Raw genomic sequence first — 288,358 nt, 5'->3', positions numbered from 1 at the left:
CCGGAAACGTTAAGAGTTTCAATGTACTTAAGTAGAGCTTTGATGAGTTAAAAGCGAGTTTCCTTTTCATTCAATTGAGACCTGCTCAACCTTGTTTCTGGACCATATTCATCACCACAGATCAAGTTGCAATTTTCCTGTAAAAAACAGGGAGACATATTTTGGACTGACTGTTACTACAGCTCATGACAGTTACTACAGTTCATGAGGTAAGTCTTCTAGATTTCTTCTAGTGACTCTAATGACTTATAATGTCATTATTTATTCTAGTTGACTGGTCATACACTACAGAATACAGAGAAATTTAATTTCCAAAAATGTAGAGCTTACATTAATATACTGAACTTTTCTACTAACTAGTATTTCTCACAGGATAGGACTAAAACTCAAGCACAAATTTTAAATTTGACTCAAACCTCTCATGGAGCCTTCTAAGGAGTATACTTCTTTCTTAATATTAGTGAAATAATGTGGCATTTTTCCAAAAAGTTTACATTAGAATCAATGATAAAACAAGTTGAGAAACAGTTGTTACAAATGGTCTTTTTCCTGCTAAATTTTCTAATCTGCTCTTCACTTACATCTTCAGATCTTTTGATTAAAAAGATATAATCTTAAGTTTTCAAGCAAATTCTGCATTGCTGGCTGTCTCTGTTTCCAGATAAACAATCCATTTTTAAACTACCGTTTGTCCAACTCTCAAGCACTACAATATAGGTCTTTTCTTTCCTGTTTCTCCTAGGAAATCCCTCTTTGCTCCCTGATTTAATACTCCGTCCACCTGATAATGTCATCTCCAGTCTCCTGTAGCTAAAGCTATAGCTGCTGTTTATAAACTTTATTGTACATACAGATCACCTGGGTATCTTGTTAAAACATAAATTCTGATTCAGTAGATCTAGGGTGGGGCACAGGATTCTGCCTTTCTACCAGTTTGCCGGGTTCTGCAGCCTACTGAAAATACTGAGTAGCAAAACTTTATGCAATGGTGTTGTCCATAACCATGCCTGGCCTTTAAACATTGTATTCTTTCTTTTTTTTTTTGACTTTTATGCCAGAAATAATTTAACTCGTGATAGAAAACAGCTTGTCACTGAACCTGTAATTTTTTGCAGTAAAATACATCGATTAATCCAAAGGCAGACATTATAGTCAGTTTTTTAAAATTTTTCTGTAATGCTAATAAGTTGCATGTTATATTAACTCATTTTTTCTCTGCATTGACAATTTGCCCACAATGGAAATTCTTCATGAAATTCACTTACATAATCATCCTCACCACCATCATCATCCGTATCCTTCTTCTTCTTGTCTTTTGGTGGAGGAACAAAGTGGGTCATCTGAATGCAGTCTTCCAGAAAATATTCTGCCAGGGACGATCCAGTCAGGTAAGTACTATCAACTTTCACAATGGAGCAGACTCAAATTCATTTGCTAATTCATAGTTCAAAACTACTTTAATACCCCTCTAGTCTGATTCCTCACAAATGCCAAAAAATTCCAGTAGCAATAACCTTATTTTCCTAATCAAACTCAGTGTTTCCCTCTCTTAGACCTTGAAGGAAGGTGAAGTATCTTTTACACATGTTCCCACAGAGCCAGTTGGGGTATCCTCTGTGTATAACATTCAACCAAACACTTATCTGTACACTTCCATTGTGTCAGAGTTGCACATGGAAAGTAGTAACTTAAATAAAACAATATACCGCAGTCTATCCTTCCTCTATCAGTATGCACACATAAAATGGCTTCTAGTTAATCTGAAGAAGGATCTCAATGCAAGGACTGGAAGATCCGTTGATCAATTATGCCCAAGATTCTCAGATGGCCCCAGAATGTCTTTATAATTGAAACACCCTCTATATCCAAAGACTCCAAATGTGCCATTCTCATCGCATCATATTAAGGGCACATCTTATCAATATGACCTACTCCTCATGATGTTAAAACTTGATCACCTGTGGTAGTGTCTGCCAAGTTTCTCCACTGTAAAGTTACTCATTTTCCCTTCTTCCCACACTGTACTCTTTAGGAGTTATTAAACACAGCTCACTCAGGGGTTAGGTAGTTCAGACCCACTTGTTTGAAAAATGGGGAGACCATTTACATAAATTATTTGAAATTATTTTGTAAGAGAGACTTGTCACTATTATTTTTATTAAACCACTTATTTACGTATCAGTATAGACACATAAATATTTTACATTTTGGTAATCTAATACCACGTTTTTATTTCATCAAACTGTTCCAGCCTTGGCCATTGGGAACTCTTTCAGATTGGCTCCTGTATCCATTTATCCCCATTGCTATGGGCTTCTTTTAGGCACTACCTTACTTTAAGACACAAGATGTTCCAGACTCTTTTTTGTATATTCTGTTTCATCCTAGAAGCAGCCATTTCTCCAGAAATATCTGGTTCCTTTAATTGGAGAATGGCATTAAAAACAAAATCTGGATATGGGGCATATCCCTATCTATTGGGTGTCACTGCTTCTACTCCCACTCAGCACACAGAGCTAGAAAAAAATGTGTATGTATACTAACACATGTATCCACATGTATCTATATTTCTATACCTACCCATTTGTATCTCCATTTAGCTGAACACAAGTTCATGCTGATCCCTTTGAGTATAATCCGGTACCCTATGCTTTGTTCTGGCAATCCCACTTAGGTTTAACTTCTCTTTCTAGTAGTAAGAAACTGAGCTCCCAAGGCCAGGCACTGTGGTAAACGCCTGTAATTCCAGCACTTTGGGAGGCTGATGTGGGCAGATCACAAGGTCAGGAGCTCGAGACCACCGTGACCAACATGGTGAAAGCCCATCTCTACTAAAAATACAAAAACTAGCTGGGTGTGGTGGTGTGTGTCTGTAATCCTAGCTGCTCAGGAGGCTGAGGCAGGAAAATCACATGAACCTGGGAGGACGAGATTGCAGTGAGCTGAGAATGCACCACTGCACTCCAGCCTGGGCAACAGAGCTAGACTTCATCTAAAAAAAAAGAAAGAAACTGAGCTCCCACCACTTGCCATCCATTTACTTGTATGTCAATTCCAGTACACATGTACAGCAGTTTTAGAATTAACCTGTACCCCTGTGAATTACACTGGCTTAGCATGCTGGCACAGCCATAACGTCATATCTATCTACACTGTTTCTCTCTTATTTTCATGCCCTCAATTGAATGTGCCATAATTCATTTTTTTCCCCAAAGCTACCAGATGACTATCCTAGGAAACTCTGATAACAACTCCTAAAGACAGTAAAGAAGGCTTGCCACAGTGGCTCTAGACTGTTATCCAGCACTTTGGGAGGCTGAGGCAAGCTGACTGTTTGAGTCCATGAGTTTGAGACTAGCTTGGGCAACATGGTGAGACCTTGTCTCTACAAAGTACAAAAATTAGCCAGGCACGGTGGTGTGCATCTGTAGTCCCAGGTACTGAGGAAGCTGAGATGGGAGGACTGATTGGGCCTGGGAGCCAGAGGTTGCAGTGAGCCAAGATTGCACCACTACACTCCAGTCTGGGCAACAGAGTGAGACCCTGTCTCAGAAAAAAAAAAAGATACTAAAGAACACTCACTTATCAGAAATATATAACCTTGACATACTTCCCTTAATCTTAATTCAAAATCTAGTTGCTCAGGCTCTAAAAAGTGTTCTTAATTTGATCCTGGCTGCTTAAACTCTTAAGAGTAATTCCCATAATTACATATATACCACAGTGATTTCCCTTTGACTATTCATTATAATTTTTAAAAGTTTGGCTTTATAAGTAAACGCCTGGAAACTTACTGGATATGCAAACTACTCAAGTAGTAAATGAAACCTGGTCTCACTTCTCAGACTGTACTCACTACTGTATAAAATCACAGACAAGAAACTCCTCAAAAATGCTATGATACATCTGATACTGTAATTTTTCCTGTATTTTAAGTATTCTTTAAATTATAACTCCAATTTCCAGGATTAAGAAAATCCAAACCCTACTGCACAGAAGATGTTCCTATCCCACCCCCGCAATATTACCTTCAATTGGTTAAGTCCTCCCATAAACTTCAATGATGGGGCAATTGAAGAAATATTCACAGAACATGTTGGTATCAATAGTAGCAGACATAAGAACAATGTGAACTTCAGGATAAGCCTGAAACACATCATGCAGTACTATCAAAAGGAAGTCAGTCTATTAAAACACAAACACAAAATTTTTGAAATTACATTAACTTTATACAACAAACTATGCCTAAAGGAGTTATACAGCCACAAGATATCATTTAAATTCACTTTCTTAGATGGCTCATAGAAGTGCAAGATAAAGGACCACAGTGGGTCCTTTATCAATTTTTAAGATAACAATAACAATTTTTAAGAACAGTTATAGCCTAATAATTGTTGGAGATTAGGAATGAGTGCTAATGGCCGGGCTCAGTGGCTCATGCCTGTAATCTCAGCATTTTGGGAGGTCAAGGTGGGTGGATCATCTGAGGTTGGGAGTTCGAGACCAACCTGAGCAACAATGGAGAAACCCTGTCTCTACTAAAAATACAATATTAGCCCAGTGTGGTGGCACATGCCTATAATCCCAAGTACTCAGGAGGCTGAGGCAGGACAATCACTGGAACCAGGAGGGAGAGGTTGTGGTAAGCCGAGCCATGTTGCTCAGGCTGGTCTCAAATTCCTGGCCTCAAATGATCCACCTGCCTTGGCTATATTTTTAAATTTTATTTACTTTGTGGAAATGCATATTTTATGTTGTCTTGGGATTTCCTTTTTTACATACCACAACATTGCTAAGATTCATCCACTCATTACTATACTCATCCTTTCTGATGACAGTTTATTGTTGCTGTGTATGTATTTATCAGTTAATTCACTTACTCTTACATATATCTGGCTTGTTTTCGAGATTTACTAATGTGAACATTTACTACTATGAGCAACCTTGTTCAAGTCTAAACAGCAGTGCTAAACATATCCAAGTTTCTGGAGGTTAAGTGTGGGTATAGAATTGCCAAGCTATAGGGTATGTAACTGCTGAACTTCAGAAGATAACACTTAACTATTTTCCTAAGTGGTTCCATTATTTATATATCCCCATGAGCAGTGAATAAGCGATCCTGCTGATCCACATACTCTCCACATTTTTACAATGTCGCTTTTTATTAAATAAATGGATATAATGCAGTGTCTTCTTGTGGTCTAGACCTATACTTTCCCATTAGTCCCAGTGAGATTGAATATCTCCATGTTTATTAACCAAATGTTTCCTCTTCTATAAAATGCCTGTATTTTTGCTCATTTTTCTACTATGTTTTTTAAACTTTTCTTACTGATTTGTGGACGTTGCTTATATATTCCTGTACTAACATGTTGGAAACTTCTAGCTTGAGGTTTTCCTTAAAGTTCCTTTTGACTAAACAAATGACCTTAATTTTAATATGGAAGAGTACAGTGATCTTTTATTTCAAATTTAGTGCATTTCATGTTTTCAGCAGTCCTTTCAGAAGGTCTAAAACTATGCTGCCCAATACAGTAGCATTAATCTGAATTGAGATGTACTTTAAATGTAAAACACATTTGTTCAAACCAAATGTTGAAGACATCGTATGAGAAAAAACAATGAAAAATATCTCAAACATAACTTTTAAAATTAACTGTGTGTTGTAAATACTTTAGATATTCTAGGTTAAATGTGTTTAATTTCACCTTTTCACCTTTTCAAATGCATTATTAGAAAAATTTAAATTATGTGGCTTACGTATTTCTTTTGGACAGCACTGTCTAGAAGATGCTTATTTATATTTTTATATTTTCTACTTCAGTGTTTGAAAAACTCTTTCATGTGTCAACACATTTAAAGTTCTCAATGTATATGGAGATGATGTTTGTACTTAGTTATGAGGTAGGAACTTATTTCAAATACATTGAAATAACAATTAGTTTCCAGTTCCATTTACTTAAATGCTCACTCCCTAGCTCGCTGATATGGCATGCCACCATTATCTCATAACAACGTTGCATGTAACATACAACATACAATGTGTTTTTGTGCCCTGTCTTATCCCATCTATCAACCCATGTACCTCACTGTCTCGATTATTTTAGCTTCAAAACAGGTCTTGTTATCTGTAAGGCAAGATTCTCCATTCTGTTCTTCTTTAGAAATACTGGCTACTTGGGGCCATAAATCTATCTTATTAAGTATTTACAATCACCTCATCAAGTTGTATGGAAAACCTTGCTGGTATTTTAATTAGAATTGCATTCAAAATGTGGATCAACTTGAAAATAATTGATGTTATTAAATCCTACTATATATAAACTGCTCTTTTTCAGTGTTTTGTAATAAAATTTATTTATCTTGTAAAGATCTTGCCTGTTTTTGTTGTTTATTTTTAGGTACTGAATACTTTGACTGCTGCAGTGTATTTTCTTTTTATTTTTTTCTAGCTATTCTTATAAGTATAAAAAAATGTGACTGCCTTTTTTATATTAACCTTTTATCCAGCCATACTGTTAAGTTCTATTATTTGTAGTATTGGTCTATAAGTACACTTGGGTTTTCTATGTAAGGTGACAGAACAAGGTAAGGTTTATCTTGAAAGAGAACATGAAAAGTTTCTGCAGGCTGGGCAAGGTGGCTCACACCTGTAAATCCCAGCACATTGGGAGGCCAAGGCAGGCAGATAACCTGAGGTCAGGAGTTCGAGTCCAGCCTGGACAACATGGCAAAATAGTGTCTCTACAAAAAATACAAAAATTAGCTAGGTGTGGTGGCGGGCACCTACAATCCCAGCTACTCATAGGCTGAGGCAGGAGAATCCCTTGAATTCTGCAGCAGAGGGTGCAGTGAGCTGAGATGCAGCAACTTCACTCTAGCCTGGGCTGAAGAGTGAAACTCCAATAAAAAAGAAGACAAAACTGGGCTGAAGTGGACAAGACAGGACCAGGCCTGAAAAGCCCAGACAGGACCATACCAAACCAGACCAGACCCGACAAAACTGGACTACACTGAAATGCACTGGACCAGACTGGACCAAAGCGGGCAAGACCGGGCCAGACTGCATAAGACTGGTCAGGACTGGACTAGGCCAAACCAGACAAGATCAGTCAGGACTGGACTGAACCAGACTGGACCAGAACAAACCAGACAAGACTGCGCCAAACTGGACAAGACTGGTAAGGACCAGGCTGAACCGGCCAAGACCAGACCAAACTGGACAAGACCAGTCAGGACCGGTCAGGGCCAAATGGATAAGACTGGTCAGGACCAGATGAAAATGGACAAGACTGGACCAGACCTGGCTGAAACATGTAAAACTGGTCAGGCCTGGAGTGAACCAGACCAGACTGGACTGAAATGGACCAAACCGCATAAGACTGGACAGGACTGGACAAGACCAGGTCAAACCAGACAAGACTGGGCTGAACTGGATAAGACTGGTCAGGACTGGACCAAAACAGACATACTGGACCAGACTGGATTGTACTGGATAAGACTGGTCAGGACTGGACAGAACCAGACCAGAGCAGACCAAACCAGTTAAGACCAGAAGGACTGGACAAGACTGGACCAAGCCGGACAAGACTGTGCTGAACTGGATAAGACTGGTCAGGACCGGATGAAACTGGACAAGCCTGGACCAGACCAGTCAGGACTGGACTGAACCAGACCATTCCAGACCGAACCAGATAGGACAAGACTGGGCCAGACTGGATAAGACTGGACAGGACTCAACAAGACTGGACCAAACTGGACAAGACCAGGCCAAACTGGATAAGACTGGTCAGGACTGGACCAGAGCAAACTGGACAAGACCACACCAGACCAGGCCAAACCAGATAAGACTGGTCAGGACTGGACTGAATCAGACCAGAATGGACCAAACCAGGTAAGACTGGAGAGGACTGGACAGGACCATACCAAACTGGACAAGACCATGCAGATCTGGATAAGACTGGTCAGGACTGGACCAAACCAGAGAAGACTGGACCAGACCTGTGAGGACTGGACAGAACCAGACCAGACCAGATCAAATCCAATAGGACAAGACTGGGTCAGACCAGATAAGACCAGACAGGACTGGACAAGCCTGGACCAAACCGGACAAGAGTGGGCCAATCTGGATAAGACTGGTCAGGATCAGACCAGACCAAACTGGACAAGACTGGGCCGAACTGGATAAGACTGGTCAGGAATGGACCAAACTGGACAAGACCAGCCTGGGCCAGACAAGACTGGACCAAAATGGACAAGACCAGATAAGACTGGTCAAGACCAGACAGAACTGGACAGAAGAAGACCAGACCAAACTGGACAAGACCAGGCCAAATATGATAAGACTGGTCAGGACTGGACCCTACCAAACTGGCAGGACAGGAGCAGACCAGACCATACTGGACAAGTTTTCACAGACCCTTCCACGTTGGCTTCCCAAAGTGCTAGGATTACAGGCGTGAGCCACTGCACCTGGCCCAGACTTACATCCTAAGTTTCTTAAGCTGACCAAAACCACTTACTGTTTTAGAAAAATACCAAGGATAATCCATGACATTATTCCAGTGTTTGGAATAATTTAAACCCTAAGAACATTGCTAGATAAACAAACAATTAAAGATAATATAGAAACATTTGTCAATTAAGTTAATTAGGAAAAACCTATAAAGTTTCCAAGAGAATATAAAGGACAAAAGAGCAAAAATTTTGTCCTACTGAAAACTTACATAATTTACAGTCATGATAAACCATCCAAACCAGTCTTATCTGCTTCAGCTTAGCTTTGCCAAAACTCAAGATGTTTAACAAAAACTGATATAAAAGTAAGAGGAGAAAGTTTTAAGAAATGCTTTGAGGACAGGTGGATGGATCACCTGAGGTTAGGAGTTTGAGATCAGCCAGGCCAACATGGTGAGACCCTATCTCTACTAAAAATACAAAAAGTTAGCCAGGCCTGGTGGCAGGCACCTGTAATCCCACCTACTTGGGAGACTGAGGCAAGGAGAATCACTTAAATCTAGGAGGCAGAGGTTGCAGTAAGCTGAGATTGCACCATTGCACTCTAGTCTGGGTAACAAGGGTCAAAATAAAAAAAAAAGAAAGAGAAAGAAAAAAACAAGAATTAAAAGAAGTGTTAGAGATTATCATGAGATCTAAAACCCAAATTCTTTTATTAACCTTATTTTTAGATTAATTTTATTATATAGAAAGTGCATTAAATAATGTCACATTTCAAGCATAACAGTTAATTTTTTTGACTGCTATGCTTGAAATTTGGAAATTCCCAATCCCTGGAAACTACTGATCTGACTTTTGTCATCACATATCAGATTTGCTTTTTTCTAAAATTTCATATGCATAAAATTATATGGCAGGTATTATTGTCTCCAGTTTATTTCTTTTAGAATAATGTTTTAAAATTTATCCATACTGATGGATGAATCAGTACTTAATTTCTTTTTGTTGCTGAGTATTATTCAATTTTATGACTTGTGATATTATGAAATATATATTTGGTCTTCGACCCCCTTTCCTGGCATACAACTCTTAAAACACTTAGAAACTCGGAAGTGATGTCTTGTGTTTGCTAATTATTGACTGAACTTATGGCTAGTGGCCTGTGGGTAACTTCAGAATGGGGGTTGGGAGAAGAAAAAAAAAAAGAAAAAAAAATCTTTGAGTCACTGGCGGCAGTTTAAAAATCATGCTGCCCATGCACTGAAACCTTTGTAAGACACTATAATACTTGGCTTGGATATAATTTCATATCATTTAATCGCATAGCAATTAATTTTACACCAGTTTTGCCAAGGGCTAAAAGAGGGATTGGTTGGAAATAAATTATAGTTTCTTCCCAATTTTGGCATGATTCTCATTAACATCTGAAAAGATCAGAGCTGAAAACATCTGAAAAAACTCTGTTAATTATTTTAAAATAAACACTATAGGCTGGACACAATGGCACATGCCTGTAATCTCAGCATTTTGGGAGACTAAGACAGGTGGATCACCTGAGGTCAGGAGTTCCATACCAGCCTGACCATCGTGTTGAAACCCTGTCTCTACTGAAAATACAAAAATCAGTCAGGCATGGTGACGGGCGCCTGTAGATCCAGCTACTCAGGAGGCTGAGGCAGAAGAATTGTTTGAATGTGGGAGGAGGAGGTTGCTGTGAGTTGAGATTGCACCATTGTACACCAGCTTGGGTGACAGAGCAAGACTCTGTCTCAAAACAACAACAAAAAAAGCCATTATAAAATCTATCATAAACTTCCAATCCAAAGAAAAACGAATCATAAAAATTCCATCAGCTATTTAGTCATAAATCATTAGTTCAATTTGCTGAAATATGCCAGCTACTACTGATCACTGCAGTTACACTTTACGACATAGGTCTTCACTTCCAGAATGCTTTCTGTAAAGTTTAACAATAAAGAAAAAAAATGTAACAATCTTGCTAAAAAAAGATTTTCATCATCTGAGTGATTGAAGTTCATGGTTTTGATAATGATAAAAACAGGGGAAAGGGAAAACAAATCAAAGACATTCTAATGATTTCTCTTAGAAATAGTAGAATTAGTACCTTACTGTACCTCTCAAGTTACTTACATTAATGTCTCTTTCATGTATTTCACCTACAGTTACATGACTGATTCCTCAAATGCCTGATTCTAATTTTCTTAGGAGAAGACCTTCAAAAGAAAAACAATCAACCAACTGTAGAAAAGTTCAAAGAAGCAAATGTCTGGACAGTTATCTATATTTCAACTAAGATACCCCAGCATCAATTTAAAAAATAATCACGTGTACATTTAAACTATTAAAAAGGTGATAGTACACTATGAAATATAGTTTTTTCACCAATTTTATGATTTCATTTTCTCTAAGCTACAAGACCTAATGGGTATATCATACTTACCATGAAGGAAAAAACTGCCAAAAGTTTTATTTAAACAAGAAATCTGAGACTGACTCATTATTTCTTTCCAGTCATTCTGTTCTGCTATCAAGTTTTTTCACAAACACCACAATATAAACCCCAAATGAAATTTGAAAATATATTACTGACCTACAGTACAAAACGTTATACTGGCATGAAAATGAGGGAGTATAGACTCAATTCGAACAGTGTATCCACAGCTTTTTCCAGTCTCTTCTCCTCTTTCAAATGCAACTCGCTCTGCCACAGAAACTGCACTGATTCTTCTGGGCTGAGACAGTAAAAAAGAAAAGTGACTTAACAACTACAAAGTTAGATACACTTGTTTATTAGCATTTTTGGATTATTGTAGTAAATCTGTCCTACTGCCAGCTGAATAATTAACAGAAACAATAAATGTACAAAAAATACTATTGGTTTCTATGGCAGACACTTTACAAATGTTGGTTTTAATTTTCTACATAAAATGATTCTATAATTTGTCATTGCCTCCAACTCTTAAATAGTGTTCACAGTGATTTTCCAGTAGGGAACAGGGCATAGCATACATAGGGAGGTTTGTCTTCATAACTGATCACCACACTAAAAACATAGTTTCAGAAAATTATTTAACTGAGACCTATGGTAATCAGAAAGATAAACAATTGCCTTTTTGCCATCTGTACTGTGACCACCTTCTGCTCACTTATTAACTCAGTAATCAAACATTCAATGCACTTTTGCATCAGATGCTAGAGATAGAAAACTGAAATCACTGTTTTTGATAAGCTCACACAGCAGGAAAAACTGTGTGTATTGCTATTTCCAACAATCAGTCTGCAAAACTCTAAGGAGAATGCTATAATATTTAAGTGAAGGACGTTTTTATGAAATCTCTTCTGAGGTGTTCCATGTCTTTTAAGTACAAAAGCAATCTATGCTTGGTGGATACTATGAGGACATGCCTAATGTACAGCTAAAAGAGATACATGAAGATTTATATACTGTATGCTTCTAAGTTGACTTGGATTTGATTTTGTCTAAAAGTTCCTGATGACAGAGTAGATTTCAGTTCCTTGCTTGAGCAAACTTTTTCTGAGTTTCATATTTACTTAAGTACCTATTTGATATCTCAGGTTAGGACATGACTAGGAAACTAGAGGCTGATAGAATATTTAACATAAAACATGACTTTAATTTCTATTCTCCTAATACAAGAGTTAATTAGGGTATGAGGCTAGTAACATGTACAAGTCCACTATAACCTGGCTAATATTTATCTTGCATGCAAAGATAAAAGAGATTGAAAGCTACTTTGTTGAACACACTGTGTAGAATTTTGGTAGCTTTTACTGATCACTATCTTCTTTGTACTAAACAATTCTTTCAATAATCTTATTTAGCAATGGATAAGGAATTTTCCAGCTTGTCACCATTTTTTGAAAGAAGCTCCCAAATATCCATACAAAGAATGTACAAAAAGAGTGTTTCCAAACTGTTGAATCAAAAGAAAAGTTTAACACTGTGAGGTGAATGAACACATGGCAAAGCGATTTCTCTGATAGCTTCTTTCTAGTTTTTGTCTTACGTATTCCCTTCTTCATCATTGGCCTCAATGAGGTCAAAATGTCCATTCGCAGAATGTACAAAAACAGTTTCCAAACAGCTGAATCAAAGGAAACATTTAACTCTGTGAGCTGAATGCACAAATCACAAAGCAGTTTGGCGGAAAGCTTTTTTCTAGTTTTTATCTGAAGATATTTCCTTTTTCACCATAGGCCTCAATGTGCTCCCAAATGTCCTTTTGCAGATTCTATTAAAACAGTGTTTCCAAACTGCTGAATCAAAAGAAAGGTTTAACTCTGTGAGATGAATGCACATATCACACGGTAGTTTCACAGAAATCTTCTTTCTAATTTCTATCTGAAGATATTTTCTTTTTGACCATAGGCCTCCATGTGTTCCCTAATGTCCTTACGCAGATTCTACAAAAAAAAAAAAAAAAATGTTTCCAAACTGCTAAATCAAAAGAAAGGTTTAACTCTGTGAGAAGAATGCCCACATCACAAAGTGGTTTCTCAGATAGCTTCCTTCTAGTTTTTATCTTGGGTATTTCCTTTTTCACCATTGGCCTCAATGAGTCCCCAAATGAACATTCAGAGATTCTACAAAAACAGTGTTTCCAAACTGCTGAATCAAAAGAAAGGTTTAACTCTGTGAAATGAATGCACACATCAAAAAGTGGTTTCTCAGATAGCTACTTCTAGTTTTTATCTTGGGATATCCACTTTTTCACAATTGGCCTCAATGAGATCCCAAATGTCCATTTGCAGAATGTACAAAAACAGTGTTTACAAACTGCTGAATCAAAAGAAAGGTTTAACTCTGTGAGATGAATGCACACATCATAAAGGGGTTTTACAGAAAGCTTCATTCTAATTTTTATATGAAGATATTTTCCTTTTGATTGTAGCCCTCAATGTGCTCCCAAGTGTCCATTTGCAGAATCTACAAAAACAGTATTTCCAAATTACTGAATCAAAAAAAAAGGTTTAACTGAGTGAGATGAATGCATACATCTAAAGCAGTTTCTCAGTTAGCTTCCTTCTAGTTTTTATCTTGAGATATACAATTGTTCACCATTGGCCTCAATGAGCTCCCAAATGTCCATTTGCAGAATGTACAAAAAGAGTGTTTCCAAACTGCTGAAACAAAAGAAAGATTTAATTTCTGTGAGATGAATGCACACACCACAAAGCAGTTTCACAGATAGCTTCTTTCTAATTTTTATCAGAAGGTATTTTCTTTTTGAACAGATGCCTCAATACACTCCCAAGTGTAAATTCACAGATTCTACAAAAACAATGTTTACAAACTGTTAAATCAAAAGAAAGGTTTAACTCTGTGAGATGAATGCACACATCACAAAGAAGTTTCACAGAAAGCTTTTTTCTAGTTTTTATCTGAAGATATTTTATTTTTGACCATGGGCCGCAATGCACTCCCAAATGTCCTTATGCAGATTCCACAAAAACAGTGTTTCCAAACTGCTGAATCAAAAGCAAGCTTTAACACTGTAAGATGAATACACACATTACAGAGCGGTTTATCAGATAGCTTCCTTCTAGTTTTTATATTGGGATATTCATGTTTTCACCATTGGCCTCAATGAGCTCCCAAATGTCCTTTTGCAGAATGTACAAAAAGAGTATTTCCAAACTGTCAATCAAAAGAAAGGTTTAACTCTGTGAGATGACTGCACACATCAGAAAGGAGTTTCACAGAAGGATTCTTTCTAGTTTTTATATGAAAATATTTTCTTTTTGACCACAGGCCACAATGTGCTCCCAAAAGTCCTTTTGCACAATGTACAAAAACAGTGTTTCCAAACTGCTGAAACAAAACATAGGTTTAACTGTGTGAGCTTAATTCACACATACCAAAGCTGTTTCTCACATAGGTTCTTTCTTGTTTTTATTTGGGAATGTTTGCTTTTTCATCATTGGCCTCAATGAGCTCCCAAATGTCCTTCCAGAGATTCTACAAAAACAATGTTTCCACACTGCTGAATCGAAAGAAAGGTTTAACTCTGTAAAATGAATGTACACATCACAAATCAGTTTCTCAGATGGCTTCTTTCAAGTTTTTATCTGAAGATAATTGCTTTATCACCATAAGCCTCAAAGCCCTCCCAAATGTCCTTTCGCATATTCTACAAAAATAGTGCTTACAAACTGCAGATTTAAAAGAATGGTGTAACTCTGTGAGATGAATGCACACATGACAAAGCAGTTTCTCAGATAGATTCTTTCTTGTTTTTGTCTGGAGATAGTTGCTTTGTCACCATAGGCCTGAATGAGCTCCCAACTGTCCTTTCTCAGATTCTACACAAACAATGTTTCCAAACCACTGAATCAAAACCTAGGTTTCACTGTGTGAGCTGAATGCACACATAACAAAATTGTTGTTCAGATAGCTTCTTTCAAGTTTTTACCTGAAGATATGTGCTTTTTCAAGATATGCCCCAAAGCGCTCCCAAATGTCCTTTCGCAGATTCTTCAAAAACAGTGTTTCCAAACTGCTGAATCAAAACATAAGTTTAACTGTGTGAGCTGAATGCACAAACAACAAATCTGTTTCTCAAATAAGCTTCTTTCTAGTTTTTGTCTGGGGATATTTTCTTTTTCACTATTGGTTTCAATGAGCTCCCAAATGTTCTTTTGCAGATCCTAAAAAAATAATGTTTCCAAACTGATTAATCAAATGAAGAGTTTAACTGTGTGCAATGAATGCACACGTCACAATGCAGTTTCTCAGATAGCTTCTTTCAACTTTTTATCTGAAGACATTTGCTTTTTCTCTGTAAGCCTCAAAGTGCTCCCAAATGTTCTTTCACAGATTCTAAGAATACAGTGTTTCCAAAGTGCTGAATCAAAAGAATGGTGTAACTCTGTGAGATGAATGCACACATCACAAAGCTCTTTCTCAGATAGTTTCTTTCTTGTTTTTGTCTACAGATATTCGTTTTGTCACCATAGACCTGAATGAGCTCCCAAATGTCCTTTCTCAGATCCCACAAAAACAGTGTTTCCTAATTGCTGAATAAAAACGTAGGTTTAACTGTGTGAGCTGAATGCAAACATAACAAAGTTGTTTCTCAGATAGCTTCTTTCAAGTTTTTATCTAAAGATATTTGCTTTTTCATCATAAGCCTCAAAGCGCTCCTACATGTCCTTTTGCAGATTCCTCAAAAACAGTGTTTCCAAACTGCTGAATCAAAATATAGGTTTATCTGTGTGAGATGAATGCACACATAAAAAGATCTGTTTCTCAAATGGCTTCTTTCTAGTTTTTATCTGGGGATATTTGCTTTTTTACCATTGGCCTCAATGAACTCCCACATGTTCTCTTGCAGATTCTACAAAAACAGTGATTCCAAACTGCTGAATGAAAAGAAAATTTTAACTCTGTGAGATGAATTCACACGTCACAATGCAGTTGCTCAGATAGCTTCTTTCATGTTTTTATGTGAAGACATTTGCTTTTTCAACATAAGCCTTGAAGCGCTCCCAAATGTCCTTTCGCAGATTCTATGAAAACAGTTTTTCCAAACTGCTGTATCCAAAGAAGGGTTTAAACCAATGAGATGAATACACACATCCCAAAGCAGTTCCTTAGATAACATCTTTCTGGTTTTTAACAGGAGATATTTGCTTTCTCACCATTGGCCTGAAGGAGCTCTCAAATGTTCTTTCTCAGATTCTACAAAAACAGTGTTTCCAAACAGCTGAATCAAAACATAGGTTTAATTGTGTGAGCTGAACGCAAACATAACAATGCTGTTTCTCACATACCTTCTTTCTAGTTTTTAATCAGGGGATATTTCCTTTTTCACCATTGGCCTCAATGAGCTCCCAAATGATCTTTCACAGATTCTACACAAATGGTGTTTCCAAACTGCTGAATCAAAGAAAGGTTTAACTCTGTGAGATGAATGTACACACCACAATGCAGTTTCTCACATAGCTTCTGTCAAGTTTTTACCTGAAGTTAATTGCTTTTTCACCATAAGCCTCAAAGTACTCCCAAATGTTCTTTCGCAGACTCTGCAAGAACAGTGTTTCCAAACTGATGAATCAAAAGAATGGTGTCACTCTGTGAGATGAATGCACACATCACAAAGCAATTTCTCATATAGATTCTTTCTTGTTTTTGTCTGGAGATATTCGTTTTCACCATAGACATCAAAGCCCTCCCAAATATCCCTTCACAGGTTCTACTAAAACAGTGATTCCTAACTGCTGAATCCAAAGAAAGGTTTAACTCTATGAGACGAATACACACATCACAAAACAGTTTCTCAGATAGCTTCTTTCTGGTTCTTAACAGGAGATGTTCACTTTTTCACCAATGGCCTGAATGAGCTTCAAAATGTCCCTTCTCAGATTCTACAATAACAGTGTTTCCAAACTGCAGAATGAAAACGTAGGTTTAACTGCGTGAGCTGAATGCAAACATAAGCAAGCTGCTTCTCAAAAGGCTTCTTTCTAGTTTTTATCTGGGTTATTTGCTTTTTCACCATTGGCCTGAGAGATCCCAAATCTTCATTTGTAGATTCTACAACAACATGTTTCCTAACTGCTGAATCATAAGAAAGGTTTAACTCTGTGGGATGAAAGCACCCCTCTAAAAAGCAGTTTCTCAGATAGCATCTTTCAAGTTTTTATCTGAAGATATCAGGTTTTTCATTATAAGCCTCAAAGCACTCCCAAATGTACTTTCGCAGATTCTATGAAAACAGTGTTTCCAAACTGCTGAATCCAAAGAAAGGTATAAGTTTATGAGATGAATATCACAAAGCAGTTGCTGAGATAACTTCTTTCTGGTTTTGAACTGGAGATATTTGTTTTTCTCCGTAAGCCTGAATGAGGTTCCAAATGTCCTTTCTCATATTCTACAGAAACAGTGTTTCCAAACTGCTGAATCCAAACATAGGTTTAACTGTGTAAACTGAATGAACAGATAACAAAGCTGTTTCTCACATAACTTCTTTCTACTTTTTGTCTGGTGACATTTGCTATTTCACCATTGAACTCCATTAGCTCTCAAATGTCCTTTCGCAGATTCTACAAAAATAGTGTTTCCAAACTGCTGAATCAAAAGAATGGTGTAACTCTTTGAGATGAATGCACACACAACAAAGCAGTTTCTCAGATAGCTTATTTCTTGTTTTTGTCCGGAGATTCTCACTTTTTCACCATACACCTGAATGAGCTCCCAAATGTCCTTTTGCAGATTCTAAGAAAACAGTGTTTCCAAACTGCTGAATCAAAACATAGATTTAACCATGTGAGCTGAATGCACACATAAAAAAGCTGTTTCTCAAATATCTTCTTTCTAGTTTTTATATGGGGATATTTGCTTTTTCACCATTGGCCTCAATGAGCTCCCAGATGTTCTTTCACAGATTCTACAAAAACAGTGTTTGTTTACACACTATTGAATCAAAAGAAAGCTTTAAATCTGTGAGAAGAATACACAAATCACAATGCAGTTTCTCAGATAGCTTCTTTTGAGTTTTTTTGTGAAGACATTTTCTTTTTCACTGTAAGCCTCAAAGTGCAAAAAAATGTCCTTTTGTAGATTCTATAAGAACAGTGTTTCCAAATTACTGAATCAAGAAAATAGTGCAACCCTGTGAGGTGAATGCATACATCAAAAAGCAGTTTCTCACATAGCTTCTTTCTTGTTTTTGCCTGATGATATTTGCTTGTTCACCGTAGGCCTCAATGCACTCCCAAATGTCCCTTTAGGGAATCTACAAAAACAGTGTTTCCACACTGCTGAATCCACAGAAATGTTTAACTCTATGAGATGAATGCACACAAAACAAAGCCATTTTTCAGGTAACTTCTTCTGGTGTTTAACTGGAGATATTCACTTTTTCACAATAGGCCTGAATGAGCTTCCAAATATCCTTTCTCAGATTCTACAAGAACAGTGTTTCCAAACTACTGAATTAAAACATAGCTTTTACTGTGTGAGCTGAATGCACACATAACAAAGTTGTTGCTCAGACAGCTTCTTTCAAGTTTTAATCTGAAGATATTTGCTTTTTCTCTATAAGCCTCAAAGAACTTCCAAATGTCCTCTCGCAGATTCTATGAAAACAGTGTTTCCAAACTGCTGAATCAAAACAATGGTGTAACTCTGTGAGATAAATGCACACATCACAAATCAGTTTCTCAGATGGCTTCTTTTTTTTTGTCGAGATATTTGCTTGTTCAACATACGCCCCAATACACTCCCTAATGTCTCTTCATGGATTCTACAAAAACAGTGTTTCCAAACTGCTGAATACAAAGAAAAGTTTAACTCTATGAGAAGAATATTACACTGCAGTTTTTCAGGTAACTTCTTTCCGGTTTTTAACTGGAGATATTCACTTTTTCACCATTGGTCTGAATGAGTTTCCAAATGTCATTTCTCAGATTCTACAAAAACAGTGTTTCCAAACTGCTGTATGAAAACATAGGATTAAGTGTGCAAGCCGAATGCATGCACACATAACAAAGCTGTTTCTCACATAGCTTCTTTCTAGTTTATGTCTCTGGATATTTGCTTTTTCACCATTGGCCTCAATGAGCTCCCAAATGTTCTTTCACAGATTCTACAAAAACAGTGTTTCCAAACTGATGAATCAAAGGAGTGGTGTAACTCTGTGAGATGATATCATAGGAACCCACCCCCACTATTTCAACATAGGTTCTTTCTATTTTCCATAAGTGTCAGTCAGTCTGAGATATAAAGAAAAAGAGTACAAAGAGAGGAATTTTATAACTGGGCCAACAGGGGTGATGTCACATATTGGTAGGACCTTGATGCCCACCTGAGCCACAAATCTGGCAGGTTTTATTAAGGATTTCAAAAGGGAAGGGGGTGTAAGAACAGGGAGTAGGTCACAAAGATCACATGTTTCACAGGGCAAAAAGGAGAACAAAGATGACATGCTTCAGAGGAAACACAGCAAGGGCAAAATCAGAAACTCCTGATAAGGGTCTATGTTCAGCAGTGCACGTATTGTCTTGATAAACATCTTAACAAAAGAAAACAGGGTTTGAGAGCAGAGAACCAGTTTGACCTCAAATTTACCAGGGTGAGGTTTTTCCCCACCCTACTAAGCCTGAGGGTACTGCAGGAGACCAGGGCATATCTAGTCCTTATCTCAACCACATAGAAGAGACATTCCCAGAGTGGCCATTTACAGACCTCCCCCACAAATGGAATTCTTTTCCCAGAGCATTAATATCAATATTCCTTGCTAGGAAAAGAATTTGTCATTATCTTCCCTACTTGCACATCCTTTTATAGGCTCTCTGCAAGAAGAAAAATATGGCTCTTTTTGCCTGACCATGCAGGCAGTCAAACCTTATGGTTTTCTTTCCTTGTTCCCTAAAATTCGCTGTTATTCTGTTCTTTTTCAAGGTGCACTGATTGCATATTTTTCCAACACACATATTTTACAGTCAATTTGTACAGATTACACAATTATCATAGTGATCCTGAGGTGATGTACATCCTCAGCTTATGAAGATAACAGGTTTAAGAGATTAAAGTAAGACAAGAAAAAGAAATTATGAAAGTTTTATTTGGGAACTGATAAATGTCCATGAAATCTTCACAATTTACTTTCTTCTGCATGGCTCCAGCTGGTCCCTCCATTCAGGGTTCCTGACTTCCCACAACAAGATAAATGCACACATCACAAAGCAGTTTTTCAGAGACCATCTCTCTTGTATTTGTCTGGAGATACTTGCTTTTTCACCCTAGGCCTCAGGCCTCAGTGTGCTACCAAATGGCCCTTCACGGTTTCTACAAAAACAGCGTTTCCAAACTGCTGAATCCAAAGATAAGGTTAACTCTCTGACATCAATACACACATCACAAAGCAGTTTCTCAGATAACTTCTTCCTGGTATTTAACTGGAGATATTTGCTTTTTCACCAAAGACCTGAATGAGCTCCCAAATGCCCTTTATCAGATCCTACAAAAACAGTGTTTCCAAACTGCTGAATCAAAACATAGGTTTAACTGTGTGAGCTGAATGCAGACATAACAAAGTTGTTTCTCTCAGCTTGTTTCTAGTTTCTAACTGGGGATATTTGCTTTTTCACCATTGGCCTCAATGAGTTCCCAAATGTTCTTTCACAGATTCTATGAAACCAGTGTTTCCAAGCTTCTGAGTCAAAAGAAAGGTTTAACTCTGTGAGTTGAATGCACACATCACAATGCAGTTTCTCAGATAGCTTCTCTCAAGTTTTTATCTGAAGACATTTGCTTTTTCACCATTAGCCTCAAAGCGATCTCAAATGTCCTTTTGCAGATTCAACAAAAACAGTTTTTCCAACCTGCTGAAATAAAATAATGGTGTAACTCTGTGAGAAGAATGCACACATCACAAAGCAGTTTCTCAGATAGCTTCTTTGCTATTTTTGTGTGGAGATATTTGCTTGTTCACCTCAGGCCTCAAAGCACTCCCAAATGTCCCTTCAGGGATTCTACAAAAACAGTGTTTACACACTGCTGAACCCAAACAAAGGTTTAACACTATGAGATGAATACACATTTTGCACAGCAATTTTAGATAACTTCTCTCTGGTTTTTAACTGCAGATATTTGCTTTTTCACCATAGGCCTGAAGTAGCTCCCAAATGTCCTTTCTCAGATTCTACAAAAACAGGGTTTCCAAACTGCTGAATCAAAACATAGGTTTAACTGTGTGAGCTGAATGCACACAAAACAAAGCTGTTTCTCACATAGTTTTTTCTACCTTTTATCTGGTGATATTTTGCTTTTTCACCATTGAACTCTATTAGCTCCCTAATGTCCTTTTGCTGATTCTATGAAAACAGTGTTTCCAAACTGCTTAATCAAATCAAAAGAATGGTATAATTCTGTGAGATGAATGCAAACATCACAAAGCAGTTTCTCAGATATCTTCTTTCTTGTTTTTGTTTGGATATATTCACTTTTTCACCATTGCCCTGAAAGCACTCCCAAATGTCCTTCATGGATCCTACAAAAACAGTGTTTCCAAAATGGTGAATCAAAACATAGGTTTCACTGTGTGAGATGAATGCACACGTAACAAAGATGTTTTTCTCACAGCTTCCTTCTACTTTTTATCTGGTGATATTTGCATTTTCACCATTGAACTCTATTAGCTCCCAAATGTCCTTTCACAGATTCTATGAAAACACTTTCAAAATGCTGGATCAAAAGAAAGCTTTAACTCTGTGAGATGAAAGCACACATCACAGAGCAGTTTCTCATAGCTTATTTCTTGTTTTTGTCTGGAGATATTAACTTTTTCACCATAGGCATCAATGCCCTCCAAAATATCCCTTCACATATTCTACAAAAATTGTGTTTCCAAACTGCTGAATCCAAAGAAAGTTTTAACAATATGAGGTGAATACACATGTCACAAAGCAGTTTATCAGGTAAAATCTTTGTGGTTTTTAAGAACAGATATTTTCTTTTTCACCATAGGCCTGAATGACCTCCCAAATGTCCTTTCTCAGATTCTACAAAAACAGTGTCTCCAAACTGCTGAATCAAAAGAATGGTGTAACTATGTACGATGTATGCACACATCACAAAGCAGTTTCTCAAAGAGCTTCTTTTTAGTTTTTATCTGGGGATATTTGTTTTTTCACCATTGGCCTCAATGAGCTCTGAAATGTTCATTCACAGAATGGACAAAAACAGTGTTTCCAAACTGCTGAATGGAAACACAGGTTTAAATGTGTGAGATGAATGCACATGTCACAATGCTGTTTCTCAGATAGCTTCTTTCAAGATTTTATCTGAAGACATATGCTTTTTCACCATAAGCCGCGAAGTGCTCCCAAATGTCCTTTTGCAGATTCAATGAAAACAGTGTTTGCAAGCTGCTGAATTAAAAGAATGGTGTAACTCTGTGAGATGAACGCACACATCACAAAACAGTTTCTCAGATTACTTCTTTCTTATTTTTTTCTGGAGGTATTCCCTTGTTCACCATAGGCCTCACTGCACTACAAAATGCCCTTATAGGGATTCTATAAAAACAGTGATTCCAAACTGCAGAATCTAAAGAAAGGTTTAACTCTATGAGATGAATACACACATCACAAAGCAATTTCTCAGATAACTTCTTTCTAGTTTTCAACCGGAAATTTTTTATTCTGGTTTTGAACTTGAGATATTTGCTTTTTCGCCATTGGCCTGAAGGAGCTCTCAAATGTCCTTTCTCAGATTCTACAAAAACAGTGTTTCCAAACTGCTGAATCAAAACATAGTTTAATTGTGTGAGCTGGATGCACACATAACAAAGCTGTTTCTCAGATAGGTTCTTTCAACTGCTTATCTGAAGACTTTTGCTTTTTCACCATAATCCTCAAAGTGCTCCCAAATGTCCTTTCACAGATTCTACGAAAACAGTGTTTCCAAACTGCTGAATCAAAAACATAGTTTAATTGTGTGAGCTGAATGCACACATAATAAAGCTGCTCCTCAAATAAGCTTCTCTCTAGTTTTTATCTGGGGATAACTGCTTTTGCAACATTGTCCTCAATGAGCTCCCATATGTTCTTTGGCAGACACTACAAAACAGTGTTTCCAAATGGTGTTACCAAACTGCTGAATTAAACATAGTTTTAATTGTATGAGCTGAATGCACACATAACAAAACTGCTTTTCAAATAATTTCTTTCTAGTTTTTATCTGGGGATAACTGCTTTTTCACCATTGTCCTCAAAGCGCTCCCAAATGTGCTTTCGCAGATTCTATGAAAAGAGTGTTTCCAAACTGCTGATTCAAAAGAATGGTGAAACTCTGTGAGATGAATGCACACATCACTAAGCAGTTTCTCAGATAGCTTCTTTCTTGTTTTTGTCTGGAGATATTTGCTTTTTCACCATAGGCCTCAAAGCACTACAAAATGTCCCTTCACATATTCCACAAAAACAGTGTTTCTAAACTGATGAATCCAAAGAAATGTTTAGCTCTATGAGATGAATACACACATCACAAGACAGTTTCTCAGATAACTTCTTTCTGTTTTTTAACTAGAGATATTTGCTTTTTCACCATTGGCCTGAATGAGCTCCCAAATGTACTTTCTCACGTTCCACAAAAACAGTGTTACCAAACTGCTTCGTCAAAACATAGGTTTAACTATGAGAACTGAATGCACACATAACAAAGCTGTTTCTCACATAGGTTCTTTCTAGTTTTTTTTTCTGGGGAAATTTCCTTTTTCACTGTTGGTCTCAATGAGCTCCCAAATGTTCTTTTGCAGACTCTAGAAAACAGTGTTTCCAAACTGCTGAATCAAAACAGAGGTTTAACTCTGTGAGATGAATGCACAAGTCACAAAGCAGATTCTCAGATAGCTTCTTTCAAGTTTTTATCTGAAGATGTTTGCTTTTTCACCATAAGCCTCAAAGCGCTCCCAAATGTCCCTTCACAGATTCCATGAAAACAGTGTTTCCAAACTGGTGAATCAAAAGAATGGTGTAACACTGTGAGATAAATACACATGTCACAAAGCAGATTCTCAGATAGCTTCTTTCAAGTTTTTATCTGAAGATATTTGCTTTTTCACCATAAGCCTCAAAGCGCTCCCAAATGTCCTTTCACAGATTCTACAAAAAAAAATGTTTCCAAACTGTTGAATCAAAAGAATGATGTAACTGTGTGAGATGAATATACACATCACAAAGCACTTTGTCAGATAGCTTCTTTCAAATTTTTATCTGAAGATATTTGCTTTTTCACCATAGGCCTCAACGCACTCCCGAATGTCTTTTCACAGATTCTTCAAAAGCAGTGTTTCCAAATTGCTGAATGAAAAAAAACTTTTAACTCATTGAGATGAATGCACACCTCGAAAGCAGTTTCTCAGATAGCTTCTTTCAAGCTTTTACCTGAAGATACCAGCTTTTACACCATAGGTCTCAATGGGCTCCCTAATACCCTTATGCAGATTCTATGAAAACAGACTTTCCAAAGTGCTGAATCAAAACAAAGGTTTAACTCCATGAGATGAGTGCACACATCACAAAGTAGTTTCTCAGATGGCTTCTTTTAAGTTTTTATCTGGAAATATTTGTTTTTTCACCATTGGCCTCAATGAGCTTCCAAATGTCCCTTTCCAGATACCAAAAACAGTGTTTTCAAACTGCTGATTCAAAAGAACGGTTTAACTCTGTGAGATGAGTGAACACACCACAAAGGAGTTTCTCAGATAGCTTCTTTCAGGTTTTTATCTGAAGATATTGGCTTTTTCACAATAGGCATCAATGCGCTCCCAAATGTCTTTTGCAGATTATAAAAAAGTGTGTTTCCAAACTGCTGAATCAAAAGAAAGGTTTAACTCTATGAGACAAATACCTGCATCACAAACCAGTTTCTCAGATAGCTTCTTGCTAGTTTTCATCTGGGGATATTTGCTTTTTCACCATAGGCCTCAATGCTATCCTAAATGTCCTTTCTAGGATTTTACATGAAGAGTGTTTCCAAACTGTTGAATCAAAAGAAAGGTTTAACTCTGTGACATAAATCCCTGAATCACAAGCAGTTTCTTAGATAGCTTCTTTCTAGTTTTTACTTGGAAATATTCACTTTTTCACCACTGGACTCACTGCACTCCCAAATGTCCTCTCTCAGATTCTACAAAAGAAGTGTTAACAAACTGCTGAATCAAAAGAAAGGTTTAGCTATGTGAGATGAATATATACATCATAAAGCAGTTTCTCAGATAGCGTCTTCCTAGTTTTCATCTGTGGATATTCGCCTTTTCACCATAGGCCTCAATGTGCTCACAAATGTCCTTCATCAGAGTCTATGAAAACAATATTTCCAAACTGCTGAATCAAAAGAAAGATTTAGCTCTGTGAAATGAATGCACACATCAAAAAGCAGTTTCTCAGATAGCTTATTTCAAAGTGTTATCTGAAAATATTTGCTTTTTCACCATAGGCCTCAAAGTGCTTTCAAATGTCCTTTGGCAGATAATATAAAAAACTGTCTTTCCAAGCTACTGAATGAAAAGTAAGATTTAAGTCTGTGAGTTGAATGAACGAATCACACAGTAGTTTCTCAGATCGCTTCTTTCTAGTTTTTATATGGAAATATTCACTTTTTCACCACAGGCCTCAAATCGCTCCCCAACGTCCCTTTGCAGATTCTGCAGAAACAGTGTTTCCAAAGTGCTGAATGAAAACAAAGATTTAACTCTGTCAAATGAATGCACATATCACAAAGCACTTTTTCATATAGCTTCTTTCTAGGTTTTATCTGAAAATATTTGCTTTATCACCATAGTCCTCAATGCATTCCCAAAAGTCTTTTCCTAGATTCTACAAAAACAGTGTTTCCATCCTGCTGAATCAAAAGATAGGTTTAACTCTGTAAGATGAATGCAGACACCACAAAGCAGTTTCTCAGATACATTGTTTCAACCTTTTATGTGAAGATAATTGCTTTTTCACCATAGGACCCAATGTGCTCCCTAATGTTCTTACACAGATTCTACAAAAACAGTCTTTCCAAACTGCTGAATCAAAAGAAAGGTTTAACTCTGAGAGATGAATGAATACATCACAAAGCAGTTTCTCAGAGAGCTTCTTTCAAGATTTTATCTGAAGATATTAGCTTTTTCACTAAAGGTGTCACTGTGCTCGCAGTGTCCTTTGCAGATTATACAAAAATTGTGTTTCCAAACTAGTGAATAAAGAGAAAGGTTTAAGTCTCTGAGATAAATGCACACATCACAAAGCAGTGTCTGAGATAGCTTCTTGCTAATTTTCATCTGGAGATATTCACTTTTTCAACTTAGGCTTCAATGCTGTCCCAAATGTCCTTTCTAGGATTCTGCATAAAGAGTGTTTCCAAAGTGCTGAATCACAAGAAAGGTTTAACTCTGTGAGATGAATGTACACATCACAAAGCAGTTTCTCAGACATCTTCTTTCTGCTTTTCATATGGAAATATGTGCCTTTTCACCATAGGCTTCAATGCATTCCCAAATGTCCTATCTCACATTCTACAAAAAAAGTTTCCAAAGTGGTGAATCAAAAGAAACGTTTAACTCTGTGAGATGAATGCAAACTTCATTAAGAAGTTTCTCAGGTAGCTTCTTTCAAGTTTTTCTCTGAGGATATTTGCTTTTTCACCATAGACCTCAATGCGCTCCCTAATGTCCTTACACAGATCCCACAAAAGCAATGTTTCCAAAGTGCTGAATCAAAACAAATGTTACCTCCATGAGATGAATGCAAACATCACAAATAAGTTTCTCAGACTGGTTCTTCCAGTTTTTCTCTGGAAATATTCACTTTTTTGCCATAGGCCACAATGCGCTCCCAAATATCCTTTAGCAGATTCAAAAAAAAAAAAAGTTTCCAAATCCTGAATGAAAAGAAAGGTTTAACACTGTGAGACGAATGCACACATCAAAAAGCAGTTTCTCTGATAGTTTCTTTCTAGTTTTTATCTCAAAATATTTGCTTTTTCACTACTGGCCTCAATGAACTCCCGCATGTCCTTTTGCAGATTCTGCAAGAACAGTGTTTCCAAACTGCTGAATCAAAAGAAAGGATAACTCTGTGAGATGAATGCACACAGCATGAAGCAGTTTCTCAGAAAACTTCTTTCAAATTTTTATCTGAAGATATTTGCTTTTTCACCATAGGCCTTAAGGCACTCCCAAAAGTCTTTTTGCAGATCCTTCAAAAGCAGTGTTTCCAAACTGCTTAATCAAAACATAGGTTTAATTCTGTGAGATGAATGCAAACAACACAAAGCAGTTTCTCAGATAGCTTCTTTCCAGTTTTTTTCGGGAAATATTCATTTTTTAACATTGGCCTCAATGCGTTCCCTAATATCCCTTCGCAGATACAGCAAAAACAGTGTTTCCAAACTGCTGAATGAAAACAAAGGTTCAACTCTATGAGATGAATGAACACATCACACAACAGTTTCTCAGATAGCTTATTTCTACTCTTCATCTGGGGGTATTTGCTTTTTCACCATGGGCCTTGATGCTGTCCCAAATGTCCTTTCTAGGATTTTACATAAACAGTGTTTCCAAACTGCTGAATAAAACGATAGGTTTAACTCTGTGAGATGAATGCAAACATCACAAAGCAGTTTCTCAGATAGCTTCTTTCTAGTTTTTATATGGAAATATACACTTTTTCACCATAGGTCGCAATGCTCTCCCAAATGTCCTTTCACAGATTTTACAAAAAAAGTGTATCCAAATTGCTGAATCAAAAGAAAGGTTTATCTCTGTGAGATGAATGCAAGCAACCCAAAGCAGTTTCTCAGATAATTTCTTTGAAGTGTTTATCTGAAGATATTTTCTTTTTCACCACAGGACTCAAACAGCTCCTTAATGTCCTTATGCAGATTCTACAAAAACAGTGTTTCCAAAGTACTGAATCAAAACAAAGGTTTAACTCTGTGAGATGAATGCACACATTACAAAGCAGTTTCTCTGATAGTTTCTTCATACTCTTTATCTGTAAATTATCCCTTTTCACCATTGACCTCAATGAGCTCCCAAGTGTCCCATTGCAGATTCTGCAAAAACAGTGTTTCCAAACTATTGAATCAAAAGATAGGTTTAACTCCGTGAGATAAATGCACACATTACAAAGCAGTTTCTCAGATAGCTTCTTTCTAGTTTTAATCTGGGGATATTCAGTTTTACACTTTAGGCCTCAATGTGCTCCCAAATGTCCTTTGGCTGATTCTAAAAAACAGTGTTTCCAACCTGCCGAATCAAAAGAAAGATTTACCTCTGTTAGATGAATGCACACATCACAAAGCAGTTTCTCATATAGCTTCTTTCTAGTTTTTATCTGGAAATATTCACTTTTTTGCCATTGGCCTCAATGAGCTCCCAAATGTCCCTTTGCAGATACAGCAAAAACAGTGTTTGCAAACTGCTGAATCAAAAGAAAGGTTTAACTCTGTGAGATGAATGAACACATCACAAAGCAGTTTCTCAGATAGCTTCTTTTAAGTTTTTATCTGAAGATTTTTCCTTTTTCTCCATAGGCCTCAATGTGCTCCCAAATGTCTTTTTGCAGATTTTGCAAAAATGGTGTTTTCAAACTGCTGAATCAAAAGAAAGGTTTAACTTTGAGACTAATCCACAGAGCACAAAGCAGTTTCTCAGATAGCCTCTTTCAAATTTTTACCTGAATATATTTGCTTCTTCACCATGGGGCTCAAAACACTGCAAAATATTTTTTGCAGGTTCTACAAAAACAGTTTGTTTCCAAACTACTGAATCAAAAGAAAAGTTTAACTCTGTGAGATGAATGCACACTTCACAAAGCAGTTTCTCAGATAGCTAGTTTCAGGCTTTTATCTTAAGATATTTTCTTTTTCACCATAGGTCTCAAGGCGCTAACTAATGTCCTTACACAGATCCTACAAAACCGTGTTTCCAAAATGCTTAGCCAAAACAAATGTTTAACTCCATGAGATGAATGCATACATCACATATCAGTTTCTCAGACAGCTTCTTTCTAGTTTTTATCTGGAAATATTCACTTTTTCACCATTGGTCTCAATGACCTCCCAAATGTCACATCACAGATTCTGCAAAAACAGTGTTTCAAAACTGCTGAATTAAAAGACAGTTTTAACTCTGTCAATTGAGTGAACACATCACTCAGTTCCTCAGATAGATTCTTTCAAATTTTTATCAGAAAACTTATGCTTTTTGCCAAAGGCCTCAGTGTACTCTCAAATGTTCTTTCGCAGATTATACAAAAACTGTGTTTCTAAACTGCTGGATCAAAACATAGATTTAACTCTGTGAGCTGAATGCACACATAACAAAGCTGTTTCTCACATAGATTCTTTCTAGTTTTTAATCTGGGAATACTCACTTTTTCAACATTTGCCTAAATTAGCTCCCAAATGTCCTTTTGCATTTTCATCAAAAACAGTGTTTTCAAACTGCTGAATCAAAAGAAAGTTTTAACACTGGGAGATGAAAGCACACATCACAAAGCTGTTTCTCAGGTAGCCTCTTTCAAGTTTTTGTCTGAAGATATTTTCTGTTTCACCATAAGCCTCAATGCACTCCCTAATGTCCTTACGCAGATTCTACAAAAACGGTGTTTCCAAACTGCTGAATCAAAATAAATGTCCTAATCTATTAGGTGAATGCACACATCACAAAGCAGTTTCTCTTATAGTTTCTTCCTAGTTTGCATCTGGAGATATTTGATTTTTCACCATAGGTCTCAATGCACTCCCAAATGTCCTTTCTAGGATTGTACAAAAACAGTGTTTCCAAAGTGCTGAATCAAAACAAAGATTTTACTCTGTAAGATGAACACACACTTCACAAAGCAGTTTCACAGATAGCTTTCTTTTAGTTTTTTTTTATATGGAAATATTTGTTTTTTCACCATAGACTTTCATGTGCCACCAAATGAAAGCACACATCACAAAGCAGTTTCTCAGATAGCTTCTTTCTAGTTTTCAACTGGAGATATTCACTTTTTTACCACAGCCTTCAATGAACTCCCAACTGCCCCTTAGCAGATTCTACAAAAACAAAGTTTCCAAACTGCTGCATCAAAACATGGATTTTTTTAGTATTATACTTTAAGTTCTAGGGTACATGTGCACAACATGCAGGTTTGTTACATATGTATACATGTGCCATGTTGATGCACTGCACCCATTAACTCATCATTTACATTAGGTGTATCTCCTAATGCTAGACCCTCCCCCTTCCCGCACCCCACAACAGGTCCTGGTGTGTGATTTTCCTCTTCCTCTATAGAAGCGTTCTTATGGTTCAATTCCCACCTATGAGTGAGAACATGCGGTGTTTGGTTTTTTTGTCCTTGGGAGAATTTGCTGAGAATGATAGTTTCCAGCTTCATCCATGTCCCTACAAAGGACATGAACTCATCCTTTTTTATGGCTGCATAGTATTCCATGGTGTATATGTGCCATATTTTCTTAATCCAGTCTACCATTGTGGACATTTGGGTTGGTTCCAAATCTTTGCTATGGTGAATAGTGCCACAATAAACATACATGGGCTTGTGTGTTTATAGCAGGATGGTTTATAATCCTTTGGGTATATATCCAGTAATGGGATGGCTGTGTCAAATGGTATTTCTGGTCCTAGATCTTAAGGAATCACCACACTGTCTTCCAAAATGGTTGAACTTTGTTTACAGTCCCATCAACAGTGTAAAAGTGTTCCTATTTCTCCACATCCTCTCCAGCATCTGTTGTTTCCTGACTTGTTAATGATCTCCATTCTAACTGGTGTGAGATGGTATCTCATTGTGGTTTTGATTTGCATTTCTCTGATGGCCAGTGATGATGAGCATTTTTTCATGTGTCTCTTGTCTGCATAAGTGTCTTCTTTTGAGAAGTGTCTTTTCCTATTGTTCACCCACTTTTTGATGGGGTTGTCTGTTTTTTTTTTCTTGTAAATTTGTTTGAGTTCTTTGTAGATTCTGGATATTAGCCCTTTGTCAGAGGAGTAGATTGCAAAATTTTTTTCCCTTTCTGTAGGTTGCCTGTTCACTCTGATGCTAGTTTATTTTGCTGTGCAGAAGCTATTCAGTTTAATTAGATCCCAATTTTGGCTTTTGTTGTCAATTTTGGCTTTTCTTGCCATTGGTTTTGGTGTTTTAGATATGAAGTCTTTGCCCATGCCTATGTCCTGAATGGTGTTGCCTAGGTTTTCTTCTAGGGTTTTTATGGTTTTAGGTCTAAAATGTAAGTCTTTAATTCATCTTGAATTAATTTTTGCATAAGGTGTAAGGAAGGGATCCAGTTTCAGCTTTCTATATATCGCTAGCCAGTTTTCCCAGCACCATTTATTAAATAGGGAATCCTTTCCCCATTTCTTGTTTTTTGTCAGGTTTGTCAAAGATCAGATGGTTGTAGATGTGTGACATTATTTCTGAGGGCTCTCTTCTGTTGCATTGGTCTATATCTCTGTTTTGGTACCACTACCATGCTGTTTTAGTTACTGTAGACTTGTAGTATAGTTTGAAGTCAGGTAGCGTGCTGCCTCCAGCTTTGTTCTTTTGGCTAGGACTGACTTGGCAATGCAGCCTCTTTTTTGGTGCCATATGAACTTTAAAGTAGTTTTTTCCAATTCTGTGAAGAAAGTCACTGGTAGCTTGATGGGGATGGTATTGAATCTATAAACTACCTTAGGCAGTATGGCCATTTTCCCAATATTGATTCTTCCTGCCCATGAGCATGGAATGTGCTTCCACTTATTTGTGTCCTCTTCTATTTCATTGAGAAGTGGTTTGCATTTCTCATTGAAGAACTCCTTCACATCCCTTGTAAATTGGATTCCTAGGTATTTTATTCTCTTTGAAGCAATTGTGAATAGGAGTCTACTCATGATTTAGCTATCTGTTTGTCTATTATTGGTGTATAATAATGCTTGTGATTTTTGCACATTGATTTTGCATCCTGAGACTTTGCTGAAGTTGCTTATCAGCTTAAGGAGATTTTGGTCTGAGATGATGGGGTTTTCTAGATATACAATCATGTCATCTGCAAACAGGGACAATTTGGCTTCCTCTTTTTCTTATTGAATACCCTTTATTTCCTTCGCCTGCCTGATTGCCCTGGCCAGAACTTCCAACACTATGTTGAATAGGAGTGGTGAGAGAAGGCATCCTTGTCTTGTGACAGTTTTCAAAAGGAATAGTTCCAGTTTTTTCCCATTCAGTATGATATTGGCTGTGGGTTTGTCATGAGTAGCTCTTATTATTTTGAGATATGTCCCATCAATTCCTAATTTATAGAGAGTTTTTAGCATGAAGTGTTGTTGAATTTTTTCAAAGGTCTTTTCTGCATCTATTGAGATAATCATGTGGTTTTTGTCTTTGGTTCAGTTTATATGATGGATTACGTTTATTGATTTGCATATGTTGAAACAGCCTCACATCCCAGGGATGAAGCCCACTTGATCATGGTGGATAAGCTTTTTGATACACTGCTGAATTTGGTTTTCCAGTATTTTACGGAGGACTTTTGCATCGATGTTCACCAGGGATATTGGTCTAAAATTCTCTTTTATTGTTGTGTCTCTGCCAGGCTTTGGTATCAGGATGATGCTGGCCTCATAAAATGAGTTAGGGAGGGTTCCCTCTTTTAATATTGATTGGAATATTTTCAGAAGGAATGGTACCAGCTCCTCCTTGTACCTCTGGTAGAATTCGGCTGTGAATCCGTCTGGTCCTGGCCTTTTTTTAGTTGGCAGGCTCTTAATTACTGCCTCAATTTCAAAGCCTCTTATTGGTCTATTCAGGGATTCAACTTCTTCCTGGTTTAGTCTTGGGAGAGTGTATGTGTCGAGGAATTTGTCAATTTCTTCTAGATTTTCTAGTTTATTTGCATTGAAGTGTTTATAGTATTCTCTGATGATAGTTTGTATTTCTGTGAGGTCAGCGGTGATATCCCCTTTATCATTTTTTATTACATCTATTTTATTCTTCTCTCTTTTCTTCTTTATTACTCTTTCTAGTGGTCTGTAAGTTTTGTTGATCTTTTCAAAAAACAAGCTCCTGGATTCATTGATTTTTGAAGGTTTTTTTGTGTCTCTATCTCCTTCAGTTCTGCTCTGATCTTAGTTATTTCTTGCTTTCTGCTAGCTTTTGAATGTGTTTGCTCTTGCTTCTCTAGTTCTTTTAATTGTGATGTTAGGGTGTCCATTTATTATCTTTCCTGCTTTCTCTTGTGGGCATTTAGTGCTATACATTTCCCTCCACACACTGCTTTAAATGTGTTCCTGATATTCTGGTATATTGTGTCTTTGTTCTCATTGGTTTCAAAGAAGATCTTTATTTTTGCCTTCATTTTGTTATGTGCCTAGTAGTCATTCAGGAGCAGGTGGTTCAGTTTCCATGTAGTTGAGCAGTTTTGGGTGAGTTTCTTGACCCTGAGTTCTAGTTTGATTGCACTGTGGTCTGAGAGACAGTTTGTTATAATTTCTGTTGTTTTACATTTGCTGAGGAGTGCTTTAGTTCCCACTATGTGGTCAATGACCTCCCAAATGTCCTTTTGTAGATACTTTAAAAGCAGTGTTTCCAAACTGCCAAACCAAAAGAAAGGTTTAACACTGTGAGATGAATGCACATGTAACAAAGCAGTTTCTCAAATAGCTTCTGTCAAGTTTTTATCTGAAGATATTTGCTTTTCCACCATAAGCCTCAAAGCGTTCCCCAATGTCCTTTCGCATATTCTACGAAGACAGTGTTTCCAATCTGCTGAATCAAAAGAAGGATTTACCTCTGTGAGATGAATGCACACATCACAAAGCAGTTTCTCAGACAGCTTCCTTCTTGTTTTTCTCTGGAGATAGTCGCTTTTTCATCATTGGCCTCAACGTGTTACCAAATGTCATTTTGCACATTCTGTAAAAATGGCATTTCCAAGCTTTCTAATCCAAAGAAAGGTTTATCTCTAAGAGATGACTCTGTACATCATAAAGCAGTTTCTCAGATTGCATCTTTCTAGTTTCTAACTAGAGATATTTGCTCTTTCACCATAAACCTCAATGTGCTTCAAATGTCTTTTAGCAGATTCTACAAAAACAGATTTTCCAATGTGCTGAATAAAAACACAGATTTATCTGTGATAGCTCAATGCAAACATAACAAATCAGATCTCACATCACTTCTTTCTAGTTTATATCTGGGGATATTGTTTTTTTCACCATTGGCCTCAATGAGCTCCCAAATATCCTTTTGTAGTTTCTACAAATACAGAGTTTCCAAAATGCTGAATCAAACATAGGTGGAACTCTGTTAAATGAATGCACTCATAACAAAGCAGTTTCTTACATAGCATCTCTAGTTTTTATCTGGGGATATTGGCTTTTTCACCTTTGGCCTCAATGAGTTCCCAAATGTCCTTTCACCTATTGCACAAAAACAGTGTTTCCAAACTGCTGAATCAAAAGACAGGCTTAGCTCTGTGAGACGACTGAACACATCACAAAGGAGTTTTTCACTGAGCTTCTCTTTAGTTTCTTTCTAGAGATATTCTCTTTTTCACCATAGGCCTCAATGAGCTCCCAAATGTCTGTTACCAGATTCTACAAAAACGGTTTCCAAACCACTGAACCAAAAGACATGTTTAAATCTGTGAGATGAATGAAAACATCACAAAGCAGTTTCTCAGATAGCTTCTTTCTAGCTTTTAAGTTGAGATATTAACATTTTCACCATAGGCCTGAATGAGCTCCCAAATATCCTTTCTCAGATTCTACAAGAACAGTGTTTTCAACTGCTGTGTCAAAACATAGATTTAAAGGTGTGAGCCAAATGCATAAATAACAAAGCTGTTTCTCACACAGCTTCTTTCTAGTTTTTATCTGGGCATATTTACTTTTTCAACAATGGCCTCAATTAGCTCCCAAGTGTTCTTTTGCAGATTCTACAAAAACAGTGTTTCCAAACTGCTGAATCAAAACATAGGTTTAACTCTGTGAGATGAATTCACACATCACAAAGCAGTTTTACAGACAGTTTCTTTCTTCTTTTTATCTGGAGATATTCCCTTCATCACCTTTGGCCTCAATGAGCTCCCAAATGTCCTTTTGCAGATTCTTCAAAAACAGTGTTTCCAGAAAGCTGAATGAAAACATATTTTTAACACTGTGAGTAGAATACACACATAATGAAGCAGTTTATCAGATAGCTTCCTCCCAGTTTTTATCTGGGGATATTCACTTTTTCACCATTGACCTGAATGACCTAGGAAATATCTCTTAGTGGATTCTACAAAAACAATGTTTCCAAACGGCTAAATCAAAAGATAGGTATTGGGGAACCCACCCACAATATTTCAATGTAGGTTCTTCCTATTTGCCATAAGTGTTGGCCAGCTGAGAAATAAAGAGAAAGGATACAATGAGAGGAATTTTACAGCTGGGTTGCCGAGGGTGACAGCACATAACGGAAGGACCGTGATGCCCACCTGAACCTCAAACCAGCAAGTTTTTTTATTAAGGGTTTCAAAAGGGGAGGGGGTGTAAGAACAGGGAGTAGGTCCCATGCTTCAAAGGGCAAAAAGTAGAACAAAGTTCACATGCTTCTGAATAAACAGGACAAAGGGCAAAAGTAGAACTCCTGATAATGGTCTATGTTCAGCAGTGTATGTATAGTCTTCATAAACATCTTAAACAACAGAAAACAGGGTTTGAGAGCAGAGAACCAGTCTGACCACAAATTTACCAGGGCAGAGTTTTTCCCCACCCTAATAAGCCTGAGGGTACTACAGGATATCAGGGCATATCTCAGTCCTTATCTCAAGCCCATAGGAGAGACATTCCCAGAGCAGCCGTTTATAGACCACCCCCCAGGAATGCACTCCTTTCTGAGTATGAATATTAATATTCTTTGCTAGGAAAAGAATTTAGCAATATCTTCCCTACTTGGATGTCCAATTATAGGCTCTCTGCAATAAGAAAAATATGGCCCTTTTGCCCAACCACGCAGGCAGTCAGAGCTTATGGTTGTCTTCCCTTGTTTCCTAAAATTAGCTGTTATTTTGTTCTTTTACAAGGTGCACTGATTTCATATTGTTTAATCACACGTTTTACAATCAATTTGTACAGTTAACACAATTATCACAGTGGTCCTGATGTGGCATACATACTCAGCTAATGAACATAACAGGATTAAGACATTAGAGTAAAGACAGGCAAAAGAAAGTATAAAAGTATTATTTGGGAACTGATAAATGTCCATATTAAAAATGAGATCTTCAAAATTTATATCCCACAGCAACAGCTTCAGCTAGTCTCTCCTTTCTGGGTCCCTGAATTCCTGCAACAGATAGGATTAACTGTGTCAGATGAATCTGCACATCACAAAACACAGTTTCACAGAGAGCTTCCCTCTAATATTTATCTGGAGAAATTAGCTTCTTTATCATAGGCCTCAATGAGCTCCAAAACGTCCTTTCACAGATACTTCAGAAACAGTGTTTCCAAACTGCTGAGTCAAAAGAAAGATGTAAGTCGGTGAGATGAATGCACACATCACAAAGCAGTTCCTCAGATAGCTTCCTTCTAGTTTTGCTCTGGGGATATTCGCTTTTTCACCATTGACTTCAATGAGCTCCCAATTGTCCTTTTGCAAATTTAACAGAAACAGTGTTTCCAAACTGCCGAATGAAAAGATATTTTTAACCCTGTGAGATGAATCCACACATCACAAATTAGTTTCACAGACAGCTTCTTTCTTGTTTTTTTCTGGGGATATTTCCTTTTTCACCATTGGCCTCAATTAGCTCCCAAATGTTCTTTTGCAGATTCTTCAAAAACAGTGTTTCCAAACTGCTGAATCAAAAGAAAGGTTTAACTCTGTTAGGTGAGTGAACACATCAAAAGGCAGTTTCTCAGATAGTGTCTTTGAAGTTTTTATCTGAAGATATTAGCTTTTTCACCATAGGCCTCAATGCACTCCTTAATGTCATTACACAGATTCTACAAAAATAGTGTTTCCAAACTGCTGAATCAAAAGAAGTTTTAACTCTGTGAGATGAATGAATACATCACAAAGTAGTTTCTCAGATAGCTTATTTCAAGGTTTTATCTGAAGATATTAGCTTTTTCACCAAAAGAGTCAATGTGCTCCCAAATGTCCTTTACATATTATACAAAAACTGTGTTTCCAAACTGCTGAATTAAAAGAAAGATTTAACTCTGTGAGATAAATCCACACATCACAAAACAGTTTCTCAGATAGCTTCTTGCTAGTTTTCATCTGGGGATATTCACTTTTTCACCATAGGCCTCAGTGCTTTCTCAAATGTCCTTTCTAGGATTCCACTTAAACAGTGTTTCCAAACTACTGAATCAAAAGAAAGGTTTAACTCTGTGAGATGAATGCACACATCATGAAGCAGTTTTTCAGGTAGCTTCTTTATGGTTTTCATGTGGAAATATTCACTTTTTCACCTTAGGCCTCAATGCACTCCCAATTATTCTCTTGCAGATTCTACAAAAAAAAAAAAAAAGTGTTTTCAAACTGCTGAATCAAAAGAAACGTTTAACTCTGTGAGATGAATGCAAACTTCACAAAGAAGTTTCTCAGATAGCTTCTTTCAAGTTTCTCTCTGAAGATATTAGCTTTTTTACCACAGGACTAAATGTGTTCCCTAATGTCCTCATGCAGATTCTACAAAAACAGTGTTTCCAAAGTGCTGAATCAAAACAAAAGTTACCTCCATGAGATGAATGAAAACATCACAAAGCCATTTCTCAGATTGCTTCTTTCTAGTTTTTATCTGGAAGTATTTGCTTTTTCACCGAAGGCCTCAATGAGCTCCCAAATGTCCCTTCACAGATTCTGCAAAAACATTGTTTCCAAACTGCTAAAACAAAAGGAAAGTTTAACTCTGTGAGATGAATGAGCACATCACAAAGCAGCTTCTCAGATAGGCTCTTTCAAAGTTTTATCTGAAAATATTGGCTTTTTCACGAAAGGCCTCAATGGGCTTTCAAACGTCCTTTCATAGATTATACAAAAACTTTCTCTCCAAACTGCTGAATGAAAGGTAAGGTTTAACTCTGTGAGTTGAATGAACACATCACAGAGTAGTTTCTCGCATAGCTTCTTTCTAGTTTTTATATGGAAATGTTTGCTTTTTCACCATAGGCCTCAATGTTCTCCCAAATGTCCTTTCTGAAACAATGTTTCCAAACAGCTGAATCAAAAGAAGTGTTTATGAGATGAATGCACACATCACAAAGCATTTTATCTGATAGCTTCTTTCTAGTTTTTATCTAGAAATATTCACTTTTTCACCATTGACCTCAATGGGTTCCCAAATCGCCCTTCACAGAATCTGCAAAAACAGTGTTTCCAAACTGCTGAATCAAAAGAAAGGATAACACTGTGAGATGAATGCACACAGCACAAAGCAGCTTCTCAGAAGTTTCTTTCAAATTTTTATCTGAATACATTTGCTTTTACACCATAGGCCTAAATACACTCCCAAAAGGCTTTTCGCAGATACTTCAAAAGCAGTTTTTCCAAACTTCTGAATCAAAAAATATTTTTAACTCTGTGAGATGAATGCTCACATCACAAAGTAGTTTCTCAGATAGCTTCTTTCAAGCTTTTATCTGAAGATATTTTTTTCACAATAGGACTAAATGTGGTCCCTAATGTCCTTAAGCAAATTCTACAAAATCTGTGTTTCCATGGTGCTGAATCAAAACAAAAGTTTAATTCCATGAGATGAATGTCCACATGACAAAGCAGTTTCTCATATAGCATCTTTCTAGTTTTTATCTGGAAATATTCACTTTTTCACCATTGCCATCAATGAGATCCAAAATATCCCTTTGCAGATTCTGCAGAAACAGTGTTTCCAAACTGCTGAATCAAAAGAATGGTTGAACTCTGTGATATGAATGCACACATCACAAAGTAGTTTCTCAGATACCTTCTTTCTAATTTTTAATCTGAATATATTTGCTTTTTCACCATAGGCCTCAAGCCACTTTCAAATGTCCATTCACAGATTATACAATAACTGTGTTTCCAAATGGCTGAATTAAAAGAAAGATATAACTCTGTGAGATGAATGCACACATCACGAAGCAATTTCTTAAGTAGCTTTTTCTAGTTTTCATCTACAAACATTTCATTTTTCACCATAGGCCTCAATGTGTTCCGAAATGTCTTTTCTAGAATTGTACAAAAACAGTATTTCCAAACTACTGTATCAAAAGAGAGGTTTAACGCTGTGAGATGAATGCACACATCACAAAGCAGTTTTACGGATAGCTTTTTTCTAGTTTTTATATGGAAATATTCACTTTTTCACCATAGGCCTCAATGTGCTCCCAAATGTCCTTTTGCAGATTATGCCAAAACATGGTTTCCAAACTGCTGAATCAAAAGAAAATTTCAACTCTGTGACATGAATGCACACATCACAAAGCAGTTTTTCTGATGGTTTCTTTCAAGTTTTTATCTGAATTTATTTTCTTTTTCACCATAGGCCTCAATGTGCTCCAAAATATCCTTTCACAGGTTCTACAAAAATGGTGTTTGCAAACTGCTGAATCTAAGCAAAGATTTAATTCTGTGAGATGAAACCACACAACACAAAGCAGTTTCTCAGATAGCTCCTTTCAAGTTTTTATCTGAAGACATTTGCTATTTCACCATAGGAATCAATATGCACCAAAATGGCCTTTTGATGATTGTACAAAAACTGTGTTTCCAGTCTGCTGAATCAACATAAAGCTTTAACTCTGTGAGATGAATCCACACATCACAAAGCACTTTATCAGAAAGCTTCCTTCTAGTTTTTATCTGAAGATATTTTCTTTTTCACCATAGGCCTCAATGTACTCCCAAATGTCAATTCACAGATTTTACAAAAACAATTGTTCCAAACTTCTGACTCAAAAGTAAGGTTAAACTCTGTGAGATGAACACACACATCACATAGCAGCTTCTCAGATAGCTTCTTTCAAGCTTTTATCTGTAGATATATGCTTTTTCACCATAGGCCTCCATAAGCTATCTTATGTCCTTATGCAGATTCTACAAAACAGTGCTTCCAAAATGTTGAATGAAAACAAATGTTTAACTCCGTGGGAGAAAGCACACATCAGAAAGCATTTTCTCAGATACCTTCTTTCTACTTTTTATCTGGAAATATTCACTTTTTCACTGTTAGCCTCAATGTGCTTCGTAATGTCCTTTCACAGATCTTGCAAAAACAGTGTTTCAAAACTGCCGTATCAAAAGAAAGGTTTACCTCTGTGAGACAAATGCACACATCACAAAGCAGTTTCTCAGATAGCTTCTTTCAAGTTTTTATCTAAAGATATTTGGTTTTTCACCATAGTCTCAAATCACTCCTAAATGTCCTTTCACAGATTCTCCAAAAACAGTGTTTCCAAATTGCTGAATCAACAGAAAGGTTTAACTCTGTGACATGAATGCACACATCACATGGCAGTTCTCAGATAGCTTCTTACCAGCTATTATCTCAAGATATTTGCTTTTTCACCATAGGCCTCAATGCACTCCCCAATATCATTATGCAGATACTACAAAAGCAGTGTTTCCAAAGTGCTGAATCAAAGCAAACATGTAACTCTGTGAGATGAATGCACACATGACAGGGAATTTTCTCAGATAGCTTCTTTCTAGATTTTATCATGAAAAATTTGCTTTTTTCACCATTGGCCGCATTGAGTTCCCAAATGTCTCTTTGCAGATTCTGCAAAATTAGTGTTTCCAAACTGTTGAATCAAAAGAAGGGTTTAACTCTGTGAGATGAATGCACACATCCCAAAGCAGTTTCTCAGATAGCTTCTTTCTAGTTTTCATCTGGGGTTGTTCCATTTTTCACCATAGGCCTCAATGTGCTCCGTAATGTTCTTTCTTAGATTGTACAAAAACAGGGTTTCCAATCTGCTGAATCAAAAGAAAGGTTTAACTCTGTAAGATGAATGCACACATCTCAAAGCAGTTTCTCAGATAGCTTCTTTCCAGCTTTTATCTGAAGATATTGGCTTTGTATCTGAAGAAACTGTAGAATCAAAAGAAAGTTTTAACTCTGTGAGATGAATGTACCCATCACAAAACAGTTTCTGAGATAGCTTCTTTTAAGGTTTTATCTGAAGATATTTGCTTTTAGAGCATAGGCTTCAATGCACTCCCAAATGTCCTTTCACAAATTATACAAATACTGTATTTCCAAACTGACGAGTGAAAGGTAAGGTTTCACTCTATGAGGTAAATCTACAGGTCACAAAGCAGTTTCTCAGATAGCTTCTTCCTAATATCCTTGTGGGGATATTAATTTTTTCACCATAGGCCTCAATGCAATCCCAAATGTCCTGTCTAGGATTGTACAAAAATAGTGTTTTTTTGTACACACATTAGGAAGCAGTTTCTCACATAGCTTCTTTCTGGTTTTCATCTGGGGATATTCACTTTTTCACCATAGGCCTCAAAGCACTCCCAAATGTACCTTCACAGATTCTACAAAAACAGTAGCTCCAAACTGTTGAATCAAAACAAAGGTTTAACTTTATAAGACAAATGCACACATCACACAATAGTTTCTGAGATAACTTCTCTCAGGCTTTTATCTGAAGATATTTGCTCTTTCACCTTAGGCCTCAATGCACTCCCTAGTGTCCTTATGCAGATTCTACAAAAACAGTATTTCCAAAGTGCTGAATTAAAATAAAAGTTTAACTCCATGGGGTGAATGCACACATCACAAAGCAGTATCTCAGATAGCTTCTTTATAATTTTTATCTGGAAATATTTGCTTTTAAACTATTGGCCTCGGTGAGCTCCAAATTGTCCCTTCGCATATTATGCAAAAACGATATTTCAAAACTGCTGAATCAGAAAAAGTTTTAACACTCTGAGATGAATGAACACATCACAAAGCAGTTTCTCAGATACCTTCATTCAAGTTTTTATTTGAGGATATTTGCTTTTTCACCATACGCCTCAATGCACTCCCAAATGTCTTTTCACATATTATATACAAATGTGTTTCCAAACTGCTGAATCAAAAGAAATGTTTAACTGTGTGAGGAGAATCCACATATCGCAAAGCTGTTTCTCAGATAGGTTCTTTCTAATTTTCATCTTGGAATAATTGCTTTTTCATTATAGGCCTCAATGTGCTCCCAAATGTCCTTTCTAGCATTCTACAAAAACTGTATTTCCAAACTTCTGAGTCAAAGGAAATGTTTACCTCTGCGAGATAAATGCACACTACACAAAGCAGTTTCACAGATAGCTTCTTTCAAGCTTTTTTCTGGAAATATTTACTTTTCCACCCTAGGCCTCAATGCAGTCCAAAATATCCTTTCACAGATTCTACCAAAGCAGTGTTTCCAAACTGTTGAATCAAAAGAAAGGTTTAACTCTGTGAGATGAATGCATACATCACAGAGCCGCCTCTCAGATACCATTTTTCAAGCTTTTATCTGAAGATATTTGCTTTTTCATCAAGGCCTCAATGGGCTCCATAATGTACTTTCACAGATTCTACAAAAGCAGTGTTTCCAAAGTGCTGAATCAAAACAAAATTTTACTTCCATGAGATGAATGCACACATCACAAAGCCGTTTCTAAGATAGCTTCTTTCTAGATTCGTCTGGAAATATTTGCTTTTACATCATTGGTCACAATGAGCTCCCAAATGTCAATTCACAGATTCTACAAAAACACTGTTTCCAAACTGCTGAATCAAAAGAAAGGTTTAAATCTGTGAGATTAATGCACGCATCACACAAAATTTTCTCCAATAGCTTCTTTCTGGTTTTCATCTGTGGATATTTGCTTTTTCACCATAGTCCTCAATGTGCTCCCAAATGTCCTTTCTAGGATTGTACAAAAACTGTGGTTCCACTGCTGAATCAAAAGTAAAGTTTAACTCTGTGAGATTAATCCACACATCTCAAGGCAGTTTCTCAGATATCTTATTTCTTGTTTCCATCTAGGGATATTCTCTTTTTCACCATAGGCCTCAATATGTTCCCAAATGTCCTTTCTAGGATCGTACAAAAACAGTGTTTCCAAACTGCTGAGTCAAAAGAAAGGTTTACCTCTGTGATATGAATGCACACATCACAAAGCAGTTTCACAAATAACCTCTTTCTCATTTTTATATGGAAATATTCACTTTTTCACCATAGGCCTTAAGGCGCTCCTAAACGTCCTTTTGCAGATTCCACAAAATCAGTGTTTCCAAACTGCTGAATATAAAGAGGGTTAACTCTGTGACATGAATCCACACATCACAAAGCAGTTTCTCAGCTTCTTTATAGTTTTTATCTGGAAATTTTTGCTTTTTCACCCAAGGCCTCAAAGCACTCCCAAATGTTCTTTCATAGATTTTACAAAAACAGGGTTTCCAAACTGATGAATCAAAAGACAGGTTTAACTCTTTGAGATGAATGCACACTTCACAAAGCAGTTTCTCAGATAGCTTCTTTTAAGTTTTTATCTGAAGATATTTGCTTTTTCACCATAGGCCTCAGTGCACTCCTAAACGTCCTTTCACAGATTCTACAAAAAGAGTGTTTCCAAACTGCTGAAACAAAAGAAAGGTTTAACTCTGTGAGATGAATCCACACATCACAAAGCAGTTTCTCAGATATCTTCTTTCTAGTATTTATCTGAAGATATTTGGTTTTTCACCATAGGCCTCAGTGCACCCCCAAATGTAATTTGCAGATTTTACAAAAACAGAGTTGCCTAAACTGATGAATGAAAAGAAAGGTTTAACTTGGTGAGATGAATGTAGACATCACAAAGCACTTTTTCATATAGCTTCTTTCAAGTTTTTTCCTGAAGATATTCAGTTTTCTATGTTAGGCCTTAATGTGCTCCCTAATGTCCTTAACGCAGATTCTACAAAAGTAGCATTCCCAGACTGCTGAATCAAAAGAAAGGTTTAATGCTGTGAGATGAAAGCTCACATCACAAACGGCTTTCACAGACAGCTTCTTTCTAATTTTGATCTGGAAATATTCCCTTTTTCACCATTGGCCTCAATGAGTTCGCAAATGTCAATTCACACATTCTACAAAAACAGTGTTTCTAAACTGCCAAATCAAAAGAAAAGTGTACCTCTGTAAGATGAATACACACATCACAAAGCAGTTTCACATATAGCTTCTTTCTAGTTTTTATATGGAAATATTTGCTTTTTAACCATAGGCCTTAATGCACTCCCAAATATCCTTTCACAGATTCTACAAAAAGAGTGTTTTCAAACTGCTGTATCAAAAGAAAGGTTTAACTCTGTAAGATTAATCAACCCATAACAAAGCAGTCTCTCAGGTAGGTTCTTTCAAGTTATTATTAAAGATTTCCTTTTTCACATGAGGACTCAACCCTTAAAAATGTCCTTATGCAGATTTTACAAAAATGGTGCTGTCAAAGTGATGAATCAAAACAAAAATTTAATTTTATGAGATGAATGTGCACATCACAATGCAGTTTCTCAAAGAGGTTCTTTCTAGTTTACATATGGAAATATTCACTTTTTCAGTATATGCCTCAATGTGCTCCTAAATGTCCTTTCTATGATTGTACAAAAAGTTTTTCCAAACTGCTGAATAAAAGGAAAGTTTTAATTCTGTTTGATCAATGCACAAATCAGAGAGCAGTTCCACAGATAGCTTCTTTCTAGTTTTTATCTGGGGATATTCACTTTTTCACCATAGGCCTCAATGCGCTCCCAAACATCCTTTTACGAACTGATTTGATTTTGATTCCAAACTGCTGAATCAAAGGAAAGATTTAACTCTTTGAGATGAGTGCATGTATCACCAAGCAGTTTCTCAGATATCTTCGTTCAACTCTTTATCAGAAGATATTTGCTTTTTCAACGTAGACCTCAATGAGCTACAAAATTTTTCTTTTGCAGATTCTACAAAAACAGTGTTTCCAAACTGCTGAATCAAAAGAAAAGTTTAACTCTGTGAGATGCATGCGCATATCATGAAGAAGTTTCTCAGATAGGTTCTTCCTAGTTTTTTTCTGAAGATATTTGGTTTTTCACCATAGGCCTCAATGTACTCCCTAATGTCCTTACACAGATTCTACAAAAACAGTGTTCCCAAACTGCTGAATCAAAAGAAAAGCTTATTTCTGTGAGATGAATGCATGCATCACAAAGCAGTTTCTCAGATAGCTTCTTTAAAGTTTTATCTGAAGATATTTTCTTTTTTACCATAGGCCTCAGTGTGCTCCCTAATGTCCTTAAGTTGATCCCACAAAAACCATGTTTCCAAAGCCCTGAATGCAAACCAAGGTTTAACTCTGCGAGATGAATGCTCATATAACAAAGCAGTTTCTCAGATATCTTCTTTCTTGTTTTTATAAGGAAATATTCACTTTTCACCACTGGCCTCAATGAGCTCCCAAATATCCCTTCACAGATTCTGCAAAAACAATGTCTCCAAACTGCTGAACTAAAAGAAAATTTTATCTCTATGAGATGAATACACGCATCACAGAGTAGTTTCACAAATAGCTTCTTTCTAGTTTTTATATGGAAAAATCCCTTTTTCACCATAGTCCTCAATGTGCTCCCAAATTTCCTTTTTAGGATTGTACAAAAACAGCTTTTCCAAATTGCTGAATCAAAAGAATGGTTTAACTCTGTGAGATGAATGTGCACATAACAAAGCACTTCCAAGGATAGCTTGTTTCTCTTTTTTGTCTGGGGATATTTTCTTTTTCACCATAGTCCTCAATTGACTCCCAAATGTTCATTCGCAGATTCTACAAAAACAGTGTTTCCAAACTGCTGAATCAAAAGAAAGGTTTAACTCTTTGAGATGAATCCACACATCACAAAGCAGTTTCTCAGATAGCTTCTTCCTAGGTTTTATCTGGAAATATTCACTTCATCACAATTGTCCTCAATGATCTCCCAAATATCCCTTCACAGATTCTGCAAAAATGGTTTACAAACTACTGAATCAAAAGAAAGGTTTAACTCTGTGAGTTGAATGATCACATCACAAAGCAGTTTCTCAGATGGCTTCTTTCTAGTTTTCATCTGGGAATATTTGGTTTTTCACAATAGGCCTCAATGTGCTCCCAAATGTGCTTCTGCAGATACTACAAAAACAGTGTTTCCAAACTGCTGAATGAAAAAGAAAGGTTTGACTTTATAAGATGAATGCACACATCAGAAAGGAGCTTCTCAGATGGATTGTTTCAAGTTTTTATCTTAAGATGTTTGCTTTTTCATGATAGGTCTCAACGCACTCCCAGATGTCTTTTTGAAGATTCTATAAATACAGTGTTTCCAAACTCCTGAATCAAAAGATAGGTTTAACTCTGTGACATGAATCCGAACATTATAAAGTAGTTTCACAGAGAGGTTCTTTGTAGTTTTTGTCCAAGTATATTCACTTCTTTACCATGGGCTTCACTGAGCTCCCAATGTCCCTTTGCAGATTGTATAAAAACGGTGTTTCCAAACTGCTGAATCAAAAGAAAGGTTGAAGTCTGTGAGATGAATGCATACATCACAAAGCAGTTTCTCAGATAGCTTATTTCAAGTTTTTATCTCAAGATATTTGCCTTTTCACCATAGGCCTCGATGTGCTCCGTAATGTCCTTTAGCAGATTTTACAAAAACAGGGTTTCCAAACTGCCTAATCAAAAGAAAGTTTTAACTCTTTGAGATGAATGTACACATCACAAAGCAGCTTCTCAGATAACTTCTTTCAAGTTTTTATCTGAACATATTTGCTTTTTCACCATAGGGCTCAATGCGTTCCATAATGTCCTTACACAGATTCCACAAAAACTGGTTTTTTTCTTTTTGTTTTTTTTGAGATGCTGTCTCACTCTGTCACCCAGGATGGAGGGCAATGGAACAATCTCAGCTCACTGCAAAGTGTTTTCAAAGTGCTGAATCAAAATAAAGTTTTAACTCCCTGAGGTCAATGCACACATCACAAAGCAGTTTCTCAGATAGCTTCCTTTGAGTTGTTGTCTGGAAGTACACACGTTTTCACCTTTGGCCTCAATGAACTCCCAAATGTGTCTTTGCAGATTCTGTAAAAACAGTGTTTCCAAACTGCTGAATCAAAAAATAGGCTTATCTCTGTGAGATGAATCCAAACATCACAATGCAGTTTTACATAGAGCTTGTTTCTAGTTTTTATCTGGGGATATTCACTTATTTAACATAGGCCACAGTGAGACTCCCAAATGTCCTGTCGCAGATGCTATAAAAACAGTGTTTCCAAAGAGCTGAATAAAATGAAATGTTAAAGAGTGTGAGATGAATCCACACATCACAAAGCAGTTTAACAGATAGTTTCTTTCTAATTTTTACCTGGGGGGATATTTGTTTTTTCACCATAGGCCTCAATGCACTCCCAAATGTTCTTTCACAGATTTTACAAAAACAGTGTTTCCAAACTGCTGAATCAAAACAAGGGCTTAACTCTGAGGGGTGAGTCCACACCACACAAAACCATTTCTCAGATAGTTCTTTCAAGTTTTTTTCTTAAGATATTTGCCTTTTAACCATAGGCATCAATGCACTCCCAAATGTCTTTTAGCAGATTCTACAATAACAGTTTTCCCAAACTTCTGAACCAAAATATAGGTTTAACTCTGTGAAATGCATCCAAAAATAACAAAGCAGTTTCACAAAGAACTTCTTTCTGCTTTTTATCTGGAGATATTCACTTCTTTACCATAGGCTTCAATGAGTTCCCAAATGTCCCTTCACATATTCCCATAAAAATGGTGTTTCCAAAATACTGAATAAAAGGAAAGGTTTAACTCTGTGAGAAGAATCCACACATCACAAAGCAGCTTCTCAGATAGCTTCTTTCTAGTGTTTTTCTCTGGATATTCACTTTTTCATTACAGGCCTCAATGAGCTCTCCAATGTCCTTTTGCATATTCTACAAAAACAGAGTTTCCAAACTGCTGAATTGAAAGAAAGTTTAAACTCGGTGAGATAAATCCAAACATCACAAAGCAGTTTCTCATATAGGTTATTTACAGTTTTTATCTGAAGATATTTGCATCTTCACCATAGTCCTCAATGAGTTCTCTAATGTCCTTATGCCGATTCTACAAAAACAGTGTTTCCAAAGTGCTGAATCAAAACAGAATTTTATCTCCGTGAGATGAATGCACACATCACAAAGTAGTTTCTGAGACAGTTTCTTTCTAATTTTTTTCTGGAAATATTCACTTTCATCACTGGCCAAAATGAGATCCCTAATGTCCCTTCACAGATTCTGCAAAACATTGTTTCCAAACTGCTGAATCAAAAGAAAGGTTTAACTCTGTGAGATGAATGCACACATCACAAAGCAGCTTTTTCAGATATCTTCTTTCAAGTTTGTATTTGAAGATATTTGCTTTTTCACCATATTCCTCATAGAGCTCTTAAATGTCCTTTTGCAGATTATATGAAAACTGTTTTTTGAAACTGCTGAATCAAAAGAAAGTCTGAACTCTGTAAGATGAATCCACAGATCACAAAGCTGTTTCTCATATTGCTTTCTTCTAGTTTTCATCTTGGGATATTTGCTTTTTCACCATAGGCCTCAATTCACTCCCAAATCCCCTATCTAAGATTGTGCAAATCCAGTGTTTCCAAAATGCTGAATAAAAGAAAGGTTTAACACTGTGAAGTGAATACACACATCACAAAGCAGTTTCTCAGATAGCTTCTTTCAAGTTTTTTTCTGAAGATATTTGCTTTTTCACCTTGGCCCTCAATGTGCTAATGTCCTTATGCAAATTTTACAAAAAAGTGTTTCCATAGTACTGAATCAAAAGAAATGTTTACATCGGTGAGATGAATGCACCCATCACAAAGCCTTTCATCAGATAGCTTCTTTCTAGTTTTTATCTAAAAATATTTGATTTTTCACCTTTGGCCTCAATGAGCTCCCAAATGTCCCTTCACAGAATCTGAAAGACAGAATGAAAGATAAGTTTTACTCTGTGAGATGAATCCAAACATCACAAAGCAGTTTCACAGAGAGCTTCTTTCTAGTTTTTATCTGGGGATATTCACTTCTTTACCATAGGTCTCAATGAGCTCTCAAATGTCCCTCCACAGATCCTATAAAATCTGTGTTTTCAAACTGCTGAATCAAAAGAATGGTTTAACTCTTTGAAATGAATCCACACATCACAAAGCCATTTAACAGATAGCTTCTTTCTAATTTTTAACTGGGGATATTCCTTTATTTGCTGCAGGCCTCAATTTGCTACCAAATGTTCTTTCACAGATTTTACCAAAACAGTTTTTCTAAACTGCTGAATCAAAAGAAAGGCTTAACTCTGAGGGGTGAATCCACATATCACAAAGCAGTTTCTCAGTTAGCTTCTTTCAAGTTTTTATCTGAAGATATTTGCTTTTTCACCATAGGCCTCAATGCACTCCCAAATGTCCTTTTACAGATTATACAAAAAACTGCATTTCCAAACTACAAAATCAAAAGAAAGGTTTAACTCTGTAGGATAAATGCACATATCACAAAGCCATCTCTCAGATAGCTTCTTTCTAGTTTTCACCTGGAAATATTCACTTTTCCACCAAGGGCCTCAATCCACTTCAACATGTCTTTTGCAGATTCTATGAAGACAGTTTTTCCAACCTGCTGAATCAAAAGAAATGTTTAACTCTGTGAGATGAATCCACAAATCACAAACAGTTTCAGAAAGAGGTACTTTCTAGTTTTTTATCTGGGAATATTCACTTCTTTACAATAGGCCTCTATGAGCTCCCAAATATCACCTTGCAGATTCTACAAAAAAAAAGTGTTTCTGATCTGCTAGGTCAAAAAAAAAAAGGTTTAATTCTGTGAGATGAATGTGCACATCGTGAAGCAGTTTTTCAGATAGCTTCTATCATGCTTAATCTGAAGATATTTGCTTTGTCCTTTTGAAGATTCTACAAAAACTCTGCTTCGAAACAACTGAATCAAAAGATATGTTCAAACCTGTGAGATGAATTCACATATCACAAAGCAGTTTCTCAGATAGCTTCTTTCTAGTTTTCATCTAGAAATATTCACTTTTTCACCATGGGCCTCAATCCACTTCAACATGTCTTTTGCAGATTCTACAAAAACAGTTTTTCCAACCTGCTGAAACAAAAGAAATGTTTAACTCTGTGAGATGAATCCACAAATCACAAAGCAGTTTCAGAGAGAGGTACTTTCTAGTTTTTTATCTGGGAATATTCACTTTTTTACAATAGACCTCTATAAGCTCCCAAATATCACCTCACAGATTCTATAAAAAAAGTGTTTCTGATCTGCAAGGTCAAAAAAAATGTTTAATTTTGTAAGGTGAATGCACACATCACAAAGCAGTTTTTCAGATAGCTTCTTTCATGTTTTATCTGAAGATATTTGCTTCATCTTTTTGAAGCTTCTACAGAAACTCTGCTTCCAAACTACTGAATCAAAAGAAATGTTCAACTCTGTGAGATGAATCCACACATCACAAAGCAGTTTCACAAATAGCTTCTTTCTACTTTTCATCTGGGGATATTCGGTTTTTCACCATAGGACTCGATGCCCTCCTAAATGTTCTTTCTAGGGTTGTACAAAAACAGTGTTTACAAACTGCTGAATCAAAAGAAAGGTTTAACTCTGTGAGATGAATGCACACATCACAAAGCATTTTCTCAGATGGCTTCTTTCTAGTTTATATCTGGAGATATTCACTTTTCACCATAGACCTCAGTGTGCTCCCAAATGTCCCTACAAATATTCTAGAAAAACAGTGTTTCCAAACTGCTGAATCAAAAGAAAGGTTTAAATCTGTGAGATGAATCTATGCATCACAATGCAGTTTCTCAGAGAGCTTCCTCCAGTTTTTAACAGAAGATATTTACTTTTTCACCATAGGCCTCCATGCGCTCCCAAATATCCTTTCTAGGATTGTAGAAAAATAATGTTTCCAAATTGCTGAATCAAAAGAAAGGTTTAACTCTGTGAGATGAAGGCACACATCACAAAGCAGTTTCAAAGATAACTTCTTTCGAGTTTTTATATAAAAATATTTGCTTTTTCACTGTAGGCCTCAATGGGCTCCCATATGTCATTTCACAGATTCTACAAAAACAGTGTTTCCAAATTGCTGAGTCAAAAGAAGTGTTTAACTCTGTGAGATGAATACACACATCACAAAGCAGTTTCAGAGAGAGATTTTTTCTAGTTTTTATCTGGGAATATTCAGTTTTTTACAGACGGCCTCTGAGAGCTCCCAAATATCCGTTCATAGATTCTACAAAAAGATTTTCCAGTCTGCTGAGTCAAAAGGAAGGTTTAACTCTGTGAGATAAATGCACACACACACATCACAAAGGAGTTTCACAGTTAGCATTCTTTCCAGTTTTTAAATGGAATTATATGCTTTTTCACCATAGGTCTCAATGCGCTTCCAAATGTCATTTCACAGATTCTAAAAAAACAGTGTTTCCAAAGTGCTGAATGAAAAGAAAGGTTTAATTCTGTGACATGAATCCACACTTCACAAAACAGATACTCATATAGTTTCTTTAGGTTTCCATTTGAAGGTATTTTCTTTTTCACCATAGGCCTCAATGAGCTCCCAAATGTACTTTTGCAGATTTAACAAAAACAGTGTTTCCAAACTGCTGAATCAAAAGAAAGGTTTAAATCTGTGAGATGAATGCACACATCACAAAACAGTTTCTCAGATAGCTTCTTTCTAGTTTTTGTCTGGGGATATTCACTTTTTCACTATGGGCCTCAATGAGCTCTGAAATGTCCTTTCCCAGATTCTACAAAAACAGTGTTTCAAGACTGCTGAATCAAACATAGGTTTAACTCTGTGAGATGAATCCACCCATTGCAAAGCAGTTTCACAGACAGCTTCTTTCTACTTTTGATCTGGAGATTTTGGCTTTTGTAAAGAAGCAAAAGGCCTCAATGAGCTCCCAAATGTCCTTTCGCAGAGGCTACAAAAACAGTGTTTCCAAACTGCTGAATCAAAAGAAAGTTTTAAGTCTGTGAGATGAATCCACATATAACAAATAAGTTTATCAGAAAGCTTCTTTCTGGTTGTTATTTTGGGATATTCACTTTTTCACCATTGGCCTCAAAGAGCTCCAAAATATCCCTTGGCAGATGCTACAAAAACAGCATATCCAAACTGCTGAATCAAAAGATACATTTAATTCTGTGAGATGATTCCACACATCACAAAGAATTTTCAAAAAGAGCTATTTTCTAGTTTTTATCCGGGGATATTCACTTCTTTACTATAGGCCAAAATGAGCTTCCAAATGTCCCTTTGCAGGTTCTACAAAAACAGTTTTTCCAACCTGCTGAATCAAAAGGAAACTTTAACTCTGTGAGATGAATCCACCCATCACAGAGTAGTTTCACAGAGAGCTTCTTTCTGTTTTTTTTCTGGTGATATTCACTCTTTCACCATAGGACTCAATGTGCTCCCAAATGTCCTTCATAGATTTTACAAAAACAGTGTTTCAAAACTGCTGAATCAAAAGAAAAATTTAACTCTGTGAGATGAATGCACACATCTCAAAGTAGTTTCTCAGAGAGTTTCTTTCAAGTTTTTATCTGAACATATTTGCTTTTTCACCATAGGCTTCAATGTGCTCCCTAATGTCCTTACGCAGATTATACAAAAACAGTGTTTCCAACCTGCTTAATCAAAAGAAATTTAAACTCCATGAGATGAATGCACCCATTGCAAAGCAGTTTCTCAGATAGCTTCTTTCTAGTTTTTATGTGGAAATATTCGCTTTTTCACCTTTGACATCAATGACCTCAAAAAGGACCCTTGGTAGATTCTGCAAAAACAATGTTTCCAAATGGCTGAATCAAAAGAAAGGTTTAACTCTGTGAGATGAATCCACATATCACAAAGTAGTTTCTCAGATGGTTGTTTTCAAGTTTTTATCTGAAAATATTTGCTTTTTCACCATAGTCCCCAATGTGCTCCCCAATGTTCTTTTGCAGATTGTACAAAAACAGTGTATTTAAACTGCCTTATGAAAAGAAAGCTTTAAGTCTGTGAGATGAATCCACACATCACAAAGCAGTTTCTCACATAGCTTCTTTCTAATTTTCATCTGGGGATATTCACTTTTTAACTACAGGCCTCAATGTGCTATGAAATGTCCTTTCTAGGATTATACAAAAACAGTGTTTCCAAACTGCTGAATTACAAGAAAGGTTTAACTCTGTAAGATGAATGCACACATCACAAAACAGTTTCACAGATATCTTCTTTCTAGTTTTTATATGAAAATATTTGTTTTTTCATCACAGGCCTCAATGCATGCACAAATGTCCATTGACAGATTCTACAAAATCAGTGTTTCCAAACTGCTGAATCAATAGGAAATATTAAAACTGTGAGATGATTGCACACATAACACAGCAGTTTTCAGATAGCTTCTTTCAAGTTTTATCTGAACATATTTCCTTTTTCCATGGCACTCAATGAGCTTCCTAATGAAATTACACAGATTCTACAAAAACAGTGTTTCCAAAGAGCTGAATCAAAAGAAATTTGAACTCCATGAGATGAATCACCCATTACAAAGCAGTTTCTCAGATAGATTCTTTCGAATTTCTATTTGGAATTATTTGCTTTTACACCATTGGCCTCAATGATCTCCCAAATGACCCTTTGCAGATTCTTCAAAAACAGCATTTGCAAACTGCTGAGAGAAAAAAAAAAAGGCTTACCTCTGTGAGATGAATGCCCACATCACAAAGCAGTTTCTCAGATAGCTTGTTTCAAGTTTTTATCTGAAGATATTTGCTTTTTCACCATAGGCCTCAATGCACTCCCTAATGTCTTTTCGCAGACTGTTTTCAAACTGCTGAATTAAAAGAAAGGTTTAACTCTTTTTGATGAAGCCACACTTCACAATGGAGTTTAACACATAGACTCTACTTTTTATCTTCACATATACTTTTTTTACCATAAGCCTCATTGTGCTCCCAAATATCTTTTTACAGATTCTACAAAAACAGCGTTTCCAAACTGCTGAATCAAAAGAAAGGTTTACCTCTGTGAGACAAATGCTCACATCACAGAGCAGTTTCTAAGATAGTTTCATTCCAGTTTTTATGTGAAGGTATTTGCTTTTTCAACATAGGCATCGATAGGCTCCTTAATGTCCCTTCACAACTTCTACAAAAACAGTGTTTCCAAACTGTTGAATCAAAAGAAAAGTTTAACCCTGTGAGATGAATCCACACATCAGAAAGCAGCTGCTCAGATAGCTTCTTTCTAGTTTTTATCTGGAGATATTCCACCTTTTCAACGTATGTCTCAATGAGATCCCAAATGCCCCTTCGCAGATTCTAACAATACAGTGTCTCCTAACTTCTGAATCAAAAGAATTATTTAACTCTGTGAGATGAATCCACGCATCACAAAGCAGTTTAACAGATATTTTCATTTTGGTATTTATCTCGGGATATTCACTTTTTTGTTATAGGCCTCAAAGGGCTCCCAAGTGTTTCTTTGCAGATTGTACCAAAACAGTGTTTCCAAAATGCTGAATCAATAGAAAGGTTTAACGCTGTGAGATGAATCCACACATCATAAAGCAGTTTAACAGAATGCTTCTTTCTAATTTTTTTCCTGGAGATATTTGCTTTTTCACTATAGGCCTCAATGAGCTCTCAAATGTCCCTTTGCTGATTCTACAAAAACAGTGTTTCCAAACTGCTGAGTCAAAAGAAAGTTTTAACTCTGTGCAATAAATTCAAACTCCTCAAAGCAGTTTAACAGATAGCTTTTTTTTAGTTTTTCTCTCAGGAGATTTGGTTTTTCATTATAGACCTCAATGCACTTTCAAATGTCCCTTTGCAGATTCTACCAAAACAGTGTTTCCAAAATGACGACTCAAAACAAATGTTTAACCCTGAGAGATGAATCTACACATCACAAGGCAGTTTCACATATTGCTTCTTTTTAGTTTTTACCTGAGGATATTGGCTTTTTCACCATAGGCCTCAATGAGTTCCCAAAAGTCTCTTCGCAGATTCTAAAAAAACAGTGTTTCTAAACTGCTGAATCAAAAGGAAGGTTGAACTCTGTGAGATAAATTCACACATCAAAAATCATTTTCACAGATATCTTCTTTATAGTTTTTACCTGAGGATATTCATTTTTTCACCAGAGGCCTCAATTCACTCTGAAATGTCCTTTCACACATTTTACCAAAACAATGTTTCTAAACTGCTGAATCATAAGAAAGGTTTAACTCTGTGGGATGAATCCACACATCACAAAGCGCTCTCACAGATAGCTTCTTTCTAGTTTTTATCTGTGGACATTTGCTTTTTCACCATAGGCCTCAATGAGCTCCCAAATATCCCTTTGCTCATTCTACTGATACCCTACCTTGTTCTAACCTGAGTGACTCTCTCCTAGCAGAGAGAGAGCTGGACAGACTCCATTTTAGTTTCTTCATTTGCAACCCCCTTTACCTCCCTCCGTTAAGGCATAACTAGTGTAAACTGATTCAAAGCACGTCCAGGAATGCACCTACTATTAAGATATTGAGGCAAGCTGCACCAGCAGCTCCTGGGGATGCACACAGTGGATGGCACTCCAAATCCCTGCATTTATCTCTTTGTGATAGTTTAAGCCCCTGAACCTGGAGCTGTTTATTTTTTGTAACTGCATTTGTAACCAATAATTTTTTTTAACTTTTTGCCAGTTCTGCTTCTGTAAAAATTGCTGCAGCTAAACTCCCCCCTCCCCTATTTAGACCATGGTATAAAAACAAAACTAGCCCCTTCCTCAGGGCTGAGAGAATTTTGAGCAATAGATGCTTCTTTTTCACCTGTTAATAAAGAACTCTTTAATTTGTCTCAAAGTTTATCATTTCTCTGTAACTTGCTTGGTACCAACATTTGGAGGCCACAGCAAGATATTTCACCACCGGGCAAGATCTGGACTCATTCCAGGCTCCCCTGGACAGATGGTGGACTTATAGGGGAGGTGCCACCTGAAGATGTTCCAGGACCCTATAAGACCCCATCTTCCAGAGGGGAATATTCAACCACTGGTGTGTGCCCATAAAAAAATTCAACTCCTGGGTCCTCAGTTTCTGGTCCCGGGAAAGTAAGTCAGATCTGACTCTGTTTCACTTGGATGGAAGTGGCTCTGAATGGGGGTCCTCCCTCTTTGACTCTGCCTGCATTCCAGGACACTGGAGGACAGAGTCCTGGTTTTCTGTTAGGTGACTCTGTGTCTCTCTGAGGGGGAGCGACCCTGACAGGGGCCCTCCCTTGACTCTGTCCATATGCCAGGATGCTGGAGGACTAAGTCTTGGTTTCTGGCAGGCTGGCCTCTCCATTAAGGGGTAGTTTCTCTCTCTCACTCTCTCTCTCTCTCTCTCTCTTCTCCTCTACTTCTCTCATTCATGTTTCCTGGAGACCTCTGTTTTAGAACAAGAATAAAAAAGCTGTTATACACTCTGTGAATGGGTATGTGAATGGGGAGTTCAAGGGCTTGCACTTGAATTTCCAGTTTGTAGCTCCACAATGAAAGCTATGGAGTTCGAGTGGGCCCTCACCTGTGTTTCCATGGTGACCTCATAAGTCTTAAGGCAGCATTGGGCATAGCTCGATCTGAGCTGGGGGTTTATAGCAGCCTGCCAATGCTAAGAGAAGCCAAAGTCCCCTCACAGGGAGCGACCAGGTGGGCATCTGACTGATCCCACCACACAACCTCCACCCCTTGTGTGTCTATTAAAAAAGTGTCAAACTTTTTATATGTGCTAGTGTCTATTGTCTTGTTTAGTGTCTGTCTAAGTTTCATATGTCAGGTCGCCAATACTGCCCAAGGTGACTGGGAAAGAACTTCTTCAAGGTCCTCAGTACTGATTTTCTACCACAGGAGGTCAAATTTCTCATCAGTCATTTGAGCCGGCTGTCCCAGTCCTGCCTTTTCTGTCAGAAACAAATCAAGTGTTATTATGGGAAGGTGTGTGGGAAACCACTCACCCGTTTGGAATTTCTGGCACCATAGAGGTTGCTGGAGTTTAGACTGCCACATCCCATGCCCTAGTGATTGCACCATCTCTACATTAGATCAGTGGTGGATTCAAAATAGCCACCTTGCAGACCTCCTTGCCCACCTTTTCTGTCATCCTGTAACTTTTCCCATGCCTTTGAATAGAAGACTGTGCAGAGAAGCCTATGCTCATACTGCTTTACTCCATCTGGACTCTTATTCAGTTCCCCCATGACTACTCTTCTACCTTAGGAAAGATCTGAGTGGCCCCTTTCCTCCTCATCCTTATCCCTTACCCTGCACAGCTCGTTTTCCTGTATCACAGCAAGTCCACCACCTCCAAGATTTGGTCCTGCTCTCCCTTCTAATACCCCTGAAAGAAAGGGCTGAGTTTGAACTTTTTGTCTTTGAATCATAGAGGCACCAAAAATATTTAGGCTATAGGTCAAGGGGAGGAGGCAGGTGATCTAGGTCTGGCTGGCCAAGGAGGCCTCTGGTTGGCCGCTAGTCCTCCTCCCAATATCTTAAAGCTTAAGAACACCAAATTCATGTGGCAGGAAGTGTTGGCTATAGTTGTTTTCCTGTTGTTTCTGGTTGTGTTATTTCTGTACTTCTGATATGCCAGCCCCCCAGGTTGTGAATTTCTCTGTCCATGCTAGGTTTAATATCTCTTATCAACCTTGTTACACTGCCTCCAAAATGGGAAACTCCTCTTCCCGGCCCTGTAAAGAGTGGAGTCCTCTCCAATGTATGTTGCAGAATTTCTCTCTAGGCTTCTCAGAGGATTACAGAGCCTGCCTGAAGAAAGGCAAACTCTGGATGCTCTGTGAAGTAGAATCGCCACAGTTTGGAACTGGGTGGCCCCCAGAAGGGTCATTTAACCCCATAGCTATTCAGGCTGTGTGGTGGGTCATTACTGGAAGGCCCGGTCACCCTGATCATTTTCCCTACATTGATCAATGGCTGGATTAGGTCCGGAGCCCTCCTCCTTGGCTCTGCTCATGTGCCATTCATGATCCTACTTCCAAGGTCCTTTTGAGCCAGTCTGCATTTTTGTCCCAAACCTCAGCCCTCTCGGCTCCTCCTGTACTGCCTCCTTCTGAAGAAGAGGAAAGTTTCCCTCACCCCATTCCCCTGCCCTATAACCCTTCTGCTCCGCCGGGTTCCTCTGTTGTTTCCCCGACTACATCTCCTGTGGGCTCTCCACCAATAGTCTCCCAATTGCGGCCAAGGCAGGAGGAGGTAGCCCCCCTCCTCCCACTGAGAGAGGCCCAAATCCCTCTGGGTGATGAGCGCTCAGCTCCCTTCTTAGTTTATGTCCCTTTCTCTACCTCTGACCTGTACAACTGGAAGGCTTATAATTCCCCCTTTTCCGAAAAGCCCCAGGTTTAGACCTCACTCATGGAGTCAGTGCTCCAGACTCACCCACCCACCTAGGATGACTGTTAGCAACTCCTTTTAACCCTTTTCACCTCTGAAGAGAGGGAACATATCCAAAAGGAGGCCAGAAAATATTACCTTACGTCAGCTGGTGGGCCAGAAGAGGAAGCCCAAGACCAAATTGAAGAGGTTTTTCCCTCTACCCGGCCTAATTAGGACCAAAACTCCTTGGCTAGAAGGAGAGCTTTAGATGATTTTCACTGGTATCTCCTTGCGAGTATCAAAGGAGCCACTTGAAAGCTCATAAATTTGTCTAAGACAACAGAAGTTGTCCAAGGGCCTGATGAGTCATGAGGAGCATTTTTGGAGTGCCTCCAGGAGGCCCATCAGTCCTACACTACTTTTGACCCAATGGCTCCCAAAAATAGCTGAGCTCTTAATTTGGCATTTCTGGCTCAGGCAGCCCCTGATATTAAAAGAAAATTACAAAAGCCAGAAGGATTTGCTGGAATGAACATTAGTCAGCTTTTAGAGATAGCCCAAAAGGTTTCTGAAAACCGAGAGTTTGAAAAGCAGAAATAGGCAGCTCAGGCAGCTGAAAAGGCCGCTGATGAAACATCAAAAAGACAGGCAAAAATCATAGTAGCTGCCATTCAGGAAGTCAAGAAGGAAAGGACCCCATCAGAGAAAAATGGTCAGGGAACCCTGGTTCCCAGCCAAAAGGGCCAGAAAACAGAGCAGGCTCCCCTGGAGAAAAACCAATGTGCTTGCTACAAGCAGATGGGACATTGGAAAAAGGAATGCCCATTAAGACCAGAGGAAAAACCAGAAGAGAAAAAAGTCATCACCTGCCCCACTGCAGAAGAATCTGATTATTGATGGGGCCAGGGCACTTTTACACTTGGCCCCTGGGAGCCCTTGAGGACCACCACAGTGGGGGGCCAGCCCATATGTTTCCTAATTGACACTGGGGTGGAGCACTCGGTACTGCAGATGCCCCTAGGCAGTGTCAGTAATAAGAAAGTGGCTGTACAGGGGGCTACTGGAGTTATTCAAGAATATCCTCTCTCTCACTAAGGAGAGGTGAGTTTAAGAGAGAAAAGACTAACCCACTCATTCTTTGTGGCCCTAGAGTGTCCTTTTCCTCTCCTAGGACGAGACCTGCTCCACAAGCTGCAGGCATCTATTTCCTTCTTGGCCCAACAAGCTCACCTCATGCTAGGGGGCACAATGCCTCCCACTGCTCAGCTCCTGCTAACCACCCTACTGTCAGAAAAATATCTCTTAATTACACCTTCACAACTGCCAGAAAATAAAACCAATCCTCTCCTACTGGACTTACAGACTCTCTTTCCTAGAGTCTGGACCGAGTCAAACCCCCCAGGACTGGTTAAGCACCACCCACCAGTGGCAGCAGAACTCCTAGCTACTGCCTTGCCAGTCCAGGTAAAGCAATATCCTGTGAGTCAGCTCGCTAGGGAAGGAATCAACCCCCATATTCAGTGACTGTTACAGGCTGGCATACTTATACCATGTCAATTTGCCTGGAATACTCCATTTTTGCCTGTCCAATACCCGGAACAAGTGACTACTTGCCTGTACAGGACTTAAAGGAAGTTAACAGAGAGAAAGTCACTGTCCATCCAACAGTCTCCAAACCTTACACTTTACTCAGCCTGCTCCCTCCAGAACACACAGTGTACACTGTCCTTGACTTGAAAGATTATTTCCTTCCTATTCTTCTGGCCCCCAAAAGCCAACCTATCTTTGCTTTTGAATGGACAGATCCTGGCTCAGGAGACACCACCCAATTGACCTGGACTAGGTGACCTCAAGGTTTTAAAAATTTCCCCACCCTTTTTGGGGAAGCCCTCCAACAGGATCTTATACCATCTCAAGCCAGACACCCTAACTGTACCCTTCGTCAGCACATAGATTACATTTTATTAGCTGCTGAAACTACTGACAGCTGCCTGCAACATACTAGAGACTTATTTTACCTTCTTCAGGAACTCAGGTATCAAGTCTTGGCCAGAAAGGCCCAGAGTTGTCCTCCCAGAGTCTCCTACCTAGGGTATGAGATAAACAGAGGAAAAAGGGCACTCGCCACTGCTGGTAAGGAAGCCATCCTGCGATTCCCCACTCCCACCACCAAAAGACCCATACGTGAATTCCTAGGGGCTGTAGGATACTGTCGCCTGTGGATATTAGGGTTCACAGAGATTGCCAAGCCCCTGTTCACCGCTACAGGAAAGAATGGCCCAATAATTTTGACTGGCACCAAAGAACAGTCTTTCAAAAACCTGAAAAAGGAATTAGCTGAGTCCCTCGCTCTAGCCCTCCCTAATATCTCAAAACCATTTCACCTTTTTATTCATGAAAGCCAGGGAGTTGCTTTGGTACCAGTACCATGGTGTTTTGGTTACTGTAGCCTTGTAGTATAGTTTGAAGTCAGGTAGTGTGATGCCTCCAGCTTTGTTCTTTTGGCTTAGGATTGATGTGGCGATGCGGGCTCTCTTTTGGTTCCATATGAAATTTAAAGTAGTTTTTTCCAATTCTGTGAACAAAGTCATTGGTAGCTTGATGGGGATGGCATTGAATCTATAAATTACTTTGGGCAGTATGGCCATTTTCACGATATAGATTCTTCCTACCCATGAGCACGGAATGTTCTTCCATTTGTTTGTATCCTCTTTTATTTCCTTGAGCAGTGGTTTGTAGTTCTCCTTGAAGAGGTCCTTCACATCCCTTGTAAGTTGGATTCCTAACTATTTTATTCCCTTTGAAGCAATTGTGAATGTGAGTTCACTCATGATTTGGCTCTCTGTTGGTCTGTTATTGGTGTATAAGAATGTTTGTGATTTTTGTACATTGATTTTGTATCCTGAGACTTTGCTGAAGTTGCTTATCAGCTTAATGAGATTTTGGGCTGAGACGATGGGGTTTTCTAGATATACAATCATGTCATCTGCAAACAGGGAAAATCTGACTTCCTCTTTTCTGAATTGAATACTCTTTATTTCCTTCTCCTGCCTAATTGCCCTGGCCAGAACTTCCAACAGTATTTTGAATAGGAGTGGTGAGAGAGGGCATCCCTGTCTTGTGACCATTTTCAAAGGGACTGCTTCCAGTTTTTGCCCATTCAGTATGATATTGGCTGTGGGTTTGTCATAGATAGCTGTTATTATTTTGAGATATGTCCCATCAATACTTAATTTATTGAGAGTTTTTAGCATGAAGTGTTGTTGAATTGTGTCAAAGGCTTTTTCTGCATCTATTGAGATAATCATGTGGTTTTTGTCTTTGGTTCTGTTTGTGATGGATTACTTTTATTGATTTGCGTATATTGAACCAGCCTTGCATCCCAGGAATGAAACTCACTTAATCATGATGCATAAGCTTTTTGATGTGCTGCTGGATTTGGTTTGCCAGTATTTTATTGAGGATTTCTGCATCAATGTTCATCAAGGATATTGGTCTAAAATTCTCTATTTTGGTTGTGTCTCTGCCTGGCTTTGGTATCAGGTTGATGGTGGCCTCATAAAATGAGTTAGGGAGGATTCCCTCTTTTTCTATTGATTGTAATAGTTTCAGAAGGAATGGTACCAGTTCCTCCTTGTACCTCTGGTAGAATTCGGCTGTGAATCCATCTGGTCCTGGACTCTTTTTGGTTGGTAAGCTATTGATTATTGCCTCAATTTCAGCTCCTGTTATTGGTCTATTCAGAGATTCAACTTCTTCCTGGTTTAGTCTTGGAAGAGGGTATGCGTCGAGGAATTTATCCATTTCTTCTAGATTTTCTAGTGTATTTGCATAGAGGTGTTTGTAGTATTCTCTGATGGTAGTTTGTATTTCTGTGGGATCGGTGGTGACATCCCCTTTATCATTTTTTATTGCATCTATTTGATTCTTCTCTCTTTTTTTCCTTATTAGTCTTGCTAGCAGTCTATCAATTTTGTTGATGTTTTCAAAAAACCAGCTCCTGGGTTCATTAATTTTTTGAAGGATTTTTTGTGTCTCTATTTCCTTCAGTTCTGCTCTGAGTTTAGTTATTTCTTGCCTTCTGCTAGCTTTTGAATGTGTTTGCTCATGCTTTTCTGGTTCTTTTAATTGTGATGTTAGGGTGTCAATTTTGGATCTTTCCTGCTTTCTCTTGTGGGCATTTAGTGCTATAAATTTCCCTCTACACACTGCTTTGACTGTGTCCCAGAGATTCTGGTATGTTGTGTTTTTGTTCTCTTTGGTTTCAAAGAACATCTTTATTTCTGCCTTCATTTCGTCATGTACCCCGTAGTCATTCAGGAGCAGGTTGTTGTGTTTCCATGTAGTTGAGTGGTTTCGTGTGAGATTCTTAATCCTGAGTTCTAGTTTAATTGCACTGTGGTCTGAGAGATAGTTTGTTATAATTTCTGTTATTTTACATTTGCTGAGGAGAGCTTTAATTCCAAGTATGTGGTCAATTTTGGAATAGGTGTGGTGTGGTGCTGAAAAAAACATATATTCTGTTGATTTGGGGTGGAGAGTTCTGTAGATGTCTATTAGGTCCACTTGGTGCAGAGCTGAGTTCAATTCCTGGGTATCCTTGTTGACTTTCTGTGTCATTGATCTGTCTAATGTTGACAGTAGGATGTTAAAGTCTCCCGTTATTAATGTGTGGGAATCTAAGTCTCTTTGTAGGTCACTCAGGACTTGCTTTATGAATCTGGGTGCTCCTCTATTGGGTGCATATAGATTTAGGATAGTTAGCTCTTCTTGTTGAATTGATCCCTTTACCATTATGTAATGGCCTTCTTTGACTCTTTTGATTTTTTTGGTTTAATGTCTGTTTTATGAGAGACTAGTATTGCAACCCCTGCCTTTTTTTGTTTGCCATTTGCTTGGTAGATCTTCCTCCATCCTTTTATTTTGAGCCTATGAGTGTCTTCATGTGAGATGGGTTTCCTGAATACAGCAGACTGATGGGTCTTGAGTCTTCATCGAATTTGCCAGTCTGTGTCTTTTAATTGAAGCATTTAGTCCATTTACATTCAATGGAACAGAACAGAGCCCTCAGAAATAAGGCTGCATATCTACAACTATCTGATCTTTGATAAACCTGATAAAAACAAGCAATGGGGAAAGGATTCCCTATTTAATAAGTGGTGCCGGGAAAACTGACTAGCCATATGTAGAAAGCTGAAAATGGGTCCCTTCCTTATACCTTATAAAAAAATCAATTCAAGATGGATTAAATACTTAAACATTAGATCTAAAACCATTAAAACCCTAGAAGAAAACCTAGACATTAGCATTCAAGACATAGGCATGGGCAAGGACTTCATGTTTAAAACACCAAAAGCAATGGCAACAAAAGTCATAATTGACAAATGGGATCCAATTAAACTCAAGAGCTTCTGCACAGCAAAAGAAACTACCACCAGAGTGAACAGGCAACCTACGAAATGGGAGAAAATTTTCGCAACCTACTCGTCTGACAAAGGGCTAATATCCAGAATCTACAATGAACTCAAACAAATTTACAAGAATAAAACAAACAACCCCATCAAAAAGTGGGCGAAGGACATGAACAGACACTTCTCAAAAGAAGACATTTATGCAGCCAAAAAACACATGAAAAAATGCTCACCATCACTGGCCATCAGAGAAATGCAAATCAAAACCACAATGAGATACCATCTCACACCAGTTAGAATGGCAATCATTAAAAAGTCAGGAAACAACAGGTGCTGGAGAGGATGTGGAGAAATGGGAACACTTTTACACTGTTGGTGGGACTGTAAACTAGTTCAGCCATTGTGGAAGACAGTTTGGTGATTCCTCCAGGATCTAGGACTAGAAATACCGTTTGACCCAGCCATCCCATTACTGGGTATATACCGAAAGGACTATAAATCATGCTGCTATAAAGACACATGCACACGTATGTTTATTGTGGCATTATTCACAATAGCAAAGACTTGGAACCAACCCAAATGTCCAACAATGATAGACTGGATTAAGAAAATGTGGCACATATACACCATGGAATACTATGCAGCCATAAAAATGATGACTTCATGTCCTTTGTAGGGACATGGGTGAAATTGGAAATTATCATTCTCAGTAAACTATCACAAGAACAAAAAACCAAACACCGCATATTCTCACTCATAGGTTGGAATTGAAGAATGAGAACACATGGACACAGGAAGGGGAACATCACACTCTGGGGACAGTTGTGGGGTGGGGGAGGGGGGATAGCATTGGGAGATATACCTAATGCTAGATGACGAGTTAGTGGTTGCAGTGCAACAGCATGTCACATGTATACATATGTAACTAACCTGCACATTGTGCACATGTACCCTAAAACTTAAAGTATAATAATAATAAATAAATAAATAAAAGAAAGTAAGGGAGTTGCTAAGAGTGTGCTTACTCAGACTTTAGGACCCCAGAGATGCCCAGTAGCCTATTTGTCTAAGAGACTGGACCCTGTGGCCTCTGGATGGCCAAGCTCTCTGCAAGCCATAGAGGCAACAGCAAGCCTAATCCAGGAGGCTGATAAATTGACTCTAGGCCATAATTTAACCCTTATGGCTCTTCATGCCATGGAAACTGCTACGAAGTTCTTCTGGCAAATGGATGTCAAATGCTCACATCCTGCAGTATCAGAGTTTACTGTTAGATCAGCCTCATTTGACTTTCTCTCCCACAAAGTGTTTAAATCCAGCTATTTCACTCCCTGATCCAGACTTCACTAAGTCTCTCCGTGACTTCCAGGAACTGTTAGAAACTGTGGAAACTGGCCAACCTGATCTCCAAGATGTGCCCCTAAAGAAGGTGAACACCACCGTGTTTACAGACAGTAGCAGCTTCCTCAAACAGGGAGTACAAAAGGCTGGTGCAGCTGTTGCTATGGAGACAGATGTGCTATGGGCCCAGGCATTGCCAGCAAGTACCTTGGCCCAGATGGCTGAATTGATCACCCTCATTCAGGCTTTCCGATGGGGTAAGGACAAATGTATTAACTTTTACACTGACAGCAGTTATGCTTTTGCTACTGTACATGTACATGGAGCCGTCTATCAAGAGCATTAGCTACTCACCTCAGCAGGAAAGACTATTAAAAACAGAGAAGAAATTTTAGCCCTGGTTGAAGCTGTTTGGCTTCCTCAGCAGGTGGCTCTAATTCACTGCAAAAGACATCAAAGAGGAAACACAGATGTTGCTCATGGTGACCAAAAAGCAGACGCTGTGGCCCGGAGAAATCACTCGGCTCCCAGTCGTGCCCTTTGTCCTACTGCCTGCTGTGTCTTTTCCACAGCATGACTTGCCAAATCACCCAAAATACTCCACAGAGGAAGACAAACAGACTTCAGATCTTCAAGCTAATAAAAATCAGGAAGGTGGTGGATTCTTCCTGATTTCAGAATCTTCATACCCCAAGCCTCGGGAAAACTCTAATCAGTCATTGGCATTCTACCACCCATTTAGGAGGAGTAAAATTGGCCTAGCTTCTAAGGAGCAGTTTTAAGATCCCCCACCTTCAGGACTTACCTAACTAAGTAGCTCTCTGGCATACGGCTTGTGCTCAGGCAAACGCCAAGCAAGGTCCCAAACCCATCCCAGGCCACTGTCTCCGCAGAGACTTACCAGGAGAAATGTGGGAAATTGACTTTACAGAGATAAAACTGCACCTGGCAGGGTATAAATACCTCCTGGTGCTAGTAGACACCTTTTCCAGGTGGACTGAGGCATTTGCCACTGGAAACGAAACTGCCACTACAGTAGTTAAGTTTTTACTAAATGAAGTCATCCCAAGACATAGGCTGCCTGTTGCCATAAGGTCTGATAATAGGCCAGCGTTCACCTCGTCCATAGCTCAGTCAGTCAACAAGGCACTAAACATCAAATGGAAACTCCATTGTGACTATCAACCCCAGAGCTCTGGACAGGTAGAACGCATGAACTGCACCCTAAAAAATACTCTTACAAAATTAATTCTAGAAACTGGTGAGAATTAGGTGAGACTCCTTCCTTTAGCCCTTCTTAGCGTAAGATGCATCCCTTACCGAGCTGGGTTTACACCTTTTGAAATTATGTATGGAACAGATCTCCTTATCTTGGCTAGGTTGAGAGACACCCATTTACCAGAAATCTCTCAAGCTAATTTATTACAGTATTGCAGTCTCTCCAACAGGTATGAGACATCATCCAGCTTCTTGTCCAGGGAGCACACCCTAATTCAGTTCCTTACCAGACAGAATCCTGCCACTCCTTCCAGCTGCATGACCTGGTGTATGTTAAAAAGTTCCAGAAAGAAGGACTCATTCTTGCCTGGAAAGGACCTCATACTGTCATCCTCACCAAGCTGACAGCTCTAAAGGTGGACAGCTTTTCTGCTTGGATTCATCACTCTCACATCAAAAAGGGCACCAAGGTCCAGCAAGAAACATGGATCCCCAAGCCTAGGCCAGGCCCTTTAAAACTGCTTCTAAGTCACGTGAAGCCACCAAATTACTTCCTTTTATTTACCTATTTTGTTTGTTTCCACCTATCATGCCCTCTGCTCCATCCTACTCTTTTCTCCTTACTTCTTTCACGACTGGACGTATATTTGCAAACACTGCTTGGAAGGCAGGAACCTCCAAAGAAGTCTCTTTTGCAGTTGATTTATGTACTTTATTCCCAGAGCTTGCCCATACCCATGAAGAGCAACACAATCTGCCGGTCACAGAAGCAGGAAACTTTGACCTAGTTGCAGGATTCAGACACACAGGAAGCCGGACTGGATACGGGAGCTCTAAAGGTGCAGAAAAAGGACTTCAGAGCGTTGATTTTCACCTCTGTTCTGGAAATCACCCTGACTCTAGTTTTCGAGATTCCTTTCAGTTTTTCTGCCCTCACTGGTCGTGTGTAACCCTGGCCACTTACTCTAGATGATCAACCTGGTCCTCAGCCCTCTCCACAACTCACACTTCCCATCCTAGACTGTGTACTATAAGAAATTGCAAACCTCTTACTATAACTGTCCATAACACTAATTCAGCTCAATGGTATTATGGCACGTCATAGGGATTAAGACTTTACTTCTCAGGATTTGATGTTGGAACTATGTTCACCATTCAGAAAAAGGTCCTGGTCCCATGGAGCCCTCCTAAGCCAATTGGACCTCTAACTGATTTAGGCGACCCTATGTTCCAAAAACACCCAGGCAGGGTCGATTTAACTATCCCACCACTCCTGGTTCCTAAATCCCAACTAAAACGACATCTCCAACCCAGCCTGATGTCAATTCTTGATGGGGTGCATCACCTCCTTAATCTCACCCAGCCTAAACTAGCCTGAGAATGTTGGTTGTGCCTGAAAGCAAAACCCCCATATTATGTTGGTTCAGGAGTAGGGGCCATGTTCAAGGTTAACTCTGCTGTTACACTAGGAGACGTGTTGGGGAACACCTCCTGTCTAATTAGCAATTGGTATAACTTATCTGCTTCTCCCTTTCAGGCCACCTGTAGTCAATCTCTACTTACTTCCTTAAATGCCTCAGTTTCCTACCAGGCACCCAACAATACCTGGTTGGCTTGTACTTCAGGCCTCACTCGCTGCATCAATGGGACTAAACCCAGACCTCTCCTGTGTGTGTTAGTTCATGTACCTCCCCAAGTCTATGTTTACAGCAGGCCAGAAGGGCAACTTCTTATTGCTCCCCCTGAATTCCATTCCAGGTTTCACCGCACTGCCCCACTCCTAGTAACCCTCTTGGCTGGCCTTAGCATACCTGGTTCAGCAGTCAATGGCACGGCTGCCCTAGTTCAAGGAGAAACTGGATTAATGTCCCCGTCTCAGCAAGTAGATGCTGATTTAAGCAATCTCCAGTCAGCCATAAATATGTTACATACCCAGGTAGAGTCTCTAGCTGAAGTAGTTCTTCAAAACTGCTGAAGCTTAGATCTACTATTTCTCTCCCAAGGAAGATTATGTGCAGCCCTAGGAGATAGTTGCTGTTTCTATCCCAGTCAGTCTGGAGTCATAAAAGATACCCTCCAAAGTGTTCAAGAAAATCTACATAGATGCCAACAAGAACAAGAAAATAACACCCCCTGGTATGAAAGCATGTTCAACTGGAATCCATGGCTAACTACTATAATTACTGGATTGGCAGGACCCTTTCTCCTCCTCTTGTTAAGTTTAATCTTTGGAACTTGTATATTAAATTGGTTCCTTAACTTTGTGAAACAGTGCATAGCTTCTGTCAAACTTATATATCTCAGAACCCAGTATAACCCCCTTGCTATAACTGAAGAATCAATGATTAGATTCCACAAAACATGAGTGGGGAATGTGATACCCTACCTTGTTTTAACCTGAGTGACTTCTAGCAGAGAGAGAGCTTGACAGACTCCATTTCAGTTTCTTCACTTGCAGTCCCCTTTACCTCTCTCCCTTAAGGCATAACTAGTGTAAACTGACTCAAATCACGTCCAGGAATGCACCTACAGATATTGAGGCAAGCTGCACCAGCAGCTCCTGGGGATGCACGTGGTGGATGGCACCCAAAACCCCAGCATTTATCTCATTGTGGTAGTTTAAGCCCCTGCAACTGGAACTGTTTATTTTTTGTAGCTTCATTTGTAACCAACTAATTTTTTAAATTTTTGCCAGTTCTACTTCTATAAAAATTGCTTCAGCTAAACTCCCCCCTCCTCTATTTATACCATGGTATAAAAACAAAACTAAGGGCCAAGAGAATTTTGAGCATTAGCTGCCTCTCGGTTGCCAGCTAATAAAGGACTCTTTAATTTGTCTCAAAGTGTGGCATTTCTCTATAACTCGCTTGGTCACAACACTACAAAAACAAAGTTTCCAAACTGCTGAATCAAAAGAAAAATTTAATGCAGTGAGAGGAACGCACACATCACAAAGCAGTTTCACAGAAAGCTTCTTTCTAGATTTTATCTGGAGATATTTGCTTTTTCATTATGGGCCTCAATGAGCTAAGAAATGTCCCTTTGTAATTTCCACTCAAACAGTGTTTCTAAACTGCTGAATCAAAAGAATGGTTTACCTCTGAGAGATGAATCTGCACATCATTAATCAGTGTACAGATAGCTTCTTTCTCATCTTTATCTGAGGATATTCGCTTTTTCACCATAGGTCTCAATTCACTCCCAAATGTCCCTTCACAGATTTTACCAAAACAGTGTTTCTAAACTGCTAAATCAAAAAAAGGGATTAACTGTGTGAGACAAATCCACACATCACATAGCAGTTTCACACATAGCTTCTTTCTAGTTTTTAATCTGAGGATATTCTGTTTTTCACCACAGGCTTCAATTAGCTCCCAAGTGTCCCTTTGCAGATTCTACAAAAACCATGTTTCCAAACTGCAGAATCAAAAGAACAGTTTAACTTTTTGAGATGAATTCATACATCAAAAAGCAATTTCACAGACAGCTTCTTTCTAGTTTTTATCTGGAGATATTTGGTTTTTCACCATAGGCCTCAATTCATTCCAAAATATCCCTTCACAGGTTTTACCAAAACAGTGTTTCTAAACTGCTAAATCAAAAAAAGGGTTTAAGTGTGTGAGATGAATCCACGCATCACAAAGCAGTTTCACATAGAGCTTCTTTCTAATTTTTATATGGAGATATTCACTTTTTCAACAGAGGCCTCAATAAGCTCCCAAATGTCCCTTCCTGATTCCACAAACACAGTGTTCCAAACTGCTGAATCAAAAGAAAGGTTTAACTCTGTGAGATAAATCCACAAACCACAAGGCACTTTCACAGAAAGCTTCTTTCTTGTTTTTATCTGGGGATGTTCCCTTTTTCACCACAGGCCACAGTGAGCTCCCAAATGTCATTTTGCAGACACTACAATAACAGGTTTTCCAAACTGCTGAATCAAAAGGAAGTTTTAACTTTGTGAGATGAATCCACACATCAGAAAGTACTTTGACAGATAGCTTCTTTCTAGCTTTTATCTGGTGATATTTGCTTTTTTACCATAGGCCTCAATTCATTCCCAAATGTCTTCTCACAGATTTTACCAAAAAAGTATTTGTAAACTGCTGAATTGAAAGAAGGGTTTTACCGTGTGAGATGAATCCAGACATCACAAAGCACTTTCACAGATAGCTTCTTTCTAGTTTTTATCTGGAGATATTCGTTTTTTCACCATAGGCCTCAATGAGCTCCCACCATAGGTCCCAATGAGCAGGACCTCCCCCTCAGCAGAGCATGCACAAAACATCCATGTTATTAATGCTTCAAGGATGGGGGAAGGCAAGGCCTCCATTTGAGGAGGTCCCTTTGCAGGTTCTAACAAAACAGTGTTTCCAATTTGCTGAAGCAAAAGAAAGGAGATGAATCCACAGATCACAAATCAGTTTCACAGATTGCTTCTTTTTAGTTTTAATATCAGGATATTTGCTTTTTCACCTTAGGCTTCAATTAGCTCCCAAATATCCCTTCACAGATTCTAACAAAACGTGTTTCCAATCTGCAGAATCATAAGAAAGGTTTATCTCTGAGAGACAAACCTACACATCACAAATCAGTTTCACAGAAAGCATCTTTCTAGTTTTTATCAGAGGATATTCATTTCTTCACAATAGGCCTCAATGAGCTCCCAAATGCCCCTTCACAGATTCTACAAAAACAGTGTTTCCAAACTTCTCAAAAAAAGAAATATTTAACTATGTGAGATGAATCCACATATCACAAAACAGTTTAACAGACACTTTCTTTCTAGTTTTTATCTGGGAATATTGTCTTTTTTACTATACTTCTCATCGAGCCCCAAAATATCCCCTCTCAGATTTTACAAAAACAGTGTTTCCAAACTGCTGAATCAAAAGAAAGTTTTAATTCTGTGAGACAAGCCTACACATAACAAAGCCGTTTCACATACAGCATCTTTCCATTTTTTATCTGGGGATGTTTGCTTTTTCACCATAGGCCTCAATGAGGTTTCAAATGTCCCTTTCCAGATTCTACAAAAAAAGTGTTTCCAAACTGCTGAATCAAAAGAAAAATTTAACCCTGAGAGATGAATCCACACATCAAAAATCAGTATCTCAGATAACTTCTTTCTAGTTTTTATCTCGGGATATTTGCTTTTTAACCATAGGCCTAAATTCACTCCAAATGTCCCTTCACAGATTTTACTTAAACAGTATTTCTAAACTGCTGAATCAAAAGAAGGGTTTAACTTTGTGAGATGAATCCACACATCACCAGCAAGCAGTTTAACAGATAGTTTCTTTCTAGTTTGTATCTGGAAATATTCCCTTTTTCATTACAGGCCCCAATGTGCCCCCAAATGTCCCTTCCTAGATTCTACAAAAACAGTGCTTCCAAATTGCTGAATCAAAAGAAAGATTTAATTCTATGAGATGAAACCAGACATCACAAAACAGTTTAACAGGTTGCATCTTTCTAGGTTTTATATGGAGATATTCACTTTTTCAACATAGGACTCAATGAGCTCCCAAATGTCCCTTCACAAATTCTACCAAAACAGTTTCCAAACTGCTGAATAGAAAAAAGGTTTAACTGTGTAAGATGAATTGACACATAACAAAGCACTTTAACAGATCCCTTCCTTTTAGTATTTATCTCAGGATATTTGCTTTTTCTTTGTAGGTCTCAATGTGCTCCCAAATATCCCTTCGCATATTATACCAAAACAGTGCTTCCAAAATGCTGAATCAAAAGAAAGATTTAACTCCATGAGATGAATCCAAACATCACAATGCAGTTTAACAGGTAGCTTCTTTCTAGTTTTTATCTGGAGATATTCACTTTTTCAACATAGGCCTCAACGAGCTCCAAAATTGTCCCTTGGAAGATTCTACCAAAACAGTGTTTCCAAACTGCTGAATGAAAAGAAAGGTTTAACTCTGTGAGATGAATCCACACGTCACAAAGCAGTTTCACAGAAAGCTTCTTTCTGCTTTTTATCTGGGGTTATTCCCTTTTACACCATATGCTTCAATGAGCTCCCAAGTGTCCCTTCACAGATTCTACCAAAACAGTGTTTCCAAACTGCTGAGTAAAAAGAAAGTTTTAACTCTGAAAGTTGAATACATACATCACAAATATGTTTCACAGGTAGCTTCTTTCTAGTTTTTATCTGGAGATATTCACTTTTTCACCTTAGGACTCAATGAGCTCCCAAATGTCTTTTTGCTGATTCTAGAAAAACAGTGTCTCCAAACTGCTGAATCAGAAGAAATGTTTAACTTTGTGAGATGAATCCACACATCACAAAACATTTTCACAGATAACTTCTTAATAGTTTTATCTGGGGATATTCACTTTTTCACCATAGGCCTCAATGAGCTCCCATATATCCCTTCACGGATTCTACCGAAACAGTGTTTCCTAACTTCTGAATCAAAAGAAAGGTTTAACTCTGTGAGAAGTATCCACACATCACAAAGCTGTTAAACACAGCTTCTTTCTACATTTTATCTGGAGATATTAGTTTTTTCAACATAGGCTTCAAAGCGCTCCCAAAAGCCCCCTAGCAGTTTCCACAAAAACAGTGTTTCCAAACTGCTGAATCAAAAGAAAAGTTTAACTCTTCAGTTGAATCCACACATTACCAGGCAGTTTCACAGATAGTTTCTTTCTAGTTTTTATCTTTGGATATTTGTTTTTTTTTTCCCATAGTCCTCACTGGGCTTCCAACTATCCCTTCATAGATTCTACAAAAAATAAAAACAAAAATAAAAATAAAAATAAAAATAAAAATAAAACTGTGTTTCCAGCCTGTTGAATCAAAATAAAGGTTTAACTCTGTGAAATGAATCCACACATCACCAAGCAGTTTCACTGATAGCTTCTTTCTAGTTTTTCTCTGGGGATATTTGGTTTTTCTGCATAGGCCCCAATGGGATCCCAAATATCCTTTGGCAGATTCCCCAAAAAGAGTGTATTCAACTTTCTGGATCATAAGGAAGGTTTAACTCTGTTAGAGGAATCCATACATCATCAAGGAGATTCACAGATAGCTTCTTGTATTTATCTGAGGATATTTTCTTTTTCCCCTTAGGTTACAATAGGCTCCCACATGTCTTATTGCAGATTCTACAAAAAGAGTGTCTCCAAAAAGATGAATCCAAACAAAGGTTAGCTCTGTGAGATGAATCCACACATCACAAAGCAGTTTCACAGATTTTTTATCTGTAGATATTCAGTTTTTCCCCATATACATCAATGGGCTTCCAAATTACCCACTGCAGAATCTAAAAAAAGAGTGTTTCCAACCTTGTGAATGAAAAGAACGGTTTAACTCTGTGAGATTAACCCACACATCACAAAGTAGTTTCACAGATAGCTTCTTTCTAGTTTTTATCTGGGGATATTTGATTTTTTTCCAAAGGCCATTATGGGTTCCCAATTGTCCCTTCACAGATTCTACAGAAAGAGTGTTTCCAATCAGCTGAATGAAAAGAAATATATAATTCTGTGAGATGAATACACGCATCACCAAGCAGTTTCACAGATAGCATATTTCTAGATTGTATATAGGGATATCTAAAAAAAAAAGAGTTTTTCAGAGTCTAAAAAAAGAGTGTTTCAAACCTGGTGAATCAAAAAAAAGGTTTATCTCTCTGAGATGAATCCTCATGTCACAAATCAGTTTAACAGATAGCTTCTTTCAAGTTTTTCTCTGGGGATATTCAGTTTTACCCTGTAGGCCTCAAAGGGCTTCCAAATGTCCCTTTGCAGATTCTACAAAAAGGTGTTTCAAACCTGCTGAGTCAAAACAACAGCTTAAGTCTGTGAGATGAATCCACGCATCATAAAGCAGATTCACAGATAGATAGCTTCTTTTAAGTTTTTATGTGGGGATATTCAGTTTTTCCCCATATGCCTTAATGGGCCCCCAACTGTCCCTTTGCAGATTCTACAAAAAGAGGATTTCCAACCTGTTGAACCAAAAGGAAGATTTAACTCTGTGGGATGAATCTACACATCATGAAGCAGTTTCACAGATAGATTCCTTCCAGTTTTTTCAGGGATTTTTTTTCCCCTATAGGCCTGAATGGGCTACCAAATGTCCCTTTGCAGTTTCTACAAAAAGAGTGTGTTTCCAACCTTCTGAATCAAAAGAAACTTTTTGCTCTGTCCAATGAATCCACACATCACCAAGCAGTTTCACAGATAGCTTCTACTTTGTATCCGGAGATTTTCATTTTTTAACCAATCCTGAATGAACTCCAAAATGTCCCTTCATAGATTTTTCAAAAATAGTTTTTTCAACCTGCTGAATCAAAAGAAAGGTTTAACTCTGTAAGATGAATCCATACATCACCAAACAGTTTCACAGATAACTTCTTTCTGGGGATATTGGGTTTTTCCCAGTGGACGTCAATGGGCTCCAAAATGTCTTTTTCCAGTTTCTACAAAAAGACTATTTCCAAACTGCTGAAAGAAAAGAAAGGTTTAAGTCTGTGAGATGCATTCACACATCACAAATCAGTTTCACAAATAGCTACTTTGTAGTTCTTATGTAGGGATATTCAGTTTTTCCCCTTAGGCCTCAACGGGCTCCAAAGTGTCTCCTCACAGATTCTACAAAATGAGTGTTTCCAACATGCTGAATCAAAAGAAAGCTTTAACCCTGTGAGAGGAACCCACATATCACCATGCAGTTTCACAGATAGCTTCTTCCTAGTTTTATCTGGGGATATTTTGTTTTATCCCATAGGTCTCAATGGGCTCCAAAACGTCGCTTTCTAGATTCTATGAAAAGAGTGTTTCAAACGTGCCTAATGAAAGAAAACTTTAATTCTGTGAGATATATCCACACATCACCAAGCAGTTTCACAGATAGCTTCTTTCTAGTTTTTATATGGGGATATTAGCTTTTTCCCCATAGTCCTTAATGGGCTCCCACATGTCTGTTAGCAGATTTATTGAAAAGAGTGTTTTCAACCTGCTGAATCAAAGGTATTTTTATCTCTGTGAGAAGAATCCACACATCACCAAGCAGTTTCACAGATAGCTTCTTTCTAGTTTTTATCTGGGGCTATTCAGTTTTTCCCAATTTGCCTCAAGGGTCTTGCAAATGTTCATTCCCAGTTTGTACAAAAAGAGTGTTTATTGCGGCATTATTCACAATAGCAAAGACTTGGAACCAACCCAAATGTCCAACAATGATAGACTGGATTAAGAAAATGTGGCACATATACACCATGGAATACTATGCAGCCATAAAAATTGATGAATTCATGTCCTTTGTAGGGACATGGATGAAATTGGAAATCATCATTCTCAGTAAACTATCACAAGAACAAAAAACCAAACACCGCATATTCTCACTCATAGGTGGGAATTGAACAATGAGAACACATGGACACAGGAAGGGGAACATCACACTCTGGGGACTCTTGTAGGGTGGGGGGAGTGGGGAGGGATAGCATTGGGAGATATACTTAATGCTAGATGACGAGTTAGTGGGTGCTGCACACCAGCATGGCACATGTATACTTATGTAACTAATCTGCACATTGTGCACATGTACCATAAAACTTAAGTATAATAATAATGATAATTTTAAAAAAGAGTGTTTCCAACCTGCTGAATCCAAAGAAAAATTTAACTTTGAAATTAATCCAAACATCACCAAGCAGTTTCACAGATTGCCTCCTTCCAGTTTTTATCTGTGGATATTCATTCTTTCCCCATAGGTGGTGATAGGCTCCCAAATGAGCCTTGGCTGATTCTACAAAAATAATGTTTCCAACCTACTGTATCAAAAAAAAAAAAGGTTTAATTCAGTGAGATGAATCCCATATCACCAGGCAACTTCACAGATAGCTTCTTTTTATTTTTTATCTGGAGATATTTTGTATTTCCCAATATGCCTCAAAAAGCTCCCAAATGTCCATTTGCAGATTCTACAAAAAGACTGTTTCCAACCTGCTGAATCAAAAGAAAGGTTTTACCCTGTGAGATGAATCCACACATCACAAGCAGTTTCACAGATAGCTTCTTTCTAGTTTTTATGTGGGGATATGAGTTGTTCCTCACAGTCCTCAATGCATTCCCAAATATCACTTCACAGATTCTACAAAAGGAGTGTTTTAACTTACTGACTCAAAAGAAAGATTTAACCCAAATGTCCAAAAATGATAGACTGGATTAAGAAAATGTGGCACATATACACCATGAAATACTATGCAGCCATAAAAAATGATGAGTTCATGTCCTTTGTAGGGACATGGATGAAATTGGAAATCATCATTCTCGGTAAACTATCACAATGACAAAAAATCAAACACTGCATGTTCTCACTCACAGGTGGGAATTAAGCAATGAGAACACATGGACACAGGAAGGGGAACATCACACTCTGGGAACTGTTGTGGTGTGGCTGGAGGGGGGAGAGATAGCATTAGGAGATATATCTAATGCTAAATGATGAGTTAATGGGTGCAGCACACCAGCATGGCACATGTATACATATATAACTAACCTGCACATTGTGCACATGTGCCTTAAAACTTAAAGTATAATAATAATAAAAAAAAGAATGTGGTCATTTTTTAACTGCTTAATGTTAATTAAACCTCAAAATAAACTAAAATTATCTGTAACAAAAATGTTGCTCATTGAAAAAATAATTAAAAATGAAAATAAAATGATGGAGATTGACACCTATTCACATTGGATATTTCCATGGCAGAAGGCTCCAGGGATGGATTTGTAGAAGGCAAAATACATGAAACTTGACAGCTAATGGCTAGTCTGAACAGTCTTGCCTAGATGATATGCTGTATTTCAGGTATTTCTGGGCCTTTCATTATTGGGAGATTCAGATCTCCAGTAGGCTTTGAGGGATGAAAAGGAGATAGTTTCCAGCTAAGAATACAGTAGACATTGAGTATAATTAAGGTGAAACAGAGATGAATGGTACTATAAATATGGTAAAATCATCTCAGAATGAAATATGCAGAAGCAGAAAAATAGCAGAAATGGACAAATTATTCAGTAACACAGTCAATAAGGACTTGGCCAACAGGCATCAAAATATTAGAGGATCAAAAAATAACCTTAAGGAATTAGAATATGTGTTTTGGTAATATCTATTCCATATATTTTAGGGATAGATACATGGGTGTGTATGTATTCCATTAAGTATATGGGAAGTTATGACTGACAACACAACTGCAGGAGTTTTCATGTAAAGATAGATTAGATTTGATAGCTTCAAATTCATTTTTAATAATTGTTTTATTCATTAGTAAATAGAAGGACCCAATTTAGACTCCTTATTTGTAGTATTACAAGGAAAAAAGTAGCCCTCTCTAATATGGTAACAAGGGTTTAAAGATCATGTATAGTAGGGTCAGTTGTAGGGAAAGGAATTATAAGTAATTGAAAATATTGTGCTAGAAAGGGCCTTTGATATTACAATGATGTAAAGGCTTAAGAGTTAAACTGGAATGTAGCAGTCACACAGTCATGTTTGGATGGGTAGTTTGGATAGTGTAGTTGTCATTGAATCCAATCTAATAGTCATCAAATGAAGTCCAATTCAGATTGATGAATACACGTATGATGCTCACTGTGTACCATGTGCTGTGTTAGTTGTGGTGAAGTCAAAAATGAATGTTAGAGCACCTGTTTCTAAGAAACTTATAGTCCACTGAAGGCACAGGGTAGACGTGGAAGATATTATAAGTAGTAAACTGTGGAAAGTGACAGGGTAGAATGTATGTAAGGAGACATATGCATTTGTAGAACATGTATGAGGTACAGAAATAACATCATAAGAGAACAGTAACACTGTCTTGTGAGTATGACTTTTCTTAGGTTGAGGGGTTAGGGAAAATGGGAAATTTTAGGAAAGAATTTCCACCTGAGCTTTTTAAAGATGAAAAGGAGCAAGTCGGAGACATTCTAGCATGGTGATATGGTTTGGCTGTGTCCCCACCCAAATCTCATCTTGAATTGTAGCTCCCATAATTCCCACATGTCATGGGAGGGACCCAGTGGCAGGTAATTGAATAATGGGGGCGGGTCTTTCCTGTGTTGTTCTTATGATTGTGAATAAGTCTCATGAGATCTGATGGTTTTATAAAGAGGAGATCCCCTGCACAAGCTCTCTTGCTTGCTGCCATGTAAGATGTGCCTATGCTCCTCCTTTGCCTTCTACCATGATTGTGAGTCCTCTCCAGCCATGTGGAACTGTAAGTCCATTAAATCCCTTTCCTTTATAAATTACCCAGTCTCAGGTATGTCTTTATTAGCAGTGTATAGACTAATACAGAAGGACAGCAGGAAAATAACTGGAGAATATTGATTTAAACATTTGCTTTCTTCAAGGAATGAAAATAGAGCCAGATCATCCATTCATCTCTCTTTCAGATCCAGTATTAAGAATCTAGAATTTCATGGGTCTGGTGACAATTTTGGTTTTGGATATTCATTTTGTTCATTTTCACCATTTTTGATAGAATTGAACTGAAAAATGCATCTGATGCTAAAAGTTTGAAAGAACTTTTGAGATCATCTTTGACTACTTTATATCATTTATTCATTTATTTTGAAAAACATTATTGAGAATCTACTCTGTGCCATGCTGTTGGGCACTATTTTAAACACTTAGAATACATCGAGAAAGAGAAAGATGTCTTTGCTCTCATGAAGCTCATGCTCTAAGAGGGAGTGACAGACAATAACTAAAACACATTAGAAATATGTGAATATTACAGTTTGTCAAAAGGCAATAAATGCCAAGGGAGAAAAATCAGAGCATGTTATATTTAGATGGATATATGTCCCAGTTTGACCAAGACAGCCTTAGTTTATTCCTGTTGTGCCAGCATAACAATTAGCACCATCCCCTTTAACTCTAAAACTTATGCTGGTTTACTTTAGATAATATATAAATTCATAACTGTAGTTAGTGGGAATCAGGTGTGTACATGTGCACATTCTGGGCCACAGAACAATTGAACTTGCTGATCCAGCTAGGTCTCATTGAGTAGGGTCTTGAGCAAAGACCTGAAGAAAGTGAGAGATTGTGCCACACATGTATCTCAGTGAAGATTGCTCCAGGCAGAGAAACAGAAAATCAATTAGGGCAAGGTTCTAAAGTTTTAAGGAATGCAGGGCTGGGAGTGTGTGGTGGGGGGTTCATGAATTAACAAGGGGCAAGCTGTAGGAGATGAGGCCAGAGAAGGTAGGGGTAGGGAGCAGAGAGTGTAGAACACTAGGTCATCAGAGGGGAGTTGAGTTTTTCTCTGAGTGATGGGAAGGCATTGGGGGTTTCTATATGGGAAGTGTATAATCTGACTTTATTTTAAAAGTATCACTTTGTGGAGTCTGTTCTTTGTGAAATATACACTTTAATGTGTAAAAGTTAAGGCAAATTGTATAAGTAGGAGGCCCCACAGTACACCAAGGAAGAGATTCTCGTGGCTTGGAACAGGGTTGTGGCACTGGAAGAGGTGAGAAGCAGTCAGATTCTGGAGATGTTATCAGCCAATAGAATTTCCTACTGGTCAGGATATGAGGTGATGAGCTCCTCATATCTTGCAGCAGTAACAAAAGATTGCTTCCAGGACTAGTTCAACAAATAATTTGGTGTTTTGTTTTAACTGAGCACTTTAAAAAGAAGCACTTCTCCCACCTTGTTTCAAAGCCATGCCTCCTGTATTAGTCCATTTTCATGCCGCTGATAAAGACATACCCAAGTCTGGGCAATTTACAAAAGAAATAAGTTTATTGGATTTACAGTTCCACGTGGCTGGGGAGGCCTCACAATCCTGACAAAGGTGAAAGGCACGTCTCGCGTGGTGGCAGGCAAGAGAAGAGACCTTGTGCAAGGAAACTCCCGTTTTTAAAACCATAAGATCTTGTGAGACTCATTCACTATCATGACATCAGCACAGGAAAGACCTGCCCCCATAATTTAACTACTTCCCACCAGGTTCCTCCCATGACGCATGGGAATTCAAGATGAGATTTGAGTGGGGACACAGCCAAACCATATCACCTCACCTTTCAAAGCATCTGCAAAATGATGAACCCCATTAAAATTTAGTTGCACACATAGCTGCTTCTGTCTGGTAAACAGTGAAAATATTTCCAATGTGGATAGTTTTGGTGAATTGCAATGTGCTGTATGTAAGAAAGAGAGCATTTTGCTAAACAAAGGACTTTCCAAACAGTAGCAAATACGTAACGAATGTGTTTAATGATATGTTTACATTTTGAAATGTTGGAAAGTGTTGATGGTGGGACATCCACACAGTAAGTAGAGGCCAGAGTCTGCAGCTCTGCCTTTGTGGCTAACTGTGCAACTGTCATCACATTCTTTGACCCTCTGAGATGAATACCTTTCATTGTAAATGGGGCATTTTATTGCGATTACAGTTCTATGTTTTTGTGTTTACTGTGCTTTCAGCTCTGACATTCTGTGACTCTGAACAGCTTAGGGGCTGTTAAGAGATACAGATAGACATTTAGTATCCTGAGCTCTCATAGCACTTTGTGAGATTGTTATGGTTATCTCAGTCCTCTTATTTGAATATTTTTGCAAATTGCAGTCTAGGACTGATATCTTTTCTAACAATGCATTATTCCCATGGGCCATAATTTAGAGGGGCCCTTATCATGCTGATTAAGAAGACAGGCATGTTTTTAAATTGGATAAAATAGTGCCTACATCCCAAGAATGTTGTGTCATTGTATAAAAAATAAGAGTGATAATTAGTAACAATTATTATAAGCAATGTTTGAATATTTACTATGAGGTGTCTTACGTGGAATCTTTTATTTAATTCTAAGCACAAAACAAACAAGACTCTATGGGTAGGTACTCTTCATGTTCATTTTAGAGAGGAGAAAGCAGAGCTAGAGAACTGAATAACTTGCCCAAAGTAAGAAAATTTGCAAGTGGCAGTATCAGGATTAGAACCCAGGCAGCTGGCCTCCAGACCATGCACCATCCCAACCACCATACTTTACCCCTCTCAGTGCACAGATAGGGTTAGCCCATCATCTGACAATAGTGAGAACTCAATAAATGGAAACTATTGTGATGCCATATATTATTGCAGTGGGAATTCAATACCTGCTGGGTAATCAATGAATCTGTGAGTCATCGACAGTGAGGCATTGAGTTGATAATTTGAAATCAGGAAGAAATGAGCTCATGCAGGGGAGAGGGCAGAGAAGGGTTGAGGACTGAAATTTGGAGGATGAATAACCATGTGCCCTAATGCACACTTGGATGGTGTTCAACCTTGAAGTGACTATTCTTAAAACCTGCAGCAGAAACAAATGTTTCCTTCCAGGTCTGCTTGAGTGACTCTTGGATTTTGGTTCCAGCTCTTTAAAACTGTTTCTCCCACTCTGCTTCAAAGTCATGTCTTCCCTTTCAAAACATTTGCAAAACAATAAATCCTACGTCCAAAAAGTCTATTGAAGTTTAGTTGCAAACATAGCCACTTCTGTCTGGTGAAGATTAACAACGTTTCTGATATGGATAGTCCTGATTAATTGCTGTTGAAACTCCTGAGCTGAGCGTCAAAGCTGGAAAATGAACTCTTAAATGCACTCAAAAGACAAGAGCCCCCTGTATCCTTGAACAAAATCCAATTAAAGAGATTGCAAAGGAAAACACAAGAGACAGTATTAAATTCATGGTGATATGAAAGTTTCTTCTTCCGTTTTTGAAAAACCACCAGGTCGTTGTTCACAAACAGACCTCTTTGATATTGACCTGCCTGATAAGTAAAAAAAAACATCTTTCTAAAACATTACTCTTGACTTCTCTCGTTAAACATACATTAGTCCTACAAAATTCTGGTTTGCAAATCCTGATGCTCAAAGTCATCCTAAAAGAACTAAGGGGAAAGGAAAACTCAGTCAAGAAAATAGAAGTGCTTAATTGTTTGTAATGTAGATTTTTAGATAAGGGGAGTATTAGTTGGTAATGTCCGTTGGTGAACTGGCATCCTACTGTGTCCGGAATTGGTGGGTTATTGGTCTCACTGACTTCAAGAATGAAGCCGCGGACGCTTGCGATGAGTGTTACAGTTCTTAAAGTCAGCTTGTCTGGAGTTTGTTCCTTCTGAAGATCGGATGTGTTCGGAGTTTCTTCCTTCTGGTGGGTTCGTGGTCTCGCTGGCTCAGGAGTGAAGCTGCAGACCTTTGCGGTGAGTGTTACAGCCTTAAGGTGGTACGTATGGAGTTGTTCATTCCTCCCGGTGGGTTCATGGTCTCACTGGCTTCAGGAGTCAAGCTGCAGACCTTCGTGGTGTTACAGCTCATAAAAGCAGTGTGGACCCAAAGAGTGAGCAGCAGCAAGATTTATTGCAAAGAGCGAAAGAACAAAGCTTCCACAGCGTGGAAGGGGACCCGAGCAGGTTGCCACTGCTGGCTGGGGCAGCCTGCTTTTATTCACTTATCTAGCCCCACCCACATCCTGCTGATTGGTCCATTTTACAGAAAGCTGATTGGTCCGTTTTGACAGGGTGTTGTTTGGTGCCTTTACAATCCCTGAGCTAGACACAAAAGTTCTCCACGTCCCCACTAGATTAGCTAGATGCAGAGTGTTGACACAAAGGTTCTCCAAGTTCCCACCAGAGTAGCTATATACAGAGTGTCCATTGGTGCATTCACAAACCCTGAGCTAGACACAGGGTGCTGATTGGTGTGTTTACAAACCTTGAGCTAGATACAGAGTGCCGATTGGTGTATTTACAATACCTTAGCTAGACATAAATGTTCTCCAAGTCTCCACTAGAGTAGCTAGATACAGAGTGTCGATCGGTGCATTTGCAAACACTGAGCTAGACACAGGGTGCTGATTGGTGTGTCCACAAACCTTGAGCTGGATACAGAATGCCAATTGGTGTATTTACAATCCCTGAGCTAGACATAAACGTTCTCCACATCCTCACCAGACTCAGGAGCCCAGCTGGCTTCACCCAGTGGATCCCGTACTGGGGCTGCAGGTGGAGCTGCCTGCCAGTCCCACAGTGTGCACCCACAATACTCAGCTCTTGGGTGGTCGATGGGAGGGGGCACCATGGAGCAGGGGGCGGCACTCATCGGGGAGACTCAGGCCGTGCAGGAGTCCACGGTGGGGGGAGGCTCAGGCATGGCAGGCTGTAGGTCCCAAGCCCTGCCACACCGGGAGGCAGCTAAGGCCCTGCGAGAAGTTGAGCACAGCAGCTGCTGGACCAGGTGCTAAGCCACTCACTGCCCGGGGCTTGCAGGCTGGGCCGGCAGCTCCGAGAGAAGGGCCTGCTGAGGCCACACCCACCCAGAACTCGCGCTGGCCTGCAAGCACCGAATGCAGCCCTGGTTCCTGCTCACACCTCTCCCTCCACACCTCCCTGCAAGCTGAGGGAGCTGGTTCCAGCCTTAGTCAGCCCAGAAAGGGGCTCCCACAGTGCAGCGGTGGGCTGGAGGGCTCCTCAAGTGTGGCCAGAGTGGGTGCCATGGCCAAGGAGGCACCAAGAGCAAGCGAGGGCTGCATGGGCTGCCAGCACACTGTCACCTCTCACTACCAAGGCCTGGTGTTTGATCTTTTCAGAGCTGTCTCCAAGGAATGACAGGGCACAGGGCATTTCTGCCATATGAGTTTTATTGGATGGTAATATTATATCTAAAAAGCTGGATGACCTTGGACAAGTCACTTAATATTTCCATTTTGTTTCATTCTTGAATAACATGAGGATAACACCACCAGTCTTGCTCACAACGAAGTTGTGTTCAAGATGAAATGAGGTAGACATGTAACTGCTTTGTGAACTACAGAGCATGGCGTATGTGTAAGATGCCATTATTATTGTTTTTATACAGCTTCTCCATTCTTCCTCATCTGGTTTGGCTAGCTCCTGATGCCATGGGTAGCAATTTTATGGGAAACTTGGGGCACAGAATTACAGAGGTGTTTGATGTCTTCACTCTGGAAGTCTGTTTTAAGCTCATGATTGTTGATTAGTAAAAGGGATGCATCTGTGTTCAACACTTTCAATAAATGTCAGCTATAAATTTTTTCTTTATGATACAGTCCATGTTTTGTGTCTACTCTATTCATCAACTATGTGGAAAATAAGTTATATGATTCCAGGTGAGAACACCTCTGCTCTCACACAGTCATGATAAATAACAGTCATGATAAATAGCTCTTGTGAAAATGAGAAAAAATGTCTGCTTCATGTTTACTTGAGTAGAACTGATACATAAAATGGATATTTTATTTAAGTTATTATTTTTTTTACAGATGAGGTTCCACTACGTTGCCCAGACTGGTCTCAAACTACTGAGCTCAAGTTGTCCTCCCACCTCTGCCTCTCAAAGTCTTGGGTTTACAGGTGTAAGCCACCATGCCTGGCCTAAAATTGATACTTTAAAATAATATTGATTGATAAACACATTTAGTTCAAATATATCCCTTAGGAAAAAATATATACATGAAAAACTATATATATATATACACACACACACACACACACTCATATATGTATACATACATACATGTTATATACAAACATCAAGTTTAGAAAAGAACAGAAGAATCTATAAGGAAAAAAGGCAATGGGAAACAATGTCATGTTAGCCTCAGCCTTAGAGAAGAAGCATTTTAATCAGACAATCTCATATGAACTGAAATAATTTCTAAATAATAGTTGAATGATGACATAACAAAAATATAATTGTTAGGAGATACTGCATATGCGTTAGATCATAGCATTTATTCAAAATAGTCACTGATCCTCTCTTTCAGACCCATTCCTCTCAGGCCACCAACAATGGTACCAAGAGAAGTGGGGCACTTCTATAAGACACCTGAACATGTGAATGTAAGTTTGGATGACAGGAAGAGGTTAGAATGCTTTGGAGGGCTCAGAAGAAGAAAGGAGGATGTGGGAAAGTTTGGAACTTCTTAGAGACCTGTTGAATGGTTTTGACCAAAATCCTGATAGAGATATGGACAATGAAATCCAGGTGAAGGTGGTCTCAGATGGAAATGAGGAACTTACTTGGAACTGGAGTAAAGGTCACTCTTGCTATGCTTTAGCAAAGAGACTGGTGGCATTTTGCTTCTTCCCCACAGATCCCTAGAGATCTGTGGAACTTTGAACTTGAGATAGATGATTTAGGGTATCTGGTGGAAGAAATTTCTAAGCAGCAAAGCCTTTGAGATGTGACCTGTCAGTTTCCAAAAGCATATATTCATATGTGTTCACAAAGAGATGGTCTGAAATTGGAACTTCTGTTTAAAAGGGAAACAGAACATAAAAGCCTGGAAAATTTGTAGCCTGACTATGTGGTAGAAAAGAAAAACCCATTTCTCCCATTTTCTGAGGAGAAATTCAAGCCAGCTGCAGAAATTTGCATAAGTAAAGAGAAGACAAATGTTAATGGCCAAGACAATAGGGAAAATGTCTCCAGGACATGTCAGAGATTTTCAAGGCAGCTCTCCCTGTCACAGGCTTGGAAGTCTAGGAGGGAAAAGGGTTTTGTGGGTCCTGCTGCTCTGTGCAACCTCAAGACATGGCACCCTGTGTCCCAGCTGCTCCAGTTCCAGCCATGGCTAAAAGGGGCCAAGGTACAGGTTGAGCCATTGCTTCAGAGGGTGTAAGCCCCAAGCCTTCAAGGCTTTCACGTGGTGTTGGGCATGTGGGTGTGCAGAAGGCAAGGGTTGAGCTTTGGGAGCCTCCGCCTAGATTTCAGAGAATGTATGGAAATTTAGAAGTCTGCTACAGGGGCAGAGCCCTCATGGAGAACCTCTAGCAGGGCAATGCAGAGGGGAAGTTTGGGATTGGAGACCCCACACAGAATCCCCACTGGGGCACTGCCTAGTGGAGCTATGAGAAGTGGGCCACCATCCTCCAGACCCCAGAATGGTAGATTCACTGGCAGCTTGTGTCGTGTGCTTGGAAAAACCACAGGCAATCAATGCCAACCCATGAAATCAGCCATGGGGAATGTACCCTGCACAGCCACAGGGGCAGATCTGCCCCAGGCCTTAGGAGCCCACCTCTTGCATCAGCATGACCTGGATGTGAGACATGGTGTCAAATGAGATCATTTTGAACCTTTAAGATTTAATGACTGCCCTGCTGGGTTTTGGACTTGAATGGGGCCTGTAGCCCCTTTATTTTAGTCAATCTCTCCCATTTGTAATGGGAGCATTTACCCAATGCCTGTACCCCCATTGTATCTTGGAAGTAACTAACTTGTTCTTTATTTTCCAGGATCATAGGCAGAAGGGACTTGCCTTGTCCAATGTAGATTCATTCAACGTAAGCTTACCCAATATCAACTATTTAATCTAGGAGGGTGCTTGTGATGGTGCACATGCTGGCTCTTCTGCCTCTGCTCATCTGGCTGTATTAGGTAACCCTAATATGCTGATCCTCACAAGATGTGGTGCCCTTCATTGGATGCAGTCAGCTCACACAGGTTGGTACTAATAAGATACTGTGGCTAGAACTGGGCCATGGACTCAAAACTTACACACACACACACACACACACGCACACCCCATATGTGGACTTAGGGTATTTTATTTCTTCCAGCAAAAAAAAAATGCATTTAAATAATATATTCCTTATGGTAGAATTTCAGGCAAAGTAGTAGAGCTATTTTATAGCAGGTGGCCATTCTTAATCTTCCTCAAGTGTACCTAACCCAAGGGTCTATTATCTTCTCTGTACATAAGACTTGGTGATAAGATTGTCATCTTTCTAAATAAGATCAAGTTTAAGAGATTTCATACACGTTTGCTACAAAGTCAAGTTTAAGATATTTCATATATGTTTGCCACATCTGAGATTTTAAAAAATACTTCTAGTTTAACATAATTTTATGTACATTCTTCCAAATACTTTTTGCTTTTCCCTTCACTATGTTGAGGTAAACCTGAGCCACATTTTTACCTTTCATTCCTAAGAAACACTTCAAAATATTAGACCCATCAAACATTTATTGAAGTGTCAGACGATATTTTCAATAAAAAGGGGGTTTCAAGGGCTAAAATTCAGGAAGTTAATGTGCCAGACTTAAACTTAATATGATCTCAAAAAGTTTAGGTTTGCTTCAGAATGTAAAATTAATCAATACAAGATGGGTCTACAATTTAGAAAAACATATCCCTCTTTCCTTTAATTCTTTTTCTGTCACTACTATTTGTGAGAAAACAACAGAAATGTTACAGAGTGAAATGGACCTGTTTGCTTTTAAAGTTTTGTTTGTTTGTTTGTTTGTTTAGTTTGTAATTTAGAACAGTTTGAAACAACGTTTCTCAGAGTGTGCTCTGTGGAACATAAGGCCCTCAAAAAGTACCTCAACAGAAAAAGCTCTCTTGTCAACTAAATGGGGAGAGTACTCCATCGCGTTTCCTCTCTGGGAGGCTCATAATGTGTGTTACCATCTGGAGGCTCTGCAAGAATGGAGAGTAGTAAAAGAAGATTTTTCACTTTAACCCAGCGTTGTTTGCTTGGCGAGTATATCTGTTAATATCCATGGATTACATTTGGGGAGATACCAAGTTTTTCATAGTTACTTAACCCTTGAATATTTATCCTCTTCAGAGCATGGAAGCAGTGGAATGCACCCGTTAGATATATGGACTTCATTTTTAAAAATTTTATTTATTTATTTTTTTGAGATGGAGTCTCGCTCTGTCCTCCAGGCTGGAGTGCAGTGGCCCGATCTCTCCCCCCTGCAACCTCTGCCTCCCAGGTTCAAGAGATTCTCCTGCGTCAGCCTCCTGAGTAGCTGGGACTACAGATGTGCACCACCACACCTGGCTAATTTTTTTTCATATTTTTGTATTTTGTATTTTTAGTTTCACCACGTTAGCCAGACTGGTCTCAAACTCCTGACCTCAGGTGATCCACCTGCCTCAGCCTCCCAAAGTGTTGAGATCACAGGCATGAGCCACCACACCTGGCCAGATATATGGCCTTTAGACTCAGACAACCTGAGTTCAAACCCCAATTCTGCTATTTGCCAGGTGTGTGACCTTGAGCAATAACTTAACATCTCTAAATGTCAGTCCATAGCTAAGCTGCCAGTAAATATGAAGTTCATTGCAAGTTTTCTTTCTGACCTTGTCATTCAGAAACAAAATGATAGATTTGCATGGATGATGGATTTCCCAACAGGTCAATTTTCGCACCTGGAATCGACTTTAAACATGCTCTACCACATTAAAGTCTAAGGACGTCAGTCTCACTTGGAGGCACACTGCAGACACAAGCAGGGCTTCTTCCTAGTCCCTTTGTCCTTTCAGACTTCTCCCCCTCTTGCTCCCTCTCTCTTCTTCTTAAGCTTTCCAGCTCCACTACTGCTTTGGCTAACTTCTTTGGGTTCCCCCTCTCTCATTCATCTAGCACTAGCTGAACTGATTTAGGGTTACCTGGCTATGTTTTCCTAATCTAATTCGACAAATATTTACTGAGTACCAAGGTGGTCCTTCAATCACCCTGAGCACCCAATTCCAGGTTATGACTTCTCTAAAGGACAGAATTTGAACGTTTACATAATAGGAGGGGGAAAAAAGAAAACGTTTAGCTTCTTTGGCAAGCTATCGATAAAATAGCTGAAATTCAAGAAGCCTTTTAGTTAGGAGGGAGAGATTGTGAACACAACAGGAAGAAGCCCCAGGCTGAGTGGCAAAGGTTGAGATTTTCTATCGTAAGCCTCACCCAAACCCTTCCTCCCTAAAAGCTGCTGACAGAGCTTTGGCATGGGCTCATCCTCCCGTTGGCTGATAAGCGAAGCCCTGTTTCATATTTAACTCGCTGCAGTGCAGGCGGGGTAGGGGTGGAGATGCGTCATTTATAAGGGGAGCTGTGACAATCTTCTCGCCAGCCCTCTTCCTGCCACTTGGCTCCTCTTACGTAGTCCTCAAGCCACCCCCCTTGTTTCTGCATTCATCCTGTGTGGCTGGTGGCAAAGTGAAAAAGGACAGGAAAAGGCACGAGAAGCCAGAGACGGGTGTGGGAAAAGCGAAAACAGGCTGCCAAATCAGGGGATTCCTTCCAATTTAAAAAAGAAGTCTGCTGGCATTAGTCAAATTTAACATCTTTTTATGTGTAACACTTGACTTGGGAAGCAAAAATGAACTTTGCGGAGAGAGGGCTCTAAGAGATACTACATTCAAACGAAACATGGCTATTCTCTGTGCGATGGTGGTAGGTGTAGTATTAATAGCCGGACTCGCTGTGGGCTTGACCAGATCGTGTGACTCCAGTGGGGACGGCGGGCTGGGCACTGTGCCAGCTCCTTCCCACCTGTCTTCTTCCACGGCCAGCCCCTCGGGTCCTCCTGCCCAGGACCAGGACATCTGCCCGTCCAGTGAGGATGAGAGCGGACAGTGGAAAAACTTTTGACTGCTGAACTTTGTCATCCCGGTCCACTACGACCTGCACGTGAAGCCCCTGTTGGAGGACACCTACGCAGGCACCGTGAGCATCTCCATCAACCTGAGTATGCCCACCCGGCACCTGTGGTTGCACCTCGGGGAGAGCAGGATCACCTGGCTCCCTGACACCCGGCACCTGCGACTGCACCTCCAGGAGACCAGGATCACCCGGCTCCCCGAGATGAAGAGGCCCTCGGGGGACCAGGTGCAAATCCGGAGGTGTTTCGAGTACAAAAAGCAGGAGTACGTGGTGGTCGAGGCGGAGGAAGAGCAGTGGAGATGGCCTCTATCTCCTGACCATGGAGTTCGCCGGCTGGCTGAACGGCTCCCTCCTGGGGTTCACCTACACAGAGAACGGACAAGTCAAGTAAATATTAATTTTTGCTTTACCTCCCTTAAGCTCACATATCTGCTTTCTGTTTCTTTTCCTTTCCTTTTCACTCTCCACTTTTAATTATTTTGTTGGTCTGATCTTGATTGGCTCTTGGTTTCAACTCTGGCTGTCCATCTGGGAAGCCAAAATTGTTGCCCTGTTGTATTTCCAAACCCTGTCATAAAATTTGAAAGTAGTGAACGAGCTTCGTGGAGTCAAAAGTCAGTGTAAGACTTTTATTCCACAAGGAGAAATCATAATATACTGCACCGTATCTTGAAGATTTCCATAAATATCTCAGTTTTTAAAACTGCCTTTGGTAAATTTCACTGGTGATATTCCCAGGCTATATAGCAATATATATGAGCTTTTAAAGTGGTATTACACTAAATTTACATGAAACATCAGTAAATGTCAGTTATTATTTTGTCCATTTTTTTGTCCAATATCTCTTTTTTTGGAGAAGAGAGACATTGAAAAATCACATGTGATCCACAGAATTGTCTTTGTGTCTTCATCTGGAAAGGAAGACAGGACTGTGTCTTTTTTGTCTCCTATAGCCAGAACCGTGCTTTACACATAGGCTTTCAGGAAATACTCATTGAGTCCACACATCAGTGGCAGAGATAAATTTTGGGGCTTTTTGCTCATCATGCAATATGCAAACATAATACTAAGACTTTTACAACATAAAAGATATATTAAGTAGTTAAATACATACAAATATTTGTTCCCCCTCAGCCCTCCAAGCAGAGATGTTTACATGTTACCTATATCTATATCTATCTATCTAGATAGATAGATATTTATTCTACTTACCCACATATTTATCTAGCCTTTGTATCGATCAGTGGCTACTACCAGAGCTATATTAAAGGCATAAACTCTCTCACTGAACTCCAAAAACCTTCCTTCACACTGTGGATGTAGCCCTTGCATCAGGGAGGAAGGCTACACTACACCTTGTGTTGTCTCTGGACTGCTTTGACCTTTGCTGACTTAGATTCCGAAGAGGTAAATGATTAATAAAGCTTCATGTCACAGTTTAGAGATGTGAGTCTTGGGCCAGTCCAGCCACAAATATCCCTTTTTTCTGTGGTTTTAAGCATCTTACAGAGCAAGTAAATTTTTTGGTCAAAATTCTTTCTATTGTTTATCAGACAGACCCATGGACTAAAACAAAACATTTAAATCTTCCTATATTCCTGTGTGGTAAACTGATGAATTGAGTAGAAGTGATTGGTTTGAAGAAAATATCTGGAGGAGTCGTGCTTATATAGATCCTATATCTTAATATTGCTAGCAATAAAACATTCTTACCATTTACATATTTTTTTCTGTTCATAAAAATTACATCATTGAAAGCATAAAAATTATTTTAAAAAGATAATCAACATAATCTGTAAGTAATTTCACTGCCCAGTGGAAATCCTTGCTAGCATATTAATGTATACTCTAATGTTTTTCCAGGCAATCAAACCTTTAATTGAATTATATCTGTCTATATGCCTTTTTTACTTAATGTCTTGAGAAGTTCCCCTTATTCTTACATGTTTTCAAGAATCTGTTTTTTGTTTTTTTATTGAGACAGGGTATTGCTGTGTTGCCCAGGCTGGTCTTGAACTCCTGGGCTCAAGCAATACTCCTGCCTCCACTTCCCAAAGTGCTTGGATTATAGGCATGAGCCACTGCACACAGCCAAGAATTTGATTTTAAAGATGTGAAATACTGGCCGGGCACAGTGGCTAACGCCTGTAATCCCAGCACTTTGGGAGGCTGAGGCGGGCAGATCATGAGGTCGGGAGATCGAGACCATCCTGGCTAACAGGGTGAAACCCTGTCTCTACTAAAAAATACAAAAATTTAACCAGGCGTGGTGGCGGGTGCCTGTAGTCCCAGCTACTCAGGAGGCTGAGGCAGGAGAATGGCTTGAACCCAGGAGGCGGAGCTTGCAGTGAGCCAAGATCATGCCACTGCACTCCAGCCTGGGCAAAAGAGCAAGACTCCATCTCAAAAAAGAAAAAAAGGATGTGAAATATTTCATTGTTTGAATACATTGTAATTTTTTAAAACAAATTCTATTGTTCTATTGTTGAGCATTTGAGTTGTTTCTAATATTTTATTATTATAAACAAATCACCAAAGAGCATAGTTCTAAATATCTCTTTGTGTGTACATCTTTTTATTTCCTTAGGTTAGGATATAGTCCTAAAAATGGAATTGCTGGGTCAAAGTGTACAAATATACCAAGATATTGTAATAGTTATTTTGTTTATTGATAACATAAATAATATACATTTATTGAAGAAAACTCAGAAAACAGAAAATTATAAGAAAAAAATAAACTCATCCATAAATTCTTCACCCAAGTATAGCCATTGTTAACATTTAGGCAGAAACTGTTTTAGTACTTTTCTGGACATAGATAGCTACGGCATAATTATATTATACATACTATTGTGTAACATGCTTTTTCAATATAGCATCAATGCTTTAATATGCCATTTGGTGTTCTTCCACAAATGATTTGATGGATACATGGTAGGCCATTGCATGACTACAACGTAGTTGATTCACTTTTCCATTAAACGTGGGTATTTAAGTTGCTCCTATTTTTTCATCTCTAAGGATCTCGAAGAAGGCACATGCTTATATTGACTGTCCTTGTAAATAACAATTTATGAACATTTTCTAATATTTCTTTAAGAAAGTTCCTAGAAGATGGGCCAAAACTACCTGTGTATAAATGCATGTATGTCTGTGTATATATATGTACATGCATATACATATATAACATATATATACATGAACATGTGTATGCATGTGTGTGTGTCTCCAAACTGACTTTCAAAAAATAGTCCCAAACTCTGTTTCCACCCACAATGTATGAAAGCATCTATGTCTCTGAGCCTAACAATACAATAATTTTTAAAAGTATTTGCCAATGGTTGAGGGGAGGGCAATATTCTGAAGAATATCCACCTTAAAGAGATTCTAAAAATTCATTAAAGTGAAAGTGAGTCAAGATTTTTAAAACATTATCGCTAAAACTTTAAAACTGCTTCTTAGGTCATAAATACAAGAGACATTTTATGTGAGTAAAATCATCAAAATATTTATAAAATAAATGAAATAAAATTTTACACATATTAGGAAGGCCAAAAATTGGAACTATGTAGTTTCCATTAATAAGTTTTTATTATGTACTTCGTAAGTCTAACAAAGCATTATGTACACAAATACTCTCACTCTTTGAGTCATTTTACTGTACCAGTTAATTTTGCCATAAAATATATACCAGAGAGCTGCCCTTCTGAAGCTCAGTTGATTTAATTTTCATTGGAGAATATGAAATGACGGCAAAATCAGTGATGAAGGCTGATGCTCAGTTCAGTTCTCACTGAGAATTGCTGTTCCCAAGTTTGTATGTTTCACTGGGAGCAGTTTAAGCTCTCACATTACACAAGATGCTACCAGTTCTGTACTGCACACATGTAGTTTTGGAACAGATCTGGCATCATCTCAATAACCTCATTTAGGCTAAATGGAATACTTTTTGTTCTCCTTGTCTGAAATATTTCAAGCATTATGGGAAAAGTGCATCATGCTTTTTTTTCAAGCCTGTGAGTAATATTTTGGCAATGCAGCCTGTAGAAGTTATGATCCACAGGCTTTATGTAAGAGCCACCAGAGGGAGTTCACTGGGGCAGAGCCATTCTTTCATACTACAGAGTGAGCTTCATCATATATGATGTTTGTATCATTTAAGATGTCATCGTAGTAGTACAGAGTCAAAATTATATTTTTGACCTTAACGTAAAATGTAACTCCGGATTGAGTATTACCATTTAGGGATATTAATGTGACAACCACAATGCAAACTAAACAGGATTGCACTCAGTAGTAACCAAAATTACTTAATTTCTGCAAATACAATCAGGACTTTGAGCTTCACAAACTTCACAGCTACCAAAGATGCTTTCTCTCAAGATTGAGATATGGGGAAGAAAGGGGACCCAATTTAGAATTCCACATTTTCTAGGGACAGATTTGTAGTGGGGTATGGGAGGAGAAAGTTTGAGAAACATCCAGTCACTTTTCCTTTATTGATCTACCTCTTCCTACTCTAGTCTATTCTTTAGGGTCTGAGGAAAATCAGTTGGAAGGATTGGAGCCTTTGGAATGTTTCTCTGACCACACCCTCCTCCTTCCCATTTTCTCACTGTATTATGCAGGATTTCCAGCTGTTCCCTTCCCTAAAAGAATTTCCCTCTACTCAAACTCCAAAGTATCTGTTTTCTTCTCTCCAAGATTTGGCTTTTCCTTGTCAGCATTTGAATTATGCTTACTTAGCATTTCCCAAAGTATGTACTGCAGAATTCTAGTTGCATGGGGATCTCAGTAGACATTACCAGAAAAATGGCAGGGGAGAGATTCTGTGGCTAAATCACTTTGTGCAATAATACCAAATACAAAATGATCTGTTTTGGATTCTGTTTTTTAATTATGGAAGTTTTTAGAGACTTTTTTTTAAAGAGACAAAGTCCAGGCTGGGATAGAACTCCTGGCTCAAACTCATGAGTTCATGAGTTCAAGTAATCCTCCCACCTCAGCTTTCTGAGTTGCTGGGATTACAGGGTTTACAGAGGCTTTCATATGATAATGTCCACTATGTAGTTTCCCAAATATCTGTGACTATGGATTCTTCTGTGGGGTTCCTAAGAGTAGGGATATATGTCTCTCATTTACTGTTTGGCACACAGTGAGCACTGAAATATTGTTAAATTGAATATATTGAAATATTTTCATATAAGCTCTCACGTGATTAGTATCCTCTGGCAAATGCTGGGACACATTGCATTACCATAGCTCCTTTCCCATAAACGAGGCTAACTTCCACCAATAACATCTCTACATTCCCACTTAGGGTGAATGTTTCCTTTTCTCCCTACCCTGTGGAAGGGAAGAGTTTATATGTGTATGTGTGTGTGTATGTGTATATATATAAAATATATGTTATATATATTATATCTAGTATATTTTTATATTTAATATATATTTATTATGTATTGTATATAATATATATTGTATATAATAGTTTATCTATTACATATATTATATATAATAAGTATATATTATATTTATTATATAATATATATAATATATAATGTATATAATATATAATATATAATAAATATATTATATATAATTATATATAGTATTAATATATAATAGATAGTAAAAATATATAATAGATAGTATTAATATATAATAGATAGTGTTAATATATAATATATTCTTGATATATAATAGATAGTATTAATATATAAGATATAGTATTAATATATAATATATACTACTAATATATAATATATAGTACTAATATATAATATATATTATTAATATAAAATATATATTATTAATATATAATATATAGTATTAATATATAATTCATAGTATTGATAGATAATATATTAATAATATATATTATACATTAATACTATATAATACATCAATACTATATATTATAAGCTGAATACTATATATATAATAAGCTGAATTTGATTTATTATTAATATATTTTATATAATATATATTATATAATACATATTGTATATAACATATATATTACATATAATATATTAATATAATATATTATATATTACATGTAATATATATTATCTATAATATATATTATATGTTGAATTAATATATTATATATAATATATAATATGTAATATATAATATATATCATATTAATATACTATATATAATATATATGTAATAGATAATACATAATATAATATATATTATATAAAATATATTACTAATAAATCAAAATTCAGCTTAATAATAATATATGATATATTATATATTATACATAATATAATATATATTATATGATATATAATATATAATATATATTATATGATATATATATCATATAATATATATTATATGATATATATATCATATAATATATAATATTATATATTATATGTTATATATATCATATAATGTATATTATATATTATATGATATATAATATTACATCTATTATATATTATATGATATATAATATTATATCTATTATATATTATATGATATATAATATTATATCTATTATATATTATATGATATATATAATATTATATATAATATATTACATTATACATAACATATAATATGTTACATTATATATAATATATAATATGTTACATTATATATAATATATAATATATTACATTATATATAAAAGATATTACATTATACATAATATATATTACATTATATATAATATATAATATGTTACATTATATATTATATATAATATGTTACATTATATATAATATATAATATGTTACATTATATATAATATATAATATGTTACATTATATATAATATATAATATGTTACATTATATATAATATATAATATGTTACATTATATATAATATATAATATGTTACATTATATATAATATATAATATGTTACATTATATATAATATATAATATGTTACATTATATATAATATATAATATGTTACATTATATATAATATATAATATGTTACATTATATATAATATATAATATATGACATTATATATAATATATAATATATGACATTATATATAACATATAATATATGACATTATATATAATATATAATATATAATATAATATATAATATATTATATATAACGTATAATATATAATACATATTATATATAATGTATAAGATATAATATATATTATATGTTATATATAACATAGAATTTATATTAAATATATAGTATATAATATATAATTTATAATATATAATATATGAATAATATATATAATATATAATATATGATATATAATATATATTATATAGTATATAATATAAAATATATATCATATATTTTATATATAATATAAAATATATATCATATATTTTATATATAATATATATTATACATATTGTATATAATATTATATAAAATATATTATATATAATATTATATATAATATATAAAATATATTATATATAATATTATATATAATATATAAAATATATTATATATAATATTATATATAATATATAAAATATATTATATATAATATTATATATAATATATAAAAAATATATTAATAATATATGTAATTATATATAATATATTTATTATATATTATATATAAAAATACATATATAAATATATATATATTTGTACTTAGGAATGCAATCTCCATAGTTTAAAGGCAAAGAAACAGTGGAATTGACAGGAAGTACAACCGGAATTTTAAAGAGATCATCTCTAGTTTGGGCTTCCAAGGTGTTCTTTGTAGCACTAGTAGATTTTAAGCTGAATTTTGATGTTATGGTGGGAGTTTAGCAGCAGAGACAAATGGGGAAGTAAAAGCAGGCAAAAAGGAAAGGCACCAAGTTAGAAAAGCATAGTGGGGACAAGAAAATTAGTTTGTAGGGGAAGTTTATATGAAAAGGCTAGCTAGGTATCACTGAGGAAAACCCATATGGAGGAAAAGGAAAAATAGCCATGATAGGCATTATGAAGGAGAAATTACCTGGTGACTTTTTGGATACGGATGGTGAAAGAAAGAGTTAACTATACACTTGGGTATATGAAAGCTATTGCAACAATCCAGGAAAGAGAAGATAAAGATCAGATAGGAAAAGTGATTTCAGGATAGAGAAGAGATGGCACAATGGAGAAAATAGTTTGGAGGTAAAGTAAAGATTTGCCGACTGATTGACTATGAGGAAGAGTGAGTTAAAGTTATGCGTCTAGGATACACCAGCTAGCCTTCACTTCAGTTGATATTGGAAATAGGAGGGAAGTGGCCAGGTTAGAAGGGAGGGTCATAAGTTCAGTGTCAGATGTGTTGATGGCTTGTCAGACATCTAGGAAGAGATGACTAGTAGGCACTTGCATAAGTAAGTCTGAAGCACAGGTTAGAGCTTGCAATAAAGATTTAGGAGTTGAGTGGAGACATCAGTGAGACAATCATTAAGTGTGTGTGTGTGTTTGTGTGTGTGTGTGTGTGTGTAATGTATTTTTACGTGCATGGATGTGTATGTATACTCAAGTAAATGTAGTTTTGATCTTGAAATTTTTGTTGTATGTCAGTTTATTCATTATATTCTTAGATTGGTATGCTGAGCTATTATCCCATTGTCAATAAAAATGTCAATAAAGAATAGATTTTTGGTTGGGCAAGGTGGCTTATGCCTGTAATCCCAGCACTTTGGGAGGCCAAGGCAGGCGGATCACCTGAGGTCAGGAGTTTGAGACCAGCCTGGCCAACATGGTGAAACCCCATCTCTACTAAAAATACAAAAATTAGCTGGGGGTAGTGGCACATGCCTGTAATCCCAGCTACTCTGGAGGCGGAGGTGGGAGAATCACTTGAACCCAGGAGGTGGACGTTGCAGTGAGGCAAGATTGTTCCACTGCACTCTAGCCTGGGTGACAGAGTGAGACTCCATTTCAAAAAAAAAGAAAAGACTTTAATCCATCTTGAATTGATTTTTGTATAAGGTGTAAGGAAGGGATCCAGTTTCAGCTTTCTACATATGGCTAACCAGTTTTCCCAGCACCATTTATTAAATAGGGAATCCTTTCCCCATTGCTTGTTTTTCTCAGGTTTGTCAAACGTTAGACCTAAAACCTTAAAAATCCTAGAAGAAAACCTAGGCATTACCATTCAGGACATAGGCATGGGCAAGGACTTCATGTCTAAAACACCAAAAGCAATGGCAACAAAAGACAAAATTGACAAATGGGATCTAATTAAACTAAAGAGCTTCTGCACAGCAAAAGAAACTACCATCAGAGTGAATAAGCAACCTACGAAATGGGAGAAAATTTTCGCAACCTACTCATCTGACAAAGGGCTAATATCCAGAATCTACAATGAACTCAAACAAATTTACAAGAAAAAATCAAACAACCCCATCAAAAAGTGGGCAAAGGACATGAACAGACACTTCTCAAAAGAAGACATTTATGCAGCTAAAAAACTCATGAAAAAATGCTCATCATCACTGGCCATCAGAGAAATGCAGATCAAAACCCTAATGAGATACCATCTCATACCAGTTAGAATGGCAATCATTAAAAAGTCAGGAAACAACAGGTGCTGGAGAGGATGTGGAGAAATAGGAACACTTTTACACTGTTGGTGGGACTGTAAACTACTTCAACCATTGTGGAAGTCAGCGTGGCGATTCCTCAGGGATCTAGAACTAGAAATACCATTTGACCCAGCCATCCCATTACTGGGTATATACCCAAAGGACTATAAATCATGCTGCTATAAAGACACATGCACACGTATGTTTATTGCAGCATTATTCACAATAGCAAAGACTTGGAACCAACCCAAATGTCCAACAATGATAGACTGGATTAAGAAAATGTGGCACATATACACCATGGAATACTATGCCGCCATAAAAATGATGAGTTCATGTCCTTTTTAGGGACATGGATGAAATTGGAAATCATCATTCTCAGTAAACTATCGCAAGAACAAAAAACCAAACACTGCATGTTCTCACTCATAGGTGGGAATTGAACAATGAGATCACATGGACACAGGAAGGGGAATATCACACTCTGGGGACTGTTGTTGGGTGGGGGGAGGGGGGAGGGATAGCATTGGGAGATATACCTAATGCTAGATGACGAGATAGTGGGTGCAGCACACCAGCATGGCACATGTATACATATGTAACTAACCTGCACAATGTGCACATGTACCCTAAAACTTAAAGTATAATAATAATAAATAAATAAATAAATAAATAAAATAAAATAAAGAATACATTTTCTTTTTGGTCTTGTTTACTTGATGCAGGAGGCTAAGTAAATTTCTTTTATTTTGGAAGCAAGGAAACAAAAAGAAATTTTACCTGACCTTGAATATATTCTACAAAGAAAAACCGCAATTGGTAAATAAAGTTAAATAACTAACTGATTCATTCAAACCACCATAAAAATACATAGAGGTCTTAACAATCTAGAGGGGTTGTTTTTTACCAATCTCCCCTATGTAATTCTGGAACACTTCATTTATTCTATATAGACCCCTAGCAATTGTGACTACCTGTCCTGAATCAGAAGCTCTATATTTAAGGATTTCATCCAAAACTTGTTGTTTATTTTGCTGGTTCAACTTATTTGCTCAACACAGTCAGAGTCTTCACTGGAAACAGCATACCAAAAGATTTATGAGATAATTAGGTACCTTTTTTTTTTTTTTTTTTTGAGTCGATTCAGAGTGATCCAAACCATAACTTGTGCCATCGCCCCTTCTCCTTCAGTTTTCTCTAAAGTCACCTTGATCTGATCCACTCAGGTGCCAGAGAAATGCTCTTCCCATTTGGAAATGACTAAATTGCATAGACTATCATTTTATTGTGCTAAGTCTAGTAAGTGACCTATTAATGTGGCATAGGGAGGCCCTTGTGGGAAAGTGGTTTACTCCAACACATTTGCCTGGTGTGATAATTATTCAGGACATACCCACGAGTCACTCCTGAACATGTGGTACAATTAGTCAGCCTTTTTCTCTTAATTTGCAATGCAAGTCATCTGATTTTAATCACTGAATAAAACCTTCCCAAAGAAGTTGTGATCTAGAATTGTTTTGTATTGTTATCTCTTACTCCTTATTTTCAACTTTGCGTACACTTAGAAAGTTTAGGGCCGACTGATGGAATTCAGGATGTATAAAAGCAGCTTTTGAGTTATTCTGAAGTTCATGAGAAAAAGAACAGGCTACCATTTTAAAAATGCTTATATTGCCCATAGTGTATATACACCAAGTAATTTTGTTCCAGTATATGTTGCAGTCAAATGAAAGAATTTGAAATATTTCACATTGTGAAAGTGCTATGCCAGAAAGCACAGTTAGCATTCTAGATTTATAAGATGTAGAATGATGTATATCCTAACTGGATTATGTAAATTTTAAGGAGGTTTCAAATGTATTACTACATGTAATCTACCCCTGCTCACTTCCCCATAATGCTGTGAAGAAGCCATGCATGCTCTCGTGACCAGGTTTTACAGATGAGGACACTAAAAGTCTTAGATTTTGTGACTTGGTCAAGATCACACTTAAGCGGCTGAAGTAGGATTAGGATGTAAGAATTTTTGCTCTTAGGAAAGGGTTTTCCCCATAAAATCATATTGGTCCTGAACTTTAAAAAAAGAAAAAGAAAATAAACATTATATAGCTCTTCTGATTGATGAATATCACTGTATCTATATCTGGGTCACTGTGATTGAGTTAGACTTGCTGTGATTGACATTTGCTGAAAGGACCACAGAGCTGGACCAAACACACTCCATGGAGAAATCTCCCACACTGTTCTGTTCCATGTCCATTGGCAAGCTCAGGAATACACTAATTTAGGAAGGTAGTTTTTGCCTACAATCAAGCAGAATGTCTTTTAAAGAGAGAAGGTGAGAAAAGGATTGAAAAATCTTTTCTTTCCTGGGTTCTTAGGATTTTATACATATATGTATTTTCTAGCATCCAGCCAAGAGTAAAATAGAGTATTTGAAAACATTCTCATGGCTATAGCTTAGGAAAGTGTGATTCCACTCCCTCCTTCCTCACACCTCCCACACATGAAGATGTGTGTGGTGCGCATGCATGTGCACTCATCTTCTCAAATTAGTAAGCTGGCCTATTTCTGAGTTGTGACTCAGCTGAGACCTTCTTCTGGTGAGTGACTTTTCCTTTTCCTCTGCCTCTGGAAAACATCAGAAGCCAGAAGAATTCAGAAGAAAAAGGCAGCTGACTAAACATGGGGTTGGAGCTTGATGGAACTTATTATAAAACTTTCATACTCTGGGAAAGTGTAGACTTTTTTAGAGTCCGATATATTTACCATTAACTACAATCTGCAAGATGTTTAGAAGCTTCAATTGACTAAACTGTTAATGTCACAAAACTAATCAGTGAATGTTCTAGTGCAGAATGAATTCTTAACTGAGGCTTTTCTTGGGTAACTTTATTGTGACATAATTTCAAACTCATAGGAGAGTTATAAGAATGGTACTAGTGAGAGGTGACAGCGTGCTGGCAGTCCTCACAGCCCTTGCTGGCTCTCTGGGCCTCCTCTGCCTGTGCTCCCACTTTGGCGGCACATGAGGAGCCCTTCAGCCCACCGCTGTACTGTGGGAGCCCCTTTCTGGGCTGGCCAAGGCCGGAGCTGGCTCCCTCAGCTTGCAGGGAGGTGTGTAGGGAGAGGAGCAAGCGGGAACCAGGGCTGCGCGCCACGCTTGTGGGCCAGCTGGAGTTCTGGGTGGGCGTGGGCTTGGCGGGCCCCACACTCGGAGCAGCTAGCCGGCCCTGCCAGCCCTGGGCAATGAGGGGCTTAGCACCCAGGCCAGCAGCTGCAGAGGGTGTACAGGGTCCCCCAGCAGTGCCGGCCCACTGGCACTGCACTTGATTTCTCGCTGGGCCTTAGCTGCCTTCCCGCGGGGCAGGGCTCCGGACCTGCAGCCCACCATGCCTAAGCCTCCCCACCCACTCCGTGGGCTCCTGTGAGGCCCGAGCCTCCCCAATGAGCGCTGCACCGTGCTCCATGGCACCCAGTCCCATTGACCACCCAAGGGCTGAGGAGTGCGGGCACACTGCGCTGGACTGGCAGGCAGCTCCACCTGCAGCCCCAGGGCGGGATCCACTGGGTGAAGCCAGCTGGGCTCCTGAGTCTGGTGAGGATGTGGAGAACCTTTATGTCTAGCTCAGGGATTGTAAATACACCAATCGGCATTCTGCATCTAGCTCAAGGTTTGTAAACACACCAATCAGCACCCTGTGTCTAGCTCAGGGTTTGTGAATGCACCAATGGACACTCTGTATCTAGCTACTCTGGTGGGGCCTTGGAGAACCTTTATGTCTAGCTCAGGGATTGTAAATACACCAATTGGCACTCTGTATCTAGCTCAAGGTTTGTAAACACACCAATCAGCACCCTGTGTGTAGCTCAGGGTTTGTGAATGCACCAATCGACACTGTATCTGGCTACTCTGTGGGGACTTGGAGAACCTTTGTGTCAACACTCTGTATCTAGCTAATCTAGTGGGGACTTGGAGAACCTTTGTGTCTAGCTCAGGGATTGTAAACGCACCAGTCAGCACCCTGTCAAAACAGACCACTGGGCTCTACCAATCAGCAGGATGTGGGTGGGGCCAGATAAGAGAATAAAAGAAGACTGCCCCAGCCAGCAGTGCCAACCCACTGGCGTCCCCTTCCACACTGTGGAAGCTTTGTTCTTTTTTGCTCTTTGCAATAAATCTTGCTGCTGCTCACTCTTTGGGTCCACACTGCTTTTATGAGCTGTAACACTTACCACGAAGGTTTGCAGCTTCACTCCTGAAGCCAGCGAGACCAGGAGCCCACTGGGAGGAATGAACAACTCCAGACGCGCCTCCTTAAGAGCTGTAACACTCACTGTGAAGGTCTGCAGCTTCACTCCTGAGCCAGGGAGACCACGAACCCACCGGAAGGAAGAAACTCCGAACACATCCGAACATCAGAAGGAACAAACTCCAGAGGCGCCAACTTAAGAGCTGTAACACTCACCACAAGTGTCACCGGCTTCATTCTTGAAGTCAGTGAGACCAAGAACCCACCAATTCCAGACACACTAGGAATTCCTAGAAATACTTAAACTAGATAAACCAATTGTTTACATTTTAGCCTGTAGCCCTTCCCCTTCCTTTCCAGAGCACATGGAAACATCCTCTCCCTTTACCCGTTAACATAAGAGCATATTTCTTAAGTATGGGGTCATTCTCTAAAATAACCATAGTATGGTCATCAAAATCATGAAATTTAACATTAATACAATTATCCAATTCACAGTCTGTAACAGAATTTTATCAACTAACCTAATGATGTCTTTTTGAATGATTTTTTTTTCCCAGTCCAGTACCCAGTCTGGAATTTAGCGTCATGCACTTTTAGACTCTTTTAGACTGAAACCAGTCCTTTAGTCCTTCTTCGTCTTTCTAAAGTTAATATTTTTTGAAGAATACAGGCAAGCTATTTTGAGAATGTCCCTCAGTTTTAGTTTGTCTGATTTTCCTCATGATTTAAAAATGCAAGTTAAGCTTTTTGTTGTTGTTGTTGTTGTTGTTGTCAGGACTATCACAGAAGTGATGTGTCTCTCTCAGGAAATCACATTAGAGACACACTGTGCTGATTTGAACTATTGTTAGTGATGCTTGCTTTGATAGCTTGCTTAAGGTAGTGTCCAACAAGTGTCTCCATTGTAAAGTTACGATGTTTCTCTTTAGGTAACTTTCAGGGAGTTGTTTTTGAAACCTTGCAAATATCCCTTCCTTACCAAAGTTTCATCCCCTTGTTTTGGCATCCACTGATGATTTTTTAAATATCAATTTTTTCTTCAAATATTATTAGTAGACAATCTACTGGAAGGAAGAACTTTCCCTTCTCACCCATTTATTTCTTCATTTAAAAAAATCAGAGTAAGGACTCAAAGATTATTAATTTATTCAATGAGTTGTAATCCCATTGTTTATTTTGATGTTCCAATACTCCCATATTTGGCCAAAGGCAGTCAAATCTTTGACTGTAATAAATCCTTGAACCAAAATAAAATGCATGCTCTTCTCATGATTGCTGATATTTTCCTGATCTGGCCTCTGCTGACCTCATGTCAAACTCATCTCTGGCTCCAGTCCCTCTGGTTCAGTGTTCTTTAGCCACACTGGACACCTTTCAATTCTTCAACCACATCAGGTTCTTTTTCATCTTAGGGACTTTGCACTTATGGTTCCTTCTGCTTGAACATATTTTCCTGAATCTCCACTTGCCTGGCTTTTTCTCATTATTCAGATCTCGGCAAACCAAGAGATTGTGACTACTCTACTTAATGTTGCTTACCACTTTTCCTAGTCATTCTCTATCTCTTCCAATGTTTTATTTTTTATATAGCTATCATCACTGTCCTAAATTATTTATTTGTGTGTCTCTTGTCTAACACCCTGTAAGCAGTACGGAATCTTATCTATACATGTAACTGCCCAATGGGTTCACCTTGCCCACTGCCTAGACAGAGCCGATTTATCAAGATGGGGGGAATTGAAATGGAGAAGGAGTAATTCACACAGAGCCAGCTGTGCAGGAGACCGGAATTTTATTATTACTCAACTTTGTCTCCCCGAGTATTTGGGGATCAGAGTTTTTAAGATAATTTGGCAGGTAGGGGCTTGGGAAGTGGGGACTGCTGACTGGTCAAGTTGGAGATGGAGTCATAGAGGGTCAAAGTGAGTTTTTCTTGCTGTTTTCTCTTCCTGGGTGGCATGGCAGAACTGGTTGAGCCAGATTACTGGTCTGGGTGGTGTTAGCTGATCCATCAAGTACGGAGTCTGCAAAATATCTCAAGGGCTAATCTTAGGTTTTACAGTAGTAATGTTATCCCCATGAGGAATTTGAGGTTGAGACTCTTGCAGCCAGAGGCTGCATGACCCCTAAACTGTAATTTCTAATCTTGTACCTAATTTGTTAGTTCTGCAAAGGCAGACTGGTCCCTAGGGAAGAAGGAGGTCTTTTCAGGAAGGGGTATTATCAATTTAGTTTCCGAGTCAAACCATGAACCAAATTCCTTCCCAAAATTAGTTCGGCCTGTGCTCAGGACTGAACAAGTACAGCTTGAAGGTTAAAAGCAAGATGGAGTCGGTTAGGCCTGACTTTTTTCACTCCCATAATTTCCTCTGTTATAATTTTGCAAAGGCAGTTTCATACAGCAGCTAGACAAATGTCTGCACATGTGTGCATGCATGCATAGGTGCTTGTGTGTGCATGTGCGTGTGTGGAAGGGGATCAATTAATATTTCTTGGATGAATGGATGATGTAATAACTTAGCCTGATATTGTTTATGATATGTCTTCCTTAGTTTCAAGAATCCTGAAAGACAAAATTTTTCCTTACACAAATTATTAATGAATAGAAATTACCATTTCTTTATTTTTATACTTTTTACTTTGCTTCATTTTCTAATAAGCAAATATATAATATTCTCTTACTGTAATACATTTACATGTAAAAAGTGTATGCTTATTGATTTTTTGAGCAATTACTCAGAAAATAATATTTTCACCTTGAAATTATGAAAATACTAAACATTAACATTTTAGTTTACACAAGTATAAGCCTAGTTAGAGCCATAAAAATAAAATGCTGTTTTCTCTTTTTAAGAGTGAGCTTTAAACTAAGACAAAGGTTACTTCATCTAAGAGATTACTCAGCACTGCCTTTACATGGAAATGAAACTGGGGTTTTGTCCCTGGTGTAACATAAATAACAAAGAATGTGTCATTAGGGACAGGGACTGGGGACTCTGGAATAAACATCACTCTGTGACAGAAGACAGCTGTTCACTTCCCATAAGGGCAGTTAGACACAAGCTTTTGAGTTTGGCTTTGTGTTTATCTACTTGTTGCTCAATGGGTTTGGGGTGGAGAGAGTACTAGCTCATAATTGGATTTATTTTTGCTTCTCCACAGATTTTTAGTTGTGGCACCAAAATAGCTGTTAGGTTGGTGCAAAAGTAACTGCAGTTTTTGACAAATAAATATGTGAATGAAATATCTGAAGCAATCTGTCTCAGGATTTTTAAAAAATTTGTTAACCTAAAAATTCCAGGAAAACCTTTGACAAATGTTTGATCATTTTCTAGATGGTACCTCATTTTTAGAAACGTAATAGTTATAATTGCATAGCTGATTTATTTTTCCCTAGGAATAGAGACATAGGGGTTGTCAGAAGAGGCAGCATGCATTTTGTTTGTGTGTTTGTTTCTAAGGAGCATAGCGGCCACTGATCATGAACCAACAGATGCCAGGAAATTCTTTCCTTGTTTTGATAAGCCCAACAAAAAGGCAACTTATACAATATCTGTCACCCATCCCAAAGAATATGAAGCACTTTCACATATGCCAGTGGCAGTAAGTATTTTTTAAATGTTTTGTTTATGCAGAGAGTCTGTTGACAACATTAGGTCAATTACCTGATTTTCGGTGAAAGAAAACCCATTGAATTCTAAAACTAAATGTGCACTAATAGTTTATTTAGCCGAGTGAAATACATTTTGGCAATCTTTTTCTTTGAGTCCTGGAAGTTTTTAAGATATCACAGTCCAGTAAGAAAGCCACATTGGTGTTTCTACACGAGAGACAATGCCATAGACACATACATCAGCTTGAGCTCTGCTTAGCTGCCAGAATCCCTGAGTGAGTCATGATAAATTACAGTAATGGCAAACTAATGGAATTACAGACTTGAAAATATTTGAGGGCTACTCAGTATTTAGTTTTCAGGTGAATATAAACCCAGTTTTTTTCTGTTTAAAGATAAAGCTACAATAAAAAAATCACTTAAATACTGGGTTGTGGAAGCAAACTCCAGGAAATACTTTGCCCACAGACTCCTTTGGTGATAGGAAGTGCTTATTAAATGTCTGGAGAAAAAAATAACAGGCTGTAAAAAAGGATGAGTTCATGTCCTTTGCAAGGACATGAATGAAGCTGGAAACCATCATTCTCAGCAAACTAACACAGGAATAGAAAACCAAACACTGCATGTTCTCACTCATAAGTGGGAGTTGAACAATAAGAACACATAGACACAGTGAGGGGAACATCACACACCAAGTCCTATCAAGGGCTGGGGGGCTAGAGGAGGGGTAGCATTAGGAGAAATACCTAATATGGATGACGGGTTGATGGGTGCAGCAAACCTCCATGTCATGTGTATACCTATGCAACAAACATGCACGTTCTGCACCTGTATCCCAGTATAATAAACAAATAAATTAATTTAATTAAATTTTAAAAAGAGAAAAAATAACAGGCTGATAATTTCTGCCTGTATTAATTATTCATTAACATAAAACACTTTTTTCTGTTATTGCCTCTTATCTCCATAATGGATAATGTTTTTACCTAGGGTACCTCAAAGTTGAGGTTTACATACTTCATACATTTGACATGTAAAAGGGTCAGGCTCATCTTTAGGTATAATAATGAGAAGGACACCAGCCCCAAATTATGTCTCCCATCTTTCTGATCCACTATTTGAAATATTATCATTAAAATTTGTCTTTTTAAATGATAAAGTATTCCTTGAAAAAGCAACATCAACATAAAGCAAATAAAAGCTTCAGAGGATTAAAATGTACTCTTAGCAGCCATCCCTGCCTCAATGAGAATTAATTATCAACGTGTTTTCTTCTAAGGTTTGATTGGAGAAGAAAGAGGAAAGGTTAAACTTAAAGTATGACACACCAATCTAGATGAAGGTGGGGGGAAAAATGGCAAATTCACCCACTTCTGTTTAAGATCTTCCCTTATGGCCGTTTCACTGTGCAGAGTTACACTTCACCTTCTACTAGATCCAGATAGTAGTCCTGGAAGAAGGGGAATATTCTGGGTTCTTAGGAGATCAAAACTAACACTACTAGGTTTTTATGGTAGAGTAATGTAGCCTGGAGCCCCACCACAATTATACACGGGCACGCACACACATGCTTGAAGCATCAGCAGCACCCATTCTAGTCCAGCCTCCCTCACTTAATCTCTTTTGAAGCCATCTCAAATAGAGTGACTGCAGGAGATGTGGCAATGATTAAGTAATGGAAGCAGGAATTGGGCAAGTATTCATGGTAGAAGTCTTAGGATAGGTGATCGACAGTGAGGACAGCAGAGCGGACATGGACAAAACAAGCCAGATAGGTCAGTAGTTGTGTCAAGCAATAGAATCCATCTCTCTGTCCATGGAGACCGAGGCACGGACTTTGGTGGCCATATCTTTAGTCTTTGATGTAGACAACGAAAGATGGAAAAGAGAAGCCAATGTTCCACGACACCGGGTACAGCAATTGCCCTCTGCACAGTCGAATCAGAAAATACTTGAGCACGAGCCTGTTTTTCATTAGGAGATCACAGTATTCTCAAATATTATAGTCAGCATGATGTGTTTAGTGTAGACAGATAAACTCCTATTCAACTGATAGTCCAGTCAAAATTTTATTTCTCCCTGAAAAACCTAATACAGTGTGTAATTCAGTCAGTTTTTCACAGTTCTAAAAACAAAGTAAATTTTCCTATAGTCTTTTCAACATCACCACAAACAATGTGACCTCTAAGCTTTGACAAAGGACTTCTGACTAGAAAGCAAGGTTTGGGGCAATCGTTTATTTGTTTGTCTTGCATGTATATGATTGATCTTTTGACAGATAAAAGTTGATCTTTTCAATAGAAAGAAGAGTCAGTGGATGATAAATGGAATCAAACAACTTTCAAGAAGTCTGTCCCCATGAGCATGTACCTGGTGTGCTTTGCTGTACATCAATTTCATACTGTAAAGACAATATCAGATATTGGAAAACCTGTGAGTCTCATTATATTTTAAAAATTTACCACCAATGCATTTGTAATTAATTTTCTACTTTTTTTTTTTGAGACAGAGTCTTGCTCTGTCACCCAGGCTGGAGTGCAGTGGCACAATCTCGGCTCACTGCAAGCTCCGCCTACCAGATTCAGGCCATTCTCCTGCCTCAGCCTCCAGAGTAACTGGGACTACAGGCGCCCACCACTGCGCCTGGCTAATTTTTTGTGTTTTTAGTAGAGACAGGGTTTCACTGTGTTAGCCAGGATGGTCTCAATCTCTTGTCCTCGTGATCCACACTCCTCGACCTCCCAAAGTGCTGGGATTACAGGCATGAGCCACTGCACCTGGCCAATATTCTACTTTTTTTGAGTCGTGTTTTTGTTGTTGTTGTTTTTTTTTCCAAACAACATGCCAGAAAAGCCCAAAAGTCCTCAGGGTCTGTGAACTTGATAATACATAGAACAATATAGAAAAATGGCTGAAAGGACACAGATAAAAAATAAACCAACACAACAGACATAGATACTTATGGCCTTAAATTATTTCAAGGGAAAAATTTGCTATAAGTCAAAAGCTAGCTCTTAAGTATATCAGCACAAATATATTAAAATGTTTGGGTATGCTCAATGTAATAAAATGGTTGAGTATATGTGTACCTCTCCCAGATATAGACTAGAGAGAGAAGAGGAAACCTGAGGTAAAAGAATATCCTTCAAATGATGAGGCAGTGAGAAGTTTATGGCTCCATTCCTATATGTAATCAAAATAGGATAGCAACAAAGTATCCAAAAGCATTTTTTAAAAGCATGATAAAATATAAATAAGCATTTTTTAAAATATTAAGATGACTAGTTCAATAGTTTTCTTTGTTTTTTGTTGTTGTTGTTGTTGTTTGTTTGTTTGTCTGTTTGTTTTTTCAGACAGTCTCGCTCTGTCACCCAGGCTGGAGTGCAGTGGTGCGATCTCAGCTCACTGCAACCTCTGCCTCATAGGTTCAAGTGATTCTCTTGCCTCAGCCTCCTGAGTAGCTGGGATTAAAGGCACCTGCCACTGAGCCTGGCTAATTTTTATATTTTTAGTAGAGACGGAGTTTCTCCATGTTGACTAGGCTGGTCTTGAACTCCTGACCTCAGGTGATCCACCTACCTTGGCCTCCCAAAGTGCTAGGATTACAGGCATCAGCCACCGTGCCCAGCCTCATTAGGGGCTTCTTCTTAAAGTTGTCTTCTGTGCTTTTTTTTCCCCTGTGGCAATGGGAAAATTTTTTTTTTGTATTTTGGGTAGAGAGAGGGTTTCACCATGTTGTCCAGCCTGGTCTCAAACTCCTGACCTCAAGTGATCCACGCACCTCAGCTTCCCAAAGTGCTCAGATCACAGGAGTAAACCACTGTGCCCGGCCTTAATCAGCAATTTTTATTTTATTTATTTTACTTTTTTTTTTTAAGAGGCAGAGTCTCATTTTGTTGCCCAGGCTTGAGTGCAGTGGCACAATCTTAGCTCATGCAGCCTCTAATTCCCGGGCTCAAGTAATGCTCCCACCTTAGCCTCTGGAGTAGCTGGGACTACAGATGCATGCCACCATTCTTGACTAATTTTTTAAAGTTTTCATACAGACAGGGTCTCCCTATGTTTCCCAGGCTGGTCTTGAATTCCTGGCTTCAAGTGATCCTCTTGCATCAGCCTCCCAAAGTGCTGGCATTACAGGCACTGCGCCTAGCCTTTTGTACTCTGTTGAGGTGCTCTCTCATTCTACATTTTCTTGAACATTGCCTTACTTTCTGCCATCATAAAATGTTCTGGGCTCATATTATTACTTTTCTTGCCCCAGTCCTGGAATCAACCATTTTCCCAAGAAGTACTGGGTTTGTTTTGTTTTGTTTTTGTTTTTGTTACAATGGCACATAGAAAACAAGATCTGAATGCTAGGTATATAAAAAGCATTTTGTAACACATTGTGGAAAATAGAGAAAAAAATCAGATGAGGGCAGTGTGTCCTGTAAGTTGAGCACAGTGTACTCACTAGACACCCAGTAAGTGTTTGATGTTAGTGTGGCTACACTTGTAACCAGATATAGTCAATGACAAAAATGCTTCGTCTAGACAGTATGGGTAAGGTGACCCACTAGCTCTGCTTACCAGGTATTGAGGAGTTTCTTGGGACACTGGACTTTCAGTATGAAAACCAGGAAAGTCCCAGGCAACCTGGGATGAGCTGGTCACCCTAATATGGAATAGGGTCGGCAAGGAAGGGAAGAAATCAATGTTGGCTGCAATCAGCAGAGGAGCCTTCTGGAGGGCGGGAAGCATAGCTTGTGTGGCTCTCTGAGACATCAGGAGTTGCTAAGAATCCCTTTCTCTGCCCCTTAGGCATCGCAGACGCTGTCATCCTCCATGAGTAGCATTTGCAGCATGGATCTCATCCATAGCTTCTGATTCTCTGCCCTATCCTCACTGAGCTGTAAATAATAACTTTGGACCTTTCAACACTGCTCAGATAAGCTGTGATGGGAAACATGGTCTGTGTCAATGGAGCACGTGGTTCTGCCAGTGACTGCCTGTTGGAGCAGGCTGTGGGAAGTCCAGATGTACAATTACTACTGGGCTTCCAACAGCATCCCATCCGGGGTTTACAGAAATGCAACTAAATCAACAAAGGTTTTGTTTCAAGCATTGCTGTCCACAGCTGCTGTGGCATCTCAGTTTTTTCTATCAAATATTTTCCACAAGGGCTGAGTGGGAGGCTGAAGGATCAGAGGAAGAAAGGTTTAGAGATGAATGCACCTTAGGCTTGAGCAGAAAGTCAGTCAAACACCTTGTTAAATCCCCTGCCTTTATGCACAATTATATTATGGCCCCATTCTGAAGATTCAGAAACTGAGGCTTCAGAACCATTCATGGTTATGCCCAAGCTGCAGCATGATACGTGCTAGGGAAGAGAGGGGAGAACTATTTCCTCTAAGACTAGCGCTCATTTTCCCACACTAACGCTTCCTCAATTATGTTCCTAAAACTCACATAATGTGCATAATGAGAAAGTACTCATTAAAAAAAAAGTTTACTGAATCTATATTTCCCCATCTTATTTGCACATGAAGCTATTTCTTCACCAGATTCCTATTATGAGACCACAGAGAGCTGAGTCTAAGAAAGTCATCACGGGTGGGGAACTTGAGGTTTTTTTTTAAAAAAAGAAGTGAAAAATCATGGACGTTGTAGAAGTACTATAATACTATAACTGCTAATGAGGGGATTGTTTGGGTTGATAACTCTACTGGACTGATACAACGTAAGGGCATTTTGGTTTTTTTTTTTCTTTTTTTATTATACTTTAAGTTTTAGGGTACTTGTTCACAACGTGTAGGTTAGTTACATATGTATACATGTGCCATGTTGGTGTGCTGCACAAAGTAACTCCTCATTTAACATTAGGTATATCTCCTAATGCTATCCCTCCCCCCACCCCCAACCCCACAACAGACCCGAGTGTGATGTTCCCCTTCCTGTGTCCATGTGGTCTCATTTTTCAATTCCCACCTATGAGTGAGAACATGCGTTGTTTGGTTTTTTGTCCTTGGATAGTTTGCTGAGAATGATGGTTTCCAGCTTCATCCATGTCCCTACAAACGACATGAACTCATCATTTTTTATGGCTGCCTAGTATTCCATGGTGTATATGTGCCACATTTTCTTAATCCAGTCTATCGTGGTTGGACATTTGGGTTGGTTCCAAGCCTTTGCTATTGTGAATAGTGCCGCAATAAACATATGTGTGCATGTGTCTTTATAGCAGCATGATTTATAATCCTTTGGGTATATACCCAGTAATGAGATTGCTGGATCAAATGATATTTCTAGTTCTAGATCCCTGAGGAGTCACCACACTGACTTCCACAATGGTTGAACTAGTTTATAGTCCCACCAACAGTGTAAAAGTGTTCCCATTTCTCCACATCCTCTCCAGCACCTGTTGTTTCCTGACTTTCTAATGATTGCCACTCTAACTGGTGTGAGAAGGTATTTCATTGTGGTTTTGTATTGCATTTCTCTGATGGCCAGTGATGGTGAGCATTTTTTCATGTGTCTTTTGGCTGCATAAATGTCTTCTTTTGAGGAGTGTCTGTTCCTATCCTTCACCCACTTTTTGATGGGGTTGTTTTTTTCTTGTAAATTTGTTTGAGTTCATTGTAGATTCTGGATATTAGTCCTTTGTCAGATGGGTAGATTTCAAAAATTTTCTCCCATTCTGCAGGTTGCCTATTCACTCTGATGGTAGTTTCTTTTGCTGTGCAGAAGCTCTTTAGTTTAATTAGATCCCATTTGTCAATTTTGGCTTTGGTTGCTATTGCTTTTGGTGATTTAGACATGAAGTCCTTGCCTATGCCTATGTCCTGAATGGTATTGCCTAGGTTTTCTTCTAGGGTTTTTATGGTTTTAGGTCTAACATGTAAGTCTTTAATCCATCTTAATTTTTGTATAAGGTGTAAGGAAGGGATCCAGTTTCAGCTTTCTACATATGGCTAGCCAGTTTTCCCAGCACCATTTATTAAATAGGGAATCCTTTCCCCATTTCTTGTTTTTGTCAGGTTTGTCAAAGTTCAGATGGTTGTAGATATGCAGCATTATTTCTGCGGTCTCTATTCTGTTCCATTGGTCTATATCTCTGTTTTGGTACCAGTACCATGCTGTTTTGGTTACTGTAGCCTTGTAGTATAGTTTGAAGTCAGGTAGCGTGATGTCTCCAGCTTTGTTCTTTTGGCTTAGGATTGACTTGGCAATGTGGGCTCTTTTTTGGTTCCATATGAACTTTAAAGTAGTTTTTCTCCAATTCTGTGAAGAAAGTCATTGGTAGCTTGATGGGGATGGCATTGAACCTATAAATTACCTTAGGCAGTATGGCCATTTTCATGATATTGATTCTTCCTACCCATGAGCATGGAATGATCTTCCATTTGTTTCTATCCTCTTTTATTTCATTGAGCAGTGATTTGTGGTTCTCCTTGAAGAGGTCCTTCCTGTCCCTTGTAAGTTGGATTCCTAGGTATTTTATTCTCTTTGAAGCAATTGTGAATGGGAGTTCACTCATGATTTGGCTCTCTGTTTGTCTGTTGTTGGTGTATAGGAATGCTTGTGATTTTTGTACATTGATTTTGTATCCTGAGACTTTGCTGAAGTTGCTTATCAGCTTAAGGAGATTTTGGGCTGAGACAATGGGGTTTTCTAGATAAACAATCATGTCGTCTGCAAACAGGGACAATTTGACTTCCTCTTTTCCTAATTGAATACCCTTTATTTCCTTCTCCTGCCTGATTGCCCTGGCCAGAACTTCCAACACTATGTTGAATAGGAGCGGTGAGAGAGGGCATCCCTGTCTTGTGCCAGTTTTCAAAGGGAATGCTTCCAGTTTTTGCCCATTCAGTATGATATTGGCTGTGGGTTTGTCATAGATAGCTCTTATTATTTTGAAATACGTCCCATCAATACCTAATTTATTGAGAGTTTTTAGCATGAAGGGTTGTTGAATTTTGTCAAAGGCCTTTTCTGCATCTATTGAGATAATCATGTGGTTTTTGTCTTTGGCTCTGTTTATATGCTGGATTACATTTATTGATTTGCGTATATTGAACCAGCCTTGCATCCCAGGGATGAAGCCCACTTGATCATGGTGGATAAGCTTTTTGATGTGCTGCTGGATTCGGTTTGCCAGTATTTTATTGAGGATTTTTGCATCGATCTTCATCAGGGATATTGGTCTAAAATTCTCTTTTTTTGTTGTGTCTCTGCTAGGCTTTGGTATCAGGATGATGCTGGCCTCATAAAATGAGTTAGGGAGGATTCCCTCTTTTTCTATTGATTGGAATCATTTCAGAAGGAATGATACCAGCTCCTCCTTGTACTTCTGGTAGAATTTGGCTGTGAATCCAACTGGTTCTGGATGTTTTTTGGTTGGTAAGCTATTAATTGTTGCCTCAATTTCAGAGCCTGTTATTGGTCTATTCAGAGATTCAACTTCTTCCTGGTTTAGTCTTGGGAGGGTGTATGTGTCGAGGAATTTATCCATTTCTTCTAGATTTTCTAGTTTATTTGCATAGAGGTGTTTATAGTATTCTCTGACGGTAGTTTGTATTTCTGTGGGATTGGTGGTGATATCCCTTTTATCATTTTTTATTGCATCTATTTGATTCTTCTCTCTCTTCTTCTTTATTAGTCATGCTAGTGGTCTGTCAATTTTGTTGATCATTTCAAAAACCCAGCTCCTGGAATCATTGATTTTTTGAAGGGTTTTTTGTGTTGCTATTTCCTTCAGTTCTGCTCTGATCTTACTTATTTCTTGCCTTCTGCTAGCTTTTGAATGTGTTTGCTCTTGCTCCTCTAGTTCTTTTAATTGTGATGTTAGGGTGTCAATTTTTTATCTTTCCTGCTTTCTCTTGTGGGCATTTAGTGCTATAAATTTTCCTCTACACACTGCTTTAAATGTGTCCCCCACATTTAAATATGTCCCAGAGATTCTGGTATGTTGTGTCTTTGTTCTCATTGGTGTCAAAGAACATCTTTATTTCTGCCTTCATTTCATTATGTATCCAGTAGTCATTCAGGGGCAGGTTGTTCAGTTTCCATGTACTTGAGTGGTTTTGAGGGAGTTTCTTAATCCTGAGTTCTAGTTTGATTCCACTATGGTCTGACAGACAGTTTGTTATAATTTCTATTCTTTTACATTTGCTGAGGACTGCTTTACTTCCAACCATGTGGTCAATTTTGGAATAAGTGCGATGTGGTGCTGAGAAGAATGTCTATACTGTTGATTTGCGGTGAAGAGTTCTGTAGATGTCTATTAGGTCCACTTGGTGCGGAGCTGAGTTCCATTCCTGGATTTCCTTGTTAACTTTCTGTTTCGTGGATCTGTCTAATGTTGACAGTGGGGTGTTATAGTCTCCCATTAATATTGTGTGAGAGTCTAAGTCTCTTTCTAGGTCTCTAAGGACTTGCTTTATGAATCTGGGTGCTCCTGTATTGGGTGCATATATATTTAGATAGTTACCTCTTCTTGTTGAACTGATTCCTTTGCCATTATGTAATGGCCTTCTTTGTCTCTTTTGATCTTTGTTGGTTTAAAGTCTGTTTTATCAGAGACTAGGATTGCAACACCTGCCTTTTTTAGTTTTCCATTTGCTTGGTAGATCTTCCTCCATCCCTTTATTTTGAGCCTATGTGTGTCTCTGCACGTGCGATGGGTTTCCTGAATACAGCAGACTGATGGATCTTGACTCTTTATCCAATTTGCCAGTCTGTGTCTTTTAATAGGAGCATCTAGCCCAATTACATTTAAGGTTAATATTGTTATGTGTGAATTTCATCCTGTCATTCTGATGTTAGCTGGTTATTTTGCTCATTAGTTCGTGCAGTTTCTTCCTAGCCTTGATGGTCTTTACAATTTGGCATGTTCTTGCAGTGGCTGGTACTGGTTGTTCCTTTCCATGTTTAGTACTTCCTTTAGGAGCTCTTTTAGGGCGGGCCTGGTAGTGACAAAATCTCTCAGCATTTGCTTGTCTGTAAAGGATTTTATTTCTCCTTCACTTATGAAGCTTAGTTTGGCTGGATATGAAATTCTGGGTTGAAAATTCTTTTCTTTAAGAATGTTGAATATTGGTCCCCACTCTCTTCTGGCTTGTAGGGTTTCTGCCAAGAGATCAGCTCTTAGTCTGATGGGCTTCCCTTTGTGGGTAACCCGACCTTTCTCTCTGGCTGCCCTTAACATTTTTTCCTCCATTTCAACTTTGGTGAATCTGACAATTACATGTCTTGGAGTTGCTCTTCTCGAGGAATATCTCTGTGGTGTTCTCTGTATTTCCTGCACTTGAATGTTGGCCTGCCTTGCTAGATTGGGGAAGTTCTCCTGGATAATATCCTGCAGAGTGTTTTCCAACTTGGTTCCATTCTCCCTGTCACTTTCAGATACATCAATCAGACGTAGATTTGGTCTTTTTGCATAGTCCCATATTTCTTGGAGGCTTTGTTCATTTCTTTTTATTCTTTTTTCTCTAAACTTCTCTTCTCACTTCATTTCATTCATTTGATCTTCCATCATTGATACCCTTTCTTCCAGTTGATCAAATCGGCTATTGAGGCTTCTGCATTCATCACGTAGTTCTTTTGCCTTGGTTTTCAGCTCCACCACGTCCTTTAAGGACTTCTCTGCGTTGGTTATTCTAGTTAGCCATTAGTCTAATTTTTTTTCAAGGTTTTTTACTTCTTTGCCATTGGTTCAATCTTCCTCCTTTAGCTCGGATTAGTTTGTTCGTCTGAAGACTTCTTCTCTGAATTCGTCATAGTTGTTCTCCGTCCAGCTTTGTTCTGTTGCTGATGAGTAGCTGCATTCCTTTGGAGGAGGAGAGGTGCTCTGATTTTTAGTTTCCAGTTTTTCTGCTCTGTTTTTTCCCCATCGTTGTGGTTTTATCTACCTTTGGTCTTTGATGATGGTGACGTACAGATGGGTTTTTTATGTGGATGTCCTTTCTGTTTGTTAGTTTTCCTTCTAACAGACAGGACCCTCAGCTGCAGGTATGTTGGAGTTTGCTGGTGGTCCACTGCAGACCCTGTTTGCCTAGGTATCAGTAGCAGAGGCTGCAGAACAGCAGATACTGGTGAGTAGCAAATGTTGCTGCCTGAGCATTCCTCTGGAAGTTTTGTGTTAGAGGAGTACCTGGCCATGTGAAGTGTCCGTCTGCCCCTACTGGGGGGTGCCTCCCAGTTAGGCTACTCAGGGGTCAGGGACCCACTTGAGGAGGCATTCTGTCTGTTCTCAGATCTCCAGCTGTGTCCTGGGAAAACCACTACTCTCTTCAAAGCTGTCAAACTAGGACATTTAAGTCTTCAGAGGATTCTGCTGCCTTTTGTTTGGCTATTCTCTGCCCCCAGAGGTGGAGTCTACAGAGGCAGGCAGGCCTCCTTGAGCTGCAGTGGGCTCCACCCAGTTCGAGCTTCCCAGCTGATTTGTTTACCTACTCAAGCCTTGGAAATTGTGGGTGCCCCACCCCCAGCCTCACTGCCACCTTGCTGTTTGATCTCAGACTGCTGTGCTAGCCATGAGTGAGGCTTCACGGGCATAGGACCCTCCGAGCCATGCACGGGATATAATCTCCTGGTGTGCCGTTTGCTAAGACCATTGGAAAAGTGCAGTATTAGGGTGGGAGTGATCCGATTTTCCAGGCGCCATCTGTCAGCTCTTTCTTTGACTAGGAAAGGGAATTTGCTGACCCCTTGCACTTCCTGGGTGAGGTGATGCCTCACCCTGCTTTGACTAACACTGGGTGCACTGAACCCACTGTCCTGCACCCACTTTCTGACACTCCCCAGTGAGATGAACCCGGTACCTCATTTGGAAATGAAGAAATCACCCGTCTTCTGTGTCACTCATGCTGGGAGCTGTAGACTGGAGCTGTTACTATTTGGCCATCTTGGCTCCATACCCATAATGGCATTTTGATTGGCTGAGACATGGTTTACTTTAGACTACAAAGTACTGTCCCTTTCTTTCAATGTGGCTGTTTCAGTGGTATTTGTTTCAATCCTATTTTTCAGCCAGTGGGTGAAGGACTGCACAGAAGTCATATAAAGGCTTTCATTAAGAGATTTTGGGCTTGGTGCAGTGTAATCCCAGGACTTTGGGAGGCCTAGGTAGGTGGATTGCTTGATCTCAGACGTTTGAGACTAGACTGGGCAACATGGTGAAAACCTGTCTCTACAAAAAAAAAATGCAGAAATGAACCAGGCATGGTGGTGTGTGCCTGTATTCCCTGCTACTCAGGAGGTTAAGGTGGGAGGGTAGCTTGAGTCTGGGAGGTTGAGGCTGCAGTGAGCCATCATCATGCCACTGCACTCCAGCCTGGGCAACATAGCGAGACCCTGTCTCAAAAAAAGAGAGATTTTTAGAGACTGTGAGCACACACAGTGTTACTTTGGGGTCCAGGTGATCCCAAAGTGTGTGAAGCAGAGTCACTCAGAGAGCCAATCTCCTCGTCTTGACACAGTCTTTAGTGCAGGGCTGACACTTTGAGAACTTGTAGTTGTGAAAGCATTAGGAGATAGCACCTCTGACAAATACCTTGACGCTTCTGTACAAGGAGCTCCTGCCTATAAGTGATAAAAAGAGAGCAACCCCATTTTTTAAAAAAGAGAAGATTTGCTATGAAAAGGATATTTGTAGAATGGGAAGCCACCAAGATTTTGACCACAAAATGAGAGCCCAAGGTTCCTGGTAATTAGAAATAAGATAAATGCAAATTCAAACCACAGTGAGCTACTTCTTCACACCTACTGGACTAGGTGACAATTAGATAGCTGGTGGGGCTGTGGGAGGCCACATGCTCTGTTGGTGGGTGGGTGGACTGGTACAGCCATTGTGATGTTACTCATGCAAATTATATATATGCATATACATGCCTCAGCAATTCCTTGACTGGTATCTATCTCAGGGTCCATAATGGGACTTGTACAAGGAAGTTTTTTGCATTATGGTTTATGGTGGGGAAGTTGGAGGATTCCTGGGAATTCATTACTATAAGTGGAGAGGTCAGGATAGGCAGGGGTCATATAGTTTGGATACTTGTCCCTTCCAAATCTCCTGTTGAAATATGATCCCCAATGTTAGAGGTGGGGCCTGGTGAGAGGTGATTGGATCATGTATAAGTTCATTCTCACACTGCCATAAAGATACTAGCCGAGACTGGGTAATTTATAAATAAAAGAGGTTTAATTGGCTCACAGTTCAGCATGGCTGGGGATGCCTCAGAAAACGTACAATCATGGCAGAAGGGGAAGCATGCTTCTTCTTCACAAGGTGGCAGAAAAGAGTGTGAGCATAAGAGAAACTTGCCAAACACTTATAAAACCATCAGATCTCATGAAAACTCACTCACTATCATGAGAACAGCATGGGGAAAACCACCCCCATGATCTTATCACCTCCTACAAGGTCTCTTTCCTCAACACCTGGGGATTACAATTCAAGAGGAGATTTGGGTGGGGACACAAAGCCTAACCATATCAGATCATGAGTGTGGATCCCTCATGAATGGCTTAGCGCCATTCTTTGGTGATAAGTGAGTTCTCACTCAGTTCATGTGAGACCTGATTGTTTAACAGAGTTTGGAACCTCCCTCTTCTCCCTCACTTGCTCTCTCTCTTGCCACGTGTTATGCCAGCTCCCTCTATATCTTCTGCCATGTTTGGTATCTTCTTGATGCCTCTCCAGGAGCAGATGCTGGTGCCATGCTTCTTGTATGGTCCATAGAACCATGAGACAAATAAACCTATTTTCTTTTTAAATTATCCAGCCCCAGGTATTTCTTTAAACAACACAATAACAGACTAACACAAGGGGTAATATTCAGCTGATAGGCATGATACAGCCACATGGGTTGTTGAAATAGTGAAACAGTGTCCTCATGTCATGTGGGTTGATAACTAGCTGCTTCCCAGCCTACTAAATGCCTCTCCATCTTCCCTGCAAACCTACCCTAACCTTTCCTGCTGCAGCAATTTAAGATTAAATTTTGAATTTCAGGAGCCTCTGGGACCCAGCTCCAGCTCAGCATTGAGGCAACCTCCTCATTAGGTCATGCCTATGTTGTTCAAGGGTTAAATATTTTGTACATTAAAAGTGTGGAGGGGTCAGCCACAATAAATTTATACCATGGGCTACTAGGCAGTAGTTAGGAGCAATGGCTGTAGATACAAGCTTATATCTTAAAAAAAAGTAGTTCTTATGCAAGTGAATTGTTCTATATCAATGTCATTTACAGAAATTAAAACTGCATGCACACAAAACTAAAATGTGCATTTTGTAAGAACACATTCAAAAGGTGAGACACACAAATGATACATTAAATGATTGTTTAGGGAAGAAAAGAGAACTGAAGTGAGTTGTGGCAATTAAAGGTGCACAACAATGTAATGTGCACCTTCATAGCCCCTTTCTCTGTTTTCAAATCCAGGAACATTGCATCTCTCTCACCATTCTCCCATAATCACAGCTCCCTCTCTGACTTTTTTTTTTTCAGATGGGGTCTTGCTCTGTTGCCCAAGCTGGAGTGCAGTGATGCCCAAATCCTAATCCCCAGAACGTGTGAATATGTTATCTTACATGGACAAAATGATTTTTCAGATGTGATCAAGGTTAAAGACTTTGAGATGAGGGTATCATCTCAGATTATCCAGGTGGGATATTATCCATAGCTCACTGTAGCCTCAACTCCCTGTGCTCAAGTGATCCTCCCTTTTCAGCCTCCCAAGTAGCTAGGAACTACAGACATGCACCATGATGCCTAGTGAATTTTTAAATTTTTCTTTCGTAGAGACAGTCTTGCTATGTTGCCCAGGCTGCTTTCAATCTCTTAGGCTGAAGTGATCCTCCTGCCTCAGCTTCTCAAAGTTCTGGGATTACAAGCATGAGTCACTGTGCCCAGTCTCTCTCTCTCTGACTCTGACTTCAGCTGGAAAAGTTTCTTTTATGGACTCATGTGATTAGGTTGAGCCCACCTGGATAATCTGAGATGATACCCTCATCTCAAAGTCCTTAACCTTAATCACATCTGCAAAATCCTTTTGTCCATGTAAGATAACATATTCACATGTTCTGGGGATTAGGATTTGGGCATCTTTAGGGGACCATTATTCTGCCCACCAAAGAGATGAACAGAAATATTTTGGGGTGAAATGATGCCAAAGGAGAAACCAGGGTAGAAAATAAGGGAATTTGCCACTGATTTGGTGTCCATGTGATGTCTAGTCCAAACATTGATGAAGTCTGCCAATATTTGAGCTGCACTTAGAATAGAGTCATTTGCAGAAGATCAAAAAAGATCTTCTTAACCGGGTATGGTGGCAGATGCCTGTAATCCCAGCTAGGGAGGTTGGAGTGAGCTGAGATCACACCACTGCACTCCAGCCTGGGCAACGGAGTATGACTCTGTCTCAGACACAGACACACACACACACACACACACACACACACACAAATAACCCCTGCCACCAAAACCACTATACAAACATATATTCAGTCATGCGCCACATAATGACACTTGGATCAGTGATGAACTCTGTCTATGACAGTGCTCCCATGAAATTATAATAATGCATTTTTGCTGTTTCTTTTCTATGTTTAGATACACAAACGCCATTGTGTTACAGTTGCCTACAGAATTCAGTACAGTCATATGACAAATAGATTTGTAGCCAAGGAGCAGTGGGCTCTACCATATGGCCTAGGTGTGTGGTCGGTCCTACCATCTAGCCTTGTGTAAGCTCACTCTATGATGTTCACACAATGATGGAATTGCTGAACAAAGCATTTGTCAGAAAATATCTCTATTTTTAAGTGACGAATGACTGCAGTGTGATTAAAGCAAGACTCCAAAATAAATTCTTAGCTTTGAATATTTTGTAATAAAATAAAAAGGTGAAAATAAACAAAATGAAGCATTCTAACTAAAATTTAAAAATAAAGAAAATAATTATAGTGTCTACTTAAACAACATGAAACCATGAAACCTAGCAATAAATGTATTTTAGAAGAGATTAATAGCATAACTAAAATACTAGCTATTTAGTATAAAATATTATACTAAATATAAAATTAAATAGTATTATTAATATTAATTAGTAAATAAATAGTAATATTAAATAAAATACTAAAATACCTGGGGCTGGGGGTGGTGGCTCACACCTGTAATCTCAGCACTTCAGGAGGCAGAGGTGGGTGGATCACTTGAAGTCAAGAGTTTGAGACCAGCCTGGCCAACATGGTGAAATCTCTGCTAAAAATACAAAAGTTAGCCTAGCCTGGTGGTGCACACCTGTAATCCCAGCTACTTGGGTGGCTGAGGCAGGAGAATTGCTTGAACTCGGGAGGCAGAGGTTGCAGTAAGCAGAGATCATGCCACTGCACTCCAGCCTGGGCAACAGAGTGAGAATCCATCTAAAAAAAAAAAAAAAGAAGAAGAACTAAAACACTAGCAAGATTCAAAACATGAGAGAAAAATGGAGGTGTAACAATAGAAAATAATAATGCACTTTTAATGCATTATTATAAATGCAATTATGAGGTATACATAATTATATTATTAATGAAATATCTTAATGAGATGCATTATTTTTACATAACATAAATCGACAATGGCAAATTGATGTAAGATCAAATAAGAATTTGAAATTATACTAAGGAATGAAACAAATGAGAAATATTTAATGTGGGTGTTTTCTGCTCCCTGTCTTTACAAAAAGACAGAAAGCTATAAGATTTATCCTATAAGGTAGATGCTCCTGTTCCCAATACCCTGACCAAGATAATCAAAAGTGTTTTAGAATAATCTCACTTGTGAATACAAAACTATGTGATTAATAACAATGTCAGTAAGTAGAATTTCATGATACATTAAAATAATATAAAAGCACAAAGGGTTTGTCCCAAGTATGGAAGTGATCAATATTAAGAAAAACATTAATATATTACTATAGCTTATATTACATCTCTGAAAAATGAGCCTATAAATCAATAAATGAGTAGATATTAAAGGGTGTTTTATCAAGTCAATCCATTATTATTTTAGTCTTATAAAGACATATAAGAATTAGAGACTACTTCCTTAATATTATCAAGAGTATATTCTAAACTATTAATAATAATTGACATTATGCTCCAAGGAGAAATAAGCCCTCTAAGGATTTCTCTTCCAACAAATCACCTAACAAAATTCCCTTGTCTGCCTTTTTAGTTAATTCACTTTTGAAAGTTATGAGAACCGGTTTTGTGTATCTTAGCTATCAAGGAGGTTAGAGACTCAACTTTCATCTGAAAGAACACTAAGTATCTGATATAATTTGAAAGTTTGTCCCCTCCAAATCTCATGTCAAAATATGATCCCCAATGTTAGAGGTGTGTGGTCATGGGGTGGATCCTTCATGAACGGCTTGATGCTCGCCCCAAGGTAATCAGTGAGTTCTTGCTCTGTCACTTCACTGAAGAGCAGGTTGGTTATTTATTTATTTATTTATTTATTTATATTTATATTTATATTTATATTTATTTTGAGACAGAGTCTCACTCTGTCACCCAGGCAGGAGTGCAGTGGTGCGATCTCTGCTCCCTCCAACCTCCACTTCCTGGGTTCAAGCAATTCACCTGCCTCGACCTTATGAGTAGCTGGGGTTACAGGCACTTGCCACCATGCCTGGCTATTTTTTTATATTTTTAGTAGAGATGGGATTTCACTGTGTTAGCCAGGATGGTCTCAATCTCCTGACCTTGTGATCCATGCGCCTCAGCCCCTCAAAGTGCAGGAATTACAGGCATGAAGAGCTGGTTGTTTAAAGGAGCCTGGAACCTCCTCCTCTCTCTCTTGCTTCCTCTCTCTCCATGTGATACATCGGCTCCCCATTCACCTTCTGCCATGATTGGAAGCTTCCTGAGGTCCTCACCAGAAGCAGACACTGGCACCATTCTTCTTGTACAGCCTGCAGAACCATGAGCCAAATAAACCTCTTTTCTCTCTAAATTACCCAGTCTTGGGTATTTCTTTATAGCAATGCAAAATGGACTAACACAGTAACCTTGAGACACTAGTTCTCTTCCTGCTGCCAGGTGGGGTAGTGATTGCTTTCTCACCAGGTGCTGCTTTGGAAACACAGCACAATGAAAAGCAGAAAGCTCACTTTTACTTCTTAGGGGTTGTCTGGTCTGAACCCCACACTTTGCACATGAGAACACTGATCTTCGGAAAGGAAAAGTGAGTTATGTAAGAGCAAACACTTACTGGCAGAGCTAGGGATGAATAATCACAATTTACAGAACACCCACCACTCACCCCTTGAACAGCCTTAGGAAAACTGTTGCACTTCCTATTACATTCTTTTTGTTGTTGTTGTTTATTTTTGAGATGGAGTCTCACTCTGTCACCCCGGCTGGAGTGCAGTGGTGTGATCTCAGTTCACTGCAAACTCTGCCTACTTGTTTCAAGCAATTCTCCTGTGTCAGCCTCCCAAGTAGCTGGGATTACAGGCACCCACCACCACACCGGGCTAATTTTTATATTTTTAGTAGAGACGGGGTTTCACCATGTTGGTCAGGCTGGTCTCCATCTCCTGACCTCAAGTGATTCACCTGCCTCACTTCCCAAAGGCTGGGATTACAGGACCTATTACATTCTTGCAGATGAGAAGAGTGAGACTTGGAGGCATTAAAAAACTCTCCTAAGATCACCCAGTAAGAAGAAGCAGAGCAGAGCAGGCAGAACACCCAGGATACGTTTGTAATTTTTATTTTTTATGACATTTCATAAAATAATGTTAAAATGTTTATGTCTCTCTTTTTTTTTTCTGAGACAGAGTCTTGCTCTGTCACCCAGGCTGGAGTGCAGTGGCATGATCATACCTCACTGTAGCCTCGACCTCCCCTGCTCAAGCAATCCTCCCACCTCAGCCTTATGAGTAGGTGGGACTACAGGTGGGCACCACCACACCTGGCTAATTTTTTTTTTTATTTTGCAGAGATAGTGGTCTTGATATGTTGCTTGGCTGGTCTCAAACTGGGTTGAAGCAATCCTCCTGCCTCGGCCTCCCAAAGTGTTGGGATTACCGGTGTGAGCCACCCATACCCAGCCTTGTATCTGTTTTAAATATTTGTTCACTATTTATTCAATGAGGCCAGGATCAGCATATCACCTGCCATGTCAAGGGCAAACCACCAAAGCCGAAGTCCAGAGCAGAGACCATATTTCTGATTTAGTATGACAGGTTGACATGGCCTGGGACCCTGTCTCAATCTGGTTCAGAGACAGAGTTTTGGATTGGAACTCAAATTTGCTGTTTCCATAGCCTGTGTACTGGGCTATGGCACTCAGACCTCCCAATTCCTGGACAAATGTACTTTTCTTGCAAACCCCTTTCTGAAAATTGAAATGAAGATGGCATTGTTTTCCTCTCCCAGGTCATTCCAGGGGTATTTCTTGTCCACCTACATTGTGCAGAGTAATAAGCATGAGACCAAGCAGGCAGGGTCTAACCTCACCTAGAGGATAAGACCAGGCTGAAACATGCGACTGCATTTTCAGGCTGTGGTTTAACATTTGTCTCTAGAAATTCCAGCCAGGTGGGGCTAGTCTCGACTTCTCTGGCTTCTTTAGGAAGCTTTCTTTTCTGGTTCCTGATGTTTGGCTTTCTGCAGGGAGGTGCCTGTAAATTTTCTCACTGTGGATTTTGCTTTGGTTTCTGATCTTTGCTTTGGTTTCTTTCTTGCAGGAGAAGGCTTCCACTGCACTACTGGAAGAAACCATTGCTTTGGGAATTTTCTATCCTGCAGCCCTCAGCAACCCTCTGCTGGAATGCTGCCACTATGACTGCTAGAGACACTTCATGGAAGCCCACAGGACATGTCACCTTTTCTCATGGGCTCATTTCATGGGCCAGGAACGAGCTTCTGTTCATTCCACCTATGGGTTTGAAGGTCAACTCTGCAGCACCTGTTTAATCTCTAGAAAAGATGCTGATAAAACTTGGAAATGTTGTAGCTCAGGTATCTTCATTATAATTGAAACCACCTTTGCAAAAAGTATGACAGTGAGAGAAACGTGACATAGAAAAATTATGATAGGGAAAGAAATATCACCTAACTGATTCCATCTTGCTTCTGACCTCCAAGCTGCCTTTGTTCATTCCTGGGCATAGGCCAACCTAACCATGGAGAAATTTAATCTATAGTTTGACTTTCAATCAAGGAGGATAAGAGTCCCTTTCTAAAACTGACCTCCTCCTTGTCCCAGTACTGACACCACCTTTGTAAGACCCATGAAAGGCCACGGAGATTGGGATTATAGGAGGGGTCTGAATTCTGCTAAGATGTAGGCATAGTTAAATAATAACCCACCATTGTTCCATAGCTTGCTTGCTTATAATCCCTAATCACTCAGGATTCTTGAAGCCAGAGGTCACAAGATTTATGACTTCTCCAATTGCTCATATAGATAACATCACTATTGTAGAACCTAAGGGGGGCCTTTTGAGATGTTTTCCAGACTTTTGCATTCTTACAACTAACTCCATTTGGACCCATGACTCATGACTCAACCAGTCGTGTGGTCCCCACCTAAGGGCTGACTCAGCTCATGAGGACTGTTTTCCACACCCCTATGATTTTATCTCCAACCAATAAGCAGCACCCACTGCTTAGCCCCTCCCAGGCAAATTATCCATGAAAACCCTAGCTTCCAAGCTTTCAGGGAGACTGATCTGAGTAATAAACTCCTATCTCCTGCTTAGCTAGCTGTGTTTATTAAACTCTCTGTTACAATACTGCTATCTTGGTATATTGGCTGTATCTGTGCAGTAGGGGAGAAGAATCCATCAGGCAATTACATGATAACTCCTTAATATTTAATTAACAGCCTTACTCATGAAGCACTATTTCTAAATATTTATTCAACACAGTCCCCAGAGGCCCAGTGGCATGAACCATGACACTCAAGTTCTTCAAACTGATACCTTAAACTTTCTGGGCTTTATTCACTTCCCAGATATGATGGAAATAAGTTTCATTGCTTCCTTTTAAGAAGCTGAACTTATTTCTGATTCATGCCCTAACTACATCCAGTTTTCTCTCCCGCAGTATTTTTTGCTCAAGCCAAATGGAGCTTGTTGCATTTTATCCTCATTCACACCATGTATTTCTATACTGTCACCCCTTTGTCCAGGCCATTCCTTTTGCCTGAAATGCCCTTCTCACGGATGGATCTCTGCCTTCCCACAGTCCACTCATGCTTCAAAGTGCCTCTAAAAATAAAGATATCAAAAAGACACCTGCACTTGTATGTTTGTCATAGCATTATTCACAATAGAAAAGATGTGGAATCCACCTAAGTGCCCATCAAGGGAAGATTGGATTTTAAAAATGTGTTATATAGACATCATGAAATACTACTCAGCCATTACAAAGAATGAAATAAAATCATGTCTTTTGTAGAAACACAAATGGAACTGGAGGCCATAATCCTAGGTGAAATAACTAAGGAACAGTAAGCCAAATACCACACAGTCTCACTTGTAAGTGGAGGCTAAACAATGGGTAGACATGGACATACAGAGGGAATAATAGACATTGGAGACTATGGAAGGTGGGAGGCTGGGAGGGGGTGAGGACTGAAAAAGTACCTATTGGGTATGATGTTCACTATTTGGGTGATGGGCACAGGAAAAGCCCAGACTTCACCACTCCACAATATATTCTCTAAGAAACCTGCACTTGCACCCCCTAAATACATAGAACTACAAACAAAATTTTACCCAAAACAAACAGAAAAGTACAAAATGCTTCCAAATGCCAAATGTTTTATGCTGTGCTATGGATCTGTGTGGTGTGGGGAACACATTCAAAATTCATAGTTTTCATGTCTCCCTCAGCAGGTACTTTCTGCTGGGCTCCCTCTTGTCTCTGACAACCCAGGATGCATGGAGAGTTCACACACACACACATGTGTACAAATACATATATACATATTTATTGCTACATGTATACATATTTATAACTTCACATATACATATATATGTATTTTTCACATCTGTCTATATCTATCTGCTTATCTATCTATCCATCTCTGTATCCTTCTATTTCTATCTATTTATCTGTCTATCTCTATCCATCTATCTATCCATCTGTTTCTCTCTCCATCTATACATATTTATCTATCATCTATGTGTCCATCCATTGATCTATATCTATGTATCTATCCCTATCCATCTATCCATATATCTATCCATACATTTTTCTTTCTCTCCATTTATACTATCTATATCTATCTATCTATCTATCTATCTATCTATCTATCATCTATCTATCATCTATGTATCCATCTATTCATCAGTGTCTGTCTATTTATCTATCATCTATCTGTCTATTCCTATTCATCTGTTTCTCTCTCCATCTATACATATCTATCTATCAACCAATCTATCTATCTATCATCTGTCTATCTAATCTGGCTATCTATCTATTCCTATCCATCTGTTTCTCTCTCTCCATCTATACATACCTATCTATCTACCTATCTATCATCTATATCTATCATCTACCTATCTATTTATCTATCTATCTCATTTATTCTTCACAGCATGGCTTTGTGTCTTTTATCTTTTATTGCTTCCAACAACACTCTGGGGTATAAACTAGTATCATCCTCATTTTCAGAAGCAGAAACTGAGATGCAGAGAGATGAAGCAACTTGTCCATTTTTTTCTTTGAGTTTATCCTATTGGAACTTTGGGACAGGATCTCTTATATTCTCCAGAGCATCTAGCACCATGCTTGCTTATTAAACAAATGAACACACATGTTAAGTAAATAAGAGAATGTCTCAGGATGCTACTGTCAGATTTTCTTCCAGGCCTATTGCCTGGTTGGGCTCATGCATGTAATGTCAGGGTTGGATATCTTGGCTGCTACGACATATTCCATTTGAGGAATAATTTAGGAGGGTGGCTGAAAGATAAAAATGTCAGTCTGGCTCCTGGTTAACGCGTGTTTCTAATTAAGCCATGATATACAGTACTCACAGACAAATGCAGTGTGGCTCTAGTGATAACTCACCAAATACTGTGTTGTCTTCATTATCTCATTCCCTGACACTTCCCTGATGAGCTTATAAATCCCTGTGAAATCATGGCCTCCATCTCTTTAATGAGGCCTTTAAAAACTGGGAGAAAAGTATAGCAGCAGATAAGATTGGCTCGACTGTAGACCTACTTCATAAAGGTTTCTCCTCCCCCTAGTGAAATAAACACCATTTGATAGACCCAGGAGTTTAATTCCATGTGAATTGGCCAGGGCATATGATTGAATTAATTCTTCAAGCAGCAAAAGAATATTAAAAGTAATTTCTGTCTTCTCTGACCTAGTGGGTAACAGAAATAGAAATACTCCTTTGGTCTAGTAAAGAGAAGTGTAGAGGCCAGTGGCTCATGCCTGTAATCTCAGCACTTTGGGAGGCTGAGGAAGGTGGGTCACCTGAGGTGAGGTTCGAGACCAGCCTGGCCAACATGGTGAAACCCCATCTCTACTAAAAATACAAAAATTAGCTGGGCATGGTGGCAGGTGCCTGTAATCCCAGCTACTCAGGAGGCTTAAGCAGGAGAATCACTTGAGAGCCTTGAGACCCTTTTACCAGCCAGTTACCAATGAGCCAAGTTTCCACAGGCATCTTCCAAACAGATCCTCTTACCCTGTGCCTAACGTGTTCCTGTTCTGATGCCTCATGCTTGGCATCTTCCTCTGTTTATACTTCTCTTCATGTCCCTTAAACCTAAGTTAACCTTTAGTGTTTCATATCCCTAACTTTACTCAAATGACTCTGCAAGAAATTAGGTAAGATTCACACTAGATCTCCTCCTCTTCCTCTGTCTCCTTTTCGTCCTTGTATGCAATCAGGGGATTTTACTATAATTAATCCTCTGGGAACAAATTCCTAACTCCAATCCACTCTATATGATAAACCTACCCAAGCTCCCGTCATGGAAGTGATCAGACAGTTGAATTTTGTACTTCTGATGGTAAACAGTGCATAGTGTATTACTCTGTTTTCATGCTGCTGATAAAGACACACCCGAGACTGGGTACTTTATAAAGAAAAAGAGGTTTATTGGAGTCACAGTTCCATGTGTCTGGGGAAGCCTTACAATCATGGTGCAAGGCCAAAGGCATGTCTTACATGGTGGCATGCAAAAGAGAATGAGAGCCAAACAAAAGGGGAAACCCCTTATAAAACCATCAGATCTCATGAGACTTATTCACTACCACAAGAACAGTATGGGGGAAGCCAACCCATGATTCAATTATCTCCACCAGGCCCCTCCCACAACATGTGGAAATTATGGGAGCTACAATTCAAGATGAGATTTAGGTGGGGACACAGCAAAACTATTTCACGTGGCCAACAAATGCTTGATATTATAATTATTCTTGTTTGAGTACTGCTATGATATGAGGCTGGAAACCAGATGAAAATCAAACATTTTAGAAATTCATCCCAAAAATCATTTAGTGGAAGGGAGGGGTAGTCATGACTCCAGAGGCACAGTCAGGCAAAAAGCCACATCCCAAGTATTAAAAGCCTGCAAAAATTGCAAGGTGTTGATTAGAGGTCAAAACAAAAAATCTGCAAACATATCAAGAACAACAGAAACCATAATATAGTTGTCCAAGCAAGGGCAGGTTCTGGAAGAAATAATCCTGAATGTGAACCACAGGTCAGGAACAAAGAAACCCAGGGAAGGTGGTAGAAGCAGGAAAGAGGGAGTGACATGGAGATACCAACTAAAGACAACTGCTTTGGTCTGGACTGCTTTCAAGAAGCTCTCCATGTCAGCTCCTATTCCCTGATGTCCTAAAATAACATCTGGCATGCAACAAGTAGAAAGGATTCATTAAAAGGGTACAAGTTGGAGCAGGCTTATTGGACATTTACTCAAGACAAAAGCTCATCTTGGAGATTTCCAAGAGCCACTTTCTTTTTTCTTTTCTTTCTTTTTTTTTTTTTTGAGATGGAGTCTCACTCTATTACCCAGGCTGTAGTGCAATGGCATGATGTCAGCTTACTGCAACCTCCACCTCCCATGTTCAACCAATTCTCCTGTCTCAGCCTCCCAAGTAGCTGGGATTACAGGCACGAGCCACCACACCTGGTGAATTTTTGCATTTTTAGTAGAGTTAAAGTTTCACTATGTTGGCCAGGCTGGTCTTGAAAGCTTGGCTTCAGGTGATCCACCTGCCTAGGCCTCCCAAAGTGCTGGGATTACAGGTATGAGCCACGATGCCCAGACAAAGAGGTCAAAAGTGTCTATGAAAGTATAAACACTTTGCTTATTGATAAATGAAGTTCCTTCCACAAAATAGCCTTATCTTTTCATGTTAGAGTTCTACAGGTGTCATCACCTCACAACACATAAAATAACACCAACCATTGTCTATTGATTGTGACAATGCCTGTTCCTGTCTCCTGGGACACATATGTGAGCACTTTAAGTTGAACTTTGCAAATGGCTTTCTGAGACTGAGCTTGACCAGAGCTGACCTTAGTTGGATCAAAGCAGAAAAAAGCAATAGATCAGTTCACTGCAAGGCCAAGAGGAGAGGAGGTTTTTACTTCCCCAAGTGGAGGTGAGTCAGAGGAACAAATTCTAGTCCCAGTTCTAACACTATCTAGCCAGGTCAGCATACGCAACTCACTTCAATTCTCTGAACTTCACCCAATCTCAAAGGGATGCTGTTGTAACTCAGACAACGGTGACATCAATGATGCTTCCCCTTAAACTCTAGATTTTAACATTGTTTTGCAACCTCATTCCCCAAAGACTTGTGAAGATTATGGGCGGGCTTCCATCTCCTTGCCACCTTTGGCTTAAAGCTTTGTCATTTACTCTTGCCATGATATATTATCACTACAAAATGATGTTGCTTCCCATTATCCAGACACGGAAACCATCTCTTCCCCTTGATTTCCCTCAAACCCACTAACACAAGACCTTTGTATTTGTAGCAGACTTCTGGATATTCAAATACAGACAATTAAAAATAGGATCTTTAACTTCTTTCTTCTCAAAGTTCGTTATTGAACATCTCCTAAGACTCTTTCTCTTCTCTGTTCTCCTCTGAATTTGTATTCTTTCTGTTGTAGAATAGCTTACTCATATCTTTTTAGCACCATCTCCTTCCAACCTCAACTTGCATTCTACACTGAGTGGCTCATTGTGGGGGTTCAGTCAGGCTGGTGGGAAAAGTTTTAGTTATAATAACCACAAACCCTCTTGGAAGGCCTGAGAGTTTGCATAACTTTGGTAATAGATCTGGCTGAAGGCAGCCAGAGTCCCTTTGCAGGAGCCAGAGAGCTTAGGGTGCAAATACAAAGGAATGTAGAGTAGTTTATCTAACTAACTTGTTTACTCATGTGGTCCTAAGACTAACCTTTGATTTACTGCAGGTGCTTAATTGCTTTTTACTCTGGAAGTCCACAATGTCAATTACCCTCTAGTGGTGTTGACTCAAGCCTTTGTCAATTAAACTTCACTGAATAAATGCGAGTCTCACTGGCTGGTCAGGGCTGTGGCTACAACTAAGTGGCATGGATGCTCAGTCGAACTGGCAAAGCAGAATATCTGTGTATCAGTGTATTTTATTCATCCATTATTGGGTCAGTGTCTGCAGGACAGACCCCCACAGATCATAAATGTCATTACCTAAGCAGAGATACCCTCCTCTCTAAAAACACTTCTGGGCTGGGTGTAGTGGTGCAGTCTTGTATTCCCAGCACTTTGGGAGGCTGAGGTGGGAAGCCCACTTGAGCACAAGAGTTCAAGGCTGCAGTGAGCTATGATCTTCTGACTCTTGTCTTTAGACATTAACTGTTTATATCTTTATTTAAAGAACTTACAGTAACAGTAGACATAACTACTGGCCAAATTCTCAGGGACTTCTGAGCATTCATAATGCTCAGCACTTATAATGCACTAGGAATTGTGCTGAGAATTTTCACATCAGTCAATTCACACATTGCCTTCAAAGCTCCCAAACATGGGGTCGACATCCTAAACTGAGTTCAACCTGAGGAATCCATCAACCTGACTCATTCTAAGGTCACATCATATAGAGTGGTTTGGAGTTTGGAATTTGTTCCCACAGGATTAACTGTAGTGAAAATATCCCGATGTTATAGAAGAATGAACAAGAAGAGAAGGAGGAAGAGGAAGATGAGATCTAATGTGAATCTGACTCAATTTCTTGCAGAACTATTTGAGTAAAACTAGCAGTGGAAATGTCCACAGATAAATCAAGATGTTTCTGACATAGGAATAAGAAACTGCAGTTTTCGTTCGAGGGCAATGTGTCTATGCTGGAGAGGAAGGCTGGAGATCGAGCATAGAAAGGTCTCTGTTCCTGGGGCCCAGTGCAGTATCCATGATTCCTACTGAAGACACAAGGCAAAGGGGTTGCAGAAAAGAACTGTATAAATACCTGCTGCAGTAGCTTTAGTGGGAAGATCAGTGGGTACCACTGCAGAGGCTCCTCTGGTGGGCCGCAGTGGCAGTGCCTTTGCAAACATTGATGGAAGTGTTGCCATTTGGGAAGAACATTTCAGCAGGAAACATCGCCATAGGCAACTCTGGGAAGAAGCTTTGAGAAGAGAGGGGAAATGGGGACATTACAAGTGCCTCTTGGAAATTCCCAGAACATTTTGTGCGCTGTTTGAGGGGGCTACATTTTTGCAGATCATGTGAAAGTTGATCCAGAAGAATACTTTTTGTAAGAATATTGTCTTTAAAAAATTATTTTACAAGAGTTTTGTATTCACACAAAAAATGAGAAGGTAGTGAAAGTAACCATATAACTCACTCCCATTTTTCCTATTATTAACACTTTACATGACTGGATAATTTATTATAATTAATGAACTAACACTGATACATTATTAACTAAAGTCCATACTTGGTTTAGATTTCCATAATTTTTTTTTAGATGAAGTTTTGCTCTTATCACCCAGGCTGGAGTACAATGGTGCAATTTCAGCTCACTGCAACCTCCACCTCCCACGTTCAAGTGATTCTCCTGCCTCAGCCCCCCAGGTAGCTGGGATTACAGGCATGTGCCACCATACCCAGCTAATTTTTGTATTTTTAGTAGAGACGGGGTTTCGCCATGTTGCCCAGGCTGGTCTCGAACTCCCAACCACAGGTGATCCACCCACCTCGGCCTCCCAAAGTGCTGGGATTACAGGCATGAGCCACTGTGCCTGGCTGATTTCCATAATTTTTACCTAACGCCCAAGACGTAGTAAATTTATTGTAATTAATGAACCAATGTTGATATATTATTAACTAATGTCCATACTTTGTCTAGATTTTCTTCATCTTTACCTAATGTTCAAGATTTCATCCACGATGCCACATTTAGTTGTCAAGTCTTTTTAGACTCCTTTTGGCTGTGGTGGTTTCAGAGGCTTTCCCTGTCTTTGATGACCTTGACAGTTTGGAGTATTGGTCAAATATACAGTAGAATGCCTCTTTCTTGGAATTTGTCTGATATTCTTTTCATAATTAGACTGAGGTTATGGGTTTTTGAGAAGAAGATTACAGAGGTAAAGTGCTATTATTATCACATTATATGAAGGGTTCATACTTTCAACATGATTTATGATTGTTGATGTTGACCTTGATCGCCTGGCTGGGTAAATTTCTCAGGTTTCTCCTCGGGAAAGTTACCTTTTTACCCCCTTTACATACTGTAGTCTTTGGAAGGAAGTCACTATGTGTAGCCCGCACTTAAGAAAAGCTTTATTCTTTTATGCTTTATCTCCTTGAGGCTGGAGTAGCTACATAGAATTACTTAGAATTCTGTATCAGAGAGTTGACTATTTTCCATTTATTTATTTATAGACATGTATTTATATATTTATTAACATATATTTATTAAAATATTTATTATAAAATATTTATGATATATTTATATATAAATAAGTGTATGTGTATTTATATAAGTATATGTTTTTATATAAAAAGTGTATATATTTATATATATGTATATATATTTTATAGAAATAAGTATATATAAATCATGCTGCTATAAAGACACATGCACACATATGTTTATTGCAGCACTATTCACAATAGCAAAGACTTGGAACCAACCCAAATGTCCAACAATGATAGACTGGATTAAGAAAATGTGGCACATATACACCATGGAATACTATGCAGCCATAAAAAATGATGAGTTCATGTCTTTTGTAGGGACATGGATGAAGCTGGAAACCATTATTCTCAGCAAACTATCGCAAGGACAAAAAACCAAACACCACATGTTCTCACTCATAGGTGGGAATTGAACAATGAGAACCCTTGGACACAGGAAGGGGAACATCACACACCAGGGCCTGTTGTGGGGTGGGGGAAGGGAGAGCATTAGGAGACATACCTAATGTTAAATGACAAGTTAATGAGTGGGGTGCAATAGCATGATCTGGGCTCACCACAACCTCTGCCTCTCTGGTTCAAGTGATTCACCTGCCTCAGCCTCCCGAGTAGCTGGGATTACAGGCATGCACCACCCCGCCTGGCTAATTTTTTCTATTTTCAGTAGAGACAGGGTTTCTCCATGTTGGTCAGGCTGGTCTCAAACTCCTGACCTCAGGTGATCTGCCTGCCTCAGCCTCCCAAAGTGCTGGGATTACAGGGCATGAGCCACCGCACCCAGTCAATACTTTTATGTGTAAATAAGTATATAAAATAAGTATTATATATATAAAATACTTTCTACACATATATAAAGTATTTTATACTTTGAATTATAATTGAATATTATTATATTTTTGTTCAAATTCTTCCAGCTCCAGCCATTGGAAGCTCTTAGTGTTGGGCCCTAAGTTCTTTTTAAAAGTCCTCAACAAAAATACCCATGTTTGTACGTGTGCACCCATGTGCTGTCTTATTTTTTTCCTAGCAAGGAGCACTTCCTTACTTTCTGGCTCTCCAAGATGCTCTGGGTTCATCTTCTATATTTCGTGCTGCAGTCCTAGAATCAGCCATTTCTCCAAGGAGCTCGGTTCTTTTTATGGTAGTTTGCATGGTCTTAAAACCCAAAATGTAGATACTACATGTGTTCCTTGCTACTGGGCTAAGGTTGATTCGTGGCCCTCGTGGTTGATAGGGAAAAGAAATGTATGTGTGTATATTAACAAGTGCACATACACACATTGTTCTATTTTTCTATATTTAACCCATCTTTATCTATTAATATATTGAGGCAATAATGAGTTCTTGCTGATGTCTTCAACTCTAATTCATTATCACATCAATATTCAAGCCTCCTCACCTATAGATCTACACATTTCCACTCCAACAATGAGAAATCTGACTCTCACCATCTGCCATCCGTTTACTTCATTGTACATTTCCAGTGTAAATGTAGAGCAGTATCGGGATTTTAGCGTGTACCCCTGTGCTATAGAACTTTATCAACTAGAGTACAATGCTTATGTACCGTTCCTTTTGCCTTTAGTTTTACAGACTGCATTCATTTCCAAAGTTATTTTGGTCAGCAAATTTTTCCCCAATCCTCTTCAGCAAGGTTGTTTCATACATTTTTAATATAATGTAGATTATTTTGTCATATGCTGCATTTTATTCTGGCACCTTTTGAACTCTTAAATGATTTTTAAAAAATCTATATACATTAAGGTTTATTCTTTGTGTGTAAAGTTCTATAACTTGACAAAAGCCTAGTGTCTTATATCCACCACGGCAGTATCATACTGAATGATTTCACCACCCTAAAAGTCCCTCTGTGGGCCCGGCACAGTGGCTCATGCCTGTAATCCCACCACTTTGGGAGGCTGAGGCAGGCAGATCACTTGAGGTCAGGAATTCAAGACCAACCTGGCCAACATGGTGAAACCTCGTCTCTACTAAAAATACAAAAATTAGCTGGGTGTGGTGGCAGGCCCCTGTAATTCCAGCTATTTGGGAGGCTAAGACAGGTGAGTTGCTTGAGCACAGGAGGCAGAGGTTGCAGTGAGCCAAGATTGTGCCACTGCACTCCAGCCTGGGCAACAGAGCAAGACTTTGTCTCAAAAAAAATATCCTCTGTGCATTACTGATTCAACCCTCCTCTCTCCCCCAGAACTCCTGGCCCTAGGGACCAGGGATCTGTTTATCATCTCTATAGTTTGTCTTTTCTAGGATGTCAGGTAACTGGAATCAAGCATTACACAGCCTGAACAGGCTACATTCTTTTACTTAGCAATGTGAATTTAATATTCATGCATGTCTCCTCATGGCTTGGTAGCTCATTTTTTTAATCAATGAAAAGTATTGCATTCTATGGGTGAACTTCAGTTTGTTTATCCATTTGCTTACTGAAGGACACATCCATCTACCTTATAAATATTTTGTTGGATTTATATTTATTATGTTACATAAATATTTCACTTTTGGGGTTCAGCTGTAAATAGTATTTTTTAAATCACAAATTCCAATTGTTCATTCTGGAAAACAGAGAAGAAATTGACATTTATATATTAACTTTGGATATTGCAATCTTGCTATACTCACTTACTAGTTCCAGGAGATTTTTATGGATCCTTTTGTATTTTCTACACAAACAACTATATCATCTGTGGAGAAAGCCAGTTTTATTTCCTCCTTTCTAATCTGTTCTTGTCTGATTGCCCTAGCTAGAACTTCCACTAAATATTGGTTGATACAACTTGATATAGATATTTTAACTCATAAAATTCTGCAAGATAATGGCATTATTCCTATTTTACAGATAAAGAACCTGATGTTTAAGACATTTAATTGGTTGGGCACGGTGGCTGATGCCTGGAATTTCAGTAGTTTCAGAGGCCAAGGCGGACAGTACACTGAGGTCAGGAGTTCGAGACCAGCCTGGCAAACATGGTGAAACCCCATCTCTACTAAAAATACAAAAATTAGCTGGGCATAGTGGCAGGTGCCTGTAATCCCAGCTACTCAGGATGCTGAGGCAGGAGAATCACTTCAACCCGGGAGGTGGAGGTTGCAGTGAGCTGAGACTGTGCCACTGCACTCCAGCCTAGGTGACAGAGCAAGGCTCAATCTCAAAAAAAAAAAAGACATCTAATTAAGTCAGAAAAAGGATAAAAACCTAGGTATTCTATCTTTAACTAGGCAGCACTTAGCATGGTGTACCTGTCTTTGCCACTTGCTATCTGTGAGAGACTGAGCAAGTTGTTTAAACTGTTTTAAGTGTCAGGTTCCTCAAATGTAAAATGAGGATGCTAATAACAGGCCCATCTTGTTAAATTAAATTAAATTAAATTAAATTAAATTAAATTAAATGTGTTAAAAGTTTTAAGTACCTAGAAGAGTATGTTGCACTACTATAAAAAACAGAAACCACAAAAAGCCCGAAGCTTTTCCTATTTCAGCATCTGCCTTTGAACCTGTCTTTTTCTGAGACTGAAAGATATTAATAGAATCAATTTCCTGAGTTTATTTTTTGTGAAATATGAACTACAGAAACAAGCACCAGGTAAGTACTCAACAAATATTGTCTGTAGTTATTAAAATATTTGCTAACTTGGGTGTTCTCGCATATTTCACTCGTACGGATATTCCTAAAATGAGTATTCTTACACACATACTTTTGCATAAGAATGATTTTTATGCAGACTGAAATCCGAGAAGTGGAATTGCTGGGTCCAGGATATGGATGTTGTAAATTTCAATACGTATCATACGATTTTCCTTTAAGAATCGACTGCTTTAAATCCTTCACAGTGTTTTATTCACAACTCCACCAAGTTTTTTTTGTTGTTGTTCTTTCTGTTGTTTTAGACTAGGGTCTTATTCTGTCACCCAGGATGGAGTGCAGTGACGCAATTATAGTTCACTATAGCCTCCAGCTTCTGGGCTCAAGTGATCCTCCCACCTCAGCTTCCTGAGTAGCTGGGGATACAGGTGTGCACTACCATGCCTGACTAATTTTTTTAAAATTTTTTTTGTAAAGACAAGGGTCTCTCTATGTTGCCCAGGCTGGTCCCAAACTCCTGGCCTCAAGTTTGCTTCAGCCTCCCAAAGTACTGGGATTGCAGGCATGAGCCACCTCACCTGGTCTCAATTCAGGATATTACCAGCCATTTTCCATTTTCATCAATATAAAATCTGAAAAGTTGCATTTTATTTATTTCATTATAATTTACATTTATTTCTTAGTGAGATTAAGCATGCTTATGTGTCCATTGGCTTATTCATGTTTTTTAACCAATTTTAAAAAATTTAATTTAATATTCATTTCTTAAACTTATTTACTTATTTATTTATTTATTTTTTGAGACCAAGACTTGCTCTGTTGCCCAGGCTGGAGTGCAATGGCACAGTCTCAGCTCACTGCAACCTCTGCCTCCCGGGTTCAAGTGATTCTCCTGCTTCAGTCTCTGAGTAGCTGGGATTACAGGCATGCGCCACCACACCAGGCTAATTTTGTATTTTTAGTAGAGACAGGGTTTCACCATATTGTCCAGGCTGGTCTCGAACTCCAGATCTCAAGTGATCCACCCGCCTCGAACTTCTGGGCTCAAGCAAACCTTTCACCTCAGCCTCCCAAAGTACTGGGATTATAGGCATGAGCCACCGTGCCTGGCAAACTCAATATTTTTTAGATTTTTTTTTTTCTTTTTTGAGACGGAGTCTCGCTCTGTCGCCCAGGCTGAAGTTCAGTGGCACGATCTCGGCTCACTGCAAGCTCCGCCTCCTGGGTTCACTCTATTCTCCCACCTCAGCCTCCCGAGTACCTGGGACTACAGGCGCCTGCCTCCACGCCCAGCTAATTTTTTGTATTTTTTAGTACAGACGGGGTTTCACCGTGTTAGCCAGAATGGTCTAGAACTCCTGACCTCGTGATCCGCCCAACTCGGCCTCCCAAAGTGGTGGGATTACAGGCACGCCCAGCCCACTTAGATTTTTTTTTTTAGAGCACCTGTTATATGCCAGCATGGTTTCTGGGCACTGGGAAGATAGTAGCTAACAAAATAGACGACATTTCTGCTATGGCTGGTCTGAGCTTGGGCACTGACGTTTCTGCTTATCATTTGTAAAGGCTCACTGTCAATTTTGGAAATTCATCCTTTGTCTATGATGCTCTACAATTTGTGGAGGGGGAGGAAATGGAATTATGAAGGCAGAGACAGATAAGGTACATCTTACAGATATAGTACACACCATCTTTACAATATAAATCAGTAACTGCCATAAGTGTGATAAAATCTTAATTCTTACTAGGAGCAGAGGTGGCTTTTCCAAACTGGAAGTGTAATCATGATTGAGTGTTAATGATGTTCTTGATTTACCAGGAAGAATCAGATGCTGAGGCCCTGACAGCATGCTTGATCACAGCTGAAGCATGGTAGGAACAGCAGCATCAAGGTAATATCACAATCTGGAATGCCCTGATTTACAGCAATTCTTTCTTTTTTATTCTATACTAGTTAAATAACACTGAGTGTTACGGCCTGACAACGAAATCTCAGGCCCAAATCCAAAAGTCAAAACTGAAGCAAAGTACCCAATGTGTCCTGATGATAGAGTCCTTTTGGGTAGTAGATTGGAAATCAATAGTTTTCATCTGAGTATAGAGTGCTCTTATTCAAGGGGATAATTTGTATCTAATCCGTGCTAATGACTTAGCTTCGAACATGCAGAGTGCTGAGACCTGATGTAGATAAACAACAGCAATGTTTCATTACCATTTGTGTCAGAGGAGACTGGGGTGGGCACCAAGTCTACTGACTAGGACAGTTCCTGGCAGTTTGCCTGAAAAGGTGAAATTAGGCTGCTCTCCTGGGGACAGCTATAAACACTTCTTCTGTCTCTTCTGTCAAGTGTTTTCTTACGAGGCAACCGCATCCACCATGAGAAATCAGATCAGGATCTGAAAATCTGTGTTCCCTGAGAAAAAACAGAGCATGGTCCATACGACCTGGAGGGAAATAATATTAAGGAAAGTTCTCAAGACTCATGCCTGTAATCTCAGCACTTTGGGAGGTGGAGGCCGGAAGATCCTTAAGTCTGATAGCCCGAGACCTGCCTGGGCAACATAGAGAGACCCCATCTCTACAAAAAAATTAGCCAGGTATAGTGGTGCATGCCTCTAGTCCCAGCTACTTGGGAGGCTGGGGTGGGATGATTGCTTGAGCCCAGGAGTTCGAGGCTTCATTGAGCTATGATTGCATCACTGCACTCCAGGCTGAGCAACAGAGCAAGACACCGTCTTTAAAAAATATATAATATATAAATTAATTAAGGAAAGGGAAACTTTCCGCAACACCCACACACACACACACACACACACCCTGAATCATCTTTGAAATAGCCTTCTTTAACCTGAAAATATCCTTAGAGAAGTGATCCTTTACCTGTTTGTTTATTATAAGGTAACACCTTAAAAGGAATAATCTCCAAGCTGACTCTTGCTGCCTCAAGGGCCAAACTGTGACTTTTGCGACAAGCCCATGTGATTTGTATGTTGGACATTCGGGGATATGGAATATGATGTTGAAATGAAGTGTTTGTTTTTCTCATAGAGGTTGTAAATAAGCATTCTTAGTCCAGAATTATGTTAACGAGGCGGGTGGATCACCTGAGGCCAGGAGTTTGAGACCAGCCTGGCCAACATGGTGAAACCTCAACTCTACTAAAAATACAAAAAGTAGCCAGGCATGGTGGTGCTACTCGGGAGGCTGAGGCAGGAGAATTGCTTGAACTGAGGAGGTGGAGGTTGCAGTGAGCCCTGATCGCACCACTGTACTCCAGCCTGGGTGACAGAGTGAGACTCCATCTCAAAAAAAAAAAAAAAAAAAGTCTGTTCATTGGAAAACACTACAGAACACAAATGAGATGTTGCAACAGACTAGTGACCCCCAAATGTTCTCTCCGTGTGAGCATCTCAGGTTTATAATGAATTCTTCTGATTTTAAATTTAATAACAGATATTGTTCATTTAGCTTATGCTATGTCCATTTATAATTTATGTATTTTGCTTATACTGTGCATGTATATGTTATATATTTTGTTTATAATATGTATGTTATTTGTAGGTAAACATATAGACACTATACATGTATAATATATATGGCTTATATTATATTATTTTTATATTATATTATTTTAATTATTATATTAAATTATATATAGTAAGCCATATGTAATGCCCAATTATATATTTGAAAATTCCCAATTATATATTAAATCATATATGTATACTATGTATATTTTATATGTATGTATTGTATGTAATCCTTAATCTTCACAAGAAGCACAAAATACACATTATTATATTCATTTTATAAATAAAAAATTGAATTTCAACAAGAATTGATAGCCTGTTAAATGTCACACAGTTGATATGTACCCAAATTTGATTGAAACTCCTATCATTCTCCATCAATCTCAATGTTAATATTAATATTAATAACAATGATAATCCCACTATGTTCTAGACTCTGTTCCAAGCACTATATATATATTCATTTTAACTCCATGAGATAGGTATTATCACCTCTCCATTGTATAGGTGAGAAAACCGAGACACAGAGAGGAAATTGCTGGAAATCACATATTTAGTAAGGGTGGAAATGGTATTTAGATCTAAGAAGTTCAACTACAAAGACTGTTATATCTTTAGAATCGATGTCTTCCTTTTTTTTTTTTTTTTTTTGAGACAGAGTTTCCTCTGTTGCCCAGGCTGGAGTGCAGTGGCACGATCTCAGCACACTGCAATCTCCACTTCTCAGGTTCAAGCAATTCTCCTGCCTCAGCCTCCCGAGTAGCTGGGATTACAGGCATCTGCCACCGTGCCCAGCTAATTTTTGTGTTTTTAGTAGAGATGGGATTTCACCATCTTGGCCAGGCTAGGGATCTATTTCTTGAGGTAGAATTTAAAGGTGGAAGGAAACCACATTGAACCTTTTATGAACATTGGCAAATTGCTGTCTCAGCAGATTATTCATATTTCCTCACCCAGCAGCAATGTACATGACTGCCCACTTCAGCACACTCCTATCAAACATATATTTTCTCAAAAAAAAAAGAAAAAAAAACACCCAAGCATCTTAGCTACTTTAAAAGGTACAGCATGTTATATCGTTAATGTTTAGTGACTTTGCAAGTTTGTCACGTATTTTAGTAGATATTTATAATCCCTCCCTGGAAGATAGTTCTCCTCCCTTAGAATAATCGTCTTGAGTGATCATTTGATCGCCCTGAGGACTGGAGTCACTGAGAGCGGTGGCATTTCCCTCACCTGGTCCTGTTGACCCTGGATGCTTCCAGCTTCCTTGCTGACTCCATATGTCCCTGACAAAACACCGAGCCTCATTCTGGATCCACATTTAGTTCATGCCTTACCATTTTCCCAGGTTGATCTTGTCATAGTGAATGTATTTGATCCTGAAGGAAGAAAAGGAAAAATCTTTCTTGGGGTCACAGGAAATTCTATGATCAATCAATTCTAGCTATGATCATTATTATTATTAGATTTAGGAGATTTATATTATGGGTATATGGGAAGAAATAGTCAAGAGAAGAGAAACGTTGAGAGGAAACAGGAGAGAGAGTCATTCCTTAGAAGAAGTAATGTCCCAACTTTACAATTTTTCCAAGGAGCAAAATATACCCCCATCTCCAATTTTAGTTATTTAGGCCCTTAGCCATGTCCTCCTTCTTCTGATTATAATTTACAACAAAATGATGTGGCTTCCGTTTTTGAACAAATGATGCAATGGACAAAAACCTCAAATATACCCTTGACTAATTAGGCCACTCATCAATTGGGCTTTAGCTTATCTATTCAGTCAGAAGACACAGTCAGATGACATCAGACTTATTACCATGGGCAAAGAGATTACTAAGGGATTAGAAGATTGGAAAAGCTGAATGGTATATCCTGGTAAGATTTTTGTGAGAACTTCATTTTCTAAACCTGCCTCTCTATGTCCCAAAGATTTATACAAATGATTTAATGCTTTGATGTGAATATGCCTGTGGCTTCAGAAATGTCAAAAATATTGCGTGAAAATGAAAATTTCAGGCTGCCAACTTTATGGTCTCCATGGAGTCATAGAAACTGTTTGGTTAATTCTTGCCACTGCATTATTTCCAGAAGTTCCCTACTCCACTTCCCACATACAAACAAAATAGCTGAACCTTTCTTTACACACATCCATGTTTATTTATTTGATGACCTTCTGTATTGGCACCCTCAATCAGCTTAGTCATACAACTAACTGGTTAACACAGTGATAAAGCTTGGCTTCCTCCACCTCTACCTCTCTCATATCTGCCTTTTCTATCCCAACCTCACTGCTCTTGTAGTTTTGTGAAATCTTGTGTAGTTTTGCATGCTATTTTTCCTTATTTTTCCCCCAATTATCCTCCTGCCAAAGCTATTTTTCTAAAGTACAAATAGTCACAAAGCATTTTCCCACTTATGTCAATTCTAAGACTCCCAAACATCCATGGTAGTGCTGACAATAGACAATGATGATGGGAATGTTCTGTATCAGAGTTATTCAGTATGGTAGCCACCAGCCACATGTGGCTATTGAGGATGTCAAGACTGGTTGGCTAGAATTAGAAATTGAATGTTTAAAATTTTTAATTAATTTAAATGTAAATAAGCATATGTGGCTAAGGTGGTCCATATTGGGTGCTGCAGATCTGTGGGATAAAGTCCAAGTTAAGTAGGGTACAGGGATGCCATGCTAATGGAAAATGATGGAGTGCCTCCAAGATTTAGCTCCTGACTGCCTTTTTAGTCTCAGCTACCACTCTTCTCTGCCTTGTATTTTTGCCAGCAATACAAATACCTTGTAGCTCTTGAACATACTTTTCCAGGCAACACTACAATGTCTCTGTACAACCCATTCCTTTGGCCTTGTATATCTGCCTTTCCTGACTTTTTAAAACTGCCATACCCTGTAGGATCCTTTAAAATAGATGTGAGAAAGAAATCACTGTATCAAAAAGACCTTCACCTGTATGTTTATCATGGCACTATTCAAAATAGCAAAGATATGAATCAACCTACATATCCATCAAAGGAGGACTGAATAAAGATGTGGCATATATCTACCATGGAATACTACTGAGCCATAAAAAGGAATGAAAATTTGTCTTTTTCAGCAACATGGATGAAATCGGGGGCCAATGTCTTAAGTGAAATAAGTCAGAAATGGAAAGTCAAATGCAACATATTCTCACTTATAAATGAGAACTGAACAATGGAGGTGGGAGGCTGGGAGGAGGGTGAGTGTTGAAAAATTACCTATTGGGTATCTCCTACAATATTTAGATGACAGGCACACTAAAAGACCAGACTTCACCACTACATGATATTTGCATGGAAGAAACCTGCACTTGCACCCCCTAAATATATAAAAATTAAAAAAAGACAAATAAATTAATTAAATACACCTGAGACTTATTCCTCCAGAGATTCTTCCTTATCTAACCCAGAAAATCAATTTTTTTATTTTTACCTCTGTAGGTCATTCTATTATTGCACTGATAACATTAAATTATAATTACTTACCAAACTATCATTTTCTTAAGAATAAGTTCATGACTTCAGTTGTTTGTTTTTCTAGCATCTGCCACATTACCCAGGATAGAGTGGTCACTTAATAAATGTATGTTCAGTTAGATGTCACTGAATTATTTCATTGACCCAACACAGAAAAAAAAATATTTAACTGATTTTTTTTCTGGTTTAGTGAATATCCTTTAGACTCAGCTTTAAGTAAAGCACCAAGAAATCTCATTTCCTTAGCAATAGAAAAAGAGTTGGGGATAGAGTGAGGTTACTGAATAGAAAATTGACTGCAAATGTCAAATACCAGGTTTCATCTGTTCATTCAGCCCAGACAGTTTGAGAATCAAAAAACATTCAAAGTACAAAGGGCTTTTCAAAAACTACTTTCTGTTATTGTAAAATTGTTTCTCCTACAACCTCTTGCCAGATTTTGATTGTGTTTAAAATATACATAGTGCCAGTGTTTTCAGGAAACATATATAAATTAGATCTCTCCTTTGCATGGTTTAAAATATTATAGTTATTTCTCAAGGTAGAGGGAATCAATTTTTCTTGTAGTGAGTTCATTCCTTTCACAGATGTCCATACAATTAATAGACTCCATGTGGGTATCTATGAATCTGACCTGGAAAGGCCATGAATGGCTGTCTCATTTTTCCCCAGCTGTTCTTAAATCTAAAACATAATACTACCCAGCAGAGTTTAGATGCACATCGAGGCTTTATTTGTAGGGAAGTAAAATAATATTTGGTTCTCAAATCCAAATGATCTAGCAGACTCTGAAAGGCAGAACTGAAAAGTCATACATGAGACTGAACCCTCACATCTGTACAGCATTTCACAATTTACCAAGCATATTTAACCCTATTATCTCCTTGGATTGTTATAAGAAACTCTTGAAATAAACAGAGTAAAAGCCCATTGTCTGCATTAATGAAAGGAAGAAAGAAAGAAAGAAGAAAGAAAGAAAGAAAGAAAGAAAGAAAGAAAGAAAGAAAGAAAAAGAAAGGAAGGAAGGAAGAAAGAAATAAAGAAGAAAGAAAGAAAGAAAGAAAGAAAGAAAGAAAGAAAGAAAGAAAGAAAGAAAGAAAGAAAAAGAAAAGAAAGAAAGAAAAGAAACTGATGGCTCTGTGGCTGATCCAACATGTCCAAGTTCTGACAGCCAGCAGGGCAGGGATAGAAATCTTGGAGTCAGAGACAGAGATCTGAGACAGAGACAGAGTCTCGCTCTGTCGCCCAGGCTGGAGCGCAGTGGTGGGATCTCGGCTCACTGCAACCTCCACCTCCCGGGTTCAAACGATTCTCCTGCCTCAGTGTCCCGAGTAGAGGGAGACTGTCTCAAATAATAATAATAATAACCTTACTGAAATGTATAATCTTCTTTTACTCAACTAAGTTACTTCATGAATAGGTAAAATGTGGCCAGTTACTGAGGGTTTACAAAGTAACATTTAGCAATATCTCTAGCAGAGAGACCTCCCTTGTAAGCTACTGGTTTGTAGCATTGCCAAATGACATCATTGTAAAAAACACTGTATCTCTAATGGGTATGAACACACTTGTTCTATTTTTTCCCAAACCTGCTCTTTCTCTTACATTACATGTTTGGCTCAGTGACATAACACATGATCACCCAAAATAGAATATTCAGTATCGTCACTTCCTTCGATCATTCATCTAAATTCTCTTGTTCTACAAGATCTGAGTGCTACTATCTCTCCATTTTCTTGGCCACTGCTATAGTGAGGCCTTTATTTCTTATCAGGATAATTTCAGTGCTATCTTTATTATCAACAGGTATTTATTGCACTTCTCCTAGGCTATGCACTGCAAATATAATCATGAGCATTCTAGCCACCAGGGAAATCAGGAAGTTGAATAACAAGCTCTCCTTAGGGTAGTTCAAGTTTTCCGTCTGAAAAACATGATTCTCCTATCTAACTACATTTAGTGTTCTGCTTATGTGATATATTTCACTCAAAATAAAACAAAAGAAATAGAGCAAAACTTTCAGGGCCTTCCAATCATTAGACGAAGCCTAGATTCACTAGCATGAAATACAGGACTCTTAAGATTTTTGCAAAACTCAGTTCTTGCCTCACTCTCCAGACCCAATTCATGCCCTTCTTCCTTTCTCTCTCTCTCTCTTTTTTTTTTTTTTTTTTTTTTTTTTTGAGAGGGAGTCTTGCTCTTTCTTTCTTTCTTTTTGAGGTGGAGTTTTACTCTTGTTTCCCAGGCTGGAGTAAAACGGCACCATCTCAGCTCACTGGAACCTCTGCCTTCCTGGTTCAAGTGATCCTCCTGTTTCAGCCTCCTGAGTAGCTGGGATTACAGGCACCTGCCACCATGTCCAGCTAATTTTGTATTTTTAGTAGAGATGAGGTTTCTCCATGTTGGTCAGGCTGGTCCCGAACTCCTGACCTCAGATGATCTGCCGGTCTCGGCCTCCCAAAGTGCTGGGATTACAGGCGTGAGCCACTGCGCCCGGCCAAATCTCTCTCTTTCACCTGGCCTATTTTATTATTAAATTTTATGTTTTAGTATGAACTGATGCATTTTTATTATATTCAATGGTTTTTTTTTTCTTTTTTTTTTTTGAGGCAGAGTCTTGCTCTGTCACCCAGGCTGGAGTGAGGTGGCATGGTCATGGCTCATTGTAGCCCTGACCTCTAGGGCTCAAGTCATCTGCCCACCTCAGCCTCCCAGTAGCTGGTACAACAGGCGTGCCTGGCCAATCTAAAAATCTTTTGTAGAAGGCCGGGTGTGGTGGCTCACACCTGTAATCCCAGCACTTTGGGAGGCCGAGGTGGGCAGATCACTTGAGGTCAGGAGTTTGAGACCAGCCTGGCCAACATGGTGAAAACTGTCTCTACCAAAAATACAAAAAAAAAAAAAATTAGCTGGGTGTGGTGGTGCACACCTGTAATCCCAGCTACTCCAGAGGCTGAGGTAGGAGAAACAGTTGAACATGGGAGGTGGAGGTTATAGTGAGCTGAGATCGTGCCACTGCACTCTAGTCTGGGTGACAGAGCGAGATGCTGTTTCAAGAAAAGAAAAAAAAAAAAGTCCAGGCGTGGTGGCTCACGTCTGTAATCCCAGCACTTTGGGAAGCCAAGGTGGGCAGAAAACCTGCGGTTGGGAGTTTGAGAGCAGCCTGACCAACATGGAGAAACCCCGTCTCTACTAAAAATACAAAATTAGCCAGGCGTGGTGGTGCATGCCTGTAATCCCAGCTACTCCAGAGTCTGAGGCAGGAGAATCGTTTGAACCCAGGAGTGAGAGGTTGCAGTGAGCTGAGATCACACCATTGCACTCCGGCCTGGGCAACAAGAGTGAAATTCTGTCTCAAAAATAAAAAGAAGAAAAGAAAAATATTTTGTAGAGATGGTGTTTTGTCATGATGGCCAGGCTGGTCTCAAACTCCTGGGCTCAAGCAATTCTCCCACCTTGGCCTCCCAAAGTGCTGGGATTACAGATGTGAGCCACGACGCCTGACTTTAATTCTTTCTTGTATACATATGAAATAAATTGACATTTGTGTATGATGTGAGGTAGGAGTCAAGACTGACTTTTTTTCTTTTCTTTTTTTGAGATGGAGTCTCGCTCTGTCACCCAGACTGGAGTGCAGTGGCTTGATGTCAACTCACTGCAATCTCCACCTCCCAGGTTCAAGCTATTCTCCTGCCTTAGCCTCCCAAGTAGCTGTAATTACAGGCATGTGCCACCAAGCCCTGCTAATTTTTGTATTTTTAATAGATACGGGGTTTCACCACATTGGTCAGGCTGGTCTCGAACTCCTGACCTCATGATCCACCCACCTCAGCCTCCCAAAGTGCTGGGATGACAGGCGTAAGCCACCACACCCAGCCAAGATTGACTCTTTTTCATAGGGATTTCTAATTGACTGGCACCATTACTGAAATGATACTTTCCTCACTACTACAATGTCAACTTTGTCATTTATCAGGTGATTGGTAAGTTTTGGGTCTGTTTCTAGACTCTGTTCATTGACATTTTGTCTATCCGTGTTTATAAACTGTCTCAATTCTTGTAGTTTTATAACAAGTCTTCCTAACTGGCGGTATAAGCCCTTTAACTTTCTTCTGCAATATTGAATTCCTGTTTAGGTATTTGCATTTTTCACAAAAAAAAAATTTTAATTGGCTTGTAAATTTCCAACAAAAAATAGTGCTAGAATTTTTCTTGTGATGTGTTGAATCTACAGATTAAGTTGGCAAGACTGATTTTTTTTTTTCAATATTGATCTTCCAGTCTTTGACCATAGTATATACTTATTATGTAAGACTTCTGGAATCCCTTTCAATAATGTTCTGTAGCTTTTGGGATAGTTATCTCATTAGTTTTATTCATAGGTATTCAATAATTTTTGGTGCTATTGTCAATGGTTAAAAGCCACCTACTATGATACCTCAGAATACTGGCAAGCAAATACATTTTACCTAATTTATTTTTTTCACATCAGAATTATTTTGCCTTATTATTTATTTATTTATTTATTTATTTATTTATTTATTTATTTGAGATGGAGTCTCACTCTATCAGCCAGGCTGCAGTGCTGTGGCATGATCTTGGCTCACTGCAACCTCTGCCTTCCAGGTTAAAGCGATTCTCCTGCCTCAGCCTCCTGAGTAACTGGGATTACAGGCACCACTGGGATTACAGCTCATGCCACCACGCCTGGCTAATTTTGTATTTTTAGTAGAGACCAGGATTCATCATGTTGGCCGGGCTGGTCTCAAACTCCTGACCTCAAGTGATCTGCCTGCCTCTCAAAATGCTGAGATTACAGGCATGAGCCACTGCACCTGGTCTCTTTTGCTTGTTAGTGAGAGTTGGGATAAGAAAGATAAAATAACATTTACAGTTGTTTTGTTCATTTTGTTATGTTTTGTTTGAGACAGAATTTCACTCGTCACCTAGGCTGGAGTGTAATGGCACGATCTTGGCTCACTGTAATCTCCGCCTCCCTGGTTCAAGAGATTCTCCTGCCTCAGCCTCCCAAGTAGTTGGGATTACAGGCAGGTGCCACCACACCCAGCCCATTCACAGTTTATTTATTCATTTATTTTTTGAGATGGAGTTTCGCTCTTGTCACCCAGGCTGGAGTGCAATGGCGTGATCTCAGCTCACTGCAATCTCTGCCTCCCGGGTCCAAGCGATTCTCCTGCCTCAGCCTCCTTAGTAGCTAGAATTACAGGCACACGCCACCATGCCTGGCTAATTTTTGTATTTTTAGTAGAGACGGGGTTTCGCCATGTCAGCCAGCTGGTCTCAAACTCCTGACCTCAAATGATCCACCCACCTTGGCTTCCCAAAGTACTGGGATTACAGGCGGGAGCAACCACGCCTGGCCTGGATATTTCTAAAGAAAAAAAAATCTCACAATTCTGTTTTTAAAATTGTGTATTTGCTTCTTCACAAAATCTACCAAATTTTATTTCAAAACTGTAAATGGGGCTGGGCATCATGGCTCATGCCTGTAATCCCAGTACTTTGGGAGGCCAAGGTGGGTGGATCACTTGAAATCAGGGGTTTGAGACCAGCCTGGCTAACATGGTGAAACCCCGTCTCTACTAAAAATATAAAAAAAGGTTAGGTGACTCATGCCTGCAATCCCAGCACTTTGGGGGGCCGAGGCCAATAGATCACCTGAAGTCAAGAGGTCAAGACCAGCCTGGACAACATGGTGAAACCCTGTCTACTAAAAATTCAGAAATTGGCTGTGCGTGGTGGCATGCACCTGTAGTCTCAGCTACTCAGGAGGCTGAGACAGGAGAATTGCTTGAACCCAGGAGGCGGAGGTTGCAGTGAGCCGAGATCACGCCACTGCACTGCAGCCTGGATAATGGAGTGAGACTCAATCTCAAAAATATATATATACATCGAGCTTGGGCAATGTAATGAGACCCCATCTCTACAAAAAAAATTTTTAAAAAAATGAGCCTGGCCTGGTGGCCCACATTTGTGATCCCAACTACTCAGGAGGCAGAGGTGGAGGATTGCTTGAGCCTGGGAGGTTGAGGCTGCAGTCAGCAGTGATCATGCCACCGTACTCCAGCCTTGGTGACAGTGAGACTCTGTTTCAAAAAATTCATATAAATTTTCAGAGTCTCTCTGAATTTATTCTCTTTTGAGGGTTGCCTGTAAAAAATAAAATATGTTTAGCCCCTAAAGCCATGTACCATTTCTCAGAATGTTGACTGGTAACTCCTCGGATAACTGAAACAACTTTAGACTTTATTAAGTCCTAGATTACATTTTAGTCTCTCATTTTTTAATTGTAGGACAGTGTGTTACATAATCTTCTGAGAGGTATCTTTTGGTCAAGGGAAAAAACTTAATTTGTCATCTGTCAAGCCTAGTTCAGCTTACTCTTCTTGATATTCAGAATTACAGATAATTAAAACTGCTAGCTTTATCACTCTCAGTCATCTAGGAATTTGCTTTCAGTTAGGGTTTTCCTCCTGGATGTTTGTAATTTAGCATTTTGAGACATATGCACTACCCTATTTATTGAACAGTGAAAGATTGTTATAAGAAAGGAAGGGAGATTGTAGAGCTATTCACAGACATTAGAGAGTAGGTGCTTTGGCTAGGCTACACTTTCACAAGTAATTTTTAGTATGTGTGAAAGACAAAGAAAAGAACATTGGCCATGGGCAGTAGTGCCCGCCAGTGTAATCCCACCACTTTGGAAGGCCAAGGCAGGCAGATCGCTTAAGCCCTGGCATTGGAGACCAGCCCAGGCAACATGGTGAAACCCCATTTCTCCAAAAATATACCAAAAAAATTAGCTACACATGGTGGCATGTGCCTATAGTCCCAGCTTCTTGGGAGGTTGACGCAGGAGGATAGCTTGAGCTCAGGAGGTGGAGTCTGAAGTGAGCTAAGATCTCACTACAGCTTGGACGACAGAGTGAGACCTTGTCTCAAAAAAATAAATAAATAAAATATGAAAGCAATCTAAAGTTGTTTCTAGACTATGTCTCTGAAGATTGGGTCTTTATATATCTCTAGCCAAGTGATTTTGGTGCAGTATCATGCATTTCATTAACTTTCATTGAATGACTGGACAATTAGTTTGCAAGTTTATCTAGTCAAACTGAAATAATCTCTCATATTTACTCTGGTTAATATATTTTTTCTAAAATGTTAAAGGGCTATTATGTGCTTGGTTAGTTTAAATAGCAGCATATTAGAGGACACTATGTTTTTTTTTTTGAGACAGAGTTTCACTCTTATTGTCCAGGCTGGAATGCAATGGTATGATCTCAGTCACTGCAACCTCTGCCTCCTCGGTTCAAGCAATTCTCCTGCCTCAGTCTCCCGAGCAGCTGAGATTACAGGCATGCACCACCACACCCGGCTAATTTTGTATTTTTAGTATCAATCTCCTGATCTCATAATCTGCCCGCCTCGGCCTCCCAAAGTGCTGGGATTTCATGCATAAGCCACCGTGCCAGACCTTTGATGACACTGTTAAGTCATCTAATATGCCATGTTAATTACCACACTAGCCTCTTAACTAATGCAAATTCCACTTGAAAAAAATTGTAATACCTCCATGGGCTGTGTTTCAGAAGCTAAAAAGTTAGGTAATGTTAATATGATACAAATTGAACCACTGACTATCCACTATTTTACATGTGGGTCTTTCCATGTAAGAATAGTCTAGTTCCAGAGCTATCATTTCAGAATTGCTTGACACACGCATTTTATTTTGTCCCTTTTGGTGGTAGTCGGGGTGGGGCTAGCCTCTCTTGGCCAGTGCTTTTCTCAGTTTTCAAACAGCCATATCTCATTTTGGCATATGTTACATACCATATGCTACCAACTCTTTCAATTGAGGGCAAAGTTTTTGCTACCAACTCTTTCAATTGAGGGCAGATGTTACATGTACTTAAATATACCTTTAAGGAATCTCTTTATATCACTACTGAGACTTCAGTAGCATATGGCACCACAGAACTGGACTTGGGGGAAAAAAAGCCTTTGTCATTTATTAGATATTTGTGTATTAACTCCAAGTATGTCAATATAAAACCATGTTGACTGATTCTGACCCATGGGTGTTAATTTCTGGAATCTTGTCACAATAGTTCAAATCTTACCCTGCCATTTTGTATGTATTATCTTTTCTAGGAAGAAAAATCTGTAAAACTGGCCAACATCTTCATCTAGTGTCAGCATAATTCAAGTTACACTATAATGTAATATTGAGCACCCTATTATTGTATATGTTTATTTTGCTAAAGAGCTTAACTTCAGATCTCTTTTTGTTGGTCAACCTTTTGGTTTTTTATTCCAGAGTGGTATTTCAAGAATTGACTGTATCAAAGCTGCAAAAGTCCTTTTCTGGTAGCCAGTCATTGTGGGACTATGATGGATAATGGCACAAGTGTTACCAGGAAGGATAGGAGAAAGCATCTCATTTTTTTGCATTATTATCATACTGAAATAAGACACAACTAGCAAATGAATCAGACTAATCTAAACAATTCAGGGCATTACCTTGACAGTGAGACTCAGTGCTCAAGACGTATCCAGAAGGCATTGGCTAACTATCATCAGCTTTTCATGTCTGCTATGAGTGCAACAAAAGATAAATTTTTGCATTTTTCTGATTTAATTATGCACCATTAATACCAAGTAACTGTTTTTAAAGAAGGCCCTGATGTTCTCCTGCAACAGGAAGTGAGATACTATGGGGCCGGGCGTTGTGGCTCATGCCTGTAATCTCAGCACTTTGGGAGGCCAAGGCGGGCGGATCACGAGGTCAAAAGATCGAGACCATCCGGGCTCACATGGTGAAACACTGTCTCTACTAAAATTACAAAAATTAGCTGGGCATGGTGGCATATGCCTGTAGTCCCAGCTTGGGAGGCAGAAGCAGGAGAACCTGGGAGGAAGAGGTTGCAGTGATCCAACATTGCGCTACTGCACTCTAGCCTGTGCAACAGAGGGAGACTCCATCACAAAAAAAAAAAAAAAAAAGTGAGATGCTTGGCTGGACACAGTGGCTCATGCCTGTAATCCCAGCACTTTGGGAGGCCCAGGCAGGTGGATCACAAGATCAAGAGATCGAGACCATCCTGGCCAACATGGTGAAACCCCCGTCTCTATGAAAAATACAAAAAATTAGTTGGGCGTGGTGGTGCGTGCCTGTAGTCCCAGCTACTCAGGAGGCTGAGTCATGAGAATCATTTGAATCCGGGAGGAGGAGGTTGCAGTGAGCCAAGATCACGCCACTGCACTCCAGCCTGGGTGACAGAGTGAGACTCCATCTCAAAAAAAAAAAAAATTGTATTTTTTGTAGAGGTGGGGTTTCACCCTGTTACCTAGGATGGTCTCACACTCCTAAACTGCAGTGGTGTGATCATGGCTCACTGCAGCCTTGCCAGTAATTTTTCTCCATTTAAAAAAAAACAGTTGAGGGCTGGCACAGTAGCTAACATGTGTTAACCCAGTACTTTGGGAGGCCGAGATGGGAGAATTCCTTGAGGTCAAGAGTTCGAGACCAGCCTAGTTGACACAACAAAACCCCATCTCTGTTTAAAAAATAAAACAAAATAAAACAAAAAAGAGGCTGGATGCAGTGTCTCACGCCTATAATCCCAGCACTTTGGGAGGCCGAGGCAGGTGAATCATCTGAGGTCAGGAGTTCAAGAGCAGCCTGACCAACACGGCGAAACTCCGTCTCTACTTAAAAAAAAAAAAAAATTAGCCGGGCTTGGTGGCACATGCCTGTAGTCCCAGCTACTCAGGAGGCTGAGGCAGGAGAATCACTTGAACCTGGGAGGTGGAGGTTGCAGTGAGCCGAGATCACCCCACTGCAATCCAGCCTGGGTGACAGAGCAAGACTCCATCTCAAAAAAAAAAATTCTTTTTTTCGCTTAGTATATCATTACTATCTTCTCTTACAATTAGAAATTTATAAAGTTTTTTTTAAATGCCTACATAATATTCTTTTAGGTAAATCAACATAACTTACCAATTAATTTTTTATTACTGAATGCTTCAGTTTCTTAAAAATTTTCCATATAGTAGGCCAGGTATGGTGGCTCACGCCTGTAATCCCAGCACTTTGGGAGGCCGAGGCGGGCTGATCACGAGTTCAGGAGATCGAGACCATCCTGGCTAACACAGTGAAACCCCATCTCTACTAAAAACACACACACACAAAAATTAGCCAGGAGTGGTGGTGGGTGCCTGTAGTCCCAGCTACTTGGGAGGCTGAGGCAGGAGAATGGCATGAACTCGGGAGGTGGAGCTTGCAGTGAGCTGAGATAGCGCCACTGCACTCCAGCCTGGGCGACAGAGTGAGACTCTGTCAAAACAGCAAAAAAAAAATCCATATATAGAAGTGAAATATTTAAAAATAAAATAAATCTCTGTTCCCATTTCAGATTGTTTTCTTGCACTGGGATCAAGTTGAAAGTGTTAACAACCAAAATACTTAGTATTTTGTTGATGAGTTAATGCTTAATTATTTCTCAATCTTTACCACTTTTGGGAACCTGAAGTTTATGGTCCAGATATTTTTTGGAAAGTCAGTTCTATTTTCTTCTCCCCAAATCAGAAACTGTAGTTTATTACATTACTTTTGGTGAACACATCTTAAAACCCTCAAAGATGATGACTGAGCCAGCATTTCAGCAAATCTCCTAACTAATAACTGAATTTAACAACATCAGATTAGGTATTTGGTGTAATTTTAGCTACCATGCAACATTAGAATTATTTATTTATTTATTTATTTATTTTGAGATAGCGTTTCAGTTTGCTGCCCAGGCTGGAGTGCAGTGATTCCATCTCGGCTCACTGCAGCCTCTGCCTCCTGGGTTCAAGCGATTCTCCTGCCTCATCCTCCTGAGTAGCTGGGACTACAGGCACCTGCCACCACACCAGGCTAATTTTTTGTGTTTTTAATAGAGACGGGGTTTTACCATGTTTACCAGGCTGATCTTAAACTCCTGATGTCAGGTGCTCTGCCTGCCTCAGCTTCCCAACATGCTGGGATTACAGGTATGAGCCACTGTGCCCAGCCAAGAATTTCTAGGACTAATTTGATCCTAGTTTTAATGATCCCAACATCATTCTTTCATATGATTTAGAAATCATAAAACTGCTACTTCTACATCAGAGGTTCTTAGGGTGAATAGGCTTCTATGGTCTGTGATTTCACCCCCTCAGAATTATATGCAGCATATTGTGTTTATATGCATTTTTTTCTGGCAAGATTACCCATAGCTTTTATTAGATTTCAGAGAAAGTAAATTGTATGTCCACTCCCCGAAATAAAAACAAGTCAAAGAATAACACCATTCAAAAAATTTTTTTTTGAGATAGAGTTGGTCTGTCCCTAGGCTAGGCTGCAGTGGCATGATCATAGCTCACTGTAACCTTGAACCTCTGGGCTCAAGGATCCTTCCGCCTCAGCCTCTTAAGTTGCTAGGACTATACGTGTGTGCCACTATGCCTGGCTGATGTTTTTGTTTTTGTGTTTTGAGAAGGAGTCTTGCTCTGTCACCCAGGCTGGAGTGCAGTGGTGCAGTCTCAGCTCACTGCAAGCTGTACCTCCCAGGTTTAATCAATTTTCCTGCCTCAGCCTCCTGCGTAGCTGGGATTACAGAGGTCAGATACCACACCACTCCCAGCTAATTTTTGTATTTTTAGCAGAGACAGAGTTTCACCATGTTGGCCAGGCTGGTTTCAAACTCCTGACTTCAGGTGATCTGCTTGCCTTGGCTTCCCAAGGTGCTGGGATTACAGGCATGTGCCACTGCACCCAGCCTGGCTAATTTTTATTTTTTATTTTTTGTAGAGATGGGATCTCACTATGTTGCCCAGACTGGTCTTGAACTCCTGGCCTCAAGTGATCTTTCCTCCAGCTTTCCAAAGCGCTGGTATTACAAGCATGAGGCACTGTGCCTAGCCTCACACCAGTCTTTTAATGGATTTGAAGGAATGCAATTGAATATTTTTTCTATTGTTAAGGAAAAAACAGTTTGCTATGAATTTAGTTATTTCCTATATGGTAATCAGTGTGAGAGTGCACCTACTTGTAACATTGAGCTAGTCATACTGCAAAGCAGGGATGCCGTGAGGAGCACAGATGATGTCTATAAAGGGTCTTGCAGTGTGCCTGCTATACTATAGATGCTTAAAAGTAGTGGGTATTATATATGTTTGAAGAGATTTGTGTATTTATTTCATACTTTCACCTGTTATCCATCTTGCCATTTTATTCATGTTATGTAGAGGAAAGTAATGAAGTCTTCCCAAGTACTCCATACCTACCATTTCTCAGTATCTGCTAAAGCATTTTTTGTGCTGGAGGATTAAGATATTTTATGAATGATTTGGTTTCCCTGTTCCCATGTGATGCAGAATTATAGTTGTGGTTTCCAGCGAGATGACTATGCCACAGTTATTTTCGTGTGCTTGTATAATAAGAGTGTTTTGGTGTTTCTGCTATGTTCTAGACACTTACACTATACAGCTCATTTCCATATTGTATTTCATATGCAACACCCTATTGTGGTGAGTTTTCTGTAAAAGTAGGATCAAGGGAGGAGGAAGTGAGAGGACAAGACAGTGGAAGGCCAGAGTTGATCCAAGCCATGGAATTTTGGATGGAGTGGATATAGGTTAGATTTAGAGAAAAAAGTGGATGTCTGTTAGTTTCTTCTATCCTTGGAGGAGTGAGTACTTTGAACAGGAGTTATTACAGAATTGCAGGGAGATTCATCTACTGGGCAACACAGAAATTAAGTTGCTTTCCTTATTCACCTAACCCAATTTTCTAGAGACCTTGCTACTGCATTATGAGATGGTAAAACAAACTAATAAAACATGGAAATCAAAACAATGTTCTACTTTTTTTCTTCCTTTTTAAAGAACCAATAACCTTTATTATTAATTAGGTGCATTACTAATGAGCATTACTTCATTACTAATTAGTTACATGCAATTTTAACAAAATTTAAACTTCTTTGCATGAAACACACACAAGAAGCTGGCAAAGGAAAGGAAAGTGGAAGGAAACTAACATTTTTTGAGGCCAGACATGGTGATGAAACACTTTCCATTACTGTATTCAGTGCTAACAGTAACCCATGAGGTGTAAGTACTCGGATTCTCATTATGTAGACTGGGTAATAGAAACACATTTTATTGGTTTTATTTTGTTTTTTGAGACAGTCTCACTCTATCGTCCAGGCTGGAGTGCAGTGGTGCAATCTCAGCTTGGTGCAACCTCCGCCTCCCGGGTACAAGAGATTCTTGGGCCTCAACTTCCCGAGTGGCTGGGATTACAGGTGTGCACCATTAAGCCTGGCTAATTTTTGTATTTTTAGTAGAGATGGGGTTTCACCATGTTGGTCAGTCTGGTCTTGAACTCCTGACCTCAAGTGATCCACCTGTCTGGGCCTCCCAAAGTGCTGAGATTACAGACATCAGCCACCGTGCCCAGCTTTTCTCTATTTTTTATATGTAGAAATAGAGATGGGGTTTTATCATGTTACCCTGGATTCAAGCTATCCGCCCGCTTCAGACTCTCAAAGCAGGGATTACAGGCATGCATCACCACGCCCAGCTTTGTTCAGTATTTATTAAGTGAGCAGTATAGCATTAAGAACTCACATGCTCATTGTCCTATATACTCTTACAACAACCCTATGAAATATACATTTTACCTTAATTTATAAAGTAATACACTGAGGCTTAGAGAGGCCAAGTAACTTGCTTAAGAACATAGTTCATCTGGGATTAGGATCCCTGGACTAAATGGTCTATATCTCTGAGCTAAGGCAATGAGGAAAATGTGAAGGGCCCAGAGGATGGAGAGGAGTGAGATTCAGAGGTGGACTGGTTGAGGAATAAGTCATGCTGAAGTTATTGCTGTCATCTTTTAGACTTGTGAAATCTGGAAAGATGTTAGCATCTTCTAGGTTCATTTCACAAAAAATACAAAAATGTTAACATGATTTAAATACTTAAACTCTTTGAGTTTGTCAATTCTACTGCTGCTATATTTTAATATTAAGGTGTTCTTTTAACTGTATTTAACTCTTTTTTTTTTTTTTTTTGAGACGGAGTCTTGCTCTGTCGCCCAGGCTGGAGTGCAGTGGCGCGATCTTGGCTCAATGCAAGCTCCGCCTCTCGGGTTCACACCACTCTCCTGCCTCACCCTCCAGAGTAGCTGGGACTACAGGCATCTGCCATCACGCCCAGCTAATTTTTTTTTGTGTGTGTATTTTTAGTAGAGACAGGGTTTCACCATGTTAGCCAGGATGGTCTTGATCTCCTGACCTTGTGATCCGCCCACCTCGGCTTCCCAAAGTGCTGTGATTACAGGCGTAAGCCACTGTGCCCGGCCTGTGTTTAACTCTCTCTCCATTTTAAAATTTTTACTTAAAATATTTTTAGTGAGACCCTGTCTCAAAAAAAAAAAAAATGTTGGTCGGGTGTGGGGGCTCACACCCAATTACAGGTGTAATCCCAGCACTTTGGGAGGCTGAGACAGGAGGATCTCTTGAGCCCTGGTGTTTGAGACAAGCCTGGGTAACAAAGTGAGAGCCCCGTCTTTACAAAAAATACAAAAATTAGCTGGGTATGGTGGTGAGTGCCTGTAGTCCCAGATACTAGGGATGCTGAGGTAAGAGGATTGCTTCAGCTGGGGAGATGGAGGCTGCAGTGAGCTATGATTGCACCACTGCACACTAACCTGGGCAAAATACCCTGTCTCAGAAAAAAAGAGTTTTTAGCCTCCCTGGACCTTATTTCCCTCTGAATCCTGGTCTGGTAATTCTTCACTATCATAGTAATGGTTCACTCCCCTATTCTTTCAAGCAGATGACTTCGTATTTTGTCCGACTTTTCTAGTTATCTTCAGCAGGAGATTTCTCCCAAAGTATCAATTTCATTATCACTAGAAGAGCAAGTTTCTTATTCTCTTTAACTTAATAAGTGTAAGGCTATATTATGATGCAATTACCATGGAGCTAGCCTATCCTGACACTAGCAGCAAACTTGTTTAATACTTAGATGTATCTATCTATCTATCTATCTATCTATCTATCCATCTATCTATCTATCTCTACTTTAAAAAGAAATTTATAAAAAGAGATGGGGTTTCACCATGTTGCCCCAGGCTGGTCTTGAACTCCTGGGCTCAAGAGATCCAACTGCCTCTTCCTCCCAAAGTGCTGGGCTTACAAGAGTGACCCACCTAGCCCAGCCTTAGTACTATATTTATCTGGGAGAGGTTCCAGTGCCCCAAAATACTGTGTTCTGTTAATATCTCCAAAATTTTTTTTGGAAATAGAGTCTTACTCTGTCACCCAGGCTAGAGAACAGTATAGTGACATCTCAGCTCACTACAACCTCTGCCTCCTGGGTTCAGGCAATTCTCATGCCTCTACCTCCCAAGTAGGTGGGACTACACTCATGCACCACCATGCTAATATTTGTATTTTTAGTAGAAATGGGGATTCACTGTGTTGGCCAGGCTGGTCTCGGACTCCTGACCTCAAGCCTTCCGCCTGCCTTGGCCTTCCAAAGTGCTGAGATTACAGGTGTGAGCCACCATGCCCAGCCTTCCAGTTTTTATATTAAATGAGTTTTAACTGCTCATTACATAGTTCATGTGTACATTGCTTTCTTTAGTGACAGCCATGGTTCTCCACTGCTGCAGCTGCACAGACTGAGAGTCAAGTGCCGTAACACATGCTTTTCTTTTTTTGTGCGTGACAGGGTCCTGCTCTGTTGCCCAGTCAGGAGTGCAGTGGTGTGATCATGGCTCACTGCTATCTCAACCTCCCAGACTTAAGTGATTCTCCCACCTCAGCCTCCTGAGTAGCTGGGACCAGAGGAAGGTAAAACCATGCCCAGCTATTTTTTTTAAGAGTGATGGGTCTCACTATGTTGCCCAGGCTGGTCTCAAACTCCTGGGCTTAAGAAATTCTCTTCCCTTGGCTTCCCAAAGTATTGGGATTACAGGCATGAGTCACCATGCCCATCTACTACATGCTTTTCATATCCAATATTGCATATAACTCTAATGTCAGCATTTTCCCTCATTGAATCTACTGGAGGTTGACTTGCTCATGGTCCTGTCATTGGGATTTGGATCTCCCCAATGATATCCTCATCTTGTATAAGATAATATTTCAAGTTGGACGGCCCAGGAGGAAATAACACTTGATTTTCAAAACATATAGGCCAGGCACAGTGGTACACAGCTGTAATCCCAGCACTTTGAGAGGCCAAGGTGGGATAACTCTTGAGGCCAGGAGTTTGAGACCAGCCTGGGCAACATATCAGGATCCTGTCTCTACAAAAAAAAAAAAAAAAAACTGGAGGCTGAGGTGGAAGGATCACTTGAGCCCAGGAATTAACTGCATGTCTGCCTTGAGCCATGACCGCACTAGTGTACACCACCCTGGGTGACAGAGCAAGGCCCTGTCTCTTAATAAATATTTTTAAAAATCTAAAGCTATTTCATCACACGCATTGTAAGTGAAAGAGAATTGTCAGGTATAGTGATCCTTCATCCTCTCAAAACCCACTAACACTTCATTTGTTATGATGATTAGCAAAAGTAGCCCTGAAAATATGGATATGTTTATAAGGTTAGAAATGTAATCACAGCATTAGTGAAAGCAGTTTGACATTCTCTTTTTAGATATTTTATTTTTGCGGCTACATAATAGGTGTACATATTTATCAGGGTTATATATATTTATGTTTTTTTTTGAGATGGAATTTCACTCTTGTCACCCAGGCTGGAGTGCAATGGCACGATCTCAGCTCACTGCAACCTCTGCCTCCCAGGTTCAAGAGATTCTCCCGCCTCAGCCTCCCGAGTAGCTGGGATTACAGGTGTGTGCCACCATGCCCTGCTAATTTTTTGGTATTTTTAGTAGAGACAGGGTTTTGCCATGTTGGCCAGGCTGGTCTTGAACTCCTGACCTCAGGTGATCCATCCACCTCGGCCTCCCGAAGTATTGGGATTACAGGTGTGAGCCACCATTCCCAGCCGAAAATCCATTTTAAAAGCCTAATTTTTTACTTCTGTTTGCTTCAGTGTTTTTCATCTGTTAAATGGAGTAAATAATAATAACACCTGTTACATCTACCTCTGATGATTGTTTTTAGATATGTGATGAAGGGCTGGACGCAGTGGCTCATGCCTGTAATCCCAACAATTTGGGAGGCTGAGGTGGGAGGATCGCTTGAGCCCAGGAGTTCAAGACCATCCTGGGCAACATAGACCACATCTCTACTAAAATTTTTTTTTAAAATTACCCCTTCATGGTAGCACACGCTTGTAGTCCCAGCTAGTAGGGAGGTTGAGGCAGGAGGATCACTTGTGTGTTTGTTTTCCCAGCCAGTTGCTGTGGAAGGAGAATGCTTTCTTCATGGCCTCATCTGTGGTTTTGGGTCCCTCTGAAGAAAACTAGTTTCCACTGTGTAACAGGCAGGCATGTAACTATTTAAAGCACAGTTCAGTCCTAAAAGGGTCTAGGAGAACCTACTGATGTACTAGGGTGAAGCAGTGCATTGTGGGAATCACAAAGCAAATAGTATTCCAGAAAGACAAATATCAGAAGCTTCCCCTTCCATTTTTTTTTCTTTTTTTTTTTTCGAGACAGGGTCTTGCTCTGTTGCCCAGGCTAGAGTGCAGTGGTGATCATGGCTCACTGCAGCCTTGAGCTCCTGGGCTCAAGCAATTCTCCCACCTCAGCCTCCCAAGTAGCTCGGACTACAAGTGTGCACCACCATGCCTGGCTAATTTTTTGAATTTTTGTAGTGATGGGATCTCACTATGTTGCCCAGGCTGGTCTCAAACTCCTGGTCTCCAGTGATCCTCCCACTTCAGCCTCCCAAAGTGCTGAGATTACAGGTGTGAGCAACCTCACCTCGGCCCCCTTCTCCATATGCCTCCAGAAACATGTCCCTGGAGAGTAGCCTGCTCCCACACTGTCACTGGATGTCATCAGGTCAATAAAATCTCCTGCGATTGTGTATCTCAGACATTTCTGTGTCTTTCATCCTCACCCTGGGACCCTAAGGGAAGAGGGCCTGAGTGTCAGTAACTCTGGGCCTCCCCTAGAGAGAAATGGAGATGGTGGCTCATCTAGGAAGTGCAGGAGCAGGGGGTTCCTGGTTCTCGGGCCACATGTGATCTCTGCCCACCCAGGGCCTGTCCCAGCCTGCAGGTATTGCTGTGTGGTGGGAACACCCGCTTCGCTTGTGCACAGCCTTTGAGAGGGGATCGTGGCCTCAGCTCCAGGGGTTCCTGGCCAGGGCCAAGCGCTCCTTCTGCAGAGGCCTGCACACCTCACCCCTTTGACTTATATTTCCGTGGCTTCCCCTCCCCACCTGCCCCCCAGCCCTCCCAGACTGGCCAGCCCCTCAGTAGCCCTCCTTGGCCAGGGAGAGGAGCACGGCCTTGGGTGTGTTCTTGAAAAGGGCCGCCCAGTTCTGCTGCTGCCCCTTCTTCACCCAGTGGCCATAGATTTGGAAAGCATAGGCATCGATGAGCTGGCACGGAAGCTGGAGGGAGTAGCGGTGGGTCTCGGATGACGATCTCCCAGGTCACCGGCTTCACCTGGCGGTACTGGTAGTAGATCCGCACTGAAGCCAGCACGGTCACGGCGATCACCTGCAGGGCCAGGCAGAGTAGCTGGGCTGCAGCAACCCCTGCCAGGCCCTGCCCCTCCAGCACGGGACTCTCTGGGCTCGTTTGCCACGAAGTCTTGGGTGGCTTCTGTGGGGCCCTCCTAGTGTCCCCCAGTTCGCACTTGGCCAGCATCGGCAGGGTCGGAGTCAGTGGACTGACACCTGCCATCCCTGAAGCCATCACAGGGCGGCTGGGAGGGGAGGGGTGGGTACCCTGGAAACCCGCGGGGTGTAAGGACCCCTGGGAGAGGAGAGGGCTTAGAGGTTTGCACTTGGGGAGCTGGTGACAACTGCCACAGGGCTTGGGTCAGGACGCTTCGTACTTTGAACTTCCCGCGTGGGCTGAAGTGCCGCACTTCCTCCACCAGTACTGCTGGAAGAAGGGGTGTGCCAAGGCCTCTTCCGCTGTGCAGCAGTCTGGGGTTGCACCAACAGGAATCGGGAGACCTGGGAGGGGAGGAGAGGGGACCCGAGAACGTTAAGGCAGGTCCCCTCCAGCATGTCAGGAGAGGTGGGGCCTCCCTGGGCAAGGGAGCCTGGCATCGCGGCCCTGAGCCCAGGAGCCAGTCGGCCTCGCCTCTCACCAGGTCCTTCACGGTGTCCAAGTAATCGTCCCACTCGGGCGATCCAAACTGGTAGTTGCTGCTTATGATCATCCTTAGCACCAGCATCTGCTTCCGGTGGCAGAAAGGTGGGGAGCCAGCCAGTAGCGTGTACATGATGACGCCAGTGCTCCAACTGGACGTGAGAGGGCCCAAGGCCACTTACTCATTGCCAGGGGCACCGACCCCGCCCTGCCTGCTTCCTCCCTCACCCAGCCCAGGCAGGTGATCCTCCTCCCCCGGCGCACTCACATGTCCACTTCCTTCCCGTAGCCCGGATGGTCCTCATTCATGCAGCTCTCGATGATCTCAGGGGCCAGGTAACTGGGGGTCCCGTAGACTTCTGCAGGAACAGTCATCATCAGGACAGGTCAGCAGGGCGCTCAGAAGAGGAAGTCCAGGCCAGGCACAGTGGCTTATGTCAATAATCCCAGCACTTTGGGAGGCCGAGGCAGGCAGATCACTTGTGGCCAAGAGTTTGAGACCACTTGGCCAACATGGTGAAACCCCATATCTACTAAAAATACAAAAATTAGCTGGGTGTGGTGGCACATGCCTGTAGTCCCAGTTACTCAGGAGGCTGAGGCAGGAGAATCGCTTCAACCCGGGAGGCGGAGGTTGCAGGGAGGCGGAGGTTGCAGTGAGCCCAGATCGCCCGACGGCACTCCAGCCTTGGGCGACAGAGCAAGACTCCATCTCAAAAAAACAAAACAAAACAAAACAAAAGTGGAGAATTACTTTTCAAGTGTACATGAAATATATTTTCAAGTGTAATTTTTTGTTGTTGTTGAAAGTTGATGAGATCCTTTTTTTTAATTCTTCAATGGTAAAGCAATTGTATCCTACTTCTGCTCCATATATATATATATATATATATTCATATATTCCTCATATTAATGGTAGCTGTTTTTAATATAGTTGCCTCTGATCTCCTGAGCACACCCAGTGTCAGTGACTGCCCTGAAACAGCATATCAAATGTGTGTTCGTGTTTGCCAGCATTCTTCCAGTGAAAGGGTCCAAAGCTTTTGCTAGATTTTCAAAGAGTCTATAGTTCCTACTGTCCCCTAACACCCCAAAAATCTTTTTTAGGCTCTAGAAAAGAAATAATCTAAAAATGATTTTTAAATTGCTAACCTTAAGTAACTGAATATGTGTATTTAAGCAACTTAAGATTATTCAACAATGTAACTATGATTGTAAATACATTAAATTAGAAATCAGAGAGAATTAAATATCTATTCCTACTTATATAACACATCTATAAAACGTTTATTTTACTTTATCCTTGCGAAGGAGCAGGTAATTTTGCCACCTAAATTATTATTTAAATAACTCTAGGGGGAAAATAAGAGACTGCAGAGAAAACATGCAATGATGTTTTAAAATCTTCTTTTAGGCCAGGCATGGTAGCTCACACCTGTAACCCCAGCACTTTGGGAGGCCAAGGCAGGCAGATCACAAGGTCAGGAGTTCGAAACCAGCCTGGCCAACATGGTGAAACCCTGTATTTACTAAAAATACAAAAATTAGCTGGGTGTGGTGGCGCACCCCTGTAATCCCAGCTACTTGGTAGGCTGAGGCAGTGGAATTGCTTGAACCCAGGAGGCAGAGGTTACAGTGAGCCAAGATCGTGCCACTGCACTTCAGCCTGGGTGACAGAGCAGGACCCCATCTCAAAGAAAAAAAAGAATTTTTTAAATTCGAAATTTAAGTATTAAAATCCCTGTATAGTAAGACTGCTATGTCTTTGGAAAAACAATCCCCCGCTTTACATGCCTTCAACTGTATCATATCTAAAGGAACAGAAATTAGTGATTTAGCACATTTAAAGTAAAGCATGCTAAAATTTCAATTAAAGGCAAATGCATAGCTTTCACAATTAAATTATTAAGGTATGTGCCCTAAATAAAAAATTTAAAGTAAAATTCGCTAAAGCTAATTTATTTCCCAAATTATGTTCATAATCATTACAGTAAATCACTATAAAATATGCTGTGCAATTATCTTCTGAAAGTCTGTTCAAAGTTCTAAACCTGCCAAATGTGTGTACTTTCGCAAAGAAATTTGCAATATTTAACAGTTAAGATACTGTAAGTTTTTTAGCCTTGTAAAAATAATCTGACCAAATACACTCAAATACTGTGAAAAATGTTCATGCATATTTAAAATGAATTTTTTGAAGTCCCTCACCAGTAAAAATGATCTTTCAAATTTTTAATTTTTAAATTAACACCTCACTTCTAGTCATCTTTATTAACTTTTAGAAAATCAAAACAAGAAAGTGTGCTTACAATGTAGAAAATGTAGGGAGATCGCTTTTTGTCTTCACATTTACTGTATTTTTCTGAGTAAAACCTTTTATTAAATGGCTGGAAAAACCATTTAAGTTATACGAAGTTATATATTTAAGTTATATATTTAAGTTATGTAAAAAGCCTGCCTGCTTTTTAATAGGAAACTCTTACCCACACACATATAGTAGTAAAGTTTATAAACCTATCAGTGAAATTAAAAACCCAGACAAAGAAATGAAAAAAGCCTAGTAAAACAAGAAAAAGTAAATGGTTACAACATAACCTGAATATGAAACTAATCCCCAAAGATTTAGCTCCTTCTAGGGTTTTCTTTATAAGGTTAAAATTCCTGCAAGCCACACACCTTCATGTGACCAATAAGAGAATTAGAGCCACCACAGAAGGATGACCTAGTCAAGTTCACTTTGCTGCATTACACATGACCCACATTTGGAATATAATAAAAGACAATCATGTTTCATTTAAATTATGTTTGGTGGTCTTTCCTAAAGAACACAGTAAGCAAGTACATTTACATGCTTTTGCTCCAGTGGTTAGTAGGTGGCTATGTGCAAAATTTTCCAAAGGAATTTCACTTAAATAATTTCAAAGATCAATAAAAATTTCCAAAAATTTTTAGTTATAATGGTTGCCAACATCTTGTTTTGCCAAGTAAGAGTATTAAAACCAAAGATAAACAAAACCCCAACTACTATCATTATAATTTCATGAAAGGACACTTGAATAAATAGTAAAAGATACACCTCAATAAGTTTAATTTTTTGAAACAACTTGAAATTTTCAGAAAATTGTCTTTATTTCTATTTAGATCGATGAAAACTCTTGTCATGTATCAAGAATTCTGAGGATCTGCCTTTGAAACCTGTATTTTTAGTCATTTACTTATAAAGTTTTCCCAAGATGACTGATGGAGAAGGCTATACAGAACAGAAAAATAAGTTAACATAAGGGAAAGAGAGACTAGGGAGCAAGATATCTATTGCCACAATTGGTACCAATGATAGACATCAGTTCTGAAAAAGAGTCACCAATCAAATGTGACTTTAAGTAAAGGGTACAAGGAACATCAAGGAAAAAGGAGGCAGATAAAACTTTAAGAAGGAAGTTTAGCAAAAAAAAAAAAAAAAAAAAAAAAAGATGGCTCTCCTCTTACCGGGGATCACTTCCTTTAAGAGATCAGCAATCTGGATATGACCAACTCTTCTCCTCTTTCCTTTACAAACCCTTGCTGAATTTTCTTTGATATGAGAGGTTACTCTTTCTGTGGCTTTCAGCTACTCACTACCCTCCATACAGGGATGCAAGATACATTCTGTAAGCATATAAGAAGTATTTAGATGGCTCCATACTTTCTTTGTCAGAAACAGGTAATTACTGGATAGCTGTTAAGAACAGCATCCACTTCTCCAGATCTAACCTTGAGATAAATTATAGCTGACTGGACAAGTTCAGCTACTCTTCAGATTTAAACCACACAATCTAATTCTTGTTTTAAGTCCCTCTAAAACAGAATTGTTCTAGCACTATTGACATAACAGAAAGGCACATTTTCAGACATCTACACATATATTTTTAATCTTTATTTTTATTTCATGTTTCAATAGACTCTACAGTTTGCCCAAAGTACCTCAGAAAATTTAAATATAAGACAAATTGATCTACAGTCATACATTACTTAACAATGGGAATACATTCTGAGAAATTAATTTATCATTGCATGAACAACACAGAGTATACTTACACAACCCTAGATAGTATAACCTACTACACACTTAGGCTCTATGGTATAGACATTATAATATTACGGGAACTTGTCATATATGCAGTCAGTCATTTACTGAAACATCGTTATGTGGCACATGAACGTATTTTACTATTCAATGTCTAACATCTTTAAAAAGTTAGCTTATCTTCTAAAACCAAAGTGTGATTAGCACTTTGTGAAGCATCATATTGCCAACAATCAATTTAACTATAAATTTTCAATAGGTTCACCTTCCATTCCAAAATTCTTGCAACTTTCGACCCCTCCCCACTACCACTGTCAAAGAATACATTCCTATGGAGAGTCGCATGAGAGCAATACAAAAAGAACATTAAAAGAAGCTTAAACTCACACCTGCTTACTTCACTTATTTAAACATTAGTCTTTCTTTTCAGTTATTCATGGATATGTACTGAGCTATGAGGAAAAGCACCTTACATCAGCTAAAGCACCATAAGTTGTTAATAATTTTTAAAGAAAAATTTAATAAAATATTTTTTGAAATTGCTAACATTTTCAAGACAATGTAAGATACAATCAATAGATAAAACTTCTAAGTGATTTCTTTCAGATTCAGTTTGTGTTCTTCAATGAAGTAGTAACAATCTAATTTACCAAATCATATCAAATATCTATTCCAAGTACAGCCATTCCCCAGTTATCTTGGTCTTCTAAAATGTTTGTTTTCCTACTTATTGTTAACATAAAATAAAATATTATGTTAGCTCCTGGGGAAATTTGCTTTTTAGCAATGCAAACATTTCTTTTTTTATTTGCATAGGCAAAGTATGGTAATCATTCCTCTCTTTAAGCGACATATTTCCAGTAGAATTCTACTATTTTTGTTTCACCTGGGATATAGTATAATTCACGTATCCACACAGTAGAATTTTGTATATGCAGGAAAAAACTTAATGATATTGTAAAGTTTACTATTTTTCTCTGAATTATCTTACCTGCATCCATCAGCACTACTTTAAATAGCCTTATATTTGAGACATGGGAACAAATAAACAATTCCTTATATCTACAACATCACAACTGTTTAAAAAATATATTGAATAAGTACATATATTTAACAAAAAATATATACTGATAGTATTTTCTTTTAACATACAAGATTATCAGTAGCTTTGTGTATGTGTTTCTTTTACTGAGTTAAAAAGTTCATCGTTAATGAGTTTAAAGTGAATTAGGATATTATGAACAATATTCACTGTGACGGATCCTTACATTTTTGTGCCAAAGTTGCTCAATAAACATTTTGCTAAAAAGAGATAAAAAGCCTTCCTTTTGTTCATATATTGAGACTTACCTCAAACAGAAACTTGTATTTTAAATATTTAAGAAGGGACATTTTTCTATTCCATTATAAGGCATGTTAACCACTATGGAAAACACTATAGCTACTTTGAGAACTTGTCTTTCATATTTATATAGTTGATCCTTTAGGATTATCATCTAATGGTAGATAACACCTAGCTACATATGCACATTATTTTAAATGGTTTTGTAATACAGCTGTGCACTACATATGACATTTCAGTCAACAAGGGACTGCGCATATGATGGTGGCCCATAGGAACTGAAAAATTCCTACTGCCTAGTAGCATCTTTCTTTTGTTTTGTCTTTAAGTGATAGAATTATAGGTATTTGTTTTGTTCTGTCTACTTTCCTATAATTGCTTTTTTTATTATTTTTATACTTTAAGTTTTAGGGTACATGCGCACAACGTGCAGGTTTGTTACATATGTATACATGTGACATGTTGGTGTGCTGCACCCAGTAACTCATCATTTAGCCTTAGGTATATCTCCTAATGCTGTCCCTCCCCCCTCCCCCCACCCGACAACACACCCTGGTGTGTGATGTTCCCCTTCCTGTGTCCATGTGTTCTCAATGCTCAATTCCTCCCTATGAGTGAGAACATGCGGTGTTTGGTTTTTTGTCCTTGCAATAGTTTGCTAAGAATGATGGTTTCCAGCTTCATTCATGTCCCTACAAAAGACATGAACTCACCATTTTTCATGGCTGCATGGTATTCCATGGTGTATATGTGCCACATTTTCTTAATCCAGTCTATCGTTGTTGGACATTTGGGTTGGTTCCAAGTCTTTGCTATTGTGAGTAGTGCTGCAATAAACATACGTGTGCATGTGTCTTTATAGCAGCATGATTTATAATCCTTTGGATGTATAACCAGTAATGGGATGGCTGGGTCAAATGGTATTTCTAGTTCTAGGTCCCTGAGGAATTGCCACACTGACTTCCACAATGGTTGAACTAGTTTACTACTAGTTTCCAGTAGTAAAAGTGTTCCTATTTCTCCACACCCTCTCCAGCACCTGTTGTTTCCTGACTTTTTAATGATCACCATTCTAACTGGTGTGAGATGGTATCTCACTGTGGTTTTGAATTGCATTTCTCTGATGGACAGTGATGATGAGCATTTTTTCATGTTTTTGGGCTGCACAAAAGCCTTCTTTTAAGAACTGTCTGTTCATATCCTTCACCCACTTTTTAATGGGGTTGTGTTTTCTTGAAAATTTGTTTGAGTTCATTGTAGATTCTGGCTATTAGCCCTTTGTCAGATGAGTAGGTTGCAAAAATTTTCTCCCATTCTGTAGGTTGCCTATTCACTCTGATGGTAGTTTCTTGTGCTGTGCAGAAGCTCTTTAGTTTAGTTATATCCCATTTGTCAATTTTGGCTTTTGTTGCCATTGCTTTTGGTGTTTTAGACATGAAGTCCTTGCGCATGCCTATGTCCTGAATGGTATTTCCTAGGTTTTCTTCTAGGGTTTTTATGGTTTTAGGTCTAACATGTAAGTCTTTAATCCATCTTGAATTAATTTTTGTATAAGGTGTAAGGAAGGGATCCAGTTTCAGCTTTCTACATATGGCTAGCCAGTTTTCCCAGCACCATTTATTAAATAGGGACTCCTTTCCCCGTTTCTTGTTTTTGTCAGGTTTGTCAAAGATCAGATAGCTGTAGATATGTGGCATTATTTCTGGGGGCTCCGTTCTGTTCCATTGGTCTATATCTCTGTTTTGTTACCAGTACCATGCTGTTTTGGTTACTGTAGCCTTGTAGTATAGTTTGAAGTCAGGTAGCGTGGTGCCTCCAGCTTTGTTCTTTTGGCTTAGGATTGACTTTGCAATGTGGGTTCTTTTTTGGTTCCATATGAACTTTAAAGTAGTTTTTTCCAATTCTGTGAGGAAAGTCATTTGAAGCTCGATGGGGATGGCATTGAATCTATGAATTACCTGGGGCAGTATGGCCATTTTCATGATATTGATTCTTCCTACCCATGAGCATGGAATGTTCTTCCATTTGTTTGTATCCTCTTCTATTTCATTGAGCAGTGGCTTGTAGTTCTTCTTGAAGACGTCCTTCACATCCCTTGTAATTTGGATTCCTAGGTATTTTATTCTCTTTGAAGCAATTGTGAATGGGAGTTCACTCATGATTTGGCTCTCTGTTTGTCTATTATTGGTGTATAAGAATGCTTGTGATTTTTGCACATTGATTTTGTATCCTGAAACTTTGCTGAAGTTGCTTATCAGCTTAAGGAGATTTTGGGCTGAGATGATGGGGTTGTCTAGATATAAAATCATGTCATCTGCAAACAGGAACAATTTGACTTCCTCTTTTCCTAATCGAACACCATTTATTTCCTTCTCCTGCCTGATTGCCCTGGCCAGAATTTCCAATGCTATGTTGAATAGGAATGGTGAGAGAGGGCATCCCTATCTTGTGCCAGTTTTCAAAGGGAATGCTTCCAGTTTTTGCCCATTCAGTATGATATTGGCTGTGGGTTTGTCATAGATAGCTCTTATTATTTTGAGATACGTCCCATCAATAACTAATTTATTGAGAGTTTTTAGCATGAAGCATTGTTGAATTTTGTCAAAGGTCTTTTCTGCATCTATTGAGATGATCATGTGGTTTTTGTCTTTGGTTCCGTTTATATGCTGGATTACGTTTGTTGATTTTCATATGTTGAACCAGCCTTGCATCTCAGGGATGAAGCCTACTTGATCATGGTGGATAAGCTTTTTGATGTGCTGCTGGATTTGGTTTGCCAGTATTTTATTGAGGATTTTTGCATCAATGTTCATCAAGGATATTGGTCTAAAATTCTCTTTTTTAGTTGTGTCTCTGCCTGGCTTTGGTATCAGGATGGTGCTGGCCTCATAAAATGAGTTAGGGAGGATTCTTTCTTTTTCTATTGATTGTAATAGTTTCAGAAGGAATGGTACCAGCTCCTCCTTGTACCTCTGGTAGAATTCGGCTGTGAATCCATCTGGTCCTGGAATTGTTTTGGTTGGTAAAATATTAATTATTGCCTCAATTTCAGAGCCTATTATTGGTCTATTCAGAGATGCAACTTCTTCCTGGTTTAGTCTTGGGAGGGTGTATGTGTTGAGGAATTTATCCGTTTCTTCTAGATTTTCTAGTTTATTTGTGTAGAGGTGTTTATAGTATTCTCTGATGGTAGTTTGTATTTCTGTGGTATCAGTGGTGATATCCCATTTATCATTTTTTATTGCGTCTATTTGATTCTTCTCTCTTTTCTTCTTTATTAGTCTTGCTCGTGGTCTATCAGTTTTGTTGATCTTTTCAAAAAACCAGCTCCTGGATTCATTGATTTTTTGAAGGGTTTTTTGTGTCTCTATTTCCTGCAGTTCTGCTCTGATCTTAGTTATTTCTTGCCTTCTGCTAGTTTTTGAATGTGTTTGCTCTCGCTTCTCTAGTTCTTTTAATTGTGATGTTAGGGTGTAAATTTTAGATCTTTCCTGCTTTCTCTTGTGGGCATTTGGTGCTATAAATTTCCCTCTACACACTGCTTTGAATGTGTCCCAGAGATTCTGGTATGTTGTGCCTTTGTACTCATTGGTTTCAAAGAACATCTTTATTTCTGCCTTCATTTTGTTATGTACCCAGTAGTCATTCAGGGGCAGGTTGTTCAGTTTCCATGTAGTTGAGCAGTTTTGAGTGAGTTTCTTAATCCTGAGTTCTAGTTTGATTGCACTGTGGCCCGAGAGACAGTTTGTTATAATTTATGTCGTTTTACATTTGCTGAGGAGTGCTTTACTTCCAACTATGTGGTCAATTTTGGAATAGGTGTAGTGTGGTGCTGAAAAGAATGTATATTCTGTGGATTTGGGGTGGAGAGTTCTGTAGATGTCTATTAGGTCTGCTTGGTGCAGAGTTGAGTTCAATTCTTGGATATCCCTGTTAACTTTCTGTCTCGATCTGTCTAATATTGACAGTGGGGTGTTAAAGTCTCCCATTATTATTGTGTGGGAGTCTGAGTCTCTTTGTATGTCTCTAAGGACTTGCTTTATGAATTTGGGTGCTCCTGTATTGGGTGCATGTATATTTAGGATAGTTAGCTCTTCTTGTTGAATTGATCCCTTTACCATTATGTAATGACCTTGTCTCTTTTGATCTTTGTTGGCTTAAAGTCTGTTTTATCAGAGACTAGGATTGCAACCCCTCCCGTTTTTTGTTTTCCATTTGCTTGGTAGATCTTCCTCCATCCCTTTATTTTGAGCCTATGTGTGTCTCTGCACATGAGATCGGTTTCCTGAATACAGCACACTAATGGGTCTTGACTCTTTATCCAATTTGCCAGTCTATGTCTTTTAATTGGAGCATTTAGCCCATTTAAATTTAAGGTTAATATTGTTATGTGTTAATTTGATCCTGTTATTATGATGTTAGCTGGTTATTTTGCTCATTAGTGGCTGCAGTTTCTTCCTAGCCTTGATAGTCTTTACAATTTGGCATGTTTTTGCAGTGGCTTGTACTGGTTGTTCCTTTTCATGTTTAGTGCTTGCTTCAGGAGCTCTTTTAGGGCAGGCCTGGTGGTAGCAAGATCTCTAAGCATTTGCTTGTCTGTAAAGTATTTTATTTCTCCTTCACTTATGAAGCTTAGTTTGGCTGGATATGAAATTCTGGGTTGAAAATTCTTTTCTTCAAGAATGTTGAATATTGGCCCCCACTCTCTTCTGGCTTGTAGAGTTTCTGCTGACAGATCAGCTGTTAGTCTTATGGGCTTCCCTTTGTGGGTAACCCGACCTTTCTCTCTGGCTGCCCTTAACATTTTTTCCTTCATTTCAACTTTGGTGAATCTGACAATTATGTGTCTTGGAGTTGCTCTTCTCGAGGAGTATCTTTGTGGTGTTCTCTGTATTTCCTGAATTTGAATGTTGGCCTGCCTTGCTAGATTGGGAAAGATCTCCTGGATACTATCCTGCAGAGTGTTTTCCAACTTGGTTCCATTCTCCCAGTCACTTTCAGGTACACCAATCAGACGTAGATTTAGTCTTTTCACATAGTCCCATATTTCTTGGATGCTTTGTTCATTTCTTTTTATTCTTTTTTCTCTAAACTTCTCTTCTCACTAGGTATATCTCCTAATGCTATCCCTCCCCCCTGCCCCCACCCCACATCACACCCCACAGGTGTGGGCCTGGCTTAAAAATATTATTAACATTTTTTTTGATGTTCCCCTTCCTGTGTCCATGTGTTGTAATTTTTCTTTTCAAAAAAAAAAAAAAAAGAGTCAGTCTTGACTCCTACCTCACATCATACACAAATGTCAATTTCGTATGTATACAAGAAAGAATTAAAGTCAGGCATGGTGGCTCACATCTGTAATCCCAGCAGGTGTTGTTACATATGTATACATGTGCCATGTTGGTATGCTGCACCCATTAACCCGTCATGTAAGAAATGTAAGAGAATGACAGACCAAATCACACTGTTTCTGCTTCTAGAACATTTCATCCCATCAGTTTTATTCTGAGGTTTCCTCTCCAGCAAACTTCCTCGGGGCATTTTCTCCCACAGTCAACAGGTAAGATGTCCAGATGGAACTTTCAAACTTTCTCTGGGGTCTTCAACCTGTCTGTCTCCATTTCTTCTCTTTCATCTGCTTACAAAGTTTTTCAAGCCCCATCCTGCTTAAGAACAGATGATAAGCCACATTCTAGGAGAAGATATTTCAATTATTATATTTTACTAAGGATCTTTATCTGGAATATGTTAAAAAGACTAAAACTTCAATAAGAAAGAGCAAATTAATATGCACTTCACAAAAAATTGCTATTGAGTAATATAAAATACGCTCGACATCTTTTGCTATAAAGGAAATGCAAATTAAAAACACAACAAAGCTGGGCACGGTGGCTCACACCTATACTCCCAGCACTTTGGAAGGTCAAGTCGGGTGGATCACCTGAGGCCAGGAGTTCAAGACCAGCCTGGCCAACCTGGTCTCTACTACAACTACAAAAATTTAGACAGCCACATGCCCCTGTAGTCCCAACTACTCAGGAGGCTGAGTATCTCATGAGATTATCATGAGAATATCATATCATGAAAATCTCTTGATCCTGGGAGGCAAAGGCTACAGTGAGCCGAGATTGTGCCACTGCACTCCAGCCTGGGCAGCAGAGCAAGACACCATCAAAAAATAAACAAACAAACAAAAACAAACAAAAAAACCACACACAAAATAATACTGCTCTTCATCGGAATCATTTAACCTAAAAAGTGGATAATATCAAGTGTTGCTGAGTATGTGAAGCAAGTGGAACATGCATACATGGCTGATGAGACTGTAAACTGCTATATCTACACTGGGAAACTATCTGAAAATATCAACTAAAACTAAATATATATATATATATATATATATATATATATATATATATATATATATATACCTATGACCCCAAAACTAGACAGTTACATTTATACCCAAGAGAAGTGCATGAGCATTTCCCTTGAAGGACATGTATCGAAACACTTACAGCGGCATTAGACATTTCAACCAAAAACTAGGGGTGCTGCAAATGTACTTGGACAGTAAAACGAATTAATGAATCATGATGTACAGTATTCAGATAATGGAATACTCCAGAGCAATAGAAAATAACTACTGCTACTAGCAACAATATATAGAAAATGAATCTAATTTTTTTTTACAAAAATTGAGTGAAAGAATCCATACTCACATGAGTACAGATTTGCTATGGTTTGAAAGTGTCCCCTCCAAAGCTTGGGTGTCGCCATGTGATAATTATTGAGAGATAGAGCCTTTAAGAAGATTAAGCGATGAGGGTTCCTTCCTCATGAATAATATTAGGTACCCTTATAATAAGACTTGACAAAGAAAGTTCATCTCTCTATTGCCCTCAGTTTTCTGCCATGTGAGGACACAACAAAAAGGCCATCACCAGACACCAGAGCCAGTGCCTTGATCTTGGACTTCTCAGACTCCAGAACTGTGAGAAAATAAGTTTCTGGGCCGGGTGCCATGGCCCTCTCCTGTAAGCACAGCGTTTTGGGAGGCCACAGTGGATGTGGCCAGGATGAGGTCAGGAGTTCAAGACCAGCCTGGCAAACATGGTGAAACCCCATCTCTACCAAAAATACAGAAAAATTAGCCAGGCGTGGTGGCACTCGCTTGTAATCCCAGCTACCCAGGAAGCTGAGACAGGAGAATTGCTTGAACCCAGGAGGCAGAGGTTGCAGTGAGCCAAGATCATGCCACTGTATTCCAGCCTGGGCAACAAGAGTGAAACTCTGTCAAGAAGAAGGAAAGAAAGAAAGAAAGAAAGAAAGAAAGAAAGGAAGGAAGGAAGGAAGGAAGGAAGGAAGGAAGGAAGGAAGGAAGGGAGAGAGACAGAGAGAGAGGAAGGAAGGAAGGAAGGAAGGAAGGAAATAAGTTTTTGTTCGTTATAATTTACCAGTCTTGAGTGATTTTGTAGCAGCCCCAAATAGACTACCATCATTTCATATGATCCCATTTAAAACACAAGAAAAGTAATCTATGGAGGTGGAGGTCAGAGTTAGGATAATTGAAATGAGACAAAAGGCAGCTGTTGGTTGCTGAAAAATTCAGTATCTTGGTCTGAGTTTTGGTTATATATATAATACGCCATAAGCTGAATAGGTTTCATGCATTTTATTTTATATAAATGAAGGCTTAAATTTAAATACAAGAAAAAAAAAGAGAAGGTTCTCCTAGATACTTCCTATCCTCCAGTACATTCTCTCTTTTCCTTAGGGTTGTTTTGTTTTGTTTTTTTGAGACGGAGTCTCGCTCTGTCGCATCCTGAAGATTATTAGGACTTCGATGGACTGGATAGTAGAGTGAGTCTAAGCGCCACATTCCTCCGTTGCTTCCTCTGGATATGAGGGAAGAGAGGTACGTTTCTTGTCCCTAGGGAGGTAGGCTCGACCAGGAGGGACCTGGTTCATTTCGGCCAGGCTGTCATGGCTTCCAGAGCACCTCGCCGCTGTTTCCGTCCCTCAACAGACCGGCTGAGCTCTTTGGAGGAGTACATGATATTGGGTTTTGGTTTGCGCTTCAGGAACTGCTGATACTGTAGCTTCTGAGGGAACTGCAGGGATTTCCCGATTTCCTGCGTGCCTGTGTTAAAAGTTAGAAGCGGGATCTGCTGGCAGCTTCGAGACTGAGCATGACGGTGGAAACATCTAATTTTATTAGTTTTTGCTTGAAATGCAAAAGATGAGAAAAAAAGTTCCCGTTTGTTTGCTTCACATATTTCTCTTAGAATGAAGCCGATTGAAAGTTAACTTCACCCTGAAGAAATACCTCCTGGCGTTTGCAAAGAGCTCCCTTATGCCTCACGTCCAGCTTGGCTCAAAAGGACTCTAAAGAGCCGGAGAGCTGCTGCGGAAAGGCGGAGTCACAGTACAATCGGTGTTAACTACGTGTGCAGCCACCGTCTCCTTAGTCATATTACAGGTGCAGAAGCAGTATAGGTGAATCCCTCACAAGCCGAGTGGGTTAACCTCAGATTGACTTTAGAGATGGTTTGTGACCACCTGGTAGATGGTAGCCGTTACAGCATTTAGAAAGTGAATAAAAGAAAGGATGCATACGGAGGCCCACACGCTTGCTTGGCTTCTGCAGATGGAGAGAGAGAGGTCGCTGTTCTGCCTTCTGGGTGTTGAGTAACCTTGGCATGAAATAGAGCTGAAAATAAAAGCAGATTTTCTTTCAACAAGATAGTATTAACATGCTTGCAGAGTATTTCCCTGTGGATTTCTGCTTAGCACAGTGATACCACAAAGAGCTCTAATCTGGAGGTATGGGTTGTTCCCTAGCTTAGAAGGAGGTCAATCCTGGAGAGTAAGTACAGTGAGGTACAAAAGGATCCTTTGGGATTGGAAGAATAAGCGTTCATTACTTTTATTTATGTAAAACAACAAAATGAGCTTTCTCCTATACTGACTGACCTTGGTCCCTGGAGTTCAGAGTGTTTGCATCTCACACCAGAAGCTTCCTCAGAGGACCCAGAGAAGTACTTTTTATTTCCACCAAATTTCGGCTGAGGTGACCGCTATCTTTTCATCATTTGCTGTGTGTTTGTAGTTAAATCGTTTAAGTTTCAGAGTTTGCGGATCTCCAATGGAAAAAATGACCACCAGCACATCAAATCGTCAACCCCTGGCAGTGTAATCTTTTAGTGAAAGCTTGTAGGGCTTCTGCAACCTGGTTAGGGGGAGTTAGAAAAGGAAACAGAAAAGGACTTGAGCCTTTTAGCTTCCAATCTGAAATCAGACTTGGGCCACACAGTTCTATGGTTTCTGATGATTTCATTTACAGCTAGAAATAGGCTGGATGGCCAGAAATACTACTTGCTTCCCCCATGCGTGGTCCATGTTAGTGATTGATGGGACTGCTTAGAAAGAATAGGTGGATAATCCTAAGCAGCAAATAACCTCAAGTGAATAAACACGAGTCACCTCTGTGTATGAGAGAGAAATGCAGAGGCCAACACAATTCATCTTGACAGAAAATTCCAAAGTTGGGGAATATCATGGACCGCTTCTTACTGGTGTCCCGGGGAAGAAAACAAAACCTGGAGGTACTGGGGATTGAGCCTAGGGCCTCGTGCATGCTCTACCACTGAGCTCTACCCTCTCGGCAACCTAGATCCTTCAGAAAACCCTTTGGTGACCGCCAATATCTGAGCCTGCCCTCTGTGTCAGGATAATCACGATGTTTCCAATTCTGCTGTTAATTCCCTACACGAAGCGCTTCCTCTTTTAGGCACGGCTATACCAAAAGAAAGGTGGCTTGGCCCGGCGCAGCGGTTTATGCCTGTAATCAGAACTTTGGGAGGCTGAGGCGGGTGGATCACGAGGTCAGGAGTTCAAGACGAGCCTGGACAAGATGGTGAAACCCTGTCTCTACTGAAAATATGAAAATTAGCCAGGCATGGTGGCAGGCGCCTGTAATCCCAGCTACTTGGGAGGCTGAAGTACAGAACGGCTTAAACCCGGGAGGCAGAGGTTGCAGTGAGCCGAGATCACGCCACTGCACTCCAGCCTGGGTGACAGAGCGAGACTCCGTCTCAAAACACAACAAGAACAACAACAAAAGGTAGCTTAGTGGTAAAAATAAAGGCACTGTTCCTGATTTGTGGTCAGCCCAAGATCAACTCACCCCAAGGTGGGCTCTCCATCATGTTAGACTTCCTGGAGCATACTTCCATTTTATCATTTGAGTGTGTCCCGGTATACGACATTCTCTTGCAAATTTTCTGATCATAATTTTCTGTAATCTTTTGACTCTTGGAAGCATGTTGGTGTTTCATATAGTCAAAAAATAAACCTGACTCAAGTGTGTGTGAAAATACCCTAAAATTGAATACAAATAGAGGCAAACTAAAATTGCATTGTGAAACAATAACATAATCCAACTGAAAAGGAAAGAACTGATCTATGAAAATGGTTTATACAGTTTGTTGTTCTAATTGTAAGATTAAAAAGAATTGCAAACAAATCTTGAACTCTGTATCAGGGTTATTTTTGTAGAGCTAGGGCTGTAAGAATTCTGAGATTTTGTGTGAATTTCAGGATTGGGAAAATGAGTGTGTGTGAGCAGGTGTGTTGTTGGAACCAGACTGTCACTGTAAGAGAAAGAAGGTAAAGAATAGTCCTGTTGGTGTTGATGGGAATTGGAGGCATCAGTATGAAATTATACATATGTAATTTTATAGGCTGGGCATGGTGGCTCACGCTTGTAATCCCAACACTTTGGGAGGCTGAGACGGGAAGCTCCCTTGAGGTCAGGAGTTCGAGAACAGCCTGGCCAACATGGTGAAACCCCGTCTCTACTAAAAATACAAAAATTAGCCAGATGTGGTGGTGTGTGCCTGTAGTCCCAGCTACTTGGAAGCCTGAGGCAGGAGAATCGCTTGAACTTGGGAGGCGGATGTTGCAGTGAGCCAAGATCCCACCACCGAACTCCAGCCTGGGCGACTTAGCCTTTTCTCAAAAAACAAAAAAAAGTAAAATTTCCCTGCAGATCTGTCTGCTAACTAGGTCTAGAAGAAATACCTCAGAAACAATGAACAAAGATAATAAATTTTGATTTTCAAATACCATTCCCTACTAAAAGGCACCAGAGATACTAATAGAAAGTAGCTACTAGTGTCAACTACACTGACTCCAGGACTGGGCCAGGGAAACTACAAGGTGAACCTAAGATATCTTGCTGTGCCAGAATGTTGGGGATGATTGAAAAGAACACAGAAGTGGGCTTGAAGGGAATCTCATTGACCAAATCTGACACACTTTGAACATTAATGATGACAATAAATGATTATCAATCTTGGGAACTTAAATAAATAAATATGGAAGATGGGAAGATTTTCCTTACAGTGGTATGCCAGCTAATAAATGTGGAAGGAAGGATAAAATTTGAAAATCCCCATTAGAAAATTACAAAATCTGGACACCATCAGAATGCTGATAAGTGCAGGCATAATTTATAAGTCAATACTAAAAGTATAGGTAAAATTTTGATGAGGATCAGGATATTTATATAGTCTCAGAGTATTTACCTAGAGCTTACTTATTGATTACAATGAGGAAGATGATACTTTTGCAGGGAAGAAATAGCAGCTACAAACTTAACCAAATGATCAAAGCTAACTTCACTAATAATGGGGAAAACTGACATCACATGCCTCTTGGTGTGATAGAGGATAACATGATTTTTGTGACATTTCTCCAAGTTTCCATAACCTTAATCTTATCATGAGTAGCACAAATAAGAAATATTCCACAAAACCACTGGCATATACTCTTCAAAAACATCAATGTTGTGAAAGACACGATTGAGCAACTGTTCTAAATTAAAGGAGACTAAAGAGTCAAGACAATTAGATTCATATGTGTCTGTGAAATGGATCCTAGCTTGGGAGAGAAATTTCTGTAAAAGATTGTATTGATACAATTAGTTAAATTTTTGAAGATTGTATATTAGATAATACTATTTTATCAATGTTAAGTTTACTGAATTTGATAACTGTGCTGTGTTAAGGAATTGATCTTGTTTTAAGAAATACACATTGATGAATTTAGGGATTAAAAATATATAATGTGTGAAAATCATTATCAAGTAGTTTATAGAAATAATCTTTGAGATATATATCTCAAAGTATGTATATATATACATACTTATGTATATGTGTGTGTGTGTGTGGGTGTGTGTGTATATATATATATATATATATATATATATATATATTCCTGTTGGGAGCAAGCTCCCCAAAATCTGGCCATAAACTGGCCCCAAAACTGGCCATAAACCAAATCTCTGCAGCACTGTAACATGTTCATAATGGCCCTAATGCCCAAGCTGGAAGGTTGTAGGTTTACGGGAATGAGGGCAAGGAACACCTGGCCCACCCAGGGTGGAAAATCGCTTAAAGGCATTCTTAAGCCACAAAAAATAGCATGAGTGATTTGTGCCTTAAGGACATGCTCCTGCTGCAGTTAACTAGCCCAACCTATTCCTTTAATTCGGCCCATGCCTTCGTTGCCCATAAGGTATACTTTTAGTTAATTTAATATCTATAGAAACAATGCTAATAACTGGTTTGCTGTTAATAAATATGTGGGTAAATCTCTGTTCAGGGCTCTCAGCTCTGAAGGCTGTGAGACCCCTGATTTCCCACTTCACATCTCTATATTTCTGTGTGTGTCTTTAATTCCTGTAGCACCGCTGGGTTAGGGTCTCCCTGACCGAGCTGGTCTTGGCATATTCCACTGTTGCTGATTGTTTGGTTGAAGAGGCAAGATATTCAGAAATGATCCCAAGATGTGGACAATATGTGCTTCTCAGGTGGTTCCCATTCCATTTTAAATGTTTCCAGGGAGGGACAAAGATACAAATTTCTCAATTTGTATTCAAATCTAACAGGTGTTTTATTCTATTTTCCTGCTTACAATCCCTGTTTGTAAGTCAATCAACTAAGGACATCTGAAGGAAACAGAATTTAATTCTCAGAGTCAGGAAGTGATGAGAGACTGCTTTGGTAGGGAAAGTAATAGTAAATTTGTTCTTTCTTGCATAAATAAAGAAGAAAAAGAAAGAAGAGACAGAGCCAGGGAAAGAAATAGAAGGCATAACAATCCTAAATATGTATCCACCAAACAGCAGAGCTGCAACATATGTAAAGAGAAAAAAATAGTTAACTTTAAAAAAAATAGACAAATCCACAATTACTTTGGAGACTTCAAAACTTCCCTCATAATGATTGATAGAACAACTAAACAAAATCAGCAAGAATGTTGAAGAACTAGGCAGGGTGTGGTGGCTCACGCCTGTAATCCCAGCACTTTGGGAATCTGAGGCAGGCAAATCATGAGGTCAGGAGATCAAGATCATCCTGGCTAACATGATGAAACACAGTCTCTACTAAAAAATACAAAAAAATTAGCCAGGCGTGGTGGCGGGCGCCTGTAGACGCAGCTACTCAGGAGGCTGAGGCAGGAGAATGGCGTGAAACCAGGAGGCAGAGCTTGCAGTGAGCCGAGATCGCAGCACTGCATTCCAGCCTGGGCAACAGAGTGAGACTCCGTCTCAAAAAAAAAAAAAAAATGTTGAAAACTCAAAATCGTCTTCAGCCACCAGAATTCAGTTAACATTTATAAAACAGTCCACACAAGAAGAGCAGAACACACTTGTCAAATCCACACAGAATATAGGTCAAGGTAAAACATATCCTGGGCCATAAAACAAACCTCAACAAATTTAAAAGAATTAACTAATATGGTATGATCCCTGACCGCAATGAAATTAAACTAAAAATCAGTCACAAAAAGATGACAGAAAAATATCCAAATGCTTGGAAAATGAACAACACACTACTAAACAGTTCATAAAACAAAGAGAAAGCCTTAGTAGACATCAAAAAATAAGTTAACCTGAATAAAACTGAAAATACAATATATTAAAAATTCCAAGACATCCTAAAGGAGTGCTGAGAGAGAAATACACAGCACTAAGTGCACACATTAGAAAAGAAAAAAGTCCCAAATCAGTCCTCTAAACTCTTACTTGAAGAAACCAGGTGGGAAAAAGAGCAAAATAACCGAAAGCAAATAGAAGAAAGGAAATAATAAAAAATAAAAGCAGAAATCAATGAAATGGAACACCCGCACACATACAAAAAATAGAAAAACAAACAAAAAGCTAGTTCCTTTCAAGGATCAATAAAAGAAGAACTCTAGCAAGATAGAAATTTTCAGCAGAGAGATGACACAGTTTACCAACATCAGGAATAAAAAGAGGATATCACTGTAGACTCAGCCGACGTCAAAAGCATAAGGGAGGCTGGGCGTGGTGGCCCACGCCTGTAATCCCAGCACTTTGGGAGGCTGAGGTGGGCGGATCATTTGAGGCCAGGAGTTCCAGACCAGCCATGGCCAACATGGCAAAACCCCATCTCTATTAAAAAGTCAAAAATTAACCAACCATGGTGGCGCATGCCTGTAATCCCAGCTACCTGGAAGGGTGAAGCATGAGAATCACTTGAACCCGGGAGACAGAGGTTGCAATGAGCAGAGATGGCACCACTGCACTCCAGCCTGGGCGAAGAATGAGACCCTGTCTCACAAAAAACTAACAAAAAAACAAACAAAAACCTCTATGGGGGGAGGGAAGGAGACCTCTTAGAACTAAAAATGTAATACAGCAAGGTCACAGGATAAAAGTCTACAGAAATAAATTATATCTCCAAATAACGGCAATGAACATGTGGATAGTGAAATTTAAAATGTAATACCATGTATTTCCTAATAGCTAGAAGAGAAAATTTGGAATATTCCCAATGCAAAGAAATGAGAAATATCTGAGGCGATGGATTTGCTAATTCCCCATATTTAATTATTACACATTGTACGCATCAAAACACCTCTCTGTGCCTCACAAATATGTGCAATTATTATGTGTCAAGTAAACATAATTAGAAAATACATTTTTTAGGGCGGCGGTGGCGGCTCCCGGGACCAGGGCCTTTTGTCTGGAGCGGCTGCGTGTTTGTGTGTGGGCGGGGGCCGGAGCCACCAGGCAGTCAGCCTTCCCAAGCTTGCTCAGGGCATCCCCTCAGGCGCTGCCGCCCCGCCCAGCCTGAGGGGAGGAACCCGCCGGGCCTCATCTAGCGGCCCGGCCACCTCCGAAGTTGCAGCCTCTGCTCTCAGTGCTCCGGACCCGAGGCCGTCCCTTGTCCCTCCGGCCGAGGCCATGAAGATCAAAGATGGCAAGAAACCCTCTTTCCCATGGTTTGGCATGGACATTGGGGGAACTCTAGTAAACCTCTCGTACTTTGAACCTATTGCTATCACAGCAGAGGAAGAACAAAAAGAAGTTGAGAGTTTAAAAAGTATTCGAAAATATTTGATTTCTAATGTAGCATGTGGATCCACCGGCATTAGGGATGTACACCTTGAACTGAAAGATTTAACACTTTTTGGCCGAAGAGGGAACCTGCACTTTACAGGTTTCCAACCCAGGACCTGCCTACTTTTATCCAAATGGGAAGAGATAAAAACTTCTCAACATTGCAAATGGTGCTATGTGCTACAGGAGGTGGTGCCTACAAGTTTGAAAAAGATTTTCGCACAATTGGAAACCTCCACCTGCACAAACTGGATGAACTTGACTGCCTTGTAAAGGGCTTGCTGTATATAGACTGTTGGTTTCAATGGACATGCGGAGTGCTATTATTTAGCTAATGCCTCAGAACCTCAGCAATGCCAAAAGATGCCTTTTAACCTGGATGTTCCCTACCCACTGCTTGTAGTGAACATTGGCTCAGGAGTCAGTATTTTAGCAGTCCATTCCAAAGACATCTATAAACGAATGACTGGGACAAGCCTTGGGGAGGGTACCTTTCTGGGTTTATGCAGTTTATTGACTGGCTGTGAAAGTTTTGAAGAGGCTCTTGAAATGGCATTCCAAAGGTGACAGCACACAAGCTGACAAGCTGACCCATGATATTTATGGAGGAGATCATGAAAGATTTGGTTTGCCAGGTTGAACTGTAGCATCTAGTTTTAGGAATATGATTTATAAGGAGAAGCGAGAATCTGTTAGTAAAGAAGATCTGGCAAGAGCTACTTTAGTTACTATCACCAATAACTTCGGTTCTGTGGCACGAAAGTGTGCTGTTAATGAGAAAATCAACAGAGTTGTCTTTGTTGGAAACGTTTTATGTGTCAATACCCTCTCAGTGAAACTTTTGGCATATGCACCGGATCTTTCGTCAAAAGGTCAACTGAAAGCATTGTTTCTAGAACATGAGGGATACTTTGGAGCAGTTAATGCACTTCTTGGGCTGCCAAATTTCAGCTAAAGCTCCAGGTCTCTCTCTCAGCTAATAAATGTCATCCAAGAGGAACTGAAACCAGAGGCATTATTACTGTATTGTTTGTCACTGGCAACCAAAGGATAAAAGAGTAGCATAAGCTGCTGAATGTTGCCATATTAAGGGAGAGAATTTAGTAACGTGAAAAAAAAAATTTAAAAAGACAGTAACTGTATAATCTCTGACAAAAAGGAAATATTTAGACGTAAATCTAACAAAATCTGAATAATGCTGAAAAAGACACAATGTAATGTAAGGCGGGCGTGGTGCCTCCAGCCTGCAATCCCACCACTTTGGGAGGCCAAGGCAGGTGGATCACCTGAGGTCAGGAGTTCAAGACCAGCCTGATCAACATGGTGAAACCCCATCTCTACAGAAATACAAAACTTAGCCGGGCATGATGGCAGATGCCTGTAATCTCAGCTATTCGGGAGGCTGAGGCAGGAGAATTGCTTGAACCCGGGAAGCAGAGATTGCAGTGAGCCGAATTGCACCATTGCACTCCAGCCTGGGTGATAAAGCAAGACTCCGTTAAAAAAAAAAAAGAAACTTACACAATGTAATGTACACAATGCTGATGAAATAAGTTTAAACAAACCAAAAACACACAAAAAAACCTAAATAAATGGAGAGATGTACAGTGTTAACAGTTTGCAAAACTCAACACGGTAAAGATGGCAGTTCTTCTCAAATTGACATATAGGTTCAATGAAATTCTTATCAAAATCCAAGCAAGATTTTTATTCTAAAATTTATGTAGGAAGTTAAAGGCATTAGAATAGCTAAAATAATCATTAAGAATAAAAATATAAGAGGAAGAAACAGTCAACTTGACTTCAAGACTATTGTATTACATTGTTGTATGCTTGTATTATTGTATAAGAAAGGCAGGAAGCAAGTCCGGGCCCCCTAGCTCATGCCTGTAGCCTCAACAACACTTTGGAAGACTGAGGCGGGAGAATTGCTTGAGCCCAGGAGTTGCAGATCAGCCTGAGCAACAAAGGGTGATCCTGACTCTGCCAAAAAAAAAAAGAAAAAAAAATAAACCTGGTCACAGTGGTCTTGCGCCTGTGGTTCCAGATACTCAGGGAGGCTGAGGTGGGAGGGTCACTGGGTCCCTAGATGTTGAGACTGCAGTGAGCAGTGATACTACCACTGCACTCTAGCCTGGACTACAGAACAAGACTCTGTCTCAAAATTTTGTTTTTTTGTTTTTGAGACGGAGTCTTGCTTTGTCACCCAGGCTGGAGTGCAATGGCACAATTTCAGCTCACTGCAATCTCTGCCACCTCCCGGTTTCAAGTGATCCTCCTGCCTCAGCCTCCCGAGTAGCTGGGATTACAGGCACCTGCCACCACACCCAGCTATCAACAAAAAATTTTTTTAATAAAAAAATTAAAAGAATGTCAACATTATGCCTTATACAAAAATGAACTCAAAATGGAGCAAGGATGTAAACATAAAATGTAAAAGTATAAAACTTTTGGGAAAAAAACATGGATGAAAATCTTTTGGATCTAGGGCAAGGCAAAGAATTTTACAGTTGGCATGGAAACATGATCCAGAGATCTTGTAAAGCTGGTTCTTCTCTTCCTCTTTCTCTCTCCTGCTGTATCATTTGCTTTGAGTGATGCTGAGGCTGGAAACAGGAAATGCAAATAGGAGAGCATTAAAGGCAACTAATTGGGTCGTGTCTTTAGTTTTTTTTTTTGTTTTTTTGTTTTTTTGAGATGGAGTTTCTTCCCTCTTGTTTGCCCAGGTTGGAATGCAATGACGCAGTGTTGGCTCACTGCAACCTCCGCCTCCTGAGTTTAAGCAATTCTCCTGCCTCAGCCTCCCAAGTTGCTGGGATTACATGCATGTGACACCACGCCCAGCTAATTATTTGTATTTAGTAGAGACAGGGTTTCACCTTGTTGGTCAGGCTAGTCTCGAACTCCTGACCTCAGTTGATCCACCCGCCTCTGTCTCCTGAAGTGCTGGGATTACAGGCGTGCACCACCACGCCAGGCCTGTTTTTACTTTTTATTTGATCAAGAAATGAGATAAAAAGAAAGAAAAAAGAAAGAGAGAGAGAGAGGAAGAAAGAGAGAATGGAGGAGAGAGAAGAAATGAAAGAAAGAAAATTGGAAGAGTTGAATCATAGTTCTTTGAGGAGTGGATTTGAGGAGTGAGTCAGAGAAAAGTAAAAAATAAAAGTACACAGAGTTGAACCCAGGGTCTCAAAAATGCAAAACACAAGCTCCTCTATCACTGTCATATAAAGAAAAATCCAAGTTAAAACAAGAAGACACAATATCAAAAGACTATTGCAATAGGAGAGCACTCAGCAAACTAAGCATCTCAAAATCAAACAGAAAACACTCTTCTTTTCTTTTATTTATTTATTTTGAGATGGAGTCTTGCTCTGTCACCCAGGCTGGAGTGCAATGGCACGATCTTGGCTCACTGCAACTTCTGCCTCCTGGGTTCAAGCGATTCTCCTGACTCAGCCTCCTGAGTAGCTGGGATTATAGACGCAACACCACACCTGGCTAATTTTTGTATTTTTAGTAGAGATGGGGCTTCACCATGTTGGTCAGGCTGGTCTCGAACTCCTGACCTTGTGATCCACCCGCCTTGGCCTCCTAAAGTGCTGGGATTACAGGGGTGATAAAAAGGCCTACCCTTTTCTTTTATAGGTAGGGAGGGCTAGGCAAAACTTTAGCAAACTTTAGCAAAACTTTTAAAGGAAATAGGGCAAGCAAGGGGGATAGGACTAGCAGGGTCTGACACTGAGCGTCTCTCTTATGGTTAGCCAAGGAGAATAAGCAGATAAGGGGCAGGGTCTGCTTTTTAGTGCTTACCCAGGCTTGGGCAAGCAGAGTTCAGGAGCCTGCAAGGAGAACAGTAGAAGAACGGAAGAAGTTTAGGGGCCTGACTAAAGTTTGGTTAAAACAAAGCAGAAAATAAGAAATGGTTTCCCCTTGGCCAGCACTTGGTCATCACTAAGCTACACCCCTAACTCTTCACTGAGAGCACTTTGATTTTCTGAAGCTCTGAATCCTTCATGACTTGTTATTAGTATTAACTGTAAAAGATGGACTTACCACTTTTTTTTCTGCATAGGGCTTGTGATGGAAGAAAAGTAGTGGAAATAAAAATCAGGTAATAGCTGCGTGCAGTTTACATTGCAGTTCTAAGCAGATTAATTGTTAAAGCTTCAGTCTTCTCTTATGAGTAATAAGAATCAAGTCTCGATTTGGGGCTTTTCTGATTTCCTTCAGAAATATCTTACCCTAGGAGGCAAGGATATTAAAAGTAAGCTTTTCCCTGGCTAAATACTTTGTGGTTATGTTTGCTCAACAAGATTTGATAAGATTTGTTGGAAAAAACTTGACATTGGGAGCAACAAAGAGAAATTCGTTTAGCATTTTGTTAAGAAGGGTCTCCTTTCCAGGAGCGATGGCTCATGCCTGTAATCCCAGCACTTTGGGAGGCTGAGGTGGGCAGATCATTTGAGGTCAGGAGTTTGAGACCAGCCTGACCAACATGTCAAAACCCCATCTCTACTAAAAATACAATTTTAGTATTTTCAGTATTTTAGTACAAATACTAAAAATAAAATTTTTGTATTAGCTGGGCATAGTGGCAGGCGCCTGTTATCCCAGCTACTCAGGAGACTGAGGCAGGAGAATCGCTTGAACCCAGGAGACGGAGGTTGCAGTGAGCCGAGATCGCACCACTGTACTCCATCCTGGGTGACAGAGTAAGACTCCCTCTCAAAAAAACAAAACAAAACAAAACAAAAACAAACAGATGGTAAATCCAACCCCACCCCTGACATAATGCAACTACAAACCTCACTGGCTTTCCTAGGTGGTTTAAGTTTTTGATTGAGAATAGGCAAGGGACCCCAGGAACAACTCTTCCCCCTCAGCAGGTGCCTGACCCTGGGACCTCTGGAAACTTCTAGAGCAGTGCTTCGCTAACTTTAGCATCAGAGTCACTTGAGGGCTTATTTAAACACAGGAGCCTGAGCCCCATACTCAGCAGTTCTGATTCAACAGACCTAAGGTTGGGTCTGAAATTTATTGTTCTGCTTGCAGCACCCTAATCCCCCCCGGCTTGCTCTCCTGTGCAGTGTCCACTGTGGCTAACGTGCCACCGTTTGCCTGGAGAGAACCAATGGATACCAGGAGATTAAAGAAGAAAAAGTATGAAACAAAAAGAAAATACATGGCATGTGTGTATTACCTTCCTCCAAAAAATGTATCTCAAAACAGTTGTAATCAGATGGATCGAGAAAGAACATGAAATGTTTGTTTGGTTTTTTCGACCAGAGGAAGTGCCCAACACAACTGTGATCTACTTACCTTTTACTCTGCATGTATTTTCCATTGTGACAAAACCTTTTCCTGTTTTTTTCATATGGGGCCTCCGTTTGCTGTTACCAGAAGCTCCCAGGCAATATTGGAGGGACTGAGAAAATACAGGAATATGAATATGAATCAGTCTTATGGAATATCCGTAGGGAATGTTGATCCGTATTGGTTTCTGCTTCTCGCATGTTGAAGGCCTCTTATTCCCCGACAGTCTTCGTTCGGCCATCCAGCGCCCTGCCACTCCCATCTCAAGCGACTAGAGAGCCACAGTAGTCCTTGTCTCAGTATTGGATTGCACTTGTGTCCCTGTGCAGGTCGACAGGGAGAGACTGGTGGAGAAATCAGCAGACAGATGCTTTCACTCTGCTCTTTTGCCTAGAAAACAAAAATAACTAAAAAGAAAAAAAGATGCCCACGGGCATTTTTCTCCCTTCTTCGTCTTTGCGTCTCTTTAATCATTGTACAAAATGGAGGGCCGGGCGCGGTGGTTCATGCCTGCAATCCCAGCACTTTGGGAGGCAGAGGCGGGTGGATCACGAGGTCAGCAGTTTGAGATCAGCCTGACCAACATGGTGAAACCCCGTCTCTACTAAAAATACAAAAAAATTAGCTGGGCGTGGTGGTGGACGCCTGTAATCCCAGCTACTTGGCAAGCTGAGGCAGGAGAATCGCTTAAAAACGGAAGGCAGAGGTTGCAGTGAGCCGAGATTGCGCCACTGCACTCTAGCCTGGGCAACGAGAGCAAAACTCCATCACAAAAAATAAAAGGGAGCGAACGCGAACCGTGCATGTATTTGTTTGGGGTCGAGAGACCCCTGTTGTGATCCCGTTCTTCTTTCCCCCTCGTTACTTTTTTGTCTTCCTTCTGCTGTCGCAATCGCCTTACGTGATGTTGAGGCTCACAGCATAGAGGTTGGGGATAGTTCAAGGCAATGCATTGGAGTACATTTTTTACTCTCTATATGTGCAGAAATAGGATAGAAAAATGTGAGGAGGCAGAAAACTGCCAGAGTAAAACCATCACTTGGAGGTGCCGGGGATCGAACCCAAAGCCTCATACATGCAAAGCATCCGCTCTACCACTGAGCTACACCCCCTTCCTAAAAGGCCTCTTTGTAATAATTTTCAGGAGGTAACTTTCATTTCCTGAGACTCTCCGTGAGCATGCTGGTAGTAGTGGTCAGAACTATAGAGCATGGAGAGCTACTCTGAGCAGGAGATATTTGGTACTAATGGGGGATACAGATTCTTTAGAATACTGTGTAGGACTTGAAATGAAAAAAGATTAGAAAAGTGTCAGATAATAACCACAAGAAGTTTCCATTATGGCTTCAAGACGTTGAGTTCTTAGGGTCTCCTTCTATTATGCTTGGCAAGAATCAAGTTCTGGTTTTCGTTTCTTTTGATTTCTTCCACATATGACACAAAGCCATTGAAATTCAGCCTTTCCCTGACTAAAATGCTTCATATTTGTTGTTTACTCAATAGGAATATCAAGGGTAAGATTTGGTGGAGGAAAGCCATAATCAGAATAAAACCCGAGAGCGGTGCACTCAGCATTTTTTCATATGGGTCCCTAGCTGGCGTGGTGTCTTAACGCCTGTACTCACAGCTATTCCAGAGGCTGAGGCACGAGGATCGCTTGAGCTCGGGAGTTGGTGGTTGTAGGGAGCTATGATTGTGCCACTACCCTCGAGCCTGGGAAACATAGTGAGAAAAGCAAGCAAGCAAGACAAAGTGGGAGTAAGGGAGTGAGGGAGGGAGGAAGGGAAAGAGGGAAGGAAGGAAGGAAGAAGAAAGAGAGAGGGAGGGAGGGAAGGAGGGAAGGAAGGAAAGGGGAGAGAGAGAGAAAAGGAGATGGGAGGGAATTCATAAGGCATAAATGAAAAACAGCTTTGGGGGTGGAGAGGAGGGTTGAATTATGAGAGTAAGACGAAAGATAAATAGAAACAGGATTGAAGAGTAGTTCAGAAAAACAAACATGCTATTGCCAAAGACAAGCAGGTACAGAAAAGGGGAGGTTTTAACAACTCTTTTAGGAATGGGAGAAAGATTGAAAGATGGAGAAGATGAGTTAGTTTGGCTCACACTAAATTTAAAATATCTCTGGGCACGGTTGTGAAGATATTACACGGAGAACTCAGGCAATTAACTCCGTCTCCAGCCTGGGATTTGTAAGCATTAGTAGTAGGAGACACATTACACGGAGGTGGATAAAGACTAAAAAGTATACTTTGAGATATGGGAATTACAAACCTATTTGTGATATTTGTGGGCAACAAACAAGTTTGCTCCTAAATAGTTCTCGAATCTTGGGACTTATCACGTTGAGACTGGGTTCTTTGAACTATATAAGAAGATGAGAAGAAAACCCATTTCCCGGAACCAAATTTCTAGTGACTGTTAACTCTTTCTCATTCTGGTTTGCCCACATATGAGCCTTTGCCAATGTTAATAAAATAACATTGATCCATTTTAAAAATGGCAGATTGCAAGTTGTATGCCAGACTTTTCAGTTGGCTGATGGGATTTCTAGAATAAAAATAGGAAACACTGAGTAATAGGTTTCACTGAAGGAAAGACTAGAGAAGCGTTACACACAAAATTGATGTGTATTCATGTGTGTGTGTCTGCCTGTCTGTGTCTGTGTGTGTGTGCATGTAAATGCTGGGGAGGATTATCTTGACTCTTTGATGCCATAAAAGCAGTATTAGGACAGTTTGCAGAACACTCCTTCATCCTTATGTCATGTCACACCCAGAGAAACCTGCCTGTCTATCAGATTCTTGGGAATTCACAATAAGAAAGTATGCTTTTTTGTTTGCCACATAAAAGGGGGGAATTTAAAATAATTAAATATCCATATCTATCTTCAGACTATCTACCAACATGATTGAAACACTTTTCTTTTTGCGTATAATCTGTAGGATGAGCTCATTTAACACAGCATTCTTCTGAGGAATTAAACATTTAATTTTGAAGACAGAAGACCCTCATGTCATACATATTCAGTTTTGAAAACCTAAAAATATATAAAGTATCTTTTTAAATCTGCACTGTCCAATATGGTTACCATTACCACATTGGCTATTGAATGCTTGAAATTGCCCAGTCCAAGGTAAGATGTGTTGTAAATATAAAATACATACCAGATTTCAAAGATGAAATATCACTTTTTAATATAAAATAACTCACTTATAATTTTAAGATGGATTACTTAAAATAATGTTTTTGTTATACAAGGCGATTTACATATATTATTAAAACTGGACATAAAAGATGGAAACAGTAAACACTGGGGACTCCTAGGGAGTAGCCAGGAAGGGGAAAGGCTTGAAAAGCTAACTGTTGGATACTATGCTCACTACCCGGGTGATGGGATTAATCCCACCCCAACCCCAGCATCATGCAATATACCCATGTAACAATCCTGCACATGTATTCTTTTGATTCTTCGAAGCATGTTAGTCTCACATAGTCAAAAAATAAAACTGACTCAAGTGTGTGTGAAAATACCCTAAAATTCAATACAAATAGAGGCAAATTAAAACTGCATTGTGAAAGAATAACATAACCCCATTGAAAGAACTGATTTAAGAAAATGCTTTACACAGTTCGTTGTTCTAATTGTAAGTACAAAAAGAAGAGGAAACAAATCTTAAACTCTATGTATAAGGGTTATTTTTTGTACAACTAAGGCTGTAGGAATTCTGAGATTTTGTGAGAATTTTAGGATTGGGAAAATGAGTGTGTGAGAGTAAGCAGGCTGTCACTGTTAAGAGCAAGAAGGTAAAGAATAGTCCTGTTGGTGTTTATGGGAATTGGAGGCATCAGTAAGAAATTATACATATGTAATTGTATAGGCCAGGCATGGTGGCTCACGCTTATAATCTCAGCACTTTGGGAGGCTGAGAGACGTGTGGATCACTTCAGGTCAGGAATTGAGAACACCCTGGCCAACATGGCGAAACCCCGTCTCTACTAAAAATACAAAAATTATCGGGTGTGGTGGCCACGCCTGTAGTCCCAGCTATTCGGGAGGCTGAGGCAGGATAATCGCTTGAATTTGGGAGGTGGACGTTGCAGCGAGCCAAGATCGCACCACTGCACTCCAGCCTGGGATAGTGAGTGAGACTGTCTCAAAAAAGAAAAAAAAAAAAAAGTACATTTTCCCTACAGATCTGTCTGCTAACTGGGCCTGGAAGAAATACCTCAGAAACAATGATCAAGATAACTCTATTTTTCAAATACCATTCTCTACTAAAAGGAACCAGAGATACTAATAGAAAGTAGCTACTAGTGTTAACTACAGTGACTCCAGCAGGATGAACCTAAGATATCTTGCTGTGCCAGAATGATGGGGATGATTTAAAAGAAGAAAGAAGCGCCGGGGTGGCTCACGCCTGTAATCCCAGCACTTTGGGAGAACTAGGCGGGCGGATCACCTGAGGTTAGGAGTTCCAGACCTGCCTGGCCAATATGGTGAAGCCCCATCTCTACTAAAAATACAAAGACTGGCCTGGCATGGTGGCACATGCCTCTAATCCCAGCTACTTGGGAAGCAGAGGCAAGAAAATCACTTGAACCCGGGAGGCGGAGTTTGCAGTGAGCCGAGATCGCACCACTGCACTCCAGCCTGGACAACAGGGCGAGACCCGTCTCAATAAATAAATAAATAATAAAGTCCATGAGAAAAATCATTGTATGTGTGTTTCGGCGTAAAGAGAGAGGAGAATCACTGTGGCAAAATATTGGGAATTGCTAAACCTGAGTAACGTGTGTATGGTAGTTCTTTGTATTATTTTTGCAACTTTTCTGTAGGCTTGAAATAATTTCAAACTAAAAAGGTTTTTTAATTCTCCCTTCTCAAATTTATTTTCCCTCTTCCTTCAAGGGCTGTACTCTTCCATCAAGAGTAACATAGATGGATACTAAAACAGAAGGGTCAGTACCGCCTCAGGGGATTTAGGTCCAGGTGAGGAGGTGAGAAAGTGGAATTCCGAACTCTTAGAAATGAAGACCCAGGAGCGTGGGTCGCTGCCCATCCTTACCCTCGCCGGTGACTGGGCCAGCACAGGGGTCGCAAAACCCAGCATGGATTTCATCTTGGGGATGCTGTGGTTCCAGTTCTGACACTCAAGAAACGACAGACAGAGAGAAGAACGAGGACCACCTACGAAAAGAGCTCGAGAGGGAAGCAGGCATGTGGTGGGGTGTGCACCTGCCGCAGCGGCGGCAAAGGCGGAGGAGAAGTGAAGTGGGTGAGCGCCCGAGGCTGCCAGAGGATCTGGGTGGGCAGGGAGGCTGACTGCAGCCCCGAAGCCCATCGCTGCGTTTCCTCGGTGTCCGCGATAAACGAGAGGGCTCATTCCCTGTAGGAGAAGTGAGCTGAAAACACTTTCCCGCAAGATCTCCCTCCTTTTGCTCAAGGCAGTCGTGGCGTTGAGAACGCGTCACAGCTCCTTTACTGGCTGGGGCACTGGGGAGCACAGGTACCCTTGAGTTTTGGTACAGGCGAGTGGTATTGGTGGCTTCCAAGAAACTACAGAGAAACCACCTATTTCCAATCCCTACTGTTCCTGAGGGAGAGAGTGTTGAACCGGGAAGAGAGACCACCCTCCTGCTTAAGCACCTTTGTTACAGATAGGAAGAGTGTTCTTTGCTTTTGTTTTAGCTTTTCAAGCTTGGAATACAAGTTATGAAAAACAAGAAAGGTAAGGCAGTCCCAGTATATTTTAAACTTAAGATGGTTTTCAGAAGTACTATCTTTTTATGGAATTCACGGTGTCCAGATTTCAACCTACCTAGCAGAGTGAAGCTCTATGAGTCTAATATCTTGGCTTTCTTCCACATCAGCAAGCCTCTGAAATTCAGGTTTCTTTCTGGACAATATCACCTACACTTTCACAGTGGGCTCCTATATTGCCTACGTCCAACTCGTGGAAGCATGAACAGTGGGAAAAGCCAAGGTTACCACATAAAAAAAGATCCTTACATGAGACATGTGGAAATAAAGCAGCAGCTGAGGTGTGTGTAGAGGAAGAGACAAACATGAAAATGTAGAAAGTGGATAGATAATTTTTTCCAAGGAGGAAGAGGAATGGTCTGCTCACAACAAGGAACTCTCTACCTAGTGCTGCGAAGATACTTTTATTACATTTCATGCATACACTGGATTTTAACAACCAGAGACAGCAGTCACTCCCAACCCTGAGGGTGAGACCCCAACCTGAGGGTGAAGAGAAAATGATTACAGTCTCTGCCATAGAACTTAGAATCATCCAAACCTGGGTTTCAAATTGAAAGGCCCAAATAGCTTGAGAGGGCTCCAGGTATTTCAGCTCAAAATAGTCTCCTGGTTCAAGAGAACTCCTGTGAGGTCTTCCACAGGAAAATCAGTCTGTTGTGTGTGACCGGAAAAGTTACCTAAAAGATTGAAGGAGTCAAAGAAATGGTAAATCCAACCCCACCCCTGATGTAAGGCGAATACAAACCTCACTGGCTTTCCTAAGTTTGAGTTTTTTATTGAGAATAGGCAGGGAATCCCAGGAACAATTCTTCCTCCTCAGCAGGTGCCTGACCCTGGGACCTCCTGAAACTTCTAGAGCAGTGCTTCGCTAACTTTAGCATCAGAGTCAATTGAGGGCTTATTCAAACACGGGAGCCTGAGCCCCATACTCAGCAGTTCTGATTCAACAGACATAAGGTTGGGCCTGAAATTTATTATTCTGCTTGCAGCACCCTAATCCCCCACCCCTTGCTCTCCTGTGCAGTGTCCACTGTGGCTAACATGCCACCAATTGCCTGGAGAGAACCAATGGATAGCAGGAAATTAAAGAAAAAAAAGTATGAAACAAAAAGAAAATACATGGCATGTGTGTATTACCTTCCTCCAAAAAATGTATCTCAAAACAAACATATGATTGGTCTGGAGGCACATACACAGCCAGTCCTCGGCTAAGCAGGTTTCACCAACAGTATCCCTCTTGGATGCTGGTTATAGATATTTTCACTGGACAAAAGAATCAAGTAAGGGCATGTCAGCCTCATAGAGTGTATCTATCATGCCAGCCTGATAGGCTGGTGGGCTAGGAACAAACATCATACTCTCTTGCCTCTCAAAGACACTTTAATTCAACAGGAAGTAAGTACAGAGGGAACAGCAGTTTTGAAACCATACACCATTGGAAACCCTAAAAGGTATCTTGAGTGCACAGGATTTCTTGGGAGTTTGTTGTGGGAAGTCAGGGACCCCGAACGGAAGGACCAGCTGGAGCCATGGCAGAGAAACATAAATTGTGAAGATTTCATTTTAATATGGACATTTATCAATTCCCAAATAATACTTTCATAATTTATTACACCTGTAATCTCTTAATCCTGTTATCTTCGTAAGCTGAGGATGTACATCGCCTCAGGACCACTGTGATAACTGTGTTAACTGTAAAGACTGACTGTAAAACATGTGTGTTTGAACAATATGAAATCAGTGCACCTTGAAAAAGAACAGAATAACAGCAATTTTTAGGGAAGAAGGGAAGATAACCATAAGGTCTGACTGCCTGTGGGGTCGGGCAAAAAGAGCCATATTTTTCTTCTTGCAGAGAGCCTATAAACAGACGTGCAAGTAGGGAAGATATCGCTAAATTCTTTTCCTAGCAAGGAATATTGATATTAATACTCTGGGAAAGGAATGCATTCCTGGGAGGGAAGTCTATAAACAGCCATTCTGGGAATGTCTGTCCTATTCGGTTGAGATAAGGACTGAGATATGCCCTGGTCTCCTGCAGTACCCTCAGGCTTACTAGGATTGGGAAACTCCATCCTGGTAAATTTGTGGTCAGACCGGTTCTCTGCTCTCAAACCCTGTTTTCTGTTGTTTAAAATGTTTATCAAGACAATACGTGCACCTGAACATAGACCCTTATCAGAAGTCCTGCCTTTTGCCTTTCGTCCTGTTTCCTCAGAAGCATGTGAACTTTGTTCTGCTTTTTGCCCTTTGAAGCATGTGATCTTTGTACCTATGCCCTGTTCGTACACCCCCTCCCCTTCTGAAATCCTTAATAAAAACTTGCTGGTTTTGAGGCTTGGGTAGGCATCACAGTCCTACCGATATGTGATGTCACCCCCGGTGGCCCAGCTGTAAAATTCCTCTCTTTGTACTCTTTCTCTTTCTTTCTCAGCTGGCTGACACTTATGGAAAACAGAAAAAACCTACGTTGAAATATTGGGAGTGGGTTCCCCCGATATTTTTTTCGTTTTTTTTTTTTTAATACAGGGTCTCACTTTGTCGCCCAGGCTGGATGGAGTGCGGTGGTACAATCTCAGCTCACTACAACCTCTGCCTTTCATGCTCAAACCATCCTCCCGCCTCAGCCTCCTGAGTAGCTGAGACTACAGGCATGCACCACCACGCCCAACTATTTTTTGTATTTTTAGTAGAGACGAGGTTTCGCCATGTTGCTCAGGCCAGTCTTGAACTCCTGAGCTTAAGCAATTCTCCCATCTTGGCCTCCCAAAGCGCTGGGATTACAGGTGTGAGCCACTGCGCCTGGCCTAATTTTAATTATTATATATTACATGCATCACTGAAAAATCATTAAAGGTTCTAAGGAAGAATACTTACATGAAATGTTTGCATGAATGTGTAAAATAAAAGTAAGGTGAATTTACTAATTGTTAAGCTATTTTTGTTAGTGTCATCTAACATTTTAGATAATGAATGATTTTCCCTTTCACTAAAATCACTTTCACTTCTATATGACTACATAATTCTGATTTTTCCAGGTTATAAAAGTCTTTATTTCCATTTAATTAAATATGCTTTATCCTTTTATGATTCAACCCACTCCTCCATTCTCAAAATAATTTGGTAATTAGCAATACAGTTTCCCCACAGTTTCAGGAATTTGTCTCTTCCATTTCCCATCGCTGATACCATAACTCTCTCTTCTCCTCTTTTCTTTCCCTATTTGATTTCTGAAACACCCATCTCCACACCCAGAAAATATTTGTATAGTTTTCCTCCTTTCCATTGTCTTCCTTGGTTTACCTAAGTCTCTTAATTAGCAAAGACTTCTTTGAACTTGCCTCTTTCTTAGAAGAAAACACTATTTCTTTGACCTGCAAAATTTCAATTACTTGGGATTTACAGACATCTATCTGCAATACTGGTATTGTATTTCCTTCCTTCAAGTACTTATTAAATATCCACTAGATGCCTTTGTCATAAAGACATGAGCTAAATTAAATATACATCTTTTTAATAATATATAACTTTAGAATTTTTAGGCATAAAAGTCTTGCTGGTCTGCTATATTAATTCTTCCTGCAGGCATGGTCAGTTTGCTCTGGAATGCTTACACTAGGGAGGCCCCTTACTAGCTGCCAGGCTGTGAACTTTTGAATATTCAAAGTAGCCTCTGGGCCGGGTGGGCATGGTGGCTCACGCCTGTAATCCCAGCACTGTGGGAGGCCAAGGCAGGCGGCTCACTTGAGGTCAGGAGTTTGAGACCAGCCTGGCGAACATGGTGAAACCTCATCTCTACTAAAAATACAAAAATTAGCCGGGTGTGGTGGTGCACGCCTGTAATCCCAGCTACTCGGGAGGCTGAGGCAGGAGAATTGCTTGAACTTGGGAGGTGGAGGTTGCAGTGAGCCAAAATCATGCCACTGCACTCCAACCTGGGAAACAGAGCGAGACTCCTTCTCAATAAAGTAGCCTCTGGCTCAGTAACTAGATATCCCCTCTACGGCATTTTAGGTATGTAGGCAATTATTGATTGTATACTTTTAAAATACACAAGAAAATGTTATAGAAAACCACCGTGTCAAGCACTGGGCAAGTACCATAGAAGATTTAAAAACAAGAGGAATGCAATGGCAATTAGGATTAAACATTCTCTACTTATATACTGTCATAGCAGATTATATTATTAATAGTTATTCTTTTGAAGTCACACCTTAAGAATGGAAGAGGAAGGGAATAGTTCATAATAGAGCCTGAAGTGTTGTATTCTCAAAACCCAGAGGATGACCTCCTCATGCATTTGCTCTTCTCTACTAAGTGAGGCCTGGTAACCCCAACTGCTGAATCAATCCTATCACGTAGTTCCTACCAAAAACAACTGCTCCTTTGAAAATAAAGATCAATTACATGCCAATTTCTTTAATTTCAAAATTCACTCTCATCTCTACTGTATTTCTTAAGGTAGCAGTTTGACTCTCTTAAAATTTTCCCCTCACTTCTCACTTATGAGAATGACCTTCTTGTTATTCCACAATTTCCAATTATTATCCAGATTTATGTTACTACCTTTTTTTTACACAGCTAAAGAGATTCTTATGTTTTGGGAAAGTGGGTAGAGGTATGAAAATGAATAGATATCAACTTAAGACAGACATCTAAAGCTGGAGGATAAAGAGAGTATGTGGTAAAGATGTAGAGAAGCAAGAGAGAGAAGTGGGAAATGAGGAGTGAGGTAGGGAGAGGAAGGAATGTGCCTCAACATGAAAACACTGAGGATCATTTTGATGCCCTTTCAGTTCCTTACCTACTAACATCTCTAGTCCTATTACACTATTTCTTCATGATTTCCTCTCTGCTGCTGCTTTTCTAATTCATTAGTAAGAGATCCTCTTTACTAGTCCTGGTCCTCTAATCAGGATGGCCTCAATGTCCTGCTCCCATAGGCTTTCCGTCTCTTTTTCAGCAGGTGTGCAAGACACAATTTAAGGATTTTTTTCTTACCTGGTAGGAAGATTGATTTTGTTTACTATGTTCTAGTATGTAAAATGTGCCCTACTTACCAGCTACCAGGCTGTGCAACTTTTCACATTCAGATTCTAGCTTTTGACTCAAAAACTAGCCTTGGATTATATACTTTTCACACGGTTTTTACATTAAGAAAGAGTCTCTTCTATTTCACTTTCCATAGTTATTTCAGTATTAAACCTCAATACAAAGTATAATGACAAAGTACAGAGACTAATTTTCCTATGTATCCCTAGACACACAAATTATTTTGTAACTTTTGCTCATGACTTCAAAACCTTGGAGAAAGAATCATCTACATGTAGCGCCTACTTCATTGCTAGACTGAAGATATAAATTTAAATAGCTACATTTATAGAAGGCAAAAAGTAAATCTGTCCAACTCTTATTTAGGGAAAGAAAATCTCATGCTATTTCCATGATTGCTTGCACTTACCTTATCAACATATTTCTTAGAATTGTAAAATAACAATGTTCACCATTTTCAACCGTAAGAAAAAAATAGACCACATATATTTCCACTAAGCCCAGTCTTTTCAAAAAATATTTCACCGGAACTTGGGGGGTAAAAACAAGGAGGGGAAATGCAAAACAGCTTAGATCAATTTTTTTGAGATTTAACACTAACATACTACTCAACGTAAGGGCATGACAGAGAAGTGTACTATATTATTGCCTTATTGTAGTTTAATCTTCAGAAATAGATACATAAACGTAACAAATGAGCTCTCCGGAAACAACTTTGAAATTTTGTAAGGGGAAACCATGTATTTTCGCATTATTGGCAAAAAATATATTTATTCTATAATACATTTAAAAAATTCAGTGGTGTAAGTGAAGGGAGAATCACTTTAGAAAAAATCTTAAGGTAACCAAAATGAAAAAGGGAGCCAAGAACTTTAAGGTTCTTTACTTTTATTTTTAAATAATGTATCACAAATACGAATATTACTTGAGAGTAGAAGGGTAAACTACAAAAGAGAGATGAAAATCAATTTCTCCGTTGCCTATTTTCAAGCAGTATGTAAGTTTTAAAGCCTCAGCTCAGCAACTGAAAGTTGCCTGGGCATGGCAGAGGGAACTGGGAACAAGGTACGGGGGTCACTGGTGGGAAAATTGCCAATAAGGACAGTAACTTGAAACAATATCCTAAAAATTAAAGAACTGTTCAAAATAAGACAGGGGCAGTGGTGTGTGCCTATAGTGACGTGATATGGGAGGAGCATGACGTAGGAAGATCACTTTGAGCTCAGGAGTTTGAGGCCAGTTGGGCAACACAGCAAGACCTTGTCTCTTAAAAAAAAAAAAAAAAAAAAAAAAGTTCAAAAATAATAGCAACAAACATAAAACAATCACGTCTCAATTTTGGTTTCAGCTTACTGTAATACAGAAGATTAAATATCAGATTAAACAAATACAATAAACCTATTGCCAAGAGGAAGGACTTCTGAGGTTTGGTGTTATAACTAAGATTTTATTGGTATTTAAAACTCCTTACTTAACCCTTAATAATTTAAGATAGCAAGTTAAGAAACAAAAAACTCCTTACAAAACTAGTAAAGAGGATCTCTTACTAATGAAATTTTTTTACTCTAAATATGCAATGTCAAAAAGGGCAACTTTTGCACTGAGGAAAGGAGACTGTGAATGTTTTAACTGGGCTTATACATTTTTAAAATAATTCTTGAGGGTCCATGACCCATCTGACATTCTGATAAAAGTGACTGGCCTTCTCTCCAAAATGTTTGATTCCAGGAGGTTCATTAGATTCCCTGGGAGCAAACTGTGGGCCCCAGGTAAAGAACCCCTGAATTTTAGGTATGTTTTCAAATAAGAAAACAGAAATAGACTTAATGATGAGGCAGAGATGCCAGCCTGGGTGGGGCAAGTTGAGTATCTCTTATTTGAAATGCTTGGGACCAGAAGTGTTTTGAATTTTTTTGGAATTCTGGAATATCTGTGTTATACTTACTGGTTGAGCATCCTTAATCCAAAAATCCAAAATTCAAAATGCTCCAGTGAGCGTTTCCTTTGAGCGGCATGTCAGTGCTCAAAACGTTTTAGATTTTGGAGCAATTCACATTTTGAATTTTCTCTTTAAGAATGTTCAACCTAGGCGGGGTGCGGTGGCTCATGCCTGTAATCCCAGCACTTTGGGAGGCTGAGGCGGGAGGATGGTAAGGTCAGGAGTTTGAGACCAGCCTGGCCAATATGGTGAAACCCTGTCTCTACTAAAAATACCAAAATTAGCCAGGTGTGGTGGTGCACGCCTATAGTCCCAGCTACTCAGGAGGCTGAGGCAGAAGTATCATTTGAACTCGGGAGGCAGAGGTTGCAGTGAGCCGAGATCATGCCACTGCACTCCAGCCTGGGTGACAGAGGGAGACTCCATCTCAAAAAAAAAAGAATGTTCAACCTATACTACAACTTTAGGACTTAACACATACTTACCTGACTTAGTAGGATACAGGCATGAGCCACCACGCCCAGCCAATGCTAATATATTTTTTTACCTTTTTCCTCCCAAGTATGGGACAACTTTCTGTAGTGATTTTTAGTAAATAATTTGCCCAGTATATTCTTGAATATTCTTAACTTTAAAGAGGAAATTTGGCAGGGCGCGGTGGCTCACGCCTGTAATCCCAGCACTCTGGGAGGCCAAGGCGGGCAGATCACGAGGTCAGGAGATCGAGACCATCATGGCTAACACGGCGAAACCCCGTCTCTACTAAAAATACAAAAAATTAGCCAAGCGTGCGGCATGCGCCTGTAGTCCCAGCTGCTGGGGAGGCTGAGGCAGGAGAATGGCGTGAACCTGGGAGGCAGAGCTTGCGGTGAGCCGAGATCACACCACTGCACTCCAACCTGGGCAACAGAGCGAGACTCCATCTCAAAGAAAGAAAGAAAAAAAAAAACACTTAAAACAGCCATATTTAAAAACTGACAAAGGATAAGGATACTATAATGGGTAAGAGCTTTGAGGGGAAAACTAAGGCAGAAGATTCAAGAGTTATTTTTAATACAGCATAAATGACAACACAGTAAAGCAGTAAGAGGAATGGATTGCAACACATTATACTAAAAATAGTAAAAACTGCAAATTATGAGAATGGTATAAGAAACCTGAGTTAACACATCCTGCTCACCTGTTTTTTAAACTGTTGGCATTCCTCTGGTGTGAGTGTGTCTGCTTTGGCAATAAGTGGGGTGATACTCACTTTTTCATGCAAACACTTCATAAACTCAATCTCCAATGGTTTAAGTCTGAAATACACAGTATTTAATATGACTGAATTGATCAGTTTGGGAGAACAAGATTCCTCACATCCCCAGTTAGATTTCAATTATCTTCAATTGGTCAACTGACTCTCAAATCTTCATACACAGCCCATATCTCACTGTTACGTTCCAGATTTGTGTTTACCCAGTGGATATGCTACCTGGGTGTTCCATGGGCTCCTTAAAATCAAAAGCTCATCTGAACCCCATTTTCTCTCTTCTATGCTTCCTATCTCAGTGAATGGCACTACAGTCTACCTAATTACTCAAGTGTGAAACCTAGGATTCCTCCCCTCCTCTAATCCTCTTCCCATATATATAGTATGTGTATAGATGTAAATATATATATATGTATGTATATCTCCATTTCCATTACTTTAGTCTAGGCCACCAAGACCTTTGGAATGAATAACTGTAATACAAACCATCCATACTGAAGTCAGAGTGGTCTTTCTAAATCCAAATCTTATTGAGTTATGCCCTGACCAAAAATCTTATTAAAGACCAGATGCCTTAACTAGTATGGCCTACAAGGCTTGTGAAGACATAGATTCTCCAGCTGACCTCATCTCTTAGCATTCCTAGCATTTCCTTTGCCTCCTACTTCCAATGTGCCAACCTTTTTGAACTTCTTACAATTCCTTGAAAGCACCATACTTTGACATCTGGCCACAGGCTACTACCTTGGCTGGAACACCCTCCATTATCATCCTGCTTCTCCTTGGCCTGGCTAATTCCTACTCATCCTCATGACACTGGTTTATGATCCAATTTCCACTGGGAATCCTTCTCCAACCTAATACTAGGCATATTTCTATGTGGTCACAACACTTAATGTGCTGTACAGTAATTGCCTGCCTGCATACAGATGCTTCCTCACTATGATTCCACTTAACAATTTTTCAAATTTTTGATAGTGTGCAAGCAATACGCATTGAATAGAAACCATACAACCATTGTTTTTTACTTTCAGTATAGTATTCAATAAATTACATGAGATATTCAAAACGTTATCACAAAATAGGCTTTATGTTAGATGATTTTGTCCAACTGTAGGCTACGCTATAATGTTTAGTAGGCAAGGTGTATCAAACATATCTTCAACTTACGATGGGTTAATGTAACCCTGTCCCAAGTCGAAGAGCATCTGTATTTGTTTCTCCCATCTTCTCACTGAAATACTCTTCGCAGTGAGGGCCTTGTCTCATTCATCTGTATCCTCAGGACCTAGCATGGTATCTAACACTCGTGAAGGTGCCCAAATATCTGTTGAGGAAAAAGTAAGCTGCTGTGATTTTCCTTATGTCCTTTAGCAATTCTAAATGAGAACCAAAGTCCTCAAATTTAGAATACACTGTGGACTAAAATTTTATGTTTCACAAGAATAAATGAAGACACTAGAAATATTTTGAAAAGGACTACCATTCTAAAGTGGTACTCCTTAATTTTTATGAAAACATGAGAAAAATGAAATAAAGGTCTCATTCTGTTATTAATTTTATTGACATACTAATAATTGAATTGACTGACATTTTAAAATGAAGAAAGAGAAACATATATACTAAAATTGGGGGGATCAGAGTCCTAAGACTAATAAGATAGTCCAGTCTTTTTACTAACAAAGGTTACTGTATATACTTCACTGTGGTAGTAAGGCTGACAGGCAGAAAGAGACAGTGAGGGGGAGAAAGCAAACATGGAGAATTAAGATAGCGGTGTAGTCATAGCTCACCATAGCCTCCAATTCTTCCACTTCGACTCCTAAGTAGCTAGGACTACAGGAGTGTGCCTCCATGCCCAACTAATTTTTTTTTTTTTTTTTGAGTTTCACTCTTATTGCCCAGTCTGGAGTGCAGTGGCACAATCTTGGCTCACAGCAACCTCTGCCTCCCGGGTTCGAGCGATTCTCCTGCCTCAGCCTCCCAAGTAGCTGGGATTACAGGCATCCGCCACCACGCCCAGCTAATTTTTGTATTTTCAGCAGAGACGAGGTTTCACCATGTTGGCCAGGCTGGTCTTGAACTCCTGACCTCAGGTGATCCCCTGCCTCAGCCTCCCAAAGTGCTACGATTACAGGTGTGAGTCACTGCCCCCAGCCCCAACTAATTTTTTTTATTTTTTGTAGAGACAGGATGTCACTATGTTGCCTAGTCTGAGGCCTCAAGCAATCCTCCTGCCTTGGTCCCCAAAGTGCTGGGATTACAGGCGTAAGCCACTGCATCTGGCCTGAACCTATCCATCTTTGAAAAAAAAATTAAGTTTTGCTTCTTTTTATTAATCATTATATAAAACACTAAATAGAAATGCCATGAATTATTCAATCTCAGATTTCTAAATTGTTACGGTTTTTCAATTTATACTCATGACTAATTTAAATTGTCACTGCCTTATTAAGCTATTATGTCAGATACAAGCCTGCTTATTAATCCAGTGACAAAAAAGCAGAGTTCAATTAATCTAAAATTTTAATAAATCTTAAAGGCATTTAATATAAAGTATTAAAATCCAAATAACAAGATTTTATATTTAAACGCAAATCAATACTTGCTGAATACTTATTATAATATCCCAACTTTTAAAGATAAAAATATTTAAAAATAAACATGACAAGGAAATTAGAGAAGTCAACTTCTTAAATATAACCAAAGGGTCAAAAAACATTTAAGTCAGTTTAAAAATTAAACTTTAGGAGAAATGATAAACCTTGTAAAAGTCTCATTAAATTTCAGAAGCCTACAAAACGTCAGCAACAGAAAACATTTAGTTCACATGTATATTACATTCTGGTTGAATTTTTTTCTTCTGTCCTTTTAGTTTTATATTGGCTGGTCTTTTCACCAACAAATTTAGTTTGTAAATCTTGTTTTTAAGCAATAGAAAATCCTTTATCATTTCTAGAAGATAAACCCACACTAGAGAGAAAAGACTAATTAACCTCAAAGTCTACAGCATAATAAACAACTACAGGGTAAATGAAAAATTTTTTTTGTGTGTATGTATGTATTTCTAAGGGAAAAAATCCTGTATAAAACTCACTGGATGACACCAGTTTTTCTAAAAGTGGTAATTAATACTTGAAGGATAAAACACTATTTTAAAATTCATGTTCCAAGTCAGTTTTTTACTTTAATAATAGTTACAAAATAAGGAACAACGCACATGAAGCAATAATAACTGAAATCATAAATTAGCCATGCATGCAGTTCATACTTTGTAGAGGGAGGTAGGAGGCACTGAAAGTACACTGTTGGACCAATTTATAATTACTCTAAAAACAAATCCCTCTAAAAAGGGAAACTAGGGACTACCCAGACAAGATGGAAATGCTCTGATTAATTTATTAAACTGCATGGAATTTCAGTCTGTAGTGAGCAGGGTATCTGGAACTATATACATAAAATTCTGTGTCATATTCTTTTTTTTGAGGAGGAGGAGTTTCACTCTTGTTGCCCAGGCTAGAGTGCAATGGTGTGATCTCGGCTCACTGTAACCTCCGCCTCCAAGGTTCAAGCGATTGTCCTGACTCAGCCTCCCTAGTAGCTCAGATTACAGACATGAACCACCACGGCCGGCTAATTTTGTATTTTTAGTAGACACGGGGTTTCTCCATGTTGGTCAGTCTGGTCTCGAACTCTCGACCTCAGGTGATCCGCCCGCCTCAGCCTCCCAAAGTGCTGGGATTACAGGCGTGAGCCACAGTGCCCGGCCTCATATTCTTTCACTTAATCCACAATATCATGTACCAATGGGCAAAACTTTGCTCCATTTCTAAAACTAGTTAAACTGAGAAATTATTCAAAGGCACATTTTATATATAAGATATAGCAATTTTAAATATCTTACCCCTTGCGACAAATAAGAAATGGTGCAAAGCCACTAGATATCATTTGAATATAAAAACTTTTCTTTTAAAAAAGCTCTCATTTCTCATGCAATTTTAAGAAATAAAATTTTCCGCAAAGAGATGGGAGGAATGTGATTTCATGAGAATTACTAAACTTGGAGAGAGTCCAGATCTAAAATAATAAAATTGGTTATAAGCTGACAAATTTTATTGACTTAACTGCAGGTTAAGATTTCACTCAGAAGGCTTTCAGGAAAAGGCCCTGACAAGTTAAATGAGAAAGATTTAAAAACATAAATTCAAGAAGCTACATAAATACTCATAAAAGGTTATACAGTGTGCTGTATTTTTGAGATTACTTTTTTTGAGCCTTTTAAGTCAAAGAGTCAGTTTAGTGATTTAAATATGTAAACTGAGAACACCGTTAAATGATAGACTGGATTAAGAAAATGTAGCACATATACACCATGGAATACTATGCAGCCATAAAAAGGATGAGTTGATGTCCCTTGTAGGGACATGGATGAAGCTGGAAACCATCATTCTGAGCAAACTATCACAAGGACAGAAAACCAAACACCGCATGTTCTCACTCATAGGTGGGAATTGAACAATGAGAACACTTCCACAGAGGGTGGGGAACATCACACATCGGGGCCTGTCATGGGGTGGGAGGATGGGGGAGGGATAGCATTAGGAGAAATACCTAATGTAAATGACGAGTTAATGGGAGCAGCAAACCAACATGGCACATGTATACATATGTAACCAACCTGCACGTTGTGCACATGTACCCTAAAACTTAAAGTATAACAATAATAAAAACTGAAATTACCTCAACAAAAGGCAATGTGAAGTAGTTACAAACATGTACTACACAATCCTGCCTGAAGGTGGGAGTCTTCAGTTATGTAATGGTCTAGGGCACAGCAAAAAAATAAAATAAAAATAAAAAAAGAGTATTAGACATAAAAGAAGAAACATTTTTACCCCACTCCAGTCTGACAGTGCAAAAATATAAGTATATAATTAAGGCTCCCTTATCTATCTAGAGTGATAATGGGCATTGACCCATCCATTAAAAAAAAAAAGAGAGAGTGAGAAGCCAAAAATTGAAGAGAAAGGTATACTTGAAGGAATTGGTTTACACTACTACTGTAATGTGAGCATTAGATAACTTAATGCTGTTTAGCCTGATGATACTACGGTTCTTTCAGTGGAGAGATGGTGGAGTTACAATTATCAGGTGGCTGAATTATGTATGCTGAGTTACTTACCCAAAGGAAAAGACTGAGGAATAATAATTGCAAAAATCTGCAGTTGTCAATGACACATACATGTACTCAAAATAAAGGGGAAGTACAAACAACAAAAAAAGGGAGTACAGGCTAACTATAACAGAACAATCACATCAGATTAATGTCTAGATTCTTAGGTCTTATGCCTTAATAAACAAAAAGTTAGTAATGACAATATGATACCTAAACGACATGTCTATGACAGCTAAGGTGAAACAGAAGCCAAATAGATTTATTGTAGAAAGAAATGGCACAAGAAAACATTGGCATGCAAGTGCTTTTGATAACCATCTCTTATGAGACTTATAATAAATAGCATCTTTGATTTTGAATATGTCTAACTGGTATGGCTGCTTGTCTTCATTTGGTAGTTCAATTAGTAGCAGAGTGGTCAACATGAAAGCTAAATTTGCCACATTGAGACCTCAAACCATGGTGGCAACACTGCTTATTTCCATGAAGCAGGGAAAATCCTTATGAATAAAGAACTAAGGAGTAAAATCACTTAGCTTATACAGGACTTAAAAAGGCTTTTCAACTAAGACATTTCTACATGAAATTTGGTACTTCATAATGGGTATAGTTGTATGTACTTCACAAACTTCAAGATTACTAAAATATGCACATACAGATAACAGTAAGCAACAACAACAAAAAGGAATCAGAAGTATCAAGGTACTGACCCATGTCCTGAAGGAGCAATGAAGTATGAACAACACTGCACCCTGTTATCAGGCATCTGACGTCTGTTCATGCATGATTCTGCATTTAGGTAGTCCTCAAATTTACTATCAATGTAATCGATAACAGGCTGCCAGCTATAGAATGCAAATAAACAATTAAGTTGCAATTCTACATATGAATTAACTGATGACTGTTAACGGACAATAATCAATATTTTCAAATAGGCAAAATGAATTTACCAGTGGAAGACATGTCCAGTTAGTCTATATAAAGATTCAAAAATATAAATTATGTTGAATAAATCTTTATTCATTATTTCAAAACGTTTCAAATGAAAGAAAATAAACTATTTATTGTCGAAACACAGCTAAATTATTAGCATATTATTTGCACTAATAACACACTTCATAATATGAAAACAATTATATTCAGTTTTAAATTTCAAATGAGATATTACTTTAAATAATATAAAAACTTCATGATGAACTTAGGAGTTTTAAGATTTGACAGAAAAATACCTCAAAAACAATGTGAATTCAAACAAAAATAAAAGTATTATTTATAAAATACTAAGATAATTACTTCAGACTAAAATTTCATAGTTGTTTTCTTCACTTAGGACTTACGGAAAAACTGAAGGTCTAAATATCAGGTTTAAATTAGGATTGAGATAGAATTTATACAAATGGATAAAATTAAAGCAAACAGTTTTAAATTTCTTACAATAATGAGAATTCTTCTATCTAGCTACATTATTTTAGAGTACGTCTTAAAAACAATTTTATGATAGGTATTATCTCCATTTTATAGAAAAGTAAATGGGTTTAAAGAAGTTAAACAACTTTATCAAATAAGTGGCAAAGTTCGTATACAAACCCAAGTCATGTTACTTGAAGTTCGGTGACCTTTGCTAAGATGAGAAGTGACTACAGGCTGCTGTACCATTTAATAAGAAGTGCACATCTAGAGTCTAGTCCCTTGCTCTATAAAGTGTGATCTACCCCATCCAGCAGCATCAGTATCACCTGGAATCTTGTTAGAAATGTAGAAATACAGCCCATCTCAGACCTACTAGAAGAACTAAATTTCACAGGATACCCAGGATTGGAATGCATAGCAAAGACTGAGAAGCAGTAAATTAGATCACATATAACTTGGAAGTCTTACAGAATTGCTATTGCCATTCAACTATGATATGGTATTATCCCACTGACTAATATAGAACACTGTATTTAAATAACAATAGCTTTTCTAAAAATCATGTTTTCTCTACATCATCCAATGCAATTTCCTGCAATGATGAAAATCTTCATATATGTGCTGCACAAAATGGCAACCACTTGCCACATGTGGCTGTTGAGCACTTGAAATGTATCTGGAGCAAATGAGAAATTGCATTTTTAATTTAATTTTAATTGATTTATACACATGGCAAATGACTATCATACTAGACAGCACAACTCCAGGGGAACTGGTTACTATGTCACAGTGTCATCTCTAGGAGAGTCCTTAGGACAAATTTGGAAAGTTCTAGTCAAGATAATTCTTCTGATTAACTGTACTTCTTTTTTTTTTTAAATTTTATGAAGTCATATTTATCATCTTACACTGGCTAAGCCCAAGTTTGCATCTTACCTCTAAGGAAGAATAATAAAAGTTACAACATGTGCTTTGTGTGTATTAATATTATTCCAGCTTATCATCAATTAACAATACTAATATCCATACCTGTACAGTCTTTTTAATTCTGTGAGAAGGACCTGGATACTCTGGAGAATACAAATCTATGAGGAATAATGAGTTGATTAATGTCGACTTTCCCAATCCACATTCGCCTAAAAGAAATAAGGGAAAATATCTGTTAAACTCACCCACTTTACTCAACCTTAAATATTCAACAGATGCTAGAATCGAACTGGCTTTATGCAAATACTTCTTGGTGAGACAATGAAATGACTTTAGAAAATATGCTACAAAGAATAAGTATCTTCTCCTCAGTTTCTTAGCTATCAAATTAAACTAATGTTTCCAAGGATTCTTTTCACCCTTCTAATTATACCACTTATATTCATTAAAAATAATGTATCTAATAATCTACATTTTTAACAGTAATGTATTCCCAAAGAAAAATGTCAGTCATTATTAAAAAACCCAACTTGGATTATATATCACTGTTTTAGTGAAATAAAGTTTTTCTTTATTAATAGACAATAATCAATGAATAATAAACAAGAAATCATGCAGCTATAAAAAGCAAAAATCTGCTAATACAAAGAATAATTAATCACAATGAACATCTCCATATAAAATTCTAAATCACAAAAAATACTTTCTAATTTAGCCACCCATCAGCCTAAATATAAGGGTGCTTCTCCACAAACCAGAATCCAAAAAATCTTAGGTAATTACTTTTTCTACTGCTTCTACTTGAAGTAGGAGGTAGACACGAAGGAAGCCAGGGCATGATTTCTACTCTGATCACATACTCTTTTTTGACTCTCCATGTCTAGTCCAATACACATAGTCTAGTGTATAGTAACCATTACAAGTATACCAAAATATAAATGGCTTCAAGGTACATATAACCTAAGGTTAAAACAAATTATAAATCATATTATGATAATTAACATGGCACAAAGTATTTATTGTTAATAATTCACTTAGCATAATAGGCATGTTTAGCCTAAGTAACTGATGTCACAATGCTTATATCTAGGAGGAATTCTTTTTATATTAGCTCTCAAGAGAGATAAGATCCTTTCCACGTGGTTTGGGCTTGCCCCTTTGACTGAGAGCATGCCACTTTTTACTAGAGGTTGATGTATGACTCAACTCAGAGTTGAGGATGAAAAGTGGGGATAATAGCACCTGCCTGTACCCTGGTACAGATCATATGATGTTGACTTATTTACTTGTGGAGTCAGGGTCTCTCTCTGTTGCCCAGGCTGGAGTGCAGTGGCACGATCATGGCTCACTGCAGCCTTGAACTCCTGGTGTGGTGGTGCGCACCTGTAGTCCCAGCTACTCGGGAGGCTGAGGCAGGAGAATCGCTTGAACTCAGGAGGCAGAGGTTGCAGTGAGCCAAGATCACGCCACTGCACTCCAGCCTGGCGACAAAGCAAGACTCCATCTCAGGAAAACAAAACAAAACAAAATTAAATTAAGAAGTTCTAGTATCTAAAATGAGCAAAATCACCGGGCACAGTGGGTCACACTTGTAATCCCAGCACTTTGGGATGCCAAGGTGGGTGGACCATCTGAAGTTAGGAGTTTGAGACCAGCCTGCAGTGAGCCAAGATTGCACCACTGCACTCCAGCCTAGGAGACAGAGTGATACTCCATTTCAAAAAAAGAATTAGCCAAGGGTGGTAGCATGCACCTGTAGTCAGTCCTAGCTACTGGGGAGGCTGACGGGGAAGGATTCCTTGAGCCATGATTGCGCCACCTCACTCCAGCCAGGGCAATAAAGCAAGACCCTGTCTCAAGAAAAACACACACACACATACACACAAACAAAACACATAACAGGACAGAACAGCATCATTTCCTCATCATTAGTATGAAGAAGTGAATTGCCTGTAAAAGTTTCCATTTTCAAAAAAAAAGCATTAAAATATAGCGTAAGGCCAGGCACGATGGCTCGTTCCTGTAATCCCAGCACTTTGGGAGGCTGAAATGGATTGCCTGAGCCCAGGAGGTGGAGGCTGCAGCGAGGATTGAGGCTCAAGAGATCCTCCCGCCTCAGTCCCGCAAGCAGCAGGGACTACAAGCGCTTGCCACCATGCCCAGCTAATTGTTTGTATTTTTGTAGAGACAGGGTTTCACCATGTTGCCCAAGCTAGTCTGGAACTCCTGAGCTCAAGCGATCTGCCGGCCTCGGCCCCCCAAAGTGCTGGGATTACAGGCGTGAGTCACCGGTCCTGGCCCAATTACTTTCTTCAATCTGAGCATGAGCACTGGAAGAAAAGCTCTCACTTACATATAATTTTTAAGAGACAGAGTCTCCCTCTGTCACACAGACTGGAGTGCAATGGCACAATTTCGGCTCACTGTAACCTCAACCTCCCGTGCTTGATCGCTTATATAATCTCGGCTCACTGTAATCTCAACCTCCCAGGCTGGATTGCATATATATAAATACGTACATATATTTGTTTGTTTAGACGTTATCTCAGTCTATCCAACAGGCTGGAGTGCAGTGGCGCGATCTCGGCCCACTGCAACCTCCGCCTCCCGGGTTCAAACAATTCTCTGCCTCAGCCTCCCGAGTAGCTGGGATTACAGGCGCCCGCCACCACACCCGGCTAATTTTTGTGTTTTTAGTAGAGACGGGGTTTCACCATGCTGGCCAGGCTGGTCTTGAACTCCTGACCTCGTGATCCACCAGCCTCGGCCTACCAAAGAAAGCGCTGGGATTACAGGCGTGGGCCACCGCTCCCGGCCGATCGCTTATATTTTTAAAAAGATGTTTTCTTCGTTTCCTAGCCCCTTCTAACCCGCTACAAAGTTTCAAAGGCTTAATGCTATCGCAAAGGGCCTTCAGAGGTCAAGCTCGGGGGTGCAGCTCCCTAATGAGGGGCAGCCTGAGAGGGGACCGACCCCGCCCAGGATGAGCGGCGCCAGGTAGCGGGGGGGACGCTCCCGGGGGTCCCCGGGCCCTGGCTGGGGGAGGTGTTGTGGGGCGCACGTACCCAAGCTCAGGTGAGACGACTGCGCGGCCACGGCTGCAGCTGGCGCTGGCCATTGAGGGGCTTCTGCGCCACCGTGCGATGGTGCCCGCCAGGTGCCTGCCGGTTGGTGCCCAGCGCCTGTTCGCGCAGAGTCTGGCCTTTGCTGCGCCCGGCCAAGTCGTAAATCTCCTCCTCGTAGCTTACAGGCGACGGCGGCCAGGCCGAAGCCTCTGGACACAGAAGCGCCAGTTCAGCGGCGGGTTACAGCCCGCCCGGCCGCCTGCGGCCAGTCATCCGCACATGCGCCCTCCTGGAAGCCCCAGCAGCCCCTCCGCGAGTTCCGATTGGCTCCGCGTGAGAGACGTTCCTCGGCGACGCCATAGAGGTGGGCCTTCGGCGACGTCACAGGCGCGGGCGTTCGGCGACGTTACTGGGGCTGCACGGTGCTTGCAGCTGGGCAGTCTTATCATCAGAGTGGAGCCTGGTAACCACGACCTCCCCGCCAGGTCCTGTGTGTTGCTAGCTGGAGAAGGGTAGTTGAAAACTCAGACCAAGCACAGTGTTTATATCGGTCAAAACTAGAAAACTATGTCCGGGCGCGGCCGAGGCTGGAGGATCCCTTCAGGCCAAGAGCAACCTAGCAATATGGCGCGACCGGATCTCTGTAGTCCTACCTCACTCAACCCCCAGCTACTTGAACCCCAAGGTTGAAGGCTCCAATGAGCTATGATCCCACCACAGCATTGCAGCCTGCCAGACTGAGGTAAACCCTGTCTAAAAAAATAAAAAACTATCCAAGTGTGCAACGGGGAGGGACTGCTTAAATAAAACATGAGGCTGGCTGGGCCCTGTAATCCCAGCGTTTTGGGAGGCCGAGGCGGGAGGATGGATGGCTTGGGCTCAGGAGTTTGAGACCAGCCTGGGCAACATGATGAAACCCGGTCTCTACAAAAGATACAAAAATTAGCCAGGCGCGGTGCGCACCTGGCCAAATTTTTGTACCTTTTGTAGAGATGGGGGTCTCGCTATGTTGCCCAGGCCGGTTTCGAACAACTGGGTTTAAGCGATCTTCTCACCTTGGCCATCAGAGTTGTCGGGATTACAGGCGTGAGGGACCGTGCCCTGCTTGGATTAGGCTATTTAATAACATAAAGTGCTCATCCAGGCTTGCTGGCTGACACCTGTAATCCCAGCACTTTGGGAGGCCGAGGCGGGTGGATCACCTGAGGTCAGGAGTTCGAGACTAGCCTGGCCATGGTGAAACCCAGTCTCTACAAAAAATACAAAAATTAGCCGTATGTGGTGGTGCATGCCTGAAGTCCCAGCTCCTCGGGAGGCTGATACAGGAGAATCGCTTGAACCCAGGAGGCGGAGGTTGCAGTGAGCCGAGATCGCACCACTGCACCCCAGCCTGGGCGACACAGCGAGACTCCAGTTTGACACCAACCTGGGCAATGTAGTGAAACCCTATCTATAAAACAAACAAAAAACCGAGGTGTAAATGTGTCCACCTGTGGCCCTAGCTACTTAAGAGGCTGAGGAGGCCAGGAGCTCAAGGCTGCAGTGAGCTATGATCATCTCACTGCTCTCCATCCTGAGCAATAGAATGAAAGCCTGTCTCTAGATAGTTAGCTAGCTAGCTAGATAATTGACATGTAGTTTTCTTTCTTTCTTTCTTTCTTTTTTTTTTTTTGAGACAGAGTCTTGTTCTGTCACGTAGGCTGGGGTGCAGTGGTGTGATCTTGGCTCACTGGCTCACTGCAACCTCTGCCTCCTGGGTTCAAGCGATTCTCCTGCCTCAGCCTCCTGAGTAGCTGGGAATTATAGGCACACACCACCACGTCTGGCTAACTTTTTGTATCTTTAGTAGAGATGGGGTTTCACCATGTTGGTCAGGCTGATCTTGAGCTCCTGACCTCGTGATCTGCCCGCCTCAGCCTCCCAAAGTGCTGGGATTACAGGCATGAGCCACCTCGCCCAGCCAATATGTAGTTTTCTATCAGAAATTTTTTTCCTAGATTTGAACATGTTTTTCTAAAGTAGCATTCAACACATCAGCATTTTACAGTGTTATTAGTTGTAATATGATTATGTTTTTCTGAAATACAGTATCCTTTACAAAAGCAGTTTTGTCTTTCAAAGCACATAGGTCCTCAAGTGAATTTGTCTGATGTTGACGACCTTGGTACCATTTTGTCCACTTGATTGGAATAGTTAGTCAGTAATTTCAGGTCACTATTGGCCTTAGAGGAAGAGCCCAAAGGCAACAAACAAGGGCGCTGGTGTCCAGTTGCCTTCTAGAAGCATTTTCACCTTTTCTTAAGGTTTCCCTTGATGAACATAGAAGTACTGTATGTAGAATTGACCCAGTGCTGCCCTGGAAACTGTATATTAGGCCAAATTTACATTTCTTACCTTTATGAGAGGCACCCTGGTAGGCTAGTGGAGTTACACATGAAGTATGATCTCAGCTGCACTGCCCAGAAATGCAACATGGTCCAATCAAATAGCATTCTTCTAACCGGTTTCTTAGCTATATAATAAGAATAACAAATATACTCATCTAAAAAGACAGCTTATTGTATGAGTGGTCTTTTATTTTCTATGAAACTTTAACACAGTATTTTCATTGCCATACCACATTTGTTTTTTGTTTTATTTATTTTTATTTATTTATTTTTTTGAGATGGAATCTGTTTTTGTTTTTGTTTTTGCGATGGAGTCTCACTGTTGTCACCCAGGCTGCATTGCAGTGGCATGATCTCGGCTCACTGCAACCTCCGTCTCCCAGGTTCAAGTGATTCTCCTGCCTCAGCCTCCTGAAAAGATGGGATTACAGGTGGCCAACACCACACCCGGCTAATTTATATATATATATATATATTTTTTTTTTTAGTAGACACGGGGTTACATCATGTTGCCCAGGCTGGTCTCAAATCCTGACCTCAAGTGATCCACCCACCTCGGCCTCCCAAATTGCTGGGATTTTCGGCATGAGCCACTGAGCCCAGCTCGTTTTTGAAAAAGGATTTCTTGACCGGTCTTGGTGGCTTATACCTGTAATCCCAGCACTTTGGGAGGGAGAGGTGGGTGGATCAACTGAGGTCAGGAGTTCGAGACCAGCCTGACCAACATGGAGAAACCCTGTCTCTACTAAAAATACAAAATTAACCAGGCATAGTGGTGCTTGCCTGTAATCCCAGCTACTTGGGCCTGGTAATTGAACCCCTCTGACCTGAGGATGAGAAACCTTGCCTCAGTTCTTCCCCAGGTGATCTGCCCAGGGGTAAGGAAGGAGAGACCGGAAAAGAGGACCCATGAGAAGGGCCCCCTCCTGGAGTTTGAGGCCCACTCCCTCCTGCCCTGGCCTCTCCTCTGTCTAGGACTCCTCCCTGCTCTGCCCCACTCCTGGAGACATGATGCATGGGAGGCTGCGTTTGAGTACACGCCTCAGCGGCATCCCTAAGCCCAAAGTGGGCAGGCTCACCTGCAGGGGATCAGAGTAACATGGCAGGAAGGGAGGGTGAAGGCCATCCTGGAACCGCACCTCTCTGCCTCACGTCACTCGGGTGCACTCCTCCCTCACCTCACTCAGGCAGCGGCATGAGGTCAATAGGAGTGATGCCCTGCTCCCTCTGCTGCCTCTTTTTAGTCTTGGGGCTACCATAACACTTTCCCTTCCCCAGCACTGCCAACCTGGTGGGACATTGGGCTTCCCTCTCCCAGGGTCCTGGGGACAGGCCCATCCCGTATCATACCTGCAGAGAGATACTTTTTTTTCTCCAGGGCTTGAGGATCAGCCAGGTTTCAAGAGTTCAATGCAGACCTGAATCATACCAAGCTTGAGACTGGGGTACACACTCTCCTCTACTGAAAAGTAGTGAGGGATTCCAACTTGGTGAGAGGGAGAGTGGGGGAGAGCCAGACCAGACAAGAGTGCTCACCTGGAAAAAGCCTGCCATCAAAGGCCATGGTGAGTGCTGGGTGCGGTGGCTCACTCCTCAGCACTTTGGGAGGCTGAGATAGGTGGATCACTTGAGGCGAGGAGTTTGAGCCCAGCCTGGGGAACATGGCAGAATCCCATCTCTACTAAAAATACAAAAATTAGCTAGGCATGCTATGCTCCTGTTATCCCTGCTACTCAGGAGGCTGAGGCAGGAGAATCACTTGAACTGGGGAGGCAGAGGTCGAAGTGAGCCAAGATTGTGTCACTGCACGCCAGTCTGGGAGACAGAGTGAAACTGTGTCTCAAAAAATAAATAAATAAATAAATAAAAGAAAAGAAAATGGCCTTGGCAGAAGGACCGGCCTGGCATGCCTTCCCTTGAGTTTCTCCTGTGTAGGCCCCTGCCATGAGGAGGCGCTTCCTTCTTCTTGTCCATGGCCCACAGCAAAGGAATGTGTGCTTCTAAGGGGTTTGGTGGGGCACTGTTGACAGAACTGGAAACCTTCTTCAGGTGGGGTTTTTTGTTGTTGTTGTTGTTGTTGAGCTGGAGCCTCGCTCTGTCACCCAGGGTGGGGTGCAGTGGCACAATCTTGGCTCATTGCAACCTCCGCCCCACCCTGGGTTCAGACAGTTCCCATGTCTCAGCTTCCTGAGTAGCTGAGATTATAGGCATGTGCCACCACGCCTGGCTAATTTTTGTATTTTTTTTAGAAATGGGGTTTCACCATGTTGGCAAGGCTGGTCTCAAATTCCTGACCTCAAGTGATCCACCCACCTTGGCCTCCCAAAGTGCTGGGATTACAGGCATGAGCCACCATGCCCAGCCCCTTCAGGTGGGTTTTGAGGCTTTACTATGATACTAGTTTCCCGTGGCTGCTGCAACAAATTATTGCGCACTAAATGTCGGTGCTTTTTATAAGGTGAAACAGATTAGCTTGTGAGGCTTTTGTTGTGATGGTGATTTATTAGATTATTTAGTTTAAAGACAGTAATGCTCAGGTGTTGTAAAATTATAAAAACAATCTTCACATTTCATAATTTTTTTTTTTTTTTGAGACAAAGTTTCACACTTGTTGTTCAGGCTGGAGTTGCAATCTCGGCTCACCACAACCTCTGCCTCCCGGATTCAAGAGATTCTCCTGCCTCAGCCTCCCAAGTAGCTGGGACTACAGGTGTGCATCACCCTGCCCAGGTAATTTTTGTCCTTCAGTAGAGACAGGGTTTCACCATGTTGGCCAGGATGGTTTTGATCTCTTGACCTCGTGATCTGCCTGCCTCGGACTCCTAAAGTGCTGGGATTACAGGTGTGAGCCACCCCTCAGCCCACATTTTATAACTTTAAAGCAGTATTAATGGTAATTGCCTTAGGGAAAGATACTTTTGTTGTGATATATAAGTATGATATTCAAGTATATTGTACAGCAAAGGACATTAAGCCTAAGTCAGCACTAATGTGTTATATGGTACATGTAAAACTTTAGTACAAATATTAATGTTTAGCAAATTGACCTTAACACATAATGTTAACAAAAAAATGGAGCTGTTCTGATGATAGACCATTGGTTCTGTCTGATTTTAATACTCCCCATGCTCTTGACTTTTTCTTTTTTTTCTTTGAAACAGAGTCTTGCTCTGTCACCCAGGCTGGAGTGCAGTGGTGTGATCATAGCTCACTGCAACCTCCACCACTCAGGTTCATGTGATCCTCCCACCACAGCCTCCCTAGTAGCTGGGACTACAGGCGATTGCCACCATGCCTGGCTAATTTTTGTATTTTTAGTAGAGATAGGGTTTCACCATGTTGGCCAGGCCAGTCTCAAACTCCTGACCTCAGGTGGTTCACCTGCCTCGGCCTCCCAAAGTGTTTGGGTTACAGGCATGAGCCACTGCACCTGGCTACCTCTTGACTTTTTATAGCTGTTATATTATTTTCATCTTAAGTAAATAAATGTTAGCTGAAATGATACAGTTCAGGAGAATCTTCTGCTTCTGTTACTAAAAAAATTATTTTTATAAGTCCAATAAGGTTATGCTAATGTTTATGTTTGGAAAATATTACCTTTTCCGGCCAGGCATGGTGGCTCATGCCTGTAATCCCAGCACTTTGGGAGGCCAAGGTGGACGGATCTCCTGAGGTCAGGAGTTCAAGACCAGCCTGACCAATATGGTGAAACCCCATCTCTACAAAAATACAAAAATTAGTAGGGCATGGTGGCAAGTGCCTGTAGTCCCAGCTACTCGGGAGGCTGAGACAGGAGAATTGCTTGGACCCAGGAGGCGACGGTTGCAGTGAACTGAGATCCTGCCACTGCACTCCATCCTGGGTGACAGAGCGAGACTCCATCTCAAAAAAAAAAAAAATTACCTCTTCCATGTAGTACTATCTGTATTAAATAATATTAGCTGGTATGTTTTTCTGGCTGTATAATGTGGTTCAGATTTCTGTAGAAATTCCGGCTGTATCTACATTGCCTTAAAGTAATGGGATATTTCTTTTGTTTTTTTCAGCTGGAGTTTTGCTCTTGTCGCCCATGCTGGAGTGTGATCGTGGCTCACTGCAATCTCTGCCTCCCAGGTTCAAGCGATTCTCCTAGCTCAGCCTCCTGAGCAGCTGGGATGACAGGCACTTGCCACAACGCCTGGCTAATTTTTCTATGTTTAGTAGAGATGGGGTTTCACCATGTTGGCCAGGCTGGTCTTGAACTCCTGACTTCGTGATCTGTCTGCCTCAGCCTTCCAAAGTGTTGGGATTACAGGCGTGAGCCACCATGGCCAGCCTTTCTTTTCTTTTCAAAGCCACCGTTGGTGATGAAATGTAAAATATGCACCAGTGAATATTACTTTGCTGAATATTGCCTAGTGAATATTAAGTATTTATTCTCACCTTTCAGACATGAACTTATGAATTCAACACATGAAGACTTACAACTTGATAAACCAGCTTCAGGAGGTAGGTCTTCAGTCTTAAGTCAGATTAGAAGATTATGTGAAATAATTATTTAATGCTTAACAATGATTTTTTTAATGGTACCTTTCACATGAAATAAGATCCCTCTTACTTTTAATTATGTTCCAGGACAGGAGAATTCATGTTGTCAAAATTCTAATACTCTTTAGAACAATAAACTCATTTTCTTTTTATTAACCCCTTATAAATACATGTAAATGTTGCATTTATGGGTAGACATAACTAAAAGCACAATATTTGTCCTACTTTTGAGATGCAAGGTTTATCTGGCATAATGCATTGAACAGTTTATTATTGAAGTCTACACTAGTCAACTGAACAAGCATTCATCAAATGTCCACGATACCCAGGACATAAGAAGGTTCCTTTTAGAGTATGGAGCCATGCATATCATCTCTTAATTGTTAGATGTGTTTTGAAAGAAATAGAAATATAATTGATTTTCTTACTTGTTTTGGCTCTGGAGTGGAGTGCAGACAAAAAAGAATGGAATCATACTGTTTAGATTTACTAAAATGGAAGCATTACCAGCAAGATCATATCCCTAGTCTCCCGATAGCAAATGGCACCTGCTAGCTGTTCACTGTTCTTTTTTTTTTTTTTTTTTTTTTTTTTTTGAGATGGCGTTTTCCTCTGTTGCCCATGCTGGAGTGCAGTGGTATGATCTCAGCTCACTGCAAGCTCCACCTCCTGGGTTCAAGCAGTTCTTCCTGCCTCAGCCTCCCAAGTAGCTGGGATTACAGGCACCTGCCACCATGCCTGCCTAATTTTTTTATTTGCAGTAGAGTTTGGGTTTCACCATGTTGGCCAGGCTGGTCTGGAACTGCTGACCTCAGGTGATCTGCCTGCCTTGGCCTCCCAAAATACTGGGATTACAGGCATGAGACAGCCTATCCTGTCTGCTAGTGGTTCTTGAGCACACAGTTCTGCTTTTTCCTAGCTTTAATGAATGTCTGGTTCTTTCTTTTTTTGTGCAGTGTATGTCAGCATTGTTTCAGTAATAAATACAATCTGGATCTTAGAAATAATATTAGTCACAGTGCCAGGTGCGGTGGCTCACGCCTGTAATCCCAGCACTTTGGGAGGCTGAGGTGGGTGGAGCACGAGGTCAGGAGATCGAGACCATCCTAGCTAACACGGTGAAACCCTGTCTCTACTAAAAATACAAAAAATTAGCTGGGTGCGTGTAGTCCCAGCTACTCGGGAGACTGAGGCAGGAGAATGGCATGAGCCCAGGAGGCGGAGCTTGCAGTGAGCCGAGATTGTGCCACTGCACTCCAGCCTGGGTGACAGAGCGAGACTCCATCTCAAAAAAAAAAAAATTAGTCACAGGAAAGAAAAATACTGCCATTTTATAATAATAATATTTAATAACCTAAGTTATTAAACCCATTAGATTGAGAAAACTTGTATTCCTGTGATTTCGATAGTGAAGGAAGTATGATATACCAGAATCACTAAATTATGAAAGATGGTAGATCAGCTTTTTGCAAAAAAATTTGGTAAGTCTGTTTTTTTCCCCTTCAATTAAATTATATTACTGAGTAATGTATTTTATAATGATGTTTTATTTAGGAAAGTAAATACAATGAGTAGGACTCAGCTCCAGTTTTCTCTTACTGTTTTGTTTTTGAGACAGAGTTTCGCTCATGTTACCCAGGCTGGAGTGCAGTGGCATGGTCTTGGATCACTGCAACCTCCACCTCCCAGGTTCAAGCTATTGTCCTGCCTCAGCCTCCCAAGTAGGTGGGATTACTGGCACCTGCCACCATGCTCAGCTAATTTTTGTATTTTTAATAGAGATGGGGTTTCACCATGTTGGTCAGGCTGGTCTCGAACTCCTGACCTCAGGTGATCCACCCACCTCAGCCTCCCAACCTGCTGGGATTATAGGCATGAACCACCACGCCCAGCCTCTCATACTGTTTTTTTTTTTTTTTTTTTTTCCAGGCTGGAGTGCAATGGTGCGATCTGGGCTCACTGCAACCTCTACCTCCTGGGTTCAAGCGATTCTCCTGTGTCAGCCTCCTGAATAGCTGGGATCACAGGCATGTACCACTACACCCAACTAATTTTTTTTTTGTATTTTTTGTAGTGATGGGGTTTCACCATGTTGGCCAGGCTGGTCTTAAGCTCCTGACCTCAGGTGATCCACCCGCCTTGGCCTTCCAGAGTGCCGAGATTACAGGTGAGAGCCACCGAACTCTGCCAGGAGTGGATTATTTTTATGCTTCACCTTTTAGACCACAGAGAATAACTTCCTGATGTTGCCATGGCATTTGTAAACTGCCATGGCATTGGTGGGAGTGTAGCAGTGAGGATGACCAGAGGTCACTCTCGTCGTTATCTTGGTTTTGGCTGGCTTTTTTACTGCAACTCATTTTATCAGCAAGGTCTTTATGACCTGTATATTGTGCTGACCTCCTCCGTCACCCTGTGACTTAGAAAGCCTTAACCATCTGGGAATGTAGCTCAGTAGGTCTCAGCCTCATTTTACCCAGCTCCTATTTAAAATCAAGTTGCTCTCATTTAAATGCCTATGACAGTATTGCTGCTTTCTTTAAGGTTCCTGAAAGGGAGAGAGGAAATCTTCGATTTTTCATGGCTGTGAACCACTGCAAGTATTGAGGAAATATTTACTACTTCCAGCCTCATAATCCTGCAGTCATTTGGCACCTGTGAGTCAGGTGTGGGGGGAACTACCCCATACATTCTGGAGCATTCAATCTGGTGGGGAAAGGTGTAGTAAGTAGGAGATATTTACTACATAAGGTGTTAAGGTCTGGGATAGAATTAAGTAGAATAAGGGGATGGGGAGGCAGGGGGTGTGACTGGGGCAGCCTTGATGATAAGTGAGGAGCACATTCTGCAGTTGGTCTCACCGCTTTCTGAAACTTCCACTTTTTTCACTCTCAACTTCAACAATTGGTTCTTTTTTATTTTATAGAAAGTTTGTTAGAATTAGGTTTATATATTTTCTTGTTGAATTAACAGGATAATTTTATTTAACATCACTCTCTAGTGTGACTGAAAGCCTCTAATCCTTTACTGTCATTTGTTTATGGGCATATTTGTTTTTACAGCTATGATAATTATTTCATTTTGTGTGGTTTCTCAAAAACACGTGTTTCTTATATCAAAGAGTCTGTATACTAGAGTCTTTCAGATTTGGTGCTAATAACATTAAGTAAGAATTTAAGACAAGTCTTGAGATGTTAGAGGAAAGCCAGTCTAGGAACAAATAAAGTAATTATTAATTTATTTATTTTGAGTTGACATTTAAGTTGAGGTGTGGAGGTGGAGGAGACAGTTGGATAAATGAGTTTGGAAGTAAGGAGAAAGATCTGGCAATAGATATAATTTTGGATTTTATAGTGCTGTTTTGATAGCAATTGTTGATATCGCCAAAATAATTCATCAACGAGCTCCCTGACAGCTCCCTGACCTTTCTTTTTAAAGAAACAGCGTTGGCCGGGTGCGGTGGCCCATGCCTGTAATCCCGGCATTTTGGAAGGCAGTTCACCTGAGGTCGGGAGTTTGAGACCAGCCTGACCAACATGGAGAAACCCCATCACTACTAAAAATACAAAATTAGCTGGGTGTGGTGGTGTTTGCCTGTAATCCCAGCTACTCTGGAGGCTGAGGCAGCAGAACTGCTTGAGCCCAGCAGCCAGAGGTTGCAGTGAGCCGAGATCACACCATTACACTCCAGCCTGGGCAACAAGAGTGAAACTGCATCTTAAAAAAAAAAAAAAAAAAGAAACAGGGTCTTCTTATGTTCTCTGGGCTGGACTAGAACTCCTATGCTCACGTTATCCTCCTGCCTCAGTCTCCAAGTAGCTGGGGCTATAGGCACATGCCAGCATGTCCAGCTTTGAGCCACTCCCACCCATCATGTTGCAAAATATTTAAATGTTACATACAGAGGTGCGAGGGAGATGTGCATATAAGCAGCACCATGTAAATTGCTTGAATCTTTTTTTTAGAGTTCTGTTTGGATGTGGCTTCAGAGCAGGGATTAGTCAATTCATTTTTACTTTTTTTATTTTCTGAGGTGGATTCTCACTCTGTCACCCAGGCTGGAGTGCAGTGGCAAAATCTCAGCTCACTTCAGCCTCCGCCTCGTGGATTCTCTTGCCTCAGCCTCCTGAGTAGCTGGGATTACAGGTGCCTGCCACAATACCCGGCTGATTTTTGTTTGTTTATTGTATTTTTGGTAGAGACAGGCTTTCACCATGTTGACCAGGCTGGTCTCGAAATCCTGACTCATGTGATCCACCTGCCTCGGCCTCCCAAAGTGCTGGGATTACAGGTATGAGTCACTGCGCCTGGCTGTTTTATTTTACATTTTTAAATCACAATTTTTATACCTATTCAAAAGTAGAGAAAATAGTACAATGACCACTAAAATACCCATTCCTCAATTTCTGTGATCTTTAAGATTGTCCCACATTTTGTTCTATTCCTTTACCTCCCTTTGCAAGAATATTGTAAAGCACATCATTTTATCTGTTCAGTGTGCATCCCCAAACAGCATTTACATATTCCTACACAGCCAGTATCTCATCACATCTGACAAAATTAACAATGATTTTTTTGTTGTCAGCTCATATGCAGCCCTTAGTTGAGTTTCCTCACTCTTTTCTTTTCTTTTCCTTTTTTTTTTTTTTTTTTGAGACAGAGTCTTGTACTGTCGCCCAGGCTGGAGTACAATGGGGTAATCTCAGTTCACTGCAGCCCCTGCCCCCTGTGCTCCAGTGATTCTCCTGCCTCAGCTTCCTGAGTAGCTGGGATTACAGGCACATGCCACCACACCCGGCTAATTTTTGTATTTTTAGTAGAGATGGGGTTTTGCCATATTGGCCAGGCTGGTCTTGAACTCCTGACCTCAGGTGATCCTGCCACCTCGGCCTCCCAAAGTGCTGGGATTACAGGCATGAGCCACTACACCCAGCCAAGTTTCTCACTCTTACCTGGACGGTATCTCATTTTCTCATTATCTGAAAAATTTTGCTTTAAATCTGGATCCAAAAAATCTTCACGTGCTAACTTTGGTTGTTATGCTTCTTGTAATCTAAACTGGCCTCTGCTTACTTTTTTTATTTCCCAATTCATGAATTCTATGTGCAGAGTTTTTATATATATATATATCTTGCTCACGAGGTTGAAGGGATAAAGAACATTGATCTTGTTGTTTCAGTGTAGATGAAAGTTTAGCCTGAAATGTGCCAGTTTGCAGCAGCCAATGGAGGAGGGTTATTACAGTCATGAACAGTTCGTAGCAAAAGGCTGCTTCCAAATAGTATTTGCAGGCCAGGTGCAGTGGCTCATGCCTGTAATCGCAGCCCTTTGGAAGGCAGAGATGGGTGCATCACTTGAAGTTAGGAGTTTGAGACCAGCCTGGCCAACATGGTGAAACCCTGACTCTACTGAAAAGTACAAAAGTTAGCCAGGTATGGTGGCGGGCACCTGTAATTTTAGCTACTCAGGAGGCTCAGGCAAGAGAATCACTTGAACCCAGGAGGCAGAGGTTGGAATGAACCGAGATCATGCTACTGCACTCCAGCCTGGGTGACAGAGCAAGACTCCACCTCAAAAAAGAAAAAAAACAAAACAAATAGTATTTAGGTTGTATTCTTTATTGTCTATAATGATTTTCTTTCTTTCTCTTCTTCCTAAGGATATTGAAAAATAGAGTTCAATCTTTTAAGATCTTAGAGTTATTAAGATTGTCTTGGGACCAGGGCACTTAAATTTGCCAAAATCAGGCTGTTAATGATGGGTAATTTTTATTTATTTGTTTATTTATTTATTTATTTATTTATCTGTTCATTTATTTATTTTTGAGATGGAGTCTCGCTCTGTCACCCAGACTGGAGTGCAGTGGTGCGATATCTGCTCACTGCAAGCTCTGCCTCCCAGGTTCACGCCATTCTCCTGCCTCAGCCTCCTGAGTAGCTGGAACTACAGGTGCCCGCCACCACACCCAGCTGATTTTTTGTATTTTTAGGAGAGATGGGGTTTCACCGTGTTAGCCAGGATGGTCTCGGTCCCCTGACCTCGTGATCTGCCCGACTCGGCCTCCCAAAGTGTTGGGATTACAGGCGTGAGCCACTGTGCTTGGCTATTCTTCTTATTATTATTTTAATTTTTAAAATTTTTATTTCTCGGCCTTGGGATTCTGATATGTAAACATGCAAGTGTCTTCAAAGATAGAAAACATATACAGTTATCATTAAAATGAGAGAACTCAGAATATACAATCATGGAGCAGTGCCCTCCACCAGCCCCCCAGCTAACTATAGCTGCAAGCATGATTCTCATGCTCTCTCGTACCTAGTGTTCAACTAGTGACACAGCTTCTTCACTCATGGGGAAGGGCCATCAGCAAATGGCACTCAAGCATGGTGGCTTGAGAAAGATCCCACACACTCGAGGCCATGTTGGAGACATTTCATGAAAGGATTAGGTGGGTTACCCCTGGCTTTCTGCTCCAGAGTTTATCAAGACTGATATTAAAGTAAATGCATTGTAAGCCACACATACAAGTTGTGGAGTGAAGTAAACAGAGTGATTTTTTGGTTTGTCCTGTTTTATAGGCTTTAATTAAATTGTGGCCTTGGATTGGGGGCAGGATTTTGTGATTATTATTATTTTTATTATACTTGAAGTTCTGGGGTACATGTGAAGAATGTGCAGTTTTGTTACATAGCTATACACACGTGCCATGGTTGTTTGCTGCACCCATCAACCCCTCATCTACATTAGGTATTTCTCCTAATGCTATCCCTTCTTTAGCCCCCAATCCCCCAACAGGCCCCGATGTGTGATGTTCCCCTCCCTGTGTCCAAGTGTTCTCATTGTTCAACTCCCATTTATGAGTGAGAACATGCAGTTTTTGGTTTTCTGTTCTTGTATTCGTTTGCTAAGAATGATGATTTCCAGCTTCATCCATGTTCCTGCAAAGGACATGAACTCATCCTTTTTTATGCCTGCATAGTATTCCATGGTGTATATGTGCCACATTTTCTTTATCCAGTCTATCATTGATGAACTTTTGGGTTAGTTCCAAGTTTTTGCTATTGTGAATAGTGCCACAATGAACATACTTGTGTATGCATCTTTATAGCAGAATGATTTATAATCCTTTAGGTATATGCCCAGTAATGGGATTGCTGGATCAAATGGTATTTCTGGTTCTAGATCCTTGAGGAATCGCTACACTGTCTTTCACAATGGTTAACCTAATTTACATGCCCAACAACTGTGTAAAAGCATTCCTATTTCTCCACATCCCCTCCAGCATCTTCTGTTTACTGACTTTTTAATGATCACCATTCTAACTGGAGTGGTTTTGATTTGCATTTCTCTAATGACCATTGATGATGGGCTTTTTTTTCATCTGTTCTTTAGCTGCATGAATGTCTTCTTTTGAGAAGTGTCTGTTCATATCCTTTGCCCACTTTTGATGGGGTTGTTTTTTTCTTGTAAATTTGTTTAAGTTCTTTGTAGATTCTGGAAATTAGCCATTTGTCAGATAGACAGATTGCACAAATTTTGTCCCATTCTGTAGGTTGCTTGTTCACTCTGATGATAGTTTCTTTTGCTGTGCTGTGCTCTTTAGTTTAATTAGATCCCATCTGTCAATTTTGGCTTTTGTTGCCATTGCTTTTGGTGTCCTTTTAGTCATGAAGTCTTTGCCCATGCCTGTGCCCTGAATGGTATTGCCTAGGTTTTCTTCTAGGGTTTTTATGGTTTTGGGTCTTACGTTTAAGTCTTTAATCCATCTTGGGTTAATTTTTGTATAAGGTGTAAGGAAGGGGTCCAGTTTCAGTTTCTGCATATGGCTCAAGCAGTTTTCCCAACACCATTTATTAAATAGGGAATCCTTTCCCCATTGCTTGTTTTTGTCAGGATTGTCAAAGATCAGATGGTTGTAGATGTGTGATGTCATTTCTGAGGCCTCTGTTCTGTTCCATTGGTCTATATATCTGTTTTATACCAGTACCATGCTGTTTCGGTTACTGTAGCCTTGTAGTATAGTTCGAAGTCAGGTAGCGTGATACCTCCATCTTTGTGCTTTTTGCTTAGGATTGTCTTGGCTATGCGGGCTCTTTTTTGGTTCCATATGAAATTTAAAGTAGTTTTTTCCAATTGTGTCAAGAAAGTCAATGGTAGCTTGATAGGGATAGCATTGAATCTATAAATTACTTTGGGCAGTATGGCCATTTTTACAATATTGATTCTTCCTATCCATGAGCATGGAATGTTTTTCCATTTATTTGTGTCCTCTCTTATTTCCTTGAGGAGTGGTTTGTAGTTCTCCTTGAAGAGGTCCTTCACATCCCTTGTAAGTTGTATTCCTAGGCATTTTCTTTTCTTTGTAGCAGTTGTGAATGGTAGTTCACTCATGATTTGGCTCTCTATTATTGGTGTATAGGGATGCTTGTGATTTATGCACATTGATTTTGTATCCTGAGACTTTGCTGAAGCTGATTATCAGCTTAAAGCGATTTGGGGCTGAGACGATGGGGTTTTCTAACTAAACAATCATGCCACCTGGAAACAGAAATTTGACTTCCTCTCTTCCTAATTGAATACGCTTTCTTTCTTTCTCTTGCCTGATTACCCTGGCCAGAACTTCCAATACTATGTTGAATAGGAGTGGTGAGAGAGGGCATCCTTGTCTTGTGCCAGTTTTCAAAGGGAATGCCTCCAGTTTTTGTCCATTCAGCATGATGTTGGCTGTGGGTTTGTCATAAATAGCTCTTATTATTTTGAGATATGTTTCATCAATATCTAGTTTATTGAGAGTTTTTAGCATGAAGGGTGTTGAAATTTGTCGAAGGCCTTTTCTGCATCTATTGAGATAATCATGTGGTTTTTATCATTGGTTCTGTTTATGTGATGGATTACATTTGTCCATTTGCGTATGTTGAACCAGCCTTGCATCCCAGGTGTGAAGCTGACTTGATTGTGGTGGATAAGCTTTTTGATGTGTTGCTGGATTTGATTTGTCAGTGTTTTATTGAGGATTTTCACATCGATGTTCATCAGGGATATTGGCCTGAAATTTTCTTTTTTGTTGTGTCTCTGCCAGGTTTTATCTGGGTGATGCTGGCCTCATAAAATGAGTTAGGGAAGAGTCCCTCTTTTTCTGTTGTTTAGAATAATTTCAGAAGGAATGGTACCAGCTCCACTTTGTACTTCTGTTGGAATTCAGCTGTGAATCTGTCTGGTCCTGGACTTCTTTTGGTTGGTAGGCTATTAATTACTGCCTCAATTTCAGGACTTGTTACTGGTCTGTTCAGGGATTTGGCTTCTTCCTGGTTTAGACTTGGGAGGGTGTATGTGTCCAGGAATTTATCCATTTCTTCTAGATTTTCTAGTTTATTTGCGTAGAGGTGTTTATAGTATTCCCTGATGGTAGTTGGTATTTCTGTGGGATCAGTGGTAATGGCCCCTTCATCATTTTTTTTATTGCATCTATTTGATTCTTGTCTCTTTTCTTCTTTGTTATTCTGGCTAGTGGTCTATCTATTTTGTTGATCTTTTCAAAAAATCAGCTCCTGGATTCATTGAATTTTTGAAGGGTTTTTCTTGTCTCTATCTCCTTCATTTCTGCCCTGATCTTAGTTATTTCTTGTCTTCTGTTAGCTTTTGAATTTGTTTTTTCTTGCTTCTCTAGTTCTTTTAATTTTGATGTTAGGGTGTCAATTTTAAATCTTTCCTGCTTTCTCTTGTGGGACTTTCGTGTTATAAATTTCTCTCTAAACACTGTTTTAAATGTGTGCCAGAGATTCTGGTATGTTGTGTCTTTGTTTTTATTGGTTTTGAAGAACATCTTTATTTCTGCCTTAATTTTGTTATTTACCCACTAGTCATTCAGGAGCGGGTTATTCAGTTTCCATGTAGTTGTGTGGTTTTGAGTGAGTTTCTTAATCCTGAGTTCTAATTTAATTGCACTGTGGTCTGAGAGACTGTTTGTTATTATTTCCGTTCTTTTGCATTTGCTGAGGAGTGTTTTACTTCCAATTATGTGATCAATTTTAGAATAAGTGTGATGAAGTGCTGAGAAGAATGTATATTCTGTGGATTTGGGTGGAGAGTTCTGTAGATGTCTATTAGGTCTGCTTTGTCCAGAACTGAGTTCAAGTCCTTAATATCCTTGTTAATTTTCTCTCTCGTTGATCTGTCTAATGATGGGTCATTTATACTTGCCTTTGCTTTAAGTCTGTTTCAATAGTTAGTAAATATGTTTCTAGAGTTTTTCCAATTAAAAAAATTGACCTGCACCTTGCTTTGGATTGTACTAAAATCTGATTTCAACACAAACATAATCTTCTGAATTACTTTGGTTTTTTCACCTGAAGCCTTGGGGAGCACTGAAGCCAAGGCTGTACCGTACCAAAAATTTGAAACATGTGAATGAGCTGAATGTGGAAGGACTACCGGAAAACACTCCTTTCAGAATCCCCTCATTGCATGGAATCCCAAGGCTGGAAAAGATCTTTCAAGTGAGCAATTGAATTAAGTTTGTTATTAAGAGGTAAGATGATAATCTGCAGAAACAAATTCATTGTCTTCCCTAAGGAGAGATTAATTTGACCAAGATGGGCCTTTTGTTCCCCTCTCATCATGACTCCTTTATATTAAAATTAACATTTAGATTCATTTATTGAACAAACATTTATTTAGTATAAGCATCAGTTGTGCAAAATTGGTTCTAGCAAGAACCCTGTCCTTGGGAGGCTTAATACTCAGAAAAATGCAATGAAGAGTTATTGAGCATTTTTTGGGGAGAAGGCAAGGTTGGCACACCCAGATCAGTCACTTGTGCATCCAGAAGGGAAGCAATGTGTTTCAAATATGAGTAAAGGCAGAGAGGAGTCAAATATGCTCACATATTCACATACATTACCCATTCTGTGTGGAGTGAGGAGTGCCATGTGGGCATGGTGGGACTGCTTAGATAGACTTTTGTGGCCAAATGGAGGAAGGCCTTGGCTCCTACAAAAGCAGTGGCAGTCATTAAGTGGTCTCATAGCAGTTTCCTCTTAAAATAATTTGGATCTGCCCTTTAGAAAAGTTAATCTGGCTTGATTTTGAAGGGTAACACATGAATAGTTTGAGTGTTTGGGGGTAGGAACAGAAGGCCTCTCTCTACTCATAGAAGGAATGTTGAAGTGGGTAGAGTCTTGCTTACTGATTGAGGTTGTGCATCTGTGTATTCGTTGGGACTGAGTTATAAGGGAGAGGAAAGGTTTAAGATGATACAGCAAGCTGCTTCTGGCTGTGCTGTGGGACAGTTCATCTAAGATTCAGAAATATAATTGGGCTGGTTTGGGGGAAAAGTGACTTTTGCATATTTATCTTACAAAAAAGATAACTTTGGAGACATCCAGGTGGTCTCACCTGAATGTCTGAAAATTGCTATTTTCAAAATTCAAGTCACCAAAATGATTTTTTTTCACTGTAAAATGAAGGCAGAATGGATTATGTTTAAACATTGGCCAGGCACAGTGGCTCATGCTTGTAATCCCAGCACTTTGGGAGGCTGAGGCAGGTGGATTACCTGAGGTCAGGAGTTCAAGACCAGCCTGGCCAACATGGCAAAACCCTGTGTCTACTAAAAATACAAAAATTAGCCAGGTGTGGTGGTGTGAACTTGTGGTCCCAGCTACTCGGGAGGTTGAGGCAGGAGAATAGCTTGAACCTGGGAGGCAGAGGTTGCAGTGAGTCGAGATCGTGCCACTGCACTCCAGCCTGGATGACAGAATGAGACTCCATCTCAAATAATAATAATAATAATATTTAGCAGTGCAAAGCTGTGTGAGAAAGACCTGTAAATATCTTCTAAATGTTTTATTATAATATTAATATCAACTGTTTTTTACAGACCAAAACTTCTTACAATACAACTGAAGTTACTCAGCCAAGAACAAATACAACAAGTAAAATAGTTGTGAAATCCTTTTTAAAAGCACAGATTAATCTTGAAGCTTTTAAAAATTAATCTTTTACATGATGGAACTGCTCCTTCCTTCACCTCCCCAAAAAGTCTTTTGCAGAAGCTCAATATAGGCACTCTGTGATTTATCAATATGAACAGATGCAGTGTAGGGATAACCCAAGGTTTTTTTTTTCTTTCTTTTTTTGATACAGAGTCTCACTCTGTCACCCAGGCTGGAGTGCAGTGGTGTGATCTTGGCTCACTGCAACCAGGCTCAAGCAATTCTCCTGCCTCAGCCTTCCCAGTAGCTGGGATTACAGGCTAAGTTAGCCATGCCTGGTTAAGTTTTTTATTTTGTGTAGAGACGAGTTTTCACCATATTGGCCAGGCTGGGTTCAGGTGATCCTTCTGCCTGAGCCTCCCAAAGTGCTGGGATTACAGATGTGAGTCATCGCACCTGGCATTAAGCTTTGAATTTTGACCGGTGGTATCCAAAAGAAATACAATGTGTGCTGCAAATGCAAGCCACATACATAATTTTATATTTTCGAGTTCAACCTGAAATCATTATAAATAAATACACAATGAAGTATTTCACATTCTTCATTTGCATATATTCTTTTTGTTGACAATTGGTGTGTCTTTCATACTCACAGGATATTTCAGTTTGAAGTAGCCACATTTCAGCTGTTCAGGGATAACAGTTACTATTTGCCTTTAGACCTTAATGTTTATTCATGTGTGCCCTGTTCCTAAAATGGCAAATACTGTAATTCTGGCCTGCACACGAATATCACAGCCTAACAGAAAAAGATCTAATAAGTCTCTGTTGAGCAAATAATGTCATTTTCTTTTTGAGGGGAATGAAGTTTTGCTCTTGTTGCCCAGACTAGAGTACAATGGCGCGATCTCAGCTGACCGCTACCTCCGCCTCCCAGGTTCAAGCGATCCTCCTGCCTCAGCCTTCCAAGTAGCTGGGATTCTAGGTGCATGCCACCATGCCTGACTAAATTTTGTATTTTTAGTAGAGATGGGGTTTTGCCACGCTGGCCAGGCTGGTCTCGGACCCCTGTCCTCAAGTGATCCGCCCACCTCGGCCTCCCAAAGTGTTAGGATTACAGGTGTGAGCCACCGTGCCCAACCTAGTTTATTAGAGCTCTAAGTGTACCTTTCTTTCCCATCTTTTTGTTTGCCATTGTGCATTGTCAGAGTAAGTGACCACAATTTGTAGATCATCCATTACCTTAGGAACTTATGCTGCCAAGAACTAATAAATGGCCATTTAGTATGAAGTTTTGTATTGTCAGGAAATAAGTGTTGGGAATCAAGTATGAATTATGTATGTGTATTAGGTGTTTACAAATTTGTGCAGTTAATCCTCCTCATGAATACTAAGGTGAATAAATGTTCTCAAGTTGGCTTAATGGGTGTGTCCTAAAATACTGCTCCTTCAGCTTTCACAGTACCTTGGGGCAATTACTTGTCAGTCAGTGTGCCAAATAGATTTTGTGTGGATTATGGCATGGAAAGTGGTTGAGAAATTCTGTAGTAGGGTAACAAAATGATCCTTGTCCAAGAGTTCTGCAATGGAGAAGACAAAACTCAGTGCTTAACTCATAGGTTAAGCATGGTTTTCGTTTTTGTTTTGTTTTTTTTTTTTGAGACAGAGTCTCACTTTGTCACCCAGGCTGGAGTGCAGTGGCATGATTTCAGCTCACTGAAACATTTGCCTCCCGGGTTCAAGCAATTCTCCTGCCTCATTCTCCTGAGTAGCTGGGATTACAGGTGCATGCCACCATGCCTGGCCAATTTTTGTATTTTTAGAAGAAATGGGATTTCACCATGTTGGCCAGGCTGGTCTCAAACTCCTGACCTTGTGATCCACCCACTTCAGCCTCCCGAAGTGCTGGGATTACAGGTGTGAACCACCACACCTTGCCCTCAGCATGCTTTTGATTTAGCTGAAGAATCAAAGCATTGGTGAAGAATTGAAGATTGGAAGTTACACATTTCTTGCTAAGGGAAGTAATAGAGAAAGAAAAATATTCCTGAAAGTAGATCTTCAGTTTGCATTAGTCTGAAGATGATGAAACCTGTAGAAAACTTCATTTCTGAAGAGAAGGCTCAAATTCAAGGTTGTGAGGAGTGCAGTCACCATTTTTGTTAGGGGCAGTTGTGACAGTTATTGCAGAAAGTGAGAATGTGAAACCTGTATTACATAAAGAATGTGCAAGTGTCGTAGAAGACACTGCAAGGATTGGGTGCTGGAGCAGTGCTGGACCTGCCATCGTCACCAGAGTACAGCAGGTGTCACCAGAAGGAGAATCTCCACTCTTGCCATCATTAACAGCCCTTGACTTTGTCCCACTCATAAAAGATCTTGGAAGGAATTAAAGGTGCTTGGTGGTTCCTAATTTTAACATAACCTTACTTGGCCTGACCGTGGACCATGCATTAGTGTTTGGACAGGACAATTAAAATCACAGAGCACATGACAAAAGAATTTTGTGGCCATCAGAATTGTCTCCTTAAACATACCATGGGTGCACTGTGTCCTCAGCTTGGTGAAAGGTAGAAGTCACACGTGAGAAGGCAGTGGAGCCAGGTACATGATGGAGCCTCGAAGAGTGGAAGGTGGCACCTGGCTCTGTGAGGAGGGTGTGAAGTCCTCCATGGGAGGAAGAGACGCCAGCAAAGAAGGTGAGGATGGGCGGAAGAGGAGGCTGAGCAGCAAGTGAATAGAAGCGCTCGACCTCAGAAGAGGAGAGTCCCATGTCTTTATTGGTAGTATTCTAATGTGGTTCATACTGGAGTTATTTTCTGTGGCTGAATGGTTCAACTACTGTGAAATCCAATGGGGGGGTGGGGAACAACTCCTACTAAACCTTTGAGATGCTGAGTTTTCCTTTAAAGTAAAGGAAATATTACAAGATTTTCTGAAACTGCCAACCTTTAGCAATATTTTCAGACATTCTCCAACATTTTCCTTTGTCAGCAATCAGAGATGACCTTTGTCAGCAATCAGAGATGACCTCCACACTGAGGCGAATGTTCCACTCCCCTTACCCTTTTCCTTTTGTCTCTCTTTCCCTCCTCTCTTCATCCAGTAACTCCAGTTAGCCTCCATTGTCTCCAAGCCGGCTTTCGTCCTCATCCACAATGCCTCCACACAAGCGCTGAACACCTGTCCATGTAAGTGACATCCTGTATGCCTTTATTTTTATTGTATTTTATTTTATTTTTGAGACAGAGTCTTGCTCTGTTGCCCAGGCTGGAGTGCAGTGGCATGATCTCGGCTTTCTGCAACTTCTGCCTCCCAGGTTCAAGGGATTCTCATGCCTCAGCCTCACAAGTAGCTAGGACTACAGGTATGCACCACCACGCACACCTAATTTTTGTAGTTTTTGGTAGAGATGGGGTTTCACCATGTTGGCCAGGCTGGTCTTGAACTCCTGACCACAGGTAACCCACCCACCTCAGCCTCCCAAAGTGCTGGGATTACAGGTGTGAGCTATGGTGCCTGGCACATGATTTACTATTTATAAGAACATGAGCTTACTACTTGTGTAAAATTTATCCCTGTATTTTAGTTGGAAGTTAATGGGGTGGTTTGAGGTTTGGTGACTACATCTGGCCTCTCAGGGAAATGGCCAAGTTGTTCAGATGTTCAACTGTATTATATGAAGTTGTTTGTCAGCTTCATTGCTTACTACTGTGAAATAAGTTATAAAGGGAAATTTTTTTATAAAAAGAAATAGATTCAGGCTGAGCGTGGTAGCTCATGCCTATAATCCTAGCACTTTGGGAGGCCAAAGTAGGTGGATTACCTGAGCTCAGGAGTTTGAGACAACCCTCAGCAACATGGTGAAGCCCCATCTCTACTAAAATACAAAAAAAAAAAAAAAAAAAAAAATCTGGGAATGGTGAATGGTGGTGGGTGCCTATAGTCCCAGCTACTGAGGAGGCTGAGGCATGAGAATTGCTTGATCCTGGGAGGCGGAGGTTGCAGTGAGCTAACATTGTGCCACTGCCAGCCTGGGTAACAGAGCAAGACTGTCTCAAAAAAAAAAAAAAAAAAAAAAGAGAAATAGATTTACTCAGGGGAGAGGATCCATTATTAGTAAAATATGTCTAGTACCACATGCTTTTTGGTCTCCTAATGACCTATCAAACTACAGCGTTTTTGGCTTTTTAATATATTCAGTTCCACATTTATTCATTCAAGAATTGAAGACATTTTATATCTGCATTATATGCCAAGTACTGGGTGGGGACAATAGGTGACAGAGATGAACAAATCCCTGATCCCAGGATTTCACAGTGGATTTTGGAATTTAGTGCCATTTAGCTTCATTCGATTCTGCAGTAGTCCCAAGATTTTCCAAGATCATCCTGTCCTCCAGTGTCTGGTTGATTCAACTTCAGAATATATCCGAGTCTATCCTTCTTCACTCCTCACTGCTGCCACCCTGGAACCATCTGCCATTATCTCTCACCTGGATTATCTCCATAGTCTCCTAACTGGTTTCCTTGTTTCCATGCTTGCCTCTTTCAGTCTACTCTCTCTCTCTCTCTCTTTTTTGAGTCAGTCTTGCTTTGTCGCCAAGGCTGGAGTGCAATGTTGTGATCTTGGCTCACTGCAACCTCCACCTCCTTGGTTCAAGTGATTCTCCTGCCTCAGTCTCCCTAATAGCTGGGATTACAGGCTTGAGCCACCAGGCCTGGCTATTTTTTTGTATTTTTAGTAGAGACAGAGTTTTGCCATGTTGGCCAGGATGGTCTTGAACTCCTGGCCTCTAGTGATCTGCCTGCCTCGGCCTCTTAAGTGTTGGGATTACAGGCATGAGCCACCACTCCCGCCCAGTCTACTCTCAGTACAACAGCTAGAACAATCCTTTTACAGTGTAATTCAGATCATGTTTACCCCTCTGTTCAAATTCTCCAGTGGCTTTGTTTTCTACATGATCTGGTCCCCTACTACCTGTCTCACTGTGCTTCCTGCTACTCTCCTGCTCTTACTCCTCTTTATAAACACTGAGCTCATGGTGTTTCCTTTAACATGCCAGGCATGCTTGACCTTGTCCTGTCTCTGGACCTTGCTGTTCCCTCTGCCTGGAACATTCTTCACCTAATGTCTTCATGGCTAACTCTCACTGCTTTGGATTTTGGCTGAAAAGTCAGCTTATCAAGGGCCTCCAGGCTGCTCTGCATAAAATATATCCTCAACTCATATTTCCTATTTGATACCTGACTCCTCTTCCTCTTTCACTAAAATGTAAGCTCTATGAGGGAAGGGATTTTTGTCTGTTTTGCTCTGTTGTATACCTAAATACCTAGAAGGTGCTCGGTAAATATTTTTTGGTTGAATGACTAAATCAGTCTGTTATTGAATCAGTCAATGTCCTCTGTAGCAGGGACTTCTCATACCAGTAGTCCATATCTGTATGATAGCTGGTGTAGGGAGGGACATGGTCAGAATGGCTCTGTGTGGAATAGTTTTGCTTAGCATAATCCCAGCAGGCTCCTATTGGGGTTAAGCCACAGTTTTAGCCTTACTAGTATCACTTTTTTTTTTTTTTTTTTTTTTGAGGTGGAGATTTGTTCTTGTTGCTCAGGCTGGAGTGCAATGGTGCAATCTTGGCTAACCAAAAAATCTGCCTCCCAGATTCAAGCAGTTCTCGCTGAGCCTCCAGAGTAGCTGGGATTACAGGCATGCATCACCACACCTGGCTAATTCTGTAAAAATAGTAGAGACAGGGTTTCTTCGTGTTGGTCAGGCTGGTCTCAAACTCCCCACCTCAGGTGATCTGCTCACCTCGGCCTCCCAAAGTGCTGGGATTACAGGCGTGAGCCACTACACCCAGCGAGTATCACTCTTTAATCATAAAGTCAGAGGATGTTAAGATTGGAAGGGATCTGGGAGACTATTTGGTTCACTTTTCTCATGGATGAGAGAATAACAGAGCATTGAAAAGTAAGGTAATTTACTCACAATCATAAAGCTATATGGGTCAATCTGAAATTAGGTTTCTTACATCAGATTCTGTAGTCTTTCCTACATGTGTTCTCCCCAGACTAAGACAGTTCATGGGCCTTCAGGTTTGACAATTTTCTCTCCAGTCTCTAAACAGGAGCTTTTATCTGGACATTCTAGGTTACCATAGATGGACAATGACCCTGCAATGTGTAGCAAATCCCAAAGGTTGACCACTGTCAATGGGAACCACCCCAGATGTGTCAGGAGCACCACAGGCATGCTCACTCTTCCATTCACTGGAGCTGTGTAGGGTGGAAAGGAAACCCAAATCAAGACCCTCTGCTGCTTTAGTTCTTTTATTGCATGTCACAATCCAATGTGTCTCCATTTAAATTCAGATTTTTTGATAGATGGTCAGACCAGCTATAGGCCCTTTGGGCCATAAGTCTTGATCTTTTTTTTTAAGTTTATTATTATTATACTTTAAGTTTTAGGGTACATGTGCACAACGTGCAGGTTCGTTACATATGTATACATGTGCCATATTGGTGTGCTGCAACCATTAACTCGTCATGTAGCATTAGGTATATCTCCTAATGCTATCCCTCCCTCCTCCCCCCACCCCACAACAGTCCCCGGTGTGTGATGTTCCCCTTCCTGTGTCCATGTGTTCTCATTGTTCAATTCCCACCTATGAGTGAGAACATGCAGTGTTTGGTTTTTTGTCCTTGCGATAGCTTACTGAGAATGATGATTTCCAATTTCATCCATGTCCCTACAAACGACATGAACTCATCATTTTTTATGGCTGCATAGTATTCCATGGTGTGTATGTGCCACATTTTCTTAATCCAGTCTATCATTGTTGGACATTTGGGTTGGTTCCAAGTCTTTGCTATTGTGAATAGTGCCGCAATAAACATAAGTGTGCATGTGTCTTTATAGCAGCATGATTTATAATCCTTTGGGTATATACCCAGTAATGGAATGGCTGGGTCAAATGGTATTTCTAGTTCTAGGTCCCTGAGGAATCTCCACACTGACTTCCACAATGGTTGAACTAGTTTACAGTCCCACCAACAGTGTAAAAGTGTTCCTATTTCTCCACATCCTTTCCAGCACCTGTTGTTTCCTGACTTTTTAATGATCTCCATTCTAACTGGTGTCAGGTGGTATCTTGTGGTTTTGATTTGCATTTCTCTGATGGCCAGTGATGATGAGCATTTTTTCATGTGTTTTTCCGCTGCATAAATGTCTTCTTTTGAGAAGTGTCTGTTCATATCATTCGCCCACTTTTTGATGGGGTTGTTTGGTTTTTTTCTTGTAAATTTGTTTGAGTTCATTGTAGATTCTGGATATTAGCCCTTTGTCAGATGAGTAGGTTGCAAAAATATTCTCCCATTCTGTAGGTTTCCTGTTCACTCTGATCGTAGTTTCTTTTGCTGTGCAGAAGCTCTTTAGTTTAATTAGATCGCATTTCTCAATTTTGGGTTTTGTTGCCATTGCTTTTGGTGTTTTAGACATGAAGTCCTTGCCCATGCCTGTGTCCTGAATGATATTGCCTAGGTTTTCTTCTAGGGTTTTTATGGTTTTAGGTCTAACATGTAAGTCTTTAATCCATCTTGAATTAATTTTTGTATAAGGTGTAAGGAAGGGATCCAGTTTCAGCTTTCTACATATGGCTAGACAGTTTTTCCAGCACCATTTATTAAATAGGGAATTGTTTCCCCATTTCTTGTTTTTGTCAGGTTTGTCAAAGATCAGATAGTTGTAGATATGCGGCATTATTTCTGAGGGCTCCGTTGTGTTCCATTGGTCTGTATCTCTGTTTTGGTACCAGTACCATGCTGTTTTGGTTACTGTAGCCTTGTAGTATAGTTTGAAGTCAGGTAGTGTGGTGCCTCCAACTTTGTTCTTTTGGCTTACGATGGACTTGGCAATGCAGCCTCTTTTTTGGTTCCATATGAACTTTAAAGTAGTTTTTTCCAATTCTGTGAAGAAAGTCATTGCTAGATTGATGGGGATGGCACTGAATCTATAAATTACGTTGGGCAGTATGACCATTTTCATGATATTGATTCCTCCTATCCATGAGCATGGAATGTTCTTCCTTTTGTTTGTGTCCTCTTCTATTTCGTTGAGCAGTGGTTTGTAGTTCTCCTTGAAGAGCTCCTTCACATCCCTTGTAAGTTGGATTCCTAGGTATTTTATTCTCTTTGAAGCAATTGTGAATGGGAGTTCACTCATGATTTGGCTCTCTGTCTGTTATTGGTATATAAGAATGCTTGTGATTTTTGCACATTGATTTTATATACTGAGACTTTGCTGAAGTTGCTTATCAGCTTAAGGAGATTTTGGGCTAAGACAATGCGGTTTTCTAGATATACAGTCATGTCATCTGTGAACAGGGACAATTTGACTTCCTCTTTTCCTAGTTGAATACCCTTTACTTCTTTCTCCTTTCTGATTGTCCTGGCCAGAACTTCCAACACTATGTTGAATAGGAGTGGTGAGAGAGGGCATCCCTGTCTTGTGCTCGTTTTCAAAGAGAATGCTTCCAGTTTTTTCCCATTCAGTATGATATTGGCTGTGGGTTTGTCATAGATAGCTCTTATTATTTTGAGATATGTCCCATCAATTCCTAATTTATTGAGAGTTTATAGCATGAAGGGTTGTTGAATTCTGACAAAGGCCTTTTCTGCATCTATTGAGATAATCATGTGGTTTTTGTCTTTGGTTCTGTTTATATGCTGGATTACATTTATTGATTTGCATATGTTGAAACAGCCTTGCATCCCAGGGATGACGCCCACTTGATCATGGTGGATAAGCTCTTTGATGTGCTGCTGGATTCGGTGTGCCAGCATTTTATTGAGGATTTTTGCAACGATGTTCATCAGGGATATTGGTCTAATATTCTCTTTTTTTGTGGCATCTCTGCCAGGCTTTGGTATCAGGATGATGCTGGCCTCATAAAATGAGTTAGGGAGGATTCCCTTTTTTTGTGTTGATTGGAATAGTTTCAGAAGGAATGGTACCAGCTCCTCATACCTCTGGTAGAATTCTGCTGTGAATCCGTCTGGTCCTGAACTTTTTTTGGTTGATAGGCAATTAATTATTGCTTCAATTTCAGAGTTTTTGTTATTGGTCTATTCAGAGATTCAACTTCTTCCTGGTTTAGTCTTGGGAGGGTGTATGTGTCGAGGAATTTATCCATTTCTTCTAGATTTTCTAGTTTATTTGCATAGAGGTGTTTATAGTATTCTCTGATGGTAGTTTGTATTTCTCTGGGATCAGTTATGATATCCCGTTTACCATTTTTTATTGCATCTATTTGATTCTTCTTTCTTTTCTTCTTTATTAGTCTTGCTAGTGGTCTATCAATTTTGTTGATCTTTTCAAAAAACCAGCTCCTGGATTCATTGATTTTTTTAAGGGTTTTTTGTGTCTCTACATTCTTCAGTTCTGCTCTGATCTTTGTTGTTTCTTGCCTTCTGCTAGCTTTTGAATGTGTTTGCTCTTGCTTCTCTATTTCTTTTCATTGTGATGTTAGGGTGTCCATTTTTGATATTTCCTGCTTTCCTTTGTGGGCATTTAGCACTATAAATTTCCCTCTACACACTGCTTTAAATGTGTCCCAGAGATTCTGGTATGTTGTGTTTTTGTTCTCAGTGGTTTCAAAGAACATATTTATTTCCGCCTTCATTTCATCATGTACCCAGTAGTCATTCAGGAGCAGGTTGTTCAGTTTCCATGTAGTTGAGTGCTTTTGAGTGAGTTTCTTAATCCTGAGTTCTAATTTGATTGCACTGTGGTCTGAGAGACAGTTTGTTATAATTTCTATTCTTTTACATTTGCTGAGGAGTGCTTTGCTTCCAACTATGTGGTCAATTTTGGAATAAGTGCGATGTGGTGCTGAGAAGAATGTATATTCTGTTGATTTGGGGTGGAGAGTTCTGTAGATGTTTATTAGGTCTGCTTGGTGCAGAGGTGAGTTCAATTCCTGGATATCCTTGTTAACTTTCAGTCTCATTGATCTGTCTAATGTTGACAGTGGGGTGTTAAAGTCTCCCATTATTATTGTGTTGGAGTCTAAGTCTCTTTGTAGGTCTCCAAGCACTTGCGTTATGAATCTGGGTGCCCGTGTATTCGGTGCATATACATTTAGGATAGTTAGCCCTTCTTGTTGAAATGATCCCTTTACCATTATGTAATGGCCTTCTTTGTCTCTTTTGATCTTTGTTGGTTTAAAATCCGTTTTATCAGAGACTAGGATTGCAACGCCTGCTTTTTTTTGTTTTCCATTTTCTTGGTAGATCTTCCTCCATGCCTTTATTTTGAGCCTATGTGTGTCTCTGCTCGTGAGATGGGTCTCCTGAATACAGCGGACTGATGGGTCTTGACTCTTTATCCAATTTGCCAGTCTGTGTCTTTTAATTGGAGCATTTAGCCCATTTACATTTAATGTTAATATCATTATGTGTGAATTTGATCCCGTCATTATGATGTTAACTGGTTATTTTGCTTGTTAGTTGATGCAGTTTCTTCCTAGCATCGATGCACTTTCCAATTTTGCATGTTTTTGCAGTGGCTGGTACCGGTTGTTCCTTTCCATATTTAGTGCTTCCTTTGGGAGCTCTTGCAGGGCCGGCCTGGTGGTGACAAAATCTCTCAGCCTTTGCTTGTCTGTAAAGTATTTTATTTCTCCTTCACTTATGAAGCTTAGTTTGGCTGGACATGAAATTCTGGGTTGAAAATTCTTTTCTTCAAGAATGTTGAATATTGGTCCCCACTCTCTTCTGGCTTGTAGAGTTTCTGCTGAGAGATCAGCTGTTAGTCTGATGGGCTTCCCTTTGTAGTTAACCCGACCTTTCTCTCTGGCTGCCCTTAACATTTTTTCCTTCATTTCAACTTTGGTGAACTGACAATTATGTGTCTTGGAGTTGCTCTTCTCGAGGAGTATCTTTGTGGTGTTCTCTGTATTTCCTGAATTTGAATGTCGCCCTGCCTTGCTAGGTTGGGGAAGTTCTCCTGGATAATATCCTGCAGAGTGTTTTCCAACTTGGTTCTATTCTCCCCATCACTTTCAGGTACACCAGTCAGACGTAGATTTGGTCTTTTCACATACACCCATATTTCTGGGAGGCTTCATGTATTTCTTTTTACTCTTTTTTCTCTAAACTTCTCTTATCACCTCATTTCATACATTTGATCTTCTGTCACTGATATCCTTTCTTCCAGTAGATCGAATCAGCTGCTGAAGCTTGTGCATTCATCATGTAGTTCTCGTTCCATGGTTTTCAGCTCCATCAGGTCCATCGGTGTAGAGAATTTAAGGACTTGTCTACACTTGTTATTCTAGTTACCCATTCGTCTAATCTTTTTTCAAGGTGTTTAGCTTCTTTGTGATGGGTTTGAACTTCCTCCTTTAGCTCGGAGAAGTTTGATCATCTGATGCTGTCTTCTCTCAACTCGTCAAAGTCATTCTCTGTCCAGCTTTTTTCCATTGCTGGTGAGGAGCTGCGTTCCTTTGTAGGGGAAGAGGCACTCCAATTTTTAGAATTTTCAGCCTTTCTGCTGTGTTTTTTCCCCATCTTTGTGGTTTTATCTACCTTTGATCTTTGAGGATGGTGACGTACACATGGGGTTTTGGTGTGGATGTCTTTTCTGTTTGTTAGTTTTCCTTCCAACAGTCAGTACACTCACCTGCAGGTCTGTTGGAGTTTGATGGACGTCCCCTCCAGACCCTGTTTGCCTGTGTATCGGCAGTGGAGGCTGCAGAACAGCGAATATTGCTGAACAGCAAATGTCACTGCCTGATTGTTCCTCTGGAAGTTTCGTCTCAGAGGGGTACCTGATCATATGAAGTGTCAGTCAGCCCCTACTACAGGGTGCCTCCCAATTAGGCTACTCAGGATTCAGGGACCCACTTGAGGAGGGAATCTGTCCGTTCTCAGATCTCAAACTCCATGCTGGGAGAACCACTTCTCTCTTCAAAGCTGTCAGACGGGGACATTTAAGTCTGCAGAGGTTTCTGCTGCCTTTTGTTCAGCTATGCCTTGCCCCCAGAGGTGGAGTCTACAGAGGCAGGCAGGCCTTGAGCTGCGGTGGGCTGCACCCAGATTGAGCTTCCCGGTCACTTTGTTTACCTACTTAAGCCTCAGCAATGGCGGGTGCCCCTCTCCCAGCCTCACTGCTGCCTTGCAGTTCGATCTCAGACTGCTGTGCTAGTTATGAGTGAGGCTCCGTGGGCTTGGGACCCTCCGAGACAGGCGCGTGATATAATCTCCTGGTGTGCTGTTTGCTAAGACGATTGGAAAAGCGCAGTATTAGGGTTGGAGTGACCCAATTTTCCAGGTGCTGTCTGTCACAGCTTTGCTTGGCTAGGAAAGGGAATTCCCTGACCCCTTTCACTTCCTGGGTGAGGCAATGCCCCACCCTGCTTCGGCTCACGCTTGATGCGCTGCACCCACTGTCCTGCACCCACTGTCTGACAAGCCCCAGTGAGATGAACCCTGTACCTCAGTTGGAAATGCAGAAATCACCCATCTTCTGTGTCGCTCATGCTGGGAGCTGTAGACTGGAGCTGTTCCTGTTCAGCCATCTTGGAACTGCTGCCCACATTATTTTTGTTTTGTTTTGTTTTCTTTTGAGTTGGAGTCTCACTCTGTCACCCAGGCTGGAGTGCAGTGTCATGATCTTGGCTCACTGCAAGCTCCGCCTCCTGGGTTCATACCATTCTCCTCCCTCAGCCTCCCAAGCAGCTGGGACTAGAGGCACCTGCCAACACGCCTGGCTAATTTTTTGTATTTTTAGTAGAGATGGCATTACACTGTGTTAGCCAGGATGGTCTCAATCTCCTGACCTTGTGATCCACCCGCCTCGGCCTCCCAAAGTGCTGGGATTACAGGCGTGAGCCACCACACCTGGCCAATGAAACATTATTATTGGAATAATATAGTTCATAGGTTTTAATGATAAACTTGGGGGATGTGTTAGTTGCCTTCAGATTCAGGTGAGTAGAACACATACATGGAAACAAAAATTGAAGTTTGAATTGAGGCAGAAATGTATATCTTCTTTACATCAAAGAATTCTGGATGTTGGTAGTCCAATATGGAGGGAATAATTCCCTACTCACCAAGGACCCAAACTCTCCTTGTAAACCAAGGACTTTACACTCTACAATACTATTATATGTCTTCAATTCTTAACATTGCTTCATGTTCCAAAATGGCTGCTGAATCTACAGCCTTTATGTCTGCTTTGCAGGCAGGAAGAAGAGGGAAAAACAGAAGGAAACACCTCTTAGCTGAGTCAGCATTACTTGTAGAACCTTCCTAGAAGAAACACCCTAATAGCTAGATACATGGAGCATGGAAAATACAGTCTTTTACCTAGACAACCTAACCAAAATATTGGTGGGAATTACATCCTAACCAAAATGTTGGTTCAGGAATATGGCTATTAATTAAGCAGCTTCAGTGTCTGTCAAAGGAGTAAAGTAGTATTTTTCTGAAGCCAGAGAGGAGACACTTTGAAGTCGGCCTCTTTCAATCATTGTCTTTTCCTTACATAAATACTTTCTTAATGCAAATACTTATTTGGTTCTTTTTATTTTATGATAAAATCATCCCATGAACAAGTAATATGTCACGCAAGATGACATATTGCTGGCTTCTGATAAAATGATAGTGCTACCCTCAACATGGGTAGTGAGATTGAATGGACACTGGGAAGGCTCATCAGACCAAAACCACTCATAATGTATTGCCTAAAGTGTCCATCATAAAAGTTATTGCTTCTGCATGAAGATGATGTGCTTTTAAAACAATCTCACTTAAAGTGAGTATGTGTTAACCATTATGCCATTCAATTCCATTAATCCATTTCTCTGTATTTATCAAATATCATCATGGAAAATATAGAGCGAGGCTCTGAGGGAATAGAAATGGGTTAGGTACATTTCCAAGAGGTAGATGGGAGAGAAGTTGAAGGCAGGGTGTGAAAACGAGGGTGAATTTGGGAGAATCCACCTACCGAGACAGAGTATGTAATAATAATTTCATTTCTGAATAAATGAATGAAATAAAAATACATGCACAGAATAACTTCTCAATAAACTTTTCTGGTCGACTACCAGATAAATGCATGAAGAGACAGATGAATGTATGAATAAATACTCAAAGGTGAATTTTATCAATGAGGATTCTTTGATTTCTTCATGCCACTATCCTTGCTGGTATGTGTGCTTCGTATAGCCATCATTGAGAGTTGTTGATTATGTTAAAATATTAAAGTAACAAATACAAAAAGAACACTCAGAACCATAGATCACATCCCAAACTAAGGGATGGAAGCACTAATGAGGCTGGCCAGAGAAGTAAGCATTGGGTTATTACTATCAGCTTTAACATGTACTTCTTTCATCCAGCACTGAAACAGAGAGACACTCAAAATATAAACACTGAGCATAAGACTAACAGACAAAGACTTTCCTCTCTTGACTATGATCAAATGGGTGTATTCAACTTAACTATGCACTATATCATAACTTTGAGTAGGACTTCCTTTTCTGGTCTGGAGGCTGCGTGGAATAATAGTTAAATACGTAAGTTATGGTTTCAGGAAAATTTGAATTCAAATGCTGCATCTCCACTTACTGGTTGCACAGCCTTGAGCAAGTTACTTAACTGTTTCACATCTAAGCTCCCCCATCTTTAAAATGGGAGGAATGCTATTGCCTACCTTGTAAGTAATTGTGAGGATTAGTTGAGGACTCAATGATATCAGCCACAGTTACTAGTCATTATGTGTGGGGATCATGAGGGACTGTATAAGCCAGAGTTCTTCTGAGAAACAGAACCATTAGGAGACATATATGAGAGAGAGATTTATTTCAAGGAATTAGCTTATGCAACCGTGGGAGCTAACCAGTCTACATCTGTAGGGCAAGCTGGCAGGCTGGAAATTCAGTTGTGTTGGTGTTGCAGTCTTGAGTCGGTAGGCTGGGAACTCGGGCAGGGTTTGTATGTTGCAGTCGTGAGTCAGAATTGCTGCTTTCTTGGGAAATCTCAGTCTTGGCTCTGAAAGCCTTCAACTGATTGAATGAGGCCTACCCACATTATGGACACAAATATGCTCTACTTAAAGTCAACTGATTTAAATGTTAATCACATCTAAAAATATTTTCATAGTAACATATACACTGGCATTTGATGAAACAACTAGGTGCCATAGCCTCACCAAGTTGACACATAAAATTAACTATCACAGGGACACAATAAATGTGCCCATCCACACCGACATTCTTCGCACAGAAACAAGACACAAAAGTTGCAGATTGGAAAGTGCAACTCTAACCTGTATGACAGATAAAGACTAGAATGGAAGCTGTGGTTTGTATTTGCAGGATTCAACGGTTTCAGGTACTCCCACCCTCAACCCTCTGGCAGGTAGATTAACACAACCAACTCAGGCAGTTGTGCCACATAAGACTTACAGCATGGAGAAGCTGGCAAGAACTCACATTTCTGCTGATGAGTTAACATCTGAGAGGACAAAAAGGAAGAGCTTGTTTTTTTTTTTTTTCTGAAATTTTCCAACCAGATAATTCCCTCCTCCTTGCTAAGGTAGAGAAAGTGATGCCACAGGTGAAGCCCCAGTGTTTCTGTCAATTGCACCCTTTCACAGAAAGGAGCTATCGTGAGTCAAGAAGAAACATTTCCCTCAGTATCCTCCTCTCCTCACTACCACCATTGTTTTTATCACCAGCAGGCTGTACTGTTTATATTTCTTGATGGGACCCTCAAAGACTTAGCCTCTGAAATTGAAACTCTGGAGGGTTCTGAGTCTCCCGAAACCTAAGGAAATTTTCCAAGACATATCGAGATAAGTAAAATCCTATATTCAACCAACGGCATATTTCCCCTATCCTAGAAATCACCCTCCTTCCCCTTCCCCCTGAAACTTCAGTTGGGAACCAGCTGGAGTTTATAGCACCAGGCTTAGTGTGGATCTCTTGACACCTCTGAAACAAGTTCCCCATCACATGGGAAAACTGCTCTGCCCTTCCACACCAGGCCTTGGAGCCTCTGCCAGCTTGATGCTGAAGAAGCTTGACATCCCCCAGGTAGGGGACAGCTGAGATCTCTTGGGGTCTCTTGGGACCTGCTTGACTGTCCTTTTGAAGAGCGCACCTTTCCCTCATCTGTAAAGAAGTCTGAGGGCAGAAACCAGATGTGCTGACCTCACCTCTCACCTCTCTCCCCGTGGGCTGGAATCCAGTGTTGCTCACTTCCTATTCACTAGAAGCAGCTTGCCTGGGCAGGACTGGTGTTATACTTTGTTTCAGTCAGCACAGGAAAGTGCAGAGTTGCCTGCAAAAGGCAGATGAAAACTTAAAGTGATCTTTGGCCAGCAGGTTCATTTAAAATGCAAATCCACTCAGCAGTGTAGGAACAGTATGGCACAGCCCCCATGTGGGAGATTAGAATGCAGGCTTTCACCACAGCTCTTTGTTCCAAAGCCAGCAGAAACTGGCTAGGCTTGGCATTTATCTTTTTGCACTAAAGCGCATTGGGGAAATCCCTGAACGAGTCCCTAAAATTCCCGGTGATTGGGGAAGCTTGAAGTAGTCTATTTGCACCCAGCCCTACCTGATTTGAAGAGCTATATGGAACCAGGAACCAGGAAGAGAATGTGAGCTTTTGAGCCAGTACCCCAACTTACCAGCCCTGAAATCTTCAGCTAATTATTTTATCTCTCTGAGAAACATATTAACCTCTCTAGGCCACATCTTGAGGGGACTCTAAAGCTGACATTTGGGAGTTAACATTTCCCCTGCTAGGAGAAAATACACATATATTAGTCCATTTTCATGTTGCTGATAAAGATATACCTGAGACTGAGAAGAAAAAGAGGTTTAATTGGACTTACAGTTCCACATGGCTGGGGAGGCCTCAGAATCATGGCAGGAAGTGAAAGGCACTTCTTACATGGCGGCACCAAGAGAGAATGAGGAAGAAGCAAAAGTGGAAACTCCTGATAAACCTATGAGATCTCATGAGACTTATTCACTATCATGAGATTAGCACGGGAAAGACCGGCCCTCATAATTAAGTTATCTCCCCCTAGGTCCCTCCCACAACATGTGAGAATTCTGGGAGATACAATTCAAGTTGAGATTTGAATGGGGACACAGTCAAACTGTATCACTCCGCCCCTGGCCCCTCCAAATCTCATGTCCTCACATTTAAAGAGGAATCATGCCTTCCCAACAGTCCCCCAAAGTCTTAACTCATTTCAGCATTAACCCAAAAGTCCACAGTCCAAAGTCTCATCTAAGGCAATGCAAGTCTCTTCCTCCTATGAGCCTGTACAATCAAAAGCAAGCTAGTTACTTCCTAGATGCAATGGGGGTACAAGTATTGGGTAAATACAGCCATTCCAAATGAGAGAAAATTGCCAAAACAAAGAGGTTACAAGGCCCATGCAAGTCCAAAATCAAGTGAGGTGGTCAAATTTTAAAGCTCCAAAATCATCTTCTTTGACTCCGGATCTCACATCCAGGTCATGCTGATGCAAGAGGTGGGTTCCCATGTTCTTGATCAGCTCTGCCCTTGTGGTTTTGCAGGATACAGCTTCCCTACTGGCTGCTTTCACAGTCTGGCATTGAGCATCTGTGGCTTTTCCAGGCGCACATTGCAAGCTGTTAGTGGATCTACCATTCTGGTGTCTGGAGGACAGTGGCCCTCTTCTCACAGCTCCAGTAGGCAGTGCCCCAGTAGGGACTCTGTGGGGGGGATCCAACCCCACATTTCCCTTCCACATTGCCCTAGCAGAGGTTCTCCATGAGGGCCCCACCCCTACAGAAAACTTTTGCCTGGGCATACAGGCATTTCCATACATCTTCTGAAATCTATGCGGAGGTTCCCAAATCTCAATTCTTGACTTCTGTGCACCCACAGGCTCAACACCATATGGAAGCTGCCAAGGCTTGGGGATTCCCCCCTCTGAAGCCACAACCTGAGATGTACACTGGCCCCTTTCAGCCATGGCTGGAGCAGCTGAGACACAGGGTACCAACTCCCTAGGCTGCACACAGCACGGGGACCCTGGGCCCGACCCATGAAGCCAGTTTTTCCTCATGGGCCTCTGGACCTGTGATGGGAGCAGCTGCCATGAAGGTCTCTGACATGGCCTGGATACATTTTCCCCATGGTCTTGGGGATTAACATTAGGCTCCATGCTACTTATGCACATTTCTATAATTGGCTTGAATTTCTCCCCCCAAAAATGGATTTTTCTTTTCTGTCACATAGGCTGCAAATTTTTCAAACTTTTATGCTCTGCTTCCCTTATAAAACTGAATGCCTTTAAAAGAACCCAAGACACCTCTTGAATGCTTTGCTGTTTAGAAATTTCTTCTGTCAGATACCCTAAATCATCTTTCTCAAGTTCAAAGTTCCACAGATCCTTAGGGCAGGGGCAAAATGCCTTCAGTCCCTTTGCTGAAACATAACAAGTGTCACCTTTACTCCAGTTTCCAACAAGTTTCCTCATCTCCATCTGAGGTCACCTCAGCTTGGACCTTATTGTCCATATCGCTATCAGCATTTTGGGCAAAGCCATTCAACAAGTCTCTAGGAAGTTCCAAACTTCCCCACATTTTCCTGTCTTCTCCCGAGCCCTCCAAACTGTTCCAGCCTCTGCCTGTTACCCAGTTCTAAAGTCATTTCCACATTTTTGGGTATCTTTTCAGCAACACCACACTCTACTGGTACCAATTTACTGTATTAGTTCATTTTCACGCTGCTAAGAAAAACATACCCAAGACTGGGAAGAAAAAGAGGTTTAATTGGACTTACAGTTCCACATGGCTGGGGAGGCCTCAGAATCATGGTGAGAGGTGAAAGACACTTCTTATAGGGTGGCAGCAAGAGAGAATGAGGAAGAAGCAAAAGCAGAAACTCCTGATAAACCCATCAGATCTCATGAGACTTATTCACTATCACGAGAATAGCATGGGAAAGACCAGCCCCCATGATTCAATTACCTCCTTCTAGGTCTCTCCCACAACACATGAAAATTTTGGGAGATACATTTCAAGTTGAAATTTTTATGGGAACACAGTGAAACCATGTCAACATGGTATAGTGGAAAGAACTAGTTAGATCTGATATAAATTGAAGATTTACCATGTGTCCACTTGACCTTAGACAATTGCTTAACCTTTCTGGGCCTCACTTTCCCCATCTATAAAAGGAGAACAAGTGGCCAGGCGTGGTGGCTCATGCCTGTAATCCCAGCACTTTGGGAGGCCAAGGCGGGTGGATCACTTGAGGTCAGGAGTTCGAGACCAGCCTGGCCAACATGGGGAAACCCTGTCTCTACTGAAAATACAAAAAATTAGCCAGGCATGGGTGGCACGCACCTGTAGTCCCAGCTACTTGGCAGGCTTAGGCAGGAGAATTGCTTGTACCTGGGAGGCAGAGGTTGCAGTGAGCCGAGATTGTGCCATTGCACTCCAGCCTAGGCGACAAGTAAGGCTCTGTCTCAAAAACCAAAAAAAAAAAAAAAAAAAAAAAAAAAAAAGCGGGGGGGGGGGGTACAAATAAAACTATCTTGCAGAGTAGTGTCAGGAGAATTAAAATAATAAAGCTCTTGATAGTCTTCCAAAAAGTGTTCTTGCTTGCCCTTTGGTGGTGTTCTTAAAGACTTTCATATTTGGAGAACTGAGATTCAAGTTTCAGGTACAGACAACCACCCTTTTCTGTATTTCTTGATTTTTTTTTTTCTTTTGGCCTCTAATATCTTCCATTTCTCTTATGCTTGTCTTGGATACTCACAAGAGGATATGTGGCAATAGTAATCTCCTTGATTGCTTGATTCTCTAGGGTCAGTTTGTTCATTGGGTTCTTAGGGAAGGAGTTGAATAGATAAGACAAAATGTTCCCCACATTTTTGCCTAAGCAGCTTGGCACTGATGAGTACTGGCAGCAGCTCCCTGAACTGTGTTATAAATTTCTGACTGCTGCACAAATGTACCACGTGGGTCAAAGACAAGCAGAGCTGCCAAATTCTCAGAATAGAGTTCATCCTCATTAGAAAACACCAGGAAGTCCTGTAGTCTGGACAACAGAGAGTCTTATACCTAAGAAGGTTATAAAGTAAAAACATTTTCAGACAGAAACATGCTCCAATAAAATGATAGTAATATTGGTTAGCAGAGTAGATGAGACTAATGAGATCACTGAGATTAGTATCTTTATAAAAGGGACCCTAGAGAGCTTTTTAGACCTCTTTGGTCTAGAATTGTTAGTGGTATTTTTGAATTTTTTTAAAAAAGAAATGAAAGAATTTGTGTATCTGCATACTAATCCACATGATATTTTTAAAATACTAGTATGCCATATATATCAAGTGCTTAATTTTTGTGAAATGCTTTTCATACAAAACCTCATTGAATCATCATAATGATTTTAAGGCACAGGCATAGTACTGTTCATTTTTAAGGTCAGTAAATTAAGGCAAAGAGAAGTTTGATGACTTTCCCAAAGTCTTATAGCTACATGTGAACCCATTTGATAGCCACTACAACGTAGCACCCTCAAAAATCGCAACTACTACTGATAGAGATACAATATTGGGCTTCATACCTACTCTCTGAATTTGTTTAATGTAATTATCTATAAAAACTCAGAAGATGGTGCAATTGACTGAATGTCCTTGTCTCCTCCAAATTCATATGTTGAGACTCTAATCTCCATGAGATGGTATTAGGAGATGGAGCCTTTGGGAGGTGATGAGGTCATGAGGGTGGGAACTTCATGACTGAGATTAGTTCCGTCATAAAAGAGACCCCAGGGAGATTTTTGACCCTTTTTCTGAAATAGAGGAATACAATGAGAAGTTGGCAGTCTGTAACCCGGAAGAGGGCCCTCGCTAGAACTCAATCATGCTGGTACCCTGATCACAGGCTTCCAGCCTCCACAGCTGTGAGAAATTTCTGTCATCTATAACTTAGAATACTTAGTAAGTTTAGGCTGCTATGCTAATAAAGACAGATGATATTAGTACGCTAAGTTATAGATGAGAGAACTGAGACTCAAATATACAGAGCATTTTCCCAGTACCACACAGTGAGAAATCTGGGACTCGAATTCAGGACAGATGGCAGGCTTCTATATCCACAGAACATCCTGAACTTCACATGGACTTTGCTGCTTCCATGTTCCTCAGACACAGAGTGCTTTTTTATCATAGATAAGGTGTTCACAGGTGACCCAAGGCAATCTCACATATGCAGGAATTACATCCCACCACTCAGTTTCCACAAGGCTGACAAAAGGAATCAGTAGTGCTCACTAAGTATTCATCAGCCTCTGCCTTCTGCACACACAATAGGATCACACCTCCAAGCCCTTAAGGTTGGATGAGGCCATGTGACTGTTAGTGACCAATGAGCTATGAGCACATGCAACATGTGTCACTTTTGGGCTCAAACATTTAATTGCCAATTTGACACCATCCAGAGCTCTTGCCCACAGCATTTGAGATGGCAGCTGCTGCATCAGTCTGGATACCTAAATGACTATCACAGCAATCCTGATGGGTATGTTTCATGAGCAAGAATTAAATGGCTGTTATTTAAAGCCATTGTAATTTGGGGACTGTATCCGTGTGTTCTCACACTGCTATAAAGAGACACCTGAGACTGGGTAATTTATAAAGGAAAGAGGTTTAATTGACTCAGAGTTCCACATGGCTGGGGAGGCCTCAGGAAACTAACAGTCATGGCAGAAGGTGAAGGGGAAGCAAGGACCTTCTTCACATGGTGGCAGGATAGATAAGAGCCAGCAAGAGCAGGGAAAATTGCCTTATAAAGCTATCAGATCTCATGAGAACTCATTATCATGAGAACAGCGTGGGGGAAACTGACCCCATGATCCAATCACCCCCCTCCCATGACGTGGGGATTACAGTTCCCTCCCTCAACATGTGGGGATTACAATTCAAGATGAGATTTGGGTGGGGACACAGAGCCAGACAATATCAAGGGTATTTTTAATATAAACTACAAACAAAACTAGCCTACACTGACTGACACAGAACCAGACCCAAAGGAGCTTTGTAAACCTCCCAAGAGACCCAGCAGGTGTTAGAACTCTCTACACTCAGAATCATAAACTCAAGTGTTACAGGGATCAGGCAAGGCAGGTAACTAAGGAAAGCAGCTGAGCACATGATAGCAGAAAGTGGGAGGGACTAGGTCAAACTGGTGAGCACATGCCAAGGAAATGTGGGATCCGTGTTGCTAAATCTTGCAATTTTTCAGAAGAATTTGGATATTTGTGTGACTTTTCCTAATGGATAAAAAACTATGCAGATCAAACAAAATTGAACTGCAGGTTAATTTCATGCCAGGGTTTTCAATTTAAATCCCCTGACCCTCTGCCTCAAGCAGGCTGCCATCTATTAGCCATAATTCAAAGATTTAGAGCCAGTCCTGTCAGTTACTTGCTGTGGGACACTGTGGATATCAGCCTGGTCCTTAGTACTTCCATCTGTAAAATGAGTCCGTGGGAGAAAACAGATGATTCTTTATCTTTCTCGGATACTTCTGCACAATAAAATCTCATATACACATAAACATGCAATCTTATTTACATATTTCATGATTTCCAATGATGGGATAAACCTCAACCCCTGACTACCCCTCCCCACAATAGATCCATGAAATCAAGTCTAAGAAATATGGGCTATATAATGCCAAAGTTTTCATCCATCTGAAAATATCATTTTATCAATGTCAGTTTATCAGGAGGAATGGGATATTTTTCTCCCTGCTGGAGATTCTTAGCATGTCTTCTACTAGGAGAGACATGCTTCTACACGGCTTCTACATCAGAGACATGCTTCTACACGGCTCTGATGTTATAGTTGCTTGTGTTCCACATAAAAAGGTGGGGCTACAGGTTTTATCATGATGTTTAAAATGGGATGGCACCTCCCACCCTTGTACACTATTGTGCATCTAATCAGAGGGAGACCTAATATGTGAGTAGATATGTTGGTTATATTCCTCTGGCTTATGAATTTCTAGGTTCCAATTTAATTCCAGGGTTTCTAATTTAGTTATATTTGGCCTCCTTCAGCTTTGTAATTCAAACCAAATGTATTTCTGCTTTTAAAAACAATCTTTCCAAACTCACATCAAAACTGCCTCTCTCTCAGTGCAGATGATGAGTGGTTTCCACAGAAAGTCTTTAGAATAAATCTTCTGTGGTCACATTCTCAGCTTCAGTCTATAACCCTTAAAAATACATCCAGATTGACTTGGAAGCCAAAAGAACAAAGCTGGAGGCATCACACTACCTGACTTCAAACTATACTACAAGGCTACAGTAACCAAAACAGCATGGTACTGGTACCAAAACAGAGATATAGATCAATGGAACAGAACAGAGCCCTCAGAAATAACGCAGCATATCTACAACTATCTGATCTTTGACAAACCTGAGAAAAACAAGCAATGGGGAAAGGATTCCCTATTTAATAAATGGTGCTGGGAAAACTGGCTAGCCATATGTAGAAAGCTGAAACTGGATCCCTTCCTTACACCTTATACAAAAATCAATTCAAGATGGATTAAAGATTTAAACGTTAGACCTAAAACCATAAAAACCCTAGAAGAAAACCTAGGCATTACCATTCAGGATATAAGCGTGGGCAAGAACTTCATGTCCAAAACACCAAAAGCAATGGCAACAAAAGCCAAAATTGAGAAATGCGATCTAATTAAACTAAAGAGCTTCTGCACAGCAAAAGAAACTACCATCAGAGTGAACAGGCAACCTACAACATGGGAGAAAATTTTCGCAACCTACTCATCTGACAAAGGGCTAATATCCAGAATCTACAATGAACTCAAACAAATTTACAAGAAAAAAACAAACAACCCCATCAAAAAGTGGGCGAAGGACATGAACAGACACTTCTCAAAAGAAGACATTTATGCAGCCAAAAAACACATGAAAAAACGCTCATCATCACTGGCCATCAGAGAAATGCAAATGAAAACCACTATGAGATATCATCTCACACCAGTTAGAAGGGCAATCATTAAAAAGTCAGGAAACAACAGGTGCTGGAGAGGATGTGGAGAAATAGGAACACTTTTACACTGTTGGTGGGACTGTAAACTAGTTCAACCATTGTGGAAGTCAGTGTGGCGATTCCTCAGGGATCTAGAGCTAGAAATACCATTTGACCCAGCCATCCCATTACTGGGTATCTACCCAAATGACTATAAATCATGCTGCTATAAAGACACATGCACACGTATGTTTATTGTGGCATTATTCACAATAGCAAAGACTTGGAACCAACCCAAATGTCCAACAATGATAGACTGGATTAAGAAAATGTGGCACATATACACCATGGAATACTATGCAGCCATAAAAAATGATGAGTTCATGTCCTTTGTAGGGACATGGATGAAACTGGAAACCATCATTCTCAGTAAACTATCGCAAGAACAAAAAACCAAACACCGCATATTATCACTCATAGGTGGGAATTGAACAATGAGATCACATGGACACAGGAAGGGGAATATCACACTCTGGGGACTGTGGTGGGGAGGGGGGAGGGGGGAGGGATAGCATTGGGAGATATACCTAATGCTAGATGACGAGTTAGTGGGTGCAGCGCACCAGCATGGCACATGTATACATATGTAACTAACCTGCACAATGTGCACATGTACCCTAAAACTTAAAGTATAATAATAAAAAAAAAGTGGGGGGAAGGCAAAGGGACAGAGGGGTCTATAATATGCTACCGTGTAGATAAATATATAAACATATTTGTTTGTGTATTTATAAAATATATCTGGAAAATTAGAAAAAAAATACATCCAGATAGGCCTCCAGAGGGAGCAATTGTAATATTTGTGGGGCCAAGAGCATGAAATCAGCCAAGTGAGCATCAAATAAATGAAGCAAAGTTCTACTCCAGCTGGACTCTGATTTTTCTCCCACTTTGATAGCATATGCTGTTAATACTTTCATCAATAGCATGTTTTACAGCCTGTCTTTAATAAAGAGGGTTCCCACTGCATTTATCAGGATCCTGAGTATATGAAACTGATCCCTGGGAACTCCTTGATGTGTTTGGAATGTGACTGAAATTTTTATTAAACAATCATTCAGTGGTAATAAAATTTATCATAAAGGGCAACCCTAACAGGAAATCTTTATATGTAGCAAAGAGGTCTTAATTTGAAACAAACAATAAAGTGCAGAATTCAATTATGTCAGGAAACAGGTCCAAGGTCATAGGATGAATGAGTCATAACCAAAACTTTAAAGCTAGAAAGGTAAAACTAAATGGCATTTAAAACTTGTGCTACATTAATTTAAGGTAGCTACCGCAAGATGCAGTCATACCCAAAGGTACATAGAAATTTCTGGAGATAATCTGATTCTTTTTGGCTGTCTGGCCAACTTCATGCAATCCTCCTGTCAAGAATAATTACTGCATAGTTCCAAATAGCTAAGAAAAAAATAATTTTGAATGCTCTCAACAAAGAAAAAATAAATATTTGAGGTGATGAATATGCTACTTAGGCTACTTTCATCATTCCACAACATACACATGTATTGAAACATCACATTGTAACCCATAAAGATATATAACTGTTATTTGTCTATTAAAAATAATACCTTCAAAGGAAAAGGAATCTGGGCTGTCTCTTTGCCCATATTCTTGAAAATGTGTGTTCAAGTCAACAAATATGTAATGGGCTAATGGTCCTTTTATTTGCAAGGTACCTTACAAAGCCCTGAAGGACCGCCAAATAAAAAGACTCCTAATTTAAGGCAATAGTTTCCTAAAGTGGATGTGTAGGCTGGTGACATCTGAGTCATCTTGAGAACCCCAAAAGTACATATTCCTGGGCCCCATTCCAAGCCAACAAAATCAGAATATCTAATGGTAGGATCAAGAATCTGCATTTAAAACATATTCATCAGCTGAAACTGACACAGTATAGGTTTGGTCCTACATATGCCAGAACTTCTCCGTTATAAGTGACAGATATCTAACCCCAGCTGGCTTAAACCAAAAACCTTATTAACCTTAGTAACTGAGAAGCTCAACGAGAATAGGCTTCAGGCACAACTGGATCCAAAGGCTCAAACAATGACATCAGAGATTAGGTAGGTTCCCTACCTGTGAACTCTGCTTTCTTCTGCATTGGCTTTATTCTTATGCACCACAGAAAGTACAATCATAGCAATAATAGAATTCTTACTATGTTTGAGGCACCACACTTTACCTGTATTGTCACATTTAGTTTTTATGAAGATAATATGAAGTAGGAAGTATTATTTCCACTTCAGCAATGATGAAGCAAGCTCAGAGAGGCAACATGATTTATCCAAAGTTAAACCGTGATCAAAAGAGATGGAAAGAATTGTATCCAAGGCCGTTTGCTTGTAGCTCCCACACTCTTGCCCATACTTATGTACTCAGAGGTAAAGTAGGCCAAGGATACATAAAATGCTAAAAGAAAAATGATGTTAGAAGGCAAAAGAAGGGCAAGAGAGTATAATTCAGAGGGCAATCCTTACTTGTGCTTATAGAATGTCCCATATGATCTCTCTGTAAGGCTATAATAGGCCCAGGAATCTGTACTTCGAATGTTTCTTCAGCTGGTCTAACTCACACAAGAACGGTGATTCATCATAGCTCAAGGAGATGTGCTGAAGTGTTTGCATCCATCGACAGCATGCACAGGACTATTGCTGAACTTCATTTTGGTAAAGAAGGTGTGGGGGGATCATCAGCAAAGGGGCAAAGAAAATTGTTCCAGGGCTGCTGGAAGTAGAAGGCCAACAAAATCTTTGTAGTTTCTGGCTGATAGGGGTTGATAAGACACAGACTGATGGTCTCACTATAAAGGGGGTAAAGGGAAGAAGAATGTAACACACAGAAGCAAGATTTAATAATTAAAAGCATTTAAAGCATGAAGACAGCTGTTTATGCAAAGCAAATATTAAAAATGGTTATAGGGGGTTGGGTGCGGTGGCTCACACTTGTAATCTCAGCACTTTGGGAGGCTGAGGCGGGCAGATCGCCTGAGGTCAGGAGTTCAAGAACAGCCTGGCCAATGTGGTGAAACCCCATCTCTACTAAAAATACAAAAAGTAGCTGGGCGTGGTGGCACATGCTTGTAATCCTAGCTACTCAAGAGGCTGAGGCAGGAGAATTACTTGAATCTGGGAAGCAGAAGTTGCAGTAAGCCAAAATCACAGCACTGTACTACAGCTTGGGCAACAGTGCGAGACTCCAGCTCAAAAATAAAAAATAAAAAAAAAAAGTAGTTATAGGGGCCAATGAATTCCAGATTATTTCTAACTCGGCCTGTCATAAGAAACTGTGGTGGACTATGGACCCCATAACCCATGACTTCTGGCGTTCCAAGTTTGGGTTACTCTGAAATTGGTCATATGATTTGATTTCATCATGAGACACATCAAATGAGCAGAGACTTGATAAGCACTTGTATATTAAGGAATGTCCTTTTGGAACTCTCCCTCTTGCAGTGCTAACTTGAGACTGCCATGCTGTTAGGAAGTTCAAATTCACCACATGGAGATGAAATAAGATGTCGTGATAAACATCCCCAGCTGATCCCAGCCTCCAGTGATCCGTCAACTACATATATGATCCTAAGTCACATGTGTGACCCCAAGCAAGATCAGCAGAACAATCACTCAGCCAACCCACAGAACCCTGAAAAAATATAAATCATTACAGTTTAAACCACAAGTTTTGGGTAGCTTGTTATGCTGCTATTGATAATTAAAACAAACTGGAATATTTTCGTCTAGACGGCAATCTACTCAATTGTTGAATCCTTTGTGTTTCCCTCTTTGCCCTGGTTGGTAAGAATCTCAGAGCTAAGTTGCGTGTTCATTGCTGTGTCTTTCTTCAACCAGGAATTCTCATCACAGTTGTTCCATTTCTCTTTCAGATTTTTGTCTTTTATATTAATTGGTTTGGGTCTTACTATACCTCTGGTTTTCTTTTAAACTGACTAAAATTATTTGGAAAGTAGCCAGGCTACCTGTAAAATAATAAATGAAGGTTTGCAGTGGATGAGTAAAAGAATAATGACTGCTAAAAGGAAAATAATAGTAATTATTAATATGTGACTACAACAAAATATTAATATATTTTTAAGCCAGGCTCTATTCTAAAATATTTTCATGCATCCTATTATTTAATTCATGCAGCAATTATGAACAAGTACTGCTATCCCCCATTTTACAGGTAAAGAAACTGAGGTACAAAGTTGTTGTGGCTTGCCCCAAAGTCTCATAGCTAGTCGGTGGCAGTGCCAGGGTACAATTCAGGTCTGCCCAATGTCAGAGCCCACATTCATGACCATTATGGAACATTTCTTCACAAGGCTTTTCTGTTGTGTTTAGCCTATTTTGCTGTTGTACCAAAATTTACAAGACTCATGATTTGGCTCTCTGTTTGTCTGTTATTGGTGTATAAGAATGCTTGTGATTTTTGTACATTGATTTTGTATCCTGAGAATTTGCTGACGTTGCTTATCAGCTTAAGGAGATTTTGAGCTGAGACAATGGGGTTTTCTAGATACACAATCATGTCATGTGCAAATAGGGACAATTTGACTTCCTCTTTTCCTAATTGAATACCCTTTATTTCCTTCTCCTGCCTAATTGCCCTGGCCAGAACTTCCAACACTATGTTGAATAGGAGTGGTGAAAAAAAAAAAAAAAGACAAGGAATTATCTCCTGTTAACTTTTAAGTATAAAACTTGTCATCGGGTTATTTAGTCTTGTAAAGAAAAGATTCAAAAGTCGGAAATGGAGCAGCTGTTCCTGAATCAGGCAAACATAGCATTCAAAGAAAATTAATTTTCTCCACTTTCATAAAAGAAATGCAAGCCCTAGTTTCTGATGCCACAATCATTGCAGTTAAGAAAGCCATTTTAATAACCTCATTTTGTCCTTTGATAGATGGATATTCTTTCAAATGTGTATTCTCAGAGAAACTAGTCCTTTTGCAAGACTGTCTAAAATGCTCTGAAAAAAGTAAACTACTTTCTAAATAAAGGGCGTTATTGTTTGCATGTGATCCTCAAACTGTACAACCAACATATTGAATTTAGCTTTTATGCTTTTATTATTAAATAAGTACAAATTGGAAAGCAAGAGTACTGATTCTAATGATCAAGTGTGTTGAAAATTAATGAAAACCGTAAGTTTGAAAGAAGTTATTAGGCATGCCGAATGTGAACTACTTTTAACCCCAGAAGGATTAATTTTACTCTTAGGTGGTCAATTAAGAAGGAAAGGAACAAAATTTTAAAATGTGTGTTATGGAGCTAGGTCGTTGAATTTTGTATCAAAAAGGTAAAATATAAATCAGAAATTTACAATTTTTAGTTTTTAGTTTATGAACAGGAAGTTGGGAATTGCAGCATTCTTTTACTTTTTGTCTAACTCAAAAATTTGACAGCCTTAATGAGATTCAAAATTACATTTGTCAATTTCAATGTAAGTTCAGCCCTGAACTGTTATTTCATTAAAGTTAAATATGCCTTTTTGAGGGATATCTGCCATAGGATGGTCACTTTTCCAGTGTCTTTTATGTATATCCTGCCCAAAAGCAGGATGCTGGCCAGGTTGACCTCATGAGACTCACTCTGCCTGAAAGATTCCACTCTCCAATCAGTGAGACTGGCTTTCCATTCCCCAAAGTTAATTTGAACTTGAACAGTCCAGAAAAGTGAGGAGTTTCTCTGTCCTGATTTGTTCCTAATAACTATGTTCTCACAGGGCTAGGGCCCCTGCCAATGAGCAACCCCCATTCTGCCCCACACAAGCGCAGATAGGAATCTGGCCCTACCTCTCTGGCTTTGTGTAGGCTGCAAGTGAGAGCTTTCACTGCACAAGGACAAAGCTTTCTGTTTCCTTTCAAATTGTCAATGACAAACACACTGACAAAAATATTTTGGTACAGTTCTTTTAAATGTTCACTCTTAATGTAGTGTGGTAAGCTAATGTTTGCTAAAATAAAGTGCTAAGAAAATTCTATCACTAGCAAAGCCATCACTCTATAGTTAATAATTCATGACTTGACCACCTCATAAATAATTGTTAGCCTTCTAATCTGAATGTGTGAATGGTGTGAAACAGGCCTTTCCCAAATCCCCCTTCGATATTTTGTCATCCCTGCTTGTGTGTTTTCTCCTCAGTATCATTAAATTTCAATCACCATGGATATGGGGACAAAGTTCTGTTTACAAATTATTTCTTCTTCCCAAGGATAAGATAGTTCATGTAGGGAAAAGAAAGAGAAATCAGACTGTTACTGTGTCTATATAGAAAGGAAAGACATAGGAGAATCCATTTGGATAAAGACCTGTACTTTGAACAATTGCTTTGCTGAGATGTTGTTAATTTGTAGCTTTGCCCCAACCACTTTGCCCCAGCCACTTTGACCCAACCTGGAGCTCACAAAAACATGTGTTGTATAAAATCAAGGTTTAAGGGATGTAGGGCTGTGCAGGACGTGCCTTGTTAACAAAATATTTACAAGCAGTATACTTGGTAAAAGTCATCGCTATTCTCTAGTCTCAATAAACCAAGGGCAAAATGCACTGTGGAAAGCCACAGGGACCCCTGCCCTTGAAAGCGGGGTATTGTCCAAGGTTTCTCCCCATGTGATAGTCTGAAATATGGCCTTGTGGGATGAGAAAGACCTGACCACCCCCCAGCCCGACACCCATAAATGGTCTGTGCTGAGGTAGTTTAGTAAAAGAGGAGCCTCTTGCAGTTGAGATAGAGGAAGGCCACTGTTGCCTGCCTGCCCCTGGGAACTGAATATCTCAGCATAAAACCCAATTGTACATTTGTTCAATTCTGAGAGGAGAAAAACCGCCCTGTGTTGGGAGGTGAGACATGTTTGCAGCAATGCTGCCTTTCTATTCTTTACTCCACTGAGATGTTTGGGTGGAGAGAAACATAAATCTGGCCTATGTGCACATCCAGGCATAGTACCTTCCCTTGAACTTAATTATGACATAGATTCTTTTGCTCACATGTTTTTTGCTGACCTTCTCCTTATTATCACCCTGCTCTCCTACTACATTCATTTTTGCTGAAATAATGAAAATAATAATCAATAAAAACTGAGGGAGCTCAGAGGCCCTTGCCGGTGCAGGTCCTTGGTGTGCTGAGTGCTGGTCCCTTGGGCCCACTGTTCTTTCTATATACTTTGTCTCCGTGTCTTATTTCTTTTCTCAGTCTCTTGTCTCACCTGACTAGAAATACCCACAAGTGTGTAGGGGCAGGCCACCCCTTCAGTTCAAAGGAAGAGAAATATCACCCTGTCCTTATTTTTTTAAAGTAAGCTCCACTAGTCCCCATGCTGAAGAGAGCAATTTCTTATATTGGTGAAGAACAAATGCAGGAAAAGTTTAGTAATTCTCCAAGGTTGTTGAACAGCTTTTGCTGCCATCCTAGAATTCAAACCACAACAAAGAACCACTCCAAAGTTACCAAACTAAAGAGTTCTCAAATTTTAGTTAATAAGGTTTCTGCCTATCCCAAGTCCACCGGGTACCAGAAAATGTTTCAGTAAATGAAAAAAATAACATTTTAAATATATGTTCTTCTCCATGCCACCTAAACTATTATTTACTTTCAAATAAGAGAGAAGAAAAGAGAAAACAAAGATAGACCCCCCCAGACTTGATCATTTTTCTACATAGATTTGGGAACTGGTAGCTGAATACAGAACAAGATAATTTGTGAAAATTTTGCAGTATAAGTAAAGTCATTGACTAGTCAGTATCTTTTTCTTCTAAAATTATAGCTATTATTTTCAGGGTAGAGGGTTCAGAAGTGGGTAATGAACTTCTAAAACTGCTATTTGGTGTGACTTGGCTAAACTGTAAAGCTGAGAAAAAAAAAATCCATGCAAGCAGGTGCTACTGAAATGAATGCCATAAATGTGAGAGCTTTAAATCATAATGGCAAGAGTAATTAAACAGAAAGGTGACCAACAAACTTAGAAAAGGGCCAGGGATACGATATAAATAATTTCTTTCAGCTGCTAGCTTGCTCTTAGAAGTGATGTGGCATGTGCTATTTTTATCTCCAAAGGGAGAGCTTTTTTTCATCCTGTAATTTTTTTTTATCCTAAATTGAGTATGAGAGCTTTGAGGTGAAAGGAAAATAAAAACTTACCAATGACTCTCACAGCTCGATTTTCCTTGTATAGCCACTTCAAATTGGAGGTGTTTCATCTAAACCATCAGGGGCTGCGGGCAAATTTAGAAGTCTAAAATCCAACCATTTTTCTGGAACTAAAAAGCAAAGATACTATTGTTGAGCCACTCTTAGGGGAACAGACATTTTGAATTGGTTGGAAATACAACATAGACATACTTATGTTTGTTGAATCCTCTTTCTTCTCCTACCCCAATCCAGAATCCCCCAGAACCCTTCCACACACACCCTCATTTCCACCCCTAAACCCCACCACCCCTGCTGCAGACTCAGAAAATTGCAGCTGCTACAATGGGTCTCTAGTCACATAGAGAAAGCCATGAAGAAAAATGAAAGGATGTAGCTTTAAATCCCAGTTCTGCCTCCTCTTAGCTCTATAACATTGGAAGAGTCACTTTTTGAGCCTTGGTTTGTTGTTTGGAAAATGAGGAAGCCATAATTTCTAACTTTTGGAGGTTTTGTGAGGATTCAGTCACATGATCCACAGAAAGCTCCTGACATGGGCCTATTAGGTATGAGGAATTTCAGGTTGACTACTGATCCTAGTTCCCATCTCCCCTCATTTCCTAACTCCATTTTTGCCATCCCCAGCAATGCTGAAGTAGAGTTAAGGGAGAGTGTAGAAGAAAAGAAAAGAGAGGAAACAGGAGGGCAGAGCAAGGACACAGGCCCTGGAGCAGTCACCGTTCTTCTCCCTTCTTTTCACCCTCATGTTAACAATAGCAAACAGTAACCACAGCATTAGTGGTAGTTAACACTTTTTGAGCACTTAGTGCATTCCTGACACCACATGCAGTATCTCATTTGATACTCACGAGAAATACTATTGTTTGTTCATCACAGATCACATTAGATTTTTTGCAGCCCTGCCTATTAATTATTCACACTGAGTCTCCCCTCAGTCTAAACCTTGAAGTCTCTTCACTTCTTATACTTGTACAGTTAGTGTTAAGCATGTCTTCTGTATTGTCATTCAAGTCATTCATAAAACAGATCTCTTTCTAAACACTGTCAGCTGGTCTTTGTCCTTGTAGGTGAGTCCTTTTGGATCGCCAGTGGAGTTTGGGGGACAAATTCTATAATATATTCCCACCGTTTGTAGCAATTGTCTGGGAACACCAGCTGGTCCACCTCAAGGTTCTGGAGACCTTGAGGCCAAATGGGACTTACAGTTACTCCTTGACAGAAGGGATACCCCAACTCCATTAGAAACCATATGCAGGTGCATCCCCTCCCAATGAGGGTTGAGGGGTTCTCCTCGGGTCCACCTGGTCCTTGCCTGGTCAGCCCAGACTGAGCTCTCACAGCCACATTTAGACAATTATCTAATCTTAAATACTTAAAAAAGTTGAACTTCTAATGGTTTTCCTTAGCCCCTTAGAAAGAACTTATTTCTGCTTTCTTCCTTTCCTCCTACCATCACCTGCCTCTCTCTGTCTCTCTCTGTCTCCCCACCCCCTCTCTCTGTCTCTCTCTCTCTCTCTCTCTCACACACACACACACGTGTGCGTGCACGCGCTGTCCCTGTGCCTCTCTCACATCTCCATAATAGAGTCGCCTGCTCTGTGTCTCCCTTGGTTTTCCTTCATAAGGGTCTCTCTCTGCTTCTCAGGGATGACAGTGTAAAACCTGCCTCAGCTCTCCCTTTTAAGAAGACTCAGCCAGCTTTCCTTCTCCTTGTTTCCCTCTCTTGCTTTTTCTTTGAACACTCTCTCATCCCTGTGGCTGGTGTAGTTTCCAAACTCCAGACAGATACTAATATTAGGGATTTGGAAATAAGATCAAAATTCTCCAGAATACCCTAAATCATAAATTGTGATTAAAATACTTCCCATATTCCTCATGTACTAGTTCATTAGGAAGATAAAAAAATTGTTCAATAAGTAAGATACATTGGTTTAGTAAGACTATTTACAAAGAATGTAGTCTAGATTGAATATATAAGTACTAGAAAAGTTGAATATTATTGAGTGGCTTTTAAATGATGTAACATTCTAATCTTTTAAGATTAACAGCTCTACACAGAACCATGTGTAGAGATCAATTGAATAACTTATTTTGCTTTCAAAACTTTTTATTTCTTGGAACACCACCCATAGGTTTAGTAGAGAGGATAACATGTGAAGAACCTTAACATTCACTTTAATTGTAAAAATTTACCATTAGTGACAGACAGCATCATGAACGTGCATTTATTACATGGCTACAGCTATGAGCAAAAGAGGTGAGACAGTGATTGTTTCTCCTCTTCTTGCCCCTTTCCCAGTTACTTGAAATGTTGACTTCGACCTTCAACTCTGCATGCCAGCTTTTCCTGCTCTTGCTTTCTTCTTGACATTACTGCATTCCTTTCAGAAGTAATGTCTCTAAGTTGACTGTTAATCTTTTATTCTCACAAGAGAATTGCAATACTTCCCCCTCTCCATTTTTCTGATTTCTAAAACCCATTTTTCTCAGGATATGGGACTCAGAAAAAAATATATAATTTTCCCAAGAAATGCCAGAAGGGAACCCTCACATGGAGACTGTTATGATGATGAATATCTATTGTTTTGGCCTAACCAAGAATAATTTCCCCTTCTTTTAGAAGGAGCACTGTGGTTTTGGTTTGTGGAACTTCCCTTTCCCACTCTGTGTGGCTGATAACCTTGGTGCCCCACTTCCGCAAGTAGCAAACAGATCTACCATATCCTTTCTGATGGTTTCATCCCAGTCCATTGACTATGTGTACTATGGTATAGTTGCCTGGTCCCTTATTCAGACATGATTTGAGACATTTAGCAGCTATTAGTTGTGGGTATGGAGCTCCAGCTAAGATGTAAAGACAAGATCAAAGGTACTAGATGCTGAGTCTTCTCATTGGCAAAAAAAGACAAGAAGACAAGATTCTAAAAGTTTCATTGGTTGCTGCCCTGCCCAAATTCCCAGATGTTTGTGGCATTCCAATAAATTGTTCACTTTGCTTGTTAGCAAGTTATTTTGCTTGAACCAGGAAAACCTAACTAATTCCAATGGCTAGGAAAATAGTCTCCAGAACTACTGGCTTGGCCAAGAAAGGTTTGATCAAATGTCCATACTATATCTGCTCAAGACATTAGGCTAATTTTCTCTCTTTCATTTGGACTTGAATCTTTTTGCTCCCTATATACATTTGGCCTAAAACAGATTTATCTTACTAACAGATTAGATATCCAGGATTTTGTTGTGAGACTTCACAGAGTGACTCAAAATGTCCGCCAACCACATAGCTTTAGTAATAGATCCTAGATTAATTTTTAGCTCAAGCAACAGGAAATTTCTCTTAGGCCTTAGGGCCTTACCCTGCAGAAATATTTTTGTTGGTGCATATATTAGTCAGGATTGCCCAGAGAAACAGAATCAATAGGAGATGGATAGATACATGATTGATGGATTGAGTGATAGAAAGGTAGATAAAAGAGATTATTATAAATCATTGGCTCATGCAATTATGGAGGCAGAGAAGCCCCACATTCTGCCACCTGAAAACTGGAGACCCAGGCAAGCTTTTGATGTACTTCCAAGGTCTGAGAGCAAGAGAGCCAATGGAGAGCCAATCATAATCCCGAAAGGCACAAGCCCCATCACTACAATCCTGAATGTTGAAATCCCAAGAGATCAAAATCCCCAAAATGTACTTCTGGAGAAAATTAAAATTATCTAAAATATTTATTTACATTTTTAAAGGAGGATTTATCTAAGAAACATAAAAACATGAATGAATACTTCATAGGCCACTTTATATGATAAAATAAGCAATAATATGCATATGTTTGCAAGTATAAACACTGAGATATGCTAACAACAGTCGCATGGGTATAACAGTTATGAGCAGATGTACTGTATTCATAAAGAGGTCAAAAAGGGAAATGTATAAACACATATCACTATGGTTGGTAATTGTGTGCACCTAGCTTTATAACTGAGGTCATCTGAAATACCATGACCAACCACCTAAGTCTTTTGACGGGACCAATCAAAACCATCGTTTACACCATACCCCAAAAAACTAAGATCTTGAGAAATTCTATCTTTCACAATGTAGATGTACAGAAAAGATATCTCTTTATTTATTGAAGAAGTTTCAGTATTTTTATGTATATGCATAATGTTTAAACACAGTCCACATTGTGATAATGTACTTCATGGAATCAAATTTGAAAACGCATAAAAAGTATCAGAACTGTCTAAAAGTTTCTACACCATTTACACCTCCAGTATTGAAAATGATACAAAGATGAAATGCATAGTAAGTTGTAAAAATAGTACAATTTAAAATAGTAAAAAAATATACTAAGAAAGAAAACTAAAACTAAAATTTGACATATGAAAAAGTATATTATTACAAGGACAGATTGTGGGCAATTGCACAGAGACAATCCCTAAGAACTGGCGGACTTTCATGGTCATTAACTATATTTTGAAGTCTTTCATCACAATGAATATCTGCTTTTTTCTTTTAGGGCATGGCTCTCTTCAGATAATATGTTTACGTTCATTTCCTATGTGGCACTGCTCTTTTCAAAATTCTTCCATGATTCTATGTATACTGATATGAGCATTTCCTATTAAAGCTTTCTACCTTCTGTGCCATGCTTCTACGTTGTTTAGGGTTCACAGAAATCCATTTCACGTGCCCTCATACACAGAACACAAGTTTGGCAGAAACAGTGCTGGTGATCGAACAGCAATGCCATTGTGAACATTACGTCTTCTTATCCTACTGTGCACATAATAATTTTTGAACCAGTCAGTAAGCTTTACTGGCTTCTTCAAGCAAATTCAGCTTTAATTCATTAAAACCTCCTGAAATGTCATTAGTAGGAAGGTAAATGATGCATTTTTAAACTGAAGTTTTATTTGTTGCTGTATGCTGTGGCTAATCCACTCATTTGACTTTTCCAGCAAATGCAAATAAAGACAATAAGAAGATAATAATTTTGCCTACATGATGTAACTATCCTGCATACAACTTCCCAGAATTTGGCTTTCAGGATTTCAACATTTGGGATTTTAATCTTTTGGGATTGTGAATTTCACAATTTTAGACATTGGGAATTTTGATCTTTCAGGATTTAAACTTTTGGAATTTTTATCTTTTGGAATTTCGCCATTCAGGATTATGGCATTTGGAATTGTGTCTTTCAGGATTATGATCCAAACACAAGCCACTGATGTAAATTCCAGTCTAGAGCTGAACAGCTGAGACCTAGGAGTACCGAAGGCAGGAGAAGATAAATGTCACAATTCAGGAAGTTAGGCGGAGTTAATTCAAACTTCTACATTCTTGCTCTATTCAGGCCCTCAAAGGGTTAGATGATGCACACTCAACATTAGAGAGGGCCATCTGCTTTATTAGTCCACCAATTCAAACGCTATCTCTTCCAGAAACACCATCACAGACACTCCCAGATATTTTAACCAGGTATTTGGCCCCCTAGGGGCCAGAGAAGTTGACATATAAAATTAAGTATCACAGTGCGCATAGTATTTTTACTTTAAAATGTTGTGAAACTTAGCTTGTTAATTAAAAAGTCTGTGGATTTTACTTTTAAAAAATCTGGATTTCTATTTTCTTTTAAACAGGTAAAAATATCAAGAAATGCTGAGGCCCATGTCCCAGAACAACAGTCCTTTAGGTGGATCACACATTCTCCACTACACCAAGCTCTGCTCAGTAAGTTTTGCTTCTTTGCACTTACCTGCCCAGCCCCTGTTGGTGACCCGGTTTGCAACATTTGCTCTGCGTGATCCAGTGGAGCAGAGAACTAGAGTTTGAAACTAAATCCTCATTTACATATACAATTTCCTTGTGCACCTAAAAGGATAATAGATGGCTAGTAAAGAATGGGATTCAAAAATTCAGTATTCTGGGTCCAGGTCAACTTTTAATTTTTCCTCATATCCGTTAGGCATGTGATGCATGCTGTAGGTAGCTCCTCTCCACTAAATTACCCGAGCATCTATGGGTGGATACTTCTTCCTTCTTCCTTCTCCCATGGTGCTCTGTCACCCTCCAGTGTGTTTCTCACCTACCTAGGTAAGAACGGTTCACACTATATATCCAAGTTCCTGTTCATGGTGAGGAGGAAAGAGAGAAAGTAAAGAGGAAACAAATTGTATTTAAGGAGGTGGCTCAGCAGGTCTGCCTGTCACTTCCACTCTTGCTCCATTGGTGAGAGCTTAGTCACAAAGCATCGCTTAGCTCCTGGGAAGCATTTCTAATATTTCTAATAGGCAGCCATGTGACCTGCCAAAAAGCAGTGAGGGGCTATCGCTCAAAGGAGAAAAGAGCAAATGCAAACTGGAGAATAATTGCTGTTCCCTGCTTTAATGGTCCTTTAGGGGGAAAAAAGGGGAGACAGGCCTTTTTTTCTCAGCAAACCCTTGAACATATATACACACACACACGCACACACACACACACACACACACACATAACCACCACAGCCAACAACATCTATCTATATGCCCTGAATATTCACCATTTTTTTTAAACCAAACTGCAACAAATAGTGAAATTATGAGGAAATTATTTTCTTATTAACTTCATTGGACAAGAAACTCTGGCTTTCAATGCCTCTTTACAGTTCTTCCTTTTATTTATTCACGTAATGGGTAAGACTTCTAATTTAATCAGTATGAAAATTAGACATTTCCTGAAATGTTTGGAGTTGAAGAAGTCCCTCCTCATTCAATGTTTATATTTAAAAAAGAACTGACCTTAAAAAAACCCATAAAGCTCTAGTCTATAGATAAGTACTCATGTTTGTGTATTTAAATAGAGGCTGTCATATCCATTACATCCATCAGAAAAGATGAGAGAGAAAAGCATAGTCAGGCAGTGATCTTTCATTGTTTCTTCAAATCTTTGATTAGAATTGCCTAAAATCCTTTCTCACCCAATACCATACCTGCATACAACATTTATTTATTTATTTATTTATTTATTTATTTATTTATTTATGAATCCCTAGTTTTCAGGGAAACTCAGACAAACATATACATATGAGTAAGCACTGTGATAAGTGCTGTGTATGGAATACTGTTGAATTAGGGTAAGGGAATGAATAATTAATTTGCCTGGGTGAACATTCCATTGTACCATAATTTATTTTTATTTATTTATTTATTTATTTATTAATTTATTATTATTATACTTTAAGTTTTAGGGTACATGTGCACAATGTGCAGGTTTGTTACATATGTATACATGTGCCATGTTGGTGTGCTGCACCCTTTAACTCGTCATTTAGCATTAGGTATATCTCCTAATGGTATCCCTCCCCTCTCCCCCAACCCCACAACAGTCCCCAGTGTGTGATGTTCCCCTTCCTGTGTCCATGTGTTCTCATTGTTCAATTCCCACCTATGACTGAGAACATGCGGTGTTTGGTATTTTGTCCTTGCGAGAGTTTGCTGGGAATGATGGTTTCCAGTTTCATCCATGTCCCTACAAAGGACATGAACTCATCATTTTTTATGGCTGTGTAGTATTCCATGGTGTATATGTGCCACATTTTCTTAATCCAGTCTATTGTTGTTGGACATTTGAGTTGGTTCCAAGTCTTTGCTGTTGTGAATAGTGCCACTATAAAAAATTAATTCAAGATGGATTAAAGGCTTACATGTTAGACCTAAAACCATAAAAACCCTAGAAGAAAACCTAGGCAATACCATTCAGGACATAGGCACGGGAAAGGACTTCATGTCTAAAACACCAAAAGCAATGGCAACAGAAGCCAAAATTGACAAATGGGATCTAATTAAACTAAAGAGCTTCTGCACAGCAAAAGAAAATACTATCAGAGTGAACAGGCAACCTACAGAATGGGAGAAAGTTTTTGCAACCTACTCATCTGACAAAGGGCTAATATCCACAATCTACAATGAACTCAGATAAATTTACAAGAAAAAAACAAACAACCCCATCAAAAAGTGGGCAAAGGATATGAATAGACACTTCTCAAAAGAAGACATTTATGCAGCCAAAAAACACATAAAAAAACATTTATTTTTGAAAACATACAAGCTACCACCTATGATTTTTATTCCACTGGAAACTTTTAAGGAAATTTTGCATTTAAAGCCAGTTTTTTTTTTATTATACTTTAAGTTTTAGGGTACATGTGCACATTGTGCAGGTTAGTTACATATGTATACATGTGCCATGCTGGTGCGCTGCACCCACTAACTCGTCATCTAGCATTAGGTATATCTCCCAGTGCTATCCCTCCCCCCTCCCCCCACCCCACCACAGTCCCCAGAGTGTGATATTCCCCTTCCTGTGTCCATGTGATCTCATTGTTCAATTCCCACCTATGAGTGAGAATATGCGGTGTTTGGTTTCTTGTTCTTGCGATAGTTTACTGAGAATGATGATTTCCAATTTCATCCATGTCCCTACAAAGGACAAGAACTCATCATTTTTTATGGCTGCATAGTATTCCATGGTGTATATGTGCCACATTTTCTTAATCCAGTCTATCATTGTTGGACATTTGGGTTGGTTCCAAGTCTTTGCTATTGTGAATAATGCCGCAATAAACATACGTGTGCATGTGTCTTTATAGCAGCATGATTTATAGTCCTTTGGGTATATACCTAGTAATGGGATGGCTGGGTCAAATGGTATTTCTAGTTCTAGATCCCTGAGGAATAGCCACACTGACTTCCACAATGGTTGATCTAGTTTACAGTCCCACCAACGGTGTAAAAGTGTTCCTATTTCTCCACATCCTCTCCAGCACCTGTTGTTTCCTGACTTTAAAGCCAGTTTTTTAAGATGACTCAAAGAACATCTTTATTTACTCTTCACAAGGAGCCATTGCATGCACACTATTTTCAAGCTTTGTGCGGGTCCCAGAAATCTCATTTTCAGAGCCACAGTGTATAATACAGAGTCACTGATGCTCTGGTTAAAGCAGGGGTTGTCAACCTGGAGCTCTGACCGCTGAACATCTCTGTCACCTGACAAAGAAGTCCCTGCAACCTCTTTGAGGAGTCCCCTGACCCTCTGTGAGCATGTCTGAATCCATGCTGCATTGACTCTTTATTCCTGGATTGAGTAAAAGGGAGAAAACAATCAGGAAAACTTATAAATTTTCTATGTAATACCAATGCAACTTTCCATTCTGTTATTTCAATGTAATAGGAAGAAATCAACCAGATCAAGCTTTACACAGACAAAGCAATGATGTGCTAGGAGGCGTGTGGAGTTTCGTGTTTCCACTGGACTTGCTAATCTCGTATAGTCACAGCCCTCTTCTGACCTGTATCTGGTTATATGTGAAGCAGAGGCTGTGTTGAGATGTAGTGAGATCATCATCTTTTATTAAATAAGAGGCTTTGGAAGCTTGGTTTCCCCATGTGCAGACAGGGCAATCCCAGTGCTTTCTTGGCCTGGGCATAGGACTCATTCCCTTGCTTGCTCACCCTTACCAGAGAGGCATCTCTGTCCACCCTATTTAAATTGCACCCACCTTTCCTTCTGGCATCCTCTGTCTTTTTTATATAGTTATATATATCATATTTTTATGTTTATATATATAAACATTTTTGAGACAGGTTAGCTCTGCCACCCGGGCTGGAGTCCAGTGGTGTGATTACGTTTCATTACAGCCACAACCTCTCTGGCTCAAGCAATCTTCCCAAGGCAGCCTCCTAAGTAGGTGGGACTATAGGTGTATGCTACCACATCCAGCTAATTTTTTAAAGTTTTTTGTAGAGACGGGGTCTCACTATGTTGCCCAGGCTGGTTTCGAACTCCTGGGTTCATGTGATCCTCCTGCCTCAACCTCCCAAAGTGCTGGGATTACAGATGTAAGCCTCCCTTTGACATTCTCTATCCTTATCCTGCTTCATTTTTCTCCACACGGCTTCTCATCACTTGATGCTGTATATATTTATTTGTTTATCATCTCTCTCTCATCAGAATTCAACATCATAAGAACAGAAACTTTATTTCATTTTGTTTGCTACTATCTCCCTGGAGCCGAGAAGACTTTCTGTCATGTAGTAAGTGGGCAATAAAGTAAGTTAGTTGTTGAGCGAACCATGAGATCGTTGTGGAAAACCCGAGAATATGTATAAAATGTTCCACACGGTACATGGCACAAAGACCCTTGACACAAATTAGTTATTTTTGTTACTGTCATCACTTTTAGACAGATACTCTAAGAATGATGAATATGATCTCATCCAGGTCTTCATGGCTTAGTGGATCTCTTTAATACACTCCCTAAGTTACAACTGCGATTCCCAGAACAGTAAAAGGAAGTAGGTGTAGCATTCTACAATTCTGGAGTCAGCACATGAGGTAAGAAAAAAATCACATATATTATGAATTGTCATTGAAGATTATTTAGGAAGACACTACATAAAAGTTCAATGTGCCATTTTTCTCTAAACCCAACCCAAACAGGTTTTCTTCCTTCATCATAAGAGTAATATGTTTAAACACCAGTGTTTTTCAAGAGGGTGAGATGCTCATACAGTAGGTGCTGAGACAAAATGTGAGGGGTGAAGAATCAAGTGTCTTCTAAGTCACTCTGGCTAAGTCACTTCATAGATGTGAAGATGGGCCAGCATTATCATCATTGCTTCATTTATGGGTTTATTCTATCTTGGTCTTGGGCTCTCTCTCTTCCCCCTTCCACTCCACCTACTCCTCTTTTTGCCAGGCATGCAGTTGAAATAGTCTGAGTTAAATGTGTGTGTTTATAGACTCAGAAGCAGTGTCATATAAGACTGTTATGCTCAGATCATTTTCTGGTTGGAAGGACCTTTAGAAGACATCAGACCATTTTATTTTACACAAGATCCACAAGAAAAGTGGAGATAATTTGTCTAAGTCACACAGTGAGAGAGAGTTCCAGTGCTAGAAGCCAGTTCTGTGGCTCCCTAATCTGAGGAATTTTCTTCATCTTTCTCAGCTGCCTTCTAATGTGTCCCATGTAACACTGTCATTCCCCTTTCACTCTTTCCCCTTTCCAAACCATTCAACCATTCACCAAAGGGAGTGCTATGGCCTTTAGTTCTTCTCCACTTTGCTCAGGACCCAAGCATCCTCCAATGAAGGCAGCATCCTCTGCTTCTCCCTGTAACTTCTTCGGGCTCTTCCCCCTTCCTCACTGCCTCAGGAATCAGTTGTATTTCCACACAGCCTCCTGAAACTGACTCACTGCTCTGTAATCGGGCCAGTGCCTGCCTACTGCATCCTTTGGCAGCTGCTGTCATTCTTCGTGGGAGACATCATTCATGATGCCCCTGGCACATCATGACAAAACTCCAATGAGTCTATTATTTTCTTTTTGAGTCATGTTGAACAGGGGCAACTTCCTCACACAAAGATCAGGAAACACATCCAGACAGACAGCACTAATGGATAGTGCAGAGGACTTAGAAACTCCAACCATATAAACAAATCTGCATTTCTGAAATAATAAGCATTCACATATAATGCCAGATGTGTGGATTCATCTTACAGAGTTAAACCTTTCTTTTGATTCAGCTGATTGAAGACACTGTTTTTCTAGAATCTGCAAATGGACATTTGAAAGCCCTTTGAAACCTATGGGTAAAAACAGAGTATCCCTAGAAAAAACTAGAAAGTGGCTATGTGTGAAACTGCTTTGTGATATGTGGATTCATCTCACAGAATTAAACCTTTCTTTTGATTCAACAGGTTGGAAACACTCATTTTGTAGAATCTGCGAATTTACATGTGGGAGCCCATTGAGGCCTTTGGGGAAAATCTGAATATACACAAATAAAAACTAGAACAAAACTGTCTGTGTAACTGTTTTGTGATGTGTCGATTATTCTCACAGATTTAAAGATTTCTTTTAATTCAGCAGGTTGGAAAAACAGTTTTTGTAGTATTTGTGGAAGGACATTTGGGAGCCCTTTGTGGTCTATGGGGAAAACACAATATCCCAAAATAAAAACTAGAAAAAAGCTATCTGTGAAACTGCTTTGTAATGTGTGGATTCATCTCAAGGGTTAAGCCTTTCTTTTGATTCAGCAGGTTGGAAACACTCTTTTTATAGAACTTGCAAAGGGACGTTTGGGAGCCTGTTGAATCCTATGTGGAAAAAGTGAATATCCCCAGATAAAAGCTAGAAAGAAGCTATCTGTGAAACTCCTTGGTGATGTGTGGACTCATCTCACAGAGTTAAATGTTTCTTTTGATTCAGCAGGTTGGAAACACTCTTTTTGTAAGATCTGCAAAGGGATGTTTGGGAGGCCATTGATGTCTATGGGGAGAGAGTGAATTTCCCCAGATAGAAACTGGAAAGAAGCCTCTGTGAAAGTGCTTGTTGATGTGTGTATTCATCTCACAGATTTAAACATTTCCTTTGATTCAGCAGGTTGGAAACTCTCTTTTTGTCAAATCTGTGAAGAAACTTTTGGGATCCCAATGAGGTCTACAAGAAAAAACAAATATCCACAGATGAAAACTAGAAAGAAGCTGTGCAACTGCTTGGTGATGTGCAGATTCATCTCGCAGTGTTAAATCTTTCTTTTCATTCAGCAGGTTGGAGACACGCTTTTTGCAGAATATGTGAAGGAACATTTTGGAACCCATTGAGGACTATGTGGAAAAACCAAATATCCCTAGAAAAAAACAAGTAAGAAGCTATCTGTGAAATGGCCTGGTCATGTGTGGATTCATTTCACAGAGTTAACTTTTCTTTTGATTCAGCAGTTTGGAGACACTTTTTTTTATATATATATAATCTGTGAAGGGACATTTTGGAGCCCATTGAGGCCTATAGGGAAAAACAGAATATCCACAGAAAAAAAAAACTTCAAATAAGGGATCAGTGAAACTACTTGTGATGTGTGGATTCATCTCACAGAATTAAGCCTTTCTTTTGATTCAGCAGCTGGAAACAGTCTTTTTGTAGAATCTGCAAAGGGACATTTGAAGGCCCATTGAGGCCTGGGGTTAAAACAAATATCATCAGATAGAAACTAGAAAGAAGCTATCTGTGAAACTGCTTTGTTGTGTGTGGATTCATCTCATAAAGTTAAACCTTTCTTTTGTTTCACCAGGTTGGAAAGACTCGTTTTGTAGAATCTATGAAGGGAAAATCAAACCCCTTTGAGGCCTATGGGGAAAAACCAAATATCTCCAGATAAAAACTAGAAAGAAGCTATCTGTGAAACTGCTTTGTGATGTGTGGATTCATCTCACAGAATTAAACCTTTCTTTTGATTCAACAGGTTGGAAACACTCATTTTGTAGAATCTGCCAATGGACATTTGGGAGTCCATTGAGGCCTATGGGGAAAAACAAAATATCCTCAGATAAAAACTAGAAAGAAGTTATCTGGGAAACTGATTTGTGATGTGTGGAATCATCTCACAGTGTTAAACTTTTCTTTTGATTCAGCACATTGGAACCACTCTTTTTGTAGAATCTGCAAAGGGACATTTGGGAGCCCTTTGAGTCCTATGGGGTAAAACAGAATATCCTCGGATAAAAACTAGAAAGAAGCCATCTGTGAAACTGCTTGGTGATGTGTGGATTCATCTGACAGAGTTAAAACTTTCTTTTGATTCAGCAGGTTGGAAACACTCTTTTTGTAGAATCTGCAAAGAGACATTTCAGAGCTTGTCAAGGCCTGTCGGGAAAAAATGAATATCCTCAGATAAAAGTAGTAAGAAACTATATGTGAAGCTCCTTTGTGGCGTGTGCATTCCTCTCATAATCCTTCCTTTTGTTTCAGCAGGTTGGAAACACTCGTTTTGTAGAATCTGTGAGGAGACATTTGGGAGGCCATTTTGACCCATGGGGAAAAACCAAATATCCCCAGGTAAAAACTAGAAGGAAGAAATCTGTGAAACTACTTGGTGATGTGTGGATACATCTCACAGAGTTAAATCTTTCTTTTGATTTAGCAGGTTGGAACACTCTTTTTGTAGAATCTGTGAAGGTACATTTGGGAGTTCATTGTGTCCAATGGAAAAAAACTGAATATTCCCAGATAAAAGCTATAATGAAGCTATTAGTGAAACTGCTTTTTGGTGTGTGGATTAATCTTAGAGAGTTAAACTTTTCTTTGAATTCAGCAGATTGGAAACAGTTTTTTTGTAGAATTTGCAAAATGGCATTTGGGAGCCCATTGAGACCTATGAGAAAAACCCAAATGTCCCCAGATAAAAACTAGAAGGAAGCTATCTGTAAAACTGCTGGGTGACTTGTGGATTCACCTCACAGAATTACATCCTTCTTTTTACTCAGCAGCGTGGAAACATTCTTTTTGTGGAATCTGTGAAGGGTCATTTGGGAGCCCATTGAAACCTACCGGGAAAAACCGAATAGGCCCAGATAAAAAGTAGAAAGAAGCTATCTGTGAAACTGCTTGTTGATATGTGGATTCAGCCCACAGAGTTAAACCTTTATTTTGATTCAACAGGTTGGAACCACTCTTTTTGTAGATTCTGTAAAGGGATATTTGGGATTCCATTGAAGCCTATGGGGAAAAAACGATTATCCCATATAAAAACTAGAAAAAGCTATGTGTGATACTGCTTTGTGATGTGTGGATCCATCTCAAAGTGTTAAACTTTACTTTTTATTAAGCAAGTTGTAAACACTCTTTTTGTAAAATCTGAGAAGGAAATTTTCAAAACCCATCAAAACCTATGAGGAAAAACTGAATATTTTTAGATAAAAACAAGAAAGAAGTTATCTGTGAAACTACTTAGCAATGAGTGGACTCATCACACAGAGTTAAAACTTTCTATTGATTAGTATATTGGGAGCACTCTTTTTGTAGATTGTGTGAAGGGATTTTTAGGAGCCCGATGAGGCTTATGGGGAAAAACTGAATGCCCTAGATAAAAACTAGAAAAAAAGCTATATGTGAAAGTGCTTTGTGATTTGTCATTTCATCTCACAGAGTTATACCTTTATTTTGATTCAGAAGATTGTAGGCACTTTTTTTTGTAGAATCTGTGAAAGGGATTTGGGGGACAATTTTGGCCTATGGAGAAAAACCAAATATCCCAAAATAAAAATTGGAAAGAAGTTATCTGTGAAACTGCTTTGTGATGTGTGGATTCATCTCACATAATTAAACCTTTCTTTTAATTCAGCAGGTTGGTAACAGACATTTTGTAGGATCTGCGAAGAGACATTTGGGAACCCATTGAGGCCTATGGGGAAAAATGGAAAATGCCCAGCTAAAAACTAGAAAGAAGCCCTATGTGAAGCTGCTTTGTGATGTGTGGATTTATCTCACAAAGTTAAGCCTTTCTTTTGATTAAGCAGGTTGGAAACACTCTTTTTGTAGCATAAGTGCAGTGACATTTTAAAGCCCATTGAATCCTACAAGGAAAAACTGAATATCCCGAGATAAAAAATAGAAAGAAGCTATCTGTGAAACAGCTTTGTGATGTGTGGATTCATTAACAGAGTTAAACCTTCCTTGTGATTTAGCAGGTTGGAAACACTCTCTTTGTAGAATATGTGAGGAAACATTTGGGAGCCAATTGAGGCCTATAGTGAAAAACCGAATATCTGCAGATAAACACTAGAAAGAAGCTATATGTGAAACTCCTTGGTGATGTGTGGATTCATCTCACAGAGTTTAACCTTTCCTTTGGTTCACTAGGTTGAAAACACTCTTTTTGTAGAATTTGTGAAGGAACATTTGGGAGCCCATTCATGCTTATGGAAAAAAAAAACCAAATATCCCCAGATAAAAACTAGAAGGAAGCTATCTGTGAAACTGCTAGGTGATGTGTGGATTCATCTCACAGAGTTAAAACTTTCTTTTGACTCAGCAGTTTAGAAATATTCTTTTTTGTAGAAGTTGTGAAGGGACATTTTGGAGTCCATTGAGGCCTGTGGGAAAAAATCAAATATCCCCAGATAGAAACTTGAATGAAGCTATCTGTGAAACCGATTTGTGATGTGTGGATTTATCTAACAGAGTTAAAACTTTCCTTTGATTCACCAGGTTGAAAACACTCTCTTTGTAGAATCTGCGAAGGAACATTTCAGAGCCCATTGAAGCATTAAGAATAATCTGAATATCCTGAGATAAAAACTAGAAAGGAGCTATCTGTGAAACTGCTTGGTGATGCATGGATTCAACTCAATAGTTAAACCTTTCTTTTTATTCAGCAGGTGGTAAGCACTGTTTTTGTAGTATCTTCAAAGGGACATTTGGGAGCACATTGATGCCTATGGGGAATAACTGAATATCCCAAAATAAAAATTAAAAAGAAGCTATCTGTGAAACTGTTGGATGATGTGTGGATTCATCTCACAGAGTTAAACCTTTGTTTTGATTTAGCAGGTTGGAAACACTCTTTTAATAGAATCTGCAAAGGGGCATTTCAGAGCTTATTGAGGTCTATGGGGAGAAACCAATTATCCCCAGATAAAAATTGGAAAGAAGCTGTCTGTGAAACTGCTTGGTGATGTGTGGATTCACCTCATAGAGTTAAAACTTCCTTTTGATTCAGCATTTTGGAAACACTCTTTATGAAGAATATGAAGAAGAATATTTAGTATCCCATTAAGGCCTATGGGTAAAAAAATGAATATCCCCAGATAAAAAATAGATAGAAGCTATCTGTGAAACTGCTTGGTGATGTGTGGATTCATCTAACAGAGTTAAAACTTTGTCTTGACTTGGCAGGTTAGAAACACTCTTATTGAAGAATCTGCAAAGGGACTTTTGGGAAGCCATTGACGCTTAAGGGAAAAAAACGAATATCCTCAGATAAAAACTAAAAAAAATGCTATGTGAAACTGCCTTGTGATATGTGGATTCAACTCACAGAGGTAAACCTTTATTTTGATTCAGCAGGTTGGAAATACTATTTTTGTAGAATCTGCAAAGGGACATTTGGGAGCCCTTTGTGTCCTATGGGGTAAAACAGAATAGCCTTGGATAAAAACTAGAAAGAAGCCATCTGTGAAACTGCTTGGTGATGTGTGGATTCATCTGACAGAGTTAAAACTGGAGTTTCACCCTTGTTGCCCAGGCTGGAGTGCAGTGGTGCCATCTCGGCTCACTGCAACCTCTGCTTCCCGGGTTCAATCGATTCTGCCTCAGCCTGCTGAGGAGCTGAGATTCCAGGCATGCAGCACCATGCCTGGCTGATTTTTTTTTATATATATTTTTAGTAGAGTCAGGGTTTCACCATGTTGGCCAGGCTAGTCTTGATCTCCTGACCTTGGGTGGTCCACCCGTCTTGGCCTCCCAAAGTGCTGGGATTACAGGAGTGAGCCTAAGCTGCTTAGCTCACATTCTGTCTTGTGCTTTTTTTGGAGGGGGTTCAAATATACACAAAAGAAATATGATGAACCTCCATGTATCCAACCCCCAGATTAAGCAGTTATCTCCATTTTGCCAGATTTGTTTCATCTTATTCAATCTCCCTAAAAATTTGTTTGTAGAGGAAAAACTGGATACATAGTGAATTCTCCACCCTACCTCCCATTTTAAGTCACTTTTCAGAATAAGGAGTTAGTGACCTAGTAACCTCTACTCTAGTGACCAATAGTTTTTTTTTCCTGAATGTCATTGTGAATTCATAGATTATTGTTTGCATTTGATATATTTTAGACCATTGCAGTTATTATTTATTAATTGTTTTGGATGCATACATTGTCTCATCTAGGTAAATAATTATCTCTTCAAGTTGTCTCTCATGTCTTTTTGACGTGATCTTGTTGGACTTTGATGGCTTCATTGCTTTCTGGCATAAAAGATGTTCCATGATCTATATACTGCACCATACAAGAAGTCAGCCATTTCTGTAGGAAGCCTTGATTCCTTTTAGTAGAGAATACAGTTTGGGCTCTTGGTCTGAATTACTTTTGTGAACTTCCCCTCCTGAGACTACAGCATGCATCCCTGCTTATAGCCAGTATGGAGCTCTTGCTGGGAATGAACTGATCTCCTAAAACTACTATGTAGCTCTGCCTCACTCTTAAAAAGATTCATCTCTTGAGAGTTTTCTGCTCTACCCGCAGATGTGGTCTTGTTCTGAAGCTTTTGCTTCAATCACCCTGAATTTCACCAGCCCTATGCATGCCATGCCTTGGATTGCAAACCTGCCCTCACTGGAGCCAATTTATCTGGTTAGAATCGTTGCCCCAACCCATGCCTAATACTCTAGTAAACAAGGTCCTACCTGGGCTTAGGTTAATACTTCATGATATCAAATGGGAGATCCAGTAATTTATAGCCTATTATTTCTGGATTCTGGGGATGGCTTTGCCTAAGCTTCGCTGAAGCAGATTTTATTACATTAGAAGAGATTGTAGCTGGCTGCATCCAGCACTGGAAGCTTTTAGATGCTAATAAGGAGGTCATGTAAATGTCATGGAATAACTCTGGAATCCATTCCCCTCCTCACCAAGCAAGAATAATGACATTCTAGGTTGGCCTCTTTTTATTTCCCTTTGATTTTGAGTAGTAAATTCCCTCCTCACTTTCCAGCTGAATAGTCTGGGAGTCTGTATTCCCTAGAAGGACTCTGGTCACATACCCATCAGATTAAATTAGGTGAAAACTCTTTGGCTTTAATGAATGTTGAAGGATTTCAAAGGGCTAATGGAAATTCTTCTAGAAGGAACAATTTCCATTCTATTGGTGAAATCATCCTGAACAAATTCCGTGAATCTCTTAGATTATTTTATACAGCAAACCAGCCAGCACTGGGTTTTCTTTGCTAATAGGTGACAAGGAGAATGTAGACACTTGGAATCTATGGAGAATCCCTAAGTTGCATTTTAGCCTGCGTGTTATGTCTCTTTTCCTAACCCTTTTACCAGAGCCAATCACAAGAAACAGCACGATAGATTTGTATGACTTATCTTCCTGCCTCCTCCCTTCATTCTTACAGAAAGTTGTAAGTGGCTGCCTGCCTCATGGCAAAATCCAAAGTCAGATTCATAGTTATAAGCATAGCCCCCACAAAAGTAGCTTCCAAAGAAAAGAAAGAGGCTGGGTGCAGTAGCTTACGCCTGTAATCCCAGCACTTTGGGAGGCTGAGGCAGGCAGATCACCAGGTCAGGAGTTCAAAACCAGCCTGGCCAACATGGTGAAATCTTGTCTCTACTAAAAATACAAAAATTAGCCCGTATGGTGGTGCGTGCCTGTAATCCCAGCTACTCGGGAGACTGAGGCAGCAGAATTGCTTGAACCCAGGAGGTGGAAATTTCAGTGAGCTGAGATCACACCACTGCACTCCAGCCTGGGTGACAGAGCAAGACTGTGTCTCAGGAAAAAAAAGAAAGGAAAACAAAGAGTGTTGTGCAAAATCTTGCTTCATTGCCTTTAAAATGGTTACTTACTGAGTTATTGCATTAGATTTCTGCTTTGTGGTAGTTGTTGTACTACTGTTGAATGATTTCATTCTCCATTCATGGAATACCAACAGTGTTCCTGGTACTGTGCTGACCACCTGAGATCAAAAGATAAACAGGAGTTGGTCCTTGCCACCTAGACCTCAGTCTACCACTGGAAGAGTGTGGGAAGGTGTGATAAGAGCTGTAGTGATCTTGCCACTTAATTTGCATTTGTATCTTAAAGCCAGTGGGGAGCCATCAAAATATTTTAAGCAGGAGAGTGACATGATTCAATGATTCATTTGTATTTTACTTTTTCTTTTTTTTTCTTTTCAGATGGAGTCTCAATCTGCCACCCAGGCTCCCAGGCTGGAGTATAGTGACACAATCTCAGCTCACTGCAATCTCTGCCTCCTGAGTTCAAGTGATTCTCCTGCCTCAGCCTCTGAAGTACTTGGGACTACAGGCATGTACCACCATATTTAGCTAATTTTTGTATGTTTGGTAGAGATGGGGTTTCCCTATATTGGCCAGTCTGGTCTCAACTCCTGATGTCAGGTGATCCACCTGCCTCGGCCTCCTAAAGTGTTGGGATTACAGGCATGAGCTACCACTCCCAGCCCACTTTTTTCTCTTTTTTTGAGACACAGTCTTGTTCTGTTGCCCAGGCATGAATGCAGTGTCACAATCATAGCTCACTGTAACCTCAGACTCTTGGGCTCAGTGATCCTCTTGCCTCAGCCACTCAAGTAGCAGGGACTACAGGTGTGTACCACCACACAATGGTATTTTTTTTTTTTTTGAGACAGGGTTTTACTCTGTTTCCTATGCTAGACTGCAGTGGCATGATCATGGCTCACTGCAGCCTCACCCTCCTAGATTCAGGAGATCCTCCTGCCTTAGGCTCCCAATGTGCTGCAATTACAGGTGTGAGCCACTGTATTTGGCCCCTTTCGTATTTTTGAAAGATGACTAGTGGTAGTGAAGATACCAGTGAGTTGAAGGGAGTGAAACT

General features: G+C 39.7%; 2 long non-coding RNA genes, 1 other non-coding gene and 1 pseudogene across 10 annotated transcripts; 2 read left to right on the top strand and 2 right to left on the bottom strand.

The window, feature by feature from the left end:
• Positions 1-179,156: 179,156 nt before the first annotated feature.
• On the bottom strand, positions 179,157-217,198 carry LOC745567 (uncharacterized). Of its 7 annotated transcripts, XR_008538032.2 has the most exons (10): positions 216,833-217,198; positions 213,870-213,976; positions 212,141-212,275; positions 210,995-211,078; positions 207,425-207,581; positions 206,183-206,300; positions 192,254-192,568; positions 190,988-191,176; positions 180,472-180,727; positions 179,157-180,208 (listed from the first exon to the last, which is right to left on the bottom strand). It is a non-coding gene; the product is annotated as an uncharacterized LOC745567 (long non-coding RNA). The 7 variants fall into 7 exon arrangements; XR_010147542.1 differs by lacking the exons at positions 179,157-180,208; positions 180,472-180,727 and adding an exon at positions 188,620-189,537; XR_001707289.3 differs by lacking the exons at positions 179,157-180,208; positions 180,472-180,727; positions 190,988-191,176; positions 192,254-192,568 and adding exons at positions 198,397-198,688; positions 199,149-199,274.
• Positions 186,769-188,008, top strand: LOC100614740 (pantothenate kinase 3-like; annotated as a pseudogene).
• On the bottom strand, positions 193,288-193,359 carry TRNAA-UGC (transfer RNA alanine (anticodon UGC)). Its single transcript has one exon. It is a non-coding gene; the product is annotated as a tRNA-Ala (tRNA).
• LOC107967089 (uncharacterized) lies at positions 217,172-284,826 on the top strand. 2 transcript variants are annotated; one of them, XR_010147543.1, is made up of 12 exons: positions 217,172-217,574; positions 221,839-221,949; positions 223,266-223,332; positions 223,649-223,707; positions 225,122-225,227; positions 226,291-226,403; positions 238,786-238,870; positions 273,606-273,696; positions 280,555-280,651; positions 281,079-281,842; positions 283,994-284,166; positions 284,681-284,826. It is a non-coding gene; the product is annotated as an uncharacterized LOC107967089 (long non-coding RNA). The 2 variants fall into 2 exon arrangements; XR_010147544.1 differs by lacking the exons at positions 225,122-225,227; positions 273,606-273,696; positions 280,555-280,651; ... (1 more) ...; positions 283,994-284,166; positions 284,681-284,826 and adding an exon at positions 225,676-225,773.
• The last annotated feature ends 3,532 nt before the right edge of the window (positions 284,827-288,358 follow it).

This window comes from Pan troglodytes, chromosome 9, assembly GCF_028858775.2.
Source record: "Pan troglodytes isolate AG18354 chromosome 9, NHGRI_mPanTro3-v2.0_pri, whole genome shotgun sequence".
Lineage (NCBI taxonomy): Eukaryota > Metazoa > Chordata > Mammalia > Primates > Hominidae > Pan > Pan troglodytes.
Note: the sequence above shows the minus strand (reverse complement) of the source record. Positions and strands in the feature narration are given on the sequence as shown.